General features: G+C 39.9%; 2 protein-coding genes across 5 annotated transcripts; one reads left to right on the forward strand and one right to left on the reverse strand.

Moving 5' to 3' along the window:
• Positions 1-17955: 17955 nt before the first annotated feature.
• Positions 17956-213641, forward strand: MAGI3 (membrane associated guanylate kinase, WW and PDZ domain containing 3; the record flags this gene model as incomplete). Its single annotated transcript, XM_084243996.1, has 21 exons — positions 17956-18271; positions 133105-133221; positions 147318-147437; positions 153400-153609; positions 158717-158891; positions 161876-161955; positions 169281-169338; positions 173154-173248; positions 178826-179014; positions 181295-181900; positions 183142-183173; positions 185085-185241; positions 188214-188305; positions 190465-190657; positions 191995-192183; positions 197177-197362; positions 206604-206706; positions 207438-207558; positions 208114-208257; positions 212701-212839; positions 213592-213641. 21 exons carry the CDS (start codon positions 17956-17958, stop codon positions 213639-213641), a joined length of 3372 nt encoding a protein of 1123 aa, XP_084100122.1.
• A 10424-nt stretch (positions 213642-224065) lies between these two features.
• On the reverse strand, positions 224066-257945 carry PHTF1 (putative homeodomain transcription factor 1; the record flags this gene model as incomplete). 4 transcript variants are annotated; one of them, XM_084241816.1, is made up of 18 exons in its annotated part: positions 224066-224086; positions 224603-224728; positions 225069-225164; positions 225840-225995; positions 228661-228747; positions 229217-229348; positions 230023-230295; positions 230647-230775; positions 233330-233551; positions 234294-234383; positions 234477-234650; positions 235491-235650; positions 236684-236818; positions 239288-239444; positions 244892-245050; positions 245509-245578; positions 257250-257306; positions 257901-257945. In XM_084241816.1, the coding sequence occupies 18 exons, from the start codon at positions 257943-257945 to the stop codon at positions 224066-224068; spliced, it is 2289 nt and encodes a 762-aa protein (XP_084097942.1). The 4 variants fall into 4 exon arrangements, with proteins under 4 accessions (XP_084097942.1, XP_084097944.1, XP_084097943.1 ...); XM_084241818.1 differs by lacking the exon at positions 244892-245050; XM_084241817.1 differs by lacking the exon at positions 236684-236818.
• Between the last annotated feature and the right edge of the window lie 5986 nt (positions 257946-263931).

Genomic DNA, 263931 nt, shown 5'->3' on the forward strand with positions numbered 1-263931 from the left:
CTCCATCTTTTTCCCTTCCTTCCTCAGTCTCTTCTCCAGCCTCTTCTCCTCCTGGCTCAGCTCCACCCTACCCTGGGTGGGGCAGGGAACCTGGAACCTCCCCTTCCTCTGGGGACCACCCTGTATAATTCAGAAAAGGAAAAGGTTGGAGCCAGGGCTTGAGCCTCGTGCTCAATGTCAGTGCACAGAGGAGAAAAGGAGGGTTTGTGAGCCAAAGAGGCCAAGGAGGCCAAGGAACAGCAGAGGGGACTGTAATTTGTGGCTGGTGTTGAGAAGGACTTGGCAACCAGACCAGTGTGATACGGCTGAGGTCAGAGGGACCCTAGACTGTGCAGGTCCTGAGCCTGATAGAGCTGCTGAGTCTTCAGAAGAAAATGAAAAGTGGTGTTTTGCAAAGATTAATTTGCCATTTACAGAGTGTGTTGAATGGATTAAAAATGGAGGATCAAGTGCTGCCAGAGGGACTATCTGGAAAGCTGTGCTAGGGGTCCCCAAGAACCAGCGAAGGCCAGGGCTAGAGAGGATACAAGAAATATTTAACAAAAACCATCCACAGCACTTGCTGACTGATCACTGTGTAGATGAAAGAGACTTGACTTCAGTTTTACCTTGACCAGGGGTCTTGCCTCTGACCAAGAAGTTGGAGTTGGACATAGGAGAAAGAGAGAAAACAAGGACATTTTTAGACAATTGAGTTTGCTGTGGGGGTCTGATTGACTTGTTGGGCACTGCCAATTTTGCCCATTTGGAGATCTGGTCTTACTGTACTAAGAGGAGCAAGAACTATGGCTCCTGTGTCCATCCTTTATTCCTATTGTTTGGACTTTGCCGACCTCCACTTTGTAAGAAACTTTTGTTTCTTAACTTTGCGCTTTTGTGGTTTTGCTCGCTATTAATTTTCAGTACACATCTAGCCTCTGAATGCATTCAGTCCTGCTGTGAAGTGTGTGCTGGGGCGGGAAAAAGGGTTTAGCTTTGGGTATCATAACACACCAGGGTATTGAAGCCCTGTGATTCAGGACTAACATACTGCGGCTTAATTGATAATTTTTTCTGCTTCACAGTAGCTGAGCTGAATTGCACAGACTTGGAGAAGTAAATGAAACAAGTGTTTTATGGAACAACAGGCAAACCATTTAAATCTATAACTACTATGCTTATGTCTCCTCCCTCCTTGTCTACAGTGGAATGTAAGTGGTGTCTGTGAGCCACACACAGTCATTTCCTTTTATGTTTGCAAATAACACTGCAAGTGATATTATATCCTTGCTCTAGCTCATAGGAGATTCAAAAGGCTGAGTTGGCAAAACAGGAAAGCTAAATCATTTATAAGGATGTAAACAAGCAGAGTTTTACCACCACTATCCCCCAAATGCAAACTGCGAAGGGAATTCTAGAAATCATAAATACTGATTTTCTGGTCGTAGAGACAAAGATGGAAAGAGTAAACACTGGGGTTTTTTTTTTTCCAGTTCTCAGAATTGCCTAGAGTTTTTCAACCCCTAAAATCTGTAAATAGTCCCCAAAGTTTGAGAACACCTTTAAAACTGGAATTATGTATTAGTGACTATAAAAATATTACACTGTATTCATAGTTTATTTTAAAACATCAGCTAAGAACAAAGACTAACTGTATATGCAGATACTTAATGTTGTTTAGAATAGAACTGCATAATAAAAAGGAGACTTAACAGAAGGCAGGACAAGTTTGCACTAATGGGTCATAAAAATAGGTAAAGAGAAAGTCGCTGCAGGTCTGTCAAGTAAATTTATACTATAAAATAGCCTTTATTCTTCAAAAATATGACACCTTCATAAATCAGCTTGCCTTGGGACTCAGTAGATTTGGTTAGTTGTGTTGCTTTATGCAGCAGAACTCAAAGACTCTTTACTGCCTTGTTGTGATTCGCACTGGATTCCTCTTTTCCTTCCCAAAATGTCTGGATTTGAGCAGAATACAGTCACGGTACATGGGTGTCACTGTGCCATATGCATTTAAAAAAAACCAGACAACATTCTTAACAAAGATTTATTTATGTATGCAAGAACTGGGGTACAGGCCAGAGGTGTAGGGGGTGAGAGGATTCATCAGAGACAGAGTGGGGAGCAGAACAGGTGGATTGACTTAAATACACTGCTGAGGGGAGCAGCAGGTGAGTCAGGAGAGGTCTGCTGTGCCATGTGGGTAGCTCCCTGACCAGGGATCAAACTCAGGCTGCAGTGGTTGCGGATATCTTCATAGTGCTGCGTCTTTACCTCTTGTGCCACCAGGGAGGCCCTTTATCAACTTTAATTCATTCAAAAATTAAATGATCTTCCTTGATACAAAATGCAGGTATTGCCTTTGTCCACTTAGAGTTTGTATTATATGTGAAAAATGTCCCTATAAAGAGAGTTTAAAGTACAATAAGCACATTTTTAGTTTGTTCCCAAACAACAGAAACACATTTGTCAACTGGATTTGTTACTGTTGAGTTAGCCAGAAAAATTTAACAGCCATAGTGGGTACCTTACTTTCTCGTTTCTAAAGTGAAGGGTTCTGGGAATGTGTTAAAGACAATCACTACTCTCTGGAGGGAAAAAGCCCTGAGTGAGTTTGTTGCCAGGTTGCCCAGATTCAAATTCTGGCTCCATTTTGCCATAAATGAGTGGCCTTGGTTTTCTGAATCCGTGAAAATGAAGGTCATGGGGTCTGCTTCCTAGAGTGGTTGTGGGGATAAAAGAGCAGCATTCCCTAGGCCATAGCTGGTACAATTTCAACACACACGCCACATGCATACAGTGTTCATGTTCCTCCTTGTGGGGAGGAGAAAGAAATTAAGAACCGCTGCCTTAAAGGTTAAAAAAAAAAATCTTTGTCCCTCCTGGTGTGAACAGAGCAATGGTACTTTATCTGTTCAGGCTAGACCAGAGGATGAAAATTCCCCTAATGCACAAAAAAGAAGACATTAAGAGGTTACTTAGCATTTTGCTAAGATTTATGAATGCAAAATGAGGCTGCTAATTCTATCCAGAAAGAGCTGGCTTAAATTTTTACTTGAAAGACCACAAGGAAGCCAAATATGTCCTTCATGAGCTTCTCCTGGACAACCGTGTTGCATGTGCATGTGCACACACACACACAACACACACACACTTTTCTATTTTGTCTTTGTCCCCATGCCCTAATATATCACATTTTATACATAGTAGACCTTCAAGATGGTTTGATTCCCTTGTTACTGGACAGAGGATTTTTAATGCTGACATTGATTTCAGAATGTTTGCAGGGTCTCATTTTTTCATTCACAACCTCAGGATACCACCCCCAGTTGTCCAGGAATCACCTCTGCATAAAATTGGCTGTTAGTTTATGCCTCTCTTTCTGAGAACAAATTTTAACCCACTGAAAAGAAACAGACTCCCAAGAAATATTGGCTGGTTCCAAGCCCGTGGCAGGAAATTAAGAAGAGTCTGGATACCCAGCTGTGCTGGAGAGCGAGGAAGCCATTGAGGACTGATGGGCCAGGTCAGGAAGACACAGGAAACAGTGAGGGTGAGACTTGTAAAGTACTGAAAAGAAAGAAAGGAAAAAGGGAGAGATGGAGCAAATATGGCAAAATTTTGGTAACTGTTTAATCTGGGTAACAGGTAGATGGGGCTCATTTTACTATTTCTTCTTGTATTTGTTGGAATTGATCATTATAAACATAAAATAAAAATGGACAACATAGATTAATAAAATGAAAGGTTTTGATAATTCTATCACTGAGAGATACTGGGCTATTAATGTGAATGCTTTTTAGACATTCTTCACTGCATATGCAAAATTTTTAAACCAATTTCTTCCCTTTCAACTTTCAGGTTTACCATAGCCTAAAAGCACCACTTTGATTACATTATTACTGTGTTTTTCTAATCCACAGGGGCTTTTTGTGCTTGCTGAATATAGGCTGTAAAATTCTTTACAGAATTTTATCTACTACCTTGTCTCCCCAGGTCCCCATGCTCAAGTCACACTGGGTATCTCATGCTTCTGTCCACATTGTAAAAATGTCATAATTTATAACCTGAATGAAAACTCAAGACCTTTAAATTTTATTTTTAGATTTCAAAATGTAGTACTTACTCTTGGGCCTCCCTGGTGGCACAGGGTGAAAGTCTCAGCGTTATCCACTATCACTTGCCACTGCGGCTTGAGTTCAATCCTGGCCAGGGAGCTGACCCACGTGGCACAGCAGACCTCTCTTGTCTCGCCTGCTGCTCCCCTCAGCAGTATATTTCAGTTGGTCCACCTGTTCTGCTCCCCACTCTGTCTCTGGTGAATCCTCTCACACACACCCCACACCCTGCACCTCTGACCTACACCCCAGTTCTTGTATGCATAAATAAATAGAATCTTTAAAAATAATAAAAATAAATCTTTAAAAAAAAAAGAAAAATGTAGTACTGGGCCTCCCTGGTCGCGCAGGGGATTAAAGCACAGCACTGTGAAGCTATCCACAGCCACTGCAGCACAAGTTCGATACTCAGCTGGCCAGGGAGATACCCACATGGCACGGCAGACCTCTCCTGTCTCGCCAGCTACTGCCCTCAGCAGTGTATTTCAATTAGTCTGCCTGTTCTGCTCCCCATTCTGTCTCTGGTGAGGTACCTCTGGCCTGTACCCCAGTTCTTGCATGCATAAATAAATAAATTTTTAAAAAACTAAAAGAAAAATGTAATACTCTTGATACAACTACCAACTTGTCCCAGCACCAAGCTTATTTTTTTTTTGAAAAGGTCAAGCTGTTACCTAAGCATTTTGTTGAGATTCATGAAAAGAAATCAAGAGACTGCATTTCAGCCTGGAAGGGATGACTTGAAACTGAAAAAAGGAGGTGATCTGCCCCCACAGGTCACAGGGCTTCTGCAGTGTTTACTTCTGTTCCAACGCTGAGAGAAGGAACACACAATGTTCTTGTTTAGCTGAGTCCAGGGGCCATGCGGTTCTCAGAGGTCCTGGGCATCACACTCTTCTTGAATTGGGAATTTTGGTCTCTAGAATAGCTTGCCCTCGTTCACCTCTGTTGTATTCACTGCTCGGTGCTTCTGCAACTGAGACAGTTTTTAATTTTCCTGATAAAAAGTATACCTCTGTAAACTTCAACCATTCTGCTTGTCAATTACTTTTTGTAGGCATTTTTTACATCTGAAAAGATTCTTATTTGTGGTAGATAAATATTGCTTATTTTTACCAAATCTATAAAAACCAATCTTTTTTCTTCTTTATCTTGCACAGGTATGGATGGACAGGGCTAGGATCCAAATGAAAATCTGCTAACTCTAAATTTCTTCCATTTTCTACTCCACATACCTCTTCATAATTTGAGTCAAAAGGTATGACAGCCTTCAATTATTACTTTGAAAATTAGAAAAGTATCCTTTCAGAGGAGCTATAGGTTGAAGAGAAAGAATTAGGGATTGTTAAGTTTCTGTGTTTTCCAAGGCCTAAGAAAGGCCACCAATGTAAAAGTCCCTTATAGTGGAAAGCCTTAGTCAGCAGAGAGGCTGGAAAACCATTGTTTTTGAACAATATATCCAAAGCATGCATTTCGATTTCTACTGCTGAAAATGGCACAATTCCATTTCCCTGATTACTAGATAAGAGGGGATTTTAACTCTTCCAGATTTAAAATTCTATGAGCCAGGCCTCCCTGATGCACAGGGGTTCAAGTCTCAGTGCTACCAAGCTATTGCCAGCCACTGCGCCATGAGTTCCATCCCGGCCAGAGAGCTGACCCACATGGTGACGCATGATACATGGTACATGTAGGTGAATATATATATATATATATATATAAATTTAGCTAATACTGATCACTCCCATCTAGTTACACATTTTTATCTTGTGATGAGATCTACACTCTGAACAACTTTCAGGATGCAACACAGTCTTACTAGCGACAGTCACCATGCTGGATATTACCCAGAACTTATTTATCTTATAACTGGAAGTTTGAACCATTTGACCACCTTCATCCATTCCCCCAACCCTCCACCCCTGCTTCTGGTAACTTCTAGTCTGTTCTCTGTCTCTATGAGTTTAATAGTTTAGATTCCACATAAAAGTGTGATCATACAATATTTGTCTTTTTCTGTCTGATTTTTTTTCACTATTCTCAACCAATTTGATATGCTCAAAACTGAGTCCCTGAGAATTTCTCATATTTTACTGGCTGTTTATACTGGCTGTTACTCTCTTAATAGTCTATAAAACTTTGTTTAAATTCATTTTAAAATACATTTTCGTCAAATTAATCCTCTAGATCAAGATAAACATGGGTTAGACACTCTGGCCAAATCTAGAAATCAGCTGTGCCCTAAATATCTCCAAATATTTTGAGGAAATATTTATGAAATTTTCACCACTAGGTCTGATCCTAGTAACTTATTTCTTAATTCCAGCTTTTAATTAAAATATAAACAGAAAGCAAAGCTGTTCACTTTCATCTAAAATAACTAGAAGCACAAAATTGGCACATATACATGATTGTTGAATTCTTCTAGTGAATGGTAGGTGACTTGTGGTTTGGTGTAGTAGTATTGTGGTTTTTTTCCCAAATGTTTATTTTTCCTTCATCTCATCTTCTCTCTTCTCATCTCGAGTGTTAGGTAAAGTTTAATTTCTCCAGAAAATTCTCTGTTCCAAATATCTCATGCCCGGGGCCTCCCTGGTGGCGCAAGGGGTTGAGACGCAGCCTGTGAGGCAATCTGCAGCCTCTGCAGCATGAGTTCGATCCCCTGGCCAGGGAGCTGACCCACATGGTGCAGCAGACCTCTCCAGACTTGCCCACTGCTCCCCTCAGCAGTGTATTTCAGTGGATCCACCTGTTCTGCTCCCCACTCTGTCTCTGGTGGGTCCTCTCACTCCCCACATCTCTGACCTGTACCACAATTCTTGTATGTATGAATAAATAAATATTTTTTAAAAAATTTAAAAAATCTCATGCCCCAAGTAGTCTGGTTTTCAAAGTTTAATCTGAGTTGAAAATATTGAACTGGTACTTGCATAAGATTGAGCAACGAATCAGATATTTATTCAGCAGTCTCTGTGTACGACACTCGGCTAGGCCTCTTGGAGCAGAAGTGGAGTCTTGATTATTTTTCTTTCTCTTCAGTCACTTCCTCCTCTTTCCTTTCACCCTCCCACACCCTCTATTTCACTCCATTTCCTCCTCTCGAACATAGTGTTATTGTTTTTATTTCTTTTTTCTAAAGCAGTGTACACACACACATGCACACTTTTTAAAAAACAATAATTCACAACGCAGAAGCTTAATGAAAAGCATGCCTCCTTCACACTGCCCACCGGACACACACAGGCTTATATGTGTATGCAAATGCCCATCTCCCTTTACCTCTGTTTTTAAAATCCATATAGGAGCAAACACATCTGTATCTTGAAAAATGCATCTCAGATCTTTACACATTAGCCACTAAAGTGCTTCTGCATTCTGCACAATACTCTACTGAGTGTACATATCACACTTCATTTAACCAGTCTCCATTTTAGAGACTTTTTCTACATACAGTGTTACAATCTACTAGCTAGTACATAAGTTTGAAAATTCCTAGCGGTGGAAGTACCTTGAAAATTTAAAAATTTTGATGGTGGTGTATTAACCACCAAAGAAATATACCAATTTATAATCCCATCTCAACAACATAATATGTCACCTAACTTTCTGATCGTTGCCAATCGGTTAGATGAAAAATGGAATTTTATTGTTGTTGAAAAATTAACTTCACCTCTTTGCATATGTCTAAGTTAATTATTTTTTCTATAATCTAACTTAGCATGTCTTACCACAGGCTATTTGTTTAGTTTTGCTTTGCTTGTTTATTAATTTATAAAAAATTTTGTATAAAAAGGAAATTTGCCTTTGTCAATAAATATTATAAAAATTTGTTTTGAAGGGCATTTGTATTCATTCTTGTTAGTGTATATAGCCAGGAGGAGAACTGATGGATCCATCAATATGGCAATGATGCCAGTTTAACAAAGTGGTTGAACCAATTTACATTCTAATTAGCAGTGTACAAGTGGCACAGCATGTCTGCATTTTTTTTTTTTTTTTGGGTTGACAATAAGGTTACTCCTTTTCATTTTAACAACTCTTGTCTTGTAGACTGTCTCCTCTTGCTGTGGGGAGAGGCCCAGGAGGCTCAGGAGATCTGTCTCCTCTTTCTCAGTAGGTCACTAATCCTAATTAGGACCCCACCCTTATGACCTCATCTTTATTGCCTGATAGGTTCTGCCTCTAATTTTAGTCACATTAGGGGTTAGGGTTTAGGGAGGGATGGGAAACAATCCAGTTCATAGCGGCTTGCAACTGAAAATGTCAATTTCTTAATATTCTTAAACACACCAAGTCTGAAAAGGTAAACCTAAAATTAACCTGTATTGTCTGTTCTGAGGTTTGTTGTGGATATATCCAATTGCTCTCTGTTAGTTGTACCTATCAAACTGTGAGTGGATGGTTATTATGTATTTAAATAAGCTGCTCTTAACTTTAGGTTTGAAGCACAGAAGTACCTCATCAGAATCCACCCATATTATCTAGCCTGTTGTCCTACTTACAGACTGAAATTAAACTCCTTCTCCCTCACTCCAAATCCAAGAAGATCACTGTCTTTTTGAATGAAAAAAAAAAAAAAATACAGGCTCTACTTGGATACTTTTGTTAATTACAAAAATGCCATAGTACCCTGTCATTGAATGGGGTTTGTTTGTTTTAAGCTCTTGTATGTTTCCAATCATTCTTACTGTGAAATTTGGGAGAGTATGTTTGGAAACACTTCACCTAAACTTCGCCAAGTAAATGAGAATTTTCCTTCTGTTGAAGAAAGGGAGCTTCATGTGGTGCTTTGTATTGGAATCCGCTGTTAATTTGCTGCCAGGCTGCAATGAGAAAGTAAGATTCAAGGGCCTGAAGTTTCCTAGCTGGTAAAATAATGTAAAAGACTTTCTATGGTGGTAGAGCTCTTTTAAAAGATTCTGAGTTCTTTATAAGTCAAGAAACAAATTCCACTTCTTATAACAACTCATTCTGTAGATTTAAAGAACAATTTAAGTTGCTTCACAAATTTTAAGGTCATATGCTTTGCAATAGATGTTACCTTTCTAAGACATTAAACAAAAACCTTGAAATTAACATTCCAGCTCTATGGCTGCTCTTCTTAACAAACATAATAAAAGAAAGAACCTGTATAAATTTAAACTTAATTAAGAATTTCCCCACTTTTTCTTTTCTAACTACCTCCTTCTTATCTTACTGTGAAGGGACATTTCAACAAAGCAATTATATTCCATAAAGCCTCTTATTAAATACAATCGTAATATTACTTTAACTATGATCAGTCTAGGAAATTAAAACTATAATTTCTGATTTCCATTGTGCATTTCACAAATTTTCAAATTCATTGTTTCTACCCTGGTCCAAGCCACTGTCATCTCAAGAGGCACTTACCTGGCTGCTAGACTTCTGCTGACCACTCCCCTACCCCTCCAGGGACAGTCAGAACCATAGGCCTTGTTACAATCAGGTTCTGCCACTCTTCTTAAAACATCTTGTGGTACCCTGAATCAAATTCAAGTTCCTTTCTTGACCTGAAGGCCTGTATTTGATCTGGCCTCCAGCTTACCTCTCTCCATTTTCTTTTTCTTTTTTTTTACTTTAAAATATGCATTTCTTTAATTCTTAAAAAACATACATAGAAGAAACCATGTATTTTTATATGGGAATGTACATATTAACAAAGCATTTCTTATTGTTTCCCAAAATTCTATTTTGTAAGTTATAAATTAAATGCATCACATTTTTTAAGTTCAAATGAAATCCCTAAAACAAGTGAATTTTTCCCAAAATCAAATGAACAGAGATTATGGTTTGTGTTAAATAAGATTTATTGTTAGCTGTATTGCCTTTATAACAAGATTCAACTTTCTTTTGCTTTTGCAAAGAAAATGTATTTCTTAAAAAACGGATCACAAATTTCCATACAGATAATTCTATATGATAGATTCCAGTGCAACAGTATTCTTGTTAATAATTATAGGTGTATTATAAAACGCAAGAACACAGGCTAGACAGAAGAAATACAATCTTGATCCATCTGAACAAGATGATTTAATGTATCCTTTTAGTGTAAGCTTGGAAAATAGAGAAAAGAAGTACTTGCACACTGCAGTCATGAGCAAAACACATTAAATACCTGCTCCTTGCTAGACACAGGTGGGGATGATGGTGACTTGCAGACACACACTCGAATTCACCCATTTCTCCAGCCTCTTCCCCATCCCCATATATGCACTCCCATCCTTACCCAAGGGAAAAGATTAGGGGCTTCTACATCTGCTTCGCTAGAGAATGTGAAGTGAACTCTAAAATACCAGTGTAGGTCCTCACCCATACCTTGAAACAGAGCATGCGCTGTCAGCCAATTACAGCTGCTAGTGCAACTTTGGAAGCAAATAAAGCAGGTGCTCAGCAGTTTAAAACTGGAGAGAGAAAGGTCTAACACTTCACTCTCTACCTTTCTGCCCTGCCTAACTATATTCCAGTCATGTCAACACTCTTCTGTTCCTCAAATTCAGGCACAGGTCTACGTAATGTTTTGGGTCTTGGGTGTCCGCTTAGCTCCTCTTCCTGGCCATCGGGTCTCACAAAACTGTCACCTTCTCAGTGAGACCCTCTCTAAGTTGCTAATGCAGTTCTTGTCCACTCCTAACCATTCCATCATATCATTCTGCCTCATCCTCTATTTTAATTCCTGTAGTGTTGCTACTGGAAATTATCATGATCATTTTCTTGTTTTGAGTTTACTTTTGACGGTGGTCAGGATATGCCATCCTAACACATGGCACCATGGATTCCTGACTATTTTGAGCTGAAGAAGTTTAAGAAAAGGGCAGAAGCAGGAAGGTTTCTTATTTCCTCCTGTCCTCCCCTAAAGCAGGGCATATGACCCCGACGAGAGAGGAGCCCCCATCATACCCAGGGAAAAGGAGCAATCAGGATATGTGTGGAAAGGTCTTGTAAGTTTCCGCCTTTAATGCACTTAGCTCATAGGCCTCACCCCATCACATGTTCCTATGCCTTTCAACTCTTCATCAGTAGCATAAAAAACATCATTTCTTCAGGTCTTCATTTCCTTCTAAGGGTCCTGAAGCACATTAAATCTATATTAGATACATCTTTATGCTTTTTTCCCCCTTTCATTCTTTGTCAGTTAATTTTCAGACTCTGCCATCCTAAGAGGGTAGAGGAAAATATTTTCCTTCCCTACACTGTTTTCTTCTTTCTGAAAAGAGGGACCTTGTAAGTCTGTTGTGTAAACCAGCACTTAAATCTAACAACTACTCTCTCTATTTGAATCAATGAAGGAACATGTTAACTATACGTAGACAAAGCATCCAGTCCAGTGGGAGACACTTAATAAAAGGGACCCTGCCCCCAAATCTGAAAAGAAAGCACACAGGGATGCCATAGTATTGGTTCTGGAAAAGGAAGGGATGACATCCAGCTGTAGAAAACCAAGGTCGAGTAGGAGGCTGCATTTAAGCTGAAAGATAAAAGATGGGTATTTTCTATTTTGTTCAATGTTCTCTTTGTTCTGCTTTGTTAGACAAACTTGACATCTGACTGCTTGACTAAACCCCCTTTGTAAGCAGGCTGGCACTGCACTTGGTTTTGAATGTTCCTATTGTTCCGTGAATTTGGGTTGGATTCATTTGGTCATTTGTAGGTAAGTGCACCTATGGGCAAAAATGCACATTTATGCGTGAAACATAGTAATGCAAATTTTAGACAGTAAATTCCTTGTTTAACTGAAATAAAATTTTCCATGTTATTGCTTCTGTAATTGAGCATATTTTAGCATTAGCATACAAATTAGCCCATAGACCTAGGCAAATAAAAATGCTAATAAAATGTAAAGATACAATAGAACATTAATACTGAATTCTGTTAGACTATTAATGTTATATTGTATTACACATATCATTTCCATAATACAGGTAAATGTGAGCATTTTCTAAGCCAGTGAAAGATTCTGTGGGTCAGAATTTTCAAAATTCAAAGTGATTTTACTATAATCTATGGGAATAAAAATAGGTTAAACGTTCTTGTATTTTGGCATGGCGGGCAAATATTTGTTTTATTTGTCTACTCCATTTCTCCCCCATCTTTTGCCTTCTTGACAATGACTTCATCTCAGTGGTGATTAGATTTGCTATTACTACAGATTCGGATTTTTGTGAGAAGATAACAAAACAAATTAAATTTAACATTTTCCCCTACACTGGTCTTACCTTGGCACTGAGCTGCACCCAACTCCAGGGCCAGACTCTAATGTGAAACCTGACTGATGCCTTTGGAGTTGGGCAGTGCACAAACTACACACCAGATGAGGCATATCTAAGAGCAACTCAGCCTAGCTGTTTCAGAAAAATTGGAAACTTAATATTTGCCACTCTGAAGTTTTCTAATTAAAGGGCTTATATAACTTTCATTAAGAATACTCAGCACAATATTGTAAGACAAAACAAACTTCAATCTTGCCAAATATATATATACATGGCTATGTTTCAGTTATGCTTCCACAGGAGCTAGGTGCCAAGCTGGCTGCAGTGGCGTCAAGTTACGTATGTATGTATGAAGCAAATAAATGCAGTATATTTGTGGAAGACACCATGGAATGCATACCTAAAAGCCAGTCTCCCCTTTTCACAGTTGCTAAGAGACCACTCCCCCCCCCTACCTATTATTCAGATTTTGTACAGTCATGTGGTTTACAAGTCACTGGATCCCCTTCTGAGCACCGGAGGGTGGAAGTGCATTAGGCTATTTCATCACCCTTCACACCTCTAGTTTAGGTAAGGACACTTGGATGATCCAGGCAATAAGCTGGAGGAAAGTCTTCCTGGGGGCCTTTGGGGTAAGGTTTCCTTGATCTACAAAAAGGAAATGAGGAAAGAAACACCCTCTAGCCTCAGTTCAGTCTTCCAACATTGTGATACTTACGGAACTTGACGCCACTGCAGCTGTCTTCAGATCTAGCTCGTGTGGGGGCATAACTGAAACATAGCCATGTTTATTTCTACAGATTAGATAGAGGTAGCCTAGGGAAACTGGCAGATCATCCAATTCAATTCTCATTTATTGTCATTAAACCAGGCTTGAGATTTAGTTTACAAATATTCTCCAATAGAAACCATCACTGTTAAGCCAACTGTTAGGGAAGCAGTAATAAATCCAGGTACAATCTGATTATTTGGTTAGGTGCCATTTTAGAGATCGAAGTTTATAATGGGACCCCTTGGAGAAAAAAAACAAGATGTATATGATGGTAGAGGACAAACAAAAAGAGTTTGGGTCCCTAATGACGTGAACTGAGCTGCTGCACTGAGCCTACTTCTGACTACAACAGATCTTGATGTTGATGATGTAATAAATGACCTCATGCTTTAAGTTACTGTTAGTCAGATATTCTGTTCTTGTGGCCAAAAGCATCCTAATGGATACAATCTAGACAGGAAAAATTGTTTTTCCAAAGTTGCTGCCCAAGTATATGATGAGGAGGTTATCACGTTTCATCCAGGTGTCCATTCGTGTAGGTAGTAGTTCAGAAAAAAGAAAAATACTCCAGCCTTGTCTCAGATCTGGGTAAATTTAGAAATCCACTTCTGCTGGATTTTTCCTTTTTTCTCCCCAGATGCACTGTGTTATGGGAAGTCGAAAGGCTCTTTTTCCCCCTGACTTCTTGGAATTGACCATTGGGAATACCAGCAAGAGACTGAAGGAGAGAGTTGAGGAGATAGAAATCCTCCAGCTTTCTCCTTGGCTGATTACTTAGGCTGACTGCATCCCTTGACTGAAGGTCACAGACTTGGGTTACATTGCTCTTTCTGTGCTGAATTTTGGTAACCATTCCCTTTCCTTCCTTCTACAGATCCAGGAGCTTTAGCCCCAGAGTCTCACACTTCCCTTGTGGTTTCCCACATCTTTGTAAAGTACCATTTGTTTCCTGCTATGCCCCAGCTGATATCATGTGACCCAAATCACTGCAGCTGTTGAAGTTTGGTCCTGTCTGAGACATAGTGAGACTCTATGCGGTTATTCATAGCGTGCACAAGGGCTTTCCCCAGCCATTTAAGGGAGATAGGAGATGAAGTAAACATCAGGTTTCAAAAGTGAAACTAACTCTAGTACGTAAAGCACTCTACATCTGAGGATATGAAATCAGAGAAGGCAACCTGGAAGAGTTGGCATTTGGGCTGATGATAGATAGCCTTTTTAAATGACAAAGAAGAGTGGATGGAAGTCAAGCTAGGAAGTAGAGAAGGCTCAAGAACTTTGGAAAAATTAGTGTTAAAAGGACCCAAGATGTCCTTTATTCAATGTCAGCTCTCCCTCCACCTCCTTTACTAGTAGGAAACCTGAAGCTGAGATTTGGCCAAAGTCAAAGAGCAAGTATGTAGCAGGCCAGAACTGCAACTCTGTTAGCTGCTTGGCTAGTTCCTAACTCACCTATTTCTAACCTAACCTAAGGCATCTGCTATCAGTCTCCCATCAGAATGTGACCTTCTGGAAAGCAGGGCCTGTTTTCTTTATCTTTGAGTCCCACTTCCCAGCAGTTTCTAGCTAGGCGAGGTACCATGTTCCCTACACCACTTAAGGGGCAGAGCTGAGTGGCCAGGTGAAGCTATTTTACACAGTAAGTAGGTGGACTCAGCAAGAGACACTTTGAGAAGGGTGTTTGCTTCTTGGCTCTGGACTTGCGCCACTGTCTTGGGGGACAGGGAAGGTGGTATGTGGAAGAGAGACGTGCAGAGACACTCGGAAGAGACATGTGGGTAAGAGATATGTGGGGAGGCTGACAATGGCACTTGTTTTTCTTGATTTGCACTTTGATTTTGCTCCTTTTGGCCCAGCTTTCTGGGACCTGCTTCAGAACTCCTTTCCCTTGGTTCCATGGCAGAAGGCGTCTTAGACTTGTGGCAAGCTTTTGGGCCTCAGTGGTGCAGCCTCAGACTGACCCCATTTGGCTAGGCATTAACTCACAAGGGGATGAGGAACTTAGGGTGTTTAACTGGAAAATGAGTATCCTTTCTTTTCCTCTTATAACTGAAACCCTCGCGGCTCCAGTCTGTGCTCCCTGGAGGCACGTGGCCCCAGCTGAACAGTATCAGCCTGGGCTGAGCCACAGCAGCTGGGTTTGATGGTCGACCCCCCCCACCCCCCACCCGCCCCATGCAGTTGGGTTTGGGTTTTAGAAAAAAAGAGAAAAGATACTTGGTAGTTTTGAAAATGCACAGTTAGGTTTAAACCTGGCTGGTGCCATTCAGGCACAGCAAAGCTCACCTGCCCAGCTCCAGCAGGAAACGGTTCTGGGAAGGTTGGATGCCCTAGTGGGTTTTGGTTTTGAATTCTGAGCTGGCTTTGAAAAAGAACCAGTCAACTTCAAGCTTGCACCAGCACCAATTAATTCTTGGAAACAGCTGGTTTGGAAAACGGTCCAATCAGGTTTGAAAGGCGGCTACCTTGATGGGGGATATAAGCGGAGCCGGAAAGGTTTTAATAAGAAGGCGCCACTCAGCTTTGGAGAGGCTTTAGAAGAGACACTTAGCTTGACTCTCTCCTCAGAACGCCTTCTATGCAGACCCTCACAGAAACCTCTTCAGTGTCATTCGTCTATGCTTGGCATCTACACAGACCTGTAAAATGGTTGGGTCTGGCACTACCCAACCTATGACTACACCCCAGCTGCCACAGATTAGGTGGATCCTGGTCCACCGGCTTGGCTTTCCCAGGTGTCTCCAGGCTCTTGAAGGGATACCACCATCTTGAACAAGCAGCTTCTGGTTTGGACTACTGGACACTATCTGGGGTAGGACAGTCGGCCATTTGGGGCCTCTTTCCTTTTCTTAATTACCTTTGTAAATAACCCCTGTTGTGTTGTACCTTGACATTGAGCCAGGTGTTGCAATTGTGAGCACAAGGGTGCGAATCCATTAACCGTGTCCATCCTTCAAGACTTTGCAATATTTCACTTTCTACGCACTAATCCTATTAAAGTTCTTTGACTCTAAAGAGTATACTCTGCGCACCGATGGCTGGAACCCTTTGGAGTGTGCAAGTTAGCGGGGGCTCAGAGGTACCCCTCAGTCTGTGCTCAGTCATTTTGTTAGGGGGAAAAGGGTGTCCTAAAGCTAATTCCATACAGGCTTTGTGGACTCCACCCCCACCCCAGGCCAAAGCCAAAGACACTGGGAACTCCAAATCCCATCACCACCCAAGGGAAGGTGGCTGGGACCTGAGGGTGGGGTTAAGCAGCCAGGTTGGGATAAAGCCAGACAAGTGGGCTTTGGGGGGAGGGTCCCCCATTTGGGCTCTCCGCCAACTCGCAGCTTCCAGCGAGCTCTGAGAGTGCCTTTGGGTTTCCAGCTCGGCGGATCGGGTAGGACGCATTAAAGACTATTTCCCTATTTTCTCCCTGAGTTGTCCATTTTCCTTATTTCCTTTTCCCTTGTAAATAAACCTTTCATGAACCTTTTGTGTGTGCCTGTAGTGGAGTATAAATAAGTCCCTTGTAAGCACGCGGGTGAGGACCCACAGCCAGGCAACCCGTTCAATATCGGGGCTGCCCTATAACAATTTCATCATCTCCAGGTACCAAATGTTAAGTGTCAGGTACTCTGCAGATATTTTATAGGCACCTCATGTAATCTTCACAGCTTGAAGGAGTATAATTATCTCTTTTCAGGCCAGGATGCTGCAGCTGAGTTGAATTTGCCTGCGGTAACAGCCCGGTGGCAGGACTCCATCACCTTCCAGCAGCTGGACGCCGGAGGCCCCGCTTCAGTGGGCGTGGCGAACATCTGCTGCAAGAGCAAGAACAAGAACCGGGGACTAACAGTAAGTGACGGGCGCAGCAGGCCACCCCGAGGCCCCACCACGGGGCAGGGGACCCCGCGCGTCCTCGCGCCCCGCCAAGTCCGCCCGCTCCTCCGGGCGCCGGTCGCAGCCCCCAGCCCCGCCCGCCCGCCACGCCCCCACCTCGGGGACTTCGGCGGCTCTTCACAGCCAGTTTTATCTCGGCTTCGGCTCGGAGGGCGGCCCTCGGCCCCGCGACTCAGAGCCCGGCCGGCTCCCCGGCCCTGCCCCTCCCGGCGCCCTCCCTCTCCCTCACTCTTCAAACTTCTTTTTTTCCTCCCTCTTAAAACTTCAGTCATCCGAGTGCCCGCCTCCTGCATTCCCTCCAGCCAATCGGCGCTGCTGCTCCTCGCCGAGCGTCCGCCCCCCTGCCCGCGGGAGCCAATCCCTGGCGAGGGGGTGGCGCGCCCGGGGCTCATTCCCAGGCGCCGGGCCTGTGACGGCAGCGCGCCGGGCGCCGCGCGGCGGGAGGGGGCGGGGCGCGCGCGAGCGATGGGCGCGGGCGGGGGGAAGGGCGCGGGCGGGGGAGGAGGTTGCGGCGGGTTTGAAAGCGCCAGTTTCCTGGCGGCTCGAGCGGGCGTCGGTCTCCGCGCTCCGGCCCCGCCGCGGCGCCGATCGATCCGGCGGCGGGTCTCCGCGCGCGTCTGCGCGCCCCCGACGGGCCGTTCCCGCCCCGGCTCGCCCCGCGCCCCCTGCCCGCGCCCCGCCTCAGCCCTTCCCGCCGCCGCGCGCGGGGCCGGGACCCGCCGTCGGCTGCGACCCCGCCCGAGCCCCCCGCGCCGCCGGGCCGGCTCCCCGCGCGCCGCGGCCGGCCCCGGGGCGGCCCTCGCGGCGCCGGCCAGCCCCGGGCGCGCCGCCGGAGGGGCGTCCGGGGGGCGCTCGGCTCCCGCGGCCCTGGTGGGGGGCGCCCCCTCGCCGGGGCGCCCGGGCTGACCGGGGGCCGGAGCGGCGCCCCCGCCGCCCGCGCGGGGCCCCCCATGGTGCAGCGGGGGCCGGGATGTCGAAGACGCTGAAGAAGAAGAAGCACTGGCTCAGCAAGGTGCAGGAGTGCGCCGTGTCCTGGCCCGGGCCCCCCGGCGACCTGGGCGCCGAGATCCGGGGCGGCGCGGAGCGCGGCGAGTTCCCCTACCTGGGGCGGCTCCGCGAGGAGCCCGGCGGGGGCACCTGCTGCGTCGTCTCGGGCCGGGCGCCCGGCCCCGGGGACGTGCTGCTGGAGGTGAACGGGACGCCCGTCAGCGGGCTCACCCACCGGGACACGCTGGCCGTCCTCCGCCACTTCCGCGAGCCCCTGCGCCTCAAGACGGTCAAGCCAGGTGGGCGCCCCGCGCGCGGTCGGGGGGTCGGGGGGCCCGGGGCGCCCTGGGAGCGGCCGCCCCTCCCCGCCCCGGCCGGGGGCGAGGCGGGGCGGCTCGGGGGGCCGGGCTCGCCGGCCGGGAGGGGGGGCCTTGGCGATGCCCGCGGCGCGGGCGGGAGCGCTGACCTCTGCCCCGGCCGCCTGCTCTGCGGGCTGTCGGGGACCTGCGCCCAGGGGCGGGCTCCCCAAATTTATAGCTCGATTCCCCCCTATCCTCCGTCCCCCCGCCCCGGGCGGAGTTTTGGACTAGCCTGTGCGCCTTTGTGGAAAGGTGCTTTGGAGCGGTCACGCGTTTTCTAATGAGGAGAAGGGTTTTCACCGTGGGGGCACCTGGAGCCAAGGTTACCCACCACCTGGTGTGCCCGGGCTCGGCTGCCTGTCGCTTCCGCACTGGCCACCTCGCAGCGCCCTGTCTCGTGCACGCAGCCGAACTCCCTCCCGGGCCAGGTGGCTCAGGTGTCTGGGTGCTGAGGGTGCACGGTCTGGGGTCGGGGGCCGGGAGCTGTTGAGCAGTCTGGGGTGCGAAAGAGGACTTGGGGTGCCTCGCGGAGTGCGAGCTTTTGTAAGTCTTTGGTTTTGCAGGATTTTGTGGAAGTGGTGGGTGAGAGGGCCCGGTTGCCGTGGTGCCTTTTCTGCTAGTACGATCTGCAGCAAAGCGAAGCACGTTGCGTTTGTAGCCTGCTTGTCAGTTCCAGGGCATTGATCCGACTGCGTCCGGCGAAATCTGATCGTATGGGATGGTCTTTAGTGTGTTTGTTGCTGACAACACCGGTCATTGGTCATTTCAGCAAGGGTAGGATGTGGTTTCTGTTTTCGGAGACGTTCGAAGGAGGAGGGAGTATTAGGATTACGTTATTAGAAATCAAACTATTTTCGCTGAATACATACTGTATTAAAATACAGTGTTCTGCTTGTCTGTGACTTGGGCTAGAGGAAGCTATCCATCCCTCCACCAAAAAAGGCTAGAAAATTCTGGAGAAAATTTAACCTCTTTCTTGGCAGCTCGCTTTGGAGATATCTTTTTAATAGTCTTTGGGCTTAATCAGAACTGATGGTTTGTGGTGCAGTATGCATAGGTGTATATTCACACACACACACAGACACACGTCTCTGTAATCTTAAATCAAGTTATTTTATATGGTCTGTTCCATCATATTCATTTTAGGCTTATGGATTTGTGTGAGATTTTCTTATTGCTAATTTCAAAAACTTTTTGGCAGCCTTCAAACATCTTTTGTATTAGTTTTGTGAATTCAGAATTTCTCAAAACTTTTAGGGTCATCTGGAGGGAAGTTGAAAGGCTTTAGGTTGTAATTCAGCTAAGGCACTGTCATATGCAAAATACATGGTACCTACTGGTCTAGATGCCCTTTAGTTCAAACCCCATGAGTCAGAGACTCCTGAAAACATCTGCATCATTGCGTTTGTGTTTTGTTTTGATTAGCGAGACACAGGTGAGACTATAACTTTTGTTTTCAAAAAGTTGAAAAATTGATGAGGAAGTTGATATATTCTTCTTGTGATCTTTTGGAAGCCTGAGGAGATGAATCTTTAATCTCAGTGTGTTCTGCATGTTAGACATTTTCCTAATCTTTATATCAAACTTAATAACGCCAAGTTTAGAGTGTATTTAGTAATGTTATTTAACTGTTGAATAAGCATCAAATGTCCCATAATGTAGTTGACATATTTTATAAAGTTTAGTCATTTGGATAATCTCAGATACTGTTCTGTTAACTATTTGGTTAAACTAAAGGCTAACTTATATTCCCTTCTTCATAGCTTCTTGTTAGACATTTTAAATTACTTTCTTAAATGACTCCTTAAACAACTTATAAAATAGCAAAAGTTTTGCTCTTTAAGCACGAGACTTTAAAAATTAGAAATTAAGAATCTGGACAGAGGTTATTCATAGAACTTTAGGTGTGATTAAAAACAACATAGCATCCCTAGAGGAGAAAAAGACTATACTCTCGGGATTAATTTTGAAAGTATACGGGGTAAGGAACTTTCTAAAGGTACTTACTCTGTACATATGTTTTAAATTATCTGAACTCTGTGAGAAATAAATTCTCTGTGAGAAATGAATTCTTGATATATTAAGGCATTGTAAAGTGTATTTAGCACTGTCTCTTGTTTTGATGAGTAACTATTAAATATATTCATAACTTGTCATTTGGAAAGTAGCACAACGCAAAAGTAAAGTTGAACCATTTCTATACCATGTAGTATTAGCTGGGCCGTAAAGATAAGGCTGAGGCTGCACAGGTTCTTCCTTAGCTTTTCTTCTTTTCAGCTGGTAGGTACTAAGGGAAGCCCAGCCAAAGCCAGCACTGTCAATCAGGTACATGAAGGAAGGAAGGTTCTTTCTGCCAGTAACCATCTCTAACTTTGATGTGGGTTTTTTTAAATAACCTTTATGGAGATTTGAAAGTAACTCTTTTCATATGGCTCCTAATCCAGGGCTTTTCCTGAGAGAATCTGACAATTTCTTATTGCTTTAGTATAAATGTACTTAGCAGTCAGAACTTTCTTGCTTCTAGGAGGATCTTTAGTTCTGCTTATTGCTTGACCCAACTAGTCACCTGTTTCTTACTTGCAGCTTGTCATTTTTTTGCACAGAATTTTTCACTTGAACTTTGTAGTTTCCTAGTAGGAAAGGAAGGTGAACTTTAGAGCTCTGTTGAAATTGTTTTATGATACAGTCCTGTCACCAGGATGAGTTACTTTTATTTACATCAGAGTTTATTTTAAAACAATTTCTGTTCTGATTAATGATAGTAGTTACTTTTGTTCTACCAAAGTGCCCCAGACTGCGAGTGTTCAGAATTTTATGGAGTAGTTACTTCCTATATTTTAAAATAGTGATTATAAATTACATAGATTTTATTACAGATTTAAGTATTGATACAATAAGTATATGGAATCACTGTCTACTGTTTTATTATGTGCATTATGCATTTAACTACTCTAAGTCTGGGACTATATCTAGAGATGAAAATCATGAGGAATAATCTTACAGGTTGTTTAAACAAAAACTACTTGGAGAGATCTTGTTTAATGTTAATTGAAGTCCTCACCAGACTTGTAGACCTCTGATTTATAAGGGAATTTGTTAAAATGAGCACATTACCAGAAATAACATTTCCCTTTGGTGAAGAAACATCATAGAAGCTTTTAAGTAAGGATGTTTATGTTTTGCAAATATTGTCCCTTTGTTCTCTTAACTCTTGGATCTTTTTGATAGTGTTTTAAAAATTTGTTTTGTGGGTTATTTGGGACTGCCAGTAGGTTTCATTTGGATGGTTGTAATATTTGAAGAAGAGAAGGTTGAATGAGATTAGATTTAATTGCTAGTTTCCTAGGTTGCACTGCAGTAAATGTCTCATTACCTGTCTTTAAACAATAGAGTAGAAGTTGGGTGGGGAAGTCCACTCATTAGGGAAAATAGCATCAAATTTTGACAAGCCTTAAACTTGAAATTTTCCTGCATTCTCAAATTTGAATAACAAAATGTTGGGTTTCAAGTTGGTCTTCGTAACTCAAGGTTGAGGTTCCAAACTGTTTAGTGACACCTTTGGTTCCTAAAGAGTAGTGGCTTGTGCTGGAGTGACAGAGCCAACAAATCCTTCACATTTGGCCTTTCAGTTTTCTGCTCATTTTTATTTTACTCTGTTTAATGTCAAAACTGATGCTCATGGAGCTATGTTCTGGAGAACACATTGTTCTTCATCTGAGATCTTCATAAAACCTCTTGTTATGAGAGACCGGTACCAGTGATTTCCCCCCCCCCCCCCCGGTCTCTAATTTAGGTAAATTGGTGGTAAAACAAATCTGTATTTATTCAAGTATCTGACTTAGGAAGTCGGGCATAATCTTCTCAGGTGAATAGTTTGATATAATGTCTTTACTTGTAACCCCTAAGTGCTTTCTAAGTTTTATGGGTACCTGGTGTTTGGGGAGCATGTGGTAGGATAATCTCATTTTTATGAACCACTTCGATGTCACCTACCATTTTCACACTCTGCCAGTTTCCCAGTCCACTTTTGGTTGGTTGTGATTTGACACAGGCTACTTAGTTTGGAATTGAAGACTAGAACTATGTCCTCTTTAATTATTTTTTCTTTCTTACATTTTGAGAATTTCCTACATTTTGGTGAAGAGAACAAAAATCCTTTAATTAAAACCCTTCCTGAGGTAATATTTTCAGTAGTTGGGCAGCTGCTGGTGTTGTGGGGCTGGTTTGTGGGGGAAGTGGTGTGAACATATTATTGTTCCGTCTTGGGCAAATGTTACTCAGAATGTTTACCCCCAAAAGGTGCTTATTTTACTTCATAAAGAGAAAATAAAATGTTCTATTACTGGTACACATTCATTTCCTCAACAAACATCTAGTGGTGCGCCCTTCTTGAGAGCTAGCACTTGGGATACAGAAATATAAATCAGAGATGGTCTCTTGTCAAGTAGCTCATAATTTAGTGGGAGCTGAGTGACTCATGGGTAAGGAGTACCTGCAGCAAGGGTGTTACCTTTTCTACCTTTCTCCCGGTGCTTAAATAAAATTCTCTAGGTAAGTTTGGTATGAATTTTCACAGAAGCTAAACTAATGGACTACCTAGGCATGCTATTCTAGAAAGTTGTGTGGTATTGTATCGTAGAGAGGATTTGGGTTCTAAAGTCATTACGTAAAAAAACAGGGCAATAAACAAAATTATCTTTTGAGAAGCCCTTAAATTTTAGCCCTTAAAATATATTGTATTTGAATTTTATTTAACAATGTATTTTATTTGTATCATTCCACTTTTATGATGAGTTCTACTTGACACTTTTCTACTAGCGTTAAGCCAATTGCTAGAATTTGATTGGATACCCGATGAAATAGTTTGCTTTCAAACTATTTGGTGAAACATATCTTTTGACTCTAAAAAATTATCCTCATCTGGGTATACAAAGTGAATTTGTAGAAGTTAAATATACATGTGAGGTTGAAGAAAGATTTCTTTTTTATGTCTAATTTAGAACCCTTACCCACCTGCCCTTATTTTCTGTTTTGGCAGGCAGGGGAGGCAATTGTGGAGAATTATGAACTTAACCTGGCTTTGAAAGGTGGTTAGGTTTTGGCTGAATGGAATTAGGATCCTGAGGCTGAGTACTAGCAGGAGGAGGAGGAGGTGAGAAGGCAAGAAGCAGAGGTGGAGAGAAACAAAGGGCCAGAATGTTCAATACAGAAAGGTCAGCAGTATAGTCTTTCTTAGTAGTATGTGTAGAATTTTGTTATTAAAACATAAAGTCCACATCAAAGAATGTGACTGTTAGTCATTGCCTAAATGTGTATCTAGTTCCAGTATGAATTGTATTCTATAAGTTTTTTAAAATATTGGAACTTGAAATATTCTTTCTCTAGAAATAATGCTCCTAAGTGCTTAATGCTATTTCTACCTCCAGCTTTATTTAACTCATAATGTAATACTGTGAGTATTTTTATTTAATGCATAATGTAGCAGAAATATCACCTTTAGTACCAAGCTTTATGGTTGTAGGCTTTCTTGGGTTGCTTTGGAAGTCGATTTTAAGGGAAAACGCAATTTGCTAGTGTAGTGAAAAAGGGAACTGAAAATATATTTCCACCCTAACTGTGCCTTCTCTTTTGTTATCGTCACAGTTGACTGACTTCCAGTGAAAAGGGTTCTATCTCCATTTCCCCCCAACTCCAACACTTTTATCCTGATGCAGCTGTACAGCAGCGGTTCCCAGGGGCCACCCCCTCCCCATTTCAGTCATACTGGCCAGGCCAGGGGAGCAAGGACTGTGCCTGGAGGACCATCATTTGACCTGCGACATATGTAAATGCCTGAGAAAGGACATATTGTGCTCACAGATTGAATGATGTGGTATTTCCTTTTGATACTATACTAAAAGATACTGCTTTAGAGACTCAGTGAAACAGAAAGGAAGGCTAAACTTTTCTGCTATAATTTATTTGGCGTTTAGTGTTCTTTATATTATGAAATGGGAATTGGAAAGAAATTTTGCTTTGAATTTGTTAATAAGTGGGATGTATTCTGCCTAGATCCTCCCCTTTTCATCTTGGGTATGCAAATGGGTAGTAACTTATCTACTTAATTAAAACTTTCTGGCATTTCAAACTCTGCTACTGTCTTGCAGAGAATTTTAAATACTATTATTTTTCTTGCTCAGGTAAGTTTGTGAGAGGCTGTCCTGTGTTCTTCCGACTGGGAATTGCGTAACTGAACAATGGGACTGTACTGTGCATGCTGACATTTAACAGAAGGAGTTTTATGAAATGGAAATACTTCAAAGGGAGAAAAAACGTGTTTATTAATAAATACAGTATTTTTGAAGTCTATCAAATAGAATCAAGCTAAATTAGCTTTGGTTTATTATCTAATAAATATCCACTTTATGATGTGGTCCTGGAGGGAGATATATTACTATATGGATATGTTGATCCAGCTTACAACATGTGTTTTGTGATGTGTAGCTTAGCTTTTTAACAGGAAGGGAAAAAACTTCCTAATTCACATGTCAGTTTCTATATTTATAAGGATTCTATAGCAAGTGACAAACTACTAGGGTGAATTTAGGCTCATAAAAAACTTACTGGCTCATGTCCGTGAAAATCCTGGTGTAGGACAGTAGCAACTAAATTTGCATGCATCAGTGATGCCCATCAGAACTATTGCTTGGTTTTCTTCTGACGTGGCTTCTTTCTTGAGAGTCTATCTTTATGTGTAGTAGGAAAAGTGTCTCTGAACCTTGAATCATACAGAATCCATAAAGCTTGTCTTTTTTTTTTTTTTTTTCCTGGATGCCAATAACACACCCCATGCAGGGACTCTGGTTGGCCTGGTGCCCATCTCTTGGACCGATTGTGGAGGGAGGACAGTGGGGTACCATCATGGGCCAGGCCTGCATGATGTGTCCACTCTCAAACCCAAATATAGAAGGCATGATGTGATTAATAACTATCAGAACCCCAGGAGACAAGGGGGTGCATAGTTCCTCAAAAAGATGGGATGTTGGGTATACAAGACTGCAGGAAATAGCCTCTTTCAAAACATTTAATCTCTCCTACTTTGATGCCAACAGCAGTACCGTTATCATAAAACTATCATTTTTTAAAAACCAGATATTGTCTGTAGGCCAAAACTGAGGTGCTGATTTTGCTTAAGTATTTCAAATATTATCATTTTGTTGTTTTTTACCTAAAAACTTTGCATCTAAAAGCTGTTTTTTTTTTTACAAAATTGAAATGCTGATATGTTAATGCATGCAATTTAAAAGTAGTGCTTGTATTTCTTCCAATTTTCTTTGTTTTTTTTTTTTAATATCAAATAAGTTACTCTAAATCATTGCTGCTTGTTCTTAGGTAGATGGAATATTTTGGATACTCATTTGATTATCTTTGAAAATGATTATTAGTCTAGGTAATACAGTTTTTTAAACTTAATATTATTGTGCCATTTGGAAAATGAAATAATAAACTAATTCCCCTCCAAGATGTTTTCCTTTTAAAACAATGGTCTTTTTAAACATAAATTGAGACTGCATTATTATATGATTTCTAAGAACACCCTAATAATACCTTTTAAGCATGACCTCATAGAAGTTACACATAAAGGCTCTAGTTCACTGATTCAACCTTGAAACACTACTTATGTGTATAATGTGGTATCTGTTTTATCATGTTTAATCACCAAAAGTTTTTGGGCAGACATTGCAGGATAAAATCTGACCACTTTTGCTTTTTCCTTGTAACAACCAGGGAACCAGGAACTTAAGAATAGGGACTGGAGGGCTAAAAGAAAGGGACCGGTATGGTATTCTGAATATGTTTTCACACTGCTTGTGTGCTCTAATTACTGAATTAATGTCCCCAAGTTTGGTGCCATAAAAACAAGCCCTTTTAATAATATCAGTCTTCAGCTTACATATGGCGTGTACAGTGGGAGTTTTGCCAAGTGTTGTCTGGCTGTTGACTGTTTAGTGAAAGTTAAATGTTGGTGAGTTATTATACTTAACACTTATTTTACATAAGAACGAATATCAGGGAATTGGGTGTGACTTGTCAGAAAGAATCAGAGCAGGGACCTTGTGTATTTTAAATTAGGTATGTGCCCCTTGGGGTGTCTTTAGACCGTAGTTGCAGAATCACTTCTGTAGAATCCTGTTATTATTAGAGTTCTCCAATAGCATTTCTACATATTGATCAGTTAAGCCATAAAATCTGCTAAAATAATAGTCTCGCCTCTGCTCACAGAACTGTATCTTAACCCACCTTCGTAGCTTTTGGCAAAAAGAACACTGTGAAAATGCTATTAACTTTAGCTAATTTCAGTGTTTGATTTAAGTTGGACTGTACATGCTAATGAAAAATGTAATGTCCTTTGAATATTGACTGACTAGAGCTACCTTACAACGTCAGAGTGCTGATGAGGGAAGTGACACTCTAGCTCCAGTTTGGTGGCCACTCTTAAGTTGGCAACCTTGCTCTATATCTAATGGAAATAATCTGACTTGGAGACTGTGATCACACCAGCTGTCCCTTGCCAGCAGCAACCATGTGTCAGGGCGTTATAACTCCACCTATCTCGCTTGGTCTGTAAGGACGTGCATGTCGGCAGTCATGCTTTCCTGGGAAGAAATGTACATATTGTTATTCGCCATGAGCCAGATATCACCACCTCTCATTTTTGCACGATAAAGCGAAGGTTTGGAAAAATGAACCTGCGTAAGGTCACACGGACGCACAGCGCTAGGAACTGAAACACTACTGAAACCTCCTTCACTTTTCAGATAGACAATTATTTTATTATGTCTGAAAAATCTGTCTTTCTTCTTCTTTCTCTATTAAAAGGAAAAAAGCTCCACAATTTTGAATTGTTTGAGTGGGTGCTAAATGCGGTAAAACGTTGGGCAAGCACTTAAAAGCTTCATTGCTTGGTTCTGTTTCTAAACACAGTTTAATCTGTAGCGCTAAACTGCATGATCAAGGACTTACTCCCAAGAATCGCTAATCAAACAAGTTCGCATTAATTGTTTCATTTGTAAGATAATATTTGCAGTAGTTATATGTGAAAACCTGGATACTAAGGATAAAAAAGACTGATGCAGTTGTATACGCGATATTGGAAATAATGTCATTTTTTTAATGTTTCCTGTCCACTTACTCTAGTTCACTCACCAGGATGGTGTTTGGTTAGCACACTTATCTTGAGACGGCAGCCTGGAGAATGTTCTGATGCATATAGTAATGAATGTATTTTGGAATTAGGAATATTTGGCAGTATGAAGCATCTTTTCAAAGTATGCTCTGCTTAAATAAAAGTTTGCTGAGCTGGGTGGAAGAACAACTCATTGTATTCGGTAGCACTTTCTTCCAGGACTTCAAGTGCTGCCGGTAAGGTGGCTCCTTTGAAGAGGCAGTTAAAGCAGGTTGTGGAGTAGCCGCAGCTCTTGTTCTCTGAGTGTTTATCCTGCTCTGTTTTCTATTTGAGCTTAAACACTCAACTGGAAGGAACGACAGCAATTCAGCCCTCGGTCCACATGAGTGAGGATGGAGAGGTGTGGCCATGGCAGGCTGCTCTGCCCAGGCTGAGAGCCGCTGGCAGAGTGGGGACTGGAGCTTGGCTTTCATCTTGGTTTCTGGCATAAGAATTTCTGGAGGAAATCAATGAAAAAAGAATTTGTCTGTTAAAATGATTCTTTCACCTTCTGAATTCTGCATTGAGTTCAGAGTAATGTTTTGACTTGTTAGGGTATTAGGTGCTGACTGTTAGGCATCAACCTGGCTGGTGTTAGAGGCAGAGGCAGGCGAGAAGTTAAAGTAGATTGGAGGGTACTGCCTCCCTCCATCCTTCCCTCCTTTCCTCCCTCCCTCCAAGATAACTTTGGTTACACGCTGTATATGATTTAGGAGAATAGGCTGGCACCTCCTCAGATGTTTGTAACCACACCATCCCCACCTCCAAAGCAACAGGAGGGTGCTGGGTTCCCTCCCTCCCTTAGTTTCCACCCCTGTTATTCCTCCCCCTATGAAATTTTGCAGTCATATTTCCAGGGTTGGTTTTGGTTTAGGTTTCAGTCCCTCTATATTCCTTACATGAATAAAATTATCCAGTACTTGTCTTGCTCCTTGTGACTTATTTCACTTGGCAGAATCCTCTCCAGTTCCATCCATGTGTTACAAATTGCAAAAGTTCATATTTTTCATAGCTGAGTAGTATTCCATTGTGTATATACACCACATCTTTTAACCCACTGCTCTTTCCATGGGCATTTAAGTTGTTTCCATAATTGGCTATTTTGTAAATAGTGGCACCTCTCACTCTTTCCCTGTTTATATCCTGCTGTGTTTTCTATTTGATCTTAAGGAAGGAACCACAGCAATCCAACCAGTACCCTTAGCCTGCATTGATGAAGTTGAGAATTCGCAGGCCAGTCTCCATAAAAAAGAATTTTTTATCATTATATGCCACCTTAGATAAATGGCATAGCTTATGGTGAAGATTTATATAGTCAGAAAATGTTAACTGGTATAACAGCTGAATATTTAAGCATTTGTTCTTGTTTTGGCTTTGAAAAAAATACTTCCTATCAGAATACTTTCTCCTGTGAGCGGCGCTGCTGTCCCAGCCTTCGGAGGGTTGTCGCCCAAGTCTGAATTAGCAGCAGCTACACTCGTATTATTGCTCCCCTGGCGACTATGGGATGTATTGGGGAAGATGAGTTTTAGGGCTGGGACCGCTCAGGGAGGCGGTAGGTGAACCATCAAAGGCACCTTGAGCTTGTCTATCTGTCATGATGGGCTGACTCGGAAGCTGCTCCTGGCTCTGCTCCTGCCGGGGGCTGGGGCTGATATTGTGTCAGGCCACAGAGCGCTGACCACACAGAGGAGAAGGTGCTCTGCCCAAGAAAGGGGTCTGAAGCGACACTTCTGGGAAACTGCTCATCTTGTTGGCCCTTTTGTGTCTATGAAAGAATAGCTAGCTGAGTGTAGACATGAGAGAAATCCTTCTGCAGTCGGCCATGTATTCCTTTGCACTATCAGTCAGGTTTCAGTCTAGGAAAAATAAAGGGATAGCTTTATTGGTAGCTTGGGGAATCTTTGACAGGGCTGGGGGGACCTGGGATTTAGACCAGACCTCTGAGTGACTTCCAGGACACATTGGAGTAACTTGCTATGGGCCCTGCTACCTCTGCCAGTCAGGAAAGTGACAACCAGGAATTGGCCACCAAATCTGTAGCAAGAAAAGGCCACCGGAGCTGTCATCAAGGGCATCACAGCTGCCACTGCTCTTGTCATCACAACTGCGTGCCATCGGGACCGTAGTGTCTGGCCACTGCTGTGACGGCTTTTTTCCTTGATGCTCGTGAATTAGTGGCTAGACGTTGGAATGCTGAACCTGGCACTGCTGCTTCCGCCACTGTCCCTCACCACCCTTGAAGCCGGAGACTGGACACTGACTTGTCTGTGACCTTCTTTGCCAGCTGAAAATAGCTACAGGCTGATGGAGCTCAGCTTCTCTCCTGCCTTTCATACTTGGTGTGCTGCATCTTAATGGTGGAATCAAATTTGCATCCTGAATGCTAACTATAAAGGAATCTGGAAAGTACACTTTATAATTTCCCAGCTTCTGCATTTCAGGAAGGCATACTATGAGAAGGCGAATACCGAGGGCCAGCTGACCTTTTCCATGCTCTCAGCTTCTGAAATATTGCATTTTAATACAACTTAGCCTTTCCTTGATAACTCATTGTCATTTCTGTGAGTTTCTCTTTTTGAAATAGCCTGTAGTGGGAGTGATCATAGGGCTGATGGATTTTTAACATCTGCAGTGACCTTTTGTTCTAGGTTCGCTTGTATCTGGCCTACCTGCTGTCTCTGCTACTGAGACATCTATGTTTTATGTCACTTGATCTCAACCTCCTCTGCAAGCCTTGGGCATCCTGGGCAGGGAGGGCACTGCCACAGAAGCAAACGATTGACAGGCTGGTCAGCAACCTGTGATGTCAGTGGCTTAAAAAGATGAACGGGGTCAGTAAGAATCTTTCCTGAGGATTTGAGCTTAGACAAAAAGAATTTCCAATTAAGAGTAGGAGCGTCAGCCGAGAAGTTTTGCATTGATGCACTGGAATTGGCTGCTCTTTCTCCAGACTTAAATTTTCTGCAATTTTGCACGGTAGTTGTCTAACACAGCCATTAAAAAATTAACTTGCGTAAAACTATATTTAAGTATATTAAGAACAAAGGTACTTGATAGGAATAAATCATTTTCTTATTTTCAGCGTTACTGAGATTAAAAGTTTGTCAATTATATATTTCATGCCTAACATGCTGGTTTGATGCATGTACATTGTGAAGATTTGCATGTGAGTCACTAACTTGTCACCCCCTGTGTCTCCCTGTTTGTTTATTTTTTGGTGAGAGCAATTAAAGTCTTAGCAATTTCAGTTATACAATAAAGTATTACCAGCTACAGCCCATGCTTAACTATCTCATAGATTAGATCCTCAGACCTTATTTATAACTGAAAGTTTTGTATCCTTTTACCAGCCTCTCTCTATTTCCCACCGCCCCCAGCCCTTGGCAACCACCATTCTATATCTGTACCAGATCATGAAAGTACCACCTAATGGTTCTCGTCTACCCTGCTGTTCTCACTGTTGTCATGACTATGCCGGGAGTTGTTAGCATTTACCAAACACATTGCTGACTGGGGGTGGGGACAGAGAGTCACGGTCAGAAAGGCCATGCTAACCCACGTACAAACTTAAGTGATGGGAGTAGAAACTTGAGTAGGCAGGAAAAAACAAATGTTGATGTAGGGCTGGGTGGTGGGAATAGAGCCCTGGAGGGAGGGCCAGGCTTCTCTTCCCAAGGTCCAGAATCGTTTCTGAATCATCGTACAGTTTTGGTCTCCAAGACAAACTCTGTTTCAGCCCTTGCTCTTGGAATTATGTGAAATTGTGAGTTTCTCTGTGTTACCATACTACAGCACTCTGGAGTTTTATTTCCGCTTATGTGCCTTTTTCTCATGAAAAGGAGACAATATGTTAAAAGTTTCAGTCCAGATTTTCTGGGGTGGAAGTGGAGGTAAAGAAGGCAAAGAAGGGCCTCCCTGGTGGCTCAAGGGGTTAAGACAACAACCTATGAAGCTAACTGCAGCCACTGCAGCACAAGTTCCATCCCTGGCCAGGGAGCTACCCACATGGCGCAGCAGACCTCTCCTGTCTTGCCCGCTGCTCCCCTCAGCAGTGTATTTCAGTCAATCTGCCTGGTCTGTTCCCCACTCTGTCTCTGGAGAATCCCCCCTCAACCCCCACACCGCGGGGCTGTACATAGTTCTTGTATGCATAAATAAATCTTTTAAAAAAAAAAGTCAAGCAAAGGAGAGGTATGATAGGCAAGAATTTCAAGGTATGTGTATGAGTGTGTGGGGGGGTGGCTTGTAGCTTGTAGTATTTGAACTGCACCCTTCCCCCTGCTACATTGTACATTGGAATAAGATCAGAATCTCTACTGAGGGATGACTAAATGCACGTGGTTATTTTTCATGTGTAACCATTGCACACACAGTTGCAGTTGTTACACATCTTCAGAGTACCTCGTGACTGTCTACATGCCTAATCCTCAAAGGCTGGAATCCTGGGCACAGGGCATGTCTCTCTCTTTACTCCTGTAGCTGCCTGCGCCTTTAGGAAGTGCCAGGTGGATCTGGACTGGTGTCTGTAACTCACAGCCTCAGCCGCCTTGATCAGCTGCTCTCCCCCGTGTGTGCATGCGCTTTCTCTCTCTCTGCTCCTCCAGTTTTGTTTTCTTTTTACACTGATGGCTTCTCCCACGCTTTTCTGCTTTCCAGAGAAAAAACTGACTGAATGTAGATCTGTCAGCCTTGCAGTGCTCCTTAACAACTCCCTGATGCATTGTCCAGTGTGAGGTGCTTGGTGATGAGGGTGGCATCCTTCATTCTGTTGTGTTTGTCCTCGCTTAGATATTCGGGATTTGATCTTTACCATCAAAACATGGGTATATGTTTTTCTATTTCTGGATTTGGAAATATCCCAGAAGCCTGGTTTCAAGATTGGTAATGCTTTACTGTTTATTTCCTATCCTTGTTTTAGAGGTTCAGTCTGAACTGCATTGAGTAAGCCATACTGCCCTTTTAAAAAGTTATCATTAAAAATGGTTCTTTGAAAGGCCTGTAGATAATCTCTTGGGATAATTTTTTCCTAAGTGAAAGAATAAAAATTGTATAATTGTAGCATGTTAATTGACTGTGAAAGTGTTACAAGGCAGGTGAAAATGTCATCAGTACTTGTATTAAGGAACTTCTTACAAATAACATCGAGACATTTTATCATTACAAAAGCGTGCTAAATGGGAATAGGTCTAATTTGTCTTATTGCCTGCAGTTTGCAAACTTTTCACTTCCTAAGATATTATTTTCTCCGTCATCGCTACAGGGGATCGAGCAAGCAGGCGAGTATATTAAAAGTTCACAGCTCTATATCGTGTGCTTTACTTATAGGGATCGATTAGGTGAGGGGATATGATTAGAATTTCATCTTTGTGCTTACGTGGAGAGGTCTGCTGTGCCCTGTGGGTCAGCTCCCTGGCCGGGGATCCCTTTTTAGCAATGGTCCAAACTTCCTGAGTTATTTGTGAGTTTACTGCTCGAAACATAATTCCTGAAAAGACAGTTGTGCTGGAGAGCTGGAGTACACACATTCCATCTGGCCAGGTTCCTCTCCTCTTCAAGAGTTTTTACGTCAAGTTGTTGTAGAATCTTTTCATTGCAGGAAATGAGTCTCTCTTCTTGTTTATTTGCTTTTTAAAATAATGTGCCTTCATAGAGACACAGGATTTGATACATGCAATTTTACGTGGTATGTCACCTTTTAGAATTGTCTTTATTAGGGCCTCCCCCCCCCCCCCCCCGCCCAGCTGTTGAGCACTGGGTTGTGAAGCTGCCCGCAGCCCCTGCAGCTCCAGTTCGATCCCCTGCCGCAGGGCGAGGGTCCCACATGGCGTGACAGACCTCTCCTGCCGTCCCTTGCTCCCCTCTGCAGTGTACTTTGTCATTCTGCCTGTTCTACTCTCTGCTCTGGTGAATTCTCTCACACTCCTGTGCCTCTGACTGTACCCAGTGCTTGAAGAAAGAAAGGAAGGAGGGAAGGAATTGTCTTTATTATGCTAATACATGCAGGTAAAATTTCTAGCCTGCAACCCATCTTTTGGTCAAATAAATCTAAATAGTTTTTAGTGAAGTTTAATGGAATTTTACATAAAGTGTGGCAAATTATAGGTAGCTTTATGGTCTGATCCCAAACTCCCATTTTAAATCAACCTGGTGACACCCTTATTTAACCTTGGAAAAAGTGCTTAATCTTAAGTCTGTTTTCTCATCTGTAAAGTGAGTGTAATACCACGTGTCTCATAGTTGCTGAAAGAAACTGTCAGATGCATTTAGGTGGGATGTTTCCCCCGAATGCTTTAAACACCCTCCCCCCTCCATCATTTTATTCATAATGATTGTAATAGGCTTAGAATATTTGCTATTTCATATCAAATATGAAATATATATTTATTTCATTATATTTCCTAATTGCAGAGCTATGCTATAAAGATAGCATAGTCCTAGAAAACTGGGACCAGGAATGAAAGTTTCTTGGTATTAGTTATCAGACTCGAGAAACATATACTTGTTTTTACCATAAAGATAAATAATATTTTGATGAGTTGAGAAGTTTGTAACTTCAGATAACACACTATATATTGTTAGCAGAAAAATAAAGTCTCAACAGTGGTTAAAGTTGACGCGATAAACATAATGAAGGTTTGAACCTAGGAAGCATTTCCAAAAATTTACTCTGTGAGAGCAGTTCCAATAAACACAAGTTTGAATTCAGTTCCAATAGGTAGGAACCGTCAGCCATTGACATGGAAGGCCTGGAGGGGCTTCTAGTTCTAAACTTTCTAGGGGAAGGTAATACTGGATTTAATCTCTTCCTTTCAAAGAATGCCCTGCAGAGACACACAGGCTGGGTAGCTATAGTTAAAGGTCTGGCTTCTGGGACCTAAGTGGGTGTGAAAAGACTGTCTTTACCTGCAGGCAGCAGATTCCTGCAAACAGGATGGAGCCTGTGAAGACTGCAGAGCTCTCTCTGCCTGCTAGACCAGGGGTGGGGCGCCCGGAAAATTTTACAGTATGCTCATAATACCTAGATACGCTTTATGGTGGGAATTGTCTGCCTCCAAAAGATATGTTGAAGTTGTAGGGTAGCTAAAGCCTGCCACCTCCAAAAGACTGTCTTTGGCAAAAGGTTGATTGCCGGATCACCTCTGAAAGCTTGGTGAAGGTTGCTCTTGAAAAAGATATTTGCATAGAAAGTTCTGTAAGGGCATGTACCTGGAAGCCAAATCTCTGTGTTTTCATCTTTTCAGTGGGGAAAACAACTTAATCTGCATGCATAGCCTTTTTTCTTTTCTTTTTTTTTTTTTTGCTTGCTGTGCCTTCCCAGATAAATTTTCTAACCTTCCCTGCCTACCCACCCAAGCCTTTCTGTCTTAGCTCAGCAATTTAAGACGGCTTCTGAAGCTGCATGGGCAAGTTCCTTAGTCATGCTGGGTCTCTCCCATGTATACAGGAGGTGTCCATGTCATTATTAAACTTCTTTTGACTTCTCTTACTAATCTACCTAGTACTTGTTTGATTATTTGCCACCTAGAAGAACCCAGAAGGGTACGGGATGATTTTCTTCATGTCCCAACAAAGTCCTTAACCCCTAACCCCAGCTACCCAGTTTGGAAATAGTTATTGTAGCATAATTAGTGAAGGTAATGCCCTACTGGAATGGAGTTGACCTTATGAAGAACAGGACACACATATGGGGGGAAGGGGGTGCTGTGAGATGGCAGGCAGGTTGACAAGCTGGGTCACTGAGGGCCAGCATCCAGGAAAAACCAGTGGTCTCCGCCCAGAGTCTCTGAGCAGCACCTCCTGACACGTTGGTTTTAGACTTCAGCGCCCAGAGCTGCCTTCAGCCCTCTAGCTGGTGGGACTTTGTTCAGAGGCCTAGGAAATGAATATATATTTTATAATGTTAAAGATGTCCATGGTTACTTATTTATGAAATCTCTCAGGACATTACAATGATTACTTTAGCATTTAAACAGTGGAGTAATAGGCTATGGATAACCAAATGTTTTTTATTCTTTCAACAATTAATATGACAGGTAACAAAGTTTATTATCACACAGAACCCCCAATATTCAAGGGCTACATGTCAGAATAGATGATATCTCTGCCTTCCAGTAGTTTCTCTGCTCATTGCCCCTCCTGACAACACCACTTCAGCTTCACTTGGGCCTTTTGTGTGCTTTCAGAGAGCTGTGGGACCTTTCACAGCTGGAGAGGTAGATAAACATTAAAGAAGTGGACTTGGCATGCTCCAACCCCAGTCCTTCAAAAAGTATCTCTCTTGCTAAGTATTCTAAGAAAAATTGTGTGACATATACATGGTATACTTTTAGTAGGAAATGAACAGGTGAAAGCCAAGCCTGCTTATTAATGCTTAGCTAAGGTATAAGAAAGGGAAGGAGGCTGGAGAAAGGAATTTTTAAAATTACAAATTGAGAAATTAACCATCTTTAGGCACAGTGTTTATACTGCTTCCTGGCTTTATTGCTTCCAAACAATTTCTGAAATTTAAGCAGAAGAAAAAATACTACATTGCAAGTAAATGTTTTCTGAAGGTAAATGAAATAGCATCATCATCAAATATTAAGAACCTAATAATTTTTTCATTCAGCAGATATTAATTGAGCTAAGTGCTTCATAGTGTTCCTGGCATTGGGGCTATGTCAACAAACAAGGTAAACAAGATCTTACGGCTTACTGTAGTTGGGAAGATAGGTAATAAGAACATGTAAATTAAAGCCTGAATAATAAAGATGGCCTTAAAGGACTTAAATACTCTTACAGGCCAGAAACTGGTCTTGAGTCTTCTTTATATTTATTCGGTCTCATAATGACCCTATGAAGTAGTTTTGTCTCCATTTTACATATGAAAACCCCAGGTAAAGAGAAGCTAGGTGACTTACTCAAATTTACAGTCAGAAAAGTTCAAGAGCTGGACTCTGAATCTGGGCAATGTGACCACACAGCCTGTGCTCAGAAGAGATACTCTTTGAAATGAATAGATGGGGGTGATGAGGTTGACACTGAGTGGTTGGGAGGATCTCCCTGGGGAAGGGGACAGGGGAGCTGCTTGTTTGAATGTGTAGAAGAGAGTCTGTCGTGAAATTTTTGAGGGGGAAAAAACCCCAGTTAGAATTGTAAAACACAGAATATAATCTGTGAGAACTTGTGTGTTACAGGCTGTCACCTAGGAATTGAGGGGTGAATGTGATAGGATGGGGCTGAAGTGGACACAGGCCAGTGGGAAAAGAGAGCACAGGAAAGGGGTTGGGTCTTAGTGTAAGTAACAAGTGTCAAGTTGGAGAATGATCATCTTATGTTTCAGAAAGTCCTTTATGATTTGGGAGGGGACAAGAAGGTGAGGGTGGGTGGTGAGGTGAAAGATGGCCTGGACTGGGAATGAGTCCTAGCAGTGAAGTCAAGTGGGTGGATAGGAGATGTTTTGAGAGAGGGACCAGCAGGACTTGCTGATTGAGTGCAGATGAGGGGAGACTTTAGGATAATGTCTCCATTTTTGCTTTGAGCCCCTGGGTGAGTGGAGGCACTGTTTTCAGGAACAGACAAGATGGGAGGTTGGGAGGAGTCATCAGGGTTTTTCTCTAGTGGAGGTATATCCACTGGCTGGATAATTTTCTCAGCTTTCTATTCTACTTTATTTAATCCATCTCTCCATCAGTCAGTCAGTCTATCCTGTTTTTTATGCATTTCAAAGTAAGGCTTTTAAATGCCCATTGTGTTTGATCTTACAGATGAGAAAACTAAGGGTTGAAGGAAAGTGTGTTATTGATGGATTTGGGAATCGCATGCAAGTTGTCATTAGGCTAGTACTCTAATACGATATTTTCACTTCTAAGTAAGAATAAAGGTGAATTTTTGAAACTGGACAAGTTTTGCAGCCAACTGGCTCAAAATCTATTGGACCCACATTTCAAAGACAGAATGCAAAGGCTGTTGCGATGCTATTGCTTTTGATTGGATTACAAAGTTAGCATAATGCTTGGGACTTGTTGGACAGTACAATATAATATAAAAATGAGAACATTTTCAGATATTTGGCCCAGGAATGTAGCTTGGGAGTCTTCCAAGATTTAATCCTCTTATTGGCAAGGCATTTGCATTTAATTAACAAATGTTTCTTGCATGCCTACTATGCACTAAGCTCCAGTGAGGCTTGCTTTCTTTCAAGGAATTTAACCTTTGACTTTGGCTTCAATTTTCTAAAATCTCTCTCTGTCTTCTGCTCTGTTTACATGAAAATGTAATAAAACCTGAAATTCAAAAAGGTAGAGAAACTCACTCAATCAAGGTACTACTCCAGCCTCTGTGGTGAAATTATATACATTTGGACATAGGCTACAGAATTTTTGTTTGTTTTGTGTGAGCACCTTATATTTTAAGGAGTGAAAATAAACCACTTGCATTTGTATTTGTTGGGATTAACCAGCCAGTTATCAGTTAATTCAGTATAACCTGGATGTTAGTAATAATTTCATTTGGTACAAAAATACACAGCATGTTTGTCTTTAAAAGTCAAACTGATTCTCATGTTGCTAATATTTTATGCTTTCTTAGAAAAATAGACTTATTTACTGATTGCTGATAATTTGGATTTTAAAGAGATTCATCCAGTAGAACTTTGTGTTCTCTCTTGTTAAGGTTGTTTTGTGTTCTACCATTTAATATCGTGTCTCAGCTCTCATCTTAACTCATTTCTCACTGGTATGCAATATGGATAGCCTGTTATAGCCAAACTGACAAGACTTTTTCAAAATCCAGTTCTAAACTTACTTCCTTTGGAAAACTTTCTAGGTTTAATCTGTTAGCTTTTATTTCTACATTTTGCAGCCCCAGGATATTTCAATAGTTCTGTATTTTGCCATCATACATTATTAATTTTATAATTATAAATGATAAATTTTATAACTCATTAGCCTAGTAATTAAGACTCCACGAGTGGGCTATGGTGAAAGAATTGGCCTCTTACCAGTGCTGAAAAATGATTAATTTTACATTCACCAGTAAAATACTTTCTATACTGGAAGGTGACTCTACTTTGACAGAAGGAAGAACTTTACCTTGATGGAAAGTTTCAAGGGGACCACACAGTATATTTTCCCAAATTTGACAAGGAAAAAGGTAAATGAATGGGTTTTAGTTCTTAAAAATTAAAAAGGTATATATAGAGAAGAAGCTAAAGTTGACCATTTGAAGGTATCTGGTTTATGTTTCAACTAGAAGCTGACTTTTTAAAAAAATTTCTTTAAAAAAGTTACATAAACACATGACTTGACCCAGATGAATTAAAAAAGTTACATGTACTTTCTAAAAACTTAAGCTTTGGAAACAAAGTTCAGTAAGTGAGAGTGAAGTATTACTTTGTTACTTATACATTTACCCATAAAATGAGCATATATGTAATTTTCATAAAGTGTAAAATGATCATATAGTTTTTTATTTCTGATCTACTCCTGTGAAATATTCCTGAAATTTTTACATTCAGCACAAGAATAACTGACTGGTTTGGTCAGAATTAATACTAGTTTGGTCACAATCATGTAGGATGTCTGGGATAAGACAACCTGTCATTTCAGTCTAACGGTATTAGCAGTAGGGAGAGGTAGGCACAGGTAAGCTTATAAAGTGAAAGTAGCGTTTGGTGCCTTTGCCTCTCCTTTACCTCATAATCCTCATTTTTGTGTCTTGGTAGTATTTTTTGTATCAGAATATTTATCTGTTGACTATCTAGCCTTAGCATCCTGTCCCTGGTGGCATCCCCACCACTTGGCATTTCCCCATTATTTAACAGGTAAGTATCAGCAGAGTTATCTTTGAACTATTCTGTATTAAGTCATAGTAAACTGATGTGAGGAATTAGCACTTCTAAACCAACTTGGATTCCCCCACCCTTTTTTTTTTTTAAGATTTATTTATTTATACAAGCACTGGGTACGGTCAGAAGCATGGGAGGGTGAGAGAATTCACCAGAGCCAGAGTGGGGACCAGAACAGGCAGACTGACGAAATATACTGCTCAGAGGAGCAGCAGGCACGGCAGGAGAGGTTTGTGCACCATGTGGGACCCTCACCGGTGGCCGGGGATCAAACCGGCACTGCAGAGGCTGCGGGCAGCTCTGCAGCCCAGCGCTCAACCGCTGCAACACCAGGGGAGGCCTCCCCTTTTTTTCAAAAAAAAAAAAAGACCATTTTATTTTTAGATTTTATTTATACAAGAACCGGGGTACAGGTCAGAGGCACAGGAGGGTGAGAGGATTCACCAGAGACAGAGCAGGGAGCAGAACAGGCAGAAGGACTGAAATACACTGCTGAGAGGAGCAGCGGGCGAGACAGGAGCGGTCTGTCATATCATGTGGTTTTCTCCCTGGTCGGCTGGGAATTGAACCTGCGCTGCAGAGGCTGAGGACAGATCACAGTGTGGTGCTCAACCCGCTGTGCCACCAGGGAGCCCCCCCCCCTTTTTTTTTGGTTCTAGATATTGTTTTATTTTGATTTATTATTTTTGATTGAGATGTAACTGATATATAACATTTTATTAGTTTCAAGTATGCAACATAATGATTCAGTATATGTATGTATTGTGGAATGACCTATTATGGCTAAACAGAGAAAGTTCAGTTAACAGCCACCACCTCACATGGTTATGATTTTTTCCTTGTGGTGAAGACTTAGGAGATCTACTTTCTCAGCGGCTTTCAAATATACAAGACAGTATTATAAACTCTAGTCCCTATGCTGTAAAATACAGGGCTGTTTTCCTCTGAATCTTCTGTGACTCAACAGGATTCCACCCCTTGCTATAAAAACTTTTCCTCAAATGATCCCATCAAGTTTAGTCTGCTTATTTTAACTGTTTAGGGAAGTGTAAGGAAGGTGTCTGCTTCCTAACCCCCTCTTTGTCATCACTTTTCTGCAGGCAATTCCTCTACTTCTGCCTGAGGGTTACTTTCCCTGTCTGTGTTCTTACCAGATTGCTTTCTGTAACAATATTTTGTTGTTCAAAAAATGAATTAACTGAGGGAGTGCCCTGTTATTTTGAGGTTCTTTGTAAGGGCTGAAATGTAAGTCAGCTTCATCTTTTCCAAGTGACAATCTTTTGGTGGGGTTGGCAAACCTCTCCCTAGATTACAAAGGTTTTAGTTATTAGACCTAAATTGGAATCCCAGCCCTGCCATGATTCTGTGTTCAAAAGCTCCAGAGTGTTTGGAATCAGGACAAAAAATTACTGATCATTGACCATCCAGAAAGAATCATAAAGTTTTTCTCTTACTATTTTAAATTACCTTGGTTAGGACATACCTAGACCAGGGATTACTTGGTCAAAAAATATGAACAGTTTTTGGAGCTCTTGATAACTGTTTTATGCTTTTGGTTTTAGAGCTAATACTTTTTCTTACACTATTGTTAACAGGCAGATTGAGGGACACCCCCAAACTTGCATGCTCTAAAGGCATGTAGCCATCTGTGTGCACAAAGACAAAGGAGAGCACAACGTATCAGATCTTTAATAGGATTAGTGTACAGAGAGAAAAAGAAAGAAAATTCTGAATGCTGCCCCCCACCCAAAGTTACCCATCCCTTGTGGGTAAATGTCCAGCCAGACAGGGTTTGGAGTAGGGTCACTGAGGCCCGAAAGCTTGCCACAGGTCTAAGGCACCTTCTAGTGAGGAAGCATAGGAAAGGGTGAAAGGGGATAGGCAAGTCTGGAAGGAAGGGAACAAAATCAAAATCCACGTCAAGTTCACAGCTGCCATTGTTGGCCTCCTCACGGGTCTCTCACCCATGTGTCTGTCAGGTGTTCCTACAAGTCTGTCCTCCAAGCCCTCCAAGTCCCTTTGCAAGTCCAGAACTGAGACTCAAATGAGCCCTTCTCCATGTCTCTTTGAGCCCACCTGCCTTCCATGTTACATAGTTTACCCGGCGTCTGAACTCTGCTCCCTTGTTCCCATCAACTAGTCCGAGGCGGCTGATGGATGTGAATGGGAACCGGGAATGTGGTGTCTCCCTTTTATGGAGATGCCTCTGTTACACTATATTATCTCCATCTTTGGAGTTTCAGTTTCCTTTTTTAAGACAATATCAGATCTTTTTCCCAAAAAGATTATTTCCGCTTTAGGTTCCAAAAGCCATTCATTATTTTGGATTATTTGGTAAATTGTTAACTATAAAGGAAAACTCCACTGACCTCACAGCAGTAATTGTCATGTTGATTAATGATCCTGAATTACCAGATTTGCAGGCCCTGGTAAAAGACTCAGCGAGGATGCCTCCTGGCTCTTGGCTGTATTCTATCTTTTACAACTAAAATTTTTCCCTGGGTAAATGCTTTGGTCAACACAAGGTACGTCTTTTATTCTGACACTGGTGTGTAGGACAGGTTAGATGAAGTAGATATTAGTGTGGAAATCTTTAAAGAAAGGGCCTTATTTCCCAGAATAGGTAGAACTGATACTGGAGTAAGGGAGAGGTACCATGTATCAAAGTAACAAGTCTTCAAATGCTGGGGAAGGGGGGAGGAGGGAGAATATGAAGGGGACTGGCTTAGAGTAAATGATTGAACATTTTTAGTTTGTTAATATGGTGCTGGGATATAAACTGGGACCCCAGCTTAGGTTGTGGGCCTAAGCATTAAGACTGACTCCTCAAATTCAGGATGAAAAACATCAAGTTCCACTCACATAAAAATTATTAAGTTGTATACTTATTAAGAAAATGTGTTGCTGAGAGAGTAGTTATAAATACAGTATTATAAATGGATAATCGGATCATACTGGCCTACTCGTTGTTTCTGAAATAACATTAAGTAACTTTGGGCTCGTCTTTGAGTAATTTCCTTTGAATTTAGCAATTAATAACTCATTGGTCCTTTCCAAATGTCAGATTTATTAAAATCTAATTTACATGTGGTAAAATTTACCTTTAGATATACACTAGGACTTGATGAATATAGTCATGCGATCATTGTCACAATAAAAATTCAGAATATTTCCATCACTCATAAAACTTTTAGTGCCCTTTTGTAGTTTGGTGATAGTTTGAGAATGTAATTTCACCTTGTAATATATGTCGTCAAAATAAAAATTTGAAGCTTCAATCCATCAAATTACGGAAGTAAATATTTGGCAGTCTTAAAACTGGAGACCACATTTATTGATTTCTGATAGCTTAATTTGAATCGCTTATATTTGAGTGATTTAGGAAGGGGATTTAATGTATCGGTGTATTTTCATTTTTCTCTTTTTCTCCAGCCATTACCCCAAAATGACTTGCTTCTGCAAATGAGTTTCCTTCTCTGATCTCAGTTTAGGACTGTACCCATTTCTTCCTCTGATCTCAGTTTAGGACTGCACCCGTTTCCTCTCTGTTTTACTTTCCTCATCGTTGTGTTGACCACACTGTTCTCACTGGGAGTTGCTCAGCTCTGTCCCTTAGTCCTTAAGCCTCACTGAGGTAGTTTGTCACGATTATTATTTTATCCCTGCCACCTGTCTTAGTACCTGGCATAGTAGGCACTCAACAATTTCTGAATGAATTTTCCTTGTTATACCAGACTTCAATACTTTACAATAATATTAAACTATTTAAACCCCCTATCCCAACAAAACAAAACAAATTACCAAGTTTTGTCAGTTCTTTCTTTGTAATGCATTTAAATGCTCCCATTCTTACTGTCTAGGTTTTTCCTACCTCACATCTGGGGTTCCGGATTTCAATTTTTGGCTTTTTTCTATTAGTATTAACTGCTTACTGGTCATTTTCTTATCCAGAAAACTCAGTGGTTCCTCATTATTACCAGAGAAAATGTGGACCTCTTTAAGACCTTTATTTAGAATTTATTTCAAAAGTTTGAGTACCTGGTACATGTGTTACACTGTGCTGGGTTAGACTCTGCAGTTTGTCCACAGCCTGCTTTCCTGTCATCTGTCTCTGCTTGCCTACATCAGGTTCTCTGTAATGTCTAATTTGGCTGCTTACAGTTCTTTGAATGTGTCTTTTGTCCTCTTTCACTTAGGCTGCTCACCACTAAGATGTACTCGGCTCCAGTGCATTGAGTCCTCCCCCAGTCAAGTCCTGCTCTCAGCCTTCTTGCCCTTCCTCTTCCATAGAGCACCCTCTCCTCTGAACTCTTTTGTGGTACCTGATTATGCTACTCATTTGTTACATTGCTTTATACTATTCCCCGTTTTCTTTACCAGTATGCTATCTTCTTGTGCAAGGTTGAAAGCAAGTTGAATTTGGGGGCCCTAACTTAGGCACACTTGAACTTCCTACTGTCTTGAAAGTAGGGCATGGGGCTCAGTAAATGTGTTTGAGCTAAGATCAAGTGTAGACTAGACACCAGTTTGCTCTTATGCAGAGGCTCAGTGAAAATATAGCTGATCATTTAATATCTAATAAAATTTTGAAATATGATCAGTGTATTAAACTTTAGCATCCATGGACAGATGTGTGACAGATAAAGCTTTAAGATTCTAAATTGAACTGCACTGTAGGCACAATGTACATTATAGTGCATTTGTCACATATTTTTTGCTGCATTATTTTTGCTAGAAGAAATGCATCTTGGCAGATTAAGCTGTTTTATAACCGTTTAAATATTTTGTAAAAACAGTTGGCTTAACTAATGCTCCACTTTTGCTTAATTGATTTTTAAAATTCTATAATTTGCATGATAATTAAAAATAAAATTAGAGTTTAGGGGGACAGTATTAGGAAACATTAGTCATATACATAATACACTTTTAGTTTTATCTTCAATTTCCATGGTAGTTTTACTAATCAGGGAGTCATGTTCTGAAAATGTTAGTTGAGCAATCATCCCTCTAATCTACATTTTATACTCTTAAATCCTTATAGATGGGGAGGAACTTGAGTACATGAGGTTAAATTATATTATCACGCAGTTTGGGGGAAGAGAAAGAATAAGGCCTTTTAACCTTTCAGAAAATCGACACTGTTGGGCATTCTGAACATTCGTTTTATTTCAACTTAGTATTTATTGAGTGGCTGGCTATTCTGAGAATGTGCTTGGGGTAAAGGCAAATGGACCAAATAACTACAACTTGAAATGTCATTGCTGGAGTGAAAGGCTAATGCTATTTTGGCCAAGAGCGCAGGGATAGGTGGAAAGAAACACATGGGGTTTCGACATGAGAAAAATGGGGAGCATCCTAAGGAAGATGCAGTCATTTAAAGTGTGAAGAGATCTTTTAGTTTGGAAAGAGAATGAGTGCATTAGTTTCCTGTTATTCCTGTAACAAATTATTGCAAATGTAGTGGCTTAAATGAACACAGACTTCTTTCAGTTCTGGAGGCCCGAAGTGTAAATGGGGATGCAGGGCTGCCTGCCTTCTGTAGGACCTAGGGAACAATCTGTCTTCTTGCCTTTTTCTGTGTCTGGAGCTTACCTGCTTGTGTTCCTTATCTTGGGGTACCTTCCTCCATTTTCAAGGTTGATTGCTTCAGTCTCTGCTTCTGTCACATCTTCTCACTCTGACCCTCTTACCTCCCTCCTTGTGAAGACTCCTGTGATGACACTGGGCCCACCAGGATCATCCAGACTACCCTCTCTATCTCTGCTTAATCCTTAATTACATCTGTAAAGCCCATTTGGTGTTATAAAATATTCTCGTAGGTTCTGGGGATTAGGATGTGGCCATCTCTGAGGCACCATTATTCAGCCTACCACAGAGGTCAGGACACGACAACTATTTCAGACATTTGAAGAGCTGCGTGGTGGAAGGTGGAAGAAGGATTCAATTTTCTGTATGGTCCCAAGGGATAGAATTAGAACTGGTGGGTGGAAATTACAGAGACAGATTTGTACTCACAGAGAACTTTCTAACAGAGCTGTGAACTTGGAGTGGGCAGTCTCAGGGTAGCAGTGTGTCCCCGACACTTTGCAGTTCGAGCAGAGGCTGAACAACCTCTCTTACTGGCGTTGCGGCAGATGGAATCTAAGCGGTGGCTGGAGCTAGGCCAGTCTTGAACTCTTGCTAGCTGGGAGACCAAGTGGTTCTTTAGCTAAAGCCCAGCTATGAGTATTTGGGTATGAAACATGGCCCCTGCCTTAAGGAATTCCACTTTGACTCCATTAGTAGTTTACTGACTTATTGTCACCCCTTCAACACCACAGCAAACAAGACTTACGAGAGAGATTGCAAACAAAGGCTGTAGATTTAGGAACTCGTCACTAAGGCCGTGACCCAATTCTGCTTGGTAAAATTCTTGTGCATTAAATCTTTTCACTTATTTCTAATTGATTCTTCCATCAGGTGGAAACACCAGTTGTTTTTTTTTTTTTTTTTAAAGAAACGTTTTAAAAATAGATGATAGTCTTTCAAAATTATGTAGAAAGGAGCTTGAGAATTTAATCCTGCAGTTTTCCAACTAGGAGATAAAACATTTTTGGAGTTCAGTAGACTGAAGTGAAGAGTTCAGGTGGAGAATGTAGTCAGTGTGTCTGTGCTGAATATTTTATGGTGTCAGTTGGAAGATCTAGTCTTTCTTCACTTTCTGACAGACCGAGAAAGCTGCCTGCAGCTCAGGGACACCAAGGCCCAGGCCATACACTGGGGAGTGACATTCATGCGGGTAGGCAGTGAAATTGCATTGGGAGGCCTAAAAAAAGTTGGCTACTTTTAGACATCTCATGAATTGTGTACCGAAAGCATTCCCTCTATACATTTTTAATGAGTTTTATAGGTTAAGCCTTTTTGGGGGGTGAGCCATTTACTGCAATTGCGTTGAGAAACATTTTTGCTGAAACCAAGCTTAAATTGAGCCTACTTTTAACCAGCCTGACATAGTGCAGTGTTGTGGCATTTCCCTTATTTTTTCCTGTGGCTTTTATGCCTCGTGTTTTCCACTTAACATCTTTCGACTTTACGAAAAGCTCTCTCTGGTTTCTCTAGCTTCCTTCTTGTATTTTAAACCTGTTTAAGGATCCTGTTAGATTAGCCAAATGTTCAGGTAAAAATTCTGTGAGATACATTTGACAGTGAAAGAGAAATAATCCCATTAGAGAGCTTGACTAGGATGTAAGGCATAAAATAATAGCACTGGGAAGGGCTTTGAGAAACTGTCTTATCCAGCTTGCTGCTTTTTTAAAAAAAATATGTTTATTACATCATCCTTCATTTTTGTACAATGTATGATTTCCCCATGAAATTCCCACCACCAGTTCACCCGTGCATCATCACCATAGTTCCTTGTGCTCTTCCTACCCCTGTTGTGATCCCTCTCTCCCCTGCTCCCCTATAGAATGTCTCTAGTCTCTGGTTGCCTGTTGATTTTGATTTTTACTTTATTATATATTTTTTTCTCATCTCTTATTTGGTTCCTCTACATTCTGCCTATAAGTGAAACCATCTGATATTTTCCTTTTTCTTTCTGGCTATATGATCCAACAATTCCACTCCTAGGGATCTACCCAAAGGACACAAAAACATTAATTCAAAAGGACACCTGCACTCCTATGTTTATTGCAGCACTATTTATAATAGGTAAGCTATGAAAACAACCCAAATGCCCAAAAATAGATGACTGGATCAAGATGTGGGGTGTTACACATGGAGTATTACTCAGCAGTCAAAAAGGACAAACCCATGCCATTTGCAGCAATATGGATGGAGCTGGAAGAGATCATGCTCAGCGAAATAAGCCAACATCTGTTTTAAAGAGTCAAATGATCAACATCGCCAGAGTGTATTCTTCAAGATGTAGCATCTAAACCAATGTCTCATAAAATTTGGACTTTTGGACCTTCAAGAATCCTCTGACACTGCACGCAAAGTTTCTGTGAATGTGGTCTTTTTATGAACAGGGGCGCATTGAATTACTAATTAACTCATGAATTACCCCTCCCTCCTTTCTGTTCTTTAGGTTTGTACCAGGCACTTGGGTCTTCCTCTTAATACAACATAATTTTGAATACATTTGACTTTTTGCTTTATCTGCAACCAGCCGTAAAACAGATAGGTAACTATTGCTGTAACAGTAACGGATGCCAATAATTGTCATAGTTAAGTAGGTCACAGAGTGCTCTGATTATTTGAGGAAGAGTCTCAGGAGTGGACAGATTCTGGGTGCAAGCAATCAACCAGACACATGAGGCACTGGTTCTGCAATTACTTCTGGTCTTTACCTTTGTGGTCTACTCTTATCTTCTTATACTCCATGATCTATAACTGCCTTTGCTTTTTTTTTTTTTTTTAATCTAGTTGTGTTGGGATATAACCTTGATTACTACTTATCTGATACAGGATTTCATGACCTGGATGCTGGACTGTGTGCTTCCTTAGAAGTCATTCTCCAGAATTTTGTTTGCTTGTTTGAAAAATGATGTGTTTTACTTCCTTCTCACCAACATGGTCTTTGATGGGAAATCCCCTGTTATTGAAACTGGTATTCCTCTGTAGAGACTGCATTCCCCCCCTCTGGCTGCTTCCAATTTTTGTGATGTGTCCTGCTGTGCATTTCTTTGGTTTTTATCCAATTTGATGTTTATCTGGCCAGATTTGGAGAGCTTTTAGCTATTATTTTGTGTGTTCTTTCAGCACCATTCTCTCTTCTCCTCTCTTTCATGGGGACTCAGATATAGATGTTGGGTCTTTTATTCAAGTCCGATTAATCCCTTAGGTTTATTCATTTTTGTTCACTCTTTTTTTGTTAAGAATAGGTAAACTCTGGTGGGTTTTTTTGGTCAAGTTTATTAATTTTATCTTGATATCTTCACTGTACTATCATATACTTCCAGAAAGCATTTTTTCCCCTCTAAATGTAATTTTCAGATCTGTGACTTCCATTTGATTCCTTTTTTATCACTTTCATTTTTTGGCTGAAGCTTTTGTTCATTTGTTTCAAGAGAATGTAAAATTGATTGTTGGAACATTTTTATGACCACTGCTTTATGTCCCTACCAGATAATTCCAACGTCAGATCCATTTTTGTGTTGATGACATTTGATTATCTTTTCTCATTTAATTTACATTCAGACTTGAAGAGAGACCTTATATAGTTGTGTAAAGATTGATTTTGTGTAGATTATCTTTACTTTAATGACCAAGAATATGTGTGTGTATGTGTGTGTGTGTGTGTGTATTCCTAAAATGAATCAAAATTGGTTGCTGAAAGTTTTTTGCTTAAGTAGAACATATTAACAGGAGAACAATAGTCTGATATTGAGCCTCAGTGTATATATCATGGAAATGGTTTGTGTGTGTGTCTTACCTTCTCTCCTTTCATGCACTTTCTCTCCTTTGATTTTTTTGTTTAAACCTTTCTGTTTTGCCTTTTCACTCTCTAGTGGTGTATAGTGGTAAACAGAAGTTCATAATTTTAGTGATACAAAATGATCACTTTTTTAAAAAGTGAATTTTAATATTTTCCATGTACTGCTTTATCTACTTCTGCAGGGTAAACACCTTTTCCCCTTTTAGATTTGCTTGTCCACAACTAGCAACCTGTGGAAACCCATATCCTGTGCTCTAAATTTACAGGTCACAAAGGTTTGTCTGTCGCCAGGGTATCAGTGCCTTCAAAGCTATCTCACTTTCCTGTTATCCTGCTAGTTTCTTTTTTGTGGTGTTATCCATTAATTTAAAATGACTTTCTGTTGTTATGCCTTTTTTTTTTAATCAAGCATGTTTTAAAATGGAAATACTCAGGCATACTGTCAGATAAAGGAAATCCAATGAAGGATTTCAGGCTGAGCAGTCAAGAAAGCAAATGCATGGTTTCTCAACTAATTCCATACCCATATCAAGTTTTCTTTAAAACATTTTCTAGCTTAAAAGAACTGTGTAGACATTACTTTAGGATAGTCTATTCCAAAAGGAAAATTCCTTTGGATTAAAAATTAGTCAGTCAGTTCACTTATTAAGGTGAAGGAAGTCAGGTGGTAAGGAAACCAGATTTAAACAGGGCAATTTTTGTATTTGAACAATTAACGAGATAACTGGTCTTGTATAAACGCAATTTGAGAACTATTTTAAAAGCATGAGATGTTTTACTTTAATTGTGTTCTGCTCATACCAGGACAATTTGCTTTGTAGTTATCATGATTTACCAAATTACATAGTAATTACATTGTAGTTAGGTTCCCTGATATCTCTTCGTATTTTCAAAATGCCACACATTACTTTATAGCATATTAGTCATTTGAATTAAAAAAATCTGTTTATAGTAACAAAGGACCTAGATCACAAACTACAAATATAACTCCACATCTGATCAGAGAGTCCTGCCAAGTGTGCTATCTCCATTTAGCCAATTACCTCAATTTCTAGCAAGTGTCAGGCCCTGTGCTAAATACTAGAAAAAGTGGCAGGAAGTGTATAATTTCCCAAACTAGCAACTACTCCAGCCTCTTCTCTGGTCCTAATACCTTCTTAGGCCTGGTAAAATATGAGAAAGCAGGTTGTGTATCTACATGTGAATGTGAAAACAGTAAGGCTGGTGGAAGAAAACAAAGGGACCATCCTCATTACTTTGGGTTAGACAAAGGCAGTATGTGAAAAGTGCTAACTGATTTTTAAAAATAGATCAATGTTGTCACTGCTAAATTAAGAACTTTGTTTTACTACTGTATCTAAAAGTCTGTTCCTTGGTTAGCATGTGTGGCTGGAATAATTGATATTCACAGTGATCCTGAAAAGTCTATGCCACATCATAGGGCATAAACAATGGTATACCCCTGGCTTTGGTTTGCATTGCTTGATTTTTTAGTGAGGAGAGCATCAAGGCCTGTATTAACAACCATTTGTGTTTCTTCTCCCCCCCCCCCCCACCCAAAGATTTATTTATTTATTTATACAAGCACTGGGTATAGTCAGAGGCACGGGAGTGTGAGAGAATTCACCAGAGCCAGAGCAGGGAGCAGAGCAGGCAGAAGGACTGAAGTACACTGCTGAGGGGAGCAGCGGGCGGCAGGAGAGGTCTGCGCACCTCACCCTGCAGTTTGGGATTGAACCAGTGCTGTAGAGGCTGCGGGCAGCTTCACAACCCAGCGCTCAACCGCTGCGCCACTGGCGAGGTCCATTTGTGTTTCTTCTTTAATGAAGAACCTATCGGAAAGAGGATGTGGGACTGACCCGTTGGCATTTGGGGGAGTTGATTTTGATTCTGCCTCCAGGTACTCCTGGGTCTATAAATTTTATCAGAGAAGCATTCCTGATCAGAGCTGTGCTTCTCTGGTGACTTTGTTTTCTAGGAGATACTTTGTTTATCCTCATTTAGGACTATACTCACAGATCGTTTAATAGAACTCTACAAATTTGCTAAAGTTCATAACATTTGAAAGGATTGACATTTGATCTTTTCTCTCTAAATCCACAGCTATTAGGACATAATCTAAAACTTCAGGATTTACTTTGCAGGCTGATTTCCTTCTAATGTGTGCTCTCAAAGAAATTCAGAATCCTGTGACATAAAAGGCTATACAGATTCAATGCCATGCGTTGATATTTAATGACCAGTTATATTATTTTTTTAAAAAGCTTAAAAATTTCCCTAATTTTCAAAGTAATGTAATCTCATGCAAGAAAAGTTGGAAAATACAGACATGTAGATGATAATAAAATACTTAAAGAATTAACTTCATACATAGTGTTTTCCTTTGTTTTTCTATCTGCATGTAAATGTTTGAGAATAACAGTCCCACTTTAAAAGAAGAGCTTTAAATTTTTATGCCACCAAAATTATTCATGTAATTAAGAATTTAGTGACATAGAAGTTGAGTCAAAATCCGGGGCCCAGTTAACCGTCTATCTTCCTGTTCTGTTTTTCCCAGACATGACTTTCTTGTTATGGCTGCTAAAATTTACCACTAAAATTCAGAACTTCGTATTACTACTCAAATCCTTTTGAGAAATGAACTGGAAGCTTGCCAGTCACCAGTTTGTTGCCTCTCAAGTCCAAATTCCCTCTTCCCTCCACTGGTTTGTGATACTGGAGATGCACCCTGAAAATGTTTCTCCCTTTGCAGCTGGCATATCATTAAGTTCCTTGGAAGGTGCTAGAGGGAGCAAACGCTGCAGGAGGAAGGGCCTTTCTTGCTGGTTCTGGCATGCTTTCTTCCTCCTTGCTCTCTGGCACTCAGCTTGCATGCAGGACACCCCAGTGAATCTCACTTTCTAGTGATTTTTAGCAGCATCCTTCAGACAGCCTGGCAGCGAGTTTCTTTGGTATCCTCCTGGGGAATTTCTTGGTTTTGTTGGCACCCCAGTGGGTGATTTTTTTGCTTGCCAGTTAGAACCTGGAGTACTTCTGTCACCCAGCGGGCTAATGCTCGGTTGTCTCCAAAGAGATTGGAATTTCAGCCCGGGGTGGGGTGAAGACTTTCTGTGCTCTGAGTTATTTAGCAGTATGCCTAGTCTCTCTCAGCTAGATGTTGGTAGCTCACCCACCTCCCCCCAGGCATGACTGTTAAAAATGTGGCTGAGGCATTGCCAAATGTTCCCAGAGGGGACAAAATCACCCCTGCTGTAGTGGAACTTTTTTCTTTTTTAATTTGATAACGTTTTCTCTTGGTTTCAGGGACATGGCTTCTCTTGCTTGGGTTTCTTCCTTTTGTACTTACTGATCCTTTACACTGAGCTGGCTCCTTTCTCCCTGGCTTCTTAGAATTCATTCACACATCTCTCCTGAACTCCAGCCTCATCTATCCAAATGATGATTGGACACTTTCACTCAGATCTCTCATAGACATCTCAAATTTAATATGTCTGTAAACGAGCTCCTTATCTCTGCCTGGCCCCAGCATCTCCATGTGCAGTGTCCTCATTTTATCTGATGTTGCCGGGGTACACAGGAAATCATCCTGTGCCCCTCTGGGCTGACAAATAAACATCAGATAGGTCAACAAAAGAAAAAGTCACATAGAAGTTAAATAATATGTATACCTCCTGTATGCATGCGAGAGACCCAAGGTAACTGAGGGACTTGCCCATGTGGCTTCAGACACCATCTTAAATAAGCTTAGCTAAGAAGGAAGGTGGGTAGAAAAATGGGCAGTTCAGTCAGGGTATTTAATGGGAAAGGACAGTAAACAGAAGGTATGCAGGCTGAAGAGTCTCCATTGAAATGAGATTTAAGTCTTCCTGGGAGAGGTCCTCACACAGAGTTTACATGTAAATATCAAAGCAACTTCTCCCCAGCCACCCGGCCTACAAGACCCCCCCCCCCCCCCAGCCTCACTCCCATTGAAATAAACCTCTTTCCAAGAAGACATTTTGGGGTGGCAGATCTTTTGCTCCCTTTCAGGGGCAATTCCTGTGTTTTTTAGGTCAAATCTCACAAGTTTGACTTCCTTGTTTCTCTCAACCCTCACAGGAAGCCCCTTAGGAAGTCCTGTTAGCTTTAACTTTAGTGTATTCAGAATCTTACCTCTTCTCATGACCTCCACTGCTGTCCTCATCATCTCTTAGTTTACTGCAAGAGCCTCCTAAATGATCCTAGCTTCTGCCCTTGTATCCTTAATCTTCTCATCCCAGCACCCTATGTCTTTTTAAAATGCTAAATCATGTTTCCCCCTTCTTTTTCCTGTCTTAGAGCTTTGCAATGGTTCTGCCTTTCACCCAAAATGAAGCCCAAATCCCTGGCACATAGTAGGTGCTCATAAACTATTTGTCCAATGAGTGCAGCACTGGAATCCAACCCATTCAGATCCGTGTTCCCTCCATCTTGTTGATATTTTGTACTCACTGATTACTGCCCCTCTTTCTTGACCTCTTCCCTCCTTAAGCTGCAGTTATTTCCTCATCTCTGTGGTTGGTTTTCTGTCTTCTTCATGGCCCCACTAACAGCATAGACAATCACATCTCTATCAATATTTTGGGCCCTCTTTCACTTTCCTATACTCCTCATCCTTTGTCAGTGAATTCAGTCACTCCAGTGGCTAAACTGGCACCTCTCTGTGGATTCTTCTCAATGTCTGGATAATGTATTTATCCAAGATGTCATCTTCTTTTAAACTTTGATCAACACTGGATATAAACTCCCTGAAAGCAAGGGCTGGGACTTTCTGGCTACACCTACTCTATTTTTTAGGGTCAAATATGTGGTCACTCAGTCCATGTATTTTCAATGAATCAATCTTAAATCTGCTCGTCACACTGTTCTTCGGTCCTCTTCTGCTGGTTGCCTTTATATCAATGTGTACTATTTAATATGCTCCAAACTGAACTTATTTTTCCCCTAATAAACATTCATCCTCTCCTTTCCACCTTGCCTTTTCAGTAAAGGGTATTCCCATCTACATTGGTCATTAAAATGAAGAATCTAGGTATTGTTTTTGAATTTCTTCCATTTGTTACCAAATCTCTGTGATTCTTTTTTTTTTTTAAAGTATTTATTTATACAAGCACTGGGTACAGTCAGAAGTGTGGGAGGGTGAGAGAATTCACCAGAGCCAGAGCAGGGAGCAGAACAGACAGACTGATGAAGTACACTGCTGAGGGGAGCAACGGGTGCGGCAGGAGAGGTCTGCATGCCATGTGGGACTCTCGCCTGTTGGCCGGGGATCGAACCGGCACTGCAGAGGCTGTGGGCAGCTTTGCAACCCAGCGCTCAACTGCTGCGCCACCAGGGAGGCCCACTCTGTGATTCTTTTTTGTAATTAAACAACTTACTGAAGTAGGATTTGCGTATCATAAAATTACCATTTCAAGTGTACAATTTGATACATTTTGAATATATTGAGTATATTTATAGAGTTGTACAGTCATCACCACAATCTAATTTTACAACATTTCCATTACCTTGAAAAGCAGTCTCATACCCGTTTATAGTAACTTCCCTCTCCCACACTCACTGTTCAGTAACCACTAATCCACTATTTTTATATATTTGTTCTTTTGAAAATTTCATGTGAGTGGAATCAAATATATATTTATATATTATATATGATAGATAATAATATAATATATAATGCACATTATATATTAAATAATACAATGTCACATTACATATGTTGGGGCAGCTGGCTTCTTTTATTTAGACATTGCCTTGGACATTCATTCATGTTGTCATATATATCAGTACTTTGTTCATTTTTACTGCTCAAGTAGTATTCCATTGTGTGGATAGGTTAGGTTTTTCAATTCCAGTCACCTAACAACTGGCATGTGGATGTACTAGTTTTGAGCTGTTTGAGTTATGCTGCTGCAAACACTTATGTAGGGTCTTTGTAGTTCGAGTTATTTGTCTTTTTCTTATTGAGCTATAAGAATTCTGTATATATTCTAGATACAAATCTATCATTAGATATATATGATTTGCAAATAATTCTCCTAGTCTGTAGGTTCTTTTTTTTTTTTTTTTTTAAAGATTTATTTATTTATTTGTACAAGCACTGGGTACAGTCAGAAGCATGGAGGGTGAGAGAATTCGTCAGAGCCAGAGCGGGAAACAGAACAGGCAGACTGAGAAATACACTGCTGAGGGGAGCAGCGGGCGGCGAGAGAGATCTGCGCGCCATGTGGGCCCAGTGGCCAGAGATTGAACCGGCGCTGCAGAGGCTGCAGGCAGCTTCGCAGCCCAGCGTTCAACCACTGCACCACCATGGGAGGCCCTGTAGGTTCATTTTTAAGAATTGAGATATAATATTCACTCTTTTAAAGTGTACAGTCCAGAAGATTTTGTATATCCAAAGAAGGTGTAGTTATCTCTGTTGTGGAATTCCAGAATAAATTCATCACCTCCAAAAGAAGCCAAATATCCATTAGCGGTCACTCCCCATTCCTTGCTGTGTCACTCCCCATTTATTACTGTGATTTGCCTAGTCTGCCTTTTTGTTTTCTTGAATGGTGTCTTTTGATGGCACAAAAGTGTTTTAAGTTCAGTTGATCATTATTTTTATTGTGTGCTTTTGGTATCATAGTTAGGAAACCATGGTCTAATGCCTGTATTTTTTTCCCTGTAGCTTTATAATCGAACTCATACATTTAAGATTGTGGTCCATTTTGAGTTCCTTTTTGTGTATGGTGTGAGAGCTCCAAAGTCACCTCTTTGCATATGGATATCCAGTTTTCCCAGCACAATTTATTGAAAAGAATGTCTTTAATGTGTCACTTATAGACAATATGTAGTTGGATCTTTACTTCTATCTAGTCTGGCGATCTCTGCCTAAAATCCTTTCATTCTACCTCAGATACCTTTGACTTTGTTCTTTGTTTTCTGTTCATGTCACTGGCCTCACAGGTGTCTCCCTAACTTTCTGGTGTGGATTCTTTTTCATTCTTTCCAAATCTATTCTCTATACTGATACTTCCTCAATCAATTTACCTGCCTGACCCCTGTAGATTTTTGAATTCGCAGACCATGGCAAAAAAAAAAAAAAAAACCAAAGCCCAAAAAACTCATGTTCTGATTCCTCTTATTCTTCCCATTCATTATTTTGTTTGCTAAGTGTTTAGTGTGGGTACCAAGTGACAGGCATTGTTCTAGGCACTAAATATAGAGTATTGTATTTGGAAGCTTTCGGTGATTAACTCACCACCTATAATGTAGTGATGAGAACAGCAGCCATTTAGAGCAACCCATGATTCTGTGGGTTGACAATTTGTTCTGGGTTCCAAGTGTGGTTGTTTTGGTCGTGGTTGTGCTCAGTTACGTATTTATGGTCAGCGAGATAGTTCTGCTTCTGGGGCTTGGTTGATTATCATCTAAGGCAGGGATTATACATCCCTGGCTCCTGTTTTTCTGTGGTGTTTATATTTGTGAAGAGTTGTAAAGTGAAAGATCAAGGAAGAATGCATGGCAGAGATTGCATGTGGTCCTTAAAGATAAAAGTTTTACTATCTGTCCTTTTACAGGAAAAGTTTGCTAATTGCTGATCTAAGGATGGAAATTGACCAGACTGTCTCATCATTGAATAGACTGGACTGTGCTCCGTGGCAGCCACAGGTTTGCGAGGGAGTAGAAGTTTGCAAGACTTTTGAGGCTTAGATTTAGAATTAGCACAGTGTTGCTTCTGCTCTATGTTCTATCGGCAATAGCAAGTTAGAAGGCCAGTCAAAATTCAGCCTGTGGCATAAAGGATTATATTGTTTAGTGTGAGGAGCTGTAAAATACCATTTCAAGAGGTCCACATAAAAGGAGGACACACATTACAGCCATTTCTGCTATCTGCTTTAAGTAGTAAAAAACAGACAAAAAACTCCTTGCCATTGTGGAGTCTGTATATTCTATTGATGGCAATAAATTCTCATGTTTCACTATCCCTCCCAAATAAGCTGTTTAACTCTGCATACTGCTCTAGTTGCATGTACCTGAACACTCTTCTGATTGCTCCCCTGCACTTTCAGGTGTGCCTTGTAAATATTTATGGGATGACCTGATGAATGCCAAAACACTGATTTGAGGGACTTACTGTGTTCATCACAACTCCATTTACAATAGCCAAATTATGAAAGCAACCTAAGTGTCCAAGGACAGATGAGTGGATTAAGAGGTGGTATATATGCACAATGGAATGTTATGGAGCTATGAAAAAGGATTAACCTTTGCTATTTATGAAAATCTGGATGTAACTGGAGAAGGGATTATGCTAATCTAAATGGTCAAAAGGAGGAAGACAAATATTAGATGGTTTCATTCACATGTGGAATATAGAGAAACAAAATAAAGGGCCAGGCAAAACCAAATTAAAAAAAACCTAGAAATCTGACTATAAAATGGAGGCTGTCAGGTGGGAGAGGATGGAGAGTAAAGCAGGGAGGGGGCTCAGTGGACTGTAGTGGAGGACTGGGGGTACCTTGGTGGTGTGTGTGCTGTGGTAACATACATATGAGGAAGTGTGACCCTGTACCTCACAATCATATACAGTGCTGTCAACCAGTGTTATCTCAGTTAAAAAAGATTATGGAATGTGGGCCTTCCCGGTGGCGCAGCGGTTGAGTGCTGGGTTGTGAAGCTGCCCGCAGCCTCTGCAGCGCCGGTTCGATCCCCGGCTGCTCCCCGGCCACCAGAGGAGGGTCCCACATGGCGCGCAGACCTCTCCTGCTGCCCGCTGCTCCCCTCAGCAGTGTACTTCGGTCCTTCTGCCTGCTCTGCTCCCTGCTCTGGCTCTGGTGAATTCTCTCACCCTCCTGCGCTTCTGACTGTACCCAGGGCTTGCATAAATAAATTAAAAAAAAAAAGTTTATGGAATGAAAGAAGAATCTGACTTTCCCCCCATTTGCTTTGTTACCTCCATTCTCTTTCAAGTTCCCTCACATCATGGAGGCATCTCCTGAGTATACCCCTTCTCTCTGTGCTTTCCCGAACTCTGTGACGGCACTGGTTAATGCTAAACTAAATGAGTAATTTTGTTTTTCCCCAGTTAGGTATGTGAAGACCAAGGGCAGTGTAGCTGACCTTGTATAGCTGTTTCCATTTCCATCCAACAAATATTTGTGTACCTACTATGTGTGAGGCACTATGCTGAATGCTAGAAGAAAACAAAACAAAGAAAATTCTTGCATTCATGGAATTACATTGAGTACTGCTTTTTAGCAAGATCAGTATATTAGGTGTTGTTATTTGTTATGGCCTCGAGCCATTTCTCATTCATTCGTCTTTAATGTTTATTCTTGTGAAATTTTACCTTTAATGCATTTGCTGTATCACTTGGTTTTTATGGCTGCATCTTTAGTTATGCAATATGTATGTTTTGAAAGCTAAGCATATTAAATCTTTCTGTTGAAATTCATGTACTATTTTGATTTGTAGTTCACTCTCCTGCGTTACTTTTCTTTTTTCTTTTATCATTTGTCTTCAAGGACAGAATATCTTACACATTTTATAGTACAGGGTTGAGTTACTGAATTCTTTTTCCTGAAAGAAAATTAGATTTTAGTGTTTAGTGTACTGCCAAATACATAATGGGCACTTAATAAGCATTTGCTCATTGTAATAGCCTCTCTGGTTTTCTGTTTCATTGAATTTCACCCAAGATGATTATTCTTGACTGACTTTTAAATGACTACACAAATTCTTGACCCTCAGTACAATCGTTTTAGTAACTTTTTCATTATGAGTCACAGTGATGCTTGTTTTCCCTCTTCCCTCCCTACTGACTCTTAAAAAATATTAATGCATTAATTTGGAAGTGTCTCTATTTCACAATTGCTAACCTACTTGAAGCAGTTTGAAAATGCGCATATGAATGTTACAAATTGATGCCTGTAAAATGACATTAAGGACAATTTAAAGGAGTGATTTGTAGCTTAAAAGAATTAATAGTATGATTCTTAACAGGTTGTGAGAATAGTCATTTCACTTATTTACTCGTTCATTTTTGGTGTAGTTGTTCGTCCACTTAACATGTGTGGAGTGCTTGTTACATGTCAGCCACGGTGCAAGGAGCTGGTGTTGGAAAGAAGAATTATATTTAGTTGGGGTGTGGGGGGAGGTCTCTACTTTGTATTTATATCTCTAAGATCTGAACTATTACAAAAGGCTGTAATATCCACATTCATCAGGTAGGGAAGGGAGGACCCAAGGACTTCATGGAATGTTAACCTTTTCTGGCATCCTACTTGACCATTCTGTGAAGTCTAGCAAATGATATTCTGATATTTTGGATCGAAAGCTTAAAGCTATAGAGCTTTCATAGATGAAGGGTTCTGTGAATGCTAATAACATCTGGTTACCACTATGAATCTTTCAGATGTCTTATATTTGTTGCAGTGAGTTTGTGGGGATTGAATTCAGTGTTTGGAAATGTTTGTTGAAAGGCATGCATACAGACGTGCATACCTTATGAAGGCTGATGTTAGATGAATAATTTAATATTTGAACAGTTCACAATGATGAATAACTTCAAAATCTTATAGGATAATGTAGTTCATTTTGATTGCAGATTTAGAGAAGTCCTAGTTTGATCAAAAAAGACTGAAAAACAGTCATTGTTCTCTCATTTACCTTTTTATAATTTCAGTGTGTTGTGTAAGACACACTTTTATATAGGTGGAATCGTGTATTTGTCATCTACGCTATGCTTTGTTATGTGTAGAAGACCAAATTAAGACACGAAGCCATCAGTGAGATAAAAACAGAAGATTTCGCTAATGACCACGAATGATGAAGATGCATTTGTGAAGTGTAGATCGCAGTTCATGTACTTAATGAGACCAAGTGATTCTTATTCCATGTTTTTATTTGAACATGATTAATCTATAGATCAACACAGAGGTTGAAAATATTAAAAAAAAAATAATAACCGGGGAAATGGGCCATTGGAGGGTTAAGTTTTTCATTTGCTTAAAATGGAAAGACTATTTTTAGTCATAGATCTGGGTGATGTTAAGAGTTGATAGGGGGGGCCTCCCTGGTGGTGCAGCAGGTTGAGCACAGTGCTGTGAAACTATCCTCAGCCTCTGCAGCACAGGTTCAATGCCTGGCCAGCCAGGGAGTTACCCACATGGTGCAGCAGACCTCTCCTGTCATGCCCGCTGCTCCCCTCAGCAGTGTATTTCGGTCAGTCTGCCTATTCTGTTCCCCACTCAGTCTCTGGTGAATCCTCTCATCCTCCTGTGCCTCTGGCCTATACCCCAGCTCTTGTATAAAAATGAATAAATCTTTATAAAAAATAAAAATAGTTCATAGGGGATGTGAAATGGTACTTTTTCCCCTTTTGCTACTACTATAAAAACATTTATTTTTGAAACACTGGGAAATAAAATTGTAGCTGCACAGATTATATTAAAGCAAGGTTACTATTACAAATCAGATTTCAGTAAAAATTTGATTTCCAGAGCAGTCAAAACAAAATTATTTAAAGGTCCATTTTGTATTCTGGATATTCTGGGCTCAAACTGTTCTTTAGAAAAGGATAATTATGAATTATCCTCTTTATTCATCTTGACTAGGTGAATTAGATACCATGTTTTATTCAGTCTATACCCAGAGTTAAATACCATGTGTCTGTATGCACGTCTGTCAGTAATGTGTGTATAAAGAAAAGGGCATAACTCCTCCTTATCCCTTCTGAGACTTTCCAACTGCTATGAAGATGCATGCGCATCTGGAATTACTTGAACATGACATTGATAGAGATGTCAAATCAGAATAAAATCAATATTTTATGAGATTTTTAAGGCTGTTTTTAAATGAGATAATTAAAAGTAGCAATCTTAAAAACAAATCTCAGCAATTTTATTTCTTTGATTTTCCTCCCCACGCTTATGCTCAGTCCAGTCTTACATAACTATTGTTTAATATTGGCATTGTTGAAATTTTCATGTTCCGTTTTTAGCTTTTCCTTTACTGCTTCCCTCAAAACAGACTTGGGATGAAATTCATCTGCATCCATTAATGTTTAATAAGAGTAGTTAAGTTGGAATTAGAGCAAACCCATGATATCTTAAACTGATTGCTACTTCCATCGTTCACAGCTAATTAAATATCCCGATTTTCCTTGCTTTGTGCCTTTTCCCCCTTTCTAGCTCATTGTTGTCTGGTGATTAATCTGGGTTTTGTTCCTGGCGCTCCCCCATGGACCAGTAAGGACTACCTGATTGTTCATTCACTTATTTACTGTTTAACTGTGTTTGCCACTGTCAGGAACAGTTCTCTACTGCCTTTGTATATATTGACAAATATATTAAGCTACATATACTCAGTTACTCTTTCAGTCTAAAATGCAGAAAATTAATCTTTTTCCCCCCACTTGTATATGGAGCACTATATAGTTAATAGAAGCTCAAAGGCATGGCTCCTGTTTGTACTTGTGGCTATTATCCCTTACCCTTCTTGTTATAGGGCAGCCCCGATACTGAATGGGTTCCTGGTTGTGGGTCCTCACCCGCGCGCTTAAAAGGGACTTACGAATACTCCACTACAGGCACACACAAAAGGTGAATAAAAGGTTTATTTACAAGGGAAAAGGAAATAAGGGAAATGTACAACTCAGGGAGAAAATAGGGAAATAAAGTCTTTAATGTGTCCTACCCGATCCCCCGACCTGGAAACCCAAAGGTACTCTCTGAGCTGGCCGGACGCTGCCAGCTGGCGGAGAGCCAAAATGGGACCCCCCCCCCCCCAAGCCCACGTGTCTGGCTTTATACCAACCTGGCTGCTTAACCCCACCCTCAGGTCCCAGCCACCTTCCCTTGGGTGGTGATGGGATTTGGAGTTCCTAGTGTCTTTGGCTTTGGCCTGGGGTGGGGGTGGAGTCCACAAAGCCTGTATGGAATCAGCTTTAGGACAGCCTTTTCTCCCCTAACATTCTCACCACCTGGCTGGTTCCTTTAAGCTTCAGAGGTAATTTTCTGGAGTTAGTTTTTGACACTACTTTCTCTTCTGGGTTTCCATGGTGCCCTGTGTAAGCCTCTAAGATTGCTGTATTGCTTGTCACCTCATTTGACTGTGAACTCCGGGAGATCACAAATGGACTCTGTACTATCTCTCCTCCTCCTCTTCCCTCCCTCCCTACCCCCCCCCCCATCCTTTGCATGGAACAATCAAATGTTAGAATGAAGAGAAGAAAACAGTATAAAGTTTGAATGTCTCTTATATAGTAGCTGTTTCAGACACAATTAAGTGAATTCAGTTGCCACAGTAATTTTACAAGAACATTTGATTAGCTCCACTTTATAGGTCAGAAATCTGAAGTTTACTTCCTAAGTGATAGAGTTATTAAGTGTTAGAGTCAGAATTTGAACCCAGGCCTGGCTAACTCCAGTCTGGTTATTTCATTTTATCACGCTGCTTCCTTGGTCATATCGGGATAATCGTTGATGATGGTTGAAGTCTCATGGAGTCTAAGGAATGTGGACTTTGACATCAGACGGATCTGGGTTGGGATTCTAGACTGTCAGTTAACCAACTATTGGTTTCGTAATCTATACATCTGTTTTCCCTTTGTAAAATTGTGACATTGCATTATCTACACTAGAGGATTGTTTCAAGAATTAAATAATGTCTAAGGAGTTTTTTTTGCAGTGGTGGGCATATGCTGTATACTTTAGAGAGTTATAGCAAATAAGACTATATATAACTACAAGCAATAGGAAGACAGACGCAGCTTAAATGAAAAAAGATTGAAATGGTTTCGCATAATAAAGTTGAGCTAGTCTTCAGTGACTTGGGTTTCTTCTTTTTCTTACAGTTGTGGGATACCTTTGAAGTCCCTGGCATCATGTCAAAAGCTGGAGAAAGTGAAAAAGCTTGCCCTACACTAATAATTGTTCTTTGAACCGCAGTCTTGCCTTACATAAGCTATGAGAGAGGCTGGGAATGTGGATAATTGTGATTAGATCAACAGTTGCTCTTCATTCAGGGTTGAGCACATTACTCCATCGTAAAATTTTAGAGGAGCCTCTCCCCCTTAGTTGTTGTGCTGCTGCTGATGTTGCCTTGTGTGATGTAACACTAAAACCATCACAAGCTATGCTTATTGTGTCATTAGTCTGAAGCGGTTGTCAAGTAAGGTGTACACAAAATCTGAGTCTTGGCTACAGAATGAAATATGTCCTTTCCAATGTGTACATCATACATTTTTCTTTTTGATATTCATATTTTGAAGTTTCAGTTATTTTTCCTTTAGATTTTCACTCTAGAGTTGAAAGATTTTTAGGTAAAGGCTAACACCTGACTTGCTTGGCTCTTACTGAGTTTCAATCTTTGGTTCAACTATAATGTTTTACAAATGAATGGTAATGCTGGATTTTGTAGATGTTAGACTAAATGGTTTGTAGTTATTCAGAAGCCACTGATATTTCAGTAGAATGAGAAGAAACATAATTAAGTTGACGAAGGAGCATTTAGGCTTTATCATGACAACTTTGAGAAACTGTTTTGAGGTAGGGGAAGAAAAGGCAGAAGATAGGTTGACAAGCAGATGTTACATGACTAAAGTACCCAGCTGTGTACTAACAAAATGAATCTCATGCCGATTAGTTAACAATTCTTTGGCAGTCAGAGACATATGTAAAGCAGCAAACACAGCATGGGGAAATAAAAAAAAAATTAAAAGCATTTTCTAAGCCCAAAACATTGGCAGTGTCTAGTCTACCATCTGTGTTACTGAAAAGTGGATTTTGTTGTGGGAAAGTCATACCAAGGTCACTTTCCCCTAAAAGTTGATTAACTCATGACAGCCTCCTTTCTTAAATATTAGCATTACATGTCTTGACACTTTAGTGAAAAATGTTATTTCAGTAAAATAAAATCTACTTGGTGTCTATAAACCGAAATAATTTTCTGTTAGCTCTTTTATTATGAAATAGATTTTTGGTTTTGCTTTTCTTCAATCCTGTGAATTCTTTCAGGTCAAATCTATTAATTATTGAACATCTTTTCTAACGAAATGCTTCTTTCCCCAGTGTCATTACGGTGCCACTGAGTGTCATGGCTTCTGTAAGGAAGGACAGGACTTTCTCCCTCTAAAAGTCTTCCCTCTTTGAATAGATGGCCAAGTTTTTAGGATGATTTATTTAGGCTAAAAACTCACTTTTCAATGCTTAAAATACTCTTATAGAACCCAAAATTGAAAATTTTATGCCCATTGGTGATTTTTACATATTGGATCAGTTCTTTGCAATTAGTTTCTTTTGGTTCAGTAATTTTTCTAGTACTTAGAGATGTTGCAAATCACAATGTGGAATTTTCTTAGAGATAATATGAAAATATCTTAAAACTTTACAGTAATCAGAGCCAATATAATTTGTCTGAAAGTGATAAGTATAATTAAGCAGTTATTAATGTGTGGGTGTGATTAAATTGACAAGCTTTGGTGTTATTGCTGTATGCATGATGTGCAATAAATAGAAAACACTTTGATTCAAGAAGTAGTTGAAGATAGGTGTTCTCATAATGCTGTGTATCAGGAAAGAGACTCTTTTATAAGAACATTCAAGGTTTTTTTTTATAGATAACATCTTTAAGGCCAAGCTTAGAACTGTGGCATTGGGCTCATATATAATAATGCCTTGCGTCTATTATGATGTGTACATACAAAACTTTGGATTCACTGCCTGGCCTTATTTTTACCTACATAGTTTTGCTTTTGATTGGAATTGAAAATGTTTATCCATAAGTATGTAGTAAAGGTCAGCTTTGTTGAATACTGAAGAAGCTTTGTTTTGGCTGAGCACCAATCTGACAGTACCTTATGGATTAGGTAGGGGAGTTGCCACAGAGAGAGAGGGCCGATTGCCATGAAAGGAGTGAATTCTAAAAAGAAATTGGGAATAGAAATCGTTTATTGACCATAGAGACTCACTACAGGGTCTTCTACATACTCCATTAATCATACAGTGTCTTTGTGAACTGGGGTCTGAAAGAGGATTATAGAAAGGAAGCTTCTTAAAACTATTATTGTCTCTGTCAATCTATTCATTTCTCTAAATGAAGAAAACTCATATTTATTGAATTCCTGTTACAACAGGTTAGGATTTTGCTTGATTAAAATACAATTTAAGTATTACTAAAGATAAGTTTTCATGCTTAAAATCTATTATGTCATTAGCAAAAGAGGCAGTTTTTTAAAAATTTTATTTTATATAATTCTTACATCATTTTTCATTTTTGCCAATGTATGCATTTTCATTTTGGCTATATTCCCCATACAATTGCACCCCTCCTTATTTTGACCCTAATCCTTTCTCTCCTCTGCCCCCCCCCCGTAGTGTGTCTCTGGTTTATAGTTGCTTGTTGATTTTTCCTTTGTATTAATTAGTCTTTTTCCTTTGTATTAATTAGTCTTTTTCCTGGTCCCTTATTTAGGTTTTCTAAATTCCTGCTATGAGTGAGACCATCCGGTATTTTTCTTTTTCTTTCTGACTTATTTCACTGAGCATGATCCCTTCTGGCTTCATCCATGTTGCTGCAAACTGCATGTGTTTATCTTTTTTGATTGCTGAGTAATGTTCCATTGTGTGTATGTGCCACATCTTCTTGATCCAGTCATCTATTTTTTGGGCATTTGGGTTGTTTCCATAGCTTAGCTATTGTAAATAGTGCTGCTATAAACATAGGGGTGCAGGTGCCCTTTGGAATTAAAATTTCTGTGTCTTTTGGGTAAATACCTAGGAGTGGAATTGCTGGATCATATGGAAGCTCTATGTTTAGTAGGTTGAGGAATCTCCACACAGCTCTCCATAGTGGTTGGACCAGTTTGCACTCCCACCAGCAGTGCAGGAGAGTTCCTTTTTCTCCACATCCTCGCCAACATTTGTTGTTGCTAGTTTTTTTAATATGTGCCATTCTCACTGGTGTAAGATGGTATCTCATTGTAGTTTTGATTTGCATTTCCCTGATTACAAGTGATGTTGAACACGGACCAATGGAACCGAATACAAAATCCAGAAATAAACCCACAGATTTATGGTCAACTAATCTTTGACAAAGGAGCAAAGAATATGCACTGGAGGAAAGAAAGTTTGTTCAATAAATGGTGCTGGGAAAACTGGGTCACTACATGCAAAAGAATGAAGCTTGACTACTACCTCACACTATGCACAAAAAAACAACTCAAAATGAATTAAAGAACTAGACATAAGACCTGAAACCATAAAATATATAGAAGGAAATACAGGCGAAACACTACATGACATGTACCTCAAAGACATCTTTACAGACACATCACCCAAGCAGTGATAGTGAAGGCAAAGGTAAACAGCTGGGACTACATCAAATTAAAGAGCTTCTGCACAGCAAAAGAGACAATAACAAAAACAAAGAGAAACCCCACCGACTGGGAGAAAATTTTTGCACACAACACTAATGATAAAGGACTGATCACAAAAATCTACAAAGAGCTGATGAGACTCAACAAAAACAAAGAAAATAATCCAGTCAAAAAATGTGCAGAAGAGCTAAAAAGAAACTTCTCCAAAGAGGAAATGCAAATGGCCAACAGGCAGTTTGTTTTTTTTAAAATATATTTATATACATATATATATTTACATCATTGTTCATTTTTGTGCAGTGTTTGCTTTCTCCTCTCAGGTATATTCCCTGTAAAATTCCCACCACCAATTCACTCGTGAACTATCACCATAGTCCCTTGTGCTCTTCCCTCCCCTGTTTTAATCTGTCTCCCTCCCCTGTAAAATGGAGCTACCATATGACCCAACAGTTTTGCTCCTAGGACTCTATCCAAAGAACACAAAAACATTAAGTCAAAAGGATACCTGCACCCCTATTCACAATAGGTAAGATATGGAAACAACCCAAATGCCCAAAAATGGATGACTGGATCAAAAAGATGTGGTCCATATACACAATGGTATACTATTCAGCAATCAAAAAAGATAAACTCGTGGCAACATGGATGGAGCTGAAAGGGATTGTGCTCTGAAATAAGCCAGAAGGAAAAAGAAAAGTATTGGATGGTTTCACTTATAGGAGAAATATAGAGGGACCAAATAAGGGGTCAGGAAAAATAACAATAATAATAATAATAATAAAAAAACTAGCAGGTAGTTTGGTTTTTAAGGAAGAGTTTTAATATTTGTTGATAACCCTTATTATAATCACCACTCAATTAAGTTAAATACTCTCAATTTTCATCCTGGTGGTTTCAAATTTGCCATTTGAAGGATGGAGTGGAGGGAAATTTTATATAAGGACTCAGTTTTGTTAAGCAAGTGAATAGTATAAGTAACATTTAATTTACTGTTGAGTTGATACTGTGTATATCGGTAGGTAGTACAACTTTGAGATGGTTTTCATTCTTTGGATTTCACTTTCCTCTTCCAGAAAGTAAAGGACATGATATAATAGACCAGTCCTAAACTGTTTTTAGGTGAGTGTGGATTTATTATCCACATCAAAGCCTGTAGCCTGGTATTCAAGGCCTTTCATAACTAGAAACCTTTAGAGTTACATTTTATTTAATTTGCCTTCCCAAATTCTATTGTACTATTCATCAATGTCTGCACTTACAAATTCTGTCTGTAGCCCTCAAACCGCAGAAGATAGCTCATCTCTCCCCACACCCCCATTTAAGTCCTTCCTGTGTTTCCTAGCATGGTCAGCCAGACCCCGTGTTGACCACGTCTTCCTCTGTGACAGGAACAGTGCTAAGTGCTTGATGGGCATTCTTTCTAATTCAGCCCCGATGACACCCTGTGATATGTAGGAACTATTTTTGTCTCCATTTTTTAGAGGAAGTAGGACTCGTAGAGATAGTCATTGTTCAGCATACACAGCTAGAGTGAGGACAGAGCCACACCTCTAAACTAACCCAGGTTCACCACCTCTGCCATCCTTGACCTCTAGGCGATACTGCTCTCTCTATTCAATCACCTAAGCCCTGTTGATTCTACCTTCTAAACAAAACTGGGCTTGTTCCTCATTCCTCCTCCTGCCATTATCTAAATTTTTTATCTTCCTGATCTGGACTATTGCATTAGTCTCCCACTGCCTAGTTTGTCTAACACGGTAGAGGGTTCAGGTCATTCAATGGTTTCCTCATTACTTACAGGTTAAAGTGTAAGGTCCTCGACATTCATAATCTGTTCCTGGGTTATAACATCTGTTCACACCCATCTTGCACATTATAAAGTCCTTGGGGCTACTATCTTTGCATTCCTCAGAATAGTGTGGACTTAACTCACTGAATATTTGTTGACTTAATGAGGTAGACAGGCAGGATGCTGGCTTGGCAATTCAGTATACTTTACCAGAATATGAATGAATTACACCGTGTAGTAGGAATAATAAAATTGTTTTAGTATATTAATAATTCACACATTGTTATTTTAATGGAGCAATAATTCATGCAGTCCTCTGGTAATATCAATTTGAGTTAATAAGATTTTAAGCAGTTGTATACATTTGTTGCGATTTCCTGTACAATTGTCTTTTTTCCATAAGGGAATTGGTAAAATTGAGACATAGCACAAGCATAAACTCCCTGTTTTATACATCCACTGTGGTGCAGGGTAAAAGTTAGCAACCATTGACTCCTTATTAGAAATTTGATTCCAAGTCAAAAATTTATAATTTTTACCTCAAATAAATAAATCTGTAGTGAGGATCATTTATGATACTCAAAATGTACCAGTGATTCATGAGGTATCCTAAGGGAATGGTATGAGCAATTGATATAATCTTACTCTTGGTTTTAATTTACAACTTTTAAGTTTCTTAATAGTGGGGCCTCCCTGGTGGCGCAAGGGGTTAAGCACCACACTGTGAAGCAATCTGCAGCCTCTGCAACATGAGTTTGATCCTGGGCTGGCCAGGGAGCAACCCACATGGTGCAGCAGACCTGTCTCACCTGCTGCTCCCCTCAGCAGTGTATTTCAGTCAGTCTGCCTGTTCTGTTCCGCACTCTGTCTCTGGTGAATCCTCTCACCCCCCATACCTCTGGCCTGTACCCCAGCTCTTGTATGCATAAATAAATAAATCTTTAAAAAAAAAAGTTTCTTAATAGAGGTATAGATGGATAAGGTTTCATGATAGATGAAACATTTAAAATAGGTTTCATTTGCCATCTCAGTGCATCTCACTAGCTGCCACTTTTTATGTATTCATTCCTTCTATTTTGAAATAGTAATATTCACATACAGCAGAATTTACCCTTTTAGTATGTACTGTTCAGTAGCATGAAATACAGTCACAAAGTTGCACAACTATCACCCATCTATAATTCCAAAATGTTTTTATCACCCCTATCTCCCTTCCCCCTGGGCTCCTAAACCCATGTTCATTACCAGTCACTTCCTTTTCTTCTCTCTGCCCAGCCCCTAGAAAATAACCCACATCTGTTTTCTTCTGGATTTGTCTGTGCTGCCCATTGTCTGTGGATTCATACAGTGTGTGGCCTTTTGTGCCCGGGTTTCTTGCACTTAGCATGTTTTCAAGGTTCATCCATGTGTAGTAGTTATCAGTTCATTTCTGTTTTATACAAATGATGCCCCATTGTGTTTTGTTTTATATGAATGATGCCACATTGTTTACCCATTCACCACTGGTAGACATTTGGGTTGTTTTCCCTTTGACTATTGTGAATAATGCCATTGTGAACTTTTATACGCAGGGTTTTATGTAAATATATATTTTCCGTTCTCTTTGGTGTATACCTAGCAGAATGGCTGAGTAGTATAGTTATATCCATTTGAGGAGCTGCGAGACTGTTTTCCAAAGCATCAGTTTCTCCTCATCTTCACCAGCACTTGTTATTATCTGTCTTTTTGATTATAGTCATTCTAGTGGATCAGAAATGATCTAAGTGGCTTTCCTTGTAATCTAGTATTAAATTAGATGAAGGTAATCTTTCCTAGTTTGCAGAGAGGCAACTAAACTTTAATTTTTCTTCTATAACTATTGGTAATTGAAACCTGTTATTAATTATGTGTGTGAGCTCCAGATACATGTAAAAAATATTGGTTCTTAAATTTTCTGGTACTCCATCTAATAAATATATAAATTTGAGGGCTGTTTTTATATATCCGAGGCATAATTTCTTATCATCATAGGCCATTGCTTTTTCTTTTTTTCATGCTGATTGTGAAAGAACAATTCTCTAGCCAGTATATTCACATTGATCCTAATAATGTTAGAAGCTATTAGTGTAATTTAAATAACATTGAGGCCTCCCCTTTTAAAAATGTGCAAATGTCGCATTTTTGCAGGATCACATAAATGGATAATTTAACTGACTAGAAATGAAAACAAGTAATAATAGTAATATGTCTTGTGCTAGTTTTGATAGTGCTCGCTGTATTTTAAGGAGGCATACTTGTAAATTATATTTTTAGTCATTTTCTTCAATTGGGCTTAGCGCCAAGAACCCTTTTCCAAGGCAATGAGTAGTCTATGGAGAAGGTTATTCGAGTTTCTTAAATGATTCTCTGTGATGAAGGTCATACTTGGGTTTTTTGTTATTTTCTGTGTGAGTTGATATAGCTGGTTTTACTGATTTTCTCAGATTTTTGTGAGGATAAGGATAGAAATTAATTTTTTTTAAAGATTTATTTATTATTTATACAGGCACTGGGTACAGTCAGAAGTGTGGGAGGGTGAGAGAATTCACCAGAGCCAGAGCGGGGAGCAGAGCAGGCAGAAGGACCAAAGTACACTGCTGAGGGGAGCAGCGGGCGGCAGGAAAGGTCTGTGAGCCATGTGGGACCCTCCTCCGGTGGCCGGGGAGCATCCGGGGATCGAACCGGCGCTGCAGAGGCTGCGGGCAGCTTCGCAACCCAGCGCTCAACCACTGTGCCACCGGGGAGGCCCCAGGAATTAATTTTTTAAAAATATTTATTTATACAAGAACCAGGGTACAGGCCAGATGCGCTAGAGGATGAGAAGATTCACCAGAGACAGAGTGGGGAACAGAACAGGCAGACTGACTGAAATACACTGCTGAGGGGAGCAGCGGGCAAGACAGGAGAGGTCTGCTGCTCCATGTGGGTAGCTCCCTGGCCGGCTGTGATTGAATCCGCGCTGCAGAGGCTGCGGACAGCTTCACAATGCAGCGCTCAACTGCCTGTGCCACCAGGGAGGCCCAGGAATTAAATTTTAATACCAGAATAGGCCTTCCCTTGTGAATAGGATAACAGGATTACTTACTCAAAATAAGCTTTCTTTACCCAAACTGCTACTTGGAAGTTGGAGTAACTGGGAGATTTCAGCCTGTTCAACCTTGCTTATCACCATTGTTCCTGAGGCTGTAAGAGCACAGTTGTCAGGGTATTCTTCTATGTATTAACAGGAGAAGTTGTTTCAGTTGCTTTGTAGTCTGCCTGTAGTATAGGGCATCCACTTTCTTTCCTCATCTCTCAGTAGCCTTGATATTCTGCCAATTAACATCATAACCCTTTGGCTGTGTGACTTGCCTGCTCAGAAAAATGGTGATATTTCTTCATAGAGGTAACCCAAATTTCTTTGAATGTAAGGATTTATGGCATCATAATCTAAATGCATTTTTTAAATGTTACATTTGTTACTTAAAAGAAAAAGAACATTTTGTAGTACCAGGTGGCACATAGCGTGCTGTACTGCATGGATGATAAAGGAGAAGTGGTGACATAGAAGTCTAAGCCCAGTAAAATGGGTAAGGAGGGCTTGAGCATGATTGATGACAAGCAGGACAAGTGGCACAGCAGATAATGCGTGAGTTGTGAATCCCTGCGCGCTCACGTTGGAGCAAGAAATCCTTTGTAAGTGTTGTATTATATTTGGAGTGCACACGCACATGTAGGTATCAATCCTTAAGGCATTTAATAGTAAGAACAAAGAAGATAATTCACCCATAAGATTTGGGGGCTGGATCTCTATATATTTTTTTAAAGATTTATTTATTTATACAAGCACTGGTACAGTCAGAAGTGCGGGAGGGTGAGAGAATTCACCAGAGCCAGAGTAGGGAACAGAACAGGCAGACTGACGAAATACTCTGTTGAGGGGAGCAGTGGGCATGGCAGGAGAGGTCTGCGCACCATGTGGGTCCCTCGCCAGCGGCCGGGGATCAAACCGGCGCTGCCAGTGCTCAACCGCTGCGCCACCAGGGGAGGCCCTGGGTCTATGTTTTTAATCTTTGTAATTTTTGCAGTGATAACTTCTGAACCATTAGGCTCTCCATCAAGGATACCCTGGATAGCCTTAGTAAATTGTCTACAAATATATTATTTTTCCAACTGGTGTCATTAATATCAATATTCAGTGTGCTGATTTTTTTAAAAAGAAAAATTGTATCTGCATAAGTGAATTTAATCTAGAATTTGCATAAGGGGAAACTATTTTTAATAGATTTTATCAGGATTTTTTCAGTCTATAGAACAAGTTCAAAAATTTTTTTTGGAGAATTATGTGCTATTTCAGGTGTTAACCTCTAAAAATGATCTCTAATTGACTTTGAGGGTATATAAAAAATTGACCATTTTTCCAATCTCTGGCGTTTAGTCTCTTCAGATATTTTTCATTTTCTTGAATTAATTTTGGTAATTTGTATTCTAAGAAAGTCATATATCCCTGTTCTCATATATCAGAAGGCTGGTTTTTTTGGTACCAAGTGTTCTTGAAAGTGTCATAATGAAGATCACTGTAGGAGCAATGCTATACTTGAGATTTTTGTCCCTCCTAGGGAAATAGACATCAATTAAGTAGGATTTTTCTGAGGTGGGAATAAGCAGTATGATGAGGTGGGTATATTTTCCTGGGAATATAACATGAACAGGAGAAAATAATCCCAGATATTAACTTTCCTTTGGTTGTGGATTTTTTTTATCCTCTAGCATTCTTCTCTATTTTTGTACATTTCATTCAGAGAAAATAAACACATAGAAGAAATCAACCTGCTCTTGACTGTCATGCAGTGTCTATACACATTAGGGTTTTCTCTGCCCACGCATCTTTCATTACCAACCCCCCAACTGGTTACACAGAATGAAGGTGGATGGATAATAAGTTTTTATTTCTTCTTGATTGCTTCCATAGTTATTATCAGGGATTCCAAAGTATTCCATTAGAAGAAAAGCCAATTACAGACATACTAAAATGATGACCTTTTGCTTTGTTTGCTTATACAGAAGAGCGATCATAGTGTCTTACCTTCTTGAGCATATGTATAAACTGTTGAAAGTGAGGCTTTTGCTTACTTTCCCCAACTTCCTTTTTCAGGAAGAGGAAGGAGTGAGAGCAGGGAGGAAAATGACCATAGGCAGCATTATTGGAACAATGTTTCTGTCCTGGAGACCGAGGGTAATTTTTTGGAAGTCAAGGTATGTAACCATAGGGTATTCACTTTGAAAATCAAGGCACAGGGCCTCCCTGGTGGCACAAGGGCTTACGTGTCAGCACTATGAAGCTATCTGCCGCACAAGTTGGCTCTCCAGCCAGGGAGCTAACCCACATGGCAGACCTCTCCTGTCTTGCCCACTGCTCCCCTCAGCAGTATATTTCAGTCAGTTCTGCTCCCTACTCTGTCTCTGGTGAAGCATCTCACCCTCCTGCATCTCTGGTCTACACCCCAGCTCTTATATGCATAAATAAATAAATCTTTTTTTAAAAAAAAGGCAAAGTGGAACTTTTGGAATTAATTCATTTTTGGTATTTTGAGACACATGACTGCCTCTTTGCAAAAATTTCATTTGAAATCTCTTTTTTTAAAATGGTATTTGATTTTTTTTAATGGTATTTGACTTTTTTTTTAAAGATTTATTTATTTATACAAGAACCGGGGTACAGGCCAGATGCGCGGGAGGGTGAGAGAATTTACCAGAGACAGAGCGGGGAACAGAACAGGCAGACTGACGAAATACACTGCTGAGGGGAACAGCGGGCGAGACAAGAGAGGTCTGCTGGGCTATGTGGGACCCTCCCCAGCTGGCCAGGAACGAACCGGTGCTGCAGAGGCTGTGGACAGCTTCACAGCATGGCGCTCAACTGCCTGCACCACCAGGGGAGGCCCTGAAATCTCTTCTGAAGATAGATTAGGGCACAAGTTTCAACCAAGAATTGATGTGTTCATTATATTGGATTAGTTTCTGTGCATACATGTACATACACATTGAGATCTCATTGTTCCCTGAAAATTTTTTTAATTATTTGACCTCGTTTCATACACTATTAAAGTCATGTTGGAAATGCAACACTGAATTTGCACTGATAAGTATTCTATTTTTTCTTTAATCCTTGAGTACACTGAAACTTTTTGCAGTGACTTATGGTTCTAGATAGTCTCTTAAAAGCAACTGCTTTAATACTATTTTATAGTGACAAAAGAAGAGTCACAAGCACTTTTGTGTATTTTTGTTTTTGTAGTTGATTTGAGTAGGATGAACAATCTCCAGGGTGATTTATCTGTTCAGCAAAATGGCACAGACCAAAGGTAAGGAGGTTAAAGTAAGACCAGAGAGAAACAAGGAAAATAGGACAAAAGAAAACCCAGAATTAAATTCAAAGAAATTTCACTCAAGGACATAAAAAGTTTCTTTCTAGCCCCAAAGTATATAAAATGGCAGGAATTCTTACTGTGATTATCAAACAAGTAAAAGTGGAATCAAGAAGTAGTTGGCAAATTTCCTGCAATCAGCTTTGCATGCAACTGATAATGTCTTATAATTAGGCATAAGCATAAATAGAGGAATAAGTTCTAGGTTCCTTCTGGAAAGGCAGCCCAACCCAGCCTTGGCTGAATATTACCTGGTGCTCTCCTTCCATTCATGAAGGATAATGAGTGAAACCAACATTTGACTGGTTCATTGAAAATGCTAGTGAAGGTAGAGAATTTAAAAAATTGATCTTTGTATGCTATGAGACATTTTGTTTTTAATTTCAAACATTATATATTATACATTTGAAATCTTTTGATGAGAAATCCAGCTTTTTTCATTGAATGAGTCTCTTTGATGGGACTCTCATCTTTTTGGCCTGAGCAACCTGCAATACTTACCTACCATTCCTAATTGCAGTCTGTAATGTGGAACAAGAACTTAAGAAATTTGCAAAGTAAACTGAGCATGGAATGCTACTTGATTTACACACTTTTATAACAAGTTCTGTTTTATAAGTTTTAGAGGTTTACCTTTCTGCTCTCAACCTCATGCATTCCAACTGCATTACCTTCTTTGAACATTCCAGGTAGTTGCTACTTCTGGGGCATTTGATTTGCCCTTGCATTTGATTTCCCTGTAATGTTTTTCCTTTAGATTCCTACACAGCTTATTCCCTTATCTCCTTCACACCTTCCCTTACATGTTACCTCTCTGGCATTTATCCTGACCTTAACTGCACAGCTCCCTTTTCTGACTTATTTTTCTCCAGTGCACTTACAACTAGCCAACACACCATATTTTATTTATTGTATGTTTTATTGTCTTTCTCTCTCCCCTCTGCGGTGTGTGTGTACTCTTAACAGAGATGAGGAATTTTATATCCCCTCCCACTCAGCTATCTTCACAGTGTAGCTACTCAACATTTATTTGTGGAATGAATAAAATGATTTCACTTGTACTACACATAAATCAAGCTCAAAAGCTTGATTCAAGCTCACTGGATATGTCAAAACTGGTGAAAGCTCCTGAAACAAGTCATTGTGGAATTTCTGCTTTTGCATTGCCTGGTAGATATTCTTCATCTATAATATGGAAGTTTAAGGAATTGATAATTAAGGGAATTTGATAGCTAAGGGATTTAATATGTAGCATTTTCTTTTTCTTTGTTTGTCAAAGTAGGTAAGTAGACTGATCCCTAAAGTTCCTTCTTTTAAATCCCGTGACCCCCTTTTACGTGAATCTTTGTGGCCATTGGCTTGCTGAGAAAGTCTCCTTTTGTTTCTCTTTCTATAAATAGGATTTTAGTGCCTTTATTTCCTTCAGTTCTTTTTTTAAAATTTCTATTGTTCTGGAAGCCAGAGTTAACCAAGAAAGAGGTTAACACCAGGAAAAGGGTGGCAATTAGGGAGACCAAAGTTCACCCCAGCGGCAGCTGGGTTGGGAGGGAATCAAATTTGTAAATGACCGAGAATGGCTAGGAGGTAATCTGAGTAGGAATCTGGACACACTTTCCTTTTGCCCACTACTTGAGGAATTTAATGGGGGTTACGCCCTCAGAAATTGGTTTCAAGTTATGAATGTAAGTCAGGAGAGAAAGTAGAATTTGATATGCTCTATTTTATAGATAGCAAAGGCTTTGTCTTTTATAGAAATAGATTTGAAAAAATTTTAAAGGCATTAAATAGAGATTCAGAAGATACACCTTATTTCTTGGGCCTTCTCTCAAAGTGAAAATTGTGCTTAGAAGGTGGTGTGCTTTTACCAAAAAGTGAGAAGTAAAATAAAAGATAAGGTAAATTATTTCCATGATCTAAAGTGAACTTTTTTTAAGTGGTTTTAAATTTCAAGGTAGTATTATTGCTATTGAGTAACAGATGGTATAAGTTTTACTTACCCTTGTTTTTAAAGATGTAATTTGTTTTATACATATGACTTCTTGTTTTATAATTTTGGGAACCATAAAATGCTATTGTCATTGGTTTTAATTAACGCATCACTCTTTTGAATATGACTCATAGGATTATTGTTTTATATTGCTTTTCCATCAAGAGTTTAAAAGAAGAGATGTCTCAAATATTTTTGGTACATTCACATAGTTTTGTTGAAATACATAGATATTTGCAACAGCTTACGGTTGAAAATTAAAACAACAATAATGATGATATCACTTAGTCAGGAGAACACATGCTATAAGTTGTTTTCTTGGTAGTACAGATGTTTTTGAGTTGATTCATGCAAAGTCTTTCCAAGTTCCCTTGTGCCTACTGGATTGTGTTTGCTAAACATTGACCTGGTGAAGTATGCAGTCATGAGTTGGGGGCTGAGAAAGAGCCTAGCCATCCCCTACAATGTTCTGAGCCGTATTTCTTCTTCCCAATGGAACTAAACCAACACGAATGCTAAGAGAGACCAGAATTTGGCAGTCTTTCATTTGCTCGATATTTGTAAACAGGCTTTTCTTTAGGGAAGGGAACTTGGAGGAAGGCAGAGATGTTATTCTCTCTCTGACACATCTGTGACTTCTTATTTGACCTCCACAGATTAAACATTTGTACTGATTGTGTCTGAGGTTATGTGACAATAATACATTGATACAGACATTTCTATTCCTCATTCAGTAAGTAATATACTGAATAAGTATGGGGGTGGTGGTCACCCCCATATATACCTCTCCTTATGTCCTTGGCAAAGGACTGTAGTAAGTTTTATGAATTCCCTTTTGTTGACTACATGTCCAGTATTTATTAAGTCTAGAGCCTATTTTTAGTGGTAGAAATGCCACCTACAGTGGTGGTGATCAGGATAGTTTCTCCACTTAAGAAACCTGAATAGGGGGCAAGATCAGTAATAAACATGCACCTAAATAATTTTAACTCTCAATAAAATAATGTGGATGAATATAGACAAGATTAAATAGATGTTGGCTGATTGTGAAGGGGCACAGGGTGTGGCAAGACTTGCTTAGCTAGAATCAGAGCTGGCTTCACTGAAGGAGGTTACATTTGGAATGATCCCTCAACAGTGAGAAGAGACCATGAGAGGACCACCTATCAGAGCAGAAAGAAGTACAGGGTCACAGTCCACTTGGTACGTTCAAGGGTAGACATACCAGCATGGCTGAATGGAAGAGTAATAGGGATAAGGTTGATGAAATATTCTGGAGCCAGATAACAGAGACTTGTGGGCCATAGGAAGGATTTTTAATTTTTAAAAATGTAATAGAAAGGCTGTAGAGGGTTTTTTCAAAAGGAGATGTTTATTCTCTGTGTGGAAGATAGACAAAGGAAGCAGAAATGGAAGCAGAAGACCAGGCAGGACAGTGCTGCTGTAGCCTTGGGGAAGGTGGTGGCTTAGCTCACCACGTTGGCAGTGGAGATTCAAGTGCAAAGCCAGTGGAACTTGACAGGCAGATTGGGATGGTATGAGAGAGCTAAGGAAGACCCTAATATTTTTAGTCACAATAATTATAGTGATACTTCCAGTTGGATATTGGGCACGTCTAGAGGCTGGAGGAGATCTGAGAACATTTTCATCTGGTTGTTCCATATTAACCCTCAGTCTGCCAAGGAGAGTAGCCATCCTCATTTACCATCTGAACCCTTTTTACTTTCAATTTTTATATTTTTAAATTATTTTACAAATAATTTAGACAGGTAATTAAACAGGGGTAATGAAAAAACTATTTGAAATTTTCCAAATACTTAAACATCAAAACTCGCTCTTTAAAAAAATGTTTTTCAAAAATTAATTTTCAGGATCATGGTAAAGCTGAGGAGAAGGTACAGAGCTAACCCATGTAACCCCTGCTTTCACTTAGTCTGCTTCCTGCTTAGCCTCCCCCATTATGCATATTCCCCACGTGATTGGAGCTTGTGTCTAATGCCTTGAAGATGAGAAGTAGAGATAAAAAGTAGTGACAACTTGCAGTGGATTTTGTTATGAAAAGAAAGCAGAGAAATGGTAGCTAGCAGGAGTTTCTTTTAACCCGTTCTTCGGGGGATTGAGAAGACTTAGGAAAGTATCTGGAATTTGGGTTGTGAGGCAGGGAGATATTATACACCAAATTAACATTAACACTATTAGAATTGTCATATTAACACTGTGTAGGAAGGAGCAAAGCAGCCCCCCGCTGAACTTCTCCAAACTCTTTGAGTCTTTCCCTTTCTTTTTTGATGTTAAAAAAATGTATTTTAATATTTTATTTTATGTAATTCTTACATCATTTTTCATTTTTGCACAATGTATGATGCATTTTCATTTTGGTTATATTCCCCATACAATTGCATCCCCGCTTATTTTGACCCTAATCCTTTCTCTCCCAATCCCTCCCCCCCCCTCCCCCCCCCCGCCACCCAGTGTGTCTCTGGTTTATAGTTGCTTGTTGATTTTGATTTTTTCTTTGTATTAATTAGTCTTTTTCCTGGTTGATGTTAAAAATTTCTGCTAGAATTTTTACTGCCTTTTACCTATTAGAGACAAAATATTGGCTGAATATTGAATATTCAGCACTGAATATTGGCTGCCTGATTTTGTGATGCAAATCAATATGGAAAAAGAAGAAATCTTTGTGAGGCCAATCCAGGTTTTTATTGATGCATTTAACACTTTAAATGAAATATACCTGCTAACTAGATTATCTTACAGTTTTAGAGCTTACATGAACTGTAATAATAATTGCTATCTAAATGATAAGAAAATTAAAACACCATGTAATTTAGACTAGTCTAAAATTTGAGTTTAACATGTTTTAGAAGGATGTTGCTTTGGATTATGAAGAGATTCTGAAAGAGATTTAATATTTTGAGTTACAAATAATTAAAATGGAGGAAAAGTCTTGAAAATACTTACTGATTTTTACTGAATAGAAACTGATTTACTAAGTATTGAATGGACCAGTTTGGAGCAGTCACAAACTTGAACTTAAAATATTTTGGATACTATTTTGTTTCTTTAAAAAATATTTCACCATACAAGTGAACTCTGATCACTTCAGAAGTTTTAGTTATCTGCTTTAAATTTCAAATATGCTTTTTGATAAAGTATTTAATTATTTAGGATATGTATTTGTGCCAACTTGGTTATTTTATGATTTAAGGGAATTAAAATGCTTTCTTCATAACTTTTCATCTTCTTTATTTTACTTATCTTGTACTAGAATTTCATTCCTCTGTGTTATTTGATAGCTCAGCTTTGTAGGCTTGATTAGCCAGTAAGACTTTCTGGAACAATTCTAAGTGATATTCCAGGAACTCAGCAGCAGTTAAACAATACAGTTGTCTTTTGGCTCGTGAAATTTTTCATGGTTGGATTCCACTAAATGAGGTCATTGGATACAGAAATTATCTAGCATCAGTGTCAAAAGCCTCTTCAGTCTAACTTTAAATCTAGTTTCTAACATTTCAAAGAAGCAAGATCTTAAAACTTCTTAAAATTGACTAAAAGTTCTTTGGTGTTGATAATGACAAAATGGTTACAGTGGTCATTATTTGAGATGTTTGCCAAATCATTTTTTTTTTTTTTACATAGTTTTAGATGCTCAAGCATTTGAAATTTTAGCATTTATTTAACTTCTGGGACTGACGACATAACTTTGATTCTCGACTCCTGTCAAAATTGTCCTCCGTTCCTTACTTTTACCACCTGTGCAGGGAGAAAAAACTTGCCAACAAATCTCTAGTATCCTACGCGGTTACATCATAGCCTATAAAACACTTTAAGATTTGGTCCCTGGCCAAGACCTGACCAATTTCTTGTCTTCAGTAATCTTGAGCTATTTATAGTTTTTCTAATAAACCCTCTGAAGTTCCTGGGCCTTTTTTTATTGATTCTTCCTTTTGCCTATAATTCTGCCTCTCAGCTTGTCTAGCAAATTCCCTCTGATTCTTTACATTCCTGCTGAAAGATCACCTCTCCAGTGATGAGTTTCCCTTGGGCACATTTTGGTGTGCTCCTTACCTGTTCTTGCCACCCCATGGCCCTCCTTCTGCTGTAGAAATGACCCGAGGGTAGCTGTTACACATTTGTCTTCTCTCTCAAGCTGCAGTGTCTCAGAGAGTAGCTGCTGGACAGTGACTACTGAGCACTTACAACGTGGCTATTGTGACTTTGAAATAAATATTTTAACTTTCATTGAATGTAAATTAAATAGCCACATCTGGTTAGTATCTGCCCTGGTGACAGCACAGCTCAGGTTATGGAGGGGAAATTTCTGCTCCATGATAGACTTAGAGAGAGAGAAAGAGAAAGAGAGAGAGAGTGTGTGTGTATGTATGTAAAGGGGAAGGGGAGCAAAAAGGCATGAATACAAGTTTATTTCCCCTCAGATTTCTATTAACGCTCCACACTGAAACTTTTATATCTAATTGAAAATTCAGTATGCCACTATTCTGAATAAATCTTATAAAATGAATAGTCATGAAGTAGCAGGGTATAATGTTCAAGGGAAAAGATAGATTCTTTTTCATTTTTAATGTGCTGCCCAAAATTCCCATATATGCTGACCTTATTTTTTTTCCCTGTTCACATGATTCTTTTCAGTAGTAACATAACTTTTGAGAATTCGTACATTTGTAAGGTTATTCTGGAAGACTTAGCTAGAAAAGTATGCTGTCAAAAGATTCAGTTGGATTCTAGGTAGTGAAATGAGTTTACTTGTAGGTATTACCACTTTGCATGCAGAAAGTAGGTTTATTTTCCTTGCTTGCTTGATTCTGAGTCAGCAGGCATTTGAGTTGGCAGTTCGGAGAGCTGAGCGACTCAGTTCCGCATCGCTGTCCAGAGACCCAGATCTTTTTCATCATGCGGCCCCGTCTCCTGTCTGCAAAGATGACTGAATCACCACCACCACATTCATGTTTTTAGTCTGTCTGTGGGAAAATGGGAAAAACTAAAGGAAAACGAGCAATTTAAAAAGAAAAAAAAGGACGTGGAAGTTACACATAGGACTCTGTGCTCACATTCCATTGTCCAGACCTTAGCCACACAGACACACCCACCTCCAAGATGCAATACTGCCGCCCACCTCCTGGCCAGGAAGGTCCAATTGCCTGTTGATTGTGAGCCAGTAATACAGCAGCCAGGCCCAGTAAGCAGAGCAAGGTCCTCTGTCCCTACACTGAAGCAGGGAGATCATGTTCCAAAATACCTTTTCCTCCAGGCTTAGGGTGAGGCGAGGTTATAACTTCGGGGCAGTGGGTATCCCGTGTCCCCCGTGTTCTGGGTGGGGACAAGCTGCACATGTGCTGTGTTGCTACCTGCCTGTACACAGGTGTCGGGTCTCATCGTAAAGTTAAGTCTCTGCTGCTGGGCATAGCTTTTAGTATTATAGTGAAGTAAAGCTTGCCTTTAGATTATTCTAGTCCATCTTTTTCGCGGAGAGAGCTAATTTGGGCCGCTTATCTCCCCTTTCAGCTGTCAGCATTCCCCTTCCTGCAGGAGAGCTTAGCTGGATACAGATAACACTTTTTTAAACCCTGGGTGGCTACATTATGTTTTTCAAAGAAAGAGAAGAGTGAGTATTGGAGGATTATCAGTCTTGGCCACGTGAATAATTTCCATGTATCCAGCACCTTGTAATGTATGTTACACACTGTGCTAAGTGCTTTATATTACCTCATTCACTCCTAGTGGCTGAAATGCAGTGAGGTTAAATGTCTCAGAAGAGCTGGAATTTGAACCCAAGTTCTGTCAGACTTCTGGAAATCATGCTGTTTCCACCATACATGACTGGAAGATTAATTAGATTAATTAGCAGAGGTTGAGATTTTTGACCCACACAACTGGAAAGATGTTGCTGTCATTTTTAAAAAAAAAAGACAAACCATTTTTAAACGGATGATCAGGAATTTACCTTGAGGTATTTTAAATTTAAGATATTCTTGTATGTAAGTGAAGATGTTCAGGGTAGATGCCCTGGTTGAAGATGTTAATTTGGTATCCGCGTTTATAGATGGCATTTAAAACAACAAATTGAATGAGGTCACTGTGGGAGTGAATGTAGATTAAGAAAATAGGTTCAAAGACTGTGCCTTATAGAGAATAAAGAGGAATTAGAAAAGATTGTTTGCAGTGATAATTTTGATTCTTCTCATCAAATTTCTCAGAGTGGTTCTGTATTTTGTACACAGAAGCAGGACATTCCACTCTGCTACCTACTCTAACTTCGGATCCACAGTAGCAAGCTTTTTTTTTTTTTTTTTAAGATTATTTATTTATTTATACAAGTACTGGGTATCATCAGAAGTGCGGGAGGGTGAGAGAATTCACCAGAGCCAGAGTGGAGAGCAGAACAGGCAGACTGACGAAATACACTGCTGAGGGGAGCAGCGGGTGCGGCAGGAGAGGTCTGCGCCCCATGTGGGACCCTCGCCTGCGGTGGGGGATCAAACCGGCGCTGCAGAGGCTGCGGGCAGCTTCGCAGCCCAGCGCTCAACCACTGCGCCACCAGAGGGAACAGTAGCAAGCTTTTATCATCCTAATCGTCACAGATGTGTTTAGTCACTCTTTGAAGTTGAGGTGTAACTGCAAGTACTTGGTCCAAAAAAGTCAGGAAGAAAGGACTCCATTCCCTATATACCACCATTTAATAAAACCAGAATCTAGAATCAGCTCTTAACTGACTGATTCTTGGTGTCTTCACTGCCCCCATATTGCTTACGTAATAATACATACCCTCTTTTTTCTTACCTTTTCTTTTTTCCCTGTTCTTCCTATCGCTTGTTTTTTTCCTAAATATTTTTAATTTTCTGAGTTTCCTTGAATAATGTTCTATTTAGTAATGCACTTTGCTTTTCTAGAAGTGTGCATCTCAGATAAGAATACACAAGGATTCAGAGACACTTTTTAATATGCTTGCTTTATCCCCAAAACTTAATAATGTTAGGCCTGCCTTTGTGGCTCACCACCTAAATCTATTTCCATATATCTTAATTATTTAAATAGAGGTGTGATTTTAAGATAATGAACACTAGATATTGAAAGGAACAAATGATTGAGTTTCGCAACAGTTAAATTCAATTATGCTAATGATTAAAATCACTTACAAAACTTGTAGTTTTAAACTAAGGAGCGTTGTCTTTCTTTAGAAAAGAGAAGCAGTCTTTCTTGATCTTTCATTCTTTTAATTCAGTGCAACTGAAGTTGGAGGCATAAATTTTGTTACTGTTATTGGCAAATTCCTTGATTTTATAATAAGTATATAACTCAAATCTTTCATTCCCATACTTTTTCCCTGACCAAACCAGTGTTTACCACACAATCCCATTAATCACCTGTATTAAAAGCCTAATTCTTTATTTGCATTAGTTTTTCTTGCTGCTGTAACAAATTACCACAATTAAGTGACTTGAACACACAATTATTATCCTTCAGTGTTTTAGTTCAGAAGCCCAACATATCTCATTGGATTAAGTTATCACAGGGCTGAGTTCCTTTTAGGGGCTTGAGAAGAGACATCTTTCCTTGCTTATTGATATAATTCAGTTTCCTGTGGTTGTGGCACTGAGATCTGGTTTTCTTGCTGGATGTCAGCCAAGGGATGTTCCCAGTTCCCAGTGGCCCTTGGCATTCCTGGCTTTGAGATAGCCTAGGTGAAATAAATGGGGAGCCAGTAAGAATTTGCCCCAAATCATGTTAGGTGGACTATGTCATGGGCTGGCAGCCCTGTCCACACAGTTGGGCACATGCCCAACTGACCAGGAGGCACCATGACAGAATGCTTTAGATCCCGACAAATGATTATCTCACAGTTTCCTGGAGGGACATGGCTGAGAGCTGGAATGTGCAGCTGGAATGTAACCCATTGGCACATGCCTGGGTGTAGCCCAACCCTGAGCAACTGTGACGCCGCCCTCTTCCCTGGCCGTGGACCTACCCTTTCTCTGTTGTCTCCTGACGCCCCGCGAGGAACCAAGCTGCCAGCACTGGCTGAGTGCCTAGTGCCCGGGTCTCTCTAGTAAAGCCTTGCCTGGTTCAACTGCATGTAGCTGTTTCTGGTGAATTCTTTTTCTAAAAGGCAAAGGACTCAACTTCCTTTGGTTTGGGATCATAACAGTTCCTGGCCTCCTTCCTGCCTTCCTTCCAAAGCCAGCAAAAGCAGATTGAGCCTCTCACATTTTGAAATTCTCCCCTTCTTGTGTCTCCTTTCTCTCTGGCATAGCAGCTAAAGTTCTCTGCTCCTAGGGACTCATGTGTTAAGATTGGGCCCACTGAGGTAATCCAGGGTGATCTCAGCATCTCAAGGATTGTACTCTTAGTCAAGAGTCCCTTTTGGGGACTGCAGAGTCCCTTTTGGCATGTAAAGTGTCATATTCCCAGGTTAGGGTGTACATATCTTGAAGGTAGGGAGAGGCATTATTCTGCTATTACAACATTTCTATTTATATATTTCTAAATAGAAAAGAAAGTATTATTTGAGTTTTAGCAATAACAAGACACTTTCTTATTTCTCTTTTCCTTCCTCATCTCTTTTCATAAGAGCAATCCCAAGAAATTTAATTGAGAATTGGTAAAGAGACAAAATTAATCTTCAATAGCTACTAAACCTGATATAACTAATTTTTTCTAACTCACGATATTCCAATTCTCTATATAATTGTGACACTCAGGAGATAGGAGTCAAAGGCAGTGATGGTGATTATGATGCTGAACATTTGAGGGCCCCAGTTTCCTTTTCATACACATAAAAGTCTCTTATAACCTTTCAAAAATTATCTTAATTGTTAAGATGCTTAAGAGATTTTTTGGTTCATATTGCTTGACCCATTCGAACCATTTTTGAGGACCTTTCTCACAGAATCTTGTAATTTATATGGAAAAGAAAATGCACAGTATAAAACATGAAACCTTTTCTGAATTACTTTGTCAGTATCAGAAACTGTCAGTATCTAGACTCTTCCCTTCTTAAGATAGGACATTTAAATGTGCCTTATTTTACATGTGAATGCCATCTTGATACAGAATCTAGCTGGTACTGATATTTACATAGAAGATCTAGCAAAGTAACTGAATTCTGTTGCTATTTCTTCTTTGGAATATTTGGATAAATTCTATTATGCTACTAAAAAGTATCAGAGCCTTAAAGTGGTATAATTTAAAGCATATCTAAAAGACATGACAGTCATGAAATGAATGTTTTGGGAGGCAGTGGCATGGGATTTGAATGCACCTACTTTTCTTCAACTTTTTATTAAAAAATTTCAAACCTTAGCATAGTTGTAAGAATAGTACAATAAACACTTGTATGCTCTTCACTGCTATTCATTGATGCTTAATATTTTGATGTATTTGTGTACATGTTCTTTCACTAGTGTATGTGAGTATATAGATCTATCTAGCTCTGTACAGATATAGTTATAGGTTACTTTCTCCCTGAATTATTTGAGAGTCGGTTGTAGACATTTAACTTCCAAATATTTTAGTATGTATCCCATTCTGAAAATTTAACATTAATACAATACTATTATATATCATGTAGTTCATATTCAGATTTCCCCAGTTCTCAGATTCTAAAATAACAAATGATTTTAAAAGGGCATTTATTAAAAAACTTGAAAGTTGCCTAGAAAAAAATCTGGCATTTTTAGAGATTTGCACATTGGAAACCATGGCAAATTCTAAATGAATGTCTTGGAGCACAGTTCTAAGCCAGAGGGAATTCAGTATGAATTGTCAACATAGTTTTGAACATCAGAACTAACCATAAATGATGTGAGACCTTAGAAGGCACATTGTTGGTATTTTTTTTAGTTTGTATATTTTCCTGTGAAGAGAAAAACAGGGATCTCCAAAGTCTTGAAACGTGAATATAGGTGAAGGTTTCTTGTCAAATTCTCCATGGCTCTCAATAATAGATGTTCTACCCGTTAAATTAAATATGTGACTTTGTGTTGGGTGCATTAGGAAATGTGAAGCTAAGCCTTGAACTCTAAGAATTCAAGGGCAATAATAAATTGTACACAAAGAAATTAGTGAAACTGCTTATGAAAAATAATATGGTATATTAACAAAATGTGATGTAAGTTTAGAGGTATAAAAACTGCTGGATGGTAAGAAGAGAACAAACATACAGGCTTCACTGTGTTGTAAATATTAACAGAATTCTAGGTGCTTAGCTTTAATACTTTTGTTTATATAAAATTTAACTGGAATTAACTGCATTAATAGGACAAGGCATACATAACTCAATTTGATTTTCTGCCCACAAATAGGGGGAAATTCATGTAAGTGATGAAAATTAACCATTACAACTTTTTTAAATCTTCAATTATTTTCTTCCCTGCCACAATTCCTTTATCTCCTTGTCTCTTTCTCCTTCTCTTTCTCTCTCCTGATAATCTCAGAAGCCTCACTTGATTAGTATCTGCTGGTTTTCATGTTTGCTCTCTTGAATCATCTACTAATTTAAATGTTCAATATTTGTCTTCTGGCTTGCTTTACTACACAAAATTCCCTCAAATTCCTTCCATTTTGTTCTAAATAGCAACATTTCATCTTTCCTTATGACTGAATAATATTCCATTCTATGGCTATACCACATCTTCTGACTTTAGTGGGCATTTAGTTTGGTTCCATGTCCTAGCTATTGTAACTACTGCTGCAATAAACACTGCAGAGCATATAATTTTTTGAGTTTATGGTTTCATGTTTTTCAGATAGGCACCCAAGAATGTTTAGTTTTTAAAGAATGTTTTAGTTTTTAAAGGTAAATCCAGATCACTTTCCATAATGGCTGCACCAGCTTATGCCCCACCATGGTGTAATGGGGTTCCTCTTTCTCTGCATCCCCTCTACAGCACTTATTTTTGGTCCTTCTAGGGTATGTATGATAATTTTTCTGACCACAACAATTTTTTTTTTTTTTTTTGTGGGACCCTTGCCGGTGGCTGGGGATCGAACTGGCGCTGCAGAGGCTGCGGGCAGCCTCGCAACCCAGCGTTCAACTGCTGCGCCACCAGGGGAGGCCCTGACCACAACAATTTTTAATGACAGCTCATTTACATGTAGAGGTATCATTTATGGCAACCTCTTTCAAAGATAGTACCTCTTGCTTCATTTGTGGATAACATTTTAACTGACCATTATCAAGGTTTTTATTTTAACCTAGAAAATTCTGTGCTTCATTCCTATTTGGATGAATTGATTGTTATATAATTAACTTTTAGAAAAAAGAAAAATGGAGCATGGCATAAGAAGCAAATGAAAAAGTAAAGTGGTTGACACACTGGGAAAATTACAAGAATTTTTTTACAACTAGTAAAAATCAGATTTTGCTTTATACAACTAGTACTAATTCATACATATGGTACTACATTTAAAGAATGCTAAAGAAGATACAGGAAAAAAGGCCTTTTTTGTTTTGTTTTGTTTTTTACCCCATCATTTCCCAGATCCCTTTCTAGTAGGCTGCCGATGTTCCTGGGTTCTTGTAATTTAGGTTGTTCAGTGCAAATACAAGCACGTTCGTACACATCCACATATGAACAAAAGCGAGCCCTGTTCAAGTATTAACTGCGCTGTTTTGACCTTGAACAGGTGGCTGAACTTTGTGGACTTTCTTTTATCATCTGTTAAATGATGGTAACAATAGTATCTGCATTTTAGGATTGTTATAGGTAAAACGAACTCATCATAGTAAGGTTCCTGTCACATAGTAGGTGTATTAGTTGTCTGTGCCTGTGTAACATACAGTGGCTTTAAAAAGAAAAATAAACATGTATATGTCAGTTTTTCTTTTCTTTTTTTTTTTTTTTTTTGTGGGACCCTCGCCTGCGGCCAGGGAGCGAACCGGTGCTGCAGAGGCTGCGGGTAGCCTCGCAGCCCAGCGCTCAACCACTGTGCCACCAGGGGAGGACCTTATGTCAGTTTTTCTATAGGTCATGAATTGAGGAGTGGTTTGCTGGCTTAGGGTCTCTAAGGAGGTCAAGATATTAACGAGACTGATCACCTGAAGGTTTTACTAATAAGGTTGGAGGACTTTGTGTTCACCCCGTCCCATGGCTGCACATTGATGCACTCTGGCCAGGGGGCCTGAGGTCTATGCCATGTTCTCCCAGTCACTGCTGACTTTCCCCAGAGCAAGGACTCCAGAGACAGCAAGGTGAAGCCACGTGTTTGTTATGATTAACTTTAGAAATTATACTTTGTTCTTTCACAATATTTTAATGGTAACACAAGTCAGCCCTATGCACTGTAAAGTGGGGGAACACGTCATAAGATGAATAGTAGGAGGCAGGAAGCTCTAGGAGCCATCTTGGAGTCAGCAGAGTTTAGTGATATCTAAATTTCACTGTTATTTTAGTAGATACTCAGAAAATATATGATTGAGGCATAAAGATCCAATTCATTTTGTGGATGTAAACATGGTATGTATTCCACCCTTTAATTTTCAGCTTCTCTGTATCCTTATAGTTAAGGTGGTCTTCTGTACCATATACTTTTGCCTGTATATAATTTGCATAAGTATATTAAATAACATTGTATTTCTTTGCTTCTCTCTGGGGTTATTTTTCTTTTGCTGGAAGAACTTTTAGTATTCTCCTTAGTGCAATTTTGCTGGTGCTAAATTGCCTTGATTTTTATTCAGAAATATCTTTATTTCATATTCGTATTTCTGCACAGTATTTTTACTACGTATGAAATTTAGGTAGGATATTTCTTTCAGTTCTTTAAAGGTTATTTGATTGTCTTCTGACTGCTTCTTTCTGTTGAGAAGTGGTAACTGAGTTGCTCTTTTGAATGTAATGTTTTAAGAGTCTCCTGTTTTCAGCAGTTTTTATTATGATGTACCTAAGTGTGATTTTCTTTGTATTGTTTATCCTTCCTGGTTTCCATATTGCTTCTAAAATGTCTAACTTGATACCTAAGGTTTTTGGGAAATTGGCTGTTATCTTGATTCATTGCTCTGGCTACACCCTCTTCTCTACCATTACATCCATTGGACCTTTTCACCACGTCTCATATGCTTCTATGCATATGAGTGATAAATATCATTATGTTCTTTTTAAATCTTTTTCTCTCTGTGTTCTAGTCTGGATAGTTTTTTTCTGACATATTTTCCAATTCATTGATTTTTTTTTCCCTCCCCTGTTCTGTAGAATGTACTTGTAAACACAGTCCATTAAATTTTTAGTTTTAGTTATCTTTTTCAGCTCTGGAATTTTTTGATTATTTTCACTCCAATTTCTTTAATGTGAAACATTTTCAAAATTTGAGAATTTATAATTTTTAAAAAGCACAGTCAGTACTCATTTTCTGTGTCTAAATATATCAGATGAATACATTTGGCTACATTTGCTTAATCTCTCTATATAAATCCTTTCCTCCTGCCTATTTGAGCGTAAGTTGCAAACATCGTGACTCTTCTTCCCTAAACAGTTCTGCTTTTCCCCACTAAATACTTGAGCATGTATTCCTGAGAACACAGACTCTTACTATAGAAGCGTAATTATTCTGCCACTCCAGAATTTAATATGGATATACTACTTTATGTGGAGTCCCTATTAATCTTTCCTAAATGTCCCAATAAAATTCTTTATAACTGACCTCCCACAATATTGGTCACCCATTGCGTTTAGTTGTTGTCTCTTTGGTCGCCTTTAAATGAGAACAGTTTCCCAGCTAACTGGGTGGAGGATAAGGGGTTGTCCTTGTCACTGACATTTTTGGGTTCAGGGCCAGTTGTTTTTCAGACCATTTTCCGATTTGGATTTGCCTAGTTGTTTCCTCACACTTGGTTTTGAATTAGACATTTTTGGCAAGAATGTAGCAGGACGTTCTTGAGGTCACTTTGTCTTCATTATATGTGATATTAAGTTTGATGATTTGATTAAGGTGAAATGGTCACAAAAACCACAGTCTCTAAATTAATAATAGTTTGTACATGTTAAATGTATCAAATTATCTTTCCCTGAAATATAAAACTTGACAGAAGTTCATCATTTCCCAGTACTAGAGTATGTCAAGGAGAAGGATTCCTAAGTTCTGTGCACATTTTATGTCTGAGTCATAGTCACAACTCAGTGAACATCTGATCATTTGAACGTGTCGACAAACGACTCTGGTTTAGTTGGGGGTCTTTTCTCTTTTGAATTTTGATCGTTTCGCCAAAAGCTCCTTAGTGAAAGCTGATGTGAGTACTTTTATATATGTAATGAAAATTAATGGGTTTTGTTTGCTTATTTTTGTTTTCAAGTTGTTTTAAGAATGACTGATTCCATATCTGTTATGTTAGCCTAAATAGAGCCTCAAAATAGTACCTACATATTAAAAACAAACCCAAAAAAGCAAAATAGTTATTTATGTTCTAAAGAATCTTTCGTTTGTTCTTTAATTTTTGTAGGTTTCTTTGTAATTCTTATAAAGTACCCCTGAAATGATATTGTTGAAGGCAGATCCTCTATTTGCTTCAAGAGAGGCAAAACAGTTGCAACCAGTATGAGCTAAGTGATTAGAAATAATACTAAATACATGGCTGAGAAAATCATAGTGGATCTAAACCTTTTAAAACCTATTTGCCAGGCATTCATAAAAATAAAACACTTAATAGAGCAAGCTCTACATTCTTTTTTAAAATTCAAGAAGATAATTTAGTGTATAGACTTCCAAAGAATGTGGTGCTCCATTTTGGTTTGATTTTTGAAAATACTGTACCTTTCCTTTAATGCTATCTTATAATGCATATTTGAACTCACAGCTTCCTAAGTCATCTATGAAGGTAAAATTTACATGGTAGGAATTAAACCTGATTAAGATCATCCTGTTATATGTAGCATCGTTAATTATCAAGCAAGTAAAATGAATAATGCATTTTGGGCTTTAAAAGTTTATTAGAAATGTAAAATCTGTTATGTCTAGGAATGTTTACAGACTAATAGAATGGTGGTATAAATGAATAATTTGAATAAAATATAATAAAGCATCATGGAAAATATAGAAACACAACAGAGCTCAGCTAGCACTGCCCTATTAAAGTGGAGCTATATTATGACTACATTTATCAAAACAGCTGACATCATTAAGCCTGCTGTGATTCGTAGAGGTTTTTGTCTTTGGCAAATAGTTCTGCTCTACTAAAGGCATGCCTAGATTTTCTTTACTATACTAGATAAATCTGACTAATTGGGCTTTGAAGCTCTTAGTGGTTAAAATCATTTTGTCACCATTTTATTTCTTTGCCTTTAATTTGCTACTTATTTTAAACTGATAGTCTGATAAAGGAATTATGCTTGAATTTTCTACCCTTTGCCTTTTGTAAATGCTTTTTATGCTTTTTAAATATTTCAAATTTAAAGTTGAACAGTGAACATTTTCAGTAGATGTGCTTTAATTGATAACTACTTCAATTTACAATTTCCTGAAATTTACCTTTGCCAGGAGTGAGGTTTCTGGTCAATATAGATAGAATTATCCTGTGTCTTTGTTCTGAAAAGTTTCCATGTTTTTTAAGTTTAAGGTTTGAATTAAGGATGAATGGATAAATGCTTGTAGGAGCTCACTGCCAATGAAGTCCTGCATGCAGTTACTAAATGTGATTGTCAGTACTATTTAAGACAATGAGCAAATTGTTCTCCAACCTCAAGCAAGGATCTCTAAACTCTTGCAGAAGGTGCAAACCTCTGCCTTGATGGACTAAGCATTGATAATCTCTCTGTGATGTATAGCTTATTGAGTTATTATTATCATGATTGCACTTTATTGGGGATTTTTTTTACCTGTTCATCACAGTGAACCAATTTTCAATTGTTTAAATTTTCAAAATGTTTAAATGTTTGTGTTTATAGTTTTCCATATTCTACTCAGTTTTGGGGGAATATTGATTACCGAAGAAAACTCAGCCCTTAACGAGCCAGTATTTGCAGACTGAACACATTTTTTAAAAGTTTATTTTTATCTAGGCCACATTACCCTTCAAGATATGTGATCTATTGCCTGGGGCTTCTTAGATCTCTTATAAGATGTATATTACCTGACCTGAATGTTATATTATCTAGGTAAAGCAATATAATTAGAGCTTAATTGATTGAACCAGGCAGAAAACAGAACAGTGCTAAATTTTAATTTTCTCTATATTGTACGTGTCTTTTTTAATCTTCAGTTTGGTTAGCTTCTGTGATTTCCAATTATACCAGTTACTACCTAATATATGCATTAGAATTCCTTAAAACAGAGCTTGAGTGGCATTTTCACTGTATAGTAATTTTTTCTCTGTATACAATATAAATTCACAAATATGCACTTATACTTTATATACACATTACTTTCCCATGACTTTAAGATCAGAAACGGTTTTCTTTATCTTTGTATTTTGAATACTTGGCATAAAGTAGATATTAATTGGTAGAGAAAAAGGGAAATTAATAAAGTTCATGTACTAAGAACACCACAAAATTGTTACAGGGCAACTCCAATGTGAAATGGGTTGCCTGACTGTGGGTCCTCACCCGAGCCCTTTAAAGGGTCTTATAATAATATTCAACTGCAGGCACACACACAAAAAGGCTAATACAGGGTTTATTTACAAAAGGGCAATGAAGAAAGTAGTAACTCAGAGAAAAAGAGATTAATTGGTGAATGTGTCCTACCAGTTCTTTTGAGCTGGGACCCCAATAACACATTGAAAATGGGCAAAAAACCAACCCCCAGCCCCCACCAAGGCCCACATGTCTGGTTATATACCAAGCCTGGCTGCTTAGCTCCACCCTTCAGTTCCCAGCAATCTTCACTTCTGTGGTGATGGCATAATGGGATTTGTAGTCCTTTGTGTCTTGAATCTCTTTGGTTTGGGGTGGGGCTGAGGTCCATAAAACCTGTTTGTGGAGTTTGTTCTGGACATCCTTTACCCCAACAAAATTACTGAGATGACTTTTATTCTTATGTATTTAGTGGTTCTTTCAATAGGACTATTGAATAGACAGTCCTAATGAATGGATACTTCTGCAAAATGTAATGGTAGGGTCCAGAGAAGTATTAAGTGTTGCATTACTGGAAATGTGCAAACAGAGGTTAGTCTGTTATTTGAGAGTGATGTTGATGAGGGGAGTCACTGTAATGGATAGAAAGTCCAAGTTGACATCTCGTATCTCTTTCATCTGCAAATTTCTATAAAAAAATTATTTTTTTCATAATTAGAATGTCAAGATTTTGCAGTGTAGTCAGTCAAGAGAACCAAATGTGAAGGAAAGTGTGTGAGTGTGTATGAGGGGATGTTCTTAGAATACAGATTTAAAGAGAATCGCTCATATTTTATTTGGAAGGAAAGAACTTTGATTAGAAATCACCTGCTATAGAACCTTCTAATTGAACTGGAAATCTAGAAGCTGGACAAGGGGGAAACAATTTTGTTTATACAAAAATTACAACTTAGATGGCAAAATAGAACATCAAATTAATAGTCCACAGCACATTTGGAAAATAAAACATTTGCAACAGGGATGTTGGATAAAGGGTTTGTATCACTGGTATGCAAAGAACTCTTATCATTTGGTGAGAAGACAGCCAAATAGGGAAAAGGGCGAAGGATAATTGAATAGGCAATTTCACAAGGACAAATTCAGATATGAGAAGGCCAGACTTATCCGCAGTCAAGGAGATGCAACTGAAATTAACACCAACTTTCATTTTAGAGCCCTAAAATTGGCAAAAATTTAAATGACCAAAAATACCTGTTATTTGGGATGGGATTGTGGGAAATTATTTGAATACATTGCTGATGGAAATATGAGTTGTGATTGCCTTTCATTGAAGGCAATCTGGCAATATCTATTAAAATAGAAAATATGCATATTCTCTACCCTAGTAATTCTACTTAGTGGAATCTGTCCCTAAGGGGGTGGGGGGAACAAACATGGGCATGTATAAGTTTTTTTTTTTTTCAGCACTGTTTATAACATCAAATTTTACAAACTAAATTCTATTAACAGTAGAGTGGGTAGATGAATTATAGCATAAAACATAGAATATTGGATTGTCATAAAAACAGCATTCTATGAGATTACTTAAAGGGGCTTACTGTGAGGTATTGTTGAAGGTAGGGAAAAAATATGTACAGATATAGTATTAATATGTCCTATTTTGACCAAAAATCCCATGTGTGAGTTTATGCATGTACATATATATTCACATGGTAGTATTCAACATGTAACAACATAGAAGAATGCATACCAGAGGATGCACATTTTGTGGGGGACAAAAATAAGGCAGTGGGAGAGGATACAGAAAGGGGGTGCATATTACTAGGCAATAAGATGTGAGGAGGAAGTCAAGGCACAAGATCTAAAATTAAGAATCTACAGTATAGGGAGTGAGAGGAAGAAGGTGAATAGGTGAGTTTGTACATACTTATGTGAAGAGATTGCTTTTTATCTGGTTGTAATGGGAACTAGCTGGAGGGTTATGGGCCTAGGAGACTGCTCATTTGGGGATTTAGGAAGCCTCACCATGGCTGCTGGCTGGAGGCTTGACTCTAGGGGGTAAGCGGAGAAGCTTCGAAAGACTATTAGCTAGTGTAGGCAAGAGATAATGGCGTTCTATTAGCATGACAGTAATGAAAGCAGTGAGGAAGGTGTCTGATTTCAGATTTAGTGCGAAGATAAGGGAATGGAACTTGAAGATCAGGGAAGGCCTTAATCCATTTTGAACGGACTTTAGACCTACACAAAATAAAGATTTTAGAATCTGCATGCACTTTTGTACCCTCAGCCCTATGAATGTAGGCCCCTTTAGTTTAGGATATTAATAAGCAAACCAGATAAATTAAAAGCGAGGAAGAGCAGGTAATGAGAAAAACTTACCTTTCCTGTAAATCTCAGAGCAAGCACAAGTCCCCTCCAAAAGTCAGTCTCTTTTTGGTAACAGTTTTAGAGCCCTCCAGTGTGCCTCCATATTCCCTCAAAACTTGCTTTGACCCTTCATGCCATTGTTGTAAGGAAAGAGTGAAGGCGACAAAACCATTTTCTACTTACCATGTGAAAAATATTGATTTAAGTGCTTTTGATGTGTTAAACCTTTTCATTTTGAACAGCCCTAGGAGGTGGCACCTGTTACTGTTCCTGTTTTATGTGGAAGGAAACTACTCAAAGGCGTTTGAGGTAAACCCAGTAAACCCAGCTTTTAGGCCTCAGTACAGCCAATTATATATTTTATGGTGTCCCAACCCTATTGTGAGGAAGTAGCATCGATAGTTTCCCAGGTCATCAGTGTTTTTTATTATCATTGTATGTGGTATTGAAAAGCTGTAAACAGAAGACTTGAGGGGCTAATACCTTATAGTAACGGCTGACCTAAACTTTATCTTTTTCTGTTACACTTTCTGCTTTGAATATCCCGTTGTTGTTTTTCCCCCTCACACTACCCAAATGTCTTTTTGAAGTTATTTTGGAATCCAAACAGTGTCTTAGATGACATCACACATCCACATGTTACACAGAAATCTTTAAGCAGCTAGATCTTGATTTTCGAGTCACAGAAGAGACACGTTCTGTTTTGTTTATGTCCCAGTGCCCAGCACAACACTTGGCACATAGCCACCTTCAGTAAATGTTAACTAAATGCCTTGAATGGAGATGCCAGTTTCTCTGTCACATGATCTCATTTTTCCCAAGTAAAGAGAGGTAGGCTTGCTCTATGAAATGGAAAACTAGGATTTATACTCTGCCCCAGTTTAGCCGCCCCAGTGGAAAGAGAGAGGTCCTGTCTCCCAATATTTGTACATCAACATTACAGAAGAATCCCGACCCTTTTGGGCACATGTGCCTTCTCTTTGGACCAATTGGTATTGCCCAAGCATAGGGCAAGTCCTAGTTCATGGCCAGAGGCAGATCCTGTCACTAGAAGAAAAGTTATAAGAGCGTGAACAAACCAGAGGGCAGCTGTCTTTGTTCACCACAAAGATTGATTAGATTTAGAATCTCCAAACAAATCTCCTCTGCTAATTTATGAAAAAGTACAAGTTAAAAATAGAGGAGGGCCTAGAGGGGGAGCCGGGTATATAAATATGGGGAATGTACATGTTAGTATTTTTGCTAAGGGAAAGAGAGTGAGACTGTAGTGACTGAGGGATTACTCTGCTCACAGGGCTGGAAACCAGGTGGTTTTTGCAGGCCTGGCTCTTTTTCCCTGTTTCCTCACAGACTCAAAGGTCCATTGAAGTGGTAAATAAATGCACTTTGAAGCTATCTCAGCTCACCTTGTTTACCTGAACTTGCTCAGGGGCAGTTTCGCAGTGCCTAGCCAGCCAAGTTTATTTCTGATGAAACTGGAGGAAGTGTGAGGAAGCCAGAAAAAAGCTGCCTAGAGTGGCATGTGCAAGATGGGAGCATGTAAGTGCTCTCCCCTCCCTGCCCACTCCCCCTCCATCACTGAGGCACAGCTGAGTGCTCTGCTTGTTCTTTAAAGGCAGCTTGATCATATTTAACTGTATGCAGAAAGTGTTCCCTAATGGAAGCCTGGAGTCAGAGCAAGAGGGAACATCTAAGCTTTATTGATCTGTGCTTATCCTATCTTACTCCTTCCCACTGTGAAAATGATTGATGCTTTTTAAAACAAAAGACCTTCAGGAGCCTTTGTTGGATGTTGTCATTGCTGTTTCAAAACAAGAAGACAAGTGTGCATAAATTATGTGGAGAAAAATCTTTTCCTTGATTTTTTTTTCCCTTTCAAAAATGAGTGGGATGAAATTATACAAAGTGAGTAAATTATGGTATTATTAGAAGCATTTTCATTTTCACTTAGACAATCCTAACATTAAGCAAGAGGGTCACTGTGAGGCCTTAACTGCTATGTGTGTTTTTACAAAAACTCCTTGATAGATGGGTTCTTTTTTTGTGTTCTACATCACCATTTTTGAGATCTAAAAATATTTCCCCTACCCAAAGTAACAAAACCATATCTCCACACACAGACCAAGAAAAACAACACAGCCCCCAAATCCCAGCAGCAAAAAAAAAAAAAAAAAAATCCTAATATTTAAAAAAACCTCTTATTTCTCAGCTCTGAATGAGCAACTCCATGATTATTTTTCATGACTTATTACTTCTTAGTAATTCTGTTAGGTGAACTAAGGATAAAATTTCACCTGAAATCACCAGCCTCAGTCTGTCCGGTTACCTTCTAGATAAGTCTTGACCTTGTGCACACGTGGTTGCTGAGGCAAGAGAATGAGCATAATGAAAATAATTCTAGAGCTTGCCTATAAATAGTATTTTCTTTATCAATGTTTATCAGACTGTGGGCCCTAGTTTTTCTCACTAGATAAAGAATTGCAATTATTTCCTTATTTTTTTAACCAAAGATCTGTAAACCATTATCTCCTGCAAAGTGTTGGTGTTGTAACTGCTGCTTAGGTAACAGAAACTTAATAAGTACTTGATAAGATGCTTCTAAACATTCTACAGAACAGTGAGCCTCTAAGATAAGTGGAATGGAAAATAAACTAACCCCACGCCTTGACTGACTTGTTTTTATTTACACTGAGATAATACTGTGTTACACCTGTGACTTTTCAACTGTGTAGATATGCCCATGATTCCAGTCACCAGGTAGCCCTTTGGTCTTTCCAGTATTATTCTTCAATCTTCACCTCTCACCAAAACTAAAAATAAACTTAGTTGGGAGTGCTCCCTGAAGTTTTCCCATACTTCTGTTTCTCTTTCTCGCTTTTGCCAGATTATCTCTCTAAGCACGGTCTTGATCACGTCACATTCCTACTTTAAATATCTCCTGCCTACATGGTGAAGTATGTAGAGAAAAATTTCTAAGCTCTCACCTGGTATGTAAGTCCCACAGTGTTCTGGCTTCTGCCTTATTTACCAGTTTTATAATCCATCCTGTGATCCTCTCCCATCACTATATATATATATATATATATATATATATATATATATAATCCCATGAAGCCACATTGAAGGCTTCTAAGCAGCCTTCATCACAAGGACTATGTGCCCTGAGTTTCTTTCTCTTGCTTTGCTGCTCGAATCTCCTCTGATTTCTCTAGGACTCTGCCTACTAATAACACATGTGCAGGGCTCTGTTATAGCATCAATACAAACATTACACTAATTGCTTGTTTTCCCACTAGATTAGGGAATCTTTAAGGATCTGTGCTTGTAATTATTATAACTCCTCTCTCCTATGCCCATATTGGCAATATGACATTTTCAGAATATTCTGGTAATTTAGTTGTAGGTAGGGGGAAAGCCATCCTTAAAGTATAATCTATACAACCTTGTTAGAGGTAATAAATACTAACATTCCAGGTGAATGATCATCTACCAACAGTTGGGAAAGAATGAACAGTCACTTTTTTACATTGTACGCTCTTTAAAATTTTTTAATAGTGTTTGAGTTATTTGTATATTTTGTTTTGCTTGACTAGAAAATAGTGGTGGGTTTATAGTACCAAATGTTGGTTACTTGTAAACTTGTCCGTTGAAGCACTTGGATTGAGTGTATCCACACTTACAGGGAGAATACCAGTTTTGCTTCCTATCTATTTGTTTCTCTTCTTTCAGCCAACAACAAACCAGTTTCAGATTTAAATGAATGTATGGCAGAATTTCAGTACTTGTATACTTTTCATTTTTATGTCTCCAGGTGACTAGTTTAGAAGATCTTGGTCCATGAAATGTCAGATTCTGCCTCCCTAAGATAATTACCAGTTGATTACGTTTTATTGTTTCTACTAACAACATAAAAATTTGCCGAGCGCTGCATAAAAATTTGGCATATAACTACTTTGAATAATTGTGTTCATCTAGCAAATATTTTTTCTAACCCTCCACCCTCAAAAAAAAAAAAAAAAGACCAAAACATCTTTCTTTAAGTAAAATCAAATTCAAATAATAATACTGAAGGAAAATATTACGGGGGGGGTGGGGAAGGAAGTCAACCCCACAAGCCAGAAGGGGCATAATGTGACAAGCTCTGTGGGATAACTTTTCCTTTTTGCCATGGATATGAGAGCCAGTTATCTTCAGCACCTATTACAGGAGCGGCCATGAACTGGGCACTCAATATGTGTTTATATGAATGGATGGCTAAGTTTAGATTATTTTAAGCAAAGTGGTACTAATAATCCCACTTATCATCCCTCTGTAGTTTTAAATAACCTGTAGAAATAATCCTTTTTCTGAAGTCAGGTTAGTATTAGTTTTATTGTTTATTATAAACAAATAATAGTTTTATTTATTGCTATAAATACTTTCATTTTGTTTTGGGTCTCTGAAACCCAGCATTAGAATTTATTAAGTAGTAACAGGATGTGGAGTAAAAGTAATATTATAAGACAGTCATGTATCAAATTTTAGGTAATCTTGGGCAGGTACCTCAGTTTCTTTGTGTTATCAGAAATCTAAGATATTTCTTATAATGAAGTTATAAGTGGCTAGATAGTAAAAGCTTTATAACATTAAATCTACAATAAAAGACATTTAATAAAGTTGATATTGGGCTAAAACTTAGTCTTTGAGTAAAAGCTGAATTGAGGATGAAGTACTTATGAAGAGCAGCGCTCTCGGGCACAGCACAGTGGAGTGAAAGTAGCTTATTATAGTGAAGTATAATTTGGGGGGACTTGGAAGGAGATGTGTGGAGGAGAGACATGTAGAGGCTCAGGGATGAGAGACGTGTAGGAAGGCTGTTGTTGGCAAAGACAATGGCAGCTGTTAAATCTTGATCTGCACTTTGATTTTGTTCCTTTTGTTCCAGACTTACCTTACCCCTTTCTTGTGGGTCTCTGCCAGAAGGTACCTTAGACTGTGACAAGCTTTCAGGGCCTCAGTGGCCCCACTCTGGGCAGACACTTGCCCATGAGCGGATGGGTAATTCTGAGCATTTTTTTTTGGGGGGGGGAACTATTATTAGAAATACACTTTCTTCTCTTTCTGTGCACATTAATTCTATTAAAAATCTTTTACACTAAGAGTGCTTCCTTTGCCTCTGTGCAGTGAATAGCTGGACCTCTTTTAAAAGCATGTACCCCTTTAGTTTGGGGTCCCTAGGTAAGCACTAACACTTTGATTTATGCAGTCATTTAGTTAGGACAGTATAAATCGAGGATATTTATTTTATACTTTGGTTTCTAATCCAATATTATTTATTTTGTTGCTCAGATTATGCCAGCTTTGGGCATTTTGAACTCTTGAGCTGGCTCCTGTATCCTTTTGCATACCCCACAAATTGTGTTTTTTGTTTTGTTTTTGGCTTTTGTTGTTTAAAGTTGCACTTCCTTATTTTCTGGCACTATACGAGCCATCAGGTTCATTTTATAGGTTTCATGACTTCTTCCAGTTCTCCAAGGAGCTGTGGTCTCTGGTACCTTTTGTTAGTGAATGGTTTTAGAAACCAAGATCTGAATTCAAGGTGTCCTCACTACTACTACGAAGTCATTGCTTCTAGGCTTTCTCGACTTATATAGGAAATATATGCATGTCATTAACTTGTAAATACACATTTTGATAAATATTTCCAAGTGTAACTATCTGTTTTTATATTAAACTAAACATGAGTTCATACTGATATTGGAAACATAATTTTCAACATCACACATAGTGGGTAAACATCCTATAGAGTTGAGGATTGTCCTCTGCAACTAATTAACCAACCCAAAATGTCCATAGTGTTGAGGCTGAGAATCCCTTATCAGTAATAGCAGCACAACTTAAAAAAACAACCCACAGATGTTCACCACGGAGGAATGATTAAAATAATCATAATCACATTATCATGATGCCTATATGAAATCAGTCATAGGCAAATCATGATGCCTATCATCAGTCAATGCCTATATGAAAACAGGAGAAACATGGTGGAAATGTTAGTTATAAATTGAAAGAAAAGTTAGGTATAATTTATTGTAATTTCCTAAAATAGAAACAAACATGAAAGGTAATATGAAAGCTAAGTGCTTGTGTCAGACAGGTAAAGGATAAGTGATGAAATTTTTTTTCTTAAATATTACCTATCTTTTTAAATACAAAGTAGATATTATTTAAACCTTAAATAATTCCTTCTGATGGTCTGCTCTTGTGTTGGTAACTAATAGCCTGGGCTTTCAAATCAGACAAACCTTGAGTGTGAGTCCTGCCTCATTTACTTAGCAGCTGAGTAAGTGACTGAACGATTTACTTATCTCTTGGTCCTTCTATTTCCTTATCTGTAAATGAAGATAATTAATACCCAATTTTTTAGGGTAGTTATAAGAACTAAATGAGATAGATAACTATGCAAAAGATTTGGCAAGCTGACTGGCAGGCAGTGAGCATTCAAAAAATGTCCTTTATGGACACAAAAACGTGGATTCAAAAGAACACCTGTACACCTATGTTTATTGCAGCACTATTTATAATAGATAATACCTGGAAACAACTCAAATGCCCAAAAATAGATGACTGGATCAAGAAGATGTGGCATCTACACACAATGGAATATTATTCAGCAATCAAAAAAGATAAACTCATGCCATTCGCAGCAACGTGGATGGAACTAGAAGGAATTATGCTCAGTGAAATAAGCCAGAAGGAGAAAGAAAAATATCAGATGGTTTCACTTATAGCAGGAATATAGGAGAACCAAATAAGACATCAGTATAAAAAAATAATAACAGTACAAAACACAACAAAGCAAAAACGGACAATTATAAATCAGAGACGTACTGCACTAATTTTAGACAAACATTTGCAAAGATAGTAAAATGTATTTCCTATTCTTCATTCTCTCATTATTTTGAATCAACACACTGTATTAAGCCGTGCTGCCACTACTTTACAGGTTAGATTCCATCACAAATGTGACAAAAACAGAACCAACCTGTTAAAAAAATAGCAACAATGGGCCCAAAACTGACTCTTTTCATGTCCCTCCTCTCCCCCACCCACACCTCAGGCTTAATATCTAGCTTCACTATATAATTCTAATCAGGAGATTCCTACCACAGAGGTAGTCTGCATAAGACCCCTTGCCTTTCCCTGAGGAAAATTGGTTTTACCTGAAATAGTCTTTTCTTTTGCTGAATACCTTGGCCCATCCTCCTCTGTCTAGAAATACCTGCCATTTTGTGTAATCCCTTGCAGAAGCCAGGTGAGTTGCTGCCAATTCATGAACCAGTTAATATAGTTAATTAGATCTCTGAATTTGTGAAATTGGTGTTTTCCAAATATTTGTCTTATCAGTCAGATATCACCACAAAATTACAAACTTTAATGACCTCAGGGAGTTTGTTACTATGAGATCCATGAGATCACTTTTTTTTTTTTTTTTTTGCATTTTTACTATAGAAATAGTTTGGTGCTCCCATACTTTCATTTTGCCACTGTGAAGGCTAACAGAAGATAAACTTGTATTCAGAAACCAACATTAACATCTGTCTGAAAAGCTCAACTGTACTGACATCAGATTTCTTATAACAGATCATAATACATGCTTTAAAATATCAGGCAAAGGTTGGGCAATGAAAGAGTACTGACCCAGAACCACTAAATGTCAGAATTTATCACAGTATGAAAATTATTCTCTTCTTCAAATTGTACATTTTAGCGTTATTCTTTGCCCTCTATTACACCCCGGAGGTGCGGTCTATGTTTGGAATTTGTGCTTTGAGAGCTACAGCCCTGAAGAAGGCACAACAAAAGAGCATATTTAAAAAGTATGTCCCTGTGAGCTTATTTTTATTCCTCTTCCTTTAAAATGTAGTGAACAATTTTCTGAGAAGACAGGATAGAAGCAACAGGGAGATGGGAATGGCTTCATAGAGAGTTCTCACCCTAATTTTCAAATAGAACATTCAAAAATATTTAGAACCTTAAGTGTTTGCTATAGTAATAGTGTTAATTATGCTCTCTTCAAGGCCTGCAATTTACAATTAAAGCTAAATAAAGAGCGATCGTAACATGTCATTTTAAAGTCTTTTAGTTGGTTTTCAGAATAGTAGATTAATATGCTTAAACATCTGCAGTCAAAGTGTGGTTTTGATTTGAAATCTAACACTTGGCATCCAGGAATTTTTTTCCTCTATGATGATTCCTTTTGTCCCACAAATATATATGAGTCACTTTTACCCATTCTGTCTTAGCCTAATTATTTTATTAACTTAATTTTTTAAATATTCTATTGATTTTAAATATATAATTTTTGTTTTGCCATTGAAGTGTTTTCAAACTAACGGTACCATCTTTTCCCCTTGATGTGCTAAGTGACCTCCAAATTTAAAGAGAAATAAGATTAAAGAGGAAACTTTAAAAAAGGGATCACCCATACAAGACAAGACCAGAAAATCTGAGTCAAAATATCCAGTCTCTTCTATGGTTATGTGATGGATTTGTTGAGCATGTGCTGGAGATAATAACTGAAATGATATTGTAATTTTAAAAGTCCTATTATCCCTGTTCACCCCAGCTCCACCAATACATTTCAAATAATTACATTTCCTTCATACTTGTAATTGATTAATTCTAACTAACATGTAAGAAAGTAGTTTATATTTGGGTACAAGTCAAAGCCAGAGAAGCAAGGACCCCCCTACAGACCACTGCCCTCCATGTTATGTAGCTTTACCCAGCAGCTTCCCCATCAAGAAGTCCAGTTCACAGCACACTGGAACTTGTATTCCAAGGTGCCTGCATGTTGGTGGGGTTGGAAAATGGGGCCTGCTCAGTATTCTGCAGTGCTCCTCTTTTTCACAAAGATACCTCTATGACAAAAAAAGATAAAATGGACAGATCTCCAAATCATCAACATAATTTATGTAACTATTCATCCGTAAGAAGGTGGGTGAAAGTATTCCACTCCGTTACTATAGGCTGTTACAATGTTGTGATTTACAAGAAATTATAAATTTATAAGACCCATTATTTTAGTCTTCTTCTATAGTTCCTGGCTCACAATTCCCAAATCTCTCAATTTCCCAAGTGTTGAGGGTGATAAAGGTGTCTTTTATGTGAATAAGGTGACTTTTGGAAGTCCCTAAAGATGGCGGCTGGTTGCCAGGAGAACCAGCCATGCCGAGTCGCAATGTGCAGTCTTGCCCCTCTTCACTAACACGTACATCACTGGGAAGGCTCACCAGAGGCCAGGGTGTTGCCAATCATACTGATATAATGAATCCTCCATTAGAACCAAGAGAAGGTTCAGGGAACTTCAGAGTTAGTGAACATGGGGTGATCTGGGGAGAGTAGCACATCTGGAAAGGTCATGGAACACTGCACCCTCCCCCTACACTTTGCCTTACACGTCTCTGCCAACTGGAATTTCCTTAATAGCCTTTATAATAAATTGGTCCTCTAGTGATTAAGTGGGTTTCCTGAGTTTTGTAAGTGGCTCTAGGAAATTAATCCAATCTGAGGAAGGGAAGATGGTGAAATCCCCTGGTCTATACAGTCAGTTGATCAGATGCACAGGTAACAGCCTGTGCTTGCACTAGCATCTGAAGAGGAAGGTAGTCTTGGGAGACTGAACCTTTTTCCTGTGGAGTCTGATGTTGTCGTAGATTGTGTCAGAGTTGAGCTGAATTAATTTGAATTGTTGGACCTCCTGCTGGTGTCTGAGAATGTCTTACTGCTGCGGGGAAGCCTCTGTGCCCACCTGTTTTGCCTTTGGGTTCAGAAGCCCACTTGATTATGCACAGTGCTTCTTTCCAAAGAGCATAGTATATGAAGGGAAGAGTGACTTTATGCTGGAGAAACCCCATAATCTACTTCAGCCGCATGATCAAGGTTAGCATCAGAGTGATGTCAAATTGATAGTCTGTACCCTTGATAGGAAGTGCTGAGAGTGACCCTTTACCACAGTAGTCTTTTTACTAAAAACCCATAGTCCCCGTCTCATCATGAGGAAGAGACCAGACAAAACTTGGTGGAGGGACATTCTACAAAATGCCTTTTTTGAGGAGGACCAATACCCCTCAAAATGTTGCAGGCTGGGCTTCCCTGGTGGAGCAAGGGGTTAAGACACAACCTATGAAGCTATCCGCAGCCACTGCAGCACGAGTTCAATCCCCGGCCAGGGAGCTACCCACATGGTGCTGTAGGCCTCTCCTGACTTACCCACTGCTCCCCTCAGCAGTGTATTTCAGTCAGTCCTCCTGTTCTGTTCCCCACTCTGGCTCTGGGGAATCCTCTCATGCCCCACACCTCTGGCCTGTACCCCAGTTCTTGTATGCATAAATAAACCTTAAAAAAAAAAGTTGCAGGCCATCAAATACAAGGAAAGTCTAGGAAACTCCCACCTGAGAAGCCTGTGGAGACACAGCATCTGCATATAATGTGTATGGTATTCTGAATGGGATCCTAAGAGAGGATAAAGACTTTAGATTAAAAACTTAGGAAATCTGAACAGAGATTTTAGTTAATAATAATGTATCAACATTGGTTCATTAATTGTGACAGATGTACTATCTTGGAAATTTTTCTGTAAATCTAAAAACCATTCTAAACTAAAAATGTTTTTTAAAAAGCCTTCAAACATAGCCAAATGTCTCCTTTTGTTTCTGTTTGCATAGACAGATTGCCCCCAGTTGAGAAGCACTATTCTAGATGATGCTGTAGAGGGAAAAAAACATGTATCCCTTTTTCTGTGTGTCTATTGAGTGTGGCTCCAATAAAGACATATCATTGAAAATGCCCAGGACACCTACCTAGCAAGCGCAAAATAAATATTTGCTATCAGCTTCTAATCTCTCTCCCTTTCTGCCTTATGTTTTTGGTATCCTTTAGGGTTCTGTGCTTTCAGCTTCTCATTTTATTAGTGTCTTTGGGTTACCTTATTCATGCCTATAGTTCACCTACTGTCTGTGTTGACACTTTGGGCTGGTCTGAGTGAGCCTGAGGCTTGTGTTTCTGGCCACACAGTGGGCATCTGTGCCTGTCCTGCCATGTGTTAGGCTCACTGAGTGAATCATTTACAAAACCTGACCTTCCCTGTGCTCTGGGTCTTGTTTCCTCCAGCCAGACATGTGGGAGTCCTGCTAGATTCCTTCCATCATTAGTTCTGGATTATTCCACCACCACCATTCCTTTCCTTCCGGTGTATCTTCTGTCATTGATGGATTTGAAACAGAAATGTGATCCTTCTAATGTTCTTCCTCTTAGCCCTTTAATGATTTCTATTTCCCTGCAAGGAAGAGTTTCCTTTACCCCCTCATTTGTGCCTCCAAATCTGTCTTACTGGCTTCTGTAATAACACCAATAGCATACCACTGACGTTGCTTCTAGAGTACAGAGACCTTATCTTTCTATCCCTGCTGACGGTTTATTCATGTTGACTGAGGAAATGAATGAGTGAGGTTTTGATTTTAGATTTATGGCTTTAGTTTTTATTCAGTGTTCAAATGAAGTTTTGACTTTAGATTTATGGCTATAATTTTTATTCACTGTGTTCAACTTGATTGGTTTCCTGTGTGTTGATATTCTTAGAGTATGGCATCATAAATTTAATGGTGGTAACCAGGTATTTTTCATTTATATAAGCAGTGGCATTCCATTGAACATTATGATTGATCTCATACTTAATTCCAGCTTAGTAGTTGGGGAAAGCAGAGTAGTTAAAATCATGTCAGAAAGAAGCTATATTTTTGCTGTATTTTTACCTACATGTCTGCATATAAACTAGAAAAACATAATTATTTATATCTTAAACTTGGTTGTTTGATTAGATGTTGAAACATTTCACCCATAATCAGAATAGCAAATCTCCTGCCCCCACCTTCATTCCCATTACTAGTTGCCTTCATTGACATTGTGGTGGAAAATTTTCATAAAATACCTAATCTTTCTATAGCTCACAAAATTATTTGAAAGTGAAATTGCTATGAAGCTTGTTCACTGAAATACATTTTCCTGTGAAAGATAAAAATGTGTATTGTGTATTATCACTAAAGGGATCTTAAATCTAGTTTAATTTAAAAAGTAATTATATTTAGGATGTTATTTTATATAAAATATGGTTATTCTAAGAGAATGAATAAGCATTCTTGTTACTTATTTATAAATGGAAATACGTAATGCAGGAAGCAGCTAAACAATTTTTGAATATACTGTCTCCAAATTTTATTTCTTTTTTTTTTTTTAAAGATTTATTTATTTATACAAGCACTGGGTACAGTCAGAAGCGCGGGATGGTGAGAGAATTCACCAGAGCGGGGAGCAGAGCAGGCAGAAGGACCGAAGTACACTGCTGAGGGGAGCAGCGGGCGGCAGGAGAGGTCTGTGCGCCATGTGGGACCCTCCTTCGGTGGCCGGGGAGCAGCCGGGGATAGAAGTAGAGGCTGCGGGCAGCTTTGCAACCCAGTGCTCAACCGCTGCACCACCGGGGAAGCCCTCCAAATTTTATTTCTTAAGAGAAATGAATAATAGTTTATTTCCCCTATTACCTTGAGCTACACATTTTAAGGGGGAAAAAAGAGGGGTATTGATGCTTTCTGATTTTACTCTAAACCTATCTGTGCAAACAAAAACAAAAGCCTTAGGAATTTTGCTTTTGTAATGTAATATTTGAGCTCCAGAAACCAGTTCTAGAGGTCTATTTGTTGGCTTTATATGAACTTCTGGTGGGAGTGGGGTGAGATGGAAATGAAATATCTTAAGAATAATTCTGTTACTTTGGAGGCTAGAGACCTGGTTCAGTGCTTAAATTGTGATTGAATTTCTCATAATTAATTATCTTTTTGCTTCTTTATCCCATGAGGGAAGCCTGTATTAACCATTGGATAGAGGTAATTATTATAAAACACAGTCCAGAGCAAGAATCTTAATGGCTCCTATTAAATTTCTGTTTGATAAGACCATTTATAGAAATGTGTTAACACTTGATAATGTCCATTATTCCAAAATAATGGGATTATTTTCTGATATGTGCCTGTGTTGGGCATCTCTAAGACCACCACCGATTTGGAGATTTGCTAAACTCAAAAAATGCAACATATAGTCCATAGAGTCTTCCCCATTAGCTGTGGTTTAGTACTACAAAAGGAAAGGCCAGGACACAAAGTCTGAGGAAACCAGTTCAAGTTCCCTGTGGACTCGCACAGGGTGCCCGCCATCCCTCCAGCAGTGAGTTAGTACCGCATGTGTGCAGTGCTGTGTACAGGGAAGCTCATTAAAGGCTCAGTGCCCTGCCTTTGCATGGGGGCTGGGCACAATGGCATCTGGTGCCCTGCATGCACCAGAGTTCCCTGTGCCCAGAGGGAGCAGATAATCCTCATAAACAATGTTTTCATGGGTTAGGCAGTAAGACCTTCATTCTTGTCTGCGAACGATGGGAACTTGCCCCAAATCCAAGTTCCCAGAGGTGACTCAGGGGCCCATCCTGCAAGTAGGAATGCAGTCTGAGGTCTACCATATTAAATATTTTTCTGTGCACACACAATATAACTTGAATGATTATGGGCGGAGTTTTCCTGGCATAATTTTAAATCCTATCTGTTGGTTCCAGCAGAAAACTCAAGGTCATTTGCTGTAATTATGCCTTGTTGCCTTTGTATCCTGTGACTTGTCTAAAATGCTTCCCTGAAAATTGCCTGGGTAAACATGGTGCCCCTGAGTCTGGTCTAAGAGCTTGTGCCATGTTGAAACCTACAGCACTGAGGCTTAGACCGAAGACTGTCTCAGAGAGAATCCGAAGACCTCATGCTCTGCCGTTTCTTCTAGCCAGCCCTGGCAGGTACACCTCATGGAAATGATCACTGATTTACTCTTTTTGAAGGCTGGGATACGTTCCTGCAGTAAACTTGGCAGTTTCCCTAAGCCTCACTCTGGCTCATCATTTGACGATAAACACAGCCCCATAGTGGGTTCAAAACCACTCTTGTCCTTCTCCCTGCTCAGAGTCCCTGGTTTACACAAGTGCCCTCTCACTTTCTGCCTCATGAGTGAGAAGGTTCACTATGGATGAAGCACTTGCACATTTAGATTACTGCTCTGTAGTTTAAGTTTTATCTCCCTATGGTAAAAATGTTAATTCTATATGATGTCTGCTCCCCTGCTAAGAAGGCTTGTAAATTTGTGTTAAAGTGCACATTGCTGGTTAGCCAGCCAATGTATTAATTGTACTTTGGTCAAATGCCAGTCCTTGGTCTAATTAGCTCTGTATGGAACTTGGGGAAAGGAGAGTCACAGGGTATTTATTATACATGACAGTCTATTGCTGTTCCTGAAGGCAGCCAGTTCCTGGAGTATCTACAGCATGACCCAAAGCCTGGTTTGAACAAATCAGCTGAGTCCATCAGAATGCTCACAAATGCTTTTGTGATTATCTGCTTACTGTCTGTCTCTCCCTAATAAGACAGTACTGCATGGGGGCACCTAGTAGGTACTCAACAGGTAAATTTAAAATTAATGAATAAATTCATGACTAAAGTTCAAAGGCTATAGAGTCAAGAGAAGTTGGGGAAGTCAAGTGGGAACATGAATGAGTCAAAGGTTTAGCTAAGCCAAGTTATAAGGAAGCAGAACCTCTGATGCAGAAGAGCCACCGAGAGTACAGGGCAGGAAAGGCAGTGGAGAGGAGTGAGTGGCCTATCATAATTACTATAGCCTCGAAGGTGATAAATTTATACCCATTTTATCATTTCTATGTCTGTAATTTGAAATAAAGGTAAGCACCGTCAATTCAGGCTTTAATACTTAGTGCATGTCAACTTTTGGATCTGATGTTATTTTTTAAAATCAAATATTATTGATTGACCATACTTTACATAACTGTATAATTTCAGGACTACAGCTTCAGACCTTGACATGCACTGTGATGCACTCACCTCTGAAACCCACCCTGTCACCACATTATCACATAATCCCTTCTCTCCTCCTGGTGCCACCTTTTCAGAGTGTTGTTTTGCCAGCTTGTTTCATTTTGTAACAGTATTACTACAAGTGATCACAATGTGAATAAATGAGACTTAACTTTTCTCAGTTCTTCATGTGTAAGTTCCATAAACATGTATAATGTTAGCAAATGTAAGTGATCTCTTTTTAGATACTATGGCTTAGAAATAAGTCAGGCATTGCCCTTGTCCTGAAGAAGTCCATATTCTAGCAGAGGTGATAGATATGTAAACAATTAAGTTTATAAATTTACACAGGGAACTTTATTTTATCACCTTGTATTTTATAGATGATTTTAAATATATTTCTTATGCTCCTGTTTATGTATTTGTGTGTATTATGCTGACACTTCTCTGTAATCTTAGGGCTCCTCCCCTCTTTCTATCCAGATTTCTGAATTTTTGTGCTAGAGAAGAAAGAGGGTATGTTGGTATGCTTCTTAGCTGTTATAAATCACTGTACTGGAACCTGCCTGCTTACAACCACCACGAGCACTTTAGTAACTGACTTTTGAAAATTCACATTTAGTGTTAATCTTAATGTCCAATACTAGTAGAAATCATGTTTTGAATTTTATATGAAAAGAAATTGTTTCCTGCCTTAGCCATTCAATTGGTCTTTTTACTCCCACCTCCACTCCAAAATTGCCGTCGCTTACCAATTTTGCTGTCTTTCATGTCTCATTTCTCTTTTGCATGGGACCACCTTACAATAACAGGTTTGGGATTTGTCTTCGTGTCTTTATTCATCTAAGGTAGTTGTTCCAATCTGTCTTCCACCCTGATAATTTTGTCTGCAGCTCCACCACAGAACAAGAGAAGGGAAACCAGAAAAAAAATGAGCTATGGACTAGGAGCTTACTCTTCTTCCCCTTTGCTTTATAGTCCTGCAGTATTGTCCATGGAATTTGGTTTATTGTACATTTTCTTATAGTTACTTGTGTGCCAGTGTTCAGCTTCTGTCCTCTTACAGACTGTGCTTAAAAAAAAAAAAAGACACCTCAATTGTATGTCTTTAAGTTACATAACCTCTCAGTGCCTCAAGCTACTTACCTATAAAATGGGAATAATAGTAAATACAATAGTGGAAGGCTTATAGGATCTTGTGAAGATTAAGTGAGTTCATATATGTAACTATCTTAGAACAAATATTTTAGAGGCCATCCTCCTCTCAATAAACATTAACTATTTTCAATTTTTTAAAAAATTCACATCTACAGAAATGGGAAGAGTCAAGGAATATCTATAGCCTTTGCTTAGATTTTTAACCAGTGCCAAATATGCTGTATCTCTCCATGTATGTGGGTACATTTTTTAAAGTAAACTATTTGAAAGGAAGTTGCATACATCATACCTTAACATGTATCTTCTAAGAATAAAGAGATTTCCTTCATCATCACCATAATGTTTTCACAGTCAAGAGATGTAAGATGAGACAGTAAAAGGATTTAATGCACAGACTATGTTCACATTTCCCCAGTTCTGAAAATGTCCTTTTTAGTGTTTTTCTTTGTCTCATTTTAAAAATCTTGGATCCAAACAAGATTTACATTTACTTACCTTGACTCTGCAGTGTGTTCATTTAGGCCAGACTTCCTGCCTTTACTTCCCCCCTTCCTAATATTTTTGGGGTCTTTTCATGACATTGACACTTTGGATGAGTCTAAGGCAATTGCTTTGTAAAATGTTCTTTTGAAAACTGCATATGGAGATTAAAAGACGGCAGACATTGTTAAACTATACTTGCTTTCTATAGTCTTCACTTAAAACTATGACAGTTCTAAGTTTTGAGAAGATAAATGAATAATGGAAATAATTTGGGTAATCATTAAAAATAGAATGTTTTGAATAGAGTATTCTAGAAGATAGGGTTATTAGATTAAAAAAAAAAAAACCAAAACTACAAGACCAAGAAGCTTTTTTTATGAAAGTTGGGTTTTGGCATTTTCTTAATTCTTTAATATTTATTGAGCTCTTGCTAGCTAATATTTATTGAGCTCTTGATCATCTAAGGCTTGCAACCCAGGGAGTAAGACAGACAAGAAAGCCAATGCCTTATAAACCAAAGGGTTTATAAGGGTTTGAACACTTTTCTTAGTTCAGTTGGAAGCCATTGGAAGGTAGAGCTTATGTGAAGTACAGGTTCCTAAAGACTTTGGAAGGTTGTGAACAAGTCAGAGTTGTGCTTGAGGAAAGTTACCTGGCTATGTTGGAAACTAGAGCACTGGTAGCAGGAAATTCAGTTAGGAGGCTGTTGGTTTAACCAGGCAAAAGGTGTTGGTGACCTGGGTTAGGGGAGTGGTTGATAAGATGGAGAGAAATAAATGTAGAGAAGTATTTAGAAGGTGAAGTTAGTAGAATTTGGTGATTGAGCAGGATGTATATAGTGTAATGAAAATGGACTCTTAAAACCAAAAAACAAAATAAAAAACCTGGATTCAAATCCCAGATCAGCTACTTACAGCTTTTTGAATTTTGGCAAATTACTAAACTCACTCTGTGCCTCATTTCCTCATCTGCAAAATGATGAGAAATGCAATAGCATGGTTGTGAGATTAAATGAATTAATGTTGTTTATAGAGCTTATAATGGTACCAAGTTTTTAGAAATCACTATGTATTACTATAAAAATTATTGTTGCAGTTGTTGGTTATTATTGATCAATTATTATTGATCATTATTGGTTATTATTGATCAATTATTATTGATTTGTTGTGTCATTGGGGGAGAGAAGAGCCAAGAATGATCCCTAGGCTTCTAGTTTGGAAGCTGAGGCAAATTAATATCAATTTTGTTGTTGTTGGGGAGGAGGCATATGGTAAAATTATACTTGGACTTGCTGATTTTGAGGAACTATTAGGATATCAGGTGAAACAGCCAGGAAGCAGTAGAGTTTGAAGCTGGGAGATTAATGTGAGTTAGGACATCACTGGGGAATTATCAGAACATAGGGGTAATTAGAGAAGTTGTGGGAATAGATGAAACCACACCAATGAAGAGCATGTTAAAAGGGGAAAAAGATACAAAAGCTGTATTTAAGAGTATGTTATTTAGGTCAAAACCAAGGCATATAAAACTTTGTGCCAACTCGAGGGTTTCAGAATCTTTCAGCAGTCCCAGAACTTTAAGCTTGGGCTTCAGAAGACTTAGAACTGAGGTAAAGCAGCACTCAAGTGGAAGAAAATTCTTCCTTTCCTGAGAAAACCTAGAGCTGTAGAGAAGTCAGCCTGTTAACTTAGTAGGGAAGATACTGCTACTGCTGTTGTGCTTCAGATGTAAGATTTAAGATTCTTAATTCACAGAATGGCAGAGAAATAGAATGAGTGACTTATATGTTCTTATGAAGTACAAATTTATAGATTAGTTGATATTATTTTCTAAAGAATTCAATTTTTTTTTTTGGTAACTATATGAAAACCTACAAAAAACTTGAATAGGACAAAGAATACCCATGTAACCATCACCTAAGATCCCACCCTCACTCTTGGGGGGACAAATCATTTCAAAGTAAATCATAAATTTCATGATACTCTACTCCAATCTGTTTTCTATTGCACCTTATAATGCTGTTATCACACCTGAGAAAAGTAACTATTTCTTAGATTATCTACTAATAAGTCTTAAACAGATTTGCCAGTTATGTCATTTTGTAGATTTTTTTTTTCTTCCTAAACAGAATTCAAGTTTCTCATGTTGTCACAGCCGTTATCTCTCTTTTATTTTGGAACATCACCACACTTTTTTTGGTTCTTGGGATTTTGGGAGGGAAACATTGAGTTTTGAAGAAATCAGAATGTTCTACGTTCGTATTGTCTGATGGCATCCTTGTAGTATCATTTCTAGTATCCTGTGCTGCAAACTGTAACATAACATCTGAAAGTTTGATTCTATTCTGGTTAAAATTTGGGTCAAGAGTCCATCTCAGTCCATCTGCACTTCCTGTTGTAGATCTTTTCTGTGTAGTAGCAATCAGCAAGCAATCTCTGAGGTAATAACAGCCTAGCATTTTGATGATTCTGGTCTGAATTGATTATTTTCTTGGGCCTTGCTGGTTCTGTCATTCTGCTACATCTGTTACCCGACATTCTTAGGGAAAGCGAGAACTTCCCATTTGAAATGGAGGAGAACAACAGTTCTGTCCCCAAAAGGATGAACAAATGGTTAGAGTTTTGCTTCTGTTTTCTTTTTAATTAACTTGTCATTTACATATCTATGTAACTTGGGGTCACATTTTTACCCCTTCATACGTGCACATGTGTCACTCAGCTCCACCCAACACCAGTGCCAGTGCCTTGCCCTTTCCCTCCATGTCTCCTACTCCCTCTCCTTTCTTCCCTCTGATAACTAGTATATCTTTAAGAGAGACAAAGAATTGTTTTTGCTGTGCTTTGCCAGCATGTTTGTTGGTTATTTATATTCCACAGATAAGTGAAACCATCCCATATCTATCTTTCCCTTTCTGGCTTATTTCATTTAGCGTGAACACCTCAAGGTCTATCTTAAAGGCATTATTTCATCTTTCTCAATAGCTGAGTAGGAGTTGACTGAGTATATATCCCACAGTGATTTTATCTAGTTGCCTGTCAAGGGCACCAAGGTTGCTTCCATGACTTGGCAAGTGTGGAAAGTGATGCTATGAGCACAGGAGTATGTAAGCCTTTTTGTATTTCATGTTTTCAGATTCTTTGCGTGAACTCCTACCAGAGGTGTTGCTGGATCATATAGGATTTCCATTTTTATTTTTTATACAGTTTTCCATAAAGACTGCACCAAATTGCATTCCCACCAATAAGGAATGAATGTCCCTTTATTCCCCACATCCTCACCAACACCTGTTGACTCCATTCTTCTGAATATAGACCCTTCTCACAAGGTGAGGTGATCGCTCATTGTGATTTTGATTTGCATTTCCTTTATAATAACTGATGTTCAACAATTTTTTCATGTGTCCGTAGGACGTCTGAGTGTGTTCTTTAGAAAAGTGTCTTTTTCGGTCTTTGGTTTATTTTTTAATTGGGCGATCTTTTTGTGGTTGGATTGTATAAGTACTTTATATATTTTGGAAATTAGTCCCTTGTTAGACATGAGATCCATTTTCTCTCTCTACCCCCCACCTCAGTGCTTTTACCAGCGGCCCCATAGGTGGCCATTTTTATCGATCTCTGGTTTCTGGTTCTGGCTCTGTTTATTGTGTAACTATAACAACAACTGCCCTTACTTTTTCTTCACTGTATTATTTTATTCTTCACAATGGCATAGCTAGTGGAACTTTTATGCCTAGAGCAGGTAATCTTTTAATATATCTCCCTTTCTATATCACAAAATTATTTTCAGCAAGAAACAGGAAATAAAATGAAATATAATGATAGAGATAAAGTATAAACAATGAGCTATTTTTACTGAACATCTGAATGTATGATCGTGCTATTAAAAATTAGCACTTTTTACAAAACATTTACTAAAATATCTCCAACAGAGAATTCTACCTAAATTTCTATTTTGGTTTAAAACTTTTGCCATTTTTCTTCTGCAAAATTGAGAGAAAATGACTGAATGATAACAAATATTGCTACTATTTGATCCACTCACAACCAGGCATTCAAATAAACATTGCCCTTTGGTGCCTTCTAGCAATGTAAGAGCCCCATCTTTTGTTGTCTCTCCTGGCTTTCTTCAAAATTGATACTGTTTTCTATGTAAATGTCCATTTCCTCATGTTGTACTCTTGTATAATTAATGACCTTACCCACAGTTTCCGTGCACTGTTCTTAAAGCGTTTTAAAGCTTTGTGTTTTACTATTTATTGTTCAAGGCTGGTTCCAGCTGTCTGCAAATATTTTTACGTCTGATTATCTCATCTAAAACTTCCTACCAGGAAAAAAAAAAAAAGAAGATAACCTAGAAAAGAGAAATAGCGCATAACGCACAGCTGTCATTGTTTATTTGGAATCTATTGTCTAAATACAGGAATATGTAGTGTATCTTAGGGCCTGGGGACAAACTGTGCTTAAACGGTGATTGAGCCATTTCAAAACATTACTAACAACTCCTGAGATGAATGTGTGAAACTGAGTCCATTTGTATCAGAGGCCAAACTGGGAGTCTCCAAATTAAGTCCCATATATAATTCACTGTTTAAGAATGAGTAGTGAAAATGCCTGAAGTTTCTATACATGTTTTTAAACTCAACAGCGACTTCAACAACCATTTAGAATTCTTTTACAACAAAAGATTTTTTTCCCCTGGGAGTATTTTATCACTGATGCTTAAAATTACTGGCACATACATATTAAAAAACAGGAAACAACAAATATTGGCGAGGATGTGGAGAAAAAGGAACTCTCCTACACTGCTGGTGGGAGTGCATACTGGTCCAACCACTATGGAGAGCTGTGTAGAGATTCCTCAAAATATTAAAAATGGAGCTGCCATATGTCCCAGCAATTCCACTCCTAGGAATCTACCCAAAGGACACAAAAACATTAATTCAGAAGCATACCTGCACCCCTATGTTTATGGCAGCACTATTTACCATAGCCAAGAAATGAAAGCAACCCAAATGCCCAAAAATAGATGAATGGATCAAGAAGATGTGCTACATTCACACAATGGAATATTATTCAGCAATCAAAAAGATAAAATTCATGTCATTCGCAGCAACATGGATGGAGCGGAAAGGGATTATGCTCAGTGAAATAAGCCAGAGGGAAAAAGAAAAAAATTAGATGATTTCACTTATAGGAGGAATATAGGGGAACCAAATAAAGGACCAGGAAAAAAAAATACAATTAACAGGCAACTATTAATCACACACCCTGCAGGGGAGCGAAAGGGTTCAAAACGGGGGGAATGTGTTCTTACACAAGGGACTATGGTGATGGTGCACAGGTGAATTGGTGGTGGGAATATTATGAGGATTACACCTGAGAGGAGAAAGCATGCATTGCACAAAAAGGAAGAATGTTGTAAAATATATATAAAATTAAATTAAAAGAAATTAATTAAAAAATTAAAATTTAAAAATGGTAACAGCCAACTTTCAGTTTTCATTTGTAAATTCTCTGGACAATGCACCCCCTTCTTGTGGGTACTTGGAATGGTCTACTTTCACCACACCCACCCTTGGTTTGCCTCTGCACCCACCCAGTGATGTATAAAGATGCAGTCACTGCTTCACCAACAACATGAGAGTGTCGTCCATCTGATGGATGAGAGAAATGGTATCTCTGTGTTTTTTCAGTTAGCAGTTTTCTTCTCAGTGAAGTTGAATATCTTTTTATAAGTTTAAAGATCCTTACATTTCTTTTTCCGTAATTTATTTTGCTTCTCCTCTCCCCCATGGCCCTCCCTCCCCTTTCAATTTATAAAAGCAGAGTTCTGTACTTAAACAGAGGCTGTACTAGGGAGCAAAGCAGGGCGTCTTTTTCTTAGTTGACCAGGTTTATGGGAAACTTTAACACATGCTAATATGACGTGAACAGAAGCCTCAGTTTTCCCCTCTAACAACGTGGCTTACATGTGTTGTCACACATTGAGGAATGAGGACGGCCTTGTGTGTTTTAACCTGGTAAACTTACAGTTGGTGAGGCAGTGCTTCTCACATTGCACTGTGTTGTCTTACCATCTGTTGTTGAACACTGGAATTCATTATCAAATTTCTGTGAAGACAGAATTCAGTTGATGAAATGATTTTAAACAACCACTGTTTTAAATTTTGCCATATATCATTGTTCAAGGACAGATACATAATAAGACCAAAACAACTAGAGCTCGTTCATTTAACAAATAATTATTTAACAAATAGCTCCTTCACTGAGCTGACTAGGTAATTCAAAGCAAACATAGCTATACTGGTGACATAGCTATGTGACATAAACATAGCTATACTGGTGAAAGCTTATTCGTACTTGGTCAGAAAAATGGCTTGTTTCATTTTGATAGTCAGCTTTGAATCCTTTTGTATCTCAGTTTTTCATTAAATTTCTGTAAATGTACAAAGCTTCCCAGAAGCAGAACTCAACATTAAACTTTATTTCACTGTCTGTAAATTCCCTCAGTCATTTTCACTATATATCTTGTCTTTATAGTTGAAAACAAAGAATACCTATATGTTTGTGTTTGCGCTCTTTCTAGATTTGTTTTTAATTGCAAAAAATAGTAACACTTAACACTGACCAATCACCCATAATCTCATTACCAGTAATTACTTCATTTTGGGGTCCAATTTGTCTTATTTTTTTTTTTTTAAGATCTTGTCTATATCATCACATCTGACTAAAGCTCTTGACAACTGAAAATACTTTTCTTTTTAGAGGTAGATTTTGTCACCTGCTAGTCCCTCTTTTAAGTTGGAAAGATAGCATTCTTCAAGAGCCTCAGAAACAGACTTTACAATTTAGCAAAGGATGTGAAATTTACTGAGGCCAGAGTACAATAAACTATTATTTTTTGGAGAGGTTAAGAACATTAATGTTTGTGTTGTAGAAGTGTCATAATATCAGTAACAAGGTGATACGATTACATGATATTCGGAGATATATGTTTTTGAGGTGCTACAAAGAATTGCTGTGAGTCTTCAACTTGCACAGACTTGTATAAACCTAGTTGCTATTGACTTAGATTTCTCCAGAAGGCGGTAACTTCTGACTTCGCACCACAAGCTCCAGGCAGTTAGTGACTTGCATTTGCGTCCTGTATTTCTTGGTCTTGTCACCTCACCGAAATCTCTCATTTTTTATGTCACCTGTTTATTTTTTCATCAAAGTAGCACTATAAATAGTCTTTGCCTACAGCAGGTCTAAATTATAAGGTTTTCTTTTACCTTCAATTGTGGATTGCTCCTTTCATTGCTCTCTAAAGAAAAGGTAGTTAGATGAAAAAATTAGTTCTTTTTAACCACCACAACTCTGAAAAGCTGTTCCTTGCCAAGAAAACGGAGTACTGACAATGACTTCATGCCTTTTGCAGTGGAGTGCTCGTCGCCATCTGTCTTTAAAACAATATCTAATCTTTATTTTGGGAAGCTTAGAGTTTCAGCCCCACTTCTGTCTTCCTCCCCCAAATTTTAAGGTTTAACTTTGTCTTTATTATACTATTGTTTTCCATTTTCTTGAGTCAAGGCAAATCTTTTGATTTTTGATCATTTCTTTAAAAAAAAAAAGTCTAGCTCATTCATTTTTCTCCTTCAGGGACTCATAATTTGAAGTCTGAATTACAGCACTCTGCACATCTTTGTGCACTCACGTCCTGCCTTCATTAATTTCCTAGGTTGGTCTAGGTTTCTTAAGTTGGCCTCCTGCTTCTCCAACCCAATTTTCTGCTGTGTTGATTCTTCCGTTGCTCATTCTAATGCCGGTGTTAGTTAGTGACTAAATTCACTCTGTGCTGGCCTCCCTGTCTCCCAGCTGATCCCGTGTTTCCACTGATCTGAAACACGAGTTGGTACGTTGTCACCCCAGTGACATTTTTGGTGACTTCTTCGCTACCAAGTAATGTTCTAACCCCTTAGTATCATAGTGAAGTGTTTTGTTAGCTGAGCTTCCTGCCTGTCCCTCTAGAACCCACTGCCACTCTGCTTTTTACCCACTCTCCCCACTGTGCACACGCTCCCCCATCTGGAATGCCTGTGCTGCTCACTCCCCATGTGGATTCCCAGCCCAGGTAAACTGGCTTTCCCCCACAAAATACACTTATTTTCTCTTGGCCATATACTCTTATGTTCCTTGTGAATGCTTCTTAACTGAGGGGTTTTTTTTTTTTTTTTTTTTTTTTTTGTTTTAATAGCTGTCTGTGATGCCGTAACACTAAGGCAGGTGCTATGGATATATATATATATATATATAATTTTTATTGCCTGGACTCTAGCATCGTGTAGTGGTTAGTTTTGTTACTTTGTCTTTTTGGCTTTAAAAAAGGGAGAGGCTGACTGCTATCACATGCTCTTTCTTTTTTCTGAGAATTATTTTTATTGGAAACAGGCTAGTTTTTTCTCCATTCTGTTTTCTTGCATTTAATTTACTAATTCTCAAGATGTGGTTTCACAGTAACTAGTCCTATATCACATTATAGTTATTCAAATCCTGAGTCAGGGCTCTGGAAGCAAGTAGCGAGTCCAGTGAGTGCCGCTTTCAAGCCCAGTCAACGCTGACCCAGCAATCAGTTCACAGGGCAGGAGGCCTGGTTGTTTGGTCTCCTGCCTGGGGTGGTGCCCCGGCTCTGACAATATGTTCTTGGTTAGGCAGCCCTGAAACTTCAAAGCCAGCCGCTCTCAGCTAGGGTGGTCTTCCTTCCCTATTTTTATTGTTTACCTTTGAGATTATATATTGAGTTTGAGTTCTTAAACACTTTGACAGATTCCTTGGTATTTTTTAAACTTCTCAAATAATACAGAAAATAACAACAAAATAACTCAACCTCTTCCCACCCAGAGAGAAGCAAATTTTAGGATAATTTTCTGCGCACATACACAAAAGAAATGCGTCCCTGTTTCATAAACGACTTGTTTTGCTAAATGCTGCCCCACAGCTCCCAGGTATTTGCCCAGGAGTGTTTCCTTTATGCATCAGCCATTGAAGGCCTGGGTCATCCCTCATAATGTACTAGCCGTTCATGTATAGTCGGACGTTTAAATTCCTTATAAATAATGCTGTGATACGCATTCCTCTTTTACACTTATGTGTGACTATTGCTTTAATAGAGCTCCTCGGTCAGCACATACACAAGCATGTACTGACAGGTATTGCCATGATGCTTTTCTGAAAGCGTCTACGGCCTTTATCCCTGCAGGAGTGCATGTACGTACTCCTGTCCCACTTCTTGATCGAGGTCAGATTTTGGTCAGTTATTCCCTGTGAGCTAAAAACTCCCAATTTACAGCTTGCAATTCGCACCTGGTGTCTGTCTCAAGCATCTCATAACTTATCATAACCTGATCCCTCCTTGATTCCCAAACCTGTTTCCTTCTCCTTTCTACTTATTTTCTTTAAATGGAACTTCAGTTTGTCTGCTTATTTGATGTAGAAACCTGGAATGATCATTTGTGTCTTTCTCTGAATCTTCCTGTCAAAAGTATCAATACTTACCTGTTCTCTTTGCAATGTCACATGTATCCAAACATGTAGTTAAGCTAACCCCCAAAATTTAAAAAGGTACTTTTAAAAAACCTTTTTAACTAGGCGGGATTGAAACTTTTCAGGATATAAATGTACCTGTAATATTTAATTTAGTTACATATATTTAAAACAAGATTTAGTGACATAGCATTCCCCATTATTTCATATAAAATTTTTCTTCAAACCCTTCAATACAGCTGTGGTATTTTGTCAGCACTGGGATGAGTCATCTGACAGTTTTTCAGATCACCTCCCCCTCCCACCCTCCCATCTAAGTTGGTCGGGATACTGTATTTTTAAATCTTGTCTGTAACGCTGTCCCAGCCACAAGTAGAATTAAGGTAGAGACCACCCTCCCCCAGTTTTTTCTATCGGCAGATATTCCCAGTCTCATAACCTATGCATGGACCCAACTGCTTCTTCCATGTGATCCCTGAAAGCTCGCCTGACAGTGGCATCTACCTCGTGCAGCTGTGACATATACCCTAAGGGATGATTACTGAGTCTTCCCCTCCCCCCACATAACACTTGTGTCAGATTATCTCTTAAAATGATGTTGGCTTAGGCTAACATGTCATCTTCTTCAGGCAGTATTTTGTGTTTTTTCAAAGTAAATTAATTTATAGATCATTCTGTCATCCAAGACATTGTAAGTTTCAAATATAAGGTAACTTCCTGTAAGGATAGTGTTTGGTATTGAAAACCCTTCTGTATGCGGGTATTTACAAATCCACCTACTTTTCTTCATCACCATTGTGATCTGAATCACATTTCACCTAGACAGGGCCCCTCCCCTTTTGCTGCATGCCCTGTAGCTGTTCTTGCTCATTCCTACCGCCCCCCCCCCACACACATATTTACCACAATGTTACCTTTTTAATATGTTGCTCTGATCTTGTTAGTTCTCTGCTTCAAGCCCATCATTGCTATTTCTTGACCTCCCGTTCCTGGGTCGTACTTGAGTCTTCCATTAGCACATGACTACATAGTCAGTCTTCCTCTGAAATTTTCTGCCTCTCCATAGGCATTGGGAGCAGGCTTAGCTATCTTTGTTTTGCAGATCAACACGCATCCTTCCACTCTTCAAGTCACTGCAGGCCTCAGCTTTGAAGTAGGTTTGCCCCACTGAATGTTACACCTCCCAGTTAAGAACCTTGGACAGAGGAACATGGCCTGCTGGGCCAATGAGTTCTTCCCTCAGTCCTGGCCTGCCCTGTGTGGCCCATGGAAGCTGGGGTGTCCCTGGGCCCTGCTGTACCCAGGGTCTGCAAAATGTACTGTGCTTATTAGCTAATATTGAAAGTTCTGGCATTTTTACAATGTACTCAAAATTGTTTTGTATTCTTGGGAGTTGACATTTGAATGGGCAGAGATGAACTTTTTTCCTTCTATTTTGATTCCTTCTGCTCATTTTCTTCTGTATCAGAGAGGGAGCTTTTTGTAAAAGTGACTTATATTGCCATGTTGCCCAATACAGCTGTCTCTCTCAATTCAACACCATCAAACTATTTACTACCTCTGATTGTGATGCTTAAAGTGTGGTTTCTCTCTAATTGATGCTGGAATTTACAGAAATTTCCTTTCTTTTAGAATATTAATTTTCTATCATTGCTCTGGCTTAGGGGTACAAATTGCCTTTTTTGTTGTTGTTTGCTGTAATACTTTAGTGTGAAATGGGAGACTGGAGGCCTCTCATTGCTTTGACATTTACTTTGACATTTTCTGGAAGGTCCTGACTCACTCAGCCTTATGGTTGGGGTAAGTGGTGTGTGTGTGGGGGGGGGGGGGGGGAGATGATTTTTAGTGGTAAAGTCTGAATGAGGGGTGTGCATGGAAGTGGCCATTTATTCCCCAGAATGTTTGAAAAATTTGATATTTTGCATAGTCATATTTTGTAAGGATAATTTAAAATCCTTTAAAATCCCAATTAAACATAGAGATTAGAAATGAAAATGGGAACTACTTAAATTATTTTGTTTAATGAATGTTGACTCTCCCAGGAGTCAGATCACTTTTGATGTGTAATATAGTTTTTAGGACCTTTAACTATCCACTTTAGAAAATATCTAAGGATTAGTATAAATTCCTACTTTCAAAAGCTATCAGAGGAAAAGAAGCTATTAAACTGCTTCTTTAATAGTGGTTAATTATGTCAGCCTACTGCTGGAGCCCAGAGGTTGAGCCTGTTTACATAATGATGCCTGTTAAAATACAATCCTAATTCTCTAATAGTCATTTTTTTCTGGTCCAACTTCTAATGAAGTGTATTTGCATACACTTGTATACATTCCCTTTCAGCAATCTCTTTATCAGCTGTTGTAAGGAAACATTAGTAACAGATCTTCTCTGCCAAGTCTTGGCCATTCTATTGAAACACATAACTTTGATTTACAAAGACTACTGAACCCAGTTATTCTGTTTTCAGGGAAAATGACAGGGCACAATAGATGACTCTGTACCCTCTTGTCAAAAGGATGAAACATTAATGTTAGGATTCAGATATTGGTGTGCCAGGCAGGCACTGGTTATCTGGCATTATGACAGGCTTGCTAATGATTCTTGACTTGAGTGTCACAAAGAAAAAAATTGTAAATAGCCTCAGGATAGTGCTTTAGAGATACTGCTTTTTGGTAAGTGCTCAATCTACATGATCCCATCAGATAAAAGCTTTGAAATGAAGAGGGCCCACTTTTGCTGATTTATTCCTCATTTTCCCCGTTTTGTCAGAATGGTTCATCTTGCTTTGCTTTCCCTGCTATGTAACGTTCTGAGGGGAAGTTGTGGTGATTTTTGTGTGTCTATTCTAGAATGTGATTTTCATCTGAATTAATTTTTAATGTAGCTTTTAGCTTAGCTTGTTTATCAGTTGAGCGTGTTTAGCTAAAGGCACTATGGTTGCGTTTAACCCAGGGGTGGGAAAATAATACCTATTAAAAACAAGCGATCAAAGGAAAACCTACACAAATAGCCTCAATGTTCACACAGAACTTTGACAAGTTTTGACCCAGTGGCCCACTAGGTCCGCCTTCCTTTTTTGCTGATGACCTTTGCGATACAGTTTTAAGAAATACGATTTCTTGTTTGTAAAAGTTCTTTCTCATTGTAATAATAGATTTTCACCATAGAAAATTTGAAAGTACAAGAGCTATGAGATGTTCTCAAAGAAATTCTTTTAATCACCCAGGCGTTATACCCAGCAATAATACTTTAAGTATTTATATGCCTTCAGCATGCACTTGTTTATTTTGTGCCCCTTGTAGTTTTTTTATTAACATGTCCTCAAATGTGTTTCAGCTTAGGGCTATGCTGAATGTTCTATTTTGTGACCTGCTTTTTCAATTTAAAATATATCGTGATTGTGAACACTGGGCCACATTGTTTTAATGGAACTGCTTAATGTAAGAATTTCTGAGGTGAAATTCCTACGTAAGTGTATTTTTGAGATGAATTCTACTAAAAACTCTTATCAATATAGCCTTCATATTTCTTACAGTGTCATTTTGTTGTGTTTAAGAAAAGTGCTTACTCAGCCTATGCTAAGTACTTCGGAGAATACAGAGATGAACAAAAACTACTTCCTAGGGCCTCCCTGGTGGCACAGGGGGTTAAAGCACTGTACTATGAAGCAATCCGCAGCCTTGGCAGCATGAGTTTGATCCCCGGCCGGCCAGGGAGCAATCCACATGGCGAGGTGGACCTCTCCTGTCTCATCCGCTTCTCCCCTCAGCAGTGTACTTCAGTCAGTCTGCCTGTTCTGCTCCCCACTCTGTCACTGCAACCCCCCTCCCCGCATCTCTGGCCTGCACCCCAGCTCTTGTATGCATACATAAATAAATCTTTAAAAAAAAAAAACACCAACTTCCTGACTTCACAGAGGCTTAAGATTCAGTGAAGAGAGCTGACATCTTCCCTACTCTGCACAGAACCTGTAGGGGAGGAAAGCCCCAACCAGGTGCTTTCCCGTGCCCTGTCCAGAGAGCAGATGGACTTGTGAGCAATGCAGCAGCCTCTTGTGCTAATAATGTTTACAGGTACATTGCACTGTGTGGCCCCAGGCAGAGCAGACACAAAACTGAAACCAGCAGGGGAAATAATTGGGTGTGGAGGTGAAGTGTTGGGCTAGGTGTTAACAGGACTGGTGAGGTCTCTTTCTAAGGAAGAACATATATTCCTACAACAAATAGCATTTTCCTCTTGTTAGTATGCAGACTGATAGGCACCCCAAGACCCCCAAACTCACATACTTAAATGGGTTCTGCTGTCTGCCACATAGAAAAAGCCTACTCTTAGTGTTAAAGAACTTTCATAGGATTGGTGTGTGCAGAGAGGGAAAAAGAGAAAGGTTACAGTTTCCCAAGGAAACACCCAAAGTTACTCAACCCTTTGAGGGTAAATGCCCAGCCATCAGGGTTGGCCCCATGCAGAGCCACCGAGGCCCAAAAGCTTGCCGCAACTCTAAGGCACCTCTGGCCGGGAACCACAGACAAGGGCCAGAAGGGTCAGGCAAGTCTGGGATGAAAAGAGAAAAATCAAAGTATAAATCAAGTTAAAGGCTGCCATGGTCAGCCTCCCCATGTGTTTCTCACCCATGTCTCTTGCAAGTGTCTCTACATGTCTGACTCCACGTGTCTCTTTCCCTGTCCTTGAGTCCCTGGTACAAGTCCAAAGCTGAGGAGCAAGCACAACCTCTTCACATACTTCTCTGGTCCAAGTGCCACCTCCAAGTCCCCTAAACACTCAGCCTCGCCCTCCCTGGTGGGCAGGGAACTTGGAACCTCCCCTTTTATGGAGATTACGCTCAGCAATTGCTCTGTTGTAACACTGTGGGTGGTGGTGGTGGGGGGGGGCGCACCAACTCTTCTCTGTGTAACTCAGAAGCTGCCCATAGTCAGAAAATATTTAGGGAAATAGTTATTTGCAAATACATCCTGCACAGAAAAACTTGCTTTATTGAAGCAAATAAAAACCATACAGAATTTTAAAAGCATACAGCATGGTGTAATAGGTTTTATTTGCAAATACTTTTCATGGAATATAGCAAGTGCAGTGCTGCATTAATATTGAAGTATACATGTAATAAGCAGTATTAGGCTTTTAGGAATGGATATATTTAGTTGGATATAGTTCAGGAATTTTCCAGATGTATAGGCGACCCAAACCAAAGAGTTCTTTAGGTAGGCTTCCAAGTTTTTGGTTTGTAAACACATTCAAAATAGTAAAAGTAAAGAAGGAGACAAAGGAGGGAGGGGAAAAACCTTTCTAGGGTATGCTGAGCAGGAATCAGGTGTGCAGCAGTTGACTTGACCTTTAACTGCCAGCCATGTGGGGCTCATGGTGGTAGATAGAAGTCTCCCCAATGTGCTTTGATGTCTGTTTCCAGGAGTAATGGAGGGTGGACCCTCCTGTTGTAATGTGTACTATTACCATAAGTTATAATACAAAGAATGTGACGCCTGGTAGACAAAATCAGTTAACTATTGTGTTCCCTTACATGTGGGATCTAAAAAAAAGCCAGACCCATGGAAGTAGAGAGTAGAATGGTGGATTCCAGGGGCTAGGGGTGGGAGAAATGGGGAGATGTTGATCAGAAGGGGTCAGACTTCCCCTATAAGATGAATACGTCCTGGGGATCTGATGTCCAGCAGGCTAGCTGTAATTAACACTTCTGTATTATAGACTTGAAAGTTAGGAGAGTAAATCTTAAATGTAACCACCACCCACATACCAGAATGGTGATTAATTGACGGGATGGAGGTACATACTAACTCTGCTGATCATGTCACAATACATGTCTATCACATCAAGTTGTAGACCTTAAACTTATACGTCAACATTTTAGCAAACGTGGGGTGGGGGACAAATGAGTGTGGCCTCTGTTGGCAGCGTAGCCTGTAGGGGGAGCAACCTTGCTTCTTTGCTTGCTTGCTTCGGGATGTGTTTCTTCAAACTGTCACTTGGCACAATACTGAAAATTGACCATTTTTAAAAACTGAAATGACTCATAGTACTTAATGCCTTTAAAATTTGGGAGTGAACGAGAATTTAATTGTATAAGTTATTTTAAAAATTCATTACATTCCTACTTGGCCTGTTTGAGTGAGGATGGCTTCAAGAATTAAGTAGCTATGTCTTCCACGTTTATAATTTTCAATATACTCTCGTAGCTAGAAGACAAAATAGAAATGAGATGGCATTTGAACACGCGCACACCACGTAGAGGTGGCCAGTAAGAACAGATCCATCGTCATTAGCATATAGCAGTTGTGAATGACTTTGGTGTCAGACCTAAGTTAATTGATGTTCTTCCAATTATTATTACACGGTTCTACACAAGCCTCAGTTCCCTGAAACTCTTGTCTCAGCTTGTGTGAACTCTCCCTCACTTTCTGAGAACAAGCTATACTGGATTTCTCTCAGTTCCTATTAAGTACTAGGTTCTTTCTATCGTCATGTACGTGCCTTTGAGTTTCCCACCCCTTCTACCAGCCTCCCTCATTTTTTTTCCTTCCTGAGTTTCAGTTGGGTACACTTTCATTCAATGCTTTACTCCCCAGTGCCTGTCGAGTATTCTCAGGATACACAGGGCAGATGCTATCATGTCGTGGAACAGTAGGATCTGAGGAAAGAGCTTTTAGAAGCTTATGCTCTGCAAGGAAAGACATTCATAAAACTAAAAAGATGGATGGATGGATGGATGGATGGATGGATGGATGGATGGATGGATGGATGGATGGATGTGGACGAGGTCAGTGGGGAATGGGGATCCTAGCACAGTGCTCACCTTGTAGATTGTGCAGTCAGACTGACTGGGTTCCTCCCCAGGTCTGCTGCTGCTTAATGACTTTACCTTGGCCAAATTAATGTCTCTACACCTCAGGTCCTGATTTGTAAGATGGGAATAAATGACCCCACCGCAAAGGTTTTCATGAGATGTGACGAGATATAGCATATAAAATATTGATGATATATATGCTCATTCTAAAATAGCGGTGGTAGCCATGTTCTTCTGTTTCTCATCCCTTCATCCTGTCCCCAGAAAAAATAGAAGACTTTGGGATTCCCTCCCCCCCATTCTATATTTGTCTATCCCCACGGGTGCTAGGAGACCATATATTTGAATGGCTAATTTAGGCTTATTTTATATTTCAGGAAAACCAGATTCTATTTCATGAATACATTTGAAAAAATAATGAACAGAATTTGAACAAGTGGCATATAAACTATCATTGAAACCTGCTTTTAAAGATTTACAGAGTATGCTGCTTCAGTGAAGAATTTATTTAAGCATTTTGACTGATTCAAAATAAAATAAATTTCATTGTTTCAGACACACAGTTTAAGTGGTACGGAGACTATTGAAGAGTACAGTACCAATTAAGTGAGCATTGTCTTCTAAAATCTCGTGTATTCAAGGATAGAGAGGGTCAAACAAAAAAAAAATGAAAATGCAACATTTACCTGATTCACTTATCTGTGTGCTAGATGTTGGGGCTAAATCTATTAAAAAAACCAAAAAACAAAAAACTAACCATGACCTTAACCCTTAGATAGCTGACAAATATTTACGTTTAACAACCATACAAGATATATTTGAATAACTTTAGTGCCATAGAACATATTTTACTATGAAATGTGCAGATAAGGGCCTCCCCTGGTGGCGCAGCAGTTGAGCACTGTGCTGCAAAGCTGCCGGCAGCCTCTGCAGCGCTGGTTCAATCCCCAGCCACTGGCGAGGGTCCCACATGGTGCGCCCGCTGTTCCCCTCAGCAGTGTATTTTGTCTGTCTGCCTGTTCTGCTCCCCGCTCTAGCTCTGGTAAATTCTCTCACCCTCCCATGCTTCTGACTGTACCCAGTGCTTGTATAAATAAATAAATCTTAAAAAAAAAAAAGTGCAGATAATGATTAACCAAAAAAGTCGTATTCAAATACAATTTATAATTTCACGAACAAGTGGATTAGTTTGATTTGTTTGCCTTGGATCTCTCCTGCCTTGAATCAAGGAGCCAGTTTGGAATTAAGCTTCTGTGTATCTTTTTACCACTTTAATGGAGCCCTCCCTTACTGCTATGGAGCTCAGGAGGGTGGAGGAAGCAAAAAAAATAAGTAAATAAAACCAGAATAACCTGTAATTCTGAGTCTAGATCTAATGGGGGAAACACTTGGCTTGTGTTGAGTAATATTAAACAGTTACTGGGGAAAGGGAAGTCAGCAGGCTGTTCTAGGCATCATAGCAAGGGACGGAGCTGGGATGTGATTTTTAAAAGTTTATCGCATCCATAGTTGTGGTTCCCAAGACCAGAGATTTCAAAAAGAAGAATTAATATGAAGAAATTCCGATGGATGCACAGAATGCTCTGAGCACCTTGGATTTGGATTTAAAAATGTGTATAATTGATAGATAATTGGAACATATAACCCTCTCATTTCTACAGAGCTAAGTAGACTGTAAGAAATAAGTATTTAAGAATTTTCTTCTCTGCAGATGTCAATATTAGTTGTTTATAGTCAGATCAGACCTATGCCATTCATACTTGTCCATCAGTAGAAGAAAAAACCCAAAGTGGGGAAGTTAAATTTTAAAATGAGACTATAGTGAATCATTCACTTTAAAGGAGTTTGAAAGACTCTCAGATAAGATCTCATGGTTATGGTCAAAATCCTCAGTGAAACCACGGAGGATATGGGAAGTGACAGGAGAACGTAGAGACAAATTTCCTAGTTTCCTAAAAGATGTAGATTGTAAATAGTCAAGTCCATTTTCTCACTCATGCTGTGGCAAAATCAGAATAGATCATAAAAGAATAAAATAAAATTTTATGTCAATTTCAAGAAAAGACTGGGAGGATTACATTAAATCAGCTAAATTTATAAGAACAATACTGACCTGCCCAACTGACCTCATTTTTTTTTTTTTAATTACTGCTGAGAATAGTAAAGACATGTTGTGTCTTGACTTGAACAAGTGGTTGACAAAGTCTCCTGGACTATCCTTAAGGAAATGTCAGCAACATTGGCAATTAGATTGATTTGCAGGCCACACCTACATCTGCATGCCACAGGATTTACCTAAATAATGACCAGTGACACTATTCACCGATTCCTTAAAGAGAAATGGCAGCGAATATTAACTTGCATATTTTCAGAAAGTATGGCTCTGTAGTTATGAGTTCTTTTGGCTAAAGATTGATAGCTTGAAGTTGGAGTGCCGGTATTTATTCACATGATTGAGATTTTAGACTTTGCGCTACCTGACTGTATGTGTAAGACACATCAATCTGCTTTTAAGTTCCCTAAGTCAGCTTGACTTATAAATCACTTAACAGTCAAGGAATAGTCTTAACATTTAAGCAAAGGCTGGCTTGGTAAGAGTTCTAAATTATGAAGATTCTTTCCCCCTTGTTAAAAACAACTCCATTAAGTCCAAGGAAATGTTTTTCATACCCTTGAAATGTCAAGTTTTTGTGAAGTTCTCCCTGAACAAAAGGCAGAATTGCACATAAAACTTAATAATGGCGATACAGTCAGAGTATCTTTGTGAGTCAGTATTTCTGCTGGCCTCCTAGTAATCCCATGGTTATCTCCTTTGTAAAGATACTTGCCTTTTTTTTTTTTTTTTTTGAACAAATTCCCTGGAAGCATGTAGAAGAGGGAGCTATAATAGTCTGTTCCCCTACAAAAGTTCTTTGGGTTTCCTTTTTTTTTGAAAGCAACATGTTGGTTTATTTCTTTTTTAATTAATAAATTTTATTTTTATATTCCCCATACAATTGCAAGGGTTTCCTTTTTTTTTTTTAAAAAAAAAAAAAAGCATATAAGAACTGAGGAACGCGGGGTGAGAGGATTCAGCAGAGACAGAGTGGGGAGCAGAACAGGTGGATCTACTGAAATGCACTGCTGAAGGGAGCGGCGGGGAGACAGGAGAGGTCTGCTGGGCCCTGTGGGCCAGCTCCCTGCCTGGGAATTAAACTCATGCTACAGTGGCTGCCAATAGCTTCATAGCACTGAGACTTTAACCCCTGCACCACCAGGGAGGCCCTCTTTTGGTTTCTTGTGGCAAGGCCCATAGGTTACTGCTATAGCCAATGTATTTTGTTTATTTTTAATCTTATAACCCATATAATTTGTCGATCTTTAGTAATTTACATTTCACTGATACTTCTAACATTTTGTCTCCAACCTCAGAAGTATGACAACCTTTTGAATAGTTGCACTTTCTAAATAAAAGATCATATTTATGAAATTGTCCCGGACCCTTTTTTTGCAACTGTTCATTTCAGCATTGCATTCAGAATTACAGTAGAATTTTGAGGGTGAAAATAGTGTACAATTCCAGCTTTGATAATTGTGTTATTTTTTAAATCTAGTTCTTTTTGCTTTAACTGGCCTCTCAGTCTTAAGAACTTGTAGGCCCTTGAAACAAGAATTGGGTTGTTTTGATTCATTTTCCTTTAAGACACCCCGTCATGTTGTAATTTGTGACCTATGAATTGAATTTTATTATGACTGTGTCTTTGATTATATCTAATTTAAAAGCTGTCATTTTTATAGATTAAAATCTGATCTGGGTTTGTAGCATTTTGTAATTACCTTTGTGAGTTATACCATACGCTATAGTAAAACCTCAAATTAAAAAATAAAAAACCTATTTTCCCCACAAATAAGAAAAAAATCATTCTCGTATTTATCCACATTGCCTTCAGGAATCAGACAAGTAGACAGAAAATGACTGTTCGGTCATGGTAAGCAGAGGTTCTGAGTAGGACCCATTGGCCTTTTTGATTTGTACTGGGGGACCATAGCGTGAGGGGAAAATGATTGCTTTTGGGTCAGAGATAGCCAAACATGGAGGGCCTCTGAGGCCCAGTTTAGAAGTTTGGATTTTATTCCAAGTGCAATAAGCAGCCTCAGATGGCTCCACAAGTATGATTATCTGATTTTTGTATTAAATCTCACTTTGGCTTCTGTGTGGTGGGAGCAGGATGGATGCAGGGAGACTAATTAGAAGGCTGTTGCAGAATCCCCGATGAGAGATAATGGTGGCTTGGCTGGTGCCAGTGAAATGGAGACAAGTGGACAGGAAGGGCTGTGTTTTAGAGGGAGAACTCACAAGTTGCCAGTGAACCAGGGGATAGACGTGAAAAGGAGAAATCATGAATGGTTAACTTCTTCTAGTTTGTTCTTTTGGGATGGTGGTGCTGTTACTTTCTAGACAGAGAACACCAAAGGAGAGGGGGGGGAAAATGGAGGACAACATGATGAAGAGTTCTGTTTTGGCCATCTGAAATGTGAATGCCCACTTGACTTACATATATCTGTAATATAAATGAATGAGTTTGGGTTTGAAGCTTGGTGGAGACAGGTCAGGGGTAGAGACTGATAAGAATTTGCAAGTTATCAGTGAATTGATGATATAAAAAAGCCATGGTATTGAATGAAGTTATCTTCGATATTTGTCATGTTCTCTGACCTTCCACCCCTACCATATAAAATTATGCTCACACTATATATTTCAGGTATATATTTTAATTATACCATCTAGAATACTTTGGTGTTAGTGATCTTGTTTATAGTAAGGTATTTCGATTTTTTTCCTGATTATAACTAAATGGTTTAAGCATAATTAATCACTATGATCTATATTTAACTGGAGAACTAACAGTTATGTTTTGTCTTCTGTGTCTGTGTGTTTTTTTCTTTTTTTTTTTTTGTAGGCAAAGTCATCAATAAAGATTTACGACATTACCTGAGTCTTCAGTTTCAGAAAGGATCCATTGATCACAAATTGCAGCAAGTGATCAGAGATAATCTCTACTTGAGGACCATTCCATGTAAGTATGAGATGGATAAAAGAAGTGAGGCAGAACTCTATTTAATCAAAAATCTAGAAATAATTCTATAAAGTAACCCATAATGAAATTGTGAATGAAACAAAAATAAGATAAGGAGAAAATTTTTCAGAGGACATGTAGAGGTTGTGTTTTTAGAAAGTAGAAAAATTAAAAGCATCTACATTGTGACTTTAAAAAGTCTCTAGACTGGAAGAATTTAAGGATATGTATGTACATGTCACTAACTACATCGCATTACTGCAGTTCAGTTTTTAAAGTCTGTGTAGTAAGACTTTCTTTGATCTCAGGGCCTTTTACATTGAGAACAAACTTTTTTGAACGAACAGCAGTGATACAACTTAATTTGTATTAATTATTACTGTTTTTAAGATCTGCCCCTTCACTAAAGGAAAAAGATAGAAGTGCTTTATTTGTGGTAATCCATTTGCATTTTTTTGTTGCGATGTTGGTGTATCTCTTACTGGTCTTCTTAGGATGGGTTGATGTCATGATGGTGTTTTTTGTTTTGAATACATAACATGAAATCTTGTGTGCTTGAGTTTTGGCTTCATGAGTGTAGGCCTAGGGAAGAATAAAAGCAGCAAACAGTAAAAGGGCATAAAAGTCCTTCTACTTTGTTTTCCTTTTGAATGTATTTGTAACTTCTTGTGGATATTAGCTTTTACAATGGTTCCAGAATTCTTGAGGATGGTTTCTTGTTCTTTAACCTCATATAATCCCCAGTCTATGACTAAATCTTCCTAATTATGCTTCTTCAATATCTGTTCCTCCCCACTGCCTTCAACCCTCATCCTTTATTGCTCGAACTATTTTTTTTTTTTTTTTAATAACAAATAGCAGCATTTGGTGCTGTGTGGACATGTGATGGTAAAGAGTTAGGTAAGACTGAGTTCAGTATCTTGAATCTCCCACCTTACCAGTTGCTTCACTTGGGCAAGTTACTTAATCTTTCAGAAGCTCAGGATATCCAGATATAAAATGTAAGTAACAAGACTCCATACAGTTGCTTTTTGGAATTAAAATGAGAACATGAATGTGAGCCACTGGCCTGTAGGAGGCGCTCAGACATCGCACCCGCCCCTCTCCCCACTGCACCCCTTCCTCCGTGCACCCCTTTCTCTGTGTCTCTTGAGTCTAGTCCATGTTAAAGTGCATGTCTGATTTTGTCCCTCTGTAGTTTAACCTTCAAAGTCTCTAGCTGACTGCCAGTCTAGACTTCAAACAGGGCATGCAACTTTTTCTTTCTGGTTTTCGTTTTAAAATCTGACTGCCTAGCTATGATTTCCTCGCATAAATCTACCTTGTTAGATTTCAGAATTGCAATTCCTGTTTTCTTTGCATTTGTTTGATATGTCTTTGTTCATCTTTTTATTCTTTTATCTTCCTGAATCTGTTTTACAAATAGTATTGGACTCTACTGGTAGCCAATATTTTTGTAATATGATTACTATCTTTAGTCTCAGTTTTCTTCTTTCCTATTTTACCTATGTACAAGTCTTTTATGTAAAGTCTGTCACTATGCAGCCTATTTGTTTTCTCTTTTAAGGAAGGTCTTTATTCTAATAGTAACTACTTCCCCCCTCCCATTCTTTGTTTTGTCACTACTATGGGCAAGATAGTAGTGCCCATAGTAGTGAGTCATCTCTTCTTCACTCTTCTTCCCCCTTCCTTTGCTTCCTGTGATCATTTCACTTGAAGTAATATCTTTTTACTCCCAACAGATGAAAGGTAATCAGCAAGCTAATTCTACTTCGTTAATCTTTCTCCCTCTCTTTTTTTGCTAGTTAAGCTGCATCTTTATTGGCAAAGCCAAGAGCCATTACCACTTCCCCTTTATAACCATCATTTGTTCATTTTTTTTATTCTGTGCATTAAAACATATTTAAGCTGACTCTGTACCCTAATGTTGTTGTTTCTGTAATTGTGGTTATCGGAAGTGCCACTGGTTCCCCAGAATCATCAGAGCAGTTGGTGGCCTCCATTCTTTAAAGTTTGTTTGGATGGACGTGAAATCTTAGGCTCATATTTCCTTTCCTTGACTAACTTAATCATATTACTCAATTATCTAATTGTCTTTTGGCATGAAACATTACCCTTAAAAAGTCATTCCCATGTAAGTGATTTGGTGTGTGGCCTGTATGAGGTGTCTCAGCACTGTTATTCCGTGCCTCTAGGCTCTCTCTTTCCCTGTGGAAACAAGTTAATAAAATTATGAACTGATACTTTCTGTCTCCTTTCTGTCTCCTCTGCCACTTCTACTTGGATCTTCTTTTTCCTTTGCTTCTGTTGTCCTAGTTTTGCAGCTTCTCCTCAGTGTAAATTATATCCCAGAAAGGAACAATTATTTCGTTTTAATTTATAGGGCCCAAATGACTGCAGCCTTTTTAGATCTGAACAGGACCTCTTAGCTTACAAACTGAAATGTCTAAAACCTCTCTAAGAACTTAGAAGCAATGATAGATCAGCAGTAGTTAGCTCACTGAATAGTTACATCTGGTCTCTAAATATGTGCTCACTAAAGGACATACCAGCCTTCTTGTAGAAAAATTAATTTCAAATCTAGTGCCTGAAAAGTACAAGATGACTTTGGGATACCTAATTGTACCAGAAATTATGTAACTGCTTAAAAATCATGAGGACACATCAAAGGGACATTTAAAACTAGATCCACCTAGAAGTACTGCACACTGACAAAACAGGAAGACAATTTAACCAAAACATTAATGTGAAATAATACTATTGTCAGGCATTGGACTATAGATAGAAAATGACTGTGATTCTCAAGGGAAGAGGATAGGAGACTACGCATATAAAGGAGTCCTGTGAATTTCCCAACTTTCTGCCTGGAGTCACTTTCTGGGCCATAGCACAGGGAGGGGACAGAAATCTGAGTTCTGAATACAGTGGACTCTAAGCAGAGGAGGCAGAAATCTGAGTTCAAGGCAGAGTGTCAGAGAGGAGAGAGCTGTGATGAAAAGGAGCTCAAGCAATCTGTCTAGATGCTCTCTTTCTTGAGTCTATTGCTTAATACTATGCCAGGACTGTAGGATGAGTTTCACAGGGTCAAAGCAAAGAACTCTACCTGCTGTAAGTATAACAATTCCCAGAGCTTACACAGACTGGGAGAAAGCCGAGTTCTCAGAGCACCCGGAGTAGAGAAATCCCATAAAGGTCATGTTTTAGTGTAGGACTAAAATAGTCATAGATTAAGCTCCTTGAGAGGTATGCTTTAAGAAAGCTAAATTAAGCAGCCCCAAAAGGATCAGGCACATATGCCTGTAACTTAACTGTCATCAAAAAGAAAGAAATGATGAAAGGGAAAGAAGGAAGAGCCTGGGGGTGGAGGGGCAAGGTAATCAGTACTCTTTAAAGGAAGACAATAAAATCTAGATACTGGATGACATAATACTCACAATGTCCAACATCTAATAAAAAATTACTGTGCATGAAAACAAATAGATAAAACCATAACAGGAAAATATCACATGTAATTAAAAAAAACAATGATTTTTTTAAAAGGCTCAAATAATGGTATAAATATATCCAGAATTTTTGAGGAATTATAATGTGCTCATGAATTTAAAGGATGATATGGGCAGAATGAAGAGAAAATGAAATACATTTGTTCATTGAACTTCAAAAAAAAAACACTGGATGGGACCTCCCCGGTGGCGCAGCGGTTGAGCACTGGGTTGAGAAGCTGCCTGCAGCCTCTGCAGCGTGGGTTCAATCCCTGGCCACCTGCAAGGGTCCCACATGATGCACAGACCTCTCCTACTGTGCCCGCTGCTCCCCTCAGCAGTGTATTTCGTCAGTCTGCCTGTTGTGCAACCCACTCTGGCTCTGGTGAATTCTCTCACCCTCCCATGCTTCTGACTGTACCCAGTGCTTGTATAAATAAATAAATAAATCTAAAAAAAAAAAAAAAACCCACTGGATGGGCCTACCAGATTAGAAAGTACAGGAAAAGATGATCAGGGAACTTGAAGACTAGGAATACAAAGTAATCAAAGTGGAACATGAGAAGTAAAGGCCTGATAAAGTGAACTTAAAACAAACTCTTATGCTATGAAGGGACTACCTGATTCTGGATTTACTCTCTTACTGTAAATAGCTAGAAATTGGGCCAGAGATAGGCAACAACTTTTTTAAGACATTGAACTATAGGCGGACTAGGACTGTGACCTGTTCATATTGACTTATGGTTGGGACATTAGTCAATATGAGGAGCAGAAAAATACTTGAAGGAACAGTGGCTGTCAGCTCATTTGGCCTCCTAGGGGTTACAGTGTGACATGGCTCTGAGGTCCTTTGCCACTCCTAGTATTGGGAGGAGGGCTTCTGTCCCCTGCCCCACTGCTGGCCTTCATGACTGCTAGACTGACTGTAACAGTCAACATTATGCTATGACTGAGCCAAGCCTTCAAAAGCTGGTGGCATCAAATCAGGGTGACCTTCTTGAACCTGGCCCTGACACTGGATAACCCAAGCAGACCTTTGGAGAGACCTGAGTGAAGGGTGGCCCCAGTCTGCATCCCCACGCCAGCCATTTATGTGAGCTACCTTGAAAAGCAGGTCCTCTAGCCCTAGTACAGTCAGGTGTCACTTAAAGAGAGGGACATGTTCTGAGAAGTGTATCTGATGATGATGTCATTGTTAAATGAATATTATAGAGTAAATCACGTAAGTCTGGATGGTATAGACTTTTGAGACCACTGTGCTGTACAACGGCCTGCTCTTAAGTGATGCATGACTGTTCATGTCCTGGTGATGACCCCAGAGGTGGGGGGAGAGGTAGGCACGAGGAGTGTGCTGACCTTGCCAAGATCCACCCCAAGGACACATTCCTGAACAAAATAAATGATGTCATTGTTTACAAAAAAAAAAAGTGGCTGAAATTTTCCCACATTTAATGAAAACTATAAACCCACAGCTCTAAAAAGCTCAATAAACAAACCCCCAAGCTAAGGAAGCATAAAGAAAGCCATATCAAGGCACATCTTAATCTAATTGTTTAAAACCAGTGATAAAAAGAAAAGGTGAAAAATAGACAGAAAAAAGATCCATTTCATGCAAGGGAACAAAGAATGCAGACTTGTCAGCAGCAAAGTGCACACCGAAAGCCTATCAATGACAGCTTGAACACGCTGGAAGGAAAAACTGCCAACCTAGGTTTATATATACAATAAGAATATCTTTAAAAATGAAGATTTTGAAAGATTTTTCAAAAAAAGTGAGAATTTTTTACCAGCAGACTTGTGCTGTAAGAAATATTAAAAGAAATTCGTTAGCAAAAATGGAAATTATACCAGAGTGATAGAACTGAAAGGGAAATGGATAACTTCTTTAATTATAGTTCAAGATTTCAGCATGCCCATTTGAAAAAGCAAATAACAATAATTACAATGATTAAAAAGTAAGCAAAAAAAGTCAATGCTAAAGTAAGCAAAAATTCAATAAGGTGATAGAAAATACAAACACTTTGTTTTGAAGTAAGATTAGTTTACCACATTGTGACTCAGAGGCATAGCACACCCATTCCAGATGCCTGTTACCATATACACCCACCACCCAGGCACCCATATTCCTCCTCCATATTCTACTGGGCCCCTCTACCCTTTGTTCCCTCCCCTCGCCCCTCTGTTTAACTCAGTTTTACAGTCAGATTTTTAGGGCCTATTACTGGTTTGGTTTTACCTGACATCCCTGCCCTTCCCATTTTCTCCATGTAAGGGAAACCATCTAGTATTTGTCGTGTTCTTCTGACTTACCTTGCTTAGTATAATCCCCACCAGTACCATCCGTGCTATCACAAATATTCATTTTTTACAGCTGTATAGTATTCTATTGTGTGTATATGCATCTTCTTAATCTGCTCATCTTTCCCTGGGCACTAAGGTTGATTCTATACTTGGCTATTATAAACAGTGCTCCAATAAACTGAGTCATGTATCCATTTGAGTTACTGTTTTTTTGCATTTCTCAAGTACATGCCTAACAGTGGAATTGCTGGAGCGTATGGTAACTCTATTTTCAATATTTTGAAACTTCCGTACTGTTTTCCATTAGGGTTGGGCCAGTTCACGTTGTCACCAACTGTGTATGAAGGTTCCTTTTTCTCTAGATCCTTGCCAGTGATTGTATCTGGTCTTTTGACATGGACTATTCTCACGGGTGTAAAATGATGTGTTCTTATAGTATTTACTTGTATTTTCTGATCAGTGATGATGAGCATTTTTTTCATGGGCCTGGTGGCTATGTAAGTCTTCGGAGAGTATCTGTTTAGTTCTCCTGCCCAGTTTTTGATTGGGTTTCTGTTTTTATTGAGCTGTGTGAGATCTTTATAGACCTTGGATATCAGCCTCTTGTCAGATCTATCATGTGCAGATTTCAGCAGCCAGTGATGCTGGGAGATCAACCTTCTAAAGAGTTTTATGTTTGGTTTTGATTGTGTTCTGGGTTTTGAACACAGTGCCAAACTTTCTAGTTCATGACAAGAAGTGGCATCACAATTTAATCTCAGCATAACCTGTGGCTGCTTATGACAAAGTGCCAGCTAAATGGCATACCTTGGGCACCAAAATGGCCCATGCCCCTTCGGGTAGTGATGATGACTACAAGCACTGTTTTGGGGTGGATTCTTCTGAGTGCACCAAGCATTTAAAGAGAAAAATTGAAACATGAAATCAAATGGTTTATATTATGAACTAATATATCAGGATTTTAAAAATATTTCTTAAGTGATTTCATACAGACATTTGCTAATAGAAAACCTTTAAAGGGACCATTCACACAAAATAAATCCCAAAACAATCATTTAAAAAAACTGATAATATAACACATATTTAATGTTTAAATTTTTTAACCCTAAAATTAAACTTTAGAGTATACAAAGTGTCAATTACATTATCTGATGCTCTTGATCTTTATTTGGTAACAAATATTCCAGACAAGGAAAATTTTCCTTTCCTTTTGCACTGGTATTCATTAAATTGAGAGACTGTCCAAAAATATCTTTAAATTAGGCATTTTTCATTGGTCATTCATACAAATTTATATCATTTTTTAGTGGTGAAAAGGTCTTGTCTCCTTGCCCTGATTTGAAATTTTAATGCTTTTACTTCTAATAGTAGACTAGTTTCTGATTTCAGTTGGAGTATCCCACAATATTCACTTTATCTCTTTGCATTTCTTCTGTCAAGGTATTTACAAAGCACTGAAAAGTATAATATGCTGGAGAATATTGTTGGATACTATTCAATAATATTCAGATGTTCCAGTGAGGTTGACAGCATTACACAGAATCACTTGTCAAAACTGCCAATTTTAGGACTTAACTTCCAAAACTTGTAATTTGGGGGGCAACACTTCTCATAAGATTTATATAAATTATCAGTGCATATAATCTCTTAATACTATATTTGCAAGAAAGAACCCCTGCTAGCAGACAGGGCTTGGCCACCTTTGAAGGCATGGGGACAGCAGCTGCTAGTCAGGCTGTCTGAGACGATTATGGCTGCTTATCTGCATGTGTCTGTTCTGATCCCTGGAAATGTCAACTTTAACATTTGATCTGTTTTTTAGTGTTTGCTGTTCTTGCTTTCAATTGCTATCAATAGATTTCTTCAAACCAGTAACCTCTCTATGTCAAATTGTTAAGCTTTAATTCTCTCAGGAGGATTATAATAATTTTTTCTCGTTTTCTCTATCACCTGATGTTTCTTGGGATTTAGAAAAAAGTGAATTTGCTGAAAAATTCCAGGAAAGGATTCCTACTTGGAAACACTAATGTAAATCAACTGTAGCTCTCACGTGTTGCTGCTGGGACTGCAAAATAATACATATATTTCTTATAAAATTAAGCATATACTTACCATTGACCCAGTAGTTTCACTCCTGGGTGGTAACCGAACATGTAGATGGATGTGTAGCCAAAGTCTTATAAGTTTGTAAGTTTTATTTACAATGTCCAAAGTCTGGAAACCACCTACAGGTGCATTGATGGTGAACATATAATCAAATGTTGGTATGTCTGTACAATGGATACCACTCAGCAGTGAAAGGATATTGAACAAGTAAAAAGATGAAGTTCCTGAGCCTCCCTGGTGGCCTAGGGGTTAAGTCTTAGTGCTGTCACTGCTATGGCCTGAGTTCGATCCCTGGCCAGGGAGCTGACCCACATGACACAACAGACCTCTCCTGTCTCGCCTGCTGCTCCTCTCAACAGTGGGTTTTAGTCAGTCTGCCTGTTCTGCTCCCCACTCTGTCTCTGGTGAATCCTCTCAACCCCCACCCCCCCGCACCTCTGGCCTACACCCCAGTTCTTCTGTGCAAAAATTTAAAAAGATGAATCTCCAAAATGTCCTGCTAACTGAGAGAAGCTAGACACAAACCACTGATGGAGTCAAATAAATACATAATTATGTTTATATGAGATTTTTATTAAAGGCAAAACTACAGTGACAGCAGATCAGCAGCCCCCCCCCGCCCCCAGGGTGTGGAGGACTGCAAAGAGCCCAAGGTAACTTGGGGGAGTGCTGGTTCCTAAAATACATGATTGTACTGTTAAAACTGGTGAATTTTAGTCTTGGTAACTTATATCCAGATAAAATGGCCACATAAATTCCCATAATTATATTTTTATACCATCAACAATTAGAAAATGAAAGTTTACAAAAGGATATCACTTATAATAGCATAAAAATGCTTAAATGCCTAGAGATTAATTCTTAAAGGAATATACTATAAAGACCTCTATAAGGAAAAATTAAAAGACATTAAGAAACATTTTAATATATTGACAGAGATTTCTTGTTCATGGATTAAAGATTCATTATGGTGACGAGATCAGTTCTTAAATTGAACAGCAGATTAATGGATTCAATCTAAGCCCATAAAAATTTCTAGCTTGTTTTTGGCTTAGTTCCAGAAATTACTTAGAAGGCTATCAATAGGGAAAGAACAACCAAAACAGGTAGATTTGTTCTACTATAGCACAAGGTTTATCATAAAAATATAGTAATTACAACACTGTAATCATGGTGTAGGACTGGTCAGTAGGTGAATGGGCTGTGATAGTCCATCAGCCAGCCGCATAGACCTTTCTATATAAGATTCTATGACAGAAGTGCCATGGCTGACCAGAGGGGAAAATAAATGACTTTTCAATCCCTCTTGTTGAGTTGCCCCTTGGAAAAAAAGGAAATTGGACTATTTCTCATCAAGTCCCCAAAACTATTTTAGTGCATTGAAAAGAAAACCCATACAATTGGGCCTCCCAGGTGGCGCATTGAGTTGAGCACAGTGCTGTGAAGCTATCTTCAGCCTCTGCAGCGCTGGTTTGATTCCCAGCAAGCCAGGGAGATTCCCACATGGCGCAGCAGACCTCTCCTGTCACGCCTGCTGCTCCCCTCAGCAGTGTACTTCAGTCAATCCACCTATTCTGTTCCCCGCTCTGTGGTGAATCCTCTCACCCTTCCGCGACTCTGACCGGCACCCCAGCTCTTCTATTGGAATAAATCTTAAAAAAAAAAAATACTATTTTTTTTTAAAAAAAGACCAGATATCTCCATGGCCTTGAGAAGGATTTCCTCAATAAGACATGAAAGGCATTAGCTACAAAGCAAAGAATTGATCAATTTGACTATATTAACATGAAAAACTTCTATCTAAAGATCGTTAAAAATAAGATGAAAAGAAAACTACAGGATGGGAAGAGACACGTCTGTTCTATAGTATTTCTTCCTATATTGTAAATAAGTTCATGGGTGATTGTTAAATAGGAGAATGATGTCGATGTCAGCGTAATTGAGGGAATATTGGTTCTTACTGCATTTCCCCAAGCAAGCTACTATTTTATATCACTAGGAAGCAGCAAGTAAATTCAAAGTATGTGACATACCAGAATATTGCAGGTACTATATATGCTGCTTCTTCACTTCATGTTATTTGTCTTAAAATTATTTGTCTTAATGTTATTTGTTTTAAAATTGTTCCTTGTACTCTTTTGACTTGTCTTTCAGTTGACTCAACCTTCTTTCTACCCTTTTCTCTCAGACTACCTTGTCATTTCCTTGTTTTCTTTTGTTTTTTAATGACAAAGTAATTTTATTCTAGTTTTTTTTTAAAGATTTATTTATTTATTTATACAAGCACTGGGTACAGTCAGAAGTGCAGGAGGGTGGAGGGTGAGAGAATTCACCAGAGCGGGGTACAGAACAGGCAGACTGACGAAATACACTGCTGAGGGGAGCAGTGGGCAGGGCAGGAGAGGTCTGCGTGCCGTGTGGGACCCTTGCCAGCTGCCGGGGATTGAACCGGTGCTACAGAGGCTGTGGACAGCTTCACAGACCAGCACTCAACCACTGTGCCCCCAGGGGAGGCCCTATTCTAGTATTTTCTTAATTGGGAATTTAACTGACCTATTATACTACAATAATATTTTAAATTATGATTGTTAGTGATTTTGTTAGTGCCTGGTTACAAAGTTGCAATAGGTTTACAAGATCAACCCCAATCCCTATTTTCCCCCTAATTTTTATTGTTTTAGTTGCACTATTTTGTAGGAAGCACTGTTTAAAGAAAGTGCATTTCACATTTTAGCAGAAACATCCCACTTATAACACACATATCTGACATAGGACCAAAGTGCTCCAATACAAAAACAGTTACTTCACATTTTAACTTCTCTGCAGTTGAAATAGATCTTACAGTAGATAGAATCTTAGTTATGACTGCCAAGTTTTTTCTTTTTTAGAATAAAATAACATTGCATTTTAAAAGCTGTTAATTACTTAGATTTGATAAAGTACCAGAATGTAAAGAACTGCAAATCAATTTTCAAAAGACCAGAAAACCCAGCAGAGAAATGCCAGGAGAGAGAACATCACTTCATACCAGGAGTCTACGCCTAGTAAATACATGGAAGAGAATATATAACTTTTTTATGTACTTGGAGTTACGAGTTTTGGGGGGTAGGAAATAAACATTTATGATACTTATATTTTTAAGGAGAATTAATATTCAAGCTACTCTGTAACTTTTGGGAATATCTATGTTGGAATCACACATAACATTTCATACCAGTTGATGGAAAGAATCATGAGCCCCCATGTTGCTCAACACCACTCTGCAGAAAGAGAATGAAGTCCAGAGGGATTAAGTGAGACCTTAAACTTATACCATTAGTAGTAATCCCACACCAAAATCAAGTTGTCTCTGCTGCTTGGGTCAGTGTAGTATCTATAATTTGTAATAGTAGTATCTATAATTTGATTGGCTCTTAAATTAGGTTTTATGTAGTCATTGTATTTTATAGTAGAGTTTATTTGGTTAATATTTCTTTTTTTTTTTTTCGTTAAAGATTTATTTTATTTATTTATTATATAAGCACTGGGTACAGTCAGAAGTATGGGAGGATGAGAGAATTCACCAGAGCCAGAGCAGGGAGCAGAGCAGGCAGAAGGACCAAAGTACACTGCTGAGGGGAGCAGCGGGCAGCAGGAGAGGTCTGCGCGCCATGCGGGACCGGTCTGCGCGCCATGCGGGACCGGTCTGCGCGCCATGCGGGACCCTCCTCCGGTGGCCGGGGAGCAGCCGGGGATCGAACTGCTGCAGAGCTGCGGGCAGCTTTGCAACCCAGCGCTCAACCGCTGCGCCACCGGAGAGGCCCGATTTTTGGTTAATATTTCAATTTGCCTTTGCTGTGTAACAGGCCACCCAGAGTTTAATGGCTTAATGATTACAGAATCACCTGGACTCCAGTGGGATGGGTCCTGTGGCTGCAGTCATTGGCAGGTCGACTGGATTTGACAGGGATGAGATTGCCTCACCCACAGTTTTTTGGTGTCATTTTTGTCTGAGCTCTGTCACGGTACAATAATCTAGCCAGGATCCCCAGACATGGTGGTGGGAGTATTCCAATAAGGGCAGATGGGGCCTTGAACTTGCACACGACAGCCTTCACTTTGAATTATTCCAAGCCAGCCATCAATCCCACCCAGATTCAAAAGGTAAGTCAACAGGCCCTGTCTCCTGATGGGAGAAAGTGCAAAACACTGTGGCTGTGTTTTTCCATCTATCACAGCTAATTTTAAATTTAATCATTGAATTTGTTTTCTAATGTTAACTTTTATTTAATATGGAGCTAACGCCTATTGATTTGGGAAATCTTACAATGTAGTTTAGTGACTCTATGAGAGAGAAATTGACTATAAAAAACGTGAAGAGAATAAAAGGAAGGTAGGTTTGATTTTGTGACAATATAAACAAATGATCATCAGAAAAAAATTTGTTGAAAAATAAATGGGAAAATCATTGGATATAGTCTTTGTGCTTAGAATTTTGATTTAATCATTATTTTATGATATTGCCATTAATGTCTTATAATCATCTTTAATCCATCCGTGAATGGGTTTTTCCCCATGTTCTGGAATATAATGTAATGTAATACAACTGAAAAGTAAGAGCAGTCCTCATTTTCCTTGAATTAATTTTAATAATAGTATATCATCAGGCATTATGCTAATTCCTTTTGGGTAAATTTTCACTTATTTGACACCCATCTGTATTGAGTATCTGCTATGATTCTTGCACTGTGCCAAGTGCACTTGGTCCTGCATGCTGCCATATCCTGGTGGGAATCAGGAAAGTTTCTCTGCAGAAACCTTCTAAGCCAGGACCTGCAGGATGAGTAGGAATTTGCTGAGTTAACAGTGAGACGGGAGTAGGACGTCTTGGAGGTGTGCTCAGGAACATTTAGAAAACTGAAAAACAGCTATTATGGTGAAAAAAATGAGACAAACTGGAGAGTAGAGTCTAGATTTTATGCTAAGGATCATGGGAAGTCATTGATGGGTTTAGAGATACTTTGTTCGATCATTATTTTAGAAAATTCACTAGCTGCAGTTAGGGTAAAGGGGTTAGCCAGATCGTGGAAAGAGCTGACCCCATGAAAACTAACAATATAGGGCCACAGATAATGATGTGAATTAGGTGAGTGTGAGAGTGAAGGGAAGAATACAAATCCCAGAGAGAGTGAGGAGGTGGAATAAACTAGACTTGGTGACTGGATGTGGATTTGTGGTAGGAACCCAAGCGGCTAACTCTCCAGTTTCTGGCTTGGAGTGTCCTGGATGAACAGGGAGCGTAAGTGGAGAACAGCGTTGGGAGGTGTCCTCCCAGGACTTCCGACAGTGTCCCAGCTCTACTCCCATGCCAAACACTTGGGGTTCTTTTTTATATTCTGTAGTATTTTCAAACGACGTTTCTAGTTAATCATTTCATAAAAGTATTGGTTCTTGTTCAGTAAGAACTAATCAAACATAGCCGTGTTGCCATTGCCAAAATATGTACCTTGCACCTGAAAGATTTTACTTTCGTGTGAATTCCATAATAGAAGTTGAGTGACCTGTTGTAGAAAATTTTATAAAATAGTTTACTATTTAATTTGTAATGACTTGAAAAGAATGACTAAGAAGCAATCTGTGAATGAATGTGTCTGAAGCTTTTTTATTAATTTCAAATTTAATGTTCATTAATTTCAAATTTAATGTTTGTCCAAGTTGTTTATATAGTTCATTAAGTTTTTAACAATAGTTTCTTTTTAAATTATCCTTTCCAACTCTACTAAGTAGAATTTTCATTTGCATATATGCTAGGGAAGAGAAAAATGCAAAAGGTGGCTATAAAAGTGAAGTCTCTCCTTGGTGGATAATCTCGCCTTCAAATGTTAAGTAATGGTAATTGAAGTTTAATGGAAAAATTAACTATTGTGTCTTGGAAAGATATGGCTTTTCTTTGATACTAATTTTTTTTTTAACTTTGTAGTTTTGAATTTGTAGCTATCTGTAGCTTTTATTAAAGTATATTTATTCATCCTATATTATTCTACTTTCACCTAGTAATGTTAACTTGCCTAAGATTTTCTGATCCGCACTCTAAAATTGCAATATTAAATTCAATCGTTTGTTTCTCTCATGTGTTCTCTATAGACTGAGTTTTCTGTATTCTCAATATTTTGTAAATTTAAAAGCACTTTACAACCTATCTTTTTTTTCTTTTTTTTTTTCCCTTAGGCACTACAAGGGCCCCCAGGGATGGGGAAGTACCAGGGGTGGACTATAATTTCATTTCTGTTGAACAATTCAAAGCACTGGAAGAGAGTGGAGCGTTATTAGAAAGTGGAACGTATGATGGTATGTCCCCTGATACTGACAGCAACCCAGAAAACTCTGAACCACTGGGATTCTTTCAGAGGAAATGTGATCACTAAAATTCCATATTTTAGAAAAGCTTTTTTTTTTTGTCAGCCTTTGGGAAGATTTTCTTTTGATTAGAATATTTGTGATTTACTAATTAAGATGGGATTAAACAATAAACAGAGCAATCCCATCATGTCACAAAGTTGATTGTGGGCAATATACTGAAATCATTCACTGGTCAGTTGTATGTTTTATAATAATTCACATTCATCACATGAACGCAATAAGTATTTGTTAATTACTTTGTATCTGTGCTCAGGTATTCAAATACAGTACGCTTTTTAAAAATCTATCTTTAAAAGTCTTGACTGTCTTGGAAAAAAGAGATGGCAGGGTGGAGTGGGGGGTGCCATGAAAACAGAATAATTGATTTCCTTTTCATGCCTCTTTCCTCTACCTACTTGATTCCAGAAAGTACATATTTAAGATCAGTTTCAGTTTTTAAATGATTAGATTAGATTCTTCCCCCTTATCTAACATTCTTTTCTGGCAAGCTTGTCCACTCCCATTGCACCCTATACTTTGCATTTTCGTGTCATCACAGTGCATCACACTGCCCTTTTCACAAGCTCCGTGAAGGCAGACATCATGTCTTTTTCACTCAAGAAATCTCCTAGAATGGTGTTCAATAGATACCTACCCTTGACTTCAGCATGCCCAAATACACATTTGTATTCTATCCAAAGGAATAATTCTTAATAACTTACTTCTTTAACTACGCCTTGAGCTCAACACAGTGTAGTCACCATTTCCTTTTTTTCCACAGTTCCCATCCAGTCTGTGACCAAATCTAGTCATTTCTTCCTTTGTAGCAGCTTTCACAATGTCTCTTTTCCCTCCCACCCCTTCATTGTGCACCCTTTTGGGGGAGCTCATGTCTGGGCTATTGCAGCTCATCTTGTTTGTTCCCATATCTTCCCTCTCTCCAATTCCCCCTGCTTGTGGCTACCGTGCTCAACCTCCAGGGCAGCTCTCGTCCTGTCTCTGCCCTTTTCAGAATCTTCAGTGATTTCCTTTTGATTCCTTAGTTTGACCCAACTACCCTTCCTGGGCTTAACTCCCATTCATTCATTCACTCACTTCTTAGTTTATGTGATCATTCATTCAACAACTCTCTTATAAGTATCTACCAAACTCTGGGTGCCAAGCTCTATAAAAGTACCTGGAGAGACTGTAATGAACAATATTGAAATGATCTTCCCTTATTAGATCTGTATCTTAGTGAGGAAGCAGTCAACACACAGCATAAATGTAAACTGAGACGTTATGAAGGAAACGAAAAACAAGGGACTTAAAGAAAATAATAGAAATGTGTTATTTAGATGAGAGATGTCCAGAGAAGACGTCTCAGAGCCACTTACTTTGTGCAGTAGCCCACTCTTATTCACCTCCCTCTTCCAGGCATCCATTCCAATGTGTTTGATATGTATGTTTTTGTTTGGATGTGTTCTTGCAAATGTGTATTGTATCTTGTGTGCATGTATTTATTGCTTACATGGAGATTGTATTCTCTGTCTCATTCAGATTTTATTTTCATTTATCACTACTTTTAGATTAATGTTGCTATTCTGTATTTACATGTAATTCATGGCTTTTTAAATGCCCCAAGTACTCCACATTATGAATCTTACTGAATCCTACTGATGGGCTTTCAGATTGTCTCCAGTTTCCCACCCCCACAGATAAAACTGTAGCAAACATTTTCACATGCCTTCTTACAGACTTGTGTGAGAATGTCTATGGACTATATGCCCAAAAGCAAAAATGTTGCATTGTACATATGCTTAGATGAAGTAGTTTTGATAGCTCTGAGATCTGTGTCCCCACCAGTAGTGGATGAGAGTTTGTTACCTGTAGACAACCTATGTAGTCCATGACTCCACATCTTCATTAACAGTTGGCATTACCCAGATTTTTAATTTTTCCAGGGTGATGATTGTTGATGTGCCATCTACTTTAACTTCTCTGGTAGTCAGAGAGTTTGATCATCTTTTCATATGCCTGGTAGTTTTTGAACACCTGTGAATTCATTTGATGTATCCATTTTTTAAAAAGTGGAATCCCAACCACATTCCAGTTTGTAGACATTCCTTAGATATTTAGATGTGTATTTAGACATTAGGCCTTAACTGGATAGATGTTTTTTGCTCATTTTATCACCTAATACCTTTGTCCTGTGTTTTTTTTTTTTTTTTTTTAAAGAGGCATGTATTTTTTATTTATTTATTTGTTTGTTTGTTTGTTCGTTTACACATGCACTGGGTACAGTCAGAAGCGCGGGAGGGTGAGAGAATTCACCAGAGCCAGAGCGGGGAGCAGAGCAGGCAGAAGGACCGAAGTACACTGCTGAGGGGAGCAGCGGGCGGCAGGAGAGGTCTGCTCGCCATGTGGGACCCTCCTCCGGTGGCCGGGGAGCAGCCGGGGATCGAACTGGCGCCGCAGAGGCTGCGGGCAGCTTCGCAACCCAGCGCTCAACCGCTGCGCCACTGGGGAGGCCCCGTCCTGTGTTTCTTCATTAAACAGAAATCCTTAAGTTTTGTCTAGCAGATTCATCACTATTTTCCTTATGGTTTTGCTTAAGAAGTTCTCTCTACTCTTAGATCACAAAGATAGTCTCCTACGTTTTTTCCTGTTAAGTATAAAAACATGATAGGTGGCAAAATGGCATTCTCCATGTTACTAACTAATGTGTGCTCCATTAAGAGGAAATGCTAATTGAAATAACAATCATACACTATTTCACCGACACCATCAGGCTGACAAAAAATTTTAAGTCTGGTAATTGTGGAAAATGGAGACCCTGTATGCAGCTGGCAAAAGTATAAAATGAAGAGGCTTTGGTGGTATAATGGTGAGCAAAGCTGCCTTCCAAAGGTATAAAATGGTGCAATACTCTTAAAATGCACTATTATACAATAATTAAATGAACTGGAACCTACCTATATCAACAGGAGTATGTCAGAAATGTAATTGTATAAAAAGAAAGCTGTGAGGGGATATGAACAGAGAACTGTTTAGAAAAAAGATTTGAGGGCCTCTCTGGTGGCACAGCGGGCTGAGCACAGCGCTGTGAAGCTGTCCACAGCCTCTGCGGCTGGGGTTCAATTCCCAGCCGGCTAGGGAGATTCCCACATGGCATGGCAGACCTCTCCTGTCGCGCCTGCTGCTCCCCTCAGCTGTGTATTTTGGTCATCTGCCTGTTCTGCTCCCTGCTCTGTCTCTGGTGAATCCTCTCACCCTCCCGCGCCTCTGGCCTGTACCCCAGCTCTTGTATAAAAATAAATCTTAAAAAAAAAAAAGAAAAAAGATTTGAAAGGTTATAAAAATACTTTATGAAGATTTTATGCAAACAATAGTGTTTATAGGTGATCTATGCAGATACCCGGGTCCTGAATATACAGTGTGCAGGGCAGTGACACTTCATTTCATTCCATTCATTATTCTGACAAATTCAGGTTAACCGGAAAGAGTGAGAAGGACAGAGAAAGGAAGTTTGGGACTTGAGTATATGTGACCTTCTATATATGTGCCTCAGAGATATAGTGGGTTTGGTTCAGATCCCAGCAGTAAAGCAAATTTCACAATAAAGTGGGGCACAATTTTCTTTTGGTTTCTCAGTGGAAATAAAAGTTACATTTACACTATACTGTAGCCTGTTAACTGTACCATAGCATGATGTTTTAAAAAATGCATACTTTATTTTAAAAAAATATGTAATTGCTAGAGAATTGCTAGATTCTCTTTAGTGAGTGGTAAATTTATTTATTTATTTTTGCTAGTACAGGGTCTTGCAAAAAATACTGTATCTGAAAAGTACAATAGAACGAGGTATGTCTGTATGTGTGTCCTTAAAGAGGTACAACAGGGAAACCTAAAAGGAACCTGGCAAAAGTTATTATCTGGAGGGTGTGTAAGTGAATGAGTAAGTAAGCCCATGAGTAGGATGTTTCTAATACCATTGCCTGTAATTTTATATGTTTAAAACATTTAATAGTTGATCTATCGTAAAAGTGAAAAAGCTCTCAGAAAAGAGGAAACACAAAACCTCCAAAAACAGGATAAAAAGCTGAGAAACCTTTCTTGTTGCTAACTATAATCAAGATTCACAAACCTTGTAATTTTTTACCTCGTTGCCCCCGAAAGTCTTAAATTTTCACCACCAACTCAGAAGAATACATCTACTCATAAGCAATGCTAGCTTTCTGTTTTCATCTGAACCCCATAATTCCTTTAAATGTGGAAACTCAAAATTGATTATGAAGCCCTTAAATCTTACTAATGATTGTTACTAGCAGTCACACAGCCCTCAAGTTTTCTAATTTTCACCCTAGGAAAAATCTGGGTTTTCTGACTTAAGTTGGAAAAAGTTACTAACTCCTAGAGTTAGATAATAGTTACTAAAAATACACAGTAAAATGTGTTTCTAGTAAAACTGCCATCCTTAGAAAAAATAGACTTTACGTCTGCGGTGGGATATCCAGATTCCTTGCTGATGAAGCTGTTGGAGGTAACACAGGGGAAATCGAGACCTCGAGCCCCTTGTTCTCTGAACAAACCTCTGTCTGAAGCATTTCCATGTCCTCTGCCCCAGACAAGTGTGAACTGGCCTTTTCAGTTAATTCCTTTCTTTACCTCAGCCAGTGACAATGTCCTTCATCTGTCTTAATACGAAGCTTTGCATCCACCAGCAACACAGGGTAACTCCATTTCAAAAGTGTTTTTGGTAGCAAAGGAGAGGGTAGAGGGAAATGTAGTTGAGAAGACTTTCAGTTTGGTTTCAATTATTTTGTCTTGACTGTTTTAATGGCACTTAGCAGCCAGTCAGATTTCCAAGTAATTTCTCTTCATGCTTCCCCCCCCCCTTAAAGGATACATGACTTAAGGTTGGCTATAGTATTTGTAGATTTGCCTCAGTGTTAGTATGAAAACTGATGCTTTTCTTCATCTAGGACAAATAAACCATTATATACTCCATTAGTTTACTTTATGTGAATGAACATCTTAATTACCTCCTTAGGAACTAAGAAATTTGATTAAAAGATGTGATTTTAAAAATAAATAAAAGATCATTATTTTATTCCCTATCTATTCGTATCTTTCTTTACCATTAGCTCTATTAGCATAGTGATAGATATAAAATAAATTATTAATATAACTCAACCTTTTGGGCACTTTCCCTTTGTATTTGGCTGCCTAATGGAAACTTCATGACAAATTGAGAAGATAGTCCATTGTATTCATTTTATTCTAGAACATTTCTTTTCACTGCAAAAATTACTGATTCTTGAGATTTAACATATTAAAGTGTTTCCTGAATTATGCTTATAATGTCTATTCAATAAGTTGTCTGATAAAATAATGTAATTACAGTGCTCAGAAAATCTTAGAAATTACTTTTGCAAAAACAGCCTACATTTCCACACAGACTGGTTAGTGCATGCTTTATCCTTTGCCCCATATTTCTTCATTTACCAAAATAGTGCTTTATTTTACACATCAGAACAAAATTATTTGAGTTTATTTTATCCTCCTTTACTCCTACTTTTTTCTACCAATTACTCTTAACATGAGAGCATTGATGCATTTAAATTCATAAATTAGGTCCTAGTTAGAACCCATACAAAGCAAGCACAGAGAAGGGAGAGGTGGGAGAATATAACTTCCTGGCTTTAGTACAAATAGTATTAAAATGTTACATATGGTGGAGAGCACTGGAGAGATTAGTTCTTTCTACATTTTCTATCTGCTCTTTTCCCAATAAGTGTTGACCTCCTTTTGGCCAAGGGTAGGTATTCAAAAACTTCCATATAATATATAGCAGGGCAGAGACATACACTAGGTGATACTGGTCTCAACTCAACATTAATCCTTTCATCTACTATTTTCTTCACTTCAGGAAACTTCTATGGAACTCCCAAGCCTCCAGCAGAACCCAGTCCTTTCCAGCCAGATCCGGTTGATCAGGTCCTCTTTGATAATGAGTTTGACGCAGAATCCCAAAGAAAGCGAACCACATCTGTCAGCAAGATGGAAAGAATGGACAGCTCTCTTCCTGAAGAGGAAGAAGATGAGGACAAGGAGGCTATTAATGGCAGTGGTAATGCAGGTTTGTAAATAGACATCTTCTAGCTGATCTTCCAATTGACTTTAACATGACACTGAATTAAAGTTAAATTTTTCACAAATCATACACAGAACAAGGAATGGAATTCAAATGAGTGGTTATGTGTAGAGCAATCTATCTCTGTTGACCATTTTGTAAGCTGAAGTGAGTTGTCCCAAGTGGCAATTTTGATAAATCACCAATAAGCTATTATTAGTAATAATACAATATGCCTTTACCCTGTGGTTTAAAAGAGTTGAGATTCCTTTCTGATGCTGGAATATGGGAATCTTGTTGGTCCAAGTCCTACTTTACAGCACAGCAAAAAACAGATGTTTTATGATGTAGCCTTTAACCAAACAAAAGTCCAGAGGTTTAAAAGTATGCCAGTAAAAAATTACCTGAAAGTTTGGTGAGCAATATTTTGAGCTTCAAATCTCTGAATCACTCAAAATCTCCAAACTTACCTCTCATATTTTTCATTAATTGCAAAACCAACCAACAGAATTTTAGCAGTGCAGAGTCTTCTCCTTTTGAGTACCCCTAAATGATGTGTTGATTGCTTCAGTGATTCCTAACACTTCTAACAAGAGTACAAGTAGGAAACCACAGAATCACAGTAGAACTAACTTTGGTGGTACTTGTGTAATTCTATCCAAAACACCAGAATATTAGATTCATATGGGCTGGAATTTTTGGTTGTTACACTCCTTGTATCTCTTGCAATATAACTAGTGCCTGGTACATTGTGTGAAACAATCATTGATACCCAATAAGTTAATGAATCGATCATATTCTCAAATTTGTAGACCCTATTACCATATCCTTTTCCCAGAGTACCATCATGTTCTTCTTTGTCAGTTATTAAATTTTGCTATACATATTGCATTTATTATTGCAAAATGTTCATTGGTTATGTCCCTCTCTGGACAGTCAGTCTGGTTTTGTAGTCCATAGTTAGGCCACACAGTATGTTTGATGTTAAATGAATCACCCCAATAAATTTGGGTGTAATGACTGAAAGCAGGTCTAAAGGTTTATTTTTTAAAATATTTATTTATTTATACAAGAGCTGGGGTACACACCAGAGGTGCAGGAGGTGAGAGGATTCACCAAAGACAGGGTGGGGAGCAGAACAGGCAGATGGACCAAAAAGCACTGCTGAGGGGAGCAGTAGGTGCGATAGGAGAGGTCTGCTGCACCATGTGAGTATCTCCCTGGCAGAGGCTGTGGACAGCTTTATAGTGCTGTGCTCAACCCGCTGCGCCCCTAGAGAGACCCTTTGAAGGTTTAGATGAAGTCACATATCATTCTATTGGGGTGTTAAAGAAAATCATTATATCATAGAGCCTTTTGATGTTGATATCAGCTTTACTGTCTCACCAAATTAAGTTTGTTAACATTTTTAAATATTTAAGACTACGATTAGAAACCATGAGTCTGTCACAATGTGGGAATTTATATGGTCTTCATTTAAAGGAAAAGAATTTGTTTTGTTTTTTTTTTTTTTTGCTTCCTAATATAGAGCCTTTCAGGAGTCACTGCTATTCCACTAGAAGTAAATCAACCCATAATCTCCATAGTTAGTTTATGCTTGTCATGTAAGTCAGTTGTTATACCACATGTTACATACCCTCTGATGTTAATGTTTAAAGCCAGCTTTTCTAGCAGTGTGGGAGTGGGCAGTTTGTACACAATCTCTTGTGTACTGAAGCTATAGAATAGGACAATTCCATTGGGTTATAGATTTCTTTAGAAGAGAAAATATTCAGAATATTTTAATTCAAAATATTAAACCTTGATTTTTTTTCTGATAAATAATCACCATAGCTATTAACGTATTCAAGTTTGGAAAATGTGCTTTGTGTGTATTGCTTTTGGGGAATACAGTCTGCCCTGAAAACTCAGAAAATTGTTGAGGATGGAAGTCAGAAGAAAATAGGTAGAGGTTTATTTGTTCTCACCCATTAAGTTTATTATGTTATATCTTGCTGAAGAATTAACCTAAAAGAACACTAATTTGCCCACATGGATAATATATATTATGTAATAATGCTCAAATTTTTCCAAGAAGTGGTATTATGTAAACAGCATTTTCAAGTATTGACTATTATGCAAGCTCCTTTTTGCAGATACTATAAAACTATATTGAGGTTGTATTCAGAGTGTAGATCATATACATAGATCCCCTTGTCCCTAGGACATAGGTTCCAAGACCCCCAGTGAATTCCTGAAACCATGAAGAGCACTTTGACCAAAGTGAAGGGAATAAGCTAAAAATATCTGCAGGAAGAATATGCCAGCCAGAGGGAATTACAAATACAAATGTCCCGAGTGTGTTGGATGCAAAGTGGACAATACTTTTTCTGTGGTGGGAGCAGAATGATGTCAGGGAATAGAACAGCATCAGAACCAGTGAAGCCAGTCAGAAGATGATTGGGGAAAGAGGTGCAGAAATTCACATACTAAAATATAGGCCACCGGTAGAGTTCTGCTTTTTATTGTAAGACAGAAACCTTGATAGGGATTTAAGTACAAGATAACATGATAAAAACAGGTTTAACTTTTAAGGGGGTTTTGCAGTCATTTAAACGAGACAGTGGTTTGAACCATAAGTGGTAAGAAGTGGCCTGAAGCCAATAACATTTTCTGATGGATCAGATAAGCAATATCAGAGAGCAGAGTCAAAGATCACCTGAGGATTTTGATTTGTTTGGAACAATAGAATCACGTTTTTGAGATGAGGAAGACTGGGAAAGGGTCTTAGGAGCTCAAGTTGGCATGTTTAATTTTGAGGTGTCCTTAGAGGTCCACGTGGAACCTACCATGTTTGAAGTTGGATTTGAAAGTATATTCGGGTCTGCAGGCATATCCTGTTTGCACATCATAGCCTGCAGCTTGCATAACAGTGACACCGAATGAGATCATCAAGGGTGTAGAAAGAAGAGAATAGGTCTGAGGATTGAGCTCTGAGGAGGTACACTGACAGCTGGGTAGAGGTCAGGGACATTGAGCTAGTCAGTGAGATCTTTGATGCCTGAGGCCAGGGAAAGAGTATCAAGGATAAGAGTGATCAAGTGTCACATGCTCCTGATAACCTAGTAAGAGGGGCTCTGAGAGTTGATCACTGACTGTACTGCACATGGAGGTGACTGGTGACCTTCATAAGAACAGTTTTATTGAGGGATCGAAAGCTTTGTTGGAGTGAGTTCTAGAGTTGAACAAAAGAGCTGAAGTGCAGGTTGCAGGTATAAACTCTTTCAAGGAGGTTTGTTATAAAGAGGAGAGCGATTGGGTGATTGTTATAGGAGGAAGAGAATTGTTTTTTCTTTTTAAAAAATGGGCATAGATGTGATGTACTACATAGGGAAGATTGGTGATACGAGAGAGAATTCCTGTTGGCAAGAGAGATTGGCTATAATTTATAAATGGAGAATTAACCTCAAGTAGGAGCGCAGACAGTTCTTCCATAGTAACAGAAGGTGGAATAAAAAGGCACAGTTGCTGTGTAGATACGAAGGTCGGAATTTGTGGAGCTTCTCTTCTGCTTGCTTCTCTTTTCTCAGTACCATAGCAGACAAGGTCATGAAATGAGATTAGCGATAAGGAAGAATTAGCAGCAAATTTAAGAAGAAGAAAGATGCATTGTCTAGGAGGATGTCAGTGTGACTAGTGAAGGGAGTTGTAAGATTGTTACACATAATTTGCATACCCTCTCGAAGTTTGTGATGATAGATTAAAGGTGAACTAGTTGGTATTGCCTGCGAGGGTAAGATTTAAACAGGTTTGTGGTTTAGCCAGGCGAGTATGTTTAAGTTTGGGGCAAAGGAATCAGGAGCATTTCTTTACAAGGGAGTGATGATAGTGATTGATTGTGGAACTTAAGCTCGGGGTACATGGGGAAATAAGGAGATGGCTAAGGGGTGGGTGAGGGTGAGATGCAGTGAATGCAGTAAGTAGCAGGTTTTAGGGCAATGGATTCCAGAATTTGGTTGGACAAAGGATAGTTAGAGTGGAAATACTATAAAGAATGATATGTAATGATATCTGAAGCCTCTTTGAGATCCCAAAGCATTGCCTACAGTTTGGAATTGTTTGTTATATTATCTTTTAAGTTCTAGAAGTAAATTTTTAAGTGTATGAATTATGAACTCCCTACACAGTAATCAAACTTTGGTGTTCTTAACTACATTGTGGACTTCGGGACTATAAAAGGATTTTAATAACAACAACTTCTGTTACATTAACAGAAATCTACTGAGTGTAATTTTTTAAAAAATCACTATTACTGTAAAAACCTGAACATGGATGAGGTAGCTTGGTACAGCAGTTAAGAACATGGACCACCTTTATTCAAATCCTGGCTTTCCTGTTTCTTAGCTGTGTCACCCTAAGTTAACTAAGCCTCCCTGTGCTATAATTCTGCATCTGTGCAGTGAGAATAGTCATAATCTGGACTCATAGGGTGGAATGAGTCAAGATAAGTAAAATATGGGCCTCCCTGGTGGCGCCATGGTTGAGCGCTGGGCTGCGAAGCTGCCTGCAGCCTCTGCGGCACCTGTTCGATCCCCGGCCACCGGCGAGTGTCTCACATGGCGTGCAGACCTCTCCTGCCGCACCTGCTGCTCCCCTCAGCAGTATATTTCGTCAAGTCTGCCTGTTCTGCTCCCCGCTCTGGCTCTGGTAAATTCTCTCACCCTCCCACGCTTCTGACTGTACCCAGTGCTTGTATAAATAAATAAATAAATCTTTAAAAAAAAAAAAAAAAGATAAGTAAAATACTTGCCATAGAGCCTGGCTAATGAGAGTTCTGTAAGTGCTGCTACAGCTGTTGTTGTCAGTATTATATTGATCGGCGCATAATATCCTGAATTGATTCTCAGGTCGATTTTTGCTTCCTTCCCAGACGAGCGTTGTGCAGGATGACTGTAACTAGCAAATGAAAAAAATCTAGCATGTTTATTTGTCATCTCAACATGATAACAGAATGTGGACATAATAGACAAGGAAATTTGTGATAAATATTTGGCATTTTGTTAGACATGGAAAGGGCTGTTCGAAGGAAATCTAACTTCAGCTATTTCTCCTGCTGTTTTGTTTTGAACTGCAGAAAGCAGGGAAAGGCATTCTGAGTCATCCGACTGGATGAAGACTGTCCCGAGCTACAACCAAACAAACAGCGCCATGGACTTTAGAAATTACATGATGAGAGACGAGAATCTGGAGCCACTGCCCCAGAACTGGGAGATGGCCTACACGGACACGGGCATGGTCTACTTCATCGAGTAAGCACGTCTGTGTCAGGTGCCCCTCACAGAGTGGATCTGAACACAGCACCCCCCCCCAACCCGCCCCCGGTCATGCACAGGCTGCCCTTTCTTCGTTCTTTAAAAAGGAGTTTTCATCCAAGTTACAGTTGATGCTTAATCTGATCACTTTCCTGAATGATGTTTCATTTTTCATTTACCCTAGATAAAGGAAGAGTATATTTGACCTGGTTTTATAACAACAGAATAACAGGTTGATGACAAATAATGAAAAGTGTAAGGAAGAAAGGTTGTTTTCCTTTGCTTTTTTAAAACACTTTTTGGGAGATGGTTCAATTTAATCAACATCTCAGGAATTATGGTGTAATATCCAAGAAGGCCTTGCCAAATTCATTGTCATGAAGCTTTTCTCCTGTTCCCCTCCCCAATCCTCCACCCCATTTTTCCCTGCCTCCTCCCCGATCCTCCCAGAACCCTTGGGGAGGGGGCATATTTATTCACTAAGTTTTTTCAATGCTAGAATTTGGGTTTATTGTATCAGGTGGTGTATGTCTAGAGAAAGAAAATACACTTACCCTCAGAATAATTGGTGCAATGTAATTGCAAAAAGAAACCAATCTATTTTATGGAAAATCACTATTAGTACAAATGTAACATATCTATAGAGAGATGGAATACCACATGTATTTAATCAACCTAAAACTTTCATGATTCGCACCAGAGAATAAAATTACATAAATAATTATTGCAAGTTTCATTTTGATATATTTTTATATTCTTAGGTAGCTGTGATTTTCATCTTTAATTTACTCAAAGGTAGATTATGAATAAGTAAAGTTATATAGTATAACAAATAACAAAATATTTAGGGCTGGATGACAGTCAAAGAGCATATGACTGTAAGAGAATTAGGGCTGGGGGCCTTATATGTCTTTCTTCAGTGGGTCCCAAAATCCGCACACTTCACATAAAAGAAGCAGCTTGCTGATCCAGTGGGAATTATTCTTTAAAAGATACAGATTTGTATGTGTGTGGTGTTCTTTTTAACGTATGTAGTAAATTATTGATTCAGTTACACATTTATATAAATATGAAGGATGAGGATTATACAAACTAAGTGTAAAACCTGAAACTATAAAACTCCTGGTTCTGGGGGGGGTCGGGGAGGTGTCAGGGAATAATAGGGTGGAGGGTTGGGGAGGGGAACAGGAGAAAAGCTTCATGACAATGAATTTGGCAAGGCCTTCTTGGATATTACACCAAACGCATAGGCAACAAGAGCCAAAATAGACAAATGGAACTACATCAAACTTAAAAATTTCTTTGCAGGAAAGAGAAACAATCATCAGACTAAAAAAGCAATTTACAGAATATGAGAAAATATTTGTAAGCCGTGTAAGTCATAAGGGGTTAATATCCAGAATATAGTTGAGTATTATTTGCTGCTAAAGCTCTCTTGTTGGCTGTAGCTGGTGTATTTGAGCTGTGCTGCTGCAGCTGTTAAATTATGCATCCATAAGAAAAGAATATTAATATAGGTCTGTAGTCTTGGCTATTATGTTTTTGGTATAACCCCTGTGGGCATTTCTTTGCCTTGGGAAATACTGGGTAAAATCTTAGCAGATTGCCCATATCTGTTAATTTACCTTTAATAAAAATTTTCGATCATAGCACTCAAACTTAAGCTTTGCTCAAGTAGCCATTTTGAATTTGGTTTATTTTCATGATTTTTTTTTTCCCTAACAGTCTGCATGGTTCTAGGCTTCTTTAGAGTTCTGATCCTTTCTGTTTTGCAAAATCGACTTAACTGGCTTTAGTTTGGGTGAATTATCTGACAAAACAGGTAACAGAGTTTCTCAAAACCATCAGCCAACTAGTATCAAGCCTGGCAATGTATTAGAAGGGTCGCCTTGCTCTGTAAGTAACTCAGGAGTTTGGTAAAGCATAGAAGATGTAATTAATTCCCTGACGCCACTGGCTTCATTTCCTCAGAGTGGCAGTGTAGACACTCGTGAATTTATTTTATGTTAAAGATACCAAGGAGAGAGAATTGTTCACATTGTTATTCCTACACTTCTTTGATAATAACTTTGTTTTGTTCATTTCCAATACATTTTCTTCCACAATTTTTTCTTTCTTTAATATTCTCATTTCAGGTTGTTAAACTGTAGTGCTGTTTATTCAGTTGCAGGATAGTTTTGTTTGAGCTTTAGTATCTACTCATGGTCACTCAATCTGAAACTGATTGTGACCTATCATGAAATTTAGCAGACTGTGCTCTTGGAAAGTACCTGGCTTACGTCACCACAGGGGCGGGTATGTTAGGGGAGGGGGGAGTCTTTCACTCTACCTTTTTTCTCCTGTTAATAGTATGAGCTACACTGGCAAAAATTAAGTTGAGTTAAAGTGTAAGCATCATTTTATTCACATGTGTCAGACACTTTTACACTCTTATTTAACTCATTTCTCAGGACCCTCCTGAGGGCAGGGGTTCTGTCTGATTGTTTGTTCCTATCTATATTCCTAGCCCCTGATAAGTGGCCACACAGCACAGGTACTCATGAAATGCAACATGTTTTGATTTGGGTTTTTGTGGTTTTTTTTTTTTTTGAAGGGAGGGAGAAGGCATTGCAGCCAGCAAGCAAACACGGTTTTCAATGCAGTTGTTTTTTTATTTTTTTTAATAGCTATGCACAGCATGGGTCTATATGCACGCTTTTTGAAATATTTTTAACTGCTTAAATAAATGTCTCTTATTTTATGTTAGGCATTTTATCCCCTTTTTGAGTCTTCATTCTCAACTTAGTGCCTCTCACCTTACCTTTCCTTTAAGGAGGTTTTAAATAATAGACTGAGAACAATGGGATTATGAATCAGTGTTTTACAAACAGAGCCTATAGGAGATAAATGCTCAAACATTATATACCTTTTAGTCACTTTTAATGTTTGCTTTCGAAATACTTTCTCCTTTATTTGATGGCTTCTAATTGAACTCTTTACAGCCACAATACCAAGACCACCACCTGGTTGGATCCTCGTCTTTGTAAGAAAGCCAAAGCCCCAGAAGACTGTGAAGATGGAGGTAGAGATTCACAGACCTTTTATACATTTTATTCCCTTAATCCCTTCTTGCTCTTCTTGCTTAGACCATGAATTTTCCAAAATCCTAAACAAGCCATAATGTGCACAGGCACATGTGCCATAGGTAGATACAATAATCAGGGGACTATGGAAATCACATCGTTGCATCTAACTTTTTTAAAAGGATTTATTTATGCATGCAAGAGCTGGGGTATAAGCCAGAGGTGGGGGATGGTGAGAGGATTTACCAGAGACAGAGTGGGGAATAGGCAGATCCACTGAAATATACTGCTGAGAGGAGCAGTGGGCCAGACAGGAGAGGTCTGCTGTACCATGTGAATGAGCTCCCTGGCTGGGGATCAAACTTGTGCCACAGTGGCTGCAGATAGCTTCATATTGCTGAGACTTAACCCTTGCACCACTAGGGAGGCCCTGTTGCATTTAATTTTGAGTGATTTAGTCCATGCTAGAATAGATATGCCAGTATCTAAGGCTAATCGTTAGCCGTTTAGAACGTCAGTAGAAATTCAGTCACAGTCTCTAGTATGCCTCCCATCTAACTCCCACCACCCCATCAGAATTTGCACTTTTAGTAGGAAAAGCACTTCTTTAAAAATTATTGGATAATAGTGTTTGTTTTTCTTACATATTATAGGTTCTGTGTAATAATACAGTCTTTGCATGTAAGTGTAGAATTGAACCTAAGCTGTTTGCTATGTTTTTTTTTTTTTTTTTAAGATTTATTTATTTATTTATACAAGCACTGGGTACAGTCAGAAGCGCAGGAGGGTGAAAGAATTCACCAGATCCAGAGCAGGGAGCAGAGCAGGCAGAAGGACCGAAGTACACTGCTGAGGGGAGCAGCGGGCGGCAGGAGAGGTCTGCGCGCCATGTGGGACCCTCAGCCGGCAGCCGGGGATTGAACTGGTGCAGCAGGGGTTGCGGGCAGCTTCGCAACCCAGCGCTCAACCGCTGCGCCACCGGGGAGGCCCTGCTATGCTTTCTTGAATAAAGGATGTAAAATAGATGAATAAAATTTGGGTTCAGTTTTTTAGAATGTGGTACTTAGAAAATCTGAACAGATGAATCACTACTAAGGAAATTGACTTAGTATTCAACCACCTCCCAACAAACGAAAGTCCAGGACAAGTGGCTTCAGTGGTGAATTCTGCCAAATATTTCAAAACTTTTCCCAAAAAATAGAAAGATAAGGGAATACTTCCAAATTATTTTGCCAAGACTGACATTACCCTGATAGAAAAGGACACTGTAAGAAAAGAAATTCATAGAACACTAACCGCTAATGAAGATAGATACAAAAATTATAAACAGAATTTTGGGAATTTAAATTCAACAATACAGTATAAGGATCATACACTATGATCAAGTGAGATTTATTCTAAGGATGCAAGAATGATTCACCATCATTAGTCAATATGAGATCACATTCACAAAATGAAGGATAAGAATCATATCACCTCCACACATTTGCCAAAATTCAACATTTATGTTAACAATTCACAGCCAAGTGCATATAGAAGGAATGTGCCTCAACATAATAAAGACCTTATATAACAAACTTATAGACAACATTATACTCAGTTGTTAAAAACTGAAAGCTTTTCCTCAAAGATCAGGAACAAGCAAGGATGCCCACTTTACCACTTTCATTCAACACTGTATTAGAACTCCTAGCAAGAGAAATCAGGTAAGAAAAAGAACTAAAATGTACCCAAATTGAAAAGGAAGAAGTAAAACTGTCTATATTTGTGAATGACCTACTACTTGTAGAAACCATAAAGTCTCCACCAAAAAAAAACCTGTTAGAACTAGTAATTGAATTGAGAAAAGCTGTAGGATGCAAAAATCAATATACAGAAATCAGTTGTATTTCTATATGACTAATGAATTATCAGAAGGATAAATTGAGAAAACAATTTCATTTACAATGTATCAAAAAGAATAAAATGTCTAGGAATAGAGCTAACCAGGGAAGTGAAAGACCTTACACTGAAAATGACAAGACAATGAAAGAAATGGAAAACACAAATGGAAACTTGCTGTGTGTTCATGGATTGAAAGAATATTGTTAATATGTCCATTATCCATAGGAAATTGACAAGTTGATACTAAATACATAGATTTTCTTTGTATTATGATGGGTTCATATCCCCCCAAAAAGCATCATAACTGAGATTAGCAAAAATTTATTATACAGGCCACAAAAACCATGAACCATGAAAGAAAAAAATTGGTAAGTTAAACTTAATAAAAAGTTTAAATTTGTATTCATCAAAGGATAACACTAAAAAGTGAATAGGCAAAGTCACAGACTTTGCAGTATATATTTGAAAAAGGAATTATTTCCAGAACCTATAAAGAACTGTTACAGTTCAATAAACAGGATAACAATTTTAAAATGGGCAAGGTGGGCCTTCTTGGTGGTGCAAGGGGTTAAGTCGCCAGCACGTGAAGCTATCTGCATCCACTACAGCACAAGTTTAATCCCCACTCAGGGAGCTGACCCTTATGGCGCAGCAGACCTCTCCTGTCTCACCCCTCTCAGCAGTGTATTTCAGTGGATCCGCCTGTTCAGCTCCCCACTCTGTCTCTGGTGAATCCTCTCACCCCCTGCACCTCTGGCCTACTCCTCAGCTCTTGCATGCATAAATAAAATCTTTTTTAAAAATGGGCAAGATATTTAAATAGATATTTTACCAAAAAAAAAAAATACAAGATAGATAACAAATTTTGGTGAAGAGAGGGAGAAATGATAATCCTTGTACACTGCTGGACAGAATGTAAAATGATACATCTGCTTTAAAGAGCAGCTTGGCAGTTTCTTAAAAAGTTAAATGTTAATTTGCCATTTCACCTAACAGTTCCACTCCTGATCTAGCCAAGAGAAATGCAAACATGAGTCCATAGAAAGACTTGCCTGTAAATATTCATGCATATAGCTCTCTGTCCATCTATCCATGTTGTTATTTTATATTTTATCTTCCTCTCCATTTCTCTCATCACACACTTGGATTATTCTTGGTCCTTTTCCTCTAGTTACTCCTTCTTCAATCCACGCTTTAGGCCAATCGTCTACAGAGGGGCTGTGATCAGACAATCTACTATGTACAGGAGGGAAATGTTAGAAATTACTTTTCATCATGCTCCCATTGGGGGGGAATTATGTTTCTCTGCTATGTTATATACACAGTGGCAGCAGTGTTCTTGCTCGCCTACAAGACAGGTGTCTACATGCTCTGCCCAGACTGTCTTGCGGGAAGAATGGGCAGCTGTCAAGGGCACTGAAAATTTGCAGTATATTTGTGCCCAGCTAAGTAGGCACATAGACGATGTTACTTAGTTTTCAATCTATACACATTTGAAATGTGACTTACAAAGATCTCTGCCAAGATAATGCTAATATGCAAAGATAATACAAAGATAATAATACAAATATGCAGATAATACAAATATGCAAGCCCAACTGAATAAGAAAAAGGTAAAGCTGGTGCTTTCATATACCTCATGAGCTTTTTGAAACTACATTAAAATAAAAGTGATCAATGTTTAGTCTTCATCTCCTTTTTAAATTTCTATTTTGTGTGTGCTTTATCACATACATATTAGTAGAATGTTGCATCTATATTAATGAAGAACTATAAATATCTTAAAGGTACATGTTGAAACTTCTTACTCATAAGGCTACATGATCAAAAATCATGGACTCCGTTGCCTGTTAATCTTTCTAAAAGATAACTGCCTTCATCTCTCTCCTTTGCTCACATACCTGTAAAGGCAGAATAAAGTTCCAACTCCTTCATGGAGTGTTGAAGATTTTCTTACAATTGAACCATATTCAATATTACTTTTTCAAAGTATTTTCATGTTATAAATGGGATGGCTTTTGTCTTTTCTGCCTTTCCCACATGCCCATTTCTTCTGCCAGGAACCATCCTGGCTCATACCTGCTAAATACTTCTAAGCTCAAATCTAAAGAATAATTTCTTTCATCGCACTCTTTTAGGTCAGCGTTATTCTCTCTTCTGTGCTCAATGTGACTATATGACATCTGCTATTCTAGCAATTATATTGCCTTGTAACTAGAGAACTATGTAAGAGCTGTGATTTTATCTTATTCACCTATAGATTCCTCCAGTAGGTACTTAAATGTTTGCAAGGAGGGAGAGAGAGAAAGAAGGGAAACAAAGCAAAGAAGCTATCCCCCGGATGACTCGATCATACTTGTTGAAAGTACATTTCTAGTCTCTAGATTCTGAAAGGAGACCATAAACAATAGTCTGATCTTTATTCACCAGTTTGGAGTCAGTAGAAAAATAAGACACAAGAAACAGATGCGGTTGGAATGCCAACTGAGCAACAGTCTTTCCACACCAAGTTACAAAAGAAAAGTTCTCTTCTGAAGGACTCCACCTCTAATTTTACCCTTTGGTGACTGAATCTGACTCCCCCACTACCTTTTCAGTGGAACTGCTTTTTTAAGGTTATTAATAACTCAATTGCTGGGCCTCCCCTAGTGGCGCAGCAGTTGAGCGCTGGGCTGTGAAGCTGCCCGCAGCCTCTGCAGCGCCGGTTCAATCCCCGGCCACCAGCGAGGGTCCCACATGGCACGCAGACCTCTCCTGCCGCACCTGCTGCTCCCCTCAGCAGTGTATTTCGTCTCCCCGCTCTGGCTCTGGTGAATTCTCTCACCCTCCCGCTCTTCTGACTGTACCCGGTGCTTATATAAATAAATCAATAAATCTTTAAAAAAAAAAAACTCAATTGCTTAAGTCAGTAGACTTTTTTAGCCCTTTTCCTTAGTTCTGATAGTCTGCGGTCATTAGCATTGACCATGCTTCTATCTTCTTCAACACCATCCCCCGACTGTTTACGTTACCCATCTTCTAGGTGATGTGAATGCTGCTGTGGTTCCCCTTCTCCACCTTGTCTTCTCCACCATGTATCTAGGTAGTCACTGCACTGCTCCTGCTTTGATACATAATGTCTCCACAGTCTGTACCTGCGGGCCAGTCAGTGTACATGTACAGGCAGAAAAATATGCTGGAGAAAAGGGGTGGGGTGCGATTCCGTAATTTTTATCAGGTGGCTAGTTATCTATTCTCTGTTTCATTCTGAATGTAGAATAATAGTTTTTATTAGAATATAACAATTTGTATGGCTTGTCAGGTTCATTAGAATGGAAATTTTACTTGCCAAGTCAGTACATCACAACTGCCACTAAATGATAGGAGACTAATAAGTCTTTTGATGGATTCTAATCTGTGCTCCCTAGCATGTCATGTGTATGGGTGTATATGCACATGTCTGTGTCTCAGTATAGCAGAAAAACACTAAAAGAAATTGAAAGTGGCCATCATAGTGTACAATTGTAGGTTTTAAACAAAATTCCTTCTTGCTGGGATCCTGCATATAATCAGTAGACAAGAACCACCTGCTAGGAGCATGCCTGCCAACATAATCCTCGTGTGACTAATAAAATGATTCTTTAGAAACCTTCACTTGGAAAATGGGCAGAGTGGGAGAGAAGAGAGAATTCTTTCTCAACAGGGTCAGTTTATATTAGAAAGACCAGATTTTTTTAACTGTCAGAAATACAACTACCTTCAATTTTCCAGTTATTTTATTGGTCATTTACTTTGATTAAATAGATGATAATTCTACATAAAATATGTGTTACCATGCGTAAATGTGGATTCTATACAAAGCACTGTGGTAGGTAAATACATTTTCCTACAGGTACTCAGATCAAGTTAATGCAGGCAAAAGCAGATATATTCGTAGGTTTTAAACATTTCTAGATTGCCCCCTCAAAATGGCACAAATCCAAGGCTGCACTTTCCTTTGTGGAGAAGTGGATCAAAATGTAATAACAGAAATAACTGACAAATCTCCTGTATAATAGTGAAAATTACAAGAAGTAGCTGCTGCTTGTATTGAACTAGAGTTAAGTGGGTCTTACATCAGCTTTATCAAGCTTTTTAAATGAAATGTGCCAGCTGACTTTTTTTCTTTAATTTGGTCCTGTAATGGACTTATTCATGATTCCTGAATCAGCCAACACCCCTTCTATTCAACGGCAAGTAGAAAGGCCCTGCAAGGGTCTCATGATGGAAGATTTTTCTAGTCAGAAAGGGGGTGGGGCCAGGTTATGAGAAAATAAAATAAAAAGATTTCTGGCAAAGCCACCTTCCTTTAGGGATGATTAAGTGGGGGAGTTTGAAACTGCAGTAGCAGGTATTAAATCTGTACGGGGACCAATGACCTACTCCATTTGGGGCCTTGTTTTTTTAATTTTTCTTTCTCCCCAAACAATTTCCCTTTTGATCAGACTCTCAGTTTAACGGATTTGATAAAAATCGAAGGCCTCAGCACCCTGCTCAGCTGCCACACCCCTCAGTTCTCACAGGTCCTGTGTGTGGCGCTCACAGGTTATTAGATCACAACATGGGGTTCACATGCATTGGTCCTTCTTGCTCCTTCTCTGAGGTTCCAGTCTCAGGAAGATGTTTAGCTTAATGGTCAGTGGCTACAAAATATGCATTTAGAGCTTTCATGAGAATACAGCATGCCAGGGGGGTTATTGGAACTCTGTGCAGGATAATTCCTACTATTTGAAGTGCACTTTAAAGCCAGTGTCCCCAAGACCCAAACCAACAACAATTTCTTTAAATGATTAGCAATTTTTTTTTAAATATGACAACTTTTTTTTTTTAAAGATGTATTTATTTTATACAAGCGCTGGGTACAGTCAGAAGCGCGGGAGGGTGAGAGAATTCACCAGAGCCAGAGCGGGGAGCAGAGCAGGCAGAAGGACCGAAGGACACTGCTGAGGGGAGCAGCGGGCGGCAGGAGAGGTCTGCGCACCCTGTGGGACCCTCCTCCGGTGGCCCAGGAGCAGCTGGGGATCGAATCAGCGCTGCAGAGGCTGCGGGCAGCTTCGCAACCCAGCGCTCAACTGCTGCGCCACCGGGGAGGCCCTAAATGATTAGCATTTTTATGGTCTGTGATTCAGATAAACATGTTTGAGTTTACTGTCACCTTTTATTCTGGCTTCTAAGTATTTGCTGAGTTTACTGTCACCTTTTATTCTGGCTTCTAAGTATTTTCTAAGACACTCGCTGACCGTTCAAGAAACTTGTCACTGAAACTGTTTTTTCTTTGTAAGTGACCCCTCAGCTTTCTGTCAGCCTCCCAAATACTGAAGTATAATGAAATAAAAGATACTTAAGTTCCGTCACTGATGAGTTCTTTTCTGTTGGTTTGGAAGCTTACATTTCCCTAAATCACTATTTCTTTTCCTTACAGAACTTCCTTATGGCTGGGAGAAAATAGAGGACCCTCAGTATGGAACCTACTATGTTGAGTAAGTTTACTCCCTCGGTTCATCTTTTTTCTTCCATTACAGGTCTAGGAAATATCAAACACAGCCCTGGGTGAAGTATTGATAAACAGGGAGGGCTAGAGGGACGTTTACCAGGCAATTAATCGTTGATGTTCTCGTCACCGCCACTGAGAAGTCATTCATAGGAAACTATGAAATGAGGGAACTTAAGAGTTAATAATATCAAGGTCACTCCAACGCTCCAACCAGCTGGTTCTGAAGGAAGTGAAGAGAATTTAAGGGCAGCGTGCCATGATGACCCAAAGTTTTGAATTATGTGATTAAATGTATTCTCTCTAGTCAGGAGTTAATCAAGGAAAACTTGTTATTCTTTTGGCATGAGAGTTGCATCTGACACATCTGTTGTGGTTCAGTTTAAACATAAAGCGATGTCTCCGTGCCATGCTTGCCTGTATTAGCTGGAGAAGGTAGGACAACCTCAACCTCTAATTTTTCTTTCCCTTGTCCTCATTTATTAAATGGTGACATTATAATCTTTGAGATTGCTCTCTTTCCAGATGCTAGAGAGAAAATTTTAATGTTCAGCATCTAATTTGAACTGTCAAATAATTGCATCTGAAATGTTACTATTCATTTACCTGGAAATGAGTTCTGAACCTGTGCTGTGGTTATGAAATCAAATGATATTATTACCTGGAAAAATAGCAAGCTGGGATTCTTCTAGTTTTATGATAACGTATTAATTTTTCATTATTTCTTGGCATAAGCCAGTATCACTTCCTGGTGTTTTTCTCTCAAGTAAGTTAGTTTGACTTGTTGTTACTCTAGTCTTTATTCTAATGTATAGGTTGTAGATTATTACTTGAGTCACTGTGGTTAGAGAGATTTCTGGAATGATTTCTGAAACTCTAATTTGTACCCTAAGAAAATTTACACCTCAGTGAGTTTGACCCTCAGGTACATAACCTCACCACGTTTTGGTTCCTTTGAAAGACATGCTAATTTTATTTCCACTTGTGTTATTTAATATCTCTCTGATATTTGACTCTGTGATGCAAAAAGTATACAGCAGCTCTTTTGCTATTTTCTTAAAGCACATTTAGTTAAAGAAACAACCATTTTTCAAGTTACAGGAATATTTGAAGGCCAAACAAAAGGTTTTGTGGGATTTTTTTCCCCGTAGCAGCTTATTTAAATGGAGTTTCAATCAAATATTATTTGCCATTGACACTGAGATAATGATTCTCGTTCTCTTATTATCCATTCCAAGTGAATGTGAATACATGGTCAAGAGGTGAAAGTCATTTGCCTGTTATAAAATCTCAGGCTAAATGATCTGGTTCCCGTTAAGCAAGGCTGTGACATTGAAGCAACTGTAGGGCAAATCCTGAGTGACCTGTTCCAATTGTCATGGAGGTGCGTGACATAGCAACAGCCGCAGCAGTGACAGGATTTTGTATGATTGTTCCCAGACGAGCTCACTTTACAGGAGGGTAATTTATTAGATTAAGAAAGAGCAGGCTGTACTCAAGATGCACATTAGTATGGAGTCAGCCGAGCTATGGCGTGTGGCTTGATTCCCAGATTGGTTAGGTTTTGAATCTCAACCACACTAATCTGCAGCGAGTTTACTGATGGAGATAAAAAGCTGTTACTTGAATGGCTACTCTTTGGCTCTCTGAGTTTGTCAAACCAGATGGCACAGTGATTGCTGTTGGCAGGAACCTTGTCACCAACCGCAGTGGCAGTTTTTCTTTGCAAGTATTTATTTTTCGAGGATGAGATTCTGAAACAGATTCATGTATTTTTTTAAATAAAACTGTTCTGAAACTTCGATGACAATGCCCTTAAGAATCTGTATGTATGTATAAATGTCATCTTACTGTATTCCATTAACAGTCTTGATGGACCTAGGTGAAAAGTCAAAATATATCTGCTTTAAAATATCTCCACCCTTCATGAAAGAAGAATGATTTTGTTTGTTGAGATGAATTGTAAAAATCCACATTTGATATGCCAAATTTTAATACAGAGGAGATTCCAAATTATCCATTGTATATTTAATAATGGTTTTTGCTACCCTTGTGTAATTTTTCCAATAATCAGTAATATTGTCTCTTCATCACTATAGATAGTTACATAGAAAAATTTTTTCTTACATCTTACTAATGTTGTGGGTATAAATAACTCCATGAAAAGTAGAATGTTCTTACTTTTTTGTTTTGTTTTGGTTTTTAGCTGGCATTTTGATCTAGATTGTCTAAGGTGACAGATGCAATTACTCCCTTTATGAAAATCTTACATTCTTTTGTCAAACAATTTTCAGGAAAGGGATTACTCATTTGCATACTTCTCCTGTCTTGTCCCACACATTACAAGGAGTATAAATACAAATTACTACTTTTTATGTTTTAATGCCTGGGTGGTAAAGTGAGTCATTCTAGCTGATGACGTTAAAATGGGTTTATTCTTTGCTAAGTGTCCGTTTCTAGTTCTTTACTTTTTAAAGAATATGTAAAATATCATTCCCTAATAAATAATGAAAAGGGGGTGTATCTAACAGAGCACTAAAGATCTCTATTTACACAGATGGTGAAACAGTTAACTCAGTGATAGGTACCCCCTCATAGTAAGAAGCAGAAACATACTTGAGATTTAGTAAAGTCAGAATCCAAATAATGTCAAGTAGAACTTAACCACATTTAGAACTCTGAAACTTAACAACCACATCTGTTGTAGAGCTAATATGCACCAAACCCTTGACAGAGAAGCCTGCATACTTGCTGTGAGCGTCTGTCTCTGCTGCCACCGCCTCCACCACCACCACCAACAGTGTTCACAAATGGAAAAGCAAATGACAATCATAATCCAAAAGTCTCATGAGCCCATGCTTAATTATTGGTAATCATTAATGTCACGTCTTAGAAAATGGATTCTGCTTGCTAATGCCTATCATTTGGCTGAAAGACATTTGTTCTGTAGAAGCTCTAGGACGTAATTTTTCCCATTTCTCTCTATTAGATCTATTTGTGGTCTTAAACATCCTTTGTATAGCAGGTGCGTCCTGCACTGTCTAACGGGAATAACCAATGCTCAGCTCCCCCACCCCCCATAAAACACAGTTTGGCCCATAAAATACTGACTGGTACTGGGTAATGGTTCTCTCCAGTCTCCCCCATACTCCCGACTGTCCCCACAGACTTGTATGCTTTTCCAAGAACCAATTGTGAATGTTCCCAAAGCATAAATATCAATTAAACTTACGTTGTAATTACATAATTCATTGAATTATTATATAATCATGAAGGGATTTAAGTGTGAAAGAGTGGTTCTGTGATACAATGAGATAAAGGCAAATCACATTCTTACTTGCTGGAAAACTGATGGGGATGAGTCAGTTGGAAAAATAACAGTAAAATTCTAGGCTTCTGTACTCAGTTTTCTTCAAAAATGTCTTCATAGCTGCTTCATTTTAGAGGAACTTTAAAAACATAACTATCTTAGAAATTAACTCACCAATTACCAACAGTTCTGAGTGCACTATTTATGAGGGCTTCTGCTAGAGTTTTGAAAACTGATAATGGCTATATCCGGTATATTTACAAAGAAGCTTCTAAGTACATTCTTTGGCAGCTTTGACTTCTAGGCATCTCTTGTGGACCTTCCTTAGTTCCCCAAAAGCTCTTCTGCTATGATCTTTCAGTTTCTTTGTGTTCCGTGGCCTAGACATACATATCTGTCCCTCAAACCATGGTGATGGATGGCATCATCATCTATTTTAAAAGTTGGAACTCATTCATCGTCAACTGAAATGCCTGTTTTTCTACATTTAACAGCCACCTTAACCAGAAAACCCAGTTTGAAAACCCAGTGGAGGAAGCCAAGAGGAAAAAGCAGCTAGGACAGGCGGATATTGGATCTCCAAAACCAGGTAGAGCCTTTCTTCATTCTTTTCTTCTAAGAGTAACTGGTGAAATTTATATGTTGAATTAATAAAAGTATATTTGAACTTTTTATTGTGAGGCTTTGAAACTCAACAGAGAATGTCTAATTTTTGTCATCGTAAAGCTAGGAATAAAATAATAAAATATTAATAAAATATCTGACCATTTTGAAAATAGGAAATACTGAGATTACTTTCTTAGGCTGCTTATATGAATTGTTGGAAGAAGGGATTGAATAGCTTTGTTATGTGTTTGAGGCTTTGATTTGGAGGTTATTTTCTAATGTTTAATATCAGTTCAACATCTCTGATTCATGATGAGCTTCTCCCAAGGTAGTTGCTTAGGTCTAATGTCAGTAACTGCTCTGACCTTAATAACTTCTATGAACAAACACTACAAAAATTCACCATATTATTTGCCTGTATCATTATTGTAGGTGGTGAGGTATTAATAATATCAGGATCATTTAGGAAACTTTTTTTAAAAATACAGGTTTTGAGGTTTTTATGAGCATAACCATGTGCATTTTGAAAAAGCTGTCCAGGAATTTCTTACATTCTACTCTCATCCCGCTCCTGAATCTATTATTAATGGCCAGCAATTGTGGGTTTGAATCCTATTGAAGCCTCAAAAAATAAAAATAAAAAAAAAATTGGGTGGGTCTATATGGTTGTAATGTAACACAGTAATGTAATACTCTCCACTTCTGTTACCCATGAGAGAAACAGTTCTTTCTTACAGCTTCTCTTCAAAGACAGAGTCTTCTCCCTTAAGTTTTGCATTTGATTTAGCAAAAATTTTTAGTTTAACAACTATTTCCGAGCACCTACTATATGCCCAGTGCTTTACTAGACACATGGTTTTCAAAAACAATACAGAAGGTTTTCGCCTTCAAAGATTCACAGTTGCGTATAGAAAACTAATGACAAAAATATGTGGTGATGGGTACTATCCTAGAGTAGTAGCTTGATATGCAGAGGGTGAAGCAGGTTTGAATCCCAGCTGGGTATCCTTGGATAAGCTTAGTGTCACTGCTTCCTTATCTGTAAAGTGGAGAAAATAATAGTACCTACCTCTTATGGCTGTTCGAATATATACATTAATATGCATAAAGTACTTACAGTGTTATCTAGCACCAGGAAACCAGTAAGTGAAAGCTTTCATTGTTATGAATAGAGATGTACATGGTGTTGGCATTAAGGAAAGAGAACTCAACTCTGCTTTGGTGGAGAAAAGGCGTACGGGAACTTTCAAAGTGGCAGATGCATTTGAACTGGGTTTTGAAGAGTTATGAAGAGGTAAATCAGGCAGATAAAGATGTTAGTGGAAGAAGGCACTTCAGGTGGAAAAAACAGAATGTTTGAAGCCACTGACGTGTGAAATGATGGTCCAGGGACCGGAGAGCAGATAGGAATGGCTAGAGAACAGGGTCATTGGGGGGGGGGGTAATAACAAGAGGTGAGGTTACAAGAGTAGGCAGCCATGACAAAAAATGAATTCAAAAAGAAGTTGAGTATTTGTGTCACATGTTGCTGAAAAGTCAAGAAAGATGAAAATTGAAGAGCATGCGTTGAATTTGACAATAGGGAGGTCATTTGTCAATCTAGCAAGAGCAAGTTGAAAATGGAAAAAAAAAAAAAAAATGCCCTGTCAAGGGAATGGAGTTGTAGAGTAGAGAGAGTGGGTATCGACAGTGTGCTGACAGATGTGGCAGTAGTGTTAGTGCAAAGGAGAAAGAGGTTAAATCTGATGGGGCGAACAAGACTATATAGAAATGGTGGAAGTTATGCTAGGCCTTGACGAATAATTGCTACCATTTACTGATATATCGAGTAGGTGCTGAATTGCATGCTTTAGATACATTATCTCATATAGTCTCAAAATATCTTTGCAAGGTTGTTAGTTTTACTTTCTCCATTCAGGTGCCATTACGGTAGCATTTTACAATTATCTAATACATCCATCCCAGGGGCAGTACTTGCCACAGGGACAGAAGCATTCGCATTTGTGAGCTAGAAAACAGTGTGTATGGGATTGTGTTCATCTGTATTTATTGAGCACTTAATATTTGTCAACAATATTTTCTGTGCTTTCTCTGCATTCCCCAGTTTACTCTCTGAACAATTTCATGAGTTAGGTGGAGCAACTGAGACTTAAGGTTTAATAACATTTCTAGAGGGGGCCCCCCTGGTGGCACAGGGGTTAAAAGCACAGTGCTATCAAGATATCGCCAGTCACTGTGCATGAGTTTGATCCCTGGCCAGGGAGCTACCCACATGGCATATCTGACCTCTCCTGCCTCGCCCTCTGCTCCCCTCAGCAGTATATTTCAGTAGATCTGCCTCTTCTGCTCCCTACTGTCTGTGGTGAATCCTCTCACCCCCCGCCCCCACCTTCAGCCTGTTCCCCAGTTCTTGTATGCATAAATAAATCTTAAAAAAATAACATTCTAGATGACTCAACTAAATCAGAAAGGTTGATCAAACATCAGAATTGTTAGGCTCAAAAACTATTTTTTTGTATCTTTCTCATATTTCAGTGTTTAGTTCTGATAAGACTTCTTTCTGACCAATGTCTAGGTAATTGGCTTTGACTGTTTTACTTTACAAATTTAAGTGTTAACCTGAACTTTCCTTCCTTTGTTAATGTTTGCACATTTGGGATCTCATCTATTATATGTTGATTTTCTACTTCAGCTCTCAGAAGCCAGTCTTATTCCAGTATCCATGGGGACTAGAGCATGAGCGAGCTAACCAGAAATCGCTAAGATTGGACATAAAAATGAGAACAGTACATTTCATCAAATACAGTATCCTCAAGTAGCTGTCCGTTATGTGGTCATTAAACAGATGACCTTATCTGCAGTGCTAGTGGGAAGTCATGTCAACCCGTGTGAATGGACTTTGAACATTACCATTAAGTAGTTTTTAAGAGGTAACATTTTCTTCAGAGACAGGTAGCCAGTTTGAATGTCAGGCTCATTAAGTGCCAATAATGCACCGAGGAGTCTCCGGGAACAGACTGACAGTCTTGCAAAATAACACTCACTGTGGTGACCAAACAGCTGTGTGGAGTCCCCTACACTGGAAAGCCCCAAATAGTTGAGCTTTTTTATTCCGTGTCAAGTGGTTTTATTCGTAAGAGATCAGCAAATCTGGGAAGACTCTATCAAATAAAGTGGACCTGCTCCCACCCTAGACTGGCTCCACCGACCTGCCTTGTCAGTCACTCAGGGCAGGCCTGTCTCTGGGCAAGCTCCTTGCACACCCCTCTGCAGCACCACACCAGGCAGGCCCTGGAGCTGCTCCCTCCTGACAATCGGCTTGTTTTTTTTTAAAAGATTTATTTATTTATGCATACAAGAACTGGGGTACAGGCCAGGGGTGTGGGGGGTGAGAGGATTCACCAGAGACAGAGTGGCAAACAGAACAGGCATATTGACTGAAATACACTGCTGAGGGGAGCAGCGGGTGAGTCAGGAGAGGTCTGCTGCACCATGTGGGCAGCTCCCTGCCTGGGGATCGAACTCATGTTGCAGAGGCGGATAGCTTCATAGACTGCGTCTTAACCCCTTATTTGTGCATACAAGAGCTGGGGTGTAGACAGTCAGCTTTAAGGTGCACCTTCCAGTATACTTTGTAAAGAGGAGCAGCGACAGAGCAACACAAACACCTGAGCTTGGTCTAGTCTTGAGGGCGGGTCAATATATAGGAAACAAGTCCACTTGTTAATGTAAGTCTTCAGGGACACGACCATCAAACCACAGCGTGGGGCCACTCTGCCTCCAGGGGGCGCATGTCAGCAGTAAGTCAGGTCATCACAAATATTGGCCAAGATGTAGCAACAGGATTGGAACCCTCCTAGGTTGCTGGTGGATGCAAATAGTGCAGCCCTCTGGGTGAACTTGGCAAATCTTCAAAGTGTTAAGCCTAATTGCAGGACTTTGGTAACTGCTGTGGCCCCGCGGCGGCTGTGTACTAGGAGGATTGAAAATGTCAGTCCACACAGAACCTGAACAAGAATGTTCAATGTGCTGTTCATAGCAGCAAAACGTGGAAACAAACATTTTCAAAAGTGAAAATGTCCATCTGGGATAAGTGAATAAAATATGATATATCCACACAGCAGGATCTCATTTGGCAATAGAAAGGAGGAAGATCCTAACCTGCCACAACACAGATGAACCTCAAAAAATTTATGCCCAGTGAAAGAAACCATTGAAAGGCCAGATGTTCTATGTTATCGTTCCATTTACATGAAATGTGCCGATTGGGCAAATCTACAGACAGGAAATAGACTAGTGGTTGCCTTAGACTAGGGTGTGAGCGTGGGTTAGGGCAAAGTGGGGAGTAACTTCTAATGGGCATGAGGATTTCTTGTAGGGGGTGGAGAAAAATTTCTAAAGTTAGGAAGTTAGGAAATTTAAATGGCTGGATTTTTTTCATGTGAAGTATATCTCAATAAAGATGTTTTAAATTAGTTGCAGATGGGCCTCCCCTGGTGGCGTAGGCGGTTGAGCTGTGAAGTTGTCTGCAGCCTCTGCAGCGCCGGTTCTATCCCGGCCGGCCGGCAAGGGTCCCACATGGCGAGCAGACCTCTCCTGTCTCACCCGCTGCTCCCCTCAGCAGTGTGTTTCAGTCAGTCTGCCTGTTCTGTTCCCCGCTCTGTCTCTGGTGAATTCTATCAACCTCCCGCTCATCTGGCCTGTACCCCAGCTCTTGTATAAATGAATAAATAAATCTTTTAAAAAAATAGTTGCAGAAAACTTTAAACCATCTTTCAAAAAAAAGAAGCAGCATTTGAGAAGTTTTCAACCTGTACAATTTGATTCGCGCATGATTTTCTAAGGGCAGCCATGGTTAGGAAGGGAGAAGGTCTGGGGGAAGAAAATCCATATTTGCAAATATGGGTCACTGTTAGTACTAGGGCTATCTGGAGAAAACCTCTAAAAATTGGCTTTTCAAAGGAGCTAAGGGTTTTTGTTTTTTTTCCCTTCATTAAGTCGCCACTAAACAAGAGTAAAATAGAAGAAACAAAGGTCTTCACTCATAGTTCAGAAATTCACTCTATCACCAGATAGAAGTTCACGGCTGCAGAAGGCCCGAGCTATGAATCATAGAAAGGTCTTGATATATTCTCTTTCATAAATTTGTGAGAGTCACTTTCATCTTTCTGGAACAGTGTTTTCTGCTTCAGGCTCAGTCGATGCTTATTCAAATGAAATGTACTACCCAGTGAGTCTCTAAGGCTTGCGGGAATTTAGTAATTAAGATTTTCCTAAAAGTGCATCACTTGACATTTAATGGACTCGGGTGAGAGAAGGAGGTATGGTAGGTGCCTTTACCTTTTACATGACATGTGCGAATCCTTAAAAGATAAACATTTTTGATTCCTTTTTTTTTTTTTTCAGTGCTTTAGTCTGTGAGTTTAAGTTCTAAGTGTTCCATAAATAGGAAATTCTAATTTTCTCTCTATTTAAGTTCTATAGATTCTCTTGATGATTAGTTTTGGGTGCTTCACTCCTTGTAATTTTGTTCTCAAAGCTACTTCTCATTTTCGCACAGATACAGAAAAATCACACTTTACTCGGGATCCATCCCAGCTTAAAGGCGTCCTTGTCCGAGCATCATTGAAAAAAAGCACAATGGGGTTTGGTTTCACCATTATTGGTGGAGACAGGCCTGATGAGTTCCTGCAAGTGAAAAATGTGCTGAAAGATGGCCCCGCTGCTCAGGATGGGAAGATTGCACCAGGTAACAGATTTCTCAGAATCACTGGAATAGTAGTGATGCTGTAACAAAAATTACAGGGAAAGGGTATTCCTTATATTTATACACACACATATATGCATGTGAGTATAGTACGGGGGAGAAGTAGTAAATTACACAATCAAAGAGGGAGATTCTTGTATTAAAATAGTTTGTCCTCCAAATGAAGCGCATACTAGTTTTGAGGGAGGGTCATTTTTATGAATAAGTGGAAACTTAGAGAAAACATTACATTTATAATTTTTTTGAACAGATTGAGCAATACTAGATTTCCCAGTTTTCTAAACGAAATCTGAATTCCAGATTTTTAAATACTTGTTACCAATCAAAAAAAAAAAAAAAGAATTGCAAGTTCTTTGGCTATACTAGTATATACTATATATATATTTCTCTTGGGTTTTTTTTTTCCTTTTTTAATCTTGCTGGTTATTAGTAAAATTAAAGTACTATGTTAAGAATTATGGTCATGAATATTACCATTTTTACAGAGCTGTGTAAATTTTTATATCTTTCCCAAAGTATTTGGCAGTTTTTAGAAATTTTATGTGGCTGACAATGTTTGACAGAGGAGGTTAGAGGAAATTCAAGACTAGTTACTTACTATGGTGAGAGTTGAGCACTTTTTCCAGCAGGACTTTGGTATTCCACAGAGGTGGTTTCTTGCACCACTCACCAGACCTTCCCAGTCCTGTTATTCCACATCCCACAGTCCTTTTAATGGCAAATAGCAACTTAATTTCAATTAGGATATGGGATCTCTTTCCCATTTAGGTGATAGAAACTTAAAGCAAGAAGAGTTAACTCAAGTTGTATTTATAAAGAAAAGTATTTGTAACTTTCCCTTATTACTTTATAAAATTGGCAAAGTAGCGATTGAAATGAAGAGTTAAGGTGTTTCCTTAGTTTTCAATTTTGACTTTGCAGCGTTTGCCTATAAAGCAGATCTCTTAACTGTTGCACATACTGGCAGGATTCATTAACACGATGTGGCTCTGTCTCAAACTGTTGTCATTTAATTTGCGCAGCAACACAATAATTCCATGAAAATTCTGGAAACTTGAAGCAAGGAGGGGGAGGAAGTCAAAACTTTGCCTATTAGTCTAATTTCTGTTTCTTCTTAGATTATGAAATACATTTCCACAGACTAACTTTTGTTTTTAATACCATTCATTCTGATTTTTTAAAAGCCTGCATGCAATCAGAATAAATTAAACACCTTTATTTGGCAGTAACCTTTTAAATAATCTATTCAGATAAAAACAGTGAATGTATCAGATATCAGAGGACAAATTTTAAAATTTAAGGCTACGTTAAAATCTATACCACCAATGAATGTCAGGTAGCAATGATTCTGCAACTAAAGTGGTCATAATAATGTAAAATCATGAGTGCAAAGCCAGCTCTTTCAGGGATTAATTTTGCTGACTTTTCGGTGTTTTAAAAAGTATGTTCTTTGCTTGTGTCAACTTTTTGTTGCTGGTTTCTCCCATTGCAATCTGAATAACAGTAAATTGAAAATCTCTACAAAGAGAAAGATACTGAAAGAAAATCTGGTCATAAATTAAGCTTATTCTAATTTTCAGTCCTACATTTTTCAAACAGGAATGAATTTTTGAGTATGTTGTAATTCATTGGAATGAATTTTTGAACATGTTGTAATCATTGACTTCTTAAAATCAAGAAATAAGGCAATATTTAAAGATTGCCTTTTGTAAATAACCCACCGGAGTGATTGCTTCTCTTCTGTGTACTGAGATGTATGGCCACTAAGATGTGGCCCAGAGGCCCTACGTGCAATGATAATAGGAATCTTTAGGAGGGGGGTGGGGTGGCAATAACAAAGAGTGCAGGAAGCACAGTGGGCTGTGCTGGTGGACTATGCGGTATTTGGTGGTGGGTGCACGACAGTGGCCGTACCCAACGGGAGTATCCAAATATTACATCAATTAAAAACAAATTTTTGAAAAAGGAATTTTCCCTTTTTTTAAAATAATTCACTTGAGTTTGAGATGACAACTCTGCTGCAAAGATAATACGACTTAATACATTTCCGTACTCTTTTAAGAGAGGAGTCACAGAAGAATGACATGTTTGTGTTCAAACTATCTTTTATCAGTTTATAAATAGTACGTTTCCCAGAATTCAAGTTTTGATGCTTAATTTAGCTTTTTTTTTTTTTTTTTTTTGGTTTCTCCCCCACCTCACCCCAAAAAAATTAGCTCATAGGGTGAGCTTAATATTTCTAACATGGCTCTGTTTCACCAGGTGATGTTATTGTAGACATCAATGGCAGCTGTGTCCTTGGTCACACCCATGCAGATGTTGTCCAGATGTTCCAGCTGGTGCCTGTCAGCCAGTATGTGAACCTCACTTTATGTCGAGGTTACCCGCTTCCTGATGACAATGAGGACCCCGTTGTGGACATTGTTGCTGCTGCCCCCATCATCAATGGACAGTCATTACCCAAGGGAGAGACTTGCATGAATACTCAGGATTTTAAGTCAGGAGCAATGGCTCTAGACCAGAATGGAAAATCTGGGCACACCTTGGTCAGTGATCGTCTCAATGGACCAGCAGAGCCGAGCGAGCAGAGAGCGTCCATGGCCTCGTCAGGCAGCTCCCAGCCCGAGCTCGTGACCATCCCTCTGATTAAGGGCCCTAAGGGCTTCGGCTTTGCGATTGCCGACAGCCCGACTGGACAGAAGGTGAAGATGATCTTGGACAGTCAGTGGTGTCAAGGCCTACAGAAAGGGGATATAATTAAGGAAATTTATCATCAAAATGTGCAGAATTTAACACATCTCCAAGTGGTCGAGGTGCTAAAGCAGTTTCCAGTAGGTGCAGATGTACCATTACTTATCTTAAGAGGAGGTGAGTAAAGGCACCAGGAAAGCCTTCATTGTTCATGCATTTATGTTCGTTAATTTTCCTTCCTTGCAGGTCAGGATGTCTTTTCCCCCAGCAGACTTACTTGGTAATTAGTGTGCATTTTCCTTAAGTCAGACCATACCAGTAAGCAGTGTCTTTTGCATCCAATTTTTGGGGTAGTTATTAGTGGTCTCATTCATGTTCCTTGTGAATTTCTTTCCCTTTATATTCTCTTTAAAATCTGATTTATGTCTTTAATGATTAGGTAGAGTCAAGGATTGTGCTCCTTCAAACAAAATATATCCTCTGAATTTCATTTTGCCTGTTGATGACAGTAATAGAATTTGACTCTTTTAACCAGTGCTATTTCATCTAGACCTCTGTAAAGTACTAAAGATATTTTGAAAGGGGCCAGCATCTCAGCGAATAAGCAAAATGTTGAATGGTGTGTTAATCTGTTCTGTAAAAGCGGTCATGATAGCTTGAACTCATAAAGCTCTTCTCTTAGCTTTAGTATCTGTCTGTAAATGTTAATTAAACCCCACAGTGCTCATGTGAGAGAAGTATATTTTATTTTCCAAGGTCATCAGCTGATGTGAACTGCTCCCCAGACATTATAAATCCAGCTCCAAGGACTAGTCACAAAGTTACATTATAATAAGGCTTTCTTAAATCCATACCTATGGAAAGCCAGTGTTGTAAAAGAATAACGTTGGGCCCTTCACTCTCTTATTTCTCCGACTTAGAGTTTTGATTTTTGAAGCCAAGAGAAGTTTATTTTCATTGAGGTGTTTTTCCTTGTTGTCATTTCCTTGAATTATTTTTGTTTCTTCTCTTGGCAACAGAGTAGAATATGCTCAGACTAAGGTGAAAATTGCTGTGAATGCTGGAGATTTACCCAGCGTTCCAGCAAATAGAACAAAATTTGGTGTCACACAGACTTGATGCCAATTTCCTGCCTGGCTACTGTTGGTGTCACTGTATAGGGAAGTCGTGTCAGTCTGTGAGCCTTTGTTTACCTTATCTGTCAGATGGAACATACTTGCTTCAGGCCGCCATAAAAATGAAATGTGACAGTATCTGGCTGATGCCTGGTACACAGGAGAGGTTGTACTTGGACTTTCCCAGCCTACTAACAGTTGAAGCTAGTTTTATCATAAACATCAGTGATCATCTGTGATCTGACAATGCTTCTTCTGGTTTTAAAATCTGGCTCTCTTTTTTTTTTTTTTTTTTTTTTTAAGGTCCTCCGTCACCGACTAAAACTGCCAAGATGGTGAGTATACTGTGGTCCTCAAATGCTGCTTCCCAGCGCACCAAGAGAGAGGGGCCTTCCGCTGGGCTGGGAGAAGTGGGGCGCCCCCTGCCCGGGGCTGTGTCAGTAACTCTAGGGAAGCGTGTGAGTCAGAAAGAGCCCCGCAGCATAGCTGTGCTCTCTGGGTTCCCCCTTCCTATTAGAGGAATGCCAGAGCACATACGACCCCCCAGTCCTGTCTTCTAAATAGTAAAATGTAGACCCAGGAAATACCCACTTTGAGGTCCTTGTAGTTTCTTTGTGTCTCCGAGGAGTGAGGGTAAGAAGCAGCCTTGTGTCAGGGCAGACGATGAACTGCTACTACCTCTTCTCCCTGACCCCAAATGGAGGATGAGGCAGCGTCACATCATTTCCTGGGGAATGGAAATACCCACATCTCTATAACCTTCTTGCATTTAGGGTGAAACAAGACTTTCTAGAGGAATATTGTGGCCAGTGCTCAATTCGCTTATTATCAACATCTCGGCTGTCAGACTTGAAACTGCTCTCTGGCATTTTTCTGAAAAACTGAGTAGCCTATTTCAGGACCTCTATAGAGAACAAGACCTAAAGCAATAAGTTGTTGTGGAAGAAACTGTGCTAGGGGCACATGGGTAGCTACTTAAAATATTCACATTTGTTTGGAATGAAAGACAGTAATTATGTATCAAATCATAATTTAGTTCTAATTTGCCTGATCTGGAGTCTGTCATCGCACAATTGAAAGATGGTTTTCCAGAACCATAAACCAGAGGCTATGAAAGGAAAAACCATCAGCTATAAAAGGAATTAATTTTTTCTAACCCACCAAATAGGATCCTCTGCAAATGTACCACTTTACACATCAAATGGAAAGAAACATTTTTCACTTTCACAGACTGTGCCACATAGGAGCACGTGAATAGAAGTTCCCCTGACCTTTCAGCTAACACTACACCCTTTCCTGCATGCCTCTGGTAGTCATGTTCAGCGCCTCTGCTACCACGTCTGTTTCATAATGGATGCCAGTGTCACCTGGTGGCCCTGACGCTTTGTCACCGATGAAGTCTCTGATGAACTCTTACCACTTCCGATGACTCCGAGGGCAGTGGGCGAAGGGAGAAGGCAGCTTTTATCCTCCCGGCCCTCTGACTGGTCCAGGTCAGAACAGGACCCCCTGACCCAGTACTTGGTAGTAACTCCCTCCCGTTCCTAAAGATAATCAGAATAACAAGTGGCCCTCCAAATGGTATTTATTTTAGTAGGCTATTTATTGGATTTCATTTTAACATTTTCATTAAAGAAGTCATTTGCATGACTATTATTTGAGGAAAGTTCTGTCCAAATAGGAAAAATATTAAAATATGCTCCTCTGTTTTCCCTTATCTGACTGCCTAGCCTGTTGCCTTTTTCGTTAATGTATTAGAATTAGTCGTGCAGGGTTTTCTCAATGTTATCTTTGTAACTTAAATTAGAGCTAACACGTCCTGTTCCATTTTCTTAGCAAGAACAATATCTTAAACATCTTCCTGGGAATTAAATTCACTGAGTGGGGTGGGGGGGACCCACCAAGATCTGTATGAGAGGATTCTGACAGAGGCTCGTTTCGCTTCTCTCAAATGCTGCTGCCTTGTGTTGTATCTGTTTGTCTTTTTAAAGTCAACATGTGTCTTGATGATGGGGAAAAGGACGATTGCTTCCCTTCAGTTCACATTATTCTGAACATTTTCTAATTTAGTTGTATACATTTTAACCAAAAAGTCACTGCAAATATGCTGGGAATTTGCCCCTACCCCCATCAGCTCTAACCATTGACGTACCTGGTTCAACAATAAATTTATAAACTTTCAGCCATTCGTGTGTGTGTGTGTGTGTGTTAGTACTAAGTAAGGTGTTTTTTTTTTTTTATTTCAGAAAACAGATAAAAAGGAAAATTCAGGAAGCTTGGAGGCCATCAATGAGCCCATTCCCCAGCCTATGCCTTTTCCACCCAGCATTATTAGGTCAGGATCCCCGAAACTGGATCCTTCTGAGGTCTACCTGAAATCTAAGACTTTGTATGAAGATAAACGTAAGTAGCCATGGAATATTTCAGGAACACATAGACCAAAGTAAATTGGAGTTTTTTTTTAAAAAAAAAAAAAAAACTGGTACCTTCCCATCCTTCACTACAATGTTTGAAACTTGTTCTTTCATTCCCACTGCATTGTGACTGTAGGCTTCTGTCGCTTCCATTCGCCATTCATTTTTTCCAAACGAATACAAATAAGCCTAACAGCTGCGGGAATAGAAGGATGAACTAGGTAAATTGGGATCCGAGGAAGGAATTGGTCGGTGCTTCACAGTGTGGTGGGCAAAGCGTGTCAAGTAACATATAGGACAGTTAAATCTAAACCAAGTCTTCAAAGATGAAGCGCTGTCTGTGAGACAGGCCCAAGGAAAGAGAAGGAGTAGTGCCTGCGTGTTTGTGGGATGCCTGGTCTTCTTTGTTCTCGGGGCGATTGTCTTGGTGCTCAGGGTTCCTGCTGGTCAGGCTAGCATGCAGAGAGTCAGGCAGGGAGCCTCTCCCCAGGGCAAAAGTCCTGGTATGAGGAACATACTGGGAAACCAGTATCTACTGAAAACAGCAGGCAGACTCGATGGCCAGATTAGCAAGATCAGCTAGAAAACCTTACTTATAAAGATTAGCAGAAAGTCAGGTAAGAATGAGGATTAGAGATAGAATGCTTTGATTAGAGGGAACTAGGGAGCTCCCTAAGCAATAGCCCGCCGTCACTCCACCCTAGCTTGCACCAGACTATATATAACCCATTCCCCATAACACACCCCCCTGCATGACATTCCTCCTCGTACGTGCACATCCTCTCGGAACCTGGTTCTAAATAAACACAAGACTGTCCAGAGATGGGGCTGTACTGTGTAAGCCCCTCCAGGCCTCTCTCACTTGAACTGTGAGTGTCTTTCTCTCATCCCAAGCTGCTCCCAGCGCTGCCGCCCCACACACACGTTGACCTTGTACGACCTGGGTTCTGCAAGTAGTTCCATTTGGCTCGTGTCACTGGCCTGGAAGCCAGAGGGAGAGTGGCAGCAAATTGCAGTGGGTCCTGAGGCCATCCTGAGGGAGCTGGAGTGTCATCTAAATGATAGGGAGCCATAGGGTGGTTTTAAATACAGGGAAAATGTTTTGGGACTGTGTCTTAGAAAGATTTCCCTGGCGGGAGTAGGAAGGATGAATCAGAGAAAGGGTGGTTTGAGGAAGCGTGTGCACTCTGAGGAGGAGCCAGAGAGTGGACTCCACAGAGAGTCCAGCTGAGAGAAGACGAGAGAGACGTGCACGAGGCAGAAATGCTCTTTGGTACAAACATATACTACTGATAAGTCTTTTCCAGAGTAAAATTGCAGATTTAGGTAGGAATGATTTTTTTCATTTGTTTTTTAGATGCATCTAAATCTACCTTGAAAAAGATAATACCAATGGAAATTATATATATATATGTATGTATGTATATAATGTCTGTCTGTCTTTGTACTTAACCAGATCTTTATCTTGATAGTATTTAGAAAGATGACAGTCAGGCATAAGCATAGCAAAGCAGTCATTTTAGTACAACTGCAGAGAATCTCTTTTTTAAATTTCTCATTCACAGCCTGTACATTTTCACTTATTGGTATAAATTATTCAGATCTCTTGTGCCAAGTGATTCAGACATGAATCCAGCTGAGTCCATGAGTCTTTTTATCTCTGCAGATCTATAATTCTCATAGAATGTGTTTATCAAAAGACTTTTTTGAAGAGAAAAAAATCAAAAAAGTTTAAGAATAGCAGGTGTACCTGATACATGAGGACCCACCATTATGAGTAACACCTCCAGGGCTTCACATGCTGCTGAGCTAAGGCAGAAGGACTTTGGAGATGGGAGGCATGTGGGCAGGGCAGGGCAGTTGGAGAGGTTACCAGGGAAGCTCCACAGTCAAAGATATGCTGATTAAATTCTGCCTTGTCCACTGAACAGAGGTAAGGAAATGAGGCCTTCCTGGCACACACCCTTATAGAAGTTATGAGTAAATGTCTTTTCAAAAGCAGCCTGTGCCCTTCAGAACCCCTCTCCTGTAACCAGCCTTTTGCCAAAACATTTTGTGATGGCAGATTTTTCACTCCCCTAAGTCCCACCCTTTAGATTTCTCAAGAAGTGACACAATTTAGAAGGTGAGTGGTTCATTTATTTCATAGAACCAGTCCCTCAGTCCTGAGAATAGCCGAGTCCAGTTAAACCACAGTAGCCTGTTTCTGGCAGCCGTCCTGAAGGTGGGTCCCCACGTTGAGTCTATATCATGCAAGCGGTGAGAGTCATCTTCTATGGAAGCAAAAGAAGCAAAGGACATTGCTTCTCAAGAACATTTACCCCATACTGTATCTCTCTTTTTATATGCCCTTTGGGGGCAGGATAGTGTGGGTTAAGAGCCTGGACCCTGGAAATCAGTCTGGATTTAGTATCAGTTCTGCCCATTTCCTTCTGTGTGACTGAGCAGTTCCCCAGCTAGAGAATGGGCCAATAATAGGGACTGTTTTAATTTTCTCTCAAAATTTTATCATTTTGCAAAATTAGGCTAAGCAGTTCATATGGGCCCCTTTTCTGAGATCATCTTAGAAGTAGAAATAAGGCATTTTATGGACCCCCACCCCTTTTCCTAGGATTTAAAGTACCTTACCCAGTATTTAGATACTTTGCATCTAACAAAATAGTTAAACCTATCAAACTTGGATTAGATAATTCTGAATTTAATATCAATTTGAAATTTTTAGGCGTTAACGGTAGGATAATACTAACAGTGGAAGTGAGGCTCAGTATTCCTAAGCAATCGATATAGAGATTTTTTTTTTCCAGCACTCAAAACAAGGATGGGTGGTGAATTTTTTGTAATGTTATGCTCATGTGTAAATTTTCACCTATCAGGTTCTGATCTCAACTGTATGTAAATAATATATAATAATAACTATAATGAAATATATTAAGTCAAGGTTTTTTTTCTGGTTTTCCTTAGCACCAAACACCAAAGATTTGGATGTTTTTCTTCGGAAGCAAGAATCTGGGTTTGGCTTCAGGGTACTAGGAGGAGATGGACCCGACCAGTCTGTAAGTTTAATTATCTTGGAATTTGACTATTCCCGTTCAAACAGATAGCAGTTTGGTGGACTGTGTTGTGTTTCCTGTTTGAGCTTTTTAAGATTTACTCTGGGGCCTCCCCAGTGGCGCAGTGGTTGAGCGCTGGGTTGTGAAGCTGCCTGCGTGGTCTCCCACATGGCGCGCAGACCTCTCCGGCCGCGCCCGCTGCTCCCCTCAGCAGTGTGCTTTGGTCCTTCTGCCTGCTCTGCTCCCCACTCTGTCTCTGATGAATCCTCTCACCCTCCCGTGCTTCTGACTATACCTAGTGCTTGTATAAATAAATCTCTTAAAAAAAAAAAAAATTTGCTCTAACAGTTTCCGCGAATGTGAGGAAGAAACTGCCTTTTTATTCGTGTCATAATCCTTTACTTAAGTGTAGCTAAGGCTGAAGTTATAGGTAAAAAGTGAATGTCAGCTGTAAATTGGACAGTGATTAATGTATTTACTTATGTATGAGCCTAAAGCTTATTTTAATTTTTTATTTGCCTTTGCCTTTGTTAAACAGATTCTAAGCTATCTTCCTTCTCTATGAAAGCTATAATCTACAGTCCTGTTTAATCACTAGCTTCTGAATGTTTCCTGCTAGTACTTTGCATGCCATTTCATCTGTTACTAAGAAACTAGAAGAATGTAGAATAATTAGCATTCCTGTCCAGAAAGCAAGAGTTATGTTTGCAAAGTATTTAAAATCTAGAATTTTATTTATGCACAGTTCTCACTTAAAGTTAATTTAGAGAACAAATGTAGTACTTTTAAGCTTTGCCCTTAGTTTGAATGACAAAGAAGTAATGTGCATTTTAGAATTTAAAAACATATTTAAATTTTCTTCTGTATGGCAGTAAGAAAGACTGCATTGTTATCCTGCTTGGAAGTTAGGTAACAATAATCCTTTGAAATGACAGCCTTTTCTATCTATATAGAATAGTTGATTCACGTTGTATAAAATGTGTTCTAAATAGTCATACTGGCTACAACAATAACCAGAGACAAAATTTATGAGGAAGTGCCCTATGTAGGGCAAATAGAAAAAGAGTGGTTTTGGTGGTAGATGTATTTTGGCTTAATTGTCTCCTATGTTTTTTTGTTTTGTTTTGTTTTGTTTTTTTATAAATATCTTTTTTTTTTTATAGAGGCATGTTTTATTTATTTATTTGTTTGTTTGTTTGTTTGTTTGTTTATACATGCACTGGGTACAGTCAGAAGCGCGGGAGGGTGAGAGAATTCACCAGAGCCAGAGCAGGGAGTAGAACAGGCAGAAGGACCGAAGTACACTGCTGAGGGGAGCAGCGGGCAGCAGGAGAGGTCTGCGCGCCATGTGGGACCCTCCTCTGGTGGCCAGGGAGCAGCCGGGGATTGAACCGGCGCCGCAGAGGCCACGGGCAGCTTCGCAACCCAGCGCTCAACCGCTGCGCCACCGGGGAGGCCCTTGTCTCCTATGTTTTTAATGCTCATAGTGTTCACTTAGACATTTTATGAATCCATCTTCATCAACCTGGGGGAAACTTTATTTCTCAAGGTCAGGTTTTAGCAGCTCTAAAGCTAGCCCAAACATTCAGGGTTAACTGATGATAGGGTTCTAATTGCTCATAAGCAGAATGAACTCATTCTGTTCCCCAAGAGGCAGGTGATCCTCAGGCCCCTCTGCTCCCTTTAAATACTTACTGCTTGATGATGAGGAAATGAGAAATGTTTCTCTGTTGTATGTGCTGAACCTGTACTGGTGGCTGCCTGTGGTGGGAGCACAGCGAGGTCATCCCAGCTGCTGTGAGCACTGCTGCGTAGTATTCCATTTTCCTCAGAGGCATTCACTGACTTTTTTTTTTTTTACTTTAGTACCTACTCCAAAGAATTGCTTTGTCTGAGGTTAATGTACTTTGTTTTGTGGTAATGATGGAGATGGCAGTGGTGCTTTATAAGTTCTAGGACAACTGTATTTTCTATCCTGTATGTACTCTGTGCTGAGGATCCCCAGGGATTACATGCTGTGGTCTTTACAAATCTTGTTGTGGAGAATGGCCACTTTCTAAGATACTAGCTTTCAGAAATAGGACTTTTCATAATAGAGCATAAAAAGTCTTATTTGTCCGATTTTACTAGACTGCATAGACCCACCTACGCTTTCTCATCAGATCTACATCGGGGCCATCATCCCCCTGGGCGCAGCAGAGAAGGACGGTCGGCTCCGTGCAGCCGATGAGCTGATGTGCATCGATGGGATCCCTGTGAAAGGGAAGTCACACAAGCAGGTCTTGGACCTGATGACAACAGCTGCTCGAAACGGCCACGTGCTACTGACCGTCAGAAGAAAGATCTTTTATGGGGGTATGTGAACCTGTTTGTGCTCCCATAACTAAAAACAGACAGACTCGGTCCACTTTCTGTGTGGTTTTGTGGATTATTTTGTTTGATAGTCTAGAAGGTAAATCATTTGGTGTGATCCACGAGCTCATTACGAAAGGTCATGTAAGGTCAAAAGGATGGAAAAATGGTAATATTACTGTCAAAAAAAGAAATTTGGGGCCTTTGTATTTAGATTGTCTTAACATTTTGCCACCATGATATTATTAATGGGAATATCAGACTAAGTCTGTTGTAATAACACACACAATGTTATTTAGTCATATCCTAATAGCAGAACAAAAGATTTGGGATCTTGATGAAATCCCAAAGATTAAAAGATTCCACAATGTTTCTACTTAAGAAACATTATAATGTTGGATGTAATATAATTAACACTTGGGTATAATATAATTTAACACTTAGACTATTTTCTGTGTCCAGCTACAGAATGAATTCTTTTCATTTTCTCAACATTGTGGTGTAAATGCTGTCATTATCTATTTTTATGATTACCCACTGAAAGGTTGAGAGACACATAGCTGGTGAGTATAGTAGGACTGAGATTAAAGTAGGCAGTTTAGTTACAGAGCTCAAGGTCTAAACTATTATGCTGGGAAATAAATATCTTGTTTTTCTCATGAAGAGCTTTGTGACCACTAAGTAGGGATTTTCAGAAATGAGTCTTGCCTCTTTAAAATTTAAGAAAGTCAACCCTGTAGCACCAAAGTGTAAACCTTATGCAGGTAGGCACTTTTATCCTCTTAGTTACCTTCTGCTCTCCTGGCGCTTAGAAGGCCTTCCTGGTACAGCGTGATTGTCAATAAGGGTCTGTTGACTTGATGAATATTTACATGACTCTTAAAAATGAGGCCCTGTGTTTTTTTATTGCGGTAGAGCTGCCTCTCTGCAAATACCAGGCACTTGATTTTAATGCGCTGTTGCCTCCATTTGGTTAATAGTGAAGTTAGAACATAACTGCATAGAGTAAAATACATGATGGTACACAACTAGGGTTCACTCTATTAGAAAGCATCATGAGGAAGTTTTATAATTTGATATTATTGGCGATATTTTAGATAATTCATTCTAACCATGTATTATCCTCCCCCAAAAAAGTCCTTTAGTTTTCATGATTGGATGCTGGTGGCACTTTTGAGGGTCTAGAACATATTCTCAGAATCGTGGAGATTTTGAGCCAAAAGAGACCTTAACTGTGTCCTCAGTGATGTGTGTTGTGGTATGGGGCTTGCACAAAAACACTTGAGTTTTCAAAAACTATGTTGTTCCAGAAATATCCAAATTGATCACGTTTATTATAGAGAAACAACCTGAGGATGACAGTGCTCCAGCCTTCATGTCCACGCAGAATGGGTCTCCCCGTCTGAGCCGCGCGGAGGGCCTTGCCAGGCCTGCACCCCAGGAGCCATATGATGTTGTCTTGCAACGAAAAGAAAATGAGGGGTTTGGCTTTGTCATCCTCACCTCCAAAAGCAAGCCACCTCCAGGAGGTGAGGGCCGCTTTCTGTCTTCTCCTGTCCCACCCTGCACTTTCATCTTTCGGTCTCCCACTGGGGTTTGTGAAGTCAATTAGGAGTTGTATATAAATTGCCTTCAAGACTTATCTTTTAATGAGGAATATTTTCTTTATTTTCAAAGTTAGATAATCTGAATTCAGCCTTCTAAGCTGCAGGTTTATGATCCCAGATTCCATAAAATAAGGGTTTTTTTTTAAAGATTTATTTATTTTTGCATACAAGAACTGGGTTGTAAGCCAGAGTTGCTGGGTGGGGTGTGTGAAAGGATTCACCAGAGAGAGTGGGGAGCAGAAGAGGCATCTCTACTGAAATATACTGCTGAGGGGAGCAACGGGCGAGGCAGGAGAGGTCTGCTGCACCATGTGGGTCAGCTCCCTGGCAGGCCAGGAATCAATCTCATGCTGCAGTGGCTGAGGATAGCTGGATATGGTCGTCTAACCCCTGTGCCACCAGGGAGGCCCCCTAAAATAAGTTTTTAGTAGTCCAGCTTGCATCAAAATTATACTGTGGCTGTAAAATAGAATTTGTGCAAGGAAAAGTGCTGAATTTTTTGTAATACAAGGGCATAGGTGGGTTTTTTTAATTAGGGGAGATTGTGTACACAGAAATAGGTTCATGTTAGTTGAGAAGAAGCAAAATAGATTAATAGAAAAATCTCAATCCAAATTTGTCTTAAATAGTCCTTTTATACTATTTAATAATAATTGCCATATTCTAGCTATAAAGCAGCCATCTTGAATAAGGGTGCTCTTTTTAGATATGCTTCATTAAAAGGTGAACTCTTTGTCAAAACCTTTAAAAATGAATCAATATCCTGAACGAAGTTTAACAGACTATTTCCACCCAAGAAGGATGTGTGTGTATATATATTATTTCCTTCCACAAAGGTTGTTACCTCTAATATGTTCAGGGCTGTTATGATTCAGCAAAGTAAATATGTCTTGTCTTTACATTTCTGAGAAATAATCATCATTAAATATAAATATAAAGTCTAAAGGAGTGTGAGAGGAGGAAGAAGAAGTTGGTGTTTATGCGTCATGCTTGTTTGTTAACTTTATTTTTCTAAAGTCAGATGATAAAAATCTTTGCCCACATGAAAATGTGGTCCTGCCTTTGTCAGTGGGTCTGATTCTGTCTTGGGAGTAGGATCCTTGTGGACTCGATGGTCACTAAAGCCATCGTAACAGAAGAAAAACACTTTCAGAAAAATGTGGTGAGCCAAACCAATTTGCAGAAATCTTACTAAAATTAATTTTAGTAAGTGTATAAAGGAAACAGATTCTGTGGCGTGGATGAGTTATTACTAATAGTACCAGGTCACTGCTCACTGATACTAGTTTCCATTTTCCAAAAGCAGTTGCTATGGTAACACTTGGAACTGGAACTGTCACTGATGCTGTGAGGATGATTGTGTGGCCTGTGTCAGGAAAATGCAAGAAAGCAGCCTGAGGTGAATTTTAAGATGTAATCAGTGGAAATCAGTATTTTTAGAAACAATCAACCATTTTAGATATTCATATTCTCACTCTGAAACCGTACAGTAATCCCAGGCATTCAGATTAGCAAATAGTGAAAGGCTTATCATGAATCATGACCACTTTTGACACTGAAGATATTCTTTTTCTGGCACTACAGAAATTAGGGAAGAGTCAAGTGTTCACCACAAAACTAGGCCATTTTGAGTAGTTCAGTAAAATAAGTTGTAAGACTGAAATGTTTAATCATTTTTCTGTTTTTTATATTTAAATGTTATGTTCTATTGCATTTTAACATATCAAATGTGGTTTTGTGTATACATCCATTTATATTGAAATTTTTAAAATATTTTAAACATTTGTTTAAATCATTTCTTTCTATTTTGATGGTGTTGCCTACTGTTAATATTAGATCTTTGTGTAGGATAGTGTCAGTAAGTGTTGGGCTTTGTAATCAGACCAACTTGGATTAAAGCTCTTGCCTCTATCTTTTAATGACTGTCTGATCTTGGGCAGATTACTCTCCAAGAGCTCTAGTTTGCTCTGTAAAGTGAGGATGATAACACTTGATGTCTTAGTTGAGCATGAGGACTAAAATCGTGAGAAGCCCTGGGCTTGGTGGTACCGTCAATACACGTTGTTTTTGCTTGTTGTGGCTTCTACCATAGCTTCTACCATTAGCATCACTGCTATTTATGAATTGTCACTCTCTCTTGTGGTTTTTTTGTTTTGTTTTTTTTTTTTTTGGTGGGACCCTCACCGGTGGCCAGGGATTGAACTGGTGCTGCAGAGGCTGCAGGCAGCCTCGCAACCCAGCGCTCAACCGCTGCGCCACCAGGGGAAGCCCACTTCTTGGGTTGTTTAAGAAGAAACTTTTAGAAGTTTATCAATACTTGAGTAATGTGTAGGAAAGAAAGCCCAATTAAAATGTAAGATTGCAGCAACAGCGAATACGGGGCGGGAAATGAGTGTTTGCAGCTCATTAATTGTCAGCATGAATGGCAAATTAGGTCAGTGAATTTTGTATAAAGTACTTGAGATTTTTAGTCATGATGCAAAGCCAGAATTGGTAATTTCACTAAAATGCCAGTTAACAATCACCAAATGCTGAACCCTGCAAGCATTCTTCTTGGAACTTCACTTATCTCTTATCGTTAGAAGGGCCCTGAGTAGCTTGGATGAGTTTTTACTCACAGAGTGAGCTGTTACTCAAATGCATGACAGACAAGGGTTGGTTCAGGAGGGAGAAGTACAGGCAAAGAGACAGGAAACCTGCCTGTCCCAGTGGATCATTCTTTGTGGACCTGAAGGGTTCCCAGTAGCTCTCTAATACCAGTTCTATGATTCTCCACCAGTGCCTTTTTTCAAATATCAGGGCTCCAGGTCCAGTATCCTTCCTGGATGCGCCCAGTTTATGCTGAGTGAAGAGAGTACTCAGAAAAGACGACCGTGTAAGATGCAAAGAACTTGGCTAGACTTTGCGAGAACTGTAGAGTTTTTAGTGTTTTCTTACTTTTCAGTTCTGGTTGCAAAGGATTTCTTCAAGAAAGGGACATTTTCTATTACCTGTCCTTTTCCTGAAAAGAAATGTTTTAAGAGACATAAGTGATCTCTACAGCTGTGAGACAGATTTAGGCCAAAGATAAATGAAGACAGATAAACTCCTTAAGCGCATGGCTACAGGCTTTATAAGCCAGCCACCACGAGACAGTCTCTCCTCACAGCTGATGGCATCACCTTCAAAACTTCCCAGTCTGTTCAGAGCAGGTTCAGAAACGATCTTTCTCCTGGTTGTTTGCTATTTTTAACTGCTCTGACGGTACCGTTATAAAGGCCAAGACTGTAACAACCTGAAGACTTTTTCCTTCCTGCACCTGGACAACTGACCTTTCAGAAAGCCTGGTCTGAGGTTTGCTGGGTCCTTTTGACCAGCGTGTTCACACGGTGAGAAAGGAGCTGCTGAGACTTCAGAGATTATTTCTGTTTGATGCCGTCCCTGGTCTGAATAAACCCCTTTCAGTGTGCCAAGTTGCTGAATGATTTTCTTCTCAGGAGATCTAGAATGAACTCTATGTACAAGTAAATCTCTCCAAAGCAGGAGAATAACCGAGGTATTGATTGAGAAGGTCACCGCAGGGCCACCATATGACTCACCACATGTCTCTGATGCACCGCCTGGTGAATCAGCTCAGGCCGCCTGGCGCAGGCTGCGGCCCATCCTGCTCTTTCTAATTACTCTGCTTGTAATGAAGTTGGTATAATAAGTGCTTGGTATCATTCACAGCTAAGAGGCACTTGCTTCCAACACTGACCTCCTCTATTTTAAGGTGAAATCCCTCACTGTATGATCCTGGAAGAGCCGAGCTACACAGGGACATAAATCACGGCTAGGAATAACTCCCACCCAAATGATGGGCAATTGAATTGTCCCTAACACACACCTAGGTATGACTCAGAAGACTAGTAAGGACCACGTTTGACTAGCAAAAGTAAACATAATCACAGTGCCGTTTTAAGATAGAAATTATCCATATTTGCAGCAATCAGTGGTCAGTGGGAACCCGAGGGCCTGACAAGTTTATTGAGCTAGGCAAGAAAATTCCCAGAAAACACAGAAAGACTGTGTTTCCTGTTATGAATGCCCCTTATTAAATGATGGAAGATATTTTGACAAGAGATCCTGAATGTCGGAAAACTCCTTTTAAGCCTTCAGCTCAGCCACGTGTCTGGATAGCGAGCCTAGGAAAGCATTCAGCGTAAGAGCTAGAGGTGACATAGAACCTCATGGAGGAGCCTTGCAAATGCCTTTAGGCTCGGCCTGTACATTCATGGTAGGACTTTATCCATGAGTCAAGTACTCTTAACATTAAACATTGAATGTTCTGATTCTACCCAGCTTCCCTTAAAAAGATGTAAAGGCATAAATAAAAAGATTTTAATTTTGCTATGGAGCCAAGTATGATTCATTTTAATGGCCACTCATTTCACTGCATGTGGCTTTCTGACCAGTATCTTCTGAGTCCTCCATTCGAGTCTGAACTCGTTGATTCTCATGGTTCGTTACGGCAGTAAGCATCCCGGAAGGATGGTCTCATTGAAGCCATTTCTAAAATAACCACAGACTTGATGCAGCCTGAACAGCCACCCACAATCAAGAAACATCAGATCAGTGAAATAATTATCTTAAGTATCAGTGAGTTTCCACAAGCAGGATGCCGTGGGTGACAGTATCAAGACTGAAAAAGCTTTACGTTCAGTGGACAACAGCAGAGGACTGTGTGCTGTGACTACCGCTGTGTACAGAGTGTCTCTGTATCCAGCTGAATCATGACAGTTGGATGGGGTGATTGGGTGTGGCGCCTCTTTTGCTATATTTTAAAAGGGTGTTCTTTGATATGTTGAATTTTTAAGTAGCGATGACGACAGTGATAATAATAGGTATCACGTATATGTTAAAGAACTGAAAAAATCTGGGGATTTTTTCCCCCCAGTTATTCCTCACAAAATCGGCCGCGTCATAGAAGGAAGTCCAGCCGATCGCTGTGGGAAACTGAAAGTTGGTGATCACATCTCCGCAGTGAATGGGCAGTCCATCGTCGAACTGTCGCACGACAGCATTGTTCAGCTGATCAAGGATGCTGGGGTCACCGTCACGCTCACGGTCGTGGCTGAAGAAGGTAAGGGACCAGGGACACCCACCTGCCTGAGCTGCCAGCACAGAGAGGTGGGGGTAGCTTCCTCCCTCACTGTCGGGATCATTGCAGAGATAGGACCATTAATAGACCCGGGAATCTCATTCTTTGCCTTTTCCATTGGATGAATTTAAATGACAGTTTATTATAAAGTTGTCAGTAACTTGAGAAGAAGAATCCATCTGCTGAGTGGGGGCCATTGATTTATGTGCTGGCGTAGCAAGCACCCGGAAGTGAGAGACTGATCATACTTTTCACATCTTATTTTCTTAAAATAATGTCCTACGTCTCTGCTTCAGGGAGAGAAGCTCCTCTACCAAGTTCAAAGCAAGTCGCTGTTGAAATCAAGCCTTTCATGTCAGGCCCAGTCCATGGGGGGCCTCTCCTGGGGGTCAGGGCTTAGTTCTGGGCAGCTGCTGTATGAATGGGGGCAAAGGGAGTGGGTTGGAGAGCCAGCAAATAGGGCATAAAACGGGGTTAGTGCCCTGCCTTGCTGTAAGCTGCCTTTTGATTATTAAGAATTCCTAATTAGGAACCAGTTTATGTTCTCTGTTTATGAATTACAAGGAATCATTACATGATACTCATCTCATTTTTCTAGATTTTGTGAAACTAACAAGAAGAACCAATGTTAAAATTTGATGTTAAATTTTCATGGACCCTATCGTGTGTATTCCTAGCTCATCCCTTCCCTAATCCTCTAACTTACTCAGTTTTCAGGTCTTATTTCTGGATTCTTCCTTTCTGTTCCTGCTGCAGCGCTTGCATACATCATACAGCCACACCTTGGGCACCTGGCCAGTTGTAAAGCGAGTCACACCCATTCTGTCCCAGTTCATAAAAGTTCACATTGCGCTGTTAGCTAAGTCTGTGATGACATTATGTTCTGTAACACAATGCACGTTTTAGTAATACTGTATTACTAGCGAGACATCATCTGAGCCTCCAGTGAGACATCTTTTTGCTAGTGGAGGGTCTTGTCTCGCTATTTGTGGCTGCTGACCATCGAAGGTGCCGGGGCATTTCTTGACATAAAACAACAGTGAAGTTTGCCACATCGGTGGACTCTTTCAGGACAGATTTCTCTGCACCGTGCAATGCCATGATAGCATTTTACCCATAGTACAACTTCTTTCACAGCTAGAGCTAATCCTATCAAACCCTGCTGCTGCTCTATCAACTAAGTTTCTGTAATATTCTAATCCTTTGTTGTCATTTCAGCAGTGTTCATAGCCTCTTCTTTGCTCATCCGTAGGCAGCAACTGACTGTTAGTTTTTTTCATGAGATTTGGAGCCACTGAGTCACATCTTCAGGCCCCACTTCTAGTTCTCCTGCTGTTCCCCCCCCACACCTGGGGTTTCTTCTTCTACTCAAAGGTTGCATCCCTCAAAGTCATCCATGAAGATTTTACCTGGAAGTTAGTAGGTCTGGATGATCCAGGTATAGTTCATGGGGATCTCTTACGGCAGTGTGACATTAATAGCTGTTAGGATCACTTCTCGGCCTTTTGGCTAAGATCGAATATAGCAGCTGTTAGGTCCACCACCACGCTAAATGCACCCACACCTTGATGCGTGATGCAGATTCATGGGCGGACTGGACATACTTAGTGTTTGCTATTGGTGATGAGAGGAAGCTATTGAGCACATATTTAGAATAAGATTATCATGTAAGATTAGAATAAGATTATTATATAAGACTGTTATAATTGACAGCAAATTATTCTCTCCTTTACAAAGAACATGGTTTGATTTAAATACTCAATGCACAGGTTATGCGCACAGACCCAATGCTGCCTGCCAGTCGTGACATTGGGACAGTCACATCCGTCCTTTTTGGTATAGGCCCTCCCTTCCTTCCCACTTACAGTCAGGCTTGAGTAGTTGTGACAAAGAAGGTCTGGCCCCGGAAGCCGGAAATAGTTACCTTAATGACCTTGTAAGTTTACTGACCTCTAAATTAATAGATAATCAATAATGCCTTTCATCTTTTTATGTCCCTATGGGTTCCTCTTTTACTCCAAGGTTATCTATCATTTTCAGTATTTATTTTGATGTTTAACTCTCATATCTGCCTGGGGGGAGCACCTCTGACTTCTTCTGTCCTTGTGACAGATGGCTGCTTCCTTGAGGTCAGTCTGTCACAGGCGCAAAGACCATACCAGATGAGCCCAGAATAACTTACTTTTCTGACGCAGCAAATTATTCTGGGCTCATCTAGTACTTTCTTTTCTTCTTTTCAGGGAGATAGTTCTAAAGGTTAAGTAAAATAATCTATGCAAAGCCTGTGGTAGCTGCTTGATATGAACATTCATCTTATGTAACTGTCTCCCTATTAAAATGGTCTGCTCTGAAGACAAGGAAAATAGTGTCAAGTGGCACTGATGCTTAGCGGGCACTCAGTAAGACAGATTTTTTTTGGCTATCTCATCATTTAATTCATTTTTTTCCTTTTGTTTTTTATTAGTGAAGTACCATTGTCTTACCTCCTTGATAATATTCTCCCCCAGGTGTGGTCACCGTAGCTCTCCCACCACCAAAGTACCCATAGTCCTCCACGCCTGTCCTGTGTGCTCTCCTCCCCACTTAACACTCCCTCTGCCCCTGTTGGATGCCTTAGATCTGTGGTCAGTTTTCAAGGGTTCAAGTTTGACCCTTAGTTTGGTTTCTCGACATTCCACATATAGGTAACACCATCTGGTATTTCTCTTTCTTCTTTGGTTTATTTCTTTTTTTTTTTTTAAAGATTTATTTATTTATGCAGACAATAGCTGGGGTACAGGCCAGAGGTGCAGGGGGAGAGAGGATTCACCAGAGACAGAGTGGGGAACAGAACAGACAGACTGACTGAAACACACTGCTGAGGGGAGCAGTGGGAGAGGTAGGAGAGGTCTGCTGCGCCATGTGGGTAGCTCCCTGGCCGGCTGGGATCAAATTCATGCTGCAGAGGCTGCGGATTGCTTCATAGTGCGGTGCTCAACCACTTGCACCACCAGGAAGGCCCCATCTCCTTTGGTTTATTTCACTCAGGATAATCCCTTCCAGCTCCATCCATGTTGCTACAAATGGCACAAGTTTATCTTTTTTCATCGCTGGTAGTAGTCCATTGTGTATATACCACATCTTTTTGGTCCACTCATGTTTGGGAGCATTTAGGTTGTTTCGAAACATTGGCTGTTGTAAATAGTGCAGCAGTAAACATCGGAGTACAGGTTTCCTTTTAAATTGTGTGTTCTTTGGGTAGAAACCTAGGAGTGGAGTTGCTGGATTGTATGGCAGATCCATTTTTAGCCTTTTGAGGAACCTCCACATTGCTTTACATGGGGGCTGGACCAGTCTGCATTCCCACCAATAGTGTAAAATATTTTTTTAGTGAAGGAATAAGTAAATGGATGATTGAGCAAATGGTTAAATGAATGAACAAAGTTAAGGTCAGGAGATTTTCAGTTCTATGCCATTGCCTGCCAGAGGCAACATAAACCAATAGAACAAGGCTTTTGAGCCCACTCCCCTGTCCCCGCCTCCTGCCTCCCCACCTTCCCACCCTCTCATCTCCTGTGAGGGCGTAATGTGAATATGCCTGGTTTTCCCGTTTATTGTAAAGAAAGCCTGAAATTACATTTCAAAATAGATTTCTAGTTTTGTGTCAGGTCTCATTCATTTCATTTTTAAGAGTGAGCAAGTCACCAAAGCTCCCAAGGTCTCTGTTGGTGTGGTTCTGGAGTTGTGCCATGATCTCTGTTTTGTCTCCCATTTATCTGTTTATTCCTCTTTGTCTCCATTTCCACACTTTCATTTTTCTCCCTGCTCCCACTGGCAACCATTCCAGTGTATTTTATGGGCCTCAGCTTATTTTTGTGGTCTTTAAAAGACAATCTCTGTGTGTTGACATTTATCTTTGAGTTATATGGATGGTGTTGTGTTATAGATTTTGTGCTGGTTTATTTTTTTGTTTTTGCTCAGAATCAAATGCTTTTTTTTAAAATGTCATTTTATTGTTCCAGGATCCAGTTTAGGATCTTACGTGGCATTGAGGTGTCATGTCTGTTATTTTTCCTTCTTAATTGAGGCTTAATTCATATACTGTAAAATTCATTTTTTTAAGTGTGTTGTTCATTGGTTTCTAGTATACTCACAAAGTTGTGCTGCCATCACCATGGATTCCAGAACATTCTATCTCCCCTACAAGATGCCATTCATCTACTTTCTGAGTCTTTGGATTTGTGGGACATTTCATATAAATGGAATTATGTAATGTATGGTCTTTCATACCTGTATTAGAATGTATTCAAGGTTCATCCATATTATAGTTTGTCCTTTTATGACTAGTGAACAATATTCCATTATGTGTACATTTATTTTGTTTATCTTTTCATCAATTGATAGACATTTGGACTGTTTCTTTTTTTTTTTTTTTTTACTATTGTGATTGTTGTGTTACTATATGCTATTGTGAACATTGGTCTACAGGTTTTTGTATTGTTGCATGTTTCCATTTTTATTGGGTATATGCCTGGGGTGGAACTACTGAGTTTATGTTAATTGTCTTTAATTTTTTTGAGGAACTGGCAAACTGTTTCCTGTAATAATGTATGAGCCTTCCATTTCTCCACAACCTCACCAACACTTATTTTCTGTTTGTTTTATCTTATTTTGACCATTCCAGTAGCATCTCATTGAGGTTTTGATTTGTATTTCCCTGATGACTCATGGTGTTGATGGTTTTTTGAGGCGCTGTAGACCATTTGTATATCTTCTTTGGAGAAATGTTTATTCAGAACCTTTGCTCATTTTTATTGGTGTATTTGTCTTTTTCATTGTTGAATTATAAGCCGTCTTCATATATTCTAATACTGGATCCCTGTGTGAGTGAATCGTTGCAAATATTTCCTCCCATTCAATAGGTTGTCTTTTCTCTTGCTTGGTGCTGTCCTTTGATGCACAAAAAATTAATGTTGACAAGATCCAATTCATCTGTACTTTCTATGGTTACTTGTGCTCTTGACATCATAGCATCACATGCTTTAAAGATTTATCCATGTTGCTGGGTGAGCATAATTAATTGTTTTTAGCTACTTAACAGTTTTCCGTAATGCATATTTATCACACATTAGCTGTCTGCATCCCTTTGGAGAACCACCTTATGTTCAACTTCATATTACCCCAGACTACCTTGATACAGCCTCATGTCTGTTCCTAAGAAAACAGCGTGAGAATTTCTTGGAGTACCATTATGTGATCCAGTGGTACACGTTCGCTTAATTCAACTGAGTTGTCTTCTGTCAGATTGCCCCCGTAACTGCGTCCGTCTCCAGCCTCACTGGCAGAACAGTACAGCTTCCTCTGCCTTTGCATCCTGCCAGCACTTGACATTATCCAGCTTTCAGATTGGCTAAGTAAGGAAAATGTTATCCTGCCATTTAATTGGATTTCTGATAATCCGTGAATTTGAGCTTCTCTTCAGTTGCTTGTGTTGTGGGGTTTTTTTCTTGTGAAGTACCTGTCCATGTCCTTTACTCATTTTTCTTGTGCAGCTTCTTTTTCTTGTTGATACTCAGAAATTATTTGTGAATTAAGAGGTTTTAGTCCAGTTTAGTTTTAGAAATTGCAAATATCTTCTGTCATCTGCATGGTAACTTTGACCATGGTGTCCTTCATTCTACAAAGATTCTTAGTTCAGATATAATCAGATTGGTCAGTTTTTACCCTCTAATATATGCTTGATGTTTTATTTAAGTCATCCTGGGCCTCTTTGGTGGCAAAGGGGTTAAAGTCTCAGCTATCAAGCTATCGCCAGCCACTGCAGCATGAGTTCAGTCCCCGGCCAGGTGGCTGACCCACATGGCACAGCAGACCTCTCCTGTCTCGTCCACTGCTCCCTTCAGCAGTGTATTTCAGTAGCTCCACCTGTTCTGCTCCCCACTCTGTCTCTGGTGAATCCTCTCACCCCCCACACTTCTGACCTACACCCCAGTTCTTGTATGCATGAATAAATAAATCTTAAAAATAAGTCTTCCTGCCCCACTACACTTCATAGATATCTTTCTCTTACATTGTCTTCAATTTGACTAATAATTTTGCATTTAGATCTTTACCTGGAACCTACCTTCGTGCATAGCTTGGGAGGGATTAGGCTTATTTCTTAATCTCATAGAGAACCAGTTTTTCCAGCACCAGCTATTAAAATAGCACATCTTTTCCTCTTTGATTTATGGAACCATCTATTCTGTATATTAACTTCTGCCCTTAAGCTTGAGTCACCGGTCTCTCTATTCTGTTTTATTGGGTTATTTGTTCTTGGGATATACATTAATTTCATCTGTAACTTTGTGGTGTATCATATCTGTCTAAGGCAAGTCTTTCTCCTCTCCCTTGTTAAAGCCACCCCAAATCTGTTTGACATTCATGAAACTTTCCATATAAAGTTTTACAGCAAATTATTAAGCTCCTCCAAACAACAACAACAAACAAAGGACATGTTTTTTGGGGATATATTGAACATATATATTAACTTTGGGTAAGTTTATACCTATAAATATTAAGTCATCCCATCTAAGAGCTTGGTACGTCTCCTCAATTTTTCAGATCATCTTTCATATCCTTTAATAGAGTTTCAGAAAGTTCTCTCAAGGTTCTTATTGATTCTTAGTAGAGATAATTCCCAGCACATGATAATGTTTGCTGCTACAGTTTAGCCGTGGGATTTTGTATTTAGCTTCCAATAATATACTTTGTCTTACATAGCTACAGATAGAAACTCCAGCAAAAGCTTAATTCTCATTGAATGGAAAAGAGATACTTACCACATAGCTTTATTACTTGAAGAACTTTCAGGTAAAATTAGAACATAAGTCTGTTTAATATCATGGGACAAATATTCAACTTTCAGAAATGGAACAGATTTAACACAGAAATAAATTGGAGAAGCCATGCAGCATGGGTTGATGGGCTAAAAATGAAAAGAATGCCAGTGTTAGGGAGTTTTATGAACATTAAAGCAAAAGGAAAAAACGGAGTAACTGGAAAAGTAGACACCAACTTGTGGTATCTTTTATCTAGCAGTGACATCTCATCTATTGAGAAGACAGGAAACTTGGAATTGATCAGTTAATTTATACTGGCCTGCACTGAAGTTACACTCCTTGCTTCTAGCCATGCAATGAAGCCACAATCTTTCTAAATTGAAGTCATGCAAAGATGCATGTGTCTCCCTGTCATCTTGTGATAGATATAATTCCCCCATCAGTTTCCATTCCCTTAGTAGTAGTTATGAATTTACAGTGACAGAAGAGAATTCAATTCTGTAACAGGAGCTCAAGTGTAGAAGCAAGGAACATGAAAACGGCATACCAAGTAAGCAGAGGTGGAGGGAGTTCTGGAAATTTCTAGTAGGAATATATGAGGTGTGATTCCTGTAGACAACGAGCTCGTGGTCTAGCACGAGAGAGAGGTCTTCAACCAGTTCTTTCGCAATGTGGAAAATGCTATTAAAATGACATGCTTAAGAAATCAGGTAAAATTTCACAGAGGAGGTGACATTGTGAGCAGGAGGTGAAAAGGAGGGAAGGCAGCAGTGCTCAGGTAATAAGTATGGGTAGTATCTAATGAGCAGTAGTCACCTTGGGTTTTTAAGCAAGGCAGTGCATATTAATAAATATTTGTTAGGACTGGAAGCGGAATAAAGACAAGATTGGTGGCCAGGAGACCATTTAGGAGGATAGTATAAATAGCTGGCTCGTCTGTTAATCACAAAAATAAAATTTAAAAATTATATAAAAGAGCAACAAATTTCCAGGTCATCCTAAATGTTAGAGGTTCATCACCCACTCTCCCCTCCTGGAGTACTTGACTTTAAAGAGGAAAGACACCCCAATGGATAAGTTCCGCAGTGACCAGTCCTTCATCGCTATAGCTAGTCCACAAAGTGAGGTCCAGGTGGACTCACAGGGCGGGCAGTAGCATCTGGCCCTTGGGATACCTCAGCCCCCACAGCTCAGCCTTTTGCTGTTTCTTCTGCCGCTTGTTACGCCCCTGCCTGTGTGTTCAGTGCTCCCTAGCTTCCAGCTGGAAGAAGTTCTTCAATAAAAGTAAATTATTTACCTATGCTTTTCATCCCAAGAACTTTAAGAGAAACAACTCAGTCCAATCCATAAAATAGTGACGCATATAGTGAAACCTGAAATTTCAACTTGCTCCAGAAATTCCTTCAGAAACATTCATATCCTTTGTTTAACACCAGTCTTTTCTCTGTCTCCATTATATTCTGAGATTCAATTTCTGTATGTTGTAACCTAAAAATGGCCCTAAATAATCATATTTATAACCTCATTTAATACCCCCCCATAGCCACATGAGGTGGTTTTAATTCCCTTATAAAGGAGATGATTAGAAGCACAGAGAGTTTAAGTAATTTTCTCAAGATCACACAGTTATGACAGGGTCAGGCTTAAGGACCGTCGGTCTTGCTCCACAGTTTATGGACAAAGTGACCAAGCTGTGCTCCCTTTCATTGATCTTTTAAATGTCCCGTACTCTGTTACTTGGACAAAATAAGACATTAAGAAAGTTTCAGCTTTAAAAACATGCATCTCCTAGCCATCGCTATCTCTTTAACTCTCATTACCCAGTGACTGGGGTTATTACCACATCTGCCTTCAAGGATCATAGGAGACCTGGAGCTGCCGGGAATAACACAGAAGCAAGCATTACTTTTTAATTTATATTTGTGTTCTTAGAAAGCAGAAGGAGTACCATCTTCATAACATTTGTCAGTGCTTGGGATGATTTTGTAAGTTTGTCTCTGATAGTTGGTGTCAGGTAGAATAACTGCTGCCGTATTAAAGATGCAGGTTTGCCAACCTCTGTGTCATCTGTGCACCGGCCTCTGTGTTCCTGGACATCCAGGGTGGCTCACCAGTTGTGGGTGTGCACTCCAAGACCCACAGAGTAGCCTCCACTCTCTAGTTATTACGTATGTTCACTTGTGATTTTCATGTTGTGTAGATGACCAAAACACAAGGGAAAGAGGCAGTGTGTATGGTAAGAATAGGATTCCCATTCTCTTCCAGCATAAATATTAATCAGAAGCTGATGCTGCAGTTCTAGGCAGCTGCCAGCAGTGCGCATGTGAGGCCAGGAAAGCGGCAACCATGTTTTTGTCTCACTTTGGTAGACCTACTTGCCTTCATGTCTTATCTCTGTTTTTGTTTTTTTCTCATCTGGGCAGAGCACCATGGACCACCATCAGGAACAAATTCAGCCCGGCAAAGCCCTGCCCTGCAGCACCGGCCCCTGGGGCAGTCACAGGCCAACCACGTGTCTGGGGACAGGTAGGGCTTTTTTCAGATTTTGGTTTTTTTCTCTCATCTCCCTACTCTTCCCTCTAGTCCCCACACTGTATGTAGAAACCGGCAAAATGAGAAATCTTGCCTATTCCACCCTCACACACCTGCCGTGTCCCCTCTACTTCCTCAGTACCTTCATCCCTTCGCCCAGCTCCAACCCTGGGCCCAGCATCTTTGTCCTGACCAGTGGGGACTGGTGAGACATGACAGGTCTGCACCTCTGGTTGTCCTCATAGTTTCAGTAGAGAAGGTCCATCAGGATGGCTGTGTAAGGGGCCACTTGAGCAGACCTGTCTTTATGTGTATGTATTGCCACTTTGGTTGAAAATGTTAACCATGAAACAAACTAAATTTCCAGAAATTCAGCATCTTCAGAGGCACTAGAGCTGCAGGAAAGCTGTTTTTCACTGTGACAAGGTCGGCTTCTCGGCCCTATTGTTCAGTTACTTGAGTGCAGTTTCCCTTGATGCAAACACCAGGGACACCCTCAGAACCAAAAACGGGAGGGGTGCGGGGATGTTGACAGGCTCTGGGCTGTGCTGGAGCCAAAGACCAGGGTTTTGCCTGGAGTCTCTCTGGCTCTGGCTGTGGTCTCTCTAAGCAGGTTGTCAGAAGGGATGGCGCGGCTTGGCTTTTAAAAGAAATGAATCTGCCTAGCTTCTTGGACCACTTGTTGTTTTCTCATCTCCAAGAGTAACTGGGTTCCTCCCTTCTAGAAGTGCCCTGGAAGGTGAGGTGGGAAAAGACACCACCTACCGACACTCGTGGTCCGACCACCGGCACCTGGCCCAGCCCGACACCGCGGTCATCTCCGTCGTGGGCGCCCGGCACAGCCAGGTACCCGCTCCCGGCTTCGGCCCGGCCAGCGACCGCGGACACTGGGGTCTCCGTTTCCAGTCACGTCACATAAATTCATTTCCAGATTTAATAATTCTTGAGAACCTACGGTGTCTGGCACACTGTTAGCTTCCATGAGCGAATATAGAGAGGGTGACTGACAGGAAGGTCCCCCCACAGCCGGAGCCATGTAAGGCCCTGGGCAAGCGCTGGAGCGGCCTTGCTTCAGCTGCTCACGGTCTGAGCTTGGGTTTTGTTGTTGTCATAAAAATGAGGCAACGTCCACTTAAAGGAAGGACTTTCCAAACACCAGCTGTCTGGCTGCTCTGTGGCACGCGGCTTCTCGAACAGAGAACATGTGTGACCTCCAGGCTACCTCAGGCCGCATTCCCACAAGCTCGGTAGCCGGGCAGAGAAAGCTCGGCCCCCCTGGGGACACGGGCGCCCCTGGGGGTGTAAGTCCTCTCTCGGGCCAGGGCAGTGGCTTTTCTCCGAGCTGTAAATACCGCGGCCCGCGAGCGCGTGTTGTCCTTACACTTCTCTCTCTCTCTCCAGAGCCTTGGCTGTTACCCGGTGGAGCTGGAGCGAGGCCCCCGCGGCTTCGGCTTCAGCCTGCGCGGGGGCAAGGAGTACAACATGGGGCTCTTCATCCTGCGGCTGGCGGAGGAGGGGCCCGCCATCAAGGACGGCCGCATCCACGTGAGTGGCTTTCGTCTACCCCTGGGCTTCGGGCTCCAGATGGGAAAGTTCTGGAAAGTAGTTGGTGAAAGGGAAAGCAGAAACCTCCCGAGTCTGTGCAGTAAGATTTGCTGTCACTAAGCCCTGGGCGGCAAAGCTTCCGCCCCTCTTCCTACCCCTCCCCACGGCGCCCCGCGCGCAGCTGCCGCCGCCATCTTGGCTGCCGTCGGGCGGAGACGGTGGTGGGCGTTTGAGGGGAAATGGATCAGTGAACTAAATGTGCTTTGATCTTGCTAAACGTTTTGGACCAAACAACCTTTGACTTCTTCCAAGAAACAGCAGGCCCAGGGTTCTTTTTTTTTTTTACTCTTGGCTGCCTCCAGAGGTAGCCAGGGATCCAAAAGAACGGCGCGCGCGGGCTCGCTGCTGTTGGGGCCGGGGTTCACGTCCGCGAGGCGCCGTCAGAGCGGTCTCCGCTCTGAAATTCCGTCCCTTGGAACGTCTTGGAAGCCAGATTGTTTATGGGGCCCTCCTTCTCTGGGCGTTTCGTAAAGAAGTCTTCCATAAAAAACAGTTCCTGATCTCTAGTTAAGTAATTTACTGTTTGGTGTGGTTGTAAGCTGAAATTTTAAATTCTAGACAGGCAGACTTCCCCCAGCCGTTTAGGAGTACTCTGTTTGCTCCTCTACAACCAGCAGACATCAGAAAGAGCTGATTTTTGTTTTGTTTACTTGTTAAGTGAGTAAACGTAACAGAAGAGCAAATGACCGTGGTGAGTTTCTGCAGGGTATATTCTGCTGATCAGAAAGGGCTTCCCTGGGATTGCAGTTTTGAATTTTCTACATCACGTGCATATTCGCAAACTTACTGTGAAGGCCTCTGCCCAGCTGCGGAGTTTATCTCCAGCTGCGCTGCCACCTTGGAGCCAGCTGAGCTTCTCTGTCTACCTCCCCTCTTGCCTGTCTGCCCTTGCTTTTTCTGCTAGGCTGACATCTGTCCTTTGTGTCCTGCATCCATTATTGTAGCACCTTTAGCACCTGCCTTGAATGTTCACAGTAGGTGCTCCTAGATGCTTGCTGGGGGAGTGGAGTGGATGGATAAAATGTCTGCATAATGAAAGTGGAGGTTTTTAATGCTTAAAATTAGGTTCAAGAACTTATTACTAGGTGACAGGACTCGGAGTAATGACGCAATTAACAAGTGATATAATAGTGTAATCCACTAAAAGAAGAAAATATTAACCTATAATATAGATGGAAAGTCATTGAGAGGATCTGTCAATTCAGTGAGTCACAAGCTTAAATCAAGTTATGATTTAGAGAGGGGAGAAAAGATGTTTTGGATGACGGAAAGGAGAAAGCCACAGAATGGAGAGGTTCACCATAGGGAACAATGTTTAAAAATTTAGCATAGGACAGAATCAGATTTTGAAAATAGTAAGAGTCTGCTATCTTCCAGGCATCTTGTATTTTCACTTGCGTTACTTTTGGTCTGAGAAAAACTCTGAGGTAGGTGGCATTATCCCCACTTGAAGTCTAAAACTGAGGCTCAGGAAAATTTAGACACTTGCTGAGCTCACTCCACCTGTGACAGCTGGTGCATCACCCACCCCCACCCTCACCCCAGTCTGCTGGTCACATCTGGCCTCTGCTTGCATCCATCTGAATTTGATTCTCTTAGGAGGCATATAGGTTCTTAACAAGTTTCAAGGTGATGTAAACTGTGTTAGAAATGTTATTTTGTGATTTAAATACATTTTTAGTGGAGGTTGTTTTAAAAACTGCAAGACAAGGGGCCTTCCTGGTGGTGCAAGGGGTTAAGACACAACCTATGAAGCTGTGCGCAGCCTCTGCAGCACGAATTCCATCCCCGGCCGGCCAGGGAGCTACCCACATGACACGGCAGACCTCTCCTGACTCGCCCGCTGCTCCCCTCCGCAGTGTACTTCAGTCAATCTGTCTCTCACCCCCCCATACCTCTGGCCTGTACCCCAGTTCTTGTATGCATAAATAAATAAATCTTTAAAAAGATATAAAAAAAAAAAAACCTGCAAGACTACCTAAAAAGATTTTTTTTTTTTTTAGGAATAAAACTCTGTCTCCTTTTGGTTCTCCTGTTCTCTCTTTCCCTCCATTTTATTTCTCTCCTTTCCTCTTTCCCCCATAATTTTTTTAATAATGCAAACCTGAACTTGTGGATATTTTATCAGAAGATATATTCCCCATTTTATTCTTATCACATTTAAAATGTTTAAAATAACAAGAATTTTAAAGAATGTTTGCATTTCCCTCCCAAGTTGCTGTTTTTTGTCTTTAGCTTTGTGTCACCCAACAGAGAACTCTTCTCCCGCCTAAGGGCCTACCTGCCGTGACCCCAAAGCCTTGGCTCTTTTCCCCTCAACCCCAACTTAGTGTTGATCAAAAGTGACACCTGGTGGCAAGTCTTTCAGTTACAAGTTGTATTGCAGTTTATTTGCTGCCCTAAAAGAAGAAATATGCAGGTTTGGACAATACTTTCATTTTTCATTGAAGTAACATTTCATATAGCATGAATTCCAGGAGTCCATCATTGCGACACAGTATGTGTATGTCCTGCACGCAGTGCACATCTGCCCTTCACCATAACTTTGTCCCTGTCCCCTAACTTACCCCCTCTGCTTTCCCCCTTCATTCTGGTGACGAGTAAATTGGTCTTACAGCCCAAAGGTTTTTTGCTTTATTTAGTTCATCTGTTTGTTTTCTCTACATACCACAGGGGAGTGAAATCAGATGGTGTCATCTTTTGGTTTATGTCACTAAGGACGGGCTGTAACTTTAAACCCAAGAATGGGATGGAAATTAATTAGGACCTCAGTTACGTTTTAAGATGTGACACCCAGAGCATGCTCCGAATGCTGTCTACTTTCACATCTCTAATAATCAGCGGGGTTACGTGTCTGCTGCTATTTATCAGTTCTACCTATTGACTTTTGTTTCACTTACATGTGTTGGTTTATTTATTATGTTTAATATTTTTCTCCACCCTCTTAATGTTATTGTCTCATGATGTTGGTTGTGTTTTTGACATTTTCCCCCAACTCTGTTAAACTTACCTATACTTTTTCTGTAAAATTCTCCATTTCTTCCATAGTGAGACCCTCAAACTTCTTTTTCTTTGGTAGCAACAAGGCACATTCTGTTTTCTATTTCATCGTTTACTTGAAATATATTACATTGTGTAGAATGGGGTGTGGTGTGCAGTTAAATCTTCATACTGATGTACTTCAAATCTTTTTTTTTTAAAAAGTCAGAAAATAGATAACTTGAAATTAACATGTATTTGTGCTTGGTGTGTTAATCATGTTTTATATCGTTAAATCCCCCAACAAACCCAGGAGGTCGGTACTAAAGTTATCCTCACTGAACAGGGAAGAAAATGAGGCCACTCTGCCAGGAAGAGGGGAGCCAAGAGAGCCCCACATGTGACTCCAAAGCCAGCTCCCCTGGGTGTGGGCGGCGTCTGGCACAGAGCTGCCCCACCAACCTTTGTTAAATATCTATTGCTTCCTCTGCTGTTGTGTTAGTTCTAGGTTGTTTCCATGTATGCTTATAAATATTTAAATTGTTTTTTTGAATTTCAGTAATTTTCCATTGTTGAGGTTTTGCTGATTCGAAGTCAATGCCATTTAGCTGCTGGTCACCCTGAAGTAGATTTAAAATACTTATTCATTCCTTTGCAAAAGTTAGACTTGACCTATCCCTGTTTTTTTTTTTTTTCCTTTTTCATAGAAAGTGACTCCTGATAGCATTTCTAGTAAATAGCAGTGGTTACTGGGATATCTTATTCTTATCCCTAGTTGTATGTTTGTTTTCTAGGAAAATCATTTCACAGCAAAATCGTGAAGCATGAGCCCATTGTTAATTGTAAATAACAATTAGTTACTCTCCAGGCTGAATTTTCCTCAGAGTTTTAATCTATTTCATTTTCAAATGCCTCATTCTGTACGGGGTATAGTGGAAACACAAGGGAAGGAGTGGGAAGCTCTCTTTGGGGGTCAGGAGAGGCTTTAAAGGTGAGGGCCCTTCTGCCCAGGTTTTAGGAAATAAATCCAAGATTCACGTCAAAATAGAGCGCTCCCTTCACAGGTTGATCATTCGCTCCGTGGTATCATTTGGGTTCGAGAGACTTCATCTTTTCTGCCACTTGATCATTGATGGAAAACTTGGCGTCTGAGTCTTGATTTCAGGATGTCCAGATCCTGTTTACAAGTCACATAAAGCCTTCCCATGCTGGGTTTTCATACAGTAAATAAAACTGGACAATTTCTCTTCCAGTTGCTCCCGTCTGCCCACTCCGCACCGACCCTAACATAGAGAGAGGGGTGCACAAGGGAAATACTTTACAGATGAATGCAAGTCACTTAGCAAGGTTGCATGGCTCAGGAGAAGCTGAGTTTCACGTTGTGCCTGTGATGTCCCTGTCTAGGTCGGTGACCAGATTGTGGAAATCAACGGGGAACCTACCCAAGGCATCACGCACACCCGGGCCATCGAGCTCATTCAGGCTGGCGGAAATAAAGTTCTTCTTCTTCTAAGGCCAGGAACTGGCTTGATCCCTGACCATGGTAAGTAGCTCACTTATAGCTAAAAAGTGGGACGTGTGTTAGGCAGGAGGAAGGGGAATAGCTGCTTGGAGAGGTAGATGTGTTTCTAGCTAACACAAAGGTAAACATCAGGACCATGTTCACGCTAGTGACAGAACATAATTATTACAGAATAAGTGGCTCCAGGCAGGACTTCTGTTGGAATGAGATCCATATGAAGCCAATTTCAACAGAAACATATAGCTGCTTTTGCAGAGAAATGTGCCTGTACAAAAATAAGGACAAGAGAGGCAAAGAATTAAATGTCACGGAGAACACTGGCAACCTCTTCAGATGTTGTTTATTTCCTTGTAGTAAGTTTCTCTTTATGAGTAGGGTAAGAACTGGAGACTTTTCCTGTCACTTGTTAAAAACAAAGTGCTATGGCCCGACCTGGACGGGAGGAGTTGGGCCCGGGAGCTTGTCTGTCCTCCGGTGCTGGCGTTCAACGCCCTTGATCTCACTGCGTGTTTGGGAAGTGTCAGGGCATTTGAACATCACCCTTTTTCAGTCAGCGCACTGGTCTAGACAGCAAGTCCTGCACCCCTTCATAGCGCCCGTTTCCTCCCCCGTAGGCCTGGAGGGACGAGCGTGAGGCCCCCTCCAGCCCCCTTCCAGCCTGTGATTCTCTGTTATCTTCCACCATCTGCTTGAAAATCATGTGTGACATCTTTGCTAACTGCGCTGATTTTTTTTTTTTACATAGTCCTAGGCTTTTTCTCTTCCTTCTTCAGGTCTGGCTCCTTCCGGTCTGTGCTCCTACGTGAAACCTGAGCAACATTAAGGCTTTCAGGGCTTTTCTTGGTCTTTCCTTAAAAAGACTTGGTAAATGTGCATGTCTTGTAAACCACTTCCTTCTTTTTTTTCTTTTTAATTAAAAAGGTTGCTATTAAATACGTCTACTCCTGTCTTCTACACTTTCAGTTTCCTTTTGATGTTATATTTGACAGCTTAATGCAAGAAAATGACTTTCAGATGCCCATGAACCTCTTTCTGGCTTCTGTAGTCTGGTCTCCTGTAGGAGTGACTTGGCATATCCTTACGCTGTATCCATTGACAACGGCTAAATTAGTAAGCCTCTCAGACCAGATAAGTTGGTCCAGTTTTGTTATTTTTTATTTGGGCTTTACTGCTGATAAAGCATTTACACGTCCTATATTCTCAGTACTCAGTAGTTGTACATAAGTAATTGGAAAAATGAATACTGCTCTTTTATTTATATAAACAGTCTACGCTTCATGTACTAGTACAGCTGTCTGTAATCTCTCTGGCCTTTAAAGAGAGCGATCTAAGTATTTGTGAACTTCATAAAATACTCAGTTGGGCTGTTTTAAGCAGCAAGTACCATTCAGATAAATGGCTGTCGAAGTTGAAAACTTTTCCCATTTATAATTCTAATATTTAATAATATTCCCTCGCACCACTCTCTCTTAGGTGATTGGGATTACAATCCTTCATCTCCAAATGTGATTTATGATGAGCAGCCACCACTTCCCCCATCGCCACATTCTGCTTCCATATTTGAAGAGTCTCATGTGCCAGGAACTGAAGACTCTGTGATGAGAGTTCAGATATGTGAAAAGGCAGAAGTAAAGGACATTGTGCCTGGAAAGAAAAGCACTTTAAATGAAAACCCGTCTGATATAAAGCATCAGTCTCTTTCCCAGAAAAATGTGAATAAAAAAGAGCCTCCCAGTAGCCATGGGCAGAGTAACAGGAAAAATCCCTTTAAAGCAGAGAACAGCGTTGTACCAAGAGACGGTTCTGCCGGTGCCCACAAGCCGGCTGGTCAATATTCGGAAGAACATTCAGAAAAGACTCTAAAAACTGACCCGAAAAGAAGAACCAGAGATCGATCTCTCAGTCCCAGGAAAGGGGAGAATAAAAATGGTGGCACCGGCCCCAAGCCGGCTGCTGGGCAAGATCCTTACAGAAAAGGCCCAGGACGGTCTTCGAGCCCGAAGAAGCAGCAGAAAACTGAAGGAAGCAAAGACCAAGCAAAGGCCGAAGCCAAATCCTTAGAGCCTGAGAGGGGCAGGCCAGGGGCCCGCGCGGGGGACAATGCTGAGCAGATCTCAGAGGGGAAAGAGGCCGCCGGTGTCCCCAGGAAAGAGGCGAAGCAGAGTCAGCCTGGAAAGAACAGAACACAGTCTCCAGAGAAGAAAAGCAGAAGAGCCGAGGAGCAGTGGCTTCCAGGCCAGAGCGCCCCCGGCGCTGGGAGTAGAGGAGCCGCTGGACACGCGAAGGGAAAGAAAGCAAACTCAGGAGAAGCAGCTGCTAGTAAGGCTCAAGCAGGAGAGCACGTCAGAATACCGGAGAGGAAGCTGAAGCAGGAACCTGCAGAGAGGATGGTTGTCAGCAAAGTAGACGAGCCCGAGGGGAAGGAAGCAGGGGGGGCCCACAGACCCAAGGAGGGTGGCGGCGGGAGCGTGGACGGCGGCCCCCCGGTGAAGAAAGCGCCCATCACTCCGGGGCCCTGGAAGGTGCCGAGTGCAAATAAAGCTGCGGGCGCTGCTGGTGCGGCCGGCAAACGGCAGTGACTGTGAGCAGAAAAGCTAGTTGAAATCATTTCGTAGTAAAAAGCAGCGTTTTTCAATGAAATCATTTTTTTCCCCCCAGAAATTCTAAAACACACATGTGTACATTGTACTCCGAGCATCAAGTTGCCGAGGCTGCATGAAGGACCTTCAAGAGTACCAGGAGGCCGCCCCCCTCCCTCAGGCCCAGGAAGATGCAGCGGCCTGCTCAGGCTGCCCGGCGTCTCCGGGCGTTGGGACAAACGACACCTGTTGATCAGTAGCAATGTGGTCCCACCTCACTTTGTATTCGTGCCAAGTTATCTCCTGTATCATGTCTATCTTTGTCACTCAGATATTTTCACAATAATGAAAAAATTAGGTTTGGCTTGGAAGCTGATATTCTCAATAGCATGTTGCATGTTCACAGAAAGAGATATTCGAGTCCTTGCAGAAGAGATTGTTCACTCATCACGAAAGACGGCGGTTGCCTCTTCTAACAGCTACTGAGGATGTCCCGTTGAAAACGCAAACTCCAAAACATCACTATAAAAAATGCAGTCAGATAGTGACACTCTATGGTTTTGTATTCTAATTTGGCCGGATGAGGTGTTTCAAATAACTGTTGGAGGTCTCACTTAGTTAAATGTCCAAAATGAGCAAATACTTTAAATAATTAAGAGTTCACTTCCTACTGTGTTATCCAACCCAGATGTAGCTTTAGCATCTCAGATCACCCTCTTATTTTAGTTATTTCATTATGAAACCACAAAGAAGCATGTGGAAATATTGCTTATTGCTGTTTGAAGAAAAACTACTAAAATTCTATATCTGGATAGCTTAATCGTACCTACTAAGTCATTAGTTGTTGATATAATACATATTTGAAGAGTCAAGCTGTTATATAGATTTGCAAGGGACTTAATCATGAAACCAGTTTCACAGTCCATTGCCAGAAAAAGCCCCCGCTTGTCCGGTAGCAGCTGCACAACAAGAGTGGGGTGTAGAAGCAGAGCCTGGGTAAGACCAGCTCCCCGGGGGACACAGGAAGGACAAACGTGGTGGTGGACAGTACTCGCTAGAATCTTATTTTAATTTCTAGCCACATTAACTTGTTTGGAATTAAGAAAGCAAAGCTAAACATCTGCTTAGCTTGTACAAATTTCCAGAGTTCTCTTTTAAAGTCTAATTAAAGGCGTTTGTAGGAAGGTGCAGACAGTTCTAAGGAGTTTAAACTCCACAGGTTCAGGTTTGTCAGTCCCCTGAAACAGTATTCAGTGGCATCTATTAAAAAAAAAAAAAAAAAGGGACATTCTCACTATAAAACCATTTGATGGAGTGTTTGAAAACACTTGTTCTGTCACCCTGGATTCATCTCGTTATTGTGAAACACATTGTGTCCAGGTCCTTCCCTCTCAGAGTTGACTGTGAAACTCTCTAATGTAACAACTGAATCAGCCCCTGTAGATAAGACATGCTTCCCAGAGTGAGAGTTTTGAAACCCCCTTTTCATTCAGAACTATATATACACCCACCTATTGTAACCACTTGAATAGAGCAAAACTAGGAGGCTTGATAAACACTAAGAATTTAGTACCACAGAAATGATTTATTTTCCCTATAGTCCACAATTAGTGATAAAAATCCTATTTTGTTAACTGTGACATAACTTGGATGTCATATGTTGTCAGTCTGATGTGGCTTTTTCCTTCCTAAGTAACCTGTCACTTTACTGATTATATACAGACTTAGCAATGTGGCCTTGGAATGCTACGCAAAATATGGATGTACCGGTTGTAAATGTTTATATATTGTACAGTACCTTTATATATACACTTGAGGTTCTGATTAGAGAAAGAGATCTGTAAATCGCTCGTTATTTTTTATATAGATATTAAAAAAAAAACCAACAGTTTCCGGTCTGTATTTCTTTGTCGATTTATTATCGCTCTCTAGTCGTGGAGTTAATTCCTGTCGTGGTTCAGAGTCCTCCGATCAGGAAGACCCTGATAACGGTGACTTGCTGTGGGCAGCGCTCCCTTCCTCTGTATGTAAAGTTTAACACGGAGTTGAGTTAAATAGGTTCATATCTATTTTATGTCTTTCATTGTAAAGAAAATAGCTTTCCATAAATAATTTGCTACCCCATAAAAACCATTCTTAATTTGTTAGGGAGAGAAAAGGATTGCTCTTATCAGAAAATCCATTACTAGACACTTTCGGTGGACACAGTAGTATAGGACCAGTGACTACCGGTTCGTGGAATTGTATTTCATCAGATTCTGATATTTCACATTGTGGCCTAAGTATTTTGGTTACTGTTTATTGTAAGTTATACTAGCCGTTAGAATGAAGTGTTGTGGCTTGATTTAATGCTTGGTGTGGATGATGCCTAAAACTTACTTCAAAACTATGGTTAATTTCATATTCTTGAGGGGAAATTTAAATCCCTACCTGCCATTCTTAAACTCACACTAAAAATAAGCCTGACCCAGAGTTGTCAAGCCCCCAGGAGACGCGCTCACTGCAAAGGCAGCAGGACGGTTCCGTTATTTTGCTGGATGTGCCTTCAACTGGTCAGAGCCACGGGAGTTCTTGGATTGCGTTGTCTCGCTACAGTGAGTAGAGATGCTGATATCTTCTACCTACATCAAGATTTTTAGACCAAGGAGCTTTTGAAAAGAGCCAAATCTGATTTCAGAAGTCTCGGATACAGAAAAGCATTTAAGCTTTTTACTTCCACATGAGACTATCTTGGTTATCTCCTTTTTCAATAGTAAGATAATCTCCCGTAGAAATAAAAAGCCAGATGCTTTTAAATAGGTAAACAAATTAATTTTATCCACGGGGTTTTGAGAAAGCCTGAAGTATTCAAATTAAACTGTGACAGTTTGACTAATGACTCCACAAAGATTTGTTCAAATTGCAGTCTAGTCCTGCGTGGCCCCTTGAACTAAGGAAACTTGTAAACATGGGCTTCAGTCACAAAATGTGACGACCTAGTATGAGGATGACATCTGGGCATCACTATATCAGCGTTGCACGTGCCAGTGCCTAGAACTATTAAAGATGTTCAGTGTTACTTGTTTAGAGCATGCCGCAGCTATTACACGAAAGGTGTAATGTTTGCTTTAGTTAGCTGAATTAAGATATCCACCGACTTGGATCAATTTTCAGTGTTGATATGCAAGCAGAGCCTTAAATAGTCCTATTACAGATGAGAACTCTGATGAGTCTCACACACATATTGCAATGAAATAGGAAAATATAGTTGCTTTAATTTTATCCTAAACTAGATTTTTGCAAATAATCCTACATTTGTTTATTTCCTAATGTTTGCATTAAGGTCAAGCAGAATTATTAGCAAATACACAGATCAAGAGGTTATTTTGTCTTTTATAAACAGCGATCATTTGTTACCTTGAGTGGCACCTTGTGACCGCTTACGGGCTCAGGAGCTGCTGCAGGGAAGTATAGATACTGCACATTTGTGAGCTTCCAAATTATTCCATTATTCAAGATGAACACCAATGACTGCAAAAAGCAAAGGGTTACTTAAAATGACAGAACCCTCCATAAGTATAGTGATGAGATTAATGAATTTGCTTTTTGATAATCTCAGATCTCACACTGTATTTGGGAATGAGGCTATTTCAAAAATGAATTTCATTAGCTTGAAATTAATTTTTACAGCAGACAAGTCCACTTTACAATGAACCAAAAGTGCAAACAGAATCATAAGCACATATTTCATGAGACATCCTGGTATTTAGATGGTTAATGTAGAATTTTTCTACATGTTTCTGAAAGCCAAGAGACCCATATCCCAGCTAGGTAAGTGTGATTAAAGGGTTTATATTTTCATGGGCCATAGTGTATTTATCCAGAAAGTTTGGAAATTCTAATTCCACAGCAATGTTGGCTCTTAAATTTTTTTCCGGTACCACAACCAATTATAAATCAAGCTAACAGGTATTTTTCTTATGTCTATAATTTTTGCTGTTTGAATTCAATGACTGAATGACCTGACCTGGTTTTTAACTCCTGGTTTAATTTCTCCATCACAGGTAAATATTACTAAGGTGTAACTCACTCCTTTTGAGATCAGAAGTCCAAATTGCTAGAAATTACAGGAATAAAGTACCAAGGGCAGACGCAGCATGACGTTACAACTCTTCCATCCTAACAGGGAAACTGCATCTGTGGTAAATTATTTGAAGTTCATTTATTCATTCACCAGGTTTATATTGAGTACCTGTTAAGGGGTGAGGTGCTATTTTGATTCTGGGGATTAGGAGTGAACGACAACGTGTCCTTGCCTTAAGGCACCTGTATTTTAATGGGACAGACAAGTAGGGAAAAACTGAAGAGATAATCAGGTTGTGTTAAGTCCCGTGAAGGATATGAACCAGGGCCAGGTAACGTTAACAGGGATACGATGGGGAAGGATAGTCTGAGTTCCCGTATTTTCGACTTGAGAGTTACCAGAGACCTGCCCTCCAAGAAACTGACATGGCCACGTCATCCGGGGGAGAAGCTATGGAGACATTCCAGGTAATGGAGGAACAGAGGGAGGCCAGTGTGGTGGTGAGGTACTGAGGAAGTGAAGCTGGAAAGGAAGCCGGGCCTGATGAGAGAGATCCTGGAGGCATCACAGAGAAAGCCAGGAAAACAGCAATTATGTTAGTTCCAAGGTGTCAAGCTCATTCATGCGGCTGTGGAGAACTGACTGCAGGAGGCAAGAATGAAGAGGAAACAGTGGGTCCGCGTAGGAATCCAAGTGAAAATGAGAGGTTAACTTGGTAGCACTGACTGAAAATGCAGAATTGACAGGCTCGGTGTTAAGTCAGTTATGAATGGAAAGAGGAACCAACAATAAGGCTCTGTTTCTGGTTGGGCAACCAGGTAAACTGTTTCACTTACTAAGGGAGAACATTTAAAACCACCTTAAATTTTTTAAAAATGGGTTTTGGATGTTGGACAAGCATACGTAGGGGATAGTGGATGGAAGGGGGTGAGTCCTGTGTGGCCCCAGGTTACTGCCTAAAGGCGCTTTCCACACTACAGTGCAGGAAGGGGGAACACGAACTGAGCCCAGCAGCCTGGCTGAATGAAGGAGATGGAGTGAAGAACCTGGGGAGGCCAGGACAACCAGGATTTTCAGGGCAGCGTACAAGAGAGAAGACAGCTGCAGAGCTGTGCAGAGAATACCTTCCGGATCTTCAGGTGAGCACTAGCAGCACAAATACCCAGGAATTGGTCAAAATACCAAAAAAAGGCAGAAAAATTCTTGAACTGAACTGAAAAAAGTTCGTGTTTCCGTAGCCCATCTAGAAAAACCTCATAATGAACAGGGATCAGATAAGAGTACTCGGGAGGAGAGTGCTTCAGCAGTGGGGGAGAAAGTCCCTTAGGAAGGCTGCAGTGACCCACCTGATAAGCTTAAAAGCAAATCTTGGAAGTGATCAAATAATTCCCAAGTAACTGCATTCCAAAACAAAGCTCAAAAACACTTCAGAGTACAAACATACAAAAACCGAATAATGTAAAATTCACATCCAATAAAAAATTACCAGGTATGCAAGGAAGTAGAAAAATCTGACCCAAAGTGATAAAAATCAGTTTTTAAAAAAGACAAAGATAACTATTAAATGTCTTTTGTCCTTATCTGCTATTTCTAATATTAAGGAAACAAAAAGAAATTGCATGTTAATAAGAAACTTTTTTTTTTGGTAATGAGACTTCCATAAGTGAAAATACACTGCAGAGGGTTAACAGCAAATTAGTTTAGAATGACAGGTGAGTGAATTTGAAGGCACAGAAATAGAAACGATCCAAAATGAAAGACAAAGACCAAGAAAATGTACAGAACATCAGTAAAGCTGCAGAAAGTTTCAAGCAGCCTAACATATATGTAATTGGGGTCCCAAAAGGAGGTCGATGAGATTGAGGTACAGAAAATTCATTCTAGAAATAACCACAAAGCACAGACACAAAAAAAATTAAGAACACTAGTGTTCATTACAGTTCAAACCACAAATTCTTCCATAAAGTTAACCTTAAATACAGTAAGTTAAATAAAAAAATAAGACATTACATGCCTAACAGAGGAACAAAGGTTAATGTCAGAAGCAATGCAGGCCAGAGGGGCAGAACAGCAACGAGTAAAACCAGTATTTTTATATGCTGCAAAAATATCTTTTGAAGATAAAGATTGAAGAGTGGGTCTGTAACCTTGCTAAAAGCATCCTGGATGTGATCTTCAAAAAAAATAGCAAACCGGGCCTCCCCGGTGGTGCAGCGGTTGAGCGCTGGGTTGCGAAGCTGCCCGCAGCCTCTGCAAAGCCGGTTCGATCCCCGGCTGCTCCCCAGCTACTGAACGAGGGTCCCACATGGTGCGCAGACCTCTCCTGCCGCCCGCTGCTCCCCTCAGCAGTGTACTTCGGTCCTTCTGCCTGCTCTGCTCCCTGCTCTGGCTCTGGTGAATTCTCTCACCCTCCCGCGCTTCTGACTGTACCCAGTGCTTGTATGTATAAATAAATAAATAAATCTTAAAAAAAAAAAAAAAAGCAAACCATTAATGATTCTAAAAGAAGAGGCTTGTATATCAGAAGAGACACATCAGCTTTTTGAGAATAGACTGGGCTGGGGGAGGGGGGTCATGCATACACAATAGCAGAGAAATAGATAATCAGAAAACAAAGGATGTTGACTAGACTGGGGTGGTAGAAGTGAGGAGGGCAAAGAGTGGGTGACCAGACAAGTAGAATTAGTCTAAGGCTTGGTGATTAGATGTGAGGTATGAGGGAGAGGAGTGAGTTGAGAATGATTCTCAAGTTTCTGACATGAGCAACTAACAAAATTTCACCCACCTTAAATGTAATTTAAACAATTATACATTCTCACCATTACAACAACCCACAAGAGAAAATGACCCTGCATTACTGCACTTATGGAGAATTCATTGTGTAAAAATTGTAATTAAAAACTTGGAGGAAAAGATAAAAGCAGGGCCTCCCCTGGTGGCGCAGCGGTTGAGCGCTGGGCTGCGAGGCTGCCCGCAGCCTCTGCAGCACCGGTTCGATCCCCGGCTGCCGGCGAGGGTCCCACCAAAAAAAAAAAAAAGGGGGATATAAGCATCAGTTTGCTTCCATCCGAAATAGGCACTGAATTTAATCTTGGACTTCAGAGTGTTGCTATTCTTACAGGAAAAGCGAACATGATTTCTCTGAGCCATCGAAGGAGACACTGGAGTGCTTTTGCAAAGTTTCTTTTAAAGGTAAGTCATTATCATGGCCTGTCCCTTTCAAACTGTAAGTCTTGCTGCTTTTAGACTGGCTGCATATTTTCCGTGATCTACTTCAGCAACCTTGCTTATATTTCTGTCTTCACATTGAGGAATCTATCAGTGAGATTTTTTTAAAGGATTTTAAATACTAATGACAAATGTATTTTGCAACTCCACTAATTTCTAACTCTATTGTGTTGGCACTTTACTGAGTTGTTAATCTCACTTAGCCTTAACCTTATCAAGTAGTTATCACCATTTAAGAGATAAAAGTTCATTTGCCCAAGATTTAGAAGCTAGTAAGTGGCAGAGCAACGATCTGGCGAGTCAGAAAGGTCTGATCTCTTCATTTTTAAACCTCAAACATCTTCTTGCATATGAGGATATGTATAATGGATACACTGACTTTACATGAGTACATGCTTTACATGGAATAACTAATTTGCATTTAAAAATTTACAAAATCAGTTAAGTGTTCAAGCTTTCAAATTCCTCAAGAGATTCTTTAAAAGCAAGTAACTAAGAATTTCAAGTAGACTGCTCGAGTGCTCATTAGCATTTGTATAGACATGTGTGTGTAAAGGGATGCTGGCAGCTCTAAGTGATCAAAGGCACAGTCTGGCTGAGTACAGATGATGCTGAGGACCCCGAAGTTCTAGTAAGGGCTGGATACATGAATTGTTTTATCTGTTGTGCAGCTTAATGCTTCGCTCAGTCCTTACAGGACACACAGCTCTGGTGGCTTACACATGTGTGAGTATGCTTACACTGCGATTTCCCATGCATATTCTTTTACCAACAACTATACAGTTATTAGAATTAAACTATGAAGAAACTTTTAGTTAACAGAAGGCATGGCCTAAAGGGTCAATGTATCCTTCACCACCACCAAAAAAAAAACAAAAAACTAGAGACTGAAATTTTCCAGGAGTCCTTTTATTTAAGTTCAACTTAAAATAGTTTAAATTTGCTCCCTCTTTGTGAGAGAAATGAAATCTCCAGTTCCATAGACTGTAATAGAAAAGTACTGTATTTGCACATTTCTAATAAAGGCTATTTGCTTCATGCTTTGGGCACCTACCATAGTTACCCAAAAGACTACTTCGAGTAAATGTAACTGTCACAGTGCTGAAATGCCCAGAATAAATGTCCTAACTTAAAAAGTTGCCCTGTGTTACCATAACACAGCCTGTAATCTCCACATTATTCATATTGTTTGAAAGCCATAAAAAAATACATGTTTTTAGCATGCATCCCTGGCTGGAAGATTTGTTCCTCCGAAAACACCATTCATTAGCCGTAGCAGAGCCCCGTGGGCAGCGCTGTGTGGACGAGCAGGTGGGCTTCCGCAGTCGTCTCTTTCCTTAAGGGACGGACTGATGTCAGCGAGGGGCCAGGCACAGCTTATGACTTAATTTTCCACAGCTAAAACATCAAAACCACAAAGGTAAGTAAGTTTTAAGGCAGTAGGCGGGGGGTTTTGGGGAGACTTACATGATGCGGAACCAAGCCTCCTTTACCAAGAAAAAGTATCCACTGTGGCAACAGAAGCCACCGAACAAAATAGAGAAAAGAAACATTAAAAACCTGGGTCAAAAACGACACCACAATTGGTGTGGTTTTGGTTCCTGTCGGGGCTGCTCTGCGTGTCTCCCCAGACCAGAGGAAGACCCTACCCCCAACAGGCTACTAAACTCACAGGAGTTTTTGTTCCAGTGGGTTTTTTTTTTTTTTTGTTCCATGCAAGAGCACAGTCTCTTGTACTATGTGAAATGAGAAAACCTGAGCTGCGTAGCCTGTGGACTACCAATGAAAAGGTCTACTTTTTTACCTTGAGATTTCTTTCCATGCCAGCCACACACAAAGTATGAAATGCAAAGATCATCAGCTTTAGCAATTTTAACACTAAGGCAGATGCTACAGAGTGGGGGTCACACTTACTCTTATATTAAATCCTAGAAGATCACTTATAACACCCGAGACGGCGGAAAGGATGACAACTCGTGTGATGTTGTAGATCAGGGGGTTCATTGTCAGTCCATAAAGTCTAAATGGTGTGTCCAGCTCCTACAGAAACACGAAAGAATTGACATGAAACATAATTTCCCAATGACTATTAATAATTTCTGGACTGTTTAAGTCCTGTGAAAGGATGATTGCTTTTCCTTAATGGGCGATAGCTAGAATCTTTAAGGTGGGTTTAGAGCAATATATTGTTATTTGTGTTTATAAAAAATTTTAAAATGTGACAGACATTAGCAATCAACAGAATCTGAGTAACAGTAACTATGAGAAAAAGTTTTCGTCTTAACTGCAAACCATCAAGTTGGTGTTTGAATCTAGACAGCCCAACAAGTAAAGCACTGACTTTAATGGTATAAAAAGTGTATCACAGAATATTACTTACTTTCAATAACTTGGTGGACAACTTCAATACATTGTTTACTAGAGCAAGTTGTTCTTTTTTATTTGGCTTTTTTTCCATTTTAAGATATAAGTTAATCTAAGGGAAGGAATACAAATTAAGGTAAATTTAATTAAAAAAGATTACCACATTAAGTCTGGGATTTTTTTAAATTCCAGCAACTCTTTCTACAGACATACATGCCACATGCCCTAGCATCCCTAATTAGTGACATGTGGTAAAGATTAAAAATGATGAAACAATTACAGGGTGGTAATATGTAAATTCCTTGAGTTCAAAAACTACTTTGGGGGATACCAGGATGAGTAAAATAACCTAACTCCCTCATTAAACATTCATGGAATGGAAGAAGACGGCTGCGTTCAACTTATTAATTCCGTATTTTCATCCTTAAGAAGCATTCTCCATTATAATTCTAAGGCAAAAAGTACAATTTTAAATGACTCAAACATTTCCCAATCTTAGTGTCTAGTCACCTAGAGTAAGTATTTTCTGGACACAATGTGTTTTACAGCTGATACAGAAGAAATTCAAGATGCTTAACTACACATAGTTAAATGACACGGGCTCTAAAGAGCTAATACTTGAATGTAAAATATAAAATTAAAAGCATGCTCCATTACCACCAGCAAAAATACCTCGATTCTATTTTCAGTCTATTAATGCTTATGATCCTGAGAGCTTATGGGAAGGAGATCCACATTTGTGAAACAATTACAGACAGCAAAATGACGAGGACCAATCAATACCTACCTGTTCCGTAAGTAATATTGAAACGTTGCTGTATTTCTTATTGGTTTCAGACCCCAATGAGGCCAAGCGCAGTAAGAAAAGTAGCAAAGCTGTTTCCCAGATCAAAAATTCCCAATTATAAGCATCATTCAAGAAAGTTTTATGTCCTTGGAGAACCTATACAAAAGATCCAAGGCAGGGGGTAAAAAGTCTTCATCCTTTACACATTAGCAATTTAAAAATATTTATAAGAATCAATATTGTAATGCTCAAAGCATAAGTTTTGATTACTTATGAAGTAATATCTACTTAACTAGTCACATGTTTCTCTAAGTGTCCTAGATTTTTTTTCCTAATTAAAAAAAAAAAAATGCATCTCATTGCCTCTTTAACCAGAGTCTCCACTCACAATGATATGGTGACCACTACTCAATACACAAGACATTTGTAGAGCGCCCTAAAATATGTGGTCCACCCACTGTTAAGTCCAGCACATCCTGAGGATCAGCTCCTCACTCCACTTTAGGATCTGAATAGCAACAGTAACTGCCATGTACTGAATGCCCATTTTGTGTTATATTTTCTGGTAAGAAATTTACACAAGTCCAGGATAAAATGGAATTTAAAAAAATATATACAGAGAACACTCACAGAAACCAAATATAGGCCTTTTCAAAAACAGGAAATCGCCAATCATGTGGTCTCTCCCCTTGGCGGTTTCCTCTGCCTCCCACTGACCACTGCTGACCTTTTTTCCTCCAAAGTCCACCACTGATAGCTCAGGGTTTTAGTCTATCATGTGTTCAGCCATGCCAATTAGTCATAACTAGGGGTATGAAAGTAACAACGAAGCCCCCCTCTTTAGCAGGGTGCACAAACCACAATGAAACTACTGTAAACCAAAAACTCTTTAAATAGCTGAAATCATGGATCATACAAAGCCCTTATATAGCTTGTGTTTTCCCTATAGATACATACCAATGACTAATTTATAAGCTAGCCACAGTAAGAGATTAACAACTACTAAAAATAGAACAGTTATAACAGTATGTATGCTGTAATAAAAGTGAAGTTACGGTGGTCTCCCGCTCAAAAGGTTGACCACAATTAACTACAACCATAGTTTTGCTTCCAAAACTATGGATAAGGGAGATTACCGTACTTTAAAAAGAGCAGCAATGAGACTAACAACTGACTTCTCAAAATAGGGAAATCAGAAGACAACAGAACACGCAGAAAGTAACTGGCAACCTGGAATTCTATGTGCCATGAAACTATCCTTCAAGATGAAAGCAGGATTCAGTGGCAGCGGATTCTTCAAGCAGAAAAAATTGAAAAGCAATAAAAAGGGTAAATACAAATTTACCAATGAGTAACTGACTACAAAAGTAATTATATCTGTGGGTTCAAAATATATGTAAAATTAAAGGATACTATTAAAAGTGAATGAGTAAATGATAGTGGTAAGTGAATAATTACAACATACATCCTTACTTATTATAGTCTAATCTCTGGGGTCACTAGTAGTAAAAGAATATGTAAAAAATTAGGAATAAAAGGAAAATTATCAAGTAAATCAAATAGGAACCAAGGAGTAGTATAGTGCTTCCATTTAAGTTTAAATGGACCAAACGCTTATATTGTGAGCTTAGATTAAGAAACAAGCAACCCAAAAGTATGAGTACAAGTTGCACAACTAAACTATGAAGACAAAATGGAGAGGGTAGACAAAAACTTGTCATCTAATATGGTAAATCTTAAATAGACATCTCATAGGGTCATGACAGAAAAGCCTGACACTATTCTAGAGACATGACAACTAAGAGCTCACCAAAAACATGGCTAACAATTCTTAATCTTACATGAAGCAAAATTTGACAAATGAAAAAAAAGATAAATCCACAATCGTAGTAGACTTGAACACACTGCTGTCAAAATCACAGCAAAGAATATAGATTTTAGCAATACAATAAACTTGGGCTAATGAACCAGATGGTCTCACTCATAGCAGGAATCTAGAAAACTTAAATAAGGGACCAGGAAAATGAATAACTATAAGAAAGTGAAAATCAAAATCAACAAAAAACTATGAACCAGAGATACTTTTTGGGGGGTGGAAGGGGAGGGATCGGGGTCAGAATGGGGGGTTTGCAATTGTATGGGGGAATATAAAAATAGAATTTATTATTTAAAATAAAAATGTAAAATGTAAAAAAAAAAAAAAAAAACTTGGGCTAATGATAACTGTAGTTAGTATAAGCCAAACATCTGGACGGAGAGAAATTTAACATAACCGACGATATGATGAATAATAGTCTCTACGCATTTCAGAGAACAAAAACATTCAAGAGTATGTCCTCTGACCACAGATTAAGTCAAAATTCAATCAACGGGAAAGTATCTAATAAGCTTGTAACCTCTTGTAGTGAAGAAAGCAGAGTGTCAAAAAGACAAAAGACCGGCCTCCCGCTGGCCTACTCTATGACAATTTAGGCATCAAAACAAATACAATAATAGATTATAGACCCCTGGATAAAAATGAGCATATGAGTTCATAGTATAATAAGTGAATGGGAAAGAAAAGGTCTGCCTTAGAGTGGCAGAAGGAACAAGAGTTAGAAAATAAATTTAATCAGTTAAAAATTACCAACTAAAATCAAACTAGAGTTATCTTAGAGTCTTAAAGGATTTCAAAATTCTTTCATTCTCAATTCAAAATGTTAGAAAAATTAACAAGTACTCAAAAGAAATATAGGCATACTAAAAATATATACACCTGGACACAATGAATTGGTCTAAAAAAGAATGTGGACCCTATAATAGAATTTCCGTTTTTCATTACCTGGGCACAACAAATGAAAGCAATTGAAAGTGTCAGTAAGAAAACTGAAGATACAACCACATCAACAGAACGCTGTGGGCCCCGTCTCTGTGGAGTGAGAAACATGATTCAGATCCATGTCAAAGACAGCAGGGTCCTCGCATCATTAACACTGATTACTAAATCAATGTGAAAATAAACATTTGTGAGAAACTTCTGGCATAGCATTTAACATATTTCAAATAGCTTCAACCTTAATTACATGGAAATTCATGCTGTTCCAAGTTTAGGAGGGGACAGGTGGGCATGTTTCCACCTGAAATAGCTCCACAAGTCAGAAAAAGGTACAATATTCAATCACTCTGCCCTAAGAATTGAAATTTTCTTGCCCCTACCAGCTTTGCACATAGACACTTCCAATTTGGTGCCCGGCAAGCCAGTCAGCCACCAATATAACCCGTCCAATACCCAGAACTACAATACATTCCCTATGGAGTTATCTGCTAGCAGAAATTTCAGTCAGCACATTCTCTGCACACTCTTGTGTATATTATATTGCTAATCAGATACAACTTACCTTTAGATAGGATCGCAGTGATAGCCATATCTTAATGTTTTCTACCTTTTTAAGTCTGAAATGAGGTATTTCATATTTCCTAGCTTTCCTGGCAGAAGTAATATGGCTGAAGAGTTTTGCAAACAAAAATCTCTGGAAGAAGTTAGGGGCGGGGGGAAAAAAAATCACAAAGTGAAAAATGCCTGTGTATTTATATAATTGTAAACAATATTCCCAGCATATAGATGGTAAAAATGATGAGATTCTAATCGCTGATCACTGAGAGGCAGTGAAAAAAATTCATTAACAGCTCATTACCCTGTTGTTCTCAAAGCACATTACATAGTAATATTTCTTCACATCACAGTTCACTCGTAGCATTTGCAAGGAATTTTTTTTGTAGACTTTGAGTTCACAAGCTCAAATGTTTATACAAAATTCTGCTTATTCCCAAATGACATTTCCTGGATGTATCAGTATACTAAGTCCTTAATCCCTGACTCTTGTCAAATTTCAATGTTTCTTTCTCACTTGGCCACTTTACTCAGAAACATTATCACTTTAAGAATTCCCAACATGCTCTAGATCAAAACGTCAAAGGCACCAGAGGTGAGGAGCTATAGTCCTACGTGCAGGCTCAGCAAAACTGCAGACGACAGCACGTCAGTTGTGAGGACTCAATGTCACAAGTGATAAGACCCCACACACCACGTCCCCCGGTCAATCCTACACTGCCCACCTTAACTTCTGGAGAGAAAAATCAAGAAAAACAACTCTCTGGAATACATACATAAACGAAGGTAAGTTTTACTTAATTTTCTACCAACCTGTTTATAGGTCCTCTCAGCCACACACATCATGAAAAAAAACATCCAAGTAAGACACAAGCGTTCAAAAAAATTAATTATAGACAAAATAAGAATAGGTGTAACAGGTGGTGCCCCACAAAAGAGAGTCAAGATCTCTTCAGCTGAAATGGACTTTAGTTGGTCGAGGTTCTTCTCACGGAAAAGACGATGTAAGAAAGGAAAAAAGGCTAATCCAATGGTGACCACATTTCCCAGCATCTGATAACCTACTCCTTGCTGATATGTATTAACCTGGAATTTAAAATGTTTAAATTTTATATTCATTAATGTGTAGCTAAATGAGGTTGAGTTCAGTATTTACCAAAAACTATTTAATTGAACACACATTTTAAAAGATGTACACATTAAAATACAGATTTATAACGTATATCCTATTAGGCTTTAAGAGGATAAGGAGTATTTGTAGAGTATTCCTGAACAATTGACTGTGTTCATAGACCTTTGTAACATTAAATTACCACCAAGACTATGAAAAAATAATGTGCTTCAAAAGCAGTCAGTGTTTTGACATGAAATAGGTTCTATAAAATGGCTGCTGATCACTAAAAGTTTTATTTTAAATCTGAAATTATTAAATTTTACCCTGCTCATGATGATGCCACTTATTTCCAGCACAGACATATCCATCTTTTTACACTCAGTTCCTTCCCAGATGATTGCACTAACTCGATCAGAGGCAGGACTTGAATTCTGAAGCCAGAATAAATGGTTCTAAGAAGAAAAATAGGAAAACCATTTCCATCCACTCCTTTTCTCCATTAGATTTTCCCCCCGTTGCCCAGCCCCCGTCCCCGCCCCTGCCGCGGCTACACTGGCCAACATTCAGAATCACTCTGGTCTCACCCACACAGAACTCATCACTCGAATTACTACCTCTCACATGCTGACTTCTTTCTAGGTCTCTCTTTTTCTTTACTAAGCCATTCTCTTGCCTGGAGAGAGCCTAAATGTTCCTCTGTAATGAGAAACAGTACAAGTCCATGGTCTTCAAGACTGTGTTTCCCTCTCTAAATATTTGGAAATGAGTATAAACTTGGTGTATTCATGGAATATTAAGGGGGCGGGGGGCAGACTATTTACAAAGCAACACAGCTCGACGCGCTGTAGTAAGTTAGGCAGGAGAGACGCTAACAGGCCTTGAGTGGCACCCGAATGACTCAGGAGGAGTTAAGTCTTTCCTCCAGCCTAACCTCTGGTGTTTGTCTTACTCTTCAAGTCACAATCACCAAGATGGCCCTCCTTCGAAATTAACTCTTACAGCCTCTAACAGACAAATTGGCATCTAACCATATGCTATTTTTATCGTGTCCTCTACCCATATCCATATAATCATCTTTTCCCCAAACTGAAATACAGTTTCTAAAGAACAGTGTATTTCTTCTCTTTCTACCAAAATGCTTAACATAATACTTATGAGCACACTGATTTATTCGTTGATTTAGCAAAATAAATTTATATACGAGAAAAGACAGATGTGACATCCAGGAGATCACAGGCTGAGGAAGACGAAATTACTACTCGACACGGTAAGCAGGGGGGCAGTGATTTAGGAATATATAGAAAAGTCCTCCTAAAAGAAGTCCCTCAGGCCAACACCAGGTAAATTAAAAGGCATGGATACTGGAGGAAAGTACATTCCAGGCAAAGACACCAGGATACAGAAGGCGGGAAGCGCACGAGGAAAGGCACAGTAGAAACTGCAAGTTCAGTGAGTTTAACTCATGCCATGGGAGGGGCTGGGAGGGAATGGGCAGAGATGAGGCTGTAGCAGAGCAAACGAAAGCAAATAACCCAGAAGGGGACTAAAGTAATTAAAGGGTTTTAAGGGTAGGGCATGAAATTCCTACTTTAGAAGCTCCACTCTAGCTGCAGTGTGGGAACCGCAATGATGGGAAGCCAGCCTGGAGCAGCTGGGCCGTGACCCGGATGAGGTGGCCCGCGCCGAGCAGGAGGGCGCAGGATAGGGGCTGAGACTGTACAGCAGCATCACGAAAGTGTGACTCCCGATCAGAAACACTGTAGAGGGAGGGGTCAGGCATCGGTCTGGGGTGTCCTCTCTGATGGAGAGTGGGGGCATTCAGAAACGTGGAGGAAAGAACGGGGTAGCAGGGGGGACTGGGAAATGAATTCCACTTGACACAGTGCGTTTATCTTTTACCTAATCTGATATGTGCCTCAGAATTACCCTGTATGTCCCAATGTGCAACGGAGGTCAAGGTCATCACCAGGCTAAGCATAACTACTGAAGGCTAAAGTAATTCAGATGAGTCTTTTGACCAAATGCACAGAATATTTTAGATTCAAATTTTGATAGCAAAACTGAATAGGTTGCAAATTTCCATCAGAAAGTATGTATTCTTTCTAGTTTTTTTTTAAACTATACATTTAATGAAGCAGGATTTTTTTTCATAAAATGTATAACCTAAGTCAATGATATCTTAGAATCAAGAAAATGCAAATGCAAATCCACTGTCCATTATATGTACATTACCGTGGAAATACTGGACCTAAAGGAAAAAGGATGAGAGGAATGACAATCACTGGCATGAAATATCTGAAAGGTGGTGGGAGAACCATTTCCTGATCACTCGTTCTGTCCAGCAGTGGAACAAGCTGACTCATGAAATAACAATCACTCAGCTCCAGATGTATTTGAGCAGAGGCTGACTCATCATTTGGGGACATACATAATACTGCGGACGCTTACTGGACGCTTACTCTGCTAGGCATCATGGCATCTCATCATCTCCATATATCACAATATTCCTAAGAAACAGGAACAATTATAACCACATGATAGATGGTAAAAATTTCCACAGAGCTAGAATGAACTCCTATGTTGGCTGGAAGGCTGAAATGTCTTCTAAGGGACCTCCAACACTAGGCTACCTGATTTTATGATTAATATAAAACTGAAAATTAAAAGCATCACTGGGCTTACACATTGTTACAGAAGTGAGCAACGCCTAGTAACTCCCATCCAACACTGTGGTATCCGTGAAAACACAACATGTGCTTGACCTACTATGCAAACAGTGACTAGGAATGATCATTGTAAGGAAAATTTAGGTTAGGGCAACTCTAGATTACTTCTCCCTCAGTTCTTTGCTTACAGCCATGCTCAGCTTCCTCATCTCTAAATCAGGTATAATATTAATAGCATCAACCTTACAGGATTACTGTGAAGTGAAATGAGGTAATATGGTGCCTGGCACAAGGGAAGTGCACAGTGAATACTAACTATAGTATCACTGCCTTTACAGACCTGCTGGAAGACGTCCTCTTTGGGGTCGCGCTTGGCCCCCGGGGGAAGGGTGTTTACGTGGGCCCCCTCACTGTCACTGGTGACAGACGAGCGGCACTCTGGGCCGTGCAAAAGGTCGTCCCATAACATGTCCTCGGTCTCCGAGTCGTGGCGGGTGCTTTCTGAATCTCTCCTTGACATGTTGAGGCTTCGCGAGCCGCCATTCACACCAGATCTAGAGCCCTAATCAGAAAACAAAAGACAAAAATTTTTCATTCATTTCTGAAAGCAATTTATATCTGAAATAAAATGAAAACAAGTTATCTATGGCTCTGGCTGGACTGCTTTCATAAGTCAATGACAAAACAATAACACATCTCATTCAAATGTTACACTGATGGCTCTAACAAGTAGGACTTTGAAGGACTCCATTGGAATTGTAGCTGTCAAATCATAGGATTGTCCAACTCGGGCACTGGGGTAGAAGACCTCCCCTGGGTACAGGTAGGGCTGAGCCTTTGCCACATCCGAAGTGTGCCCTACTCTAAGTACCATGAGCTTCGCTACAGAGCTAGTTCTGTCCAGACACACCTGGAAAAGAGAACCAGGCAGAGGAAGGATGGACACTGCAGCTGTCTCACAGGACAAACAAACAGGAACATTTTCCAAGACCCTGCTGACATTCACACTCAAAAGCCATGCCATCATCTACTCTGCTCACCTCCCAATGTGCCCATGATACTGCGTTCATCCCTCAGGAGTCATTTCCCAAAAACCAGTCCCCACCGGCACCAGTCCCACTGAAGCAGGAAGGATGCTTAAGAATAAACTCCACGTTTCAAGTGAACTTTAATGAACACGCCCATCCCTTGGAGAGGGGCGGGCAAATACAAACACTACTTCAGGGCAACCAATACAAAAGGAATGAATAAAGTTACCTGAGACAAGGATGTGCCCGGAACAGGGATCTCTCGGGCTACCTTACCTGGCTGAAGGCTGCGGATTCAAACTCTGACTCGGCGAGACTGTCCGAATCCCGCACGATGTGAGACCACCTGGGAGAGGTTTTCTTTACCTGCCAACGAACAAGAAGATGGGAAGCCCCTCGTGGCTATTCAGCAATGTACAACTGAATGCCCCTGCTTTTATAAACTAAACTAAAAATTACCTGAGAATTTAGGTGCCTTGTAAGTATTGACTTTCTGTTCTTCACTTCACAACCGTTGTCACTGGAGGCCCCCTCCACACTCCTGCGCAACAGGATCATCTGCTTTCGGGCTTCACCATCTTCTTCACTTGACAGATCATCCGAAACCCCAGGACCCACATGCCTGAAAGCCTCCTACAAAGAGAACAGCGAGTCCTTCACCTGGGACAGCCCGAAATAGTCTCGTCAGCTCACACGTGAAAACAGAGTATAAAAACTGAGAAGCAGTAAAAGCAAACAAAGCCAAACCTGAACAAGCCTTTATCAATTACTTGCTCTCAGTAAAGAAAACACTGAACATGAAATTACACAGCCTACATGGCGAGGTGCAACTAGCCAGCGTTTACAAACACAGCCTCGGGTCACTCTCTGTCTCAATCACAGCTGTCCCCTCCCCGCTATGTAAACCTTGCGCAGACTGACACCTTTCTGGGGCTCTGTTTCTTCATCGAAAAGCAACAGTAATAAAAGCACCTATTTCACAGAATTGTTAAGAAAATTAAATGAGTACCTAGTTAAGTAATGACTCGAAAAATATTAGCTATTTTAAATTACTGGACATCACAGTCTCACAAATGAAAAAACATGTCTAGGCTACCAAGTAGAGTGCAGTTAGCTGTAGACACAGCAGAAGCTAACCTAGAATCTGGTTTCCCAGCCCTCCACACCCCCTTACTGCCTCTCTAGATTAGAACACAGCAGCCTCTGCACTAATCTGTTTATTAAATCAACCTGCCCACTGCTGAGGCCGGGGCCAGCAGTAGATGCAATACCAAGTTCTAGTCTGAGAAATCAGAGTAAGGCAAAATCTTCATGTGATATTCTCCTTTTCATGTACTGGGGTCTTATGCTTACTTATTTGCCAAGACAATTACACAAACGCAGTAATAACTATTTTGTGATTCTAATAGGGTTTAAGAATAAGAAAATTTTACACAGGAAAGGAATTTTGTTATATTCTCATCAAAATCTTACCCTATGGCGCTTATCTCCATCTGAAAATTTTGCTTTCTCTCTAGTTTGCCACATTCTAATCTCTGGTTGACACTGTCTCTTCTTAATGATAGGATGAAGACAACTTGCATCATTGTCAGTTTCAGTCCCTCTGTTACATATCAATTTTACTCTTTTAATCCTATTTTTAAAAGGGAAAAAAGATTACTACCAAGTTTTCTGAAAACAAATGTCTCATGAAATCATTGTCTTCTAAGGAGCACAACATTTTTTCTAGAAATCAAAAAAATTCACCAATCACATTTTTACAGTCTCTAGCTTACTGGTTTTAAACACAGTAACATATATTTACCCCTAGTCTCCAAAGACTTGTGTCAATTACTTGAAGAAAGCCTGTTCTTTTCAGTTTTGAAAGGAAGCAGGCTCATGAGCTCAGCTGCTCTCCCTTCGCCCCAGAATAATCACCCCTTCTACTGAGCTGACGCTCCTCGGTCAGCAGGGGACCGTGTCATGTTTTCACACTACGGCAACAGATCAACCTGCTACTCTCACCTTCCTGCTTAGATGGTAAACAGAGAAATCTTGTGCCCGGCAAAATATTTAGCACAAAGACCTCAAACACTTCAACTACAGAAAACATTTCTTTAGAAACATCTGAACCTACTTCATCTTCAAAAAAGGAACTGTGAATTTTTTTAAAGCCTGTATTTTTGAGTTACAATCATTAACAGCTGACAGTTATTTCTTTGAGTCAAACAGTGCTTATATGATCTGCAAAATTGTGGAGGGAGAGTTTTTCCAGGTTTCATTTCCCTTTCTGTACCACAGCCCATCAACACCAACCTTCTGTCCTATATCCCATTTCTAATCGATATCAGCTCTCACACTGGAAAATACCTGATATTCTGAAAACCCTTTCTTCGAATGTTGGCTGATAGGGCCCTTTCGGAATACTTACATTCCTGTAATCTTATGAATTTTATCATTAAAAATAAAACAGAATACAGCTCTTATGGTAAATTATTAGAATTACAGGTAACATGACAGACAGTAGAGACATGGAGAATAAGCAAATCCTTCTAGAACACTTACAAATCGCACCACAATGACCATCAGCTTCCACTTCACACTCTATGAGGTAGTTAGATCACATACTATGTAAACACTAATATAAATATGAAATCAAGTAAAAATTTCCATGGAAGACTTCCCACCTGTTGCCAAAGAGAGTCCCCCAAAAACCACCAATAAAGGGTGCAGATTCCAAAGTTTCTACTCCTCTGACTTTATCAGAGGAGTTATTTCCATTTTCTCGATTCCCATCACCATTCACAGTTTTTCGTAATTTTCTACCAAAAAAAAAAAAAAGGGTAAACATCATCAGATCATTTAAGGCCTTTTCTATTTCTGCCTGAAATAGCACTACAGAAAAGCATAGCCACAGGTTACTCCCTGAAGTTAAGTATGGTGAACGTCATAAAATGAGGAAAAGTTATAGAAGAACATTTCTGACCTAAACAGGTCAGACTAAACCAAAGTCTTACGTTATTTTGGTCCAGCATTAGGGAAATACTGATTCAAAACATTACTAGGAGGAAAATTTTCACACGTATGACCAAGAGTCTTCACAGGTACATTCAATGCCACTAGAAGGAACAATCTCTAAGAATACGAATGTCAGAAAGCCAACCTGTTTAGCACATTTAATCACGAAAGTGAGCAGAACTTTGAGGGGATAGATACAGTATGTATGGGTGCTCACACCTGTAAGACACAGTTCAACCGCAGGGAATAGTAACAACAGGGCTTATTTAGAAAAAGGTGCCTGGGAAAATGGTAAATGTTTCTAAGGCCACAAATGGCCATCTGTCCTACCCCAGAGTGTGTCCACAGTATCCAATAGTCCAAACCAAAAGCTGCTCACACAGGATGGTGGTGTCCCTCCCAGGAGAGCCTGGAACTGCAGACCAGGCCCCTGCAAGCGGTAGACCAGGATCCAGCTCACCTGTGGAGCTGGGTAGTCACAGTGGCGCTGCTGAGGCAAAAGCATGGCAGCAATCTAAGCCCCCTGGACAGCGCCAGACGTCGGACCGGACAGCTCTCAGAGGTGTTGCCAGAGGACCATGGCACCCGTGTTTACAACTCTTTACATGCGCCATGCATAAGCCAGTGGCAAGCTCCATGAATGCAGCTGAAGCAAGGATCTTCCACAGACATCTCCTCCTATAGCCAAGCTGATGCTCCCAAGCTGAGTCTCGCCTCCACTTCACAAGGTACCTGCCTTTCAAAGCTGACTGGTCTGTTTTCCAAACCAGCTGGTTCCAAGATTTAATGGGTGCTGGTGCAGGCGTGAAGCCAGTGGGAGCTTGGACCTGGTACGTTTTCAAAGTCAGCTCAGGATTCAAAACCCACTAGGGTGTCCAACCTGCCCTGTGCTGTCTCGCACCTGAGCTGGGCAGGCGAGCTCCGTCTAGCTGAATGGCACCGGCCAGGTTTAAACCTGACTGTGCATCTTCAAAACCACCGAGTACTTTTTTCTCTTTTTTTCTAAAACCCAAACCCGACTGTGCAGGGGTCAGCCATCTAAGCCCAGCTGCTGTGGCACAGTCCAGGCTGATACCCTTCAGCTGGGGGTCACGTGCCTGCAGGGAGCCAGGAGCCACTGTAAGAGGATTCCTCAAACAATTTGGGAAACAATTTGGGAAACATTAAATAGCAGCAACTGATCACTTTTTATTGATGTCCCATAGAATTGAAAGAAATATCCTATGAGTACAAACCTGACATAGCATAGTTTTTGAATACCTTAGAAAACCTTAAATCAATGTTGAGACTTCAAGGACCCTTTTTATTTTTTTTAAAAAAAGGGGGGGGGAGTTGAAAATAACATTCAAAAAGGAGAATAAATATGCTAAAATTTATGGCACTAGATGAAAAAAATCTTACTGCTTAGGGGAGCAAAAATGTATAGATTGTTGAGGAAAAATAATACCACTTTCAAATGCCAAATATACCCAAGAAATCTTTAGCAGTTTTAAAACCCATACCTAGAATACAACCAATAAAAACATGACATGAATTTAATGTATATAAGTCAAATCAATCTTTACTGAAAGTTTAGAACACTTAGAAATCTGTCCTTATTAATCACTATTGAAAAAAGGTAAAATTTTTAGTAGCACTAGACCAATGCACTACGATCTTACTTATAGTGGTTTCACTAAACTTTAACTAAGACTGAATTTTGAAGAATGTTCTTTCAGAATCATTGTTTAAGATAAACTTTAATAAAGAGTAATATAGTACAGAAATTTCCCTTTTAAACAACTGTACTGAATGACAACAACACACCTGGGATTAAAAGTTCATGACAAGGTTTCTTAGCAGCAGGTAGAAAACCGAAAAGCATTTATTTTTTCTTCAACTCAAAAGAATAGTTACAAACATACACAGAGGGGCCTCCCTGGTGGCGCAAAGGTTAAGGCACAACCTATGTAGCAATCTGCAGCCACTGTAGCACGAGTTCAATCCCCGGCCAGGGAGCAACCCACATGGCGCAGCAGACCTCTCCTGACTCGCCTGCTGTGTGTTTCAGTCGATTTGCCTGTTCTGTCCCCAACTCTGTCTCTGGTGAATCCTCTCGCCCCACACAGCTCTGGCCTGTACCCCAGCTCTTGTATGCATAAATAAATCTTTTTAAAAAATACACAAAAGTGGAAGACTTTTGATTACTTCGATTACTTCAATCAGGGATTTTATCGCTCTCTACAATGCCTCTCCCGGAAAATAATCAATACAAGGACCATTTCTCATCTTACCTCCTCCTTCGATTCCCGTTGTTTGCTGATGGTCGTGTCATCTGAGTGGATACAATCTGACAGTGGACAGTTCCCATAAGTAACATAAGGCACAAGGGTCCCAGCACTTCACTTACATTCACAATAGGCATCATGGAGTACAACACGAGCGCTATGACTGAAAAGAAGAGGTTTCAGAATGTGAAACATTACGGCTCATCTTTAAAACTCAACCAGTTATATAAAACATTTCTACAAAATCTATCACTGGGAAAATTTCCTGGAATACAATCTCCCTACACATTAGCTGAGTGAAAACCTGAGGCTCTGGCTCACAGAGAAAGTGAAAAATAATGTATTCACAGGATTGCCTTTTTTTCCTTTTTTTTAAAGATTTATCTATTTATTTATACAAGCACTGGGCACAGTCTGAAGCGCGGGAGGGCTAGAGAACCCGCCAGAGCAGAAAGCAGAGCAGACAGACCGACGAAGTACACTGTTGAGGGGAGCAGCAGGCGCGGCAGGAGAGGTCTGTGCACCAAGTGGGACCCTCACCCAGCGGCCAGGGATTGGACCGGCGCTGCAGAGGCTGCGGGCAGCTTCGCAGCCCCACGCACAATGGCTGCACCACCAGGGGAGGCCCCACAGGATTGCCTTTTTAGAAGATGATAATTTAGATTATTTCCAAAAGGTTTTCCACAACAAAACAACTAGAGGCTGTTTAATACATTTTGAAGTGATGCTCTGCTCAGGGGAATAGTATTGCCAAGGCCCACAGTTGCACAGGTAGTAATTAACAAAGTTGGGATGTGGATCCAGGCAGACACCTCCAAAGTCTTACCTCTTAACTGCAAAACCATGTTGCCACTGTGAGTGTGTGTGTGTGTGTGTGTGAAATGTACAAAGAAACAAACAATGAAGACAGAGAAAAATATCAAAAATTATCTCCAAAAACTTCCAGGTGCAATTTTATAAATGAGTTCTTTCACACTTTAACATAAATTGTTATGCTATGTAAATGGTTCTTATGTGGAGAAAAAGCTACCCGATTTATTTTATGCCCTATTATTATGATACCCAAACCCAACCATGACCAAAACAATAAACCACAAACCCCAATGACCTGTGAAGGTGGAAATCAATCTAGCACTAAAGAGTAATAAGCACCGTGGAGGCAGGGGCTTTTATCTATTTTGTTCACTGCTATAGCTAGACCAGTGCTGGGTGCACAATATTTGTTGAATGAATGACTGAAATATTATCAAAGTAAACTGGACAATATAGCCAAAGCATAATTCAACCACAACACGTAGGGTTTATGCAAGAAGGATAGTAGGGAATTTACCTCAGTGTCTGGAAGAGCACTTGGCGCAGACACAGGCACCTAGGTACTTGTTGACTAGAACTGATTTAATCTAATAATTTACTATGTGGTTTGCATCACATACATGCAAATTATCTCAATTGTGAAAAAGGCCTTTATACTTGGTTGCTGGGGAGTAACCTAAAGCCCTGGAATTTCCCCATTGATGGAAACATCTATGCTAGTCATGGTAGGCCCATGGACGGTAGCTGATGAGATGACTAAGAATGGGGGCAGTCACACCAGAAAGACCAACCACGTGATTAGAGGGTTGCGGATGTGAGCCTCGCTGCATAAGCAGGACCTCTGGGGAGGGGAGGGGACTGAAGACTGAGTCCAACCACTTGGTCAATGGTGCAATCAATCATGCCAACATAATGAACTTTCAATAAAAACTCTGAACACGAAGGTTAGGTAAACTTTCCTGACAACACTCTACACACACCGCTGCCCATCATGGCTGGGAGGGAGCTATATCCCTGAAGATGACTAAGCCTCCTGTTTGTAACCCCCCCAGACTTTGCCCCATGCATCTCTTCAAATCTCGATTCTCCTGCCAAATAAGTACAACATTTTCCTAAATTCTGTGAGTCGCTCTCATGAATTATTGAACCTGTAGTCAACTGCTCAGAAGTGAGGGTAGCCCTAGGGACTCCCCAGATGCGGCTGGTGCTTGAAGGTAGGGCAGTCTCATAAAGGGCTGTGCCTTTAAGCTGGGCTCAGCTCCAACAGTGAGAAAGCATTCCGTTAAAATCAACATTTGTTCCTGACTTAGTTGATGTTAAAATGCCAATCTTTTCTAAAGTACTGGGAATGTAAAAATATTCTCTTTACACACTAAAGAATATATAAGTATAATCAACACACAGCATATTAATGAAGATATTCTGAATCAGGAAAACTAGAACACTATTATTTAACACGCTCTGAAAATGATGACTAATTCAATAAAAGTAAATGAAGTGTACAAAAAAGGAGACCAAATTTTCCTCTTTTACCACAATGGTTGTATAATTAGAAAGCCTAAATCACTGAAAAGCTATTGGAATTAATGAGTTTAATATAGTGACTGATAACAATTTTAAATATAAACTAGCAGCTTTCAAATGTAACAGCAATAACCAGTTAAAAGTTATAAAAGCCAAGTCTTATACTATAGTTATAGCAACAAAAATTAAAATATTTAACATGGAAGACTCCAAGTGTCCATTGATGAGTGTATAAAAAAAGTGGCTGTGCCGGGGCTCCCCGGCCACCCGGCTACCCCTCGGGTTCGCCTTGCCGTGGTCCTCAGGGGCCTTCGTGTGGGCCGTGCAGTCCAGCCCGCGCCCCAGAGGCCCCTCCCGCCGTCCACGGTGCCAGACCAAACCAACCAAAAAGTGTTTTTGGGAAAAAAGAGAAAGATCACATTGTACCTTTAAATCATGTCTACACTTGTCTCCAGGCCCTGCCACAGAAGGAAGACTGTGTGGCCATTCCTGGCTGTGCGCGCGAGTCTGCACCCCCAGACGGGAGCCGTGGTGCGTATCAGCACCTGCTGGCAGCGGCCACAGGCCACACTGACTAAACTTGAGGCCCACTTGAGTGCAGGCTCCCAACCAGCAGACACCAGACCGCATTGTTTACCCCTCACTGCGCTCTCAGGACATGGGCTACACCTGCAGATGCTGAGTTTATGAGGCGTTTCCACCACCGCACCATTGCCAAAGCAGACGCTCCTCCAGAGAAGTACTAGTAGCCTCACAAGCCAGATAGTGAGAAGGGCCTCCCCAGCGCCCTAGCGGGTTAAGGCTCAGTGCTACGCTGCTGCTACGGCCTGAGTTCAATACCCGGCCCAGGAAGCCAACCCACGTAAGGTGCAGTGGGCCTCGCCCCTTGCCCACTGCTTCCCGTTAGTGGAGTCATTCAGTAATGTTCACTCCTCGTGTGTCTCCCTCCCTCCCTCGTGTGTCTCCCTCCCTCTTCCGTTCAGCCCCCGCCCCAATATGAGACCAGGTCTAAGAAACCTGCTGGAAACATCAGTGTTAGTTGAAAAATACAAGGGGAGCTCATCATGGAGCCCGACAACGTGGAAGCAAGAACACAGCTAAGGTGGAGACGGAGCAGTGTTTTGTTTACATTAAACCAACTGTTTTCAGCTGATTAAAAATACACACAAACCTATGCTTACAATGCACTAGAATCTTTTGTTCATTTTTACTTCTTGATACACTTTATTCTCCTTTAAGTGCCCTCTTTAGGCGGAATCTCATGTACTAGCTTCATTTTTTGTGCTAACATTTAATCCAGATGTATTCCACATATTGGTGCTGATAAAACGGAATGTAGCAGCTTCCATATGGTGGGAACTAGCAAGGATTTTCCCTTCTTATCCTCTGTGCAGGGGATGGCATTAAATAGTTCTAGGCAGAACTTTGGAGCTAACCTCTAGTCTGTTTTACCAGTGTGCAGTCTCTGTCTGCCTGGCAGAGAGTCAAGCCCTCTTGATAAAGGGAAAAAAAAAACCCACCGCTCTAAATTCCATATATTGCATTTCTGTACTTTTTGGCTCACATCATAAATGTTGGGATGTGTGTAGTGTACACACCTAATTTTAGAAATTTTTAGTATCTTTACTTACTGATCCCTTTAAAATGGGAAGATTTTGGGGGCCTCCTTGGTGGCGCAAGGGGTTAAGCACCACACTATGAAGCAATCTGCAGCCTCTGCAGCACGAGTTCGATCCCCGGCCAGCCAGGGAACAAACCACATGGTGCAGCAGACCTCTCCTGTCTCCACGCTGCTCGCTTCAGCAGTGTATTTCTTCGGTCTGCGTGTTCTGTTCCCCACTCTGTCTCTGGTGAATCCTCTCACCCACCCGCATCTCTGGTCTGTACCCCAGTTCTTGTATGCATAAATAAATAATGGGAAGATTTTTCTTCCTTGTAATAAAAATGACATGGGACAGTAAAAAAAACTGACACAGACAAAAGAAAATCAGAATCACCCTAAATCCTTTCCCCTAACCCAACCTTCACCTACCTTTTGCTCTAACTCTTGTCCCTTTGCACAACTGGAAGCCTAAGTATACCGCTCACTTTCAGAAAGTATTCCCTATGGAGAATGGGGTTTAGTGGTAAAGAAGATCCCTGAACATAGTGAAAAGCGAGAGAGCAACACCTGGCAGCACTTGGTAAGACCAAAATTAAAATGCATGCCCGCGACAGTGACTGGGAAGTGGTGGAGGGCTATTTAGAATGTACAGACAATGATAACCTCTCCACAAGAGATGAGAACAGAGTCATGTGCAAACCCTTAAGATTTGTTTAAACAGAAAGAAAAGTTTGGTGCGAAGAATGGAAAATGGTCACGATGCCAAGAGCGAGCTAGGAGGAGGGAGTAACAGGTGAGATCAGCAAGGGCATTTTTGGCCATGGGGAGGAGTCTGCATTTTTATTCAAAGGGCACTGAGAAGTCACTAGAGATTTTTAAGCAGGAAAATGACACGATTCTTGCACAAGTAGGTGTTATTCCAGAGTAGATGTGCAGACAGAGATGTGGGGACTATGACGATGACCGCAGAGATGACAGAAGCAGTCAAGGCACATTTTGAAGTTTAAATTCAGACTTGGTGACAGATTGGAAGTGAGATTTGATGGCAGAATAAGACAACTTAATTTTTCACTTGAAAACTGGATGGTTGATTAAATGGTCATTTAATGAAATAGAGAAAGAGATCAAGATACACAAATTTGTACCCAGAAAAGTTTACTAAGAAAAAATTTTAAAAGCCTGAGAGTTTCATTGTGGATATGATTAAGTTCAAGAAAGCTATTAAATCTCCATATGGAAATGTAAAGGAGGCATTTAGATTCAGCAGTCTGAATTTCAGCAGTGAAGTCTGGCCTAAAGATATAACTCTGAAAATCACAAGTATATCAATTATATCTAGGACAATAGGGCTCGATGAGCATCCCTAGAGATGAGATGAGAATTGGGCTCTAACCTTGGGGTAATCCAAGAGTCAAGGTCAGACAGGAGGAAAGACTAAGAATTCTCGGTCTGATGAGTGAGAAGGGGAAAAGGAAATCAACAAAAGGGTTACACAACTGTTTGCGTTCACTGAGCAAATGACTCTAAGATGATCTCCAAATAGTGTGTCTCTTCATTTCTTTATGCTTTAAACCACCAAATGAAAGGTTCAACATAAGAATGGTAAGTCCATATAACAGCAAAAGTAGAAAAAAGAAACCATCATAACTTATTCCAACTCCTCCAATTACCTTGCATGAGGTAAAGCAGTAGCAGCCAAACAAAGATTCTTAAAGAGGTAACCTGAATCCACCAATTGCTGAACAGTGGAAAAAATACCACTCGAACAAGTCCCTTCCGAGTCAGAGATGTCCATGGAATTTCAGGCTTGGCTTTGGCAAATGTTGAGCCTTTAAATATACAATAAAACAAAACATCAAATATGTATACTGAACTGATACCCCTTGGAACACTATATTAAACACAGGTGAGAGCAAATAGCAGCGCTTAACCTGTGCAGTTAAAATGAATCCTCCTGTATGTTCATCAAATGTAGTAGCTATTCTTTCCTCAGACACCAGGACAGCAATTCAAAGTAAGTCAGGCTCACTTGAATGTTGTATTTTTCCTAATTACATACCACTAAGTCTCCAAGTTCATTCCTTTTTCACTCTTAAGGAAACCATGTAATTTACAGTGGTAAGCTAGGGAAAAAACACGCTTATAGCCTAAATGATGAGGGAAGAACATTATGTTCAGAAGTTAAAGTAGACCGTCATATGGGGAGATTATCTAAGACTCATGTGTGCTACCACTATGAAATAATACAATTAATACCCATAAGTAACAAACCCACTTTAGCACTCACCTCTAATTAAGTCAACGTCAATCAAGTCTGGCTTTATGTGACCCATCTTTTTTGGTTTGTTTTTGAAGCCCTAGGGTGAACCAAAACAAAAAGAGAATCATGAAAAATAAGCCCTTTTATATAGAAAAGGTGATCCTTTTATTTTTCTTTGTATCTTACATCCTTCTATTGAGGAAAATTTAGTTCTAAAGCTCCTAAAAGGAACTTGTTATTATTTATTTAGATTTTTCAGTTTTATCAAGCAATTCATGCGTACACTTTTACCACTTTAAAAATATTCAGTGCCAAATGATGAGTAAGTGAAAGAAAAACAGCAGTACATGGACCCACCTTTCCTCTCTTCACAATTTCGTTACTTAAAACCAAGTAACTTTCATCTTTTTTTAGCTGTTTCTCTTGGTATTTATTTCTATGTGTCTAAACAACATGCATATCTTGATATTTTTTTCTTTTTGTGCTATTTCTTAGTATATTTAGAGATCATACTGACTCCGAATACATGTGGATTACTCTCTCTCACACCACTAATCCCCACCTCCTGCCCTCCACCCCAAAACACATGTTCTCCACCCCAAAACACATTAATTTTTTGATAAAATCAATTATCAGTTACAGCATGATCACGATGAAACATCACCACGGTAAGTTATATTTTACATTTTCCCATTTACTGACAACCCCTCAAAAATAGTTACCATTTTCCAAATACTCAAATGCCAATACTCCTTTTTGTCTGATGAATAATATTCCTAGAAACACCCTTGCCAGAACCCTCTACCTCCCTGCCCCAACTGGACTAGCAGCTCACAGGTTGGAACTTAGCAGTAATCATGGTGCTGTCCAGGCTCATCCTGAGCCGTGGGGTGGGGTGGGGTGACCGCAAGGCCCACCACCTCCATCCTGTGTCTTCCTAGAGCACATCCTGCAGTGGCTTCCTGACAAAGCACTCACAAAAGACATTTTGAATCCCTGTAGTCTGAAAATGATTCATCCTCACTTCTTACTTCACTACACGTTACACTGTGTGAACTCAGTTAGCTAAGAGTTCTAAGTTGTTGATCATTTTCCCCCAGGAATGAAGACACATGATTTTCAGTTTGCAATATTGTTGCTGCAACCTTCAAAGTCACTGGTTCTTGATCCATTGAACATGAATTAGTTCTTAGTATTCACTTTATTCATGTGTTCAACAATTTCATAAGACATTCCTTGGCATCATCTATCGCACTGACAAGCCCTTCCATGTGGAAATTTATGTCTTCCCATTGTAAGGAAGTTCTCTCATAATTCATTTTTATGTTTTCCCCCTTCTACAATTTTTAACTTTCATTCCTATTTTCCAACTCTTTTGTCTTTTTGTTCTGCTTTCTGGAAATTTCCTCAAGTTCTTCTATTAAACTTTGCATTTTGATTCTTTGGGCTCATCTCTGTTCTTAATATTGGAGGATTTCCCTAAATACCTACTAATCACTGACTGACATTTTTATATCAGGCGGAGCTAAAAATCTGATGAGTCAGGGCCTCCCCGGTGGCGCAGCGGTTGAGCGCTGGGTTGCGAAGCTGCCCGCAGCCTCTGCGGCGCCAGTTCGATCCCCGGCTGCTCCCCGGCCCCCAGAGGAGGGTCCCGCATGGCGCGCAGACCTCTCCTGCCACCCGCTGCTCCCCTCAGCAGTGTACTTCGGTCCTTCTGCCTGCTCTGCTCCCCGCTCTGGCTCTGGTGAATTCTCTCACCCTCCTGCGCTTCTGACTGTGCCCAGTGCTTGTATAAATACATAAATCTTAGAAGAAAAAAAGAAAAAATCTGATGGGTCAGCATTACTTCAAGTTGTAAAACCAAGAGAAATACGTACACATTTCACTAATGTACACAAAATGTTAGTAGCGGTCATTCATAAGCGCCTCAAACTGAAAACTACTTAACAATGATTAGAAATCGCCCCTCAAGAGCAGAATGGATAAACTGTTGTGCTACCGTATGAAATAAACTATAATTGCCCAATAACCTAAATGTTGTTCGGCAATGTTGAGCAAAAGAAATTAGACTCAGGGTATTTTCATGTACTTTCATTTGTCTTAGTTCAAGAAAGACAAAAGGAACCCACAGTGGCTGGCAGGACACCGGCGGCCTCTGCTGGCATGGCCTGCTAGGTTCCAGTTCTTGTGACGTTTAGTTGGTGAAAATTCTTCAATTTCTAAGCATGGCTTTGTTAATTCATAATTTCTCGTGTTCGTGTCTGTTGATATGAATATGTATCTTCCTATTTACTTCAATAAAAACTTTTAGTCTTAGTGGCAGCTCTGTACATGCACGTGTAGCTTAGAGGTTTGGGGCTTTAGTAGAATCATCAAGCAAAAGGCTCGAGCCTCTTTTTTCTGTGGTCAGCCAAGGTTCTTCAAAGGAATTACCCAGTATTCTCCTTGGACAGGGTCAGGGAGGCCAAAGATTTCTGCAGTGGAAGTTTTGAGATTTAGACCATGGAGCTTACAATCTGTCTTCCGTGTCAGGATGCACCGGCCCCAGAGCCTCCCCGCTGAATCTTCTCAGAAGAAACATGGCCAGTCGCCTGCCACAAGCACTGCTGTCTATATCAAGGGTTTGAAGAGAAGACCAAGGGGCCCAACCTCTCTGTACACAAAGTTCATTTAGCCCACAGCTTATTTGGAAGCCCGGCGCTCACCTCAGTCTTGCACAGAACTGGTGTGTTCAAGTCCTAAACCTCCCTGGGAAGGTGTGCAGGGCAAACTGGCCACATCTTTGAGATATTCGCCTCTTCTCTCCTCACCCTCCTCCACTCACTGTCACCTTCCATAAATATGCTGATTACTCATCAGTGAGCTCACCTTCCTCAGCCTCACCCCTTCACTCCAGGGATATATCCACTTCCTAAAATCCCTGTGTTCCTTTAATATAACTTTAGTGGTGACTCAGAAGGGAGAGAATTAAGTGTGTGTGGTCGATCTACATCAATCTACCACATTTAGCCAGAAACCTAGTCATGAACTTTTTCAGAGAATGAAGAAAGAATTCTTTCAGGGGCTTTGTCTTCTACCATTTAATTTGTGATATTAGCTTAATTTTCTCTTAGAGGGCCAGGGCATGGACTTTTACAGAGCACTTGTTATATCTCTACATTTCTGATGCTTCTTTAACTGCTAAAATTCCAAAGGGGTGACATTAACACATTTTTATTCCTATGTAGACATTAAAAAAAAAAAAAAAAAAGATTTATTTATTTATTTATGCAAGCACTGGGCACAGTCAGAAGCGCGGGAGGGTGAGAGAATTCACCAAGCCAGAGCGGGGAGCAGAACAGGCAGAAGGACCGAAGTACACTGCTGAGGGGAGCAGCGGGCGGCAGGAGAGGTCTGCGCGCCATGCGGGACCGTCCTCCGGTGGCCGGGGAGCAGCCAGGGATTGAACCGGCGCTGCAGAGGCTGCGGGCAGCTTCGCAACCCAGCGCTCAACCGCTGCGCCACTGGGGAGGCCCTGTAGACAATAATTTTTATAGGAAAAACAGGAAAATTGCCGTATATTATGAATTGAAAGTGAATTTATGGATTATCTTTTGTGTTTCAAACTCCAGGTTTGCCTAACAATTTTGTTTCATTACTATTAATAAAACTTATAAAAGATGAATTTTAGCTTTATGAGCAATCAACATTCTACCTACTAACTCCTGATCCAGTTTTTAAAATTCAGTATTTATTAAAATTAAAGGTTACAATAATTTGTTATTTCCATATTTTAAACATGGGGCCAGTATTGATCTTTAGTTCTGTTTAGCTAAATAGATGCAGGCGAAACCCAAGTTTCTAGCCAATTCAACTACAAATTAATTTTTTTAAAGATTTTTTAAAATTTATTTATTTATACAAGCACTGGGTACAGTCAGAAGCGTGGGAGGGTGAGAGAATTCACCAGAGCCAGAGCGGGGAACAGAACAGGCAGACGGACGAGATACACTGCTGAGGGGAGTGGAGCAGCAGGTGGCAGGAGAGGTCTGCGTGCCATGTGGGACTCTCACCGGAGGCAGGGGGTCGAACCGGCACTGCAGAGGTTGCAGGCAGCTTTGCAGCCCAGGCCTCAACCACTGCGCCAAGAGGGGAGCCCCTACAAGTTAAATTTTATAGAAAAATGTTCTAGAACCCTAAACATTAAAACCATAAACATAAAATCAAATCTAAGGAGTCAAATTTTGAAAATTAGGTGTTTTAGGGAAAAAATACCCTTTGAAAAAATATGTACACTAGTTTTTAAAATACGTAATAGTTGAATAACAATTATCTTGTGCCATATTCAAAATAAGTATTTTTAAAATTAAGTATCACCCAATTGCATTCAAACAGACATAGGCCCTCTGGACATTTGCATCAATATTGTTCCAAACTTAAAGTGCCTTAATTTTAGAGCTAAAATAACTTTTGAATTGCTTTCTAGACACGTCACCTATAATGATACAGAATTAGAATTTACATTAACTAGACATAAATGCCGAACTATGAAAACCTCCCTTAGCAAAGCAACACTTTCATTCATTTACTCAGTAAATATTCAACATGTGTCCTCTGTATGCCAGATACTCTACTCGACCAAGTACACAGCGATAATTATGTTAAACATGGTTCTATCTTCACAGGTTGTACAATATAGACAGGAAGACAGATAATAAAGCCAAATATATAATACATAAGAAAAGGCCCCCTGAACTCCATCATTTTTTCTAAGAGGACAGAGTCATAATAATTTTATGATCACTGTTCTTGAGAGATGAGAAAGTCCTATATACTTCTGTAGTTTGTGCTGAGCAAGATTAAAAAATACACACCCTGCTCCCATTTAGGGTCCTTCTGCTTTATGGAGACATTCTATACACACTGTGTAGCAGGCACATCCTAATCTATGTAGAAGAACTTCAGTTTACAATCAAACTAGATTGCTTGCCCCTACAAGGCTGCACAGGATTAAACCCTGGGAGCTGTGAGAGAATCCTATCATTGGCCAGTCTCTACCCGCACAGCCTGGCGAAACATTACAGTAGAGAATCAGGTACCCTGCACCAGTAACTCAAGTAGTGTTCTGGAAATTATCTGCAGAGCCCCAGCTGCAGGCTGTCCTTGGCCCTCTACATTATTTGCCCCCAACAAAACTGCTGTATCTTCAAAGCTCAAAACCACCAGGCAAATGAAGCTTCTACTTTTAGGCACAAAAGCACTGGAGTATTACTGCAATGATGCTTCACTCTGTATTTTAAAATAGAATAAAAGACAAGTGAAACACTGTAACACCTTGTAGTGGCGGGAAGGGCACAGAGCAGGTTCTCCATGATTGGAACAGACGGGAAAAGGAGTAGAGTCTTGGAGCCCTGAGTGGTTTTTCAGGCTTTTATCGGGATTTACCAGGTACACAGCTGGCAAGGGGTGCCAGGGGACTGGGAGGCTGGCAGGCCTCCCAGCCCCCAGCAAGTCTTCACTCTACCTGGGCTCTCCGGTGTTTTCTGGTGGCGTTGTTCTCTGCTGCTCTCATGGTTCTACTGGCGTCCCCGTGATGCCGCCCTTATAAGCCCAGTCTTAGCCCAGGTGTACCCATTTACACATGCCCACACCCTACTGCAGGTGCCCACCATCAGGCATGCATTCAGGACCACAGGGTTCTGTCATCAATCCTAATGGCGGGAGGGCAATAAAGCCTGATACTTTTTTACTTACCCTACACACACCAACCTCTCCCTCTCTCTCTGTGTGTACTGAAATTTCCCTTTTATTGCTACTAAAAGAATCAAACCACTACACAGTCTTGCACAAAGAGGTAAGTCATCCCCGATTTCAGGCAGATGATGAACAACAAACATAAGGCAAGTATAACACTATAAGCCCGTGTCAGGGGAATCTAATTTGGATATAAGAAATCAAAGACAGATTTCCAAAGATAATGTCCAAGCTGAGACCTGAAGGATGTATGAGGATTTTCAAAGATGGACATTCAGTGTAGGAAAGAGGGAACTCAAGAAAAGCTTATGAAAAGACTCAGAAACAAGTGACAGAATGATGAAAACTAGAGAAAATTCAAGATGGCCTGCAGCAGAGTAGGAGTGACTAGAGGTTGAAGTATGAGCAAAAAAGAAAATGGAGATGTGTACACAGAAGCCCGAATGTGTGGAGCATGACTGTGCTAGGAGTGTGAATTACTGTAAGGATGTTAGGGAGTCAGAGAATAGTTTTAAATAGAAAAAAAAAACCAATCAGATTTGTGTTAAAATAACAAGCTGGCTTCAGTGATGAGGGGTGAGGGGATACAGGAGGCAGGAAGTTTAAATAGATGCAGGTGAATCCTACTGCAATAATCTAATCGGGGTGAACAAGCTTCACCTGAAAAGGTGGTATTTTCGGCATTGTGGGTTATGCCCTGCTAGTGGCAACTATTCAACTCAGCTGCTGTCACACTAAAGCACAAAGACTGGATAGTAAATATGTAAAACAAGCAGTCTGCTTTGCTGCAGGGCATTTGGCTATAGACAGTAGTTTTTCAGCCAGATGGGAATAGAAAGTAGGTCAGAACAGGTAATTAGAAGCATTAACTGGGGAAAGTATTCATCCTCAAAAGATATTAGAAGGTAGAATCCAGAAGTGTTGGTAATTGAAAATGTGAGATCACTGAGAAGAAGGCGGCAAAGAAGAATTCCAAAGCCCAACTTGAGCACACTAGCTACTCACTCAAGAGGAAAGCAAGAGAAGGGACAGAGTGGGGCAGGGGAGGGGAAGTTACACTCCCCAAACTGGAAGTCTGTGGCGTGGGGAAGAGCTCTCCTTCCATGGGAAGACACTGCAGGTCACATGACAATAGGCAAAGACTTAATATTCTTACAGGTAGGGGAGTGAAAGTAATAAATACTAATCTATCCGACTCCAAAGCTCATGCCCAAATATTGATGATATCTGTTGTTACTGTTGCTGGTATGAATAAAATGTATGGGCATATCCAAAGTCTGTATCAGCAAATACCTCTGTATCTAGAATCCATCCATCTCAAATACTACATTTTATATATATATAAAATATAGATATATAGATATCTCTATATATAATTACTCGGGTAACCTCACTACAACTTTCTTGAGGGGAAACTTTTAAATCTTTATTAAAATACTCCTCATATTGCAAGGCTAGCAATAAAACAACTTTCCAGCCTCACCCTTCCTTACCCTTGATTCCTACTTCCCAGCTATTTCTTTTCTCATTTCTAAATCAGATGCATACAGTGCTTTTTTCCATTTTAAATGTTATTCATTTCTTAATGTTGAAGGAGATAGCCTTCTTACTCAGATTTTCTGCACCTCAGTTCCGTCCTGTAAAATGGGAATGATAATCCATCTACCTCATAAAATTGCCATAAAGATCAAGGCTGAGTGTGTGAAGTACTTAAACTAACGCAAGACACATACTACATGCTAAGTGTAAAGCCTATTCTTACTACACCACCAAACACACACACACTCTCTCCTGATCTACAGTTCTCCCCACCACTACAGCGTCATCCCTGTAGTTAAATAAGTTTGATGTTTAGAATGCTATGATTTCATAAATTATTCCCAGTTATGGGCCTCCCTGGTGGTGCAAGGAGTTAAGCACCGCATTATGAAGCAATCCAGAGCTTCTACAGCACAAGTTCGATTCCTGGCTGGCTAGGGAGCAACCCACATGGCACAGCAGACCTCTCCTGACTGCTCCCTTTAGCAGTGTATTTCAGTCAGTCTGCCTCTTCTGTTCCCCCCCTTCCCCGCCCCGCATCGCTGGCCTGTACCCCAGCTCTTGTATGCAAAAATAAATCTTTTAAAAAAAAAATTATTCCCAGTTAAATCAAGTAGTAAATAATGGCTGTATTTCCTTTCTTAGAAATTTTGTTTGCCCTAGAATTTTAATTGCCTCACTTTTTCATTCACTTAATTTTCTACATATTACTAATTCACCTTGAAACTTCCCGAAAAGGTTACAAGTCTGGTCCCAATGTGTTCAAACAAGACAGATATCAATTTTTCCCTCCCTTGAAGATAGCTACATGATTTCAGGTTTTCAAGCTCCACTCTGGCCCTGTTGTTTTCTAGGTTTGACATAAACTATCATCCTGGGACTTCTCTTAATTATGCTAGAATTCCCTTGACCTGTCATATGGTTCTAATTACCTTATTTACAAAGACAACTAAAACCAACATCACTTTCAAGTCACAAGGGTTTAGGTTTACACTGAAATGTTTTCATCCTTTGTAATAGGATCTAGGGCTATACACATACATATATCAGGGATAATACAGATTCTAACTACTCATGGCAGTATTTGCTAATGGTTACTTTTCTTTCAGTTTACACAGTGACCTCTGTACTTTTTAAAGAAACCCCAAACTATTTTCCATTTCCACCTGCAGTGTATAAGAGCTCTAGTTTCTACATGTCCTTGCAAACACTTGGTGAGGTCAGTCTTTTTAATTTTAGCCATTCTAAACACGTACGATGGTATCTCACAGTGCTTTTGATTAGTGCCTCCCAAATGGCTAATAATGTGGAGCACCTTTTCAGATATCACTCAGCCATTCATTCATCTTCTTTCTGAAAATGCCTATTCAAATCTTTTCCGCATTTTTAAATTGCGGTGTTTTGGGTTTTGGTTTTTTTTTTTTTGTCTTCTAATATAGTAGTTCATTATATAGTAGCTCATTATATCTAATATAGTAGTTTATTATATATTTTAGCTACAGATACAGGTTACGTACATGATTTGAAAATACTTTTCTCCCAGTCTGTAGCTTATTTTTTATTTTTTTAATTTATTTTTATTTATGCATACAAAAGCTGGGGTGCAGGCCGAAGGTGCAGGGAGTGAAAGAATTCACCAGAGACAGGGTGGAGAGCAGAACAAGCGGATCTATTGAAATACACTGCAGAGGGGAGCAGCAGGCGGGATAGGAGAGGTCTGCTGCGCCATGTGGGTCAGCTCCCTGATCGGGATCAGACTGAACTCATGCTGCAGTGGCTGGCTACAGCTTGACAGCACTGATACCTCAAACCCTGCACTACCAGGGTGGCCCGTTTTTTCATTTTCAATGGGATATTTTAAAGAAATGTTAATTTTGATGAAGCCCAATTTACTGATTTCTTTTGCAGTTGTTTCTAAGAAATCTTTACCTAACCCAAGATCACAAAGAGCTTAAATGTTTTCTTCTAAAAAAAATCTAGACTTTCAGTTTTTACACAAGTCTAGGGTCTATTTGAAGTGATGTCTGTGTGGATTTCATGTGGATAAGCAATTGTTGCAGCACCGTTTGTTGGTATGACCATCATTTCATTGTGGAACTGTTTTGGCATCGTTGTCAAAAGCCAATTTATCAAAGCTGGAAGTATGTATTTCTAGATTTTCTAATCTGTCCCACTGGTCAAGTACTCAAGCCAGTGCTTCACTATCTGGATTACTGGAGCTTTACAGTAAATTCTGAGATCCAGCAATGTAAGTCCTCCAACTGCTCTTCCTTTCAATTTGAAAGGACCTGATCAGGTCCTCTGTATTTCATGTCAATTTCAGAATCAGTTTATTTCTATTTCTCACCCTGCTGGAATTTCATAGGCACTATATTAAATCTATAAACACATCTGGAGAGAACTGCCATCCTAATGACATTAAGTCTTAAAGATCATGAACATGAAATGTTATTCCCTTTTTTTATATCTTCAATTTCTCTCAGCAATGTCTTACAGTTTTCAGTGTACTTTCTTATAGTTTCTGTTAAACTTACCCCTAAATATTTTATTCTTTTGATTCTATTGTATACAAGATTTTCTTAATTTTTTTTTTTTGGGGGGGGAGTGTTACTCATCACTGATACTTAGAAATACAAATGATTTTTGTATAATGATCCTTGTCTAAAAACTTGCTAAACTCATGTAAGATGACTAAGATGCCATAGGGTTTCTAAATACTGGATTGTACCATCATAAAGGTAGTTTTCATTTGTCATCTGTGTGCTTTTTACTTCTTTTCCATGCCTTAATACATTGGTTAGAACCTTCAGTACAATGTTAACAACTTATGGGGCAAAACAGTCTTTAGTAATTAAGTATGATGTAAACTGTAGATTTTTTGTAAACATCCTTTGACAGGCTAAGGAGGTTTCTTTCCATTTCTAGTTTACTGTTCATGGGCATTGAATTGTTAATTTTCTGTGACTACTGAGAAGACCATGTGGTCTTATCTCCTTTGTTCTATTAATATGTTAATTTATTTTCAAATATTAAATGTCATATTTCTAGAATAGAACCTACTCAGTCACAGCAGAAAATACGTTCTACATGTTGAATATGGTTTGTTAATATTTTGTTAAAGATTTTCACACCTACGTTCATGATGAATTTTCTTGTGATGTCTTTATCTGGCTTTGGAATCAGGGTAATACCAGTTTAATAGGATGAGTTGGGAAGTGTACTTGTTTTCTGAAGAGTTGGTGTAGGATTAGTATATTCACTCTGGACCTAATTAACTGCTAATCATTCTTCAGATTTCACTTGGGGCTTCAATTCCTCAGGGACGATTTCTCTGGCAGCCTTGATGAAGCCCATTTCCATTGTTTTAAGTGTAGTAGTTGGTAAACAAAAGCTCTCCTTAGCAAGTCACACAGTTATAATATTACACCCATCTATGCGCAGATTTTAAAGTTAAAAGAGGATCTGCAGCAAATCTTTAAAAAGAGAAATAGTCACAGACAAGAATCTGCCAGTCTTTTCGAAGATCCTGAATCCTGTAGTACAGGTATTAAAAGCAACTGAAAGATACCTTCTTTTAGCATCTCTCCTGCCCACCTGTGACTATGCAGGTGTTTCCTTTTACAAACCTCCCTTTGCAAAACGAGATGTAGCTTTCTTGCCCATTTGACAAAGCACAGTGCTGCTTCTCCTTTTCCTAATAAACCCACATTCTTTTAAAATGTAAAAACAACAACAAGGATACTTTCTTTTAGGAGCAGGGATGGTATTTAGGCTATCCAGTTACATTCTGCTACTAAAGAATCTTAAGACTAATTTGTACCACCCTCCCCACATAACCCTGACTTTGGAACATTAGATTATTAATTTATAAGAAGAAATGGAAAGATTAAATAAACTCATTCTGAATCACACATAGGTTTCTGGTTGCTTGGTTAGCATAGTCTCAAGAATCTGCTCAGTTCTAAGACCAGTGTAGGAAAAGGCTTAAGAATCTGGAAAAGTTAAGACAATATACTCTAAATCAGTAACTGAAAAAGTGATTCAGGCAACAAATGGATTTTGTTTGACTTGCTACTAAAGAGGAAGTGAGGAGGAGGAGGAGGAGAGTGGAGGGAAGACCACACTCTGGAAGAAAAAACAAAACACCAAAACCTGGGCATTTCACGTAACAATTCTATGGCCAGATTCTCTTGAAAACTCTGAAGTTCTGGCAATACTGGGCCTGCATCACCACAAAGTAAAACTGGCCAGTGTCAAGGAGCCCTTCATAGTCCCACCTACATGGGATATTTGATCTCTAATTCATCATATACCAATCACTCCTTATTTCCCTGGTACCAGCTATATTTTACCATTCGCTATGTAATGTGTTCCTTACAAGCTTTTATGAATCAAGAATGCCATACTGGAAAGTAAGTGCAGATGTCTTAAAGAGTAAATACAGTCCACTACAATCACGCAGTAAAACAAAGCTAGAAGCAAATAAATCCATTTACCTTAATCTGAGTCTGTTCGACTGACTTTTCCCATATTTGTTGATCATAAGCTCCAATCTGAAATGAGAATCAGGGTATTTAAAATGCAAAGGAAACTTACTTAGGTCAAACCTCAAAAAAGTGGTGGAACTATGAAATATCCATACGCTATCTGGAAAATGTTTCTCAGACTCTGTTTCCTTCAAAACTCTCAAGTAGCTGGATCTAAAAGTAAATCAAAAAGCTATATCCAAAAATTTAAAATTGAATAGTACCTTAAAAGATATTTCCAACTCAGGAAAAACAGCAGCAGGAAAACTAAAGCCGGGAAAAAGGTGACTTGTGGGGGTGGCTCAGTAACTTTGCAGGCAGTACCAATAAAAGCACAGACAAAGTTTCATGTTTAAAAACTTGCAGTTTGATCCGAAGCAAACTTGCAAAGCCTCGCTGGGGCCTTGCCTAGAAGGTGACTTGACACTCTTGCGTGAGAACCCGAGGCTGGGTTTAAAAGACAGAATGACCTGACACATCAGTTTCTCCATTTACCTGAGATGCGGTGTTGGGCTGCCCGTCAAGACCAAGCTGGGGGGTTGGGGGGGGCCAACGTGATGTTCTTTGTGGGCGCTTTTAGCAGGAAACGTGCTTTACAGATAAGAATAAAAACGCTGTTACCTTCTTTTGGTACCACGATATGGCATCTCTCTCACCGGAGGCCATCTGCGTCTCTAGTCAGAGAGTGGGGTTCACTGGAAAGGCAGGGAAAGCGGGGGTGAGTCCGCGGCGGGTCCGCCCCCGGCTGGGGGAGCGCCCGCACCCCGCTTCCCCGCCGCTCCCGCGCCGCAGACCGGCCGCGGCCAGGAAGGGCGGACACAAAGCCCAGGCGAGCCGCGCCGGGGGAGCCTCTGCGCGGCGGGGCGCGGGCCCGGGGGGCGGGGGTCCGGGGGAGGGGGGCCCACCCGCTCTCACCTGGCGCCCGCGGCCGGGCAGCGCGGCGGCCGGGCCCGTCCTCCTCAGTGGCCCCGGCCGGGCCGTGAGGCGACGGCCGAGGCGCCGGGCCCCGCAGGCCGCATCTTCCCCCCGAGGCCGAGACGCCGGCGGGGCCGTTACCATGGAGACCGCGGCGGCCGCCCCAGCGCGGAGGCCGCGGGCCGTTCGGCGCCACCCGGGCGGTTGGGGCCGCACGCCCGGCGCCCTCGCAGCGCGGCCAGGGCCGCCGGGCCGAGCCTGAGGGGCGGGAGCCGGCCGGGAGCGGGGACGAGGGGAGCGGCGGGCGGCCTCGGCTGGGCCGCCAGCCGCTGCGGCGACGCGGAGAGCCCGCGGCGCGGCCGCTTAGGCGGGTGCCGGGCCCAGCGCCCCCGAGGCGGCGGCTGCGGGGGGCGGGCGCCGGGCTGGCGAGGACCCGCCGCGCCGAGACTCCGCCCGCCGAGCCGGGTGCCGCGCTCCGCACGCGGCGCAGCCGGGACGCCGCTTCCTCCTTCCGGGCGCCGCGGCGGGCCCGGCCCCGCCCCCGTCCCCGGGCTCGCCCCCGCCCGCCCTCGGCCCCCCCCCGGCCCCGGCCCGGCCGCCCCCGCCCCGCCCCGGCCTCCCCGGCCTCCCCGTCGAGTGGCCGCCGGCCCGGGGTGTGGGTCCCGGGGGCCCCGCCGCGTCCCCCGGCCGAGAGCTGCGCCCCCAGCGCTCCCTCAGGCGCTTCCTCAGAAGCGACCTCCCCAGACGCGGGCCCGGGGCCGGCCTGGGCGGGTCCCAGCCGCGTCTCCCCCGGGCGCCTGCCCGGCGTCGGGACCCCCCGCCGCCCCGGGGCCCGAGGACCTCGGCTTGGGGAGCTCGGGGCTCAGGGCGGGGCAGGGCCCGGGGTCGGCGCCGCGAGGGCGGCTGAGGGTGGGCGGGGGAAAGGGATGGTCGCTCCCTGAAAGGATCGAGGGCCTTTTTCTGGGGTGCAGGGGTGTTTGCTGCGAACTGGCACCTGCCGGCCGCCCTCGCCCGCTGGAAGCCGAGTCCGAGCGCAGGTGCGGGACGTGCCTCACGGCGCGCTTCAGGGGCGCGCGGTGGACGTGAACCCCACTTTAGCGGTGCGGAAATCAAGAGGACCTCCCAGGGGACGAATTTTCAGCCATTTCCCCAGGCCTGGTTTTATTTTGCATACACTGGCGAGGGCCTCCCGCTCGTAACAGCGTCTTCTTTCCCTGGAGCTAAATTATTACCCGTTTCATCGAGTTTCAATACAAATGGCCAATTTAAAAAGAAACCTGAACAAATGCCCAGTCCTTTTAAAGAAATCTAAATAGTTGCTTTACAACACATTACATTCACAGAAAAATACTGCAGTTGCTCAGTGCAGGGGAGAGGCCGGGGTGGGGTGAGGGCGGGGGCGGTTAGTTCGAAGAACGGAGTTAAGTCACATTAGGGAACCGCAGAGCAGCAAACCGGCTTTCAAGAGGCCCCTTTGCAAACTTCCCAGCGCTTCGTCAAACCGCCGCTGGAAAAAGCGCAGGCTCTGAAGCCAGAGCTGCCAAAGCTAAGCTCCCACTAGCAGTATTTCTTCTTAGGCAACTGCTTCAACCTAAGCCTGTGTCACCTGTATAATGGAGACTGTATTGTTAACCTTCCTTTAAGTCCGTGACGATTACAAGAGATACACTACGTAAAGTCATGGCCCAAGACAGTCACTCAGAAATACTAGTTCCCCTTCACTCCCTAATCAGAACCGAGGGCTAGCCACACTTAGGCCAGGCACCTCAGTCTCGAAGTTCACACAAAAACTGGTGAGCAACAAAAGCCCTTGTGTTGTCACTCCATACGTCAGTATCTGCAAGCCTATATTCTACCCTCTTACCTGACACCATACGCACACTTTCAAAAATGCCTGTACCACCAGAATAAAAATTTAAGATCATCCTCTCCTAAACAGGATGATCCTAAAACTTAAGCAGCAGGCGGCATAACTAGCACTAATGCCGAGCATCACTTTTCTTCCCCAAACCACCGTAACTCAGTATGAAGTTTTCCCCAGATACCTATAACCTTTTCGTTAGGAAAGAAAAGCCACAAGTTTCTAAAATATTAGAAAATAGAGACACAGAAAGGGGTTAATATTTTTAAAACAGATTTCATGTAGCTAGAATTCACATGTGCATTTCATTTTGTCACCAAACATCAATAAAGGACAAATCAGACTTTGTTTATTAAAAAAATACTTTACAGGAAAAAAAAAAACCTCTATGCATTCCATTGTCCTATTTTACAAAGAAATAGCTTAACAATTTAACACACTTAGACAGCTACAAAAAAGCACTGTTAAAAGGATTATTATTCACACAAATTTAGATTTAAGACTATTCATTTAAAACCTTTTTAAAACACTCAATGTCAATAAACTAAGGCCACATAACGCAAATAGTCCGCCAGGCAAATTATACATTTCATCTATATGCAAAGACCTCTTAGATAAATTAAAGCCACAGGAAAAAAAAAAATCTTAGCTGCCAATCAAAATGGAGTTTAGTCACAGAAAACACTATTACATGAAAATTTACAACATGTGATAGAAGTAGTACATAAGTATTTCTTTAGAGAAATTGAAAAGTGCTATATTAAAGAGACAGTGGTCTCAACTACATGCACAAGTGGATCCTAAAAAATGTATGAAGAAAATGGAAGGCCATAATATTTATGGAGAGATACTTGCTTTTAAAGCAACAAACTTTCAGGATGAGGATAGGTCCCTTATGTGCTAAAGAAAAACATTTGTCTTGTACATTTCCTCTTACTGCATAACCAATAAATACAGCTACAACCTGTTTAAAACAGAAAATTTAGACATACAAACCTCTGGCATGTACCAGTGAAAGGTTCTTCTAAAACCTGTAGCAATGATAAAAGATTAGAAAGACACATACTCAATTATCCTAAAAGGTACAGATGCAAATTTTAATGGCAAATACAGATGAAAATATAATGAATGGGATAATTAATGACGAATATATTCATTGAAGATTTTCTTGAATTTTGGAATTTTGTTCCCAAGCTAGCTTTCATTCTGAACAGTATATATGAAGGGAAAAATAAGCAAAAGTTTCTCCAGTCATTAAGTTTTAACTTTATGCCTGTTAAAACTGGTATCTTTGCCTACAGTTTAGTATTTAACAAGCGCATTTTCTCCCTAAAATAGTTTGTAATATTTAGTCAACTGATTTTCCAACTGCCTCTAAGGAGAAAGTTTACCTTTCAAAAGTCTTGTAATAACATAGTAATAAAACAAATTCTCAATACCAAATAAGCAAATTAAAAGTAGAATTAAGTGTAGGAACTCATTTTAAAGAGTTTAAACTTTGGAGAAAACTAATATGCAGCTTTTATTATTGCTTTATGAATTGGGATACCTCTTTGAATCATAATCCTACTCCTAGCATATTTTGGTAATTACAGAATGACTTCTGGGGTTGGGGGAAGACATCTATATCCTTGTTAATGAAGACATAAAATCATTCTAGTTACTAAGTTAGAAATACTCATTTATTGGGTCCTCTCCATAAGCACATTTTTAAAATGTCCCTCTGCTTATAAAACTTATAACTTACTAAAACTTATAGCCACATTCTGCAAGTAATCTCAGAGTTGGCACAATGGATAATATACCAAAAAGGAAGATCAGCTTAAATTTCAGTTACAACTTCACTGCCATCACTACTTTACAAATCAAAAGACACCCGATTGCTCCATGCCTCACTCTACCAAACCAAATAATTTAATGATTTAGAAAAGTTGCAATCAATTGTATCACTAAACTAGGATACAGCTTTGAAAGCAGTAAGAAACTCAAAACTTTTGCTTTTATAGTCTTCAGTCTTTAAAGCATGCTATTAAAATCTAATACTCACATAGGACATTCAGAGTTTCCAGATACATTACTAGCTAAATGTTTCTCTCTCCATTCTATTGCAATTCTAATATACAATGAATTTATTAGTACATGATTTTAAACATTTTATACTCCTTTAATGTGTTTATATTGGAGGTGAGGGGGTAGTATGTTTTATAAAAGGAAATGGGGGATTTGTTTTTGATTGTAGGTCTTTGCAGATCCGCTGGTTCCTGAGTGATTATACACAGTGCTGGCTGTCAGGAGACAGTCTCCTTGTTGGTTAGCAATGACCAGCTTAGATGACAGATGGCATCTGCTGGATGGCAAGTGGGAGATGGGGAAATCGGATCTTGGAAGACAAGACAAGAAAATAAAAAAAAGTTTTTGCTTTAACAATCCTGTTCATGATTATTTTAAAAAGCAAATGTTGCCTGAGAAGAATTTTACTTTGTATAGCCTAGTAAAGCTCTATGAAATTCTTCCGGACAGAAAAAAAAAAACACAAGAAATAACCCAAACCCATATACTTTGTGATTAACCCCCTCCCTCCCAAAATAACAAAAAATCACCCTCAAAGGCAGGTAGCTCCCTTAAAAATTAGTCTTGATAAACTAGAATTTATACCCAAAATTTAAAAACACCCCTGCTATAATCACATTACTTTCATACCATTCTAATTACCTTATTTACAAAGATAACTAAAGCCAACATCACTTCCAATTCATAAATGGTTTACATTGAAATGTTTCTCTATTTGTCTTCATCCTTTGTAACAGAGAATACATACATATACATATATATAAGGAATAATACAGATTCTAACTAATCACTGCAGTATTTGCTGATGGTTACTTCTCTATCGGTTTACACAGTGACCTCTATACTTTGCTAATATGCATTTAACTACACAACAATATTGCACAAAGTAATATTTATATAAGATTTAACCTATTTCAGAATATTTTAGAGAAAATTCATATTTGATATTTTGAAAGATGCGGCTAAGTTTTTCATGGTGACACACATAATAAAGCAGCATCTTTTTTTTTTTTTTTGCCTATGTTAATGTAACTATTCCAAATCTCACCCTCCAGGAAAAAAAAATCTCCAAATTGCACTATAACCAGGTAGATACAAGAATCTGGTCTTAGGTGTGGGGAATACTCTTCTTTTAATAAACAAAAGCTTTATTATTAACTAAGAGAAAGTGAAAGTGTATCACATTAACATTCTAAAATAATAGAAAGTTAAGACTACACTAGCTATATGAACTGTGTCTGTTTAAAAAAAAATTAATACTCGGGCACTAAGCCTGAGGCTACCTGAAACTCTAACGTGAGTGCCACATTTTTTATTAGAGAGTAGCAACAGAGTAACAGCAGATAAACCCAGGTATTCACCAGTTAAAACTATTAAACTGAAGTGTCTCAATCGAATTGTTTTCATGAAGAGATCGATGCCAGATGACTAAAATAGTTTTTCCTAAGTTTCATGCACAAAATAGGGCAGCATCATCAGAAAGATTTGTATGATTCCCTAAGTTTGATACTCATAATCGGTTTAGGAAGTAGAAGCATCCACACAAAATGTGAGGATGCTAGGAAGCAGAAGAGAGTATCATGTCAACACTATCTCTTTTACCCAAAATATCTTCCACAGTTACCAGGTTAGATCTAAAAGATTAATGAACCATGGGTAATGAATGAACAAGGACTATTAATCTTTAGATATTTTTAATTGAAATATCCACTGGATTTTAAATAACAGATACAAAAAAGACAGTTTGGATCAGAAAGTGCTGTGCTTTCTCTTCTGTTAAGAAACCAAGAGCCACTGAATTTTCCT

The sequence above is a fragment of the Talpa europaea genome, assembly GCF_964194135.1.
Source record: "Talpa europaea genome assembly, chromosome: 9".
Classification (NCBI taxonomy): domain Eukaryota; kingdom Metazoa; phylum Chordata; class Mammalia; order Eulipotyphla; family Talpidae; genus Talpa; species Talpa europaea.